Source organism: Salmo salar, chromosome 22, assembly GCF_965601325.2.
Source record: "Salmo salar chromosome 22, fSalSal1, whole genome shotgun sequence".
Classification (NCBI taxonomy): Eukaryota; Metazoa; Chordata; class Actinopteri; order Salmoniformes; family Salmonidae; genus Salmo; species Salmo salar.
In genome coordinates this window covers 20,639,702-20,928,059 of record NC_138312.1, presented here as the reverse complement: position 1 = coordinate 20,928,059, position 288,358 = coordinate 20,639,702, and the positions used below count along the sequence as shown (strand labels likewise).

General features: G+C 42.7%; 3 protein-coding genes across 6 annotated transcripts; 2 read left to right on the top strand and 1 right to left on the bottom strand.

The window, feature by feature from the left end:
- Positions 1–13,556: 13,556 nt before the first annotated feature.
- LOC106583033 (kelch repeat and BTB domain-containing protein 8) lies at positions 13,557–19,863 on the top strand. 3 transcript variants are annotated; one of them, XM_014166784.3, is made up of 5 exons: positions 13,557–13,661; positions 14,775–14,982; positions 15,195–15,501; positions 15,763–16,570; positions 16,751–19,863. In XM_014166784.3, exons 1-5 carry the CDS (start codon positions 13,646–13,648, stop codon positions 17,212–17,214), a joined length of 1,803 nt encoding a protein of 600 aa, XP_014022259.1. In that variant the 5' UTR covers positions 13,557–13,645; the 3' UTR covers positions 17,215–19,863. The 3 variants fall into 3 exon arrangements, with proteins under 3 accessions (XP_014022259.1, XP_014022262.1, XP_014022261.1); XM_014166786.3 differs by lacking the exon at positions 13,557–13,661 and adding an exon at positions 13,675–14,351; XM_014166787.3 differs by lacking the exon at positions 14,775–14,982 and having other exon boundaries at positions 13,565–13,661.
- A 429-nt stretch (positions 19,864–20,292) lies between these two features.
- On the top strand, positions 20,293–43,280 carry LOC106583034 (monocarboxylate transporter 2). Its single transcript, XM_014166788.3, has 5 exons — positions 20,293–20,424; positions 29,056–29,276; positions 34,816–34,959; positions 38,189–39,031; positions 42,472–43,280. Exons 2-5 carry the CDS (start codon positions 29,060–29,062, stop codon positions 42,744–42,746), a joined length of 1,479 nt encoding a protein of 492 aa, XP_014022263.1. The 5' UTR covers positions 20,293–20,424; positions 29,056–29,059; the 3' UTR covers positions 42,747–43,280.
- A 59,058-nt stretch (positions 43,281–102,338) lies between these two features.
- Positions 102,339–234,577, bottom strand: LOC106583035 (succinate--CoA ligase [GDP-forming] subunit beta, mitochondrial). 2 transcript variants are annotated; one of them, XM_014166792.3, is made up of 11 exons: positions 234,442–234,577; positions 192,811–192,952; positions 162,062–162,161; positions 160,690–160,780; positions 157,621–157,773; positions 156,981–157,070; positions 155,317–155,413; positions 153,799–153,960; positions 152,433–152,575; positions 116,153–116,273; positions 102,339–103,578 (listed from the first exon to the last, which is right to left on the bottom strand). In XM_014166792.3, the coding sequence occupies exons 1-11, from the start codon at positions 234,556–234,558 to the stop codon at positions 103,463–103,465; spliced, it is 1,332 nt and encodes a 443-aa protein (XP_014022267.1). In that variant the 5' UTR covers positions 234,559–234,577; the 3' UTR covers positions 102,339–103,462. The 2 variants fall into 2 exon arrangements, with proteins under 2 accessions (XP_014022267.1, XP_014022268.2); XM_014166793.3 differs by lacking the exon at positions 102,339–103,578 and adding an exon at positions 115,455–115,519.
- Between the last annotated feature and the right edge of the window lie 53,781 nt (positions 234,578–288,358).

Sequence of the window (288,358 nt, the reverse complement as noted above, 5' to 3'; positions counted from 1 at the left end):
GATTATTATTCCACTTCATGGAAGCGCCACCGCATCCCATGTAAATTTACCACCTCAGATATGTCTGCTCAATGCAGGCCATAGGAATACATCTCAGCACTGCTAGCTAAGGCCATGGCTGTATTATTATGTGTATGGTAAGTGTCACAGTACGGCAGTCAGAGCAAAACGGCAGTCACGGAGAGACAAATTGGGAGCGTTCTAGATGAGCTATCTCCTGTTTAGGGTCCTAATATTTAGTCCCCTGTCTGTCTGATTAGCCCTGATGGGTTTTGATTGACTGTCTGAACTCTGACATGAGATAGAGCAGAGAGACTAAGTTGTCAGAACCTGCATAGTTCTCCTTATGCCCATTGTTGCCTGATTATTGGAGTAATACAGCCTATCAGTGATTATGCCTGCTGTTTTTCCTCCCATTAACCCTGTGTAGCCCAGGGGTAGGCAACCCTGTTCTTGGAGTGCCGCAAGGTACTGCAGGATTTTGTTCCAACTAGGCACCACACCTGACCAACTGAGCTAATTGATCAGTTCAGTGATTGCCTAATTTCAACACACCTGGTCTTCCTGGTCGATTAAATCAAAAACAAGTGACTGCGGCACTCCAGGACCAGGGTTACATACCCCTGGTGTAGCCTATCCTCAAACACTATCCTGTTGATAAAGCATGCTATTCCCTTTCTAGATGATAGATGGCAATGTTGTTCTTCCTAAGAATCTCATCCAGTCAAGTTTGGTGCCAATAATGTGACTAGGTGTTCCCTCTCTGTCCCTTTGCTAATGTAAATGACTGCTCTTGTGAGAGAACACTTAGTTTAGGTACAAAACACCATAATGCAACACATCTGACTTTACTACACTCAATGTCACAACTAAATCAACAGGTAACTTTTTTCAACTATGTGTTTATAGCAAGCATAAAAATAAATGCATACATTTTGTGAGCAACGTTGAGTTTGATGGCTCAACAGTAGGCATACATAATCATAAAAGTTTAAAACATATTTTCTTTCACCATAGCTGTCATCATGGACAACATAATTTGAATCCCTGCCCAGACATTTCCTTCCATCCTAACCATGAAATTCTTCTCTTTGACTAGTTCAATGTGAATTATTGCACATGATTCATAGATGATAAAAAAGACAGACTACTTCTGATTTTGGGGAAGGGGAAGAATTTGCATTGCTCACAGGGGGCCTATCTACTCGGACTATAATCCATAAAGAAAAATCTGTATGTAAAAAAAAAGAAAAGAGAATGGGCGTCTCTTAACAGATTGCCTTATCATCTCACATATAAAATGAATCAATGGGGAAGAGAGATTCATTCCACTGGGTAATTTATTCTCTCCCTGCTGCAAATGAATGTCTGGCCTCATATCTGTGGCAGTGAATGGGCTTTGTTTTACTAAGCCGTGGAGTCCATAGACTGCTACATTAATCGGCTGACAGCTCAACGCTGAACAGGCCCATAGAGAGGGAAGAGGGTGAGCGACCAGAGAGAGAGAGGAGAGGAGCCAATGATTCACAGTCCTTTATTTATTGGCACCCCACCTTACCCATTGTGAGAATGGAAGAGAAGAGAGTGCAAGAAAGACAAATGAAGAGAGGGAGAGAGAAAAAAGTGAGAGAAAGAAAATGAGAGGGAAAGGCTTAAAGGAAATGAGAAAAGTTGGAGCGAGGGCAAGGGGGTATGAAGAAAGAGCTAAGAGAGAGGAGGGGCGATGGAGGGAGTAAGGGAGGGAGAAACAGTCTGACAGAGAGAAAATATGATCTCAGTACAGAGCTCCAGATGCTGTTCAAATCTCCTCTTTCCACTGAGTGCCACTGAGGAGGCTCCAGCACTGCTCCCCTGTGTGGTGGCTGCTTCTGAGACTGAACACTTAATTACCACACACACACACCAACCAACAGTGTGGCTAGGATATGTCAAGCAGACCGGTGTTCCATCTCAATTCTGATGTAAAGATTTATTCAAGATGTATCAAAGTGTGTTTTCATATCAATTTTGTAAGTGTCACTTCACATGTACTATATCGGAGTGTGTATTGTAGAGCATTGGAGTGTATATTTCACCATCATGTCTGCCTCCACAAACTCCCACACAGTGTTGGGATGCGATGTGGGTGTGCATTGTGATTAGGCTGAGTTGATGAGGGAGAGGAGTGATGGAGGAGATACTCAGTGACATTTCCTCTGTCTACAATGCAGGCAGGCAGGCAGGCAGGCAGGCAGACGGTGATCCCGTCCCCAGCCCCTGCTGCTCCTGTGTCTCGCCACCTCAGGTCAGTGACTTTGACTCACTACGCACCTTCATTAGTATTCCAAGGAGCTCCACAGTAGACACCCTGTTTCTGGGTAAATAACAAAGGCTTGTGTCATTGTAGGATTCACTTCCCATGTGCCGTAATATTCCAGAGATCAACACTAAGGGTTGAGGAGAAAGTGAGATAGTCTCAGACATCTTAGTAAAAAAAACTAGGTAAAACTACCAGAAACAGGTGTTTTAGCCACTTTTATGTTGTTCGGAGGCACTGATGACACATGCGCACGCAGGCATGTACACGCACACACACATTTATAGACACACTGAGCTGTCATGATGTCAACGGAATGACATTTAGCTAAATTAACATTACTAGTCTGCATGAAAAAAAATCTCCATATTGAAGGATTAATGTTTGCAGGAACACTAAGTAATGACTGTACGTTATGCTTTTGAAAATTCTCATAAACCCTGTTTTTAGGTATGCAAATATCTCAGTGGGGTTTGGCTTTTTAGATAAATATTTTGCTAAAATGGAACAGTGACAGGGAATGTGTATACAGTGAATAGAAGCTAAATGAAAACAAATTACTGCTCAATAGCATGAGCTACATACATTTAGGCACTTTAGGGCGTTATTGAGATGTATTTTCAGGAACATTTTGTGGATTAGCCATTAGACACACTCACCATGAAAAATTATTTAAATGTTCCAACATTTAACTCAGAGACAATAAGAGGAAAAAAACATGTATACATCCATGTCCTTTAGTACTTTTTCCTCTCACATCTCAAATGATATGTGCACACTTTACTTATCTTGTTAAAGAAAGAAGTCAAATATGTTTGTATTGGTTGGGGTTATGCACAAGGAAATGTACAAGAGGCCACATGGGTCCAATCCCCAAAACACCTAAAGTTGTTTTCACATGCATAATAGGATGGACTTTCAACAGAATTGTAAGTTCACTAGGTTGTCTATTTATACTGCCTATATTAAGTGAAATTGGATATAAACTCAGCAAAAAAAGAAATGTCCTCTCACTGTCAACTGTGTTTATTTTCAGCAAACTTAACATGTGTAACTATTTGTATGAACATAACAAGATTCAACAACTGAGACATAAATTAAACAAGTTCCACAGACATGTGACTAACAGAAATGGAATAATGAGTCCCTGAACAAAGGGGGGTCAAAATCAAAAGTAACAGTCAGTATCTGGTGTGGCCACCAGCTGCATTAAGTACTGCAATGCATCTCCTCCTCATGGACTGCAACAGATTTGCCAGTTCTTGCTGTGATGTTACCCCACTCTTCCATCAAGGCACCTGCAAGTTCCCGGACATTTCTGGGGGGAATGGCCCTAGCCCTCACCCTCTGATCCAACAGGTCCCAGACGTGCTCAATGGGATTGAGATCCGGGCTCTTTGCTGGCCATGGCAGGACACTGACATTCCTGTCTTGCAGAAAATCATGCACAGAATGAGCAGTATGGCTGGTGGCATTGTCATACTGGAGGGTCATGTCAGGATGAGCCTGCAGGAAGGGTACCACATAAGGGAGGGGGATGTCTTTCCTGTAACGCACAGCATTGAGATTACCTGCAATGACAACAAGCTCAGTCCGATGATGCTGTGACACACCTCCCCAGACCATGATGGACCCTCCACCTCCAAATCGATCCCGCTCCAGAGTACAGGCCTCGGTGTAACGCTCATTCCTTCGACGATAAACGCGAATTCAACCATCACTCCTGGTGAGACAAAACCGCGACTCGTCAGTGAAGAGCACTTTCTTTCCAGTCCTATCTGGTCTAGCGACGGTGGGTTGTGCCCATAGGCAACGTTGTTGCCAGTGATGTCTGGTGAGGACCTGCCTTACAACAGGCCTACAAGCCCTCAGTCCAGTCTCTCTCAGCCTATTGCGGACAATCTTACATGTGGTCTGCCACTGCGAGGACGATCAGCTGTCCGTCCTGTCTCCCTGTAGCGCTGTCTTAGGCGACTCACAGTACGGACATTGCAATTTATTGCCCTGGCCACGTCTGCAGTCCTCATGCCTCCTTGCAGCATGCCTAAGGCACGATCACGCAGATGAGCAGGGACCCTGGGCATCTTTCTTTTGGTGTTTTTCAGAGTCAGTAGAAAGGCCTCTTTAGTGTCCTAAGTTTTCATAACTGTGACCTTAATTGCCTACCGTCTGTAAGCTGTTAATGTCTTAATGACCGTTCCATAGGTGCATGTTCATTAATTGTTATTGGTTCATTGAACAAGCATGGGAAACAGTGTTTAAACCCTTTACAATGAAGATCTGTGAAGTTATTTGAATTTTACGAATTATCTTTGAACGACAGGGTCCTGAAAAAGGGACATTTCTTTTTTTGCTGAGTTTATTGATTTATAAGAACTTGTTCGATAATAATTGCCTTGCAACATATAGAAGTACCTTAGGGTGAATGCCTTGTTAGCTAATTAATGTTACTGACTAGTCCTTAGACTCTGGTCATGAGATTAGAAAGACTAAGAAAGTGGGCACGCATACTGGTAGCCTTGAATATTAGGGTCCAGCATTTGTCACCTTCTAAGGCAAGTGAATAAAACATGCAGTTGTCCAGCCCAACCACAGTAAACCAAAGCCACTCTCAGTAAAAGGTATTGCCCTTGTCTAACCGGCTAGGCCCCCCTAAGGCTGATTCAGACAGGTCTATTTGGAACAGTCTTGTTTGACCTCTCACTGTGTCTTCCCCTGGAGCCATGCATGCAGTGAATCAATCACATGATAATACACACCTCACTATTCATGACCTCACCAGGCACACAACACTGCCCCTAGTACTTGTCTGGTCCCTCTCCTTGCTATCATAATGTAGAAGGCTGGAGGGCGTGGTACACTTAGTTGGGAACAGGGCCACTCTCAGACCACACCACATGGGGATGCAACAATACAGTATATCCATCTTCCTATATTTTCAGACCAGCAGGTCATTGTCATTAACTGCTCCTCTAGGGATTACCATAGCCAAATGTTTTTGGCAAACATATAGTATTTTGTAGACTGCTAGGTGTTTCATTTTCTTTGGTATCCACAATGCAATGGTTTTCAACTGAAAACACTCAGCACTCAATTAGATTTGTGTGTAAATGTAAATTCTGCAGAAGGTACTGTATTACATCACACTCTACTGAGCTATTTTCTGAATGGCATAACTTAATTTACAGTATATGGCAAGGTTTCATCCGGTGCATAATTTGTTTTAAATCAGCCGGTGCATTGGTTGCTGGTAGTTTAAATGAGAGAGGGCAAATGGAGGGTCAGAAGCCCTAAAATGAGCTGGAGATTACAACAGTGCACCCGATGGGGAATGTGGTAACATATTGTTGGGAGAACGATCAGATAGACTGGTATGGTCTGTATGGGTGAGATGATTAAGTGCTAAAGTTGCACTTTCTCCTCAGAGTAACCTGCCTGGGGCTGGAAGGCTGCATGATTGCCTCTGTGTGCTACATTACATTAATGGATACTCTCCCGGAATAATGTCAAAGGGGAAGAAAAGCCCATCCCAGCTTTCTGCCAGGACCTCAGAATTCTGAGTGTGCAATCGGATTTGCTGATGGATCACCCCTGCGCAAGCACCTCAATATTGATGATGGGCAGAGCCTTCACACACGAGTGAGCCGGACACGCCGGGGGAGTCCTCTAATCCGATTCTGCTATTAGAGCTTCAGACTTCCCAGCTGGGTGTCTCCCGGCCCGCTTCCACTCACACCGAGAGACCTCAATAGTGCCTCAGTGCGGACGCACCGCCTGTGAAGACCAAAAAAATTGCTGAAATATGTATCTTTTTTTCTTCAGTAATTAGAGAGGGGCTAAAAAAAAAGGCTGATTTTATCAAACAGAATCCATCAGCCGGACAAGTGGAACAAATGACTCGAGCTCACAGTGGGGAGCTGCAGCCTTATTTGTTTTCTTTTGAAGGGCAGACAATGCACGGTCACCCAGCCCAATGAACTGTCCCCAAAGTTATAAAGGAAAACTGGACTCCTGCTTACTCCAATTCAGTCACTTTGGGATACTACCCAGAAAATATGTATTCATAGACCTACAGTACAGAAGCGCTTTCATTCATTGTTCTATAATCTCAAATTCTGAAGAGATGAAAATATGGTTTTCTGTGGGGAACTCTTTTCTAACCTCAGACCATTAAAGGATGAATGGCCAATTACACCAGAAGGAAGACCACCAAATATGCTAGCTACAAACAGAACAATATTTCCCAATATTTGTGCAGTATCCAACAGACAGCAGATAATAAAGATCCCCATCTGTATTTTACCCCATTTTTCCCCCCAACATGACCCGCCAAAACATTTTTTTTATTTTTTTATTTCACCTTTATTTAACCAGGTAAACCAGTTGAGAACACGGTCTCATTTACAACTGCGACCTGGCCAAGATAAAGCATAGCAGTGCGACAAAAACAACACAGAGTTACACCTAAACAAACGTACAGTCAATAACACAAAGGAAAAGAAAAATAGACAGATCTATGTACAGTGTGTGCAAATGTAGAAGAGTAGGGAGGTAGGCAATAAATAGGCCATAGAGGTGAAAAAGAATTACAACTTATGTAACGCACGTCGTTAGAGGGAGAAGTGGACCAAGGCGCAGCATGGTAAGTGTTCATGATCATTTATTTCACAACACACTCAAACAAAATCACAAAAGGCAAAAAACAAATGCGCACAGTTCTGTCAGGCACAGAATGCTAAACAGAAAATAACCTCCCACAAACACAGGTGGAAAACAGGCTGCCTAAGTATGATTCCCAATCAGAGACAACAATAGACAGCTGCCTCTGATTGGGAACCACACTGGCCCAAAAACAAAGAAACAGAAAACATAGACTTCCCCACCCGAGTCACACCCTGACCTAACCAAACATAGAAAATAATAAGGATCTCTACGGTCATGGCGTGACAACTTAACATTAATACTGGAGTGATATATGTGCAGATGATGATGTGCAAGTAAACATACTGGGGTGAAAAAGAGCAAGAGGGTAATTAATAATATGGGGATGAGGTAGTCGGGTGGGCTATTTACAGATTGGCTGTGTACAGGTACAGTGATCGGTAAGCTGCTCTGACAGCTGATGCTTAAAGTTAGAGAGGGAGATATAAGACTCCAGCTTTAAAGATTTTTGCAATTCGTTCCAGTCATTGGCAGCAGAGAACTGGAAGGAAAAGTGGCCAAAGGAACATGACCCGCCAAATTGCGCTTCTTAACACCTACCCGCTTAACCCGGAAGCCAGTCGCACCAATGTGTCAGAGGAAACACTGTTCAACTGACGACCAGCCTGCAGGCGCCTGGCCCGCCACAAGGAGTCATTAGATCGTGATGAGCCAAGTAAAGCCCACCCGGCCAAACCCCCCCTAACCCGGATCGATGTTGGGCAAATTGTGCGCCGTCCTATGGGACTCCCGATCACGGCCAGTTGTGATACAACCTGGGATTGAACCCGGGTCTGTAGTACTCTTAGACCGCTGTACCACTCAGGAGGCCCAAGAGGATTGTTTTTGACTCATTGACCAAAGGGGCCTTCAATGAACTAAAGTGTTTTCCAGTGGTGTAAAGAACTTAAAATACATTAAAGTACTACTTAAGTCATTTATTGGGGTATCTATACTTTACGATTGATATTTTTGACTACTTTTACTTTTACTTCACTACATTCCTAAAGAAAATAATGCACTTTTTCCTCCATACATTTTCCCTGACACCCAAAAGCAGGACAGGAAAATGGTCCAATTCACTCACTTATCAAGAGAACATCCCTGGTCGTCTCTACTGCCTCTGATCTGGCTGACTCACTAAAGACACATGCTTCGTTTGTAAATTATGTTTGACTGTTGGAGTGTGCCCCAGGCTATCTCTAAATTAAAAATAATATATATTTTTTTAAACGGTGCTGTCTGGTTTGCTTAATAAAAGGAATTTGAAATGATTTATACTTCTACTTTTACTTTTGATACTTAAGTATATTTTAGCAATTACATATACTTTTGATACTTAATAAGTATATTTAAAACCAAATACTTGTAGACTTTTACTCAAGTTGTATTTTACTGGGTGACTTTTACTTGAGTCATTTTCTGTTAAGATATCTTAACTTTTACTCAATTATGGCAATTAGTTACTTTTTCCTCCACTGGTGTTTTCCAATTCTGCTGTAATTCTACTCATAAACATTAGCCATTGTAGTCATTAAGAAACATCAGCAGTTTTCCAAGTGGCATCATGGGGTTGTGCTGAGACTAGCTAGGTAGGCTCAGAGCATATGATGGGGTATTCACCCAGCCCCACAGATGGGGTTAGAAAGGCACTTTTTAAACATGAAGCGGGGACTCCAGGTCTGTATTTACAGCAGCCTCCCATCGTGCTCCTATTTGTCTCCTCCTGGGTGGCAGAGGAGACACAGACAGACCGAGAGGCTCTTCACAACATCTGCAGGCATTCTCCCACAGGTCCCTAGAGGCATTTTATAACCCATTACCTCCATCTCTGACAAAAACACACATTTAAACTACAATTACACCCCCTGCCTCCTCTCCCTCATGCATTCCATCTCATCCTCTCTTCTGTTCTGCAATTCAATCGCTCCCGACCCAAGGCTCCTCCGCTTATCCCGCTCTCTCCGACGCCCAGCAGACGGTGCAAAATTGTCTCACAACTGAAGAGGGGCCTTTTAGGCAGGATGGGGAAATTAATCATAAAGTGCAATCCCTCTATGGCACGTGCACGAGGGCACACACATATATATACACACACACACTAAAACACATTGAATATGAATTCTCACATTCATGTACACCTTTTGTAATTTTTTGGAAGTGAACATCTGGTGTGTAATTCAATCAACGTACTGTACGCACCAAATATTACATTTGCATTCCACAGGACAATAGTGCTCATTTACTCAGCAGGTTCCTGGTGCTAAGGGTTAAAGAATGTGAGAAACAGGCTGGGCTAAATGATGACATTGCAATTTCTTCCAGAGAAATATTTTATAGCATTTCTGTTGCTCCCCACTCAAAAGAGGCTCCGGGACACTTTTATTCGTAAAATAATTGTAGCTTAACAATGTGTATCAAAGGACTGCAGTCTTTAAACCATATAGTATCATTCTGTAAGACTATAACTACATGATATAGTTCATCCAAGCATTTTCCCTTAGGAGAAAAACATGGGCCTGCAATTTTAGACTGCAATCTGAGGATAAACCACAAAAGATGACCCCATCTATTCCCATTTTCTCTCAGTCAACATTTCCCCACATGTCATGGATTGTAGCAAATCACACTGTTTTTAAAGTTGAGACAGAGTAGCCTATACATTTTGAAAGTGCACCAAAAATAAGGAATCCTTTTTTCATTGTTACTGTGACCTGAAAATGCAGTTCTACGTGCAAAAAGTAAAAAAGTATTAGGCTATAAAGACCCAATATATCCGGAGATCGGTTTCAATGTATCAAAAATAGGGCATTCTGCAGAGGGGTAAACATAAGCTAAAGGTATCATTAAATAACAGAAACCCCAGGAAGCCTCTTCCCTTCATTCCAGAGCAGCTAGGCCCAATTTAACAGCCTGCACTGTAGCTGAATGGGAACAAATTGGAGAAAAATATCGATTGTGCGGATTGCAGTGATTTTATTTGACTCTCCTCCTATCATTTTACAATGTTATGCAGTGTTAGAGTCATTTTCCAGGCTGCACTATGCTGATAATGGCAAAACGAATGATCAGGCTGTTGCCTCTACTGTAGTATTGCAAGACACAAACATTCTGAGCAGAAAATATACAGTTAATAGTGAAAGTCTACAAACCTTTTGCACAGACTTCACATTTCGCTGCCTTAAAATGAAATCTAAAAAGTGATTATATTTTATTTTTTTCCTACCGATATACACAACCTACTCCATATTTCCAAAGTGAAAGAAAAATTATAGAAATAAATGAAAATGTATTGATTGCGTATATCTTCACGCCCCAGAGTTAATACTTTGGCAGCCATTACAGCTGTTAATATTTTGTTGTAGGATTCTACCAACCTTGTACAACTCTTAGGGAAACATGTATGCATTGTTTTTGTAAATATTACTCAAACCAAGTAAATTTGGTTGGAAATGATTGATGGACAGCTGTATTCAAACCTTGTAACTGATTTTCAAGCAGATTTAAGTCAGGACTGAGATTAGACCATTCAGGAACACTCAACACCTATTGGAAAACCATTCTGCTGTGTCTTTGGCATAACAATTGGAGTAATTGTCCTGCTGAAAAATAAAACTATAGCAGGGTTAGGTTTTAAGAAGACTACCCATAACATGATGCTCTCACCACAATACTTGACAATACAGAGGATCAATAATATTGCATTCACTCAACATTACTTACCTGCGTGACAAAGTTAAAAGAAGGAAGCCTGTGTTTTAAAAATAGACCCCGAATCATCCTCTCTGTTTGCAACAAGGTCGTCAAGTAATACTGTGAGACATCATAGCAAAGACATTTTCTTTTTGGCCTGAGTTAAAAACCACATATTTGGACTTACAGCTGTAGTTTTTAACTCAGGCCAAAAAGGTAATGTCTTTGCCGTATCGTCTTGCAGTATTACTTGGGTCAAATCTAATCCAACACAACACAGAGTGAAACCCTCTGTATTTTTAAGTATTGTGGTGGCAGCATCATGTTATGAGTATGCTTGTTACCAGCAGGGACTGGGGAGTTTGTCAGGATCAAAATAAATATGAAAGAAGCAAAGCCCAGGTAAAAAGTTATAGGAAAACCCAACTCAAATGTCTGAATACCTAACCCTGTGGTTGAGTCTTATTTTTCAGCGGGACAATTACACAAAATGTTATGCCAAAGACACACCAGAATGGCTTTCCAGGTATTGTGTGTTCCTGAATGGTCTAGTTTCAGTCCTGACTTAAATATTCTTGAAAATCAGAGACATGGTTTGAAAATTGCTGTACATAAATGATTCACAACCAAATTTACTGAGCTTGAGAATTTTGACAAAAACAATGGATATATGTTGCCCTAAGAGTTGGTAGAATCTTATTAAAAATTATTCACAGCTGTAATGGTTGCCAAAGGTGCTTCCACCAAATATTAACTCTGGGGTTTGAAGACACGCATTCAAGACATTTTCAATTTTGTAGATCTGTGGGGGGAAGAAAATCCAGTTTAATTCATTTTTAGATGTACATTGAGCCTACACAAATGAATACTAATATCTAACCATAGAATAGAACAACAAAATATGCCAGCATCAATGACTTGTTATAGCCATTAATAAAATATCATGTACTCTTGCATGTTGATGTAATTCATTTAATAATGCTGCCAGAATATACATTCTAATTAAGAGCAATACAGATTAAATGACACACTGCATTAATATATGGAAATTACAAGCCAATTGCATGGCTTGTAACAGCAAACACCCTGTTATCTTGACACAATTAGATTGCAAGTGGCACCCCATGTGCCAACCTGGACTCAGGGTTAGACGTAACAAAGTCCATTTAAATCTGGAAAATGTCAATTGGTGTCATATGTTTTGTTTCATATATACCATATGAAACACAACATATGTGGATGTCCATCATCCATTTCATATGATATGTTACGAATTACAATTCATATGATATGTTATGAATCCGTCTAGATTACTGCAACTCGCTGTTGGCTGGGCTCCCTGCCTGTGCCATTAAACCCCTACAACTCATCCAGAACGCCGCAGCCCGTCTGGTGTTCAACCTTCCCAAGTTCTCTCACGTCACCCCGCTCCTCCGCTCTCTCCACTGGCTTCCAGTTGAAGCTCGCATCCACTACAAGACCATGGTGATTGCCTACGGAGCTGTGAAGGGAACGGCACCTCCATACCTTCAGGCTCTGATCAGGCCCTACACTCAAACAAGGGCACTGCGTTCATCCACCTCTGGCCTGCTGGCCCCCCTACCTCTGAGGAAGCACAGTTCCCGCTCAGCCCAGTCAAAACTGTTCGCTGCTCTGGCACCTCAATGGTGGAACAAGCTCCCTCACGACGCCAGGACAGCGGAGTCAATCACCACCTTCCGGAGACACCTGAAACCCCACCTCTTTAAGGAATACCTAGGATAGGATAAAGTAATCCTTCTAACCCCCCCCCCCCCCTCCCTTAAAAGATTTAGATGCACTATTGTAAAGTGGTTGTTCCACTGGATATCATAAGGTGAATGCACCAATTTGTAAGTCGCTCTGGATAAGAGCGTCTGCTAAATTACTTAAATGTAAATGTAAATGTAAATTGCAATTCGTACAATGTGTAATACATTTAAATTCGTACAATATGTTACCGATTTGCTAAATGTATGATATGTTTCGAATTCCTATTTGTTGTGGCTAACATTAGCTAGGTGGCTAATGTTAGCTAGACTAGGGGTTAAGGTTAGGCTTAGGGTTAAGGTTAGAAGTTAGGTTAATGGGTTATGGTTAGGCTTAGGGGAAGGGTAAAATAACATACTAAGTAGTTTCAAAGTAGATAAAAAGTTGTAAGTAGATGCAAAGTTGCTAATTAGCTAAAATTATGTGATGAGATTCAAACACACAACCTATGGGTTGCTAGACATTTGCGTTATACACCCATCCACCCCGACCAACCATGCTACTAGCTTTTGCCTTAAGCAACCTACTGTCTTATGTAGCCATACTAAATGTAATTTGAGTGCCCCGGATTTACATTTACTATGTTATGTCTAGTTTATGAGACCAGACTGTATGTGCTGAACTTCAAGAGACCCACATCAAAATGCTGACCACTCTCTTGTGATTGAGAGCTCAAATTGAAATGAATTGCCTTTCATACATTCTTCTTAATTACGGAAAGGCCATTCACTAATTGTAATGTTGATAACACGCTTGGTATGGGCCTTTAGCAGCATAGAGACAATCAAAGTTGTGTAGTTTCATAGATGCAAGTTAATAACTAGACAGACCTTGGAGTTACTTGGATGCTAAGAATTTGTGTTTTTGTAAGGGTTGTCCTACATTAAACTTCGGATGCATGACAAGATAGCGTGTGTAAATCATATAATTAAATAGAACACATACTGCAGTGTAGGCCTATACAGAGCTCTTTCTTCTAAATTAAATGCCCTGGGCCTTTAAATCTATATTCTATTTATTCCTGATTAAAAGAGAACGTATAAATTGTTGCCTAGATGTTCCTTTGGTGATTAATTTGATCAATTCCATTGGCTCTACTTTGATTGGTTGGTTGTCATTGTCGGCTGTTTCCGTTTCGCCGTGTGCTTTGAGAACAGACTGAGGAGAATGGCTGCCAGTGGAGGTTAGCGTTTCTTGATTGTTTGTGTTAACGAGGCAGACTTTTAAAACCAATTTTAAAGTTCCCTAATTCATATTGAATGGTATATAACCACCAAGATTACACCCTGACAAAAGTATTAGACACTTACGATTATCTCTCTTCGTTTTACAAGTGAAGCTGTAAGCGAATGGCTTCTCAAAGTGTATGCTGGTTAAGTTAGCTAGCATTACTATCTATAACGTTAGCTCTATCAGATGGCTAGTTTTAACCACATTTTGTCTGTTAGTACAACTAAGTCTAAACAATTGCATGTATTTGTATGCCAATGATACTGTTAGATCTTTCATGTGTACTATCTTACCTTCTTGACAGCTATTTATAAAAGCTATGTAACAAGCTAACTAACGTATGTCCGGCTAGCTAACGTAACGTGCCCACGTCTCGTCCTGATGAAACATAGCTAGTTGTTGGCCAGTTTGACGTTACTTGGCTAACGTTAGCTAGTAATGAGCTAACCGACTAGCTCCATGTCAACATGAATACGAGAACGTTAGTTACGTGACAATCCAAATTAGCTAGCTAATGTAGGTGACGTTAACTGCATGACTAACGGTAGTCGTGACTAGTTAGGTCAATGGCTAAATGATTGCTAGCTAGCTACTATAGCCGTCTGATAATGCCGCGGACGGCTTGCTGTGATGCTACCCAGCTGTGAGTTTCTAATCCCCAGAGTTAGTTGGCTAGCTAATTACGATAGCTAGCTTGTTAAGAAAAGTATCGTTGTTTCGGAACGGGTCTTTGTTGTGTCAATAAATCGTGCACACAAGTTGTGCCGAGTCGGTGATATCCATGGCACACTGATTGCTAGCTAACGTCACTACTCTACAAACAAGGACTATCTAGTGTGTCGAATAGTAATTTAGTACAGCCATAGTTAGTCAGTTTACTAATCTCCACGTGTTTAACTCTTCTCTACTCATTGTAGCCAGTACGCTTGACTCAATTGTTGTGCTGCATATGCCAATAAATAATATTATTTAGTAACGTTTCCCACACAAATTCATAATATAGTGTCTGTTTAATATCCATCATCATGGAAAAGCGGTATGTTTCTCTCGTATGTTTCTTCCATAGACATAGGCAAGCTGTTACAAGTACAGAATGGGACTCCATCAAACACAGCCTACAGTGGGGTAGATGCTGTTCATGCCTGTAACATCCTCCAGCAGCTCAAAGTCTTGTATGATGAAGCACAGCTCACAGATATTGTCGTTGAAGTGGACCATGGCAAGACATTTCCGTGTCACCGAAATGTCCTTGCAGCAATCAGCCCTTACTTTAGGTAGGTCTGATGTGAGCCGCTTGCTTGTTTCTAGTCGTTTACATCTTTAGATTTCAACTAGCCTGAGTGCCAGTCAGTTTGTGCCATCATGCCAGCTTCCTGTCACTCATTGTCATGTCAATGATGGCAATGGAGTAGTATCTGGGACCAGGCAATGCTGCAACATCATTTAAGCTTTCTTCAATTTTATTTATATTTCCTCTTCCCTCCAGGTCCATGTTCACCAGTGGCCTTACAGAAAGCAGCCAGAGGGAGGTGCGGATCGTCGGGGTGGAGTCTGAGTCCATGCACCTGGTCCTTGACTATGCCTACACGTCCAGAGTCACGCTGTCGGAGTCCAACGTCCAGGCCCTGTTCACGGCAGCCAGCATCTTCCAGATCCCAGCCCTGCAGGACCAGTGTGCCCAGTTCATGATCAGCCGCTTGGACCCCCAGAACTGCACCGGGGTCTACATGTTTGCCGACGCCTACGGCCATCAGGAGCTGAGGGAGCGCTCCAAGGACTACATGCGAAAGAAGGTGGGTTTTATTCTAAGAACAAGCTGTTCTATTACACTATTGTGCTTCACTTGGCTTGCCTTTTGGGAAGGATTAATATATCAATATGTCATTAAAATGGCCTTATAATTACAGTAATGTGAACACAAGTACCATAAATAACATAGTTGATACACTCATATTTTAGAATAGCGTTCCAGGTCTTCATCTGTTAGTTGAGCATTCTGCGACAAATGACAGAGGTCTAGATGAAATGTGACATGTGGTGTTGTGCTGTTGTAGTTCCTGTGTGTGGCGCGGGAGCAGGAGTTCCTCCAGCTCACCAAAGAGCAGCTGGTGAGCATCCTGAACAACGATGACCTGAATGTGGAGAAGGAGGAGCACGTGTATGAGAGCATTGTGCGCTGGCTGGAGCACGACCGCTCCCGCAGGGAGGCCCACCTGGCTGAAGTGTTCTCTCAATGCATCCGCCTGCCCCTCCTGGACGACTCCTTCCTCAGCCGCATCCCACCCACCTTTGCCTGCGCCCTCTCCAGAGACCCTGCCACGGCACGTCTCAACGGCACCAACGGCTGCCCCCAGCGCTTGGGCATGACCGCCTCTGAGATGGTCATCTGTTTTGACGCGGAACACAAACACTCAGGGAAGAAGCAGACCGTGCCTTGCCTGGATACCACTGCTGGGAAGGTGTTCAAGCTCTGCAAGCCCCCCAATGACCTGCGGGAGGTGGGCATCCTGGTATCATCGGAGAACGACATCTTCATCGCCGGGGGCTACCGCCCTAGCAACAGTGAGGTGTCCATTGACCACCGGGCGGAGAGTGACTTCTGGCAGTACGAGCACGCAGGGAACCGTTGGCTTGTGCGTTCGCCCATGCTGCGGGCCCGGATCGGCTGCAGGCTGGTCCACTGCTGCGGGAAGCTTTACGCCCTGGGGGGCCGTGTGTACGAGGGGGACGGGAGGAACGCACTGAAGTCAGTGGAGTGCTACGACGCCAGAGACAACTACTGGACTGCCGTCAGCCCCATGCCTGTAGCCATGGAGTTCCACAGCGCTGTGGAGTACAGAGACCGCATCTACATCCTCCAAGGTGAGGCGGAATAGTGGAGACACTATTCAACCTTGAAAATAGACTGAAGAGAAATGCAGTGGGGAAAAGATGGACGTGGTATAGGAGAATCTTAATACATAAAAGGTGTTGTTGAAAACTACTTTTCATTCCTTTTTCAATGTTTATCTTAACACTCAGTGGTGCTTTTCTGTTTCCCAGGTGAATACTTCTTCTGTTTCGACCCTCGCAAGGACTACTGGGGCCACCTGGCCCCCATGAGTGTCCCCCGGAGCCAGGGCCTGGCTGCCTTACACAATAACTGCATCTACTACATCGCTGGCATCTGCAGGAACCACCAGCGCACCTTCACCATGGAGGTCTATGACATCGAGCAGAACACCTGGGCCCGCAAGAGGGACCTTCCTTTCGACCAGGCCACCAGCCCCTACATCAAGGCCCTGCTCCTCCAGGGCAAGCTGCACCTGTTTGTCCGAGCCACGCAGGTCATGGTGGAGGAACACGTGTTCCGTACCAGCAGGAAGAACTCCCTCTACCAGTACGACGACGAGGCGGACACATGGACCAAAGTCTACGAGACGCCCGACCGCCTCTGGGACCTTGGCCGCCATTTTGAGTGTGTGGTGGCCAAACTGTACCCACAGTGTCTTCAGAAAGTGCTCTGAGCGGTCCATAGGGGACAGGCTCCCTCCTCCAGGAAGAGGGAGTGTGTGTGGTCCTGCATGCCTTGTGCCTGGTACTGTCCTGTGTTTGCACCACAAGGACTGTCGAGTTTAGTCTTAAAGCGTTAATGGTTCAACACGATCAAATTGGGGTGGTTTTAAAAGATTGCAGTATTTTTTTTTTCCTCTCCAGTCGGAACCAAATACCCACACTGATACTTGTTTTACAGTATAGTACAATGAATCATAAGTGCAATTATCTTGTTTGCTTTTGTTGAGCCATTTTGTTCCATTTTATTGTGTGGACCCCAGGTAGAGTTGCTGCGGCTTTCGCAAAACAGCTAATTGGGATCCTAATAAAATACCAATCTTAAAAGGATATATAGGTTAGAATTTTTACAATTGATATGCATGCAGTTGAGGGATCAATATGAAGTGCCCTCTAATTATTGTCATGCTACATGTCAGCATAAAGTGAGAATTAGAAATAATTTTAGTCTATATTCATACGGGTAAGATGAGCGGTGATGCTCATTGGTAGGTTGTTAGCTCAGATTGATGGGGTTTTGTCTGACTGCTCATTGCGCCCTACAGCAAGCTCGTCTTTGTGGGAGTGTTTATTAGTTGTGTGTGTGTGCGCTAGTGATTTAGGTTTATTTCCATGTGTGGTAGGAGGCAGGTATGTTATTTTTTGAAATGCATACTTTGCTTTCAAGAGAAGGCCTTAGCTGTGTCAACCAATGTGCTGTTTGGCTTTGTTGCAGTAGGATTTATACTTTTTGCATTCGTAGATTAGCTTCACACTCGCAGCTGACATCCATATTGTTGTAACAAGTGTCACATGCCAAGACGACTCAAGAGAAGTTAGACTATTCACTCTCCACATTGGAGAAACAAGCATGGCGTCAGATGTGTGTCTGGCATAAAGTGAGACATTTTGAACCAGGCAACCGTTTGCTTTGATAGCAACTCAGCAGTCAGATAAGGAGCGAAGGGACGTGGTTCAGGCAGATGCATTGATTTGTCCAAACTGTGGGCAGCTTGCTGCAGCATAGTGTTTTCTGTGGATATACAATGTTTTTTTCAGCATGTCTGATTTTGATTAGAAGCTTTAGAAAAGTGTTTGGAATAACCTACCTCTTAAATGCCAAACTGCATTTCAGAACTTGGTTCATCTGAAAAGTTGATAAAGTTTCTAGTAGCAATAACTAAGGAAATGTTGATACAATTAGGTTTACCCTTGTGGAAGTGCATTAACAGTTTTCAAGCTTAATTTGGGTACTTACCTTTAGGAGAAACAGATCAATATTGGCTGTGTGGCTGGCTGATGTACAGTAGTAGTTTGAGGAGTAAAATAGAGATGGTTTGTGTAACTTAGCGCAGATCCCAAGGGCTGTCATTGTGCCTGTGGGTGCATCGGATAGTAATCCTGTGTTTAGCCTGGCGAGGCAGTGTCTCAAGTCTTACTCATCATTGCACTGAATCACTCTCCAATAGTCAGTCACTGCAAACTTTACCAAGCACCCTCATGGACAGAGAACTAACACAGTGTTGGGCCCAACTTAATTGCCAACATCTTTTACACATGAATCCATTTGTACATGCTATCACATGGAGAAAAACAAGAGAACTTGGTCCTGCTTTTTTGACAGTCTTTTATGTAATAGTTGGGGTGTAACAGCCATTGAGTGATGGAACCCTATGGAACTGCAACATTTTCAATGACGTCAATAATTTCCTCATGCAGGTTCCTGTGTCATCTTTGCACTACATATGATTTATTTTCTCATATTTAAAGCTTTTCCCTCAAATCAATCAACAACAAAGCAATCGGGATATACAGTTCTGTCTGCAAAGAATTTGAAATGGAGAATAAAATGAAAACCCACATTCTAGGTGTGGCGGTGACATGATCAACTTTTGTAAAGAAAAGGACTGCAGATCATTTGGTGCTTGTTTGATCTGGTCAGCAATGCCCTCCTGAAGCCCTCACAGGTGAAAGGGGGTTTGCCCGAATGCCTAAACTCAGTCACTTGGGAACCAGGAATGGACAACTCTCAGGATTTCTATTGATACAGAGTACTGTATTTAAATGTCTTGTGTAATATACTGAACTATACGTTTGCTGTACTTGCACAGTTTTTACAAACATTTTTTCCCTTTTGTAACTTAAAATAGATGTGATTTATTTTCAATGGCTGTATTTCTATTTTCTATATTTAGTTATGGTAGAGTGATTATGTTCTGTATCCCACACATGGATATCGGCACACTATTTGATTTTTCTTGTTTTAGTTTCTCAAAGTTTTTCTCTACCATAACTTCTCAATAAGCATTACAGATATGTAACTTCAATGTTATGTTAAAATCTCCAACACGCCAGTCTACAACACGATGCAAAGCTTACAATGAATCAGCCAATTGATGTGCTTTCTGTGCAACAGCCGTAGTTGGCCTTGTGCAGCCATATCGAAGCTCATTGAAGACCTGTATGTAAGCATTGTCCACAGATGGCAACTAGCAGTGGACTTCCTGTATTTCTTTTCTTTTTGTTTGATGGTTTGTCTATGTAGGGTTTGGGGAATAGTGGTGGTTGAGCTCAACTGTGAAATTCACATTGCACATATTTTCAGAATAAAATGTGAAACCCTATTGGTGACTTATTGCCATATGATTATTTGGTGCTGAATTATAATTAGCAAACCTTGTACTACCTTTGTATAGCTAGCTATTTTTCGAAGTAACTGATCACATTCATGTAACATTGTACAATGTTAGTTTAAAAAAAAAAAAAAAAATGCATCGTAGGGAATGTTTCATAAGCAAGCATTTCACTGAGGTCTACACCAGTTGAATTCGGTGCATGTGATGAATACAAAACAATTTGGTACCTTTTCAATAGTTAATTTTTGTAACAAATATACCTAGCAAGTTGACACGACGTCACTGAGTAGGGACATTCTAGTGACCTGGGTAGTGAAAGATGGGACCATCAATGTCGGTTTGCATAAAATATAAAAAACGACCAGAATCGATTGCCTAGTAAATCAAATTCATAGCCTTTTGGGTAGAAGACTTCGAATTCAATGAACCACCAGGGGGAAATGAGGCGACACGTGTCTAAAAGCTTCTGAAAAGTACTATCAATTTGTTTCAGAAACTTTCGGGGTTGTCCTGAGTTTAAGTGCTGGGCTTTGCATTTTCGTGGTCAAGGTAAGATTGTTTTATTTATGTCTCGCACCCAATATGTTCAACGCTTCAACTTGTGTTGTATGTGTGCACTCAAGAGTCGGATATCCACGTGTACCAACCAAATTTGAGGCTTCCTGAATTTGTTGGGTGTATCGCAAGTGGTCATTATGCTAGCTCCTTAAAATGAAAACACGTTCTTTGGATTTTTAAATTGACTCCATATGTAGGATCTGGCGAGATGATGCAGCTTCACAAGCAAACCGCTAAAACGTATAGTTTACGTTCTTTTGTGCGTCTCATCAGGTAGTCTTGATGCAACTATCGTACAACGGCTAGTTTGAATTACTTAAACTAAACTTAGCCATGATCAGCCTGGTCTCAGACTAGACATAACATGGTAAACGTAAATCCCGCGCACTCAAATTAGTGAGCTTGGTATGGTTACATAGGACAGATGGTTACTTAAGGCAAAAAACACACGTAGGATGGTTGGTGTGGGTGAATAGGGCAAACGTCTAGCAACCCAAAGGTTGTGACTTCGTTTCGCATCCCGGACAATTTTAGCTAATTTGCAAATGTTCAACTACTTACTATGTTAGCTAACCCTTAGCCCTAAACTTCACCCTTGAACTCAACTCATAAATTTAACCCTAAACCCTATCTTAGCTAACGTTAGCCAACTAGCTAAAGTTCACGTAGTTAGAATTCATAACATACTTTTTTTGCAAATTCGTGACATATTGAAACCAATTGTAATTCATAACATATCATACGAAATGACTGATGGACATCTACAAATGTGTACATGCCTTACGAAACATATTATTCTAAATGGAGAGTCACTGATGTATGTACAGAATAATACCAAATGCTTTGAGACCAGGTTGAAATGATTGACACAGCAACATAAAAAAATGGAATCTATGAGTATGAGTCTAAAAAGCAGAGTAAGTAAACAAATCAATTGGAATTACACCATCTACAACAATAGCAGATATTGAAAGTCTATTTACTAATGGGCATTTCCATGTAAAGGACCCATGAGCACCAACGTGAAGTTCATAGGAGCATGTTAAATGTGGTTTCAAATGAAAGCTAAGAGTCTATATTTTTGAGAATATAAGGCATATATACATTTTTCAACTATTTTATATCCTAAATGTTAGGAATAAGTAAAAGGAATCTCACATGCTGACTGCGTGCGCAAGCGTTGCAAAATAAATGTACACATACATGTTACTCTGATTCCAAGATGGCGTAGCAGTCAGACGTCTGTCTTGTCCCGTTCCATGTATATATTTTTCTTTGTATATATTTTAAATATTTTTTTAAATCTCAATTTCCATCTACGGACTGAACATACTCTCCTGCAACCCGCCTCACCCAATGTGATACGGATCTGCAATTTTTTACACTTTAGAACCGGAACCCCCATCAGAAGCTAGCCAGCTAACTAGCTAGTAGTTAGCCACTGCTAGCGGTCATCACCGTTAACTCGGACATCAGCCAGCCTCAGCCCGGTCAATTCCTGCCAGTGTGCACAGCGCGATAACAACCCAGAGCATATCGGACTGCTTTTTCTCTACCACATCTCCGGATTCCTACCGCAAGCTCTGAACCTTTACACCGGAACATTGCAGCTAGCTAGCTGCTATCCGAGTGGCTACTCCTGGCTAACGTCTCTGTCCCTAAGCAAGCACCAGTTAGCCTGGAGCTAGCCTGGAGCTAGGCCCGTCTCCCGGCTAGCTGAAGAAGTCCATCATCCAATTCTTGGGCTACAGTACCTATTTTGCCAATACCTGGACCCTTTTACTGCCGACACGGAGCCCCGCCGATCCGTCACGACTGGTCTGCCAAAGTAACCATCCGAGGGGGTTTCAACAGGCTCTTCCATTGCGACGTCCCCCGAAGGCCCATCTGCTAGCCTCGGCCCGCTAGCTGTCTGAATCACCATGTCTCCAGCTCACCTAGCTACTCACTGGACCCTATGATCACTCGGATACACATGCCTCTCCCTAATGTCAATATGCCTTATCTATTGCTTCTTTTGGTTAGTGAAGATTGTCTTATTTCACTGTAGAGCCTCCAGCCCTGCTCAATATGCCTTAGCTAGCCCTATTGTTCCACCCCCCACACATGCGGTGACCTCACCTGGCTTAAATGGTGCCTCTAGAGACAACCTCTATCATCGTCACTCAATGCCTAGGTTTACCTCCACTGTATTCACATCCTACCATACCCATGTCTGTACATTATGCCTTGAATCTATTCTTCCGCGCCCAGAAAACTGCTCCTTTTACTCTCTGTTCCGAACGCACTAGACAATCAGTTCTTATAAAGCCTTTAGCTGTACCCTTATCCTACTCCTCCTCTGTTCCTCTGGTGATATAGAGGTTAACCCAGGCCCTGCAGCCCCTAGCTCCACTCCCATTCTCCAGGTGCTTTCATTTGTTGACTTCTGTAACCGTAAAAGCCTTGGTTTCATGCATGTTATACTCGTTGGCTGGCCTTCACTACATATTCGTTGCCAAACCCACTGGCTCCAGGTCATCTGTAAGTCTTTCTTACGTAAAGCACCGCCTTATCTCCGCTCACTGGTCACCATAACAACACCCACCTGTGGCATGCGCTCCAGCAGGTATATGTCACTGGTCACCCCCAAAGCCAACACTTCCTTTGGCCGCCTTCCAGTTCTCTGCTGCCAATGACTGGAACAAATTACAAAAATCTCTGAAGCTGGAGTCTTATATCTCCCTCTCTAACTTTAAGCATCAGCTGTCAGAGCAGCTTACCGATCACTGTACCTGTGCACAGCCAATCTGTAAATCGTCCACCCAACCTCCTCATCCCCATATTGTTACTTATCCTCTTGCTCCTTTGCACCCCAGTATTTCTACTTCTACATCATCATCTGCACATCTATCACTCCAGTGTTAATGCTAAATTGTAATTATTTCGCCCCCATGGCCAATTTATTGCCTTACCTCCCTACACTTGCACACACTGTACATAGATTTTTTTTTTGTGTTATTAACTGTACGTATGTTTATGTGTAAATCTGTGTTGTTTGTGTCGCACTGCTTTGCTTTATCTTGGCCAGGTCGCAGTTGTAAATGAGAACTTGTTTTCAACTGGCCTACCTGGTTAAATAAAGGTGATAAAAAAAAAAATACAATACACTGTTCGAACTTGGTTCTATTTGTGGTTCTTTATGAGCTGCAAGTCCCGCCTCTCCCCTCTCCTCAAATCAAATTGGCGAGCCTTTAACTGACTGACCAGTTCATTTTCTCTTATTGTGACCTCCCTCTTCACGGTTAGCATGGAGCACTTCTCTTCATCTTTTTGGATCTTCTCCAAGGTCCATTGTGTCAGAGGAACTTCTACGTTCCCAGGAGATTTCAGTGTTGGATGAGTGGTGAGGAAGCGATCCTTACATTCACCAAAAGCACATAGCTTCGATTTCGGGTCACACATACTTGAGTCGACCATGTCCTCAAGGTTTTTGGTGGACTAAAGCCCAAGGCTGTGAAGAGAATTTGCCATGAACTGTAAATTCTCATGGGTTTTGCACTGACAAGTTTCACAGTCAGTGTCATTGGGCGTAACAACCCAAAATGGCCGGAGGCGGCAGAAGGAGGTATAGGACAACTGACCTAGTTCCTCAGACTGGAATTTCCTGTGCAGATTTTTCATTGTGTGGTGGTTTGTTTGCATCATCACGGAGGAAGAAATCGTTAACTTTCCTTTTGATTTCTGTTCTGCTTCCCTTCCTTCCTCGTCAAAAAAGAGCAAAAGGTCCCCTTCCAACTTCGCGCTCTTATTTGAAAAGCCCAACACTGTCTGGGCATACTTCTGCAGTTTACACTTCAGTATATTCACAGAGGTCACTTTTGTAATGATTTGCTTGTTCTTCTGTTTCCTTGCATTTCTGTATTTTGTTTTGATATCTTTAATGAGAGATGTGTGAAAGAGAAGAGCCCTTTTAATAGGTGATGTCACATTCTGATGTCTCAGCAATGCTTTGACTGTTGAACGAGGCGATACGTATGCCTGTTCTCCCATAATCCTTGCATACCTCTTCCTGTATTTTTCATTTTTTTCCTCTCCTTTGCCACTTCTGATTGTAAAATCTCTTTTTGGAGTCTACTGTGTGTTTTCTTCTAATGCGTTCCACTTGCTGGAGTTGCCTAAAACGCATTAAATGCATGGTTAGGATTATAGAGGTAGTGTCAGAGATAGAGTTAAGGATAAGGGTTAGTAGATTAGGGTTATGGGTTGTGGTTAGGGATTATAGTTAGAGTTAGTAGAAAGTTTAGCAACTAATAATCTTAAATGCCTTATTTTAAGCATATTCTAACCTTGAAGGCTGATTTTCAGGACTTTTCGTGATATTGACCCGTGTGAAGTTTGGTATGATTACATAGGACAGATGGCTACTTAAAGCAAAAAACGAAAGTAGGATGGTTGGTCGGTGTGGGTGTATAGGGCAAACGTCTAGCAACCCAAACGTTGTGACTTCGATTCTCGTCATGGGCAATTTTAGCTAATTAGCAAATTATACAACTTACTGTTAGCTAACTCTTCCCCTTAACTTCACCCTTTAACTTAACTCCTAAATTTCACCCTAAACCCTAGCTTAGCTAACGTTAGCCAACCAGCTAAAGTTCACCTAGCTAGAAATCGTAACATACTTTTTTTGCAAATTCGTGACATATTGTACCAATTGTAATTCATAACATATCATACGAAATGACTGATGGACATCTACAAATGTGTACATGCCTTACGAAACATATTATACTAAATGGAGAGTCACTGATGTACGTACAGAATAATACAAAATGCTTTGAGACCAGGTTGAAATGATTGACACAGCAACATAAAAACATGCAACCTATGAGTATGAGTCTAACAAGCGGAATAAATAAACAAATCAATTGGAATTACACCATCTACAACAATACAGCAGATATTGAAAGTCTATTTACTAATGGGCATTTCGATGTTTAAGGACCCATGAGCACCAACATGTGAAGTTCATAGGAGCATGTTAAATGTGGTTTCAAATGAAAGCTACAAGTCTATATTTTTGAGAATTTAAGGCATATATACATTTTTCAACTATTTTCTACCCTAAATGTTAGGAATAGGTTAAAGGGCTCGTACATGCTGACCGCGTGCGCAAGCGTTGCAAAATAAATGTATACATACATGTTATTCAATTATTGCACACACACTGCTCACACGCGTCAACAGGCGTCTGCGTAGCCAGGAACTAAAATAGAATTTGGTTGAATTTGTGATGCTTGATGCACTGCAAGTTCCGCCTTTCCCATCTCCTCATATCAAATTGGTCACATACACGTTTAGCAGATATTATTGTGGGTGTAGTGAAATGCTTGTGTTTCTCGCTCCAACAGTGCAGTAATATCAAACAATTTCACAACAATACACACAAATATAAAGTGAAGGAATGGAATTAAGAATCTATAAATATTTGGACGCGCAATGTCAGAGCAGCATAGACTAAGATACAGTGGAATAGAATACAGTATATACATATGAGATGAGTAATGCAAAATATGTTAACATTATTAAAGTGACTGGTGTTCCATTATTAAAGTGGCCAGTGATTTCAAGTCTATGTATATAGGGCAGCAGCCTCTAATGTGCTAGTGATGGCTCTTTAACAGTCTGATAGTCTTGAGATTGAAAAACAGCTTCTACCTCTTGTTCCCAGCTTTGATGCACCTGTACTGACCTCACCTTCTGGATGATAGCGGGGTGAACAGGCAGTGGCTCGGGTGGTTGTTGTCCTTGATGATCTTTTTGGCCTTCCTGTGACATCTAGTGCTGTAGGTGTCCTGGAGGAGAGGTAGTTTGCCCCCAGTGATGCGTTGGGCAGACCTCACCACCCTCTGGAGAGCCCTGCGGTTGGGGGCGGTGCAGTTGCCATACCAGGCGGTGATACAGGATGCTCTCGATTGTGCATCTGTAAAAGTTTGTGAGTGTTTTAGGTGACAAGCCAAATTTCTTCAGCCTCCTGACGTTGAAGAGGCGCTGTTGAGCCGCCTTCACCACACTGTCTGTGTGAGTAGACCATTTCAGTTTGTCAGTGATGTGTACGCAGAGGAACTTGAAGCTTTCCACCTTCTCCACTGCGGTCCTGTCGATGTGGATAGGGGGGTGCTCCCTCTGCTGTTTCCTGAAGTCCACGATCAGCTCCTTTGTTTTGTTGACGTTGAGTGAGAGGTTATTTTCCTGGCACCACACTTACAGGGCCCTCACCTCCTCCCTGTAGGCTGTCTCGTTGTTGTTGGTAATCAGGCCTACTACTGTTGTCGTCTGCAAACTTGACGATTGAGTTGGAGGCGTGCGTGGCCACGCAGTCATGGGTGAACAGGGAGTACAGGAGGCTGAGCACGCACTAATTGTACAACAATTAAAATATTAATTAGGCCTTAATCTATTGATTTTGCATTATTTGGAATACAAATATGCATCTGTTGGTGACACATACCTTAAAAAAAAAGTTAGGGGAGTGGATCAGAAAACCAGTCAGTATTTGGTGTGACCACCATTTGCCTCATGCAGCGCGACACATCTCCTTCACATAGAGTTGATCAGGCTGTTGATTGTGGCCTGTGAAATATTGTCCCACTCCTCTTCAATGGCGGTGTGAAGTTGCTGGATATTGGAGAGAACTGGAACACGCTTTCGTACACGTCGATCCAGAGCATCCCAAACATGCTGCCTGTCCTCCTGAACGATTAAAATAAAACCTTGATTGTTTGGATGAGGTAGGCCTACAGTCATCTTCAGCAGCCTTGATCAGGTCTTGCGGGGTCTTTCACTTCAAGTTTTGTATTGGTGTGTTGACTTTGCAGGTTCTTCAAGAGATTGGAAGTTGTGTTTCTAGCATTGGAGAGGTGTTTCACACCTGGGCACAGTTTACATTTTGGAGTTCTATTCTTGTCGTTTTCTCCTACCAAATCAAAATAATGTGTGTAACATGAATAACCTATTTCAAACACTTCCGTATAAAGCCTAACCCTAGGCAGCAAGATGCAGCCACTGGTCAACGAGTACTTCCACGCTGGGAAAGTCGAATTGCAGAAGCATCTAAAATATTTTTATCTCCCCACTAAAGGTGTGTGTGTGTAAACATTCTCTCTGTCTCTCGCTGTCTCCCCCCTCCCCCCCGACCAAATCTGAACCAATCATAGACGTCTATGTTTCACAAATTGGGAGAGTACAGTAAAGTTAAAAGACTTTAAGTACGGTTCAGCACAGTACTTTATATATTCAGTAGCGCTATACAAATTAAAGGTATTATTTTTTATAACCATAATTATGCATTTCTGTGTAGCACAGATCAGGGACTAATGATGAAATGCCATTATTGCAGTTCTGTTACTGGGTATAAATCTACTTCACTTACTGTAGTTCATAACCAAAATAGATTTTCTTAAACCCAAGGTGTCATTATAATAGCTGACATCCCATTCTTTCTGCAGACATATTTGAATCTTAATTCTGAGCAGATTTTCAATCGTTTTTTTTTTTAAAACCATGGTCACGTAAATAACTGAGGGAGATTTTACAGAAATTCAGTTACTAAACGTTGCATCTGTTCTTCGAGTAAATGTGTTTTTGTAAAATGTTCAGTGTAAATTGTTAAAAGTATTCATTTAGCATAGAGTTGTATGGTTTGTTAAACTTTGAAATCAGTAGTTTTTGTTTGGCATATATTTTAATGTGAAAAATCTGAAAGTAAGTGCAATTTCTATTCAACATTTTCATTTGGAACAAGGAGTAAAAATATGTGTAGCATGAGCCTATGCATCAACGGTTTTATTGTATAGCCAGCCCATGGCTACTCAAATACTATTTGGGAAGGTCCGGTCACGCAAAAGTCCAGATGGATTTGTCATTTAATTGTGTAGTAACAAAACTCCACCTCGCAACCCATGAAACCCCAAACTGTTCACACCTCTCTTGGCAGATCCATTTTTTTTAAAGCAAATTTCTTGTAATTCTACAAATTTTGCCATGGGGCATAGAGAACCTTTTGACGTTTTTAAAGTGAATTTTCTGCAGTTCATGACCTGTCTTATGTGTTTATATGATAGCTGAGTGTCTCAAAAAAGTCAGTGGGGGCTCTCTGGGGGTTGAGGCCTCAAGGCACGTAAACAGGCCATGATAACTAGCCTACAAGAGTTCAATATGTTAGCCTAACTCACCTACCTAGCTTATATGTTGATCAACTGGACATTTCTGACAGGTTATAAATAGCTCTTGAAGGTCTCAGTTAATGACATAACAGGAAAACTGCCCATACACTCAACAGCATTAAGTTGAAATCATGACTGACTTGAAACTAATCAAATCACGAAAGAGGTTAGTCCTGTATGCCCCTTCCTGTGACAGCAGTAACTTGTCACTTTAAATGTGTGTAAATACCAAACAGAGACAATACCTGGGTCAAACAATTATGGTTTGGGGAAATAAAGTGATGATTTGACTGTTTTTCTCTCTGTAGTGATTTGTCTGTGTACTTAAAAAAGGTATATTCAAGATCATGTTTTTGCTGTCATGAAACACTTTGATCCGGAGTGTGAACTTCATCATCATCCTCTCCTCTATCGACAGAAACATGTCCCCTGCACCAGAATCTCCTCTGGGGTACATCCCTCCGGACGGGGGCTGGGGCTGGGTCGTGGTGTTTGGGGCCTTCATCTCCATTGGCTTCTCGTATGCCTTCCCCAAAGCCCTCACAGTCTTCTTCAAAGACATCCAGCTGATCTTCGGTGCCTCCTACAGCCAGATAGCATGGATCTCCTCCATTATGCTGGCAGCCATGTATGCCGGTGGTGAGTAGGCATGCATGTAATCAAGCAGCTTTGAGCCAGCATCAAGTCACATGAGGACCACAATGCACAGATTGTATTAAGGGATGCATGTCTTGTATGGAGCTTTGCAGTTGCTTGTTTTTTCATCCCCAAATTGTAGGCCTGTGTCTTGCATGTGAGGACTGAGTGTAGTAGCTGGAACTAATCAAGAAGAATGAGTACTACTGTGTTCAAATGACTATGACAGCCTAAGAAGTGAAGTCTTTTTGCAGTCATCAGACTTCTCTAAAATTAGATGTTATTATCCCTGAATAATACATACAGTGGGGAGAACAAGTATTTGATACACTGCCGATTTTGCAGGTTTTCCTACTTACAAAGCATGTAGAGGTTTGTAATTTTTATCATTGGTACACTTCAACTGTGAGAGACGGAATCTAAAACAAAAATCCAGAAAATCACATTGTATGATTTTTAAGTTTCTTGTTCTCCCCACTGTATGTTTGTAGTTTATTTAGTCACCATTCTGTATACTTCTGCCCCTCTTTGGACACTGTGTTAACTAACCTCCAGCCGAGCTTCAATGCCATACAACTCTCCTTCCGTGGCCTCCAACTGCTCTTAAACGCAAGTAAAACTAAATGCATGCTATTCAATCGATCACTGCCCGCACCTGCTCGCCCATCCAGCATCACTACTCTGGACGGCTCTGACTTAGAATACGTGGACAACTACAAATACCTGGGTGTCTGGTTAGACTGTAAACTCTCCTTCCAGTCTCACATTAAGCATCTCCAATCCATAATTAAACCTAGAATCGGCTTCCTATTTCGCAACAAAGCATCCTTCACTCATGCTGCCAAACATACCCTCGTAAAACTGACCATCCTACCAATCCTCAACTTCGGTGATGTCATCTATAAAATAGCCTCCAACACTCTACTCAACAAACTGGATGCAGTCTATCACAGTGCCATCCGTTTTGTCACCAAAGCCCCAAACACTACCCACCGTTGCAACCTGTACGTTCTCGTTGGTTGGCCCTCGCTTCATACTCGTCGCCAAACCCACTGGCTACAGGTCATCTACAAGTCTCTGCTAGGTAAAGCTTCACCTTATCTCAGCTCACTGGTCACCATAGCAGCACCCACTCGTAGCACGCGCTCCAGCAGGTATATCTCACTGGTCACCCCCAAAGCCAATTCCTCCTTTGGTCGTCTTTCCTTCCAGTTCTCTGCTGCCAATGACTGGAACGAACTGCAAAAATCTCTGAAGCTGGAGACTCATGTCTCCCTCACTAGCTTTAAGCACCAGCTGTCAGAGCAGCTCACAGATCACTGCACCTGTACATAGCCCATCTATCTACCTACCTCATCCCCATACTGTATTTATTTATCTTGCTCCTTTGCACCCCAGTATCTCTACTTGCACATTCATCTTCTGCACATCTACCATTTGTGTTTTAATTGCTATATTGTAATTACTTCGCCACCATGGCCTATTTATTGCCTTAACTTACCTCATTTGCACTCACTGTATAGACTTTTTGTTTTCTTTTGTTCTACTGTATTATTGACTGTATGTTTTGTTTATTCCATGTGTAACTCTGTGTTGTTGTATGTGTCGAATTGCTATGCTTTTTGCAAATGAGAACTTGTTCTCAACTAGCCTACCTGGTTAAATAAAGGTGATATATATATATATATATATATATATATATATATATATATATATATATATTTTTTAATACATTTAGTAAGTCTACTAGTTGAAGAAAAGACAGTAGTAGGCTATTTGAGATGAAAGCCAACCAATTGCAACCGACTTTATCATGCTGATAGAGTAAGCATAGAATAAGAAGCTTGCTGTCTTCCTTTACTCTAATGAGCTTTGACAAAGCAACCTCTCATTTTGGAAACCCGTAAATATATTGAATTAAAGAAACTCGTTGACCAGTGGCTGCATCTTGCTGCCTAGGGTTAGGCTTTATATGGAAGGGTTTGGCATAGGTTATTCATGTGATTTTACACCTGACACGAATTTGGGTATTTAAACAAAGCCACTCTTTCACTTATGAATGGGGCCGTGAGGCGGCGGGGGATTCACCCTGGGGCATGTTCAGTTGGCCATCATGAGTGTTGATCCAGGGCACAAGTATATAGACTGTCTGTCAGTTGAAAACGTTGTTTTTTGTTTTGTTTACCCTTGCTCTGTTTGCATGAGCATTTATACTCACAATTGTCAGTCTGTGCCGCAAGCCTTGATGGGACCTGGTGTGATGAATGACCAACATGAGTGTTGCATGTCACAATAAGAAAAAACTACCGTCTTAGAAATCACTGTTGTTACTCAACGCCTGGGCCTGAATTTATTAACGATAAGGCACCTTACATGACTCATTAGATGACACTGAGATATTATAATAGAATGATCCAATTGAAGTTTGAGATAAATCAATCAGTGGCTGCAAGGTTAAAAGATGACAGAGCGCCTGACTCACCTGCAGTCACCAGCACAGAGAATCCTGTGAAGTATTCCTGTTCTCAGTGGCGGAGGCACATGGCTTTATCATATTGTCCTTGGCTCAGCTTTTGCAATGTCACCCAGTTGAAAAAAGACAAGGAGAATATATCAGTCATGGGTTCAGCACATTTGGGCATTGCACCAAGTCCCTATGGGACAAACGTGACAGCATTTCAGGGAACCTATGACTTAGGGAGCCAGAGTGATAAAGTTATAATGGGAGAGAAAATTGTGATGTCTGGGATGTAACCCCAAAGTAACACAGGAACTGGGAGGATGTGATCTATGCAATACATACCACTAGTCCCTATCCTCACTGGGGTTTGCTAGGCTGGATGAATCTGTTCTAGCAAGGGCACTGCTCAGATTACATGTCTTTTTTTTTATAATCCAGAAATTATTGCGGTATGTTGTAGATTGGTACATGCACAAGTGTATTTTTTATATCTATGCTGCCACTACTAAACATTGCATTTTTCAACAATGAAAAGAGGGAAAAAAATACTAGATATGGTGTACTTCTGCTGGACCTGTGGGAGGGGATGAGAAGCATGGTTTGATTAAAAAACAAAGGGAAATAAAATGAGAATTTGATTTATTCTTTGAACCTGTGTAGCGTACAGCTGCTTTTACATGAAGTATTACGCCAAGGTCATTGTCAGAAAATACAGTGCATTTGGAAAGTATTCAGTCCCCTTGACCTTTCCCACATTTTGTTACGTTACAGCCTTATTCTGAAATGGATTTAAAAATAAATGTCCCTCATCAATCTCCACACAATACCCTATAATGACAAAGCTAAAATAGGTTTTTAGAATTTATTGCAAATTTATTAAAAATAAAAAACATACCTTTACAGAGGTATTCAGACCATTTGCAATGACACTCGAAATTGAGCTCCAGTGCATCCTGTTTCCATTGATCATCCTTGAGATGTTTCTACAAATGTGGTAAATTCAATTGATTGGACATGATATGAAAAGGCACACACCTGTCTATATAAGTGCACACCGTTGACAGTACATGTCAAAGCAAAAACCAAGCCATGAGGTCGAAGGAATTGTCTGTAGAGCTCCGAGACAGGATTGTGTCAAGGCACAGATCCGGGGAACAGTACCAAAACATTTCTACAGCATTGAAGGTCCCCAAGAACACAGTGGCCTCCATCATTCTTAAATGGAAGAAGTTGTGAACCACCAAGACTTCCTAGAGCTGGCCGCCCATCCAAATTGAGCAATCGGGAGAAGGGCCTTGGTCAGGGAGGTGACCAAGAACCCGATGGTCACTCTAACAGAGCTCCAGAGTTCCTCTGTGGAGATGGGAGAACCTTCCAGAAGGACAACCATCTCTGCAACACTCCACCAATCAGGTCTTTATGGTAGAGTGGCCAGACTGAAGCCCCTCCTCAGTAAAAGACACATGAAAGCCTGCTTGGAGTTTGCCAAAATACACCTAAAGGACTCTCAGACCATGAGAAACAAGATTATCTGGTCTGAATTTGGCTTGAATTCCAAGCATCACGTCTGGAGGAAACCTGGCACCATCCCTACAGTGAAGCATGGTGGTGGCAGCATCAGGCTGTGGGGATGTTTTTTCTGCGGCTGGGACTGGTAGACTAGTCAGGATCGAGGGAAAGATGAACGGAGCAAAGTACAGAGAGATCCTTGATGAATACCCGCTCCAGAGCACTCAGGACCTCAGACTGGGGTGAAGGTTCACCTTCCAACAGGACAATGACCCTAAGCACACAGCCAAGACAACGCAGGTGTGGCTTCGGGACAAGTCTCTGAATGTCCTTGAGTGGCCCAGCCAGAGCCCGGACTTGAACTGGATCGAACATCTATGGAGAGACCTAAAAATAGCTGTGCAGCGACATTCCCAATCCAACCTGCCAGAGCTTGAAGATCTGCAGAGAAGAATGGGAGAAACTCCCCAAATACAGGTGTGCCAAGCTTGTAGCGTCATACCCAAGAAGACTCGATGCTGTAATCGCTGCCAAAGGTGCTTCAACAAAGTACTGAGTAAAGGGTCTGAATACTTATGTAAAAGTGATATTTAAGTTTTTTTATTTGTAATGAATTTTAAAAATTGTCTAACTGTTTTGCTTTGTCATTATTGGGTATTGTGTGTAGATTGATGAGGGGGAAAAAACGATTTAATACATTTTTGAATAAGCCTGTAACGTTACAAACTGTGCATAAGGTCAAGTGGTCTCAATACTTTCCGAATGCACTGTATACTAGATGTGATAAAATATATATATATCTTTTTTTTGTTTGCATAAATCACGAGCTATGTAAGTAAACAACAATTATTTAAAATGTGTTCTTTTAACACGTAATCTATTTTGGAGAATGGTTACAGAGTGGTAAAAATAACACCATTATTTTATTCAGATTAATCATCAGTCGTAAACTTGCGATTGAAATAGCCTCTGTCTGCCAAACTAATCCGCTTATTTTTTTACTAGGAATTTTCAATTATCACTCTCCTTGCAGATTGTCATTCTAGCACTGACTAGAAAGGCAGCTTGTTGAGATTTCAATAATCGTGGCAGCCTACATATTTTCTTGATTGATGCTCCCTCTTTTTTTATTTTATTTAATGAATTGCGGGGAATGATTTAGCGTTGTGTGATGCTAAAGGACTGTTCTACGTGTTCTCTGTGGCAGGGTTATGAATGAAGGATAAAGAGAGACCGAATATAGAAGGCTCTTTAATTACTGATTGATCACTCACACTAGCTGTTTTTGCGGGAACATTGTCAGGAGAAATGCTCATGAGTCACTGGCTTGCTTTGCTTATGTAGATAAGATAACTATTTAGAACATCAGATACCCCTTCACGCCCTTTTAGACATGAGTTACTATATATGAATATTTGACCGGCAGTGCGTTAGGGGTAATGAATAGGGATGAAGGGTTAGGTTTTGGTAGAGTTGTCAACTGCCTATCCATGACCTCAATGCTGTATGAACCTAAGACCGACACGTTCTCTCCCCTTCTCCTCTCTACTCTCTCACTCTTTTCCTTTGCAGGACCTATCAGCAGTATTCTGGTGAATCGCTATGGAAGCCGGCCTGTGGTCATAGCTGGTGGAGTGATGTGTGGCGTTGCTATGGTAACTGCTTCTTTCGGCAATACCATTACGCATTTGTACATATGCGTAGGAATCATTGGAGGTACCCACTCTTTTCATACGTTTGATTGACGTGGATTGTTTTGTGATTTTATGTTTATGTGTGCGCCAAATCATACTCAACAGAAACAAAAATCACTTGTTTTTAACTGAATTTAATAATAATTTCTGTAGGCCTAATTCACAAGTTTAATGTATGCTCTAAATGTGTGAACCTAAATAATTCTAATTGTTGGTCCTATTGAAGATAATGTAGTTGATTAATTATACCTAAAACACACCGTTAGATATAAGGGTTCAGGAAAGACATCTGGGACGATGTGCTGTGTAAATGAACCAGTCTCGACACGGGCTTAGACTTGTTTACCCTGCTGATAGACCAGCCAGGCGGTGCTCCTATGAGGCTACACATCCTCTCTGGGTGGCCCTGGTCTCCCTGGCTGGGCTGGGCTGGCGTGCTGTCTGTCTGGGTTCAGGCCGGGGAGTGGCCGGTGCACTGGGGGGGGGGGGGGGGCAGCAGCGCAGGTGTAATTAGAATGGTGCCATTCTGGTTCCAGGAGAGCACGGTTTACCAGGGCCCCCTGTTCTCTCCCACAGGCTCCCGTCCTGGCTCCCTCATGGTAGTGGCTGCCAACCGCCACCCAGCGAGACTCATTAACCAGCCACTGAGCTGCAGGCCTGGAGGATTAATAGAGGGAGGAGGGATTTGTGTTGTGTTCTATCCTCTCCTCATTGCCCTGGCCCACTGAGACACACTAGGCTAAGACACACATCCCTCTCTCACATACACGTACAGTGCCTTCAGAAAGTATTTACACCCCATTGACTTTTTCAAAATATTGTTGTGTTACAGCGTACACACAATACCTCATAATGTTAAAGTGGAATTATGTTTTCAGAAATGTTTACAAATTTCAAAAATTCAATTGTGTCTTGAGGCAATAAGTATTCAACCCCTTTGTTATGGCAGCCTAAATAAGTTCATGAGTAAACATTTGCTTAACAAGTCACAAAATAAGTTGCATGGACTAATTCTGTGTGCAATAAGAGTGTTTAACATGATTTTTGAAGGACTACCTCATCTCTGTACCCCACACATACAAAGTGAAGTTATTCATTACACTTTGGATGGTGAATCGATACACCCAGTCACTACAAAGATACAGGCGTCCTTCCTAAATCAGTTGCTGGAGAAGAACGAAACCTCTCAGGCATTTCACCATGGGATCAACAACACTGTAGTTACTCAAGAATACTAAACTAAATGACAGTGAACAGAAGGAAGCCTGCACAGAATTCAAATATTCCAAAACATCCTTCCTGTTTGCAATAAGGCACTAAAGTAAAACTGCAAAAAAATGTGGCAAAGAAATGTACTTTTTGTCCAGAATACAAAGTGTTTGGGGCAAATCCAACACTTCACTGAGTACCACTCTTCATATTTTAAAGTATGGTGATGGCTACATCATGTTATGGGTATGCTTGTCATCAGCAAGGACAAGGGAGTTTTTTTAGGATACAAAAAAAAAGGAAATAGAGCTTAGCACCGGCAAGATCCTAGAGGAAATCCTGGTTCAGTCTGCTTTCCAACAGACACTGGGAGACATTCACCTTTCAGCAGGACAATAACCTAAAACACAAGACAAAATATACACTGGAGTTGCTTACCAAGATTATTATTATTATTATATATTTTTCTACCTTAATTTAACCAGGAAGGGCTCATTGAGATCCTGGTCCTGGCCAAGATAGGCAGCACCAAGTCATTACACCATTACAGACTGACAACATGAAAAACTACACGTAATCTAGTAAAAACCATAGAAGTCACAGGAGTGTAACGAAATCATAAAACAGCAAATTAAAAACATTGACAGTCAAGTTTAAAACTATTTTGTAAGGAGTTCCATAAAAGCCCTTTTACCAAATTCAGTTTGGACATTTGGAACAGTTAGCAGGATAAAGTCTTGCGAACGAAGAGAGTACCCACCTCATTTCTGAAGAATAAAAATGGCCAAATAAAATGGTAATAAACCCAAAATGGCTTTGTAAATAAAGGTATACCAGTGACTGAGCCTACGAGTGACTAGAGAAGATCAGCCAACCCTGGAATATAAGGGAGTGACTAGAGAATGCCAGCCAACCCTGGTATATAAGGTGCAGTGGTGCATAACAGGTTTTGCAGTTTTAAAATACATCTCAATGCTCCATCATAAAGGGTGTCAGTTGATCTCAAACACTGAGCAGAAGCATTCATATATAAAATATCACTATTGAATGTTCCTGAGTGGCCTTTTTTTGACTTAAATCTGCTTAAAAATCTATGGCAAGACTGGAAAATGTATGTCTAGCAATGATCAATAACCAACTTGACAGAGCTTAAAGATAAAAATATGTGCAAATATTGTACAATCCAGGTGTGCAAAGTTCTTACACAGAAATACTCACAGCTGTAATTGCTGTCAATGGTGATTCTAACATGTTTTGACTCAGGGGTGTAAATACTTATGTCAATTATATATTATTTCTGTATGCAACAGCCAGTTAAGTTGAAGAGATTTTCTCCCTCTGTACCATCTCAAAGAGACAAATAACAAATACAACGAGTATTTATTTCTAATCATTGTACTTTAAAGAGCATCCCAATTCAATCAAGTTGAAACAGAGATAATTGTTGACCAAAACTCTTAAAACAATGAAGATGAAAACTAATCAAAATCCCCTGTGGAGCTGGGATATCTACCTTGCATGAAGTCTTGTGTTAGCATGTACTTTTCAATCAAGGAAGAATGCATACTGAGAACTATTTATATCTGTGAACTAAAATAAGGCTTTGGAAGTTGTGTAGCTCAGTGGGCATTGTTCAGTGGGGGATTGTGAGCAGCAGACATTTAGCAGTCGTTAGAATGATGGAATGGTTCAGTCGAGGTTGCTACCTGGAGCTCTTCATCTTAAAGTGGAGACTCATTTAGAGAATAAGATGCTCATTTACAGGCTGAAATGTTACTAAATTGGATTTTGGGGAAAGGAGGTGGTAGTGAATGAATTACCTGGAGTCTCTAATTTGCCATTAAAATGTAGAAAAAAAATCAGAAAATGTTCCAGCTTCCTTAAATGAGATTTTAGTTGGCAATGTGAAATGAGATGGAACCTTAATGTGCACAAAGTAGAATGGTCTTAATTTAATCCTGTAGTACCAGTCGTTTTAAATTGTATCCTCTGAAAATGTGACATGTGAACGTAACTACTCTCCTCTCTTGTATTTTCTGCAGGGTTTGGACTCTCCTTTAACCTCCAGCCGTCCCTCACCATTATTGGGAAGTACTTCCAGGTCAAGAGGCCATTAGCCAATGGGCTGGCCATGGCAGGAAGTCCAGTCTTCCTCTGTACCTTAGCACCTCTCAACCAGTTCCTGTTTAACCACTTTGGCTGGAGGGGCAGTTTCTTCATCCTGGGAGCTCTGCTGCTCAACTGCTGTGTTGCCGGCTCTCTCATGAGGCCCATTTGTCCAAAGCCAACTGGAGACCAACTCAAGCAGACAAACGGATTCCTGAAGAAACATCCCACGGACCAGTCTGAGGCCCAGGTGAATGGACACAACACACAGCTTGAGAAAGGCTGTATGGAAAACTTCAACAGGTTTCTGGACCTCTCACTCTTCAAGCACAGGGGCTTTCTGATCTACATCTTAGGGAACACAATGATGTTCTTTGGTTTCTTCGCCCCTGTAGTGTTCCTAGCCCCGTACGCCCGGAGCCATGGCTTTGATGAGTACTCCTCCGCCTTCCTCCTCTCCATCATGGGCTTTGTGGACATGTTTGCCAGGCCGGGGACTGGGCTGATAGCTAACACTAAGTGGATCAGGCCCAGGATCCAGTACTTCTTCAGCTTTGCCATCATTTATAATGGTATGTGCCACCTGTTGTGCCCCTTGGCCAGCGGGTACTGGGGGCTGGCGGCCTACTCAGTGTTCTTTGGCATAGCGTTTGGCATGGTGTGTGCCCTGCTGTTTGAGACACTCATGGACCTGGTGGGGCCTCAGCGGTTCTCCAGTGCAGTGGGACTGGCCACCATCATTGAGTGCGGCCCCGTGCTCCTGGGACCACCTATAGGAGGTAAGCCTACACACTGAACACAGCCCACAGTCCCCCTCCTTCTCCAAAGTCAATACACATACAGCTCATAGACAGCTAACAGCTTTAGCCAACAGAACCTATTGATAAAAGGACAAGCACTATTTAACTAGTCACCATTCTCCCTCCAGTTCCTCTAAGATCACCTCTCCATTGTCATTCAGTACATGGCTGTCAGTACTATCCCAGCATTACACATGCACTTGAGAGAAGGAGAAGTCCTACTTTAGAAGACGTTGGGTAAAAAAATGTTTTTTATTTGAAGCAGAAAAAGCAGCTAGTTGGTTGTTGCTCTCTTTCTCACTCTGCTCCTCTGTCACGGCCGTACGCTGCATGCTGTATGGTGGTGGAGTGGAGCCCAACTTCTTTCCAGGGTGTCATTATTGTAAGACATTCCAGTAGAATTGGATTATCATCGGTGAGCAGGGCGGCCTGGAGCACACGGCCCTCCTAGAGAAAAGCAGTAATTGGTCACGGTTATTTACTGCTGTAAATAAGCCGGGCTGCTCCGGCTTTCAGGGCACGCCCGCTAGAGGATTCATCCTCCACGCAAATTATGGAACATTTTTCGGAGCTAAGAAGCCGTAAGGGTAATGACGGTCTCTCTGCGACTCTTTCGCTGTCTATTTTCCCTTCTCTCTTTACCAGGTCCCCTCGGCCTAGAGTACAAGGCCATTAGACCTCTACTATCACTGGCTGCAAACAGAAGCTTGGAGAGTTAGTTATTGGAGTTACAGAAACCTTTGACCATTACAGTGTTCCCAACTTAATTTGATTAGCTGACGATACGTTCATGGAAAATTAAAAATGCACTGTAAGCGATTGACTCTAACCCCAAATCCTAATTAGCAAGCACAATCTAGTACACTTTACTATTAAAACAATGTCATAGATCTCTCTCTGGTTCTAAGGTTTCAGAGGAGGCATTTCCACATAATAGCTTACTACTGATTAGGAATCATTGTGTAAGGTTATTCTGACAGGACCATTTGCTTTCATGCTTTTTTTTGTGTGTTATCAAAAAGGGATAGTTCTCCCCCCATATTTCCCTGAAATTGCCAGGGATAGAACAACTTTTCAAAACGTGATCTTCTACAGTCAACTTTGATGTTTAGCACAGAGAAGAACTAACAATGTTAACATTCTCTGCTCAGCCCAAACTGTTAAATAACACATTTCCATGGAAGTGAACTTGCTTATGGTCTTTGAACCACCTGTGGGCTTCCTCTGACATAATACAAATGTTCTCCTCATGGAGTCCCTCTCATTTCAGTCTCTGAAATGGTAGAACACGCTTCTCTTCCCCAGACAAACTGGTGTTCTGCCTAGTCCATTGCCAGGTGTCAGTGTGCAGCGGTAGGATGGAGTCAGGCACAGGACACAGAACTGAGTAAAAGATGTACTTTACTCAAAGAAACAACAATAATTTCCAGGCAGGGAAAAACACACCAGCGCACAGAAGTCTAGAACATTAAACAACAAACAAACACGCACAAAACCATGTGGGAACCAGAGGGTTAAATAGGGAATAAATTCTAACGTAATGGGAACCAGGTGTGTACAATCAAGACAAAACAAATGGAAAAAGAAACGTAGATCGGTGGCAGCTAGAAAGCTGGTGACATCGAACGCCACCCGAACGAGGAGAGGCACCAACTTCAGCGGAAGTTGTGACATCCATAGAGATCCTATGGTCTTGTCTGGCAGGTAAAAGTAGGATCCCATTTGTTGTCATTCCTAATATCCCTCTCATCTACAGAGTTTTAAGGAGGTGTAAATGTATAGCTCTCCTGGTTGTTTTGTGCGACCCCGTTCTGAGGTGCTCTTTTAATGGAGGTAAATGCAACTCTGCATGTTGAGCATTCTTCTCCAGAGGGCAGAGTCTTTACGTTTCCCATTACAAGTCTCCTCGTTACGGCCAGCCTCATCGTGCTGCGCCGTGCCTCTGTCCTAACCTGGGGGTCAGCCTAATTAGGAGGAAGTGATGTAATTGGTGTAATTATCCTTTTGCTTTCTGTGTTTAATGGAATCTCAGTTCAGACTTCACTTCACTCATCGGACTCCCGTAACTTGGCCATAATGAAGCCATGAATATGCATTTAGAAAAGAGGTGACTATGCCAGATGGACTTAATTACCGTTCAGCCAATCAAGGGCTGCCTTAATTAGGGTGACGGTTATCTGCATATGCCCACAGGACAGAACACCCTCAATCAGACCATGGCCCTGATGCTGATTTATACTGGACCATGGGCAAAGTGAACCCCCCCCCCCCCACACACACACACGAGAGATAAATGAATGGCCCCGTCCATATCAGCTTTATTGAAAATTGACTCATTAAGAACAGTCTTTTAATTGGTTTACCTAACCTGAAAACTGCCCCTCCATTTAACAACCCAACTTTGTGTTTATGTATAGTGGGTGTTTAGTGTTGTTGATTATGTCAGACTCAGTAATTGACCATTAGTAACTGAAGTTTGCTGGACATCAGTCCATTACAGGTAAATACTCTTATAAAAGTTTGAAATGCAGAGGGCAATCAAATGCAATGTCTCCTTGCACAAACACATGGAAGTTAGATAAGATGCATAAAAAGTATGTGGGTAAATCATGTTGTGGTGCTCAGCTGTAAAAACTTTCTAAATGTATTCATTGTGATTGAATTAGTTAATGACTGTAAACTCCCCATAAAATAGCTTGGGATAGTACAGCTTGGGATAGTACAGCTTGGGATAGTACAGCTTGGGATAGTACAGCGTTGTCACAGATGATCTTCACCTTCGTTAGTCAATTTAGCAGATCCGACAAACAGCTGACATGCATAACCCTGCAGAGTGTTATACAGTATACACAGACGGAGGGGTGGACTGACAGATAATTAGATACACACTGTGGAGGCTGAGTGAGATGGGGAGGACTGCAGAACGATCCAGGGGAGGATGGAGGCTCAAAAAGCTTATGGTTCCAATCTGATATAAACTACGTTTGTCACTTTTCTTCCTCTGAAGCGAGCTAGTTTTTGATCGTTTTCAGAATGGGCATGGCCACACTCCTGATTCGTTCTTGTGCAGCAGACAAAATTGCCTTCCCAGAGAGCAGTGTGGAGCGTGGCCAGGTGTAATGGCTCCATGTTATTTCCTGCATGTCTCCAGTAGGATCGTCCTATCTTCTTCTCTACAGAACAGAGTTTGAAAAGCACATTAAACCATACCCATGTTACACCTCCTGATTCACCTCGTGGAGCGAGATGGGGAAAGGCTTCCCTAAACCCATAACAACCTGTTGATGGAAAGATACTATAAGCAGGGGGGATTTTTGTGGCGATCTTGTCTAACTATACTTTCTATAACTGAACTTTTGATCGGAAAAAGGGAACAGAGACTTTGTTTAACCTTCCGTAACATTTCTGCTCCCCTGCAGGAGCCTTGGTGGACACCTTTGGTGACTACAAGTACCTGTACCTCATGTGTGGAGCGGTGATGGTGTTCGCAGGACTCTTCCTTTTTGTTATGAACGTCTACAACTACAGGATGCTGGAGCGGGAGAGGAGGCAGGAGGAGGGAGAGGTGAAGGAGGGCTGTGAGAGGCAGGACCAGGAGCAGGGTATGTGGCTGTGTGAGAGGGAAGAGGCTTCCTCCGAGGAAAGAGCAGAAGAGCCTGAGTCTACGAAGCAACAAGACACCCAGGGAGACTAAAACACGCTATCCATCACACCAGTGTTTACAAGCACACTATATTGATTTCAGTACATCAATGTATAGGCCCATCTCATATCCCCTCCACCACCCACACATACACACACATCCTATTTTATTCTGTTGTTTATGTTGGTTCCTGTTAATGTGTTAACTCTACTCCTAACCTTGGTGGAGTACACGCCTGTAGCTGTTTCACCATGCTGACAAAGGCTGTTTGGAGAGAACTACTTCTGACTGTATGAGATCAAATAGCAGTGTAATCCTTTCTGGAACGTTATTTATTTGAGCAGCCAGGTGTGCCACTCCCCTGAGCAGTCCCAGCTAGTATCCAGTTTCTCGTGGTCAGGGACAACTCCAGGCTCTAGTAATTCATTCTAAACAAAGAACACCTAATAAATCTATGTAAAGTTACATCGAGTGTTACTCTGTGAATTATGACCGTTAAATACATACTTGATATCAATAATGAAACTGTGAACAAACATTTGCAGTTGAGAGGTTTGTCACACCCATAATGAGGATATAATATTTCAGCCTTGTGGGCGTCATGAACATTTGACTCTTCTGCCTGTATTGATGTTACAATGAGTGGATGAAGAATGCACTGTTACTGACATTATGATGTCATGTTATGCGTCTTGTTCATGATCCATTTTCACTTATATGACCAAAAGAAGTGTCTGCTTTAAAATGTTCCCAAACAGATCAAAGAATGAATGTAATGAACACGGATTCAGCTGTAATGAAGTTTACAATGACGATGTAATTCATGTCTAGATAGGCTGTAGCTTTGCATAAACTGTTAGTTTCTTTTAAAGATGGATTTATTGTTATAAGGTACTAACTGGAACTCACTTTTAAATGCTGTATTTGAAGGACTGTATTCGAAGTGAATATGATTGGGTAGAATACTCAGCAATAAATGCCATCATTCTTATTCAGTATTTGATTACAATAATTTCAATAACAAAACAGCATATGAATTACCGTGCACCAGATGTAAAGTATACAATTCAGAAAGAATACTGTCTTTCTTAACTCTTTACATTTAGCTTACAGAAATATTGTAATGGATAATATTGTTTCTTGTAGTTTTACCACTACAATTCAGCTAAGACAAAAGCATGTCTGTGTAAAAATATTGCTGCATATTAACAGCAGGAGAGGAAAATTACATTCCAAGTGGCACAGAACTTGGTGTCAAAGCCAGATTTACCATGCAGCCATTAATGTTTGTAGCTGTGGCCAATTTTTCACACCAATTAGAAAGATGTGTAACAAGTTTGAAAATGTCAGCGCTAAGGGCATGACTAGCTAATGAAGCAAGGCCCGGATGTTCCACACTAGCGCTCTGAGCCGCATGAAGTCTCTGACACACTCAGCAAATCACTAAGCCAATAAATTAGAACCCGCACACTCACCAGCCCACAGCCCAGCCCAAGGTCCTGGGACATGGCAAGGTGGGGGATGCCCCAGAGACAAGTCGCTGAGTCTGAGATTCTTTTTCTTATTATAATATATTTCACCCCTCCATGCTGTTGACCCCCTACCCCAACCCTCATCTACCCCCTGTGTGTTCCCATAATGCCCCATGGTCATTGCCCTTCATGCTGTCTCTCAGAACAACTCTCTAGTCTCTGGTGGATCCACAGAGGCGGTTCAGTGACCAACCTTTCCATACAGGGTTGGTGGAAGACTTTTAGGGCATGCTGATGTGTTTGTTGTCCCTTTTTATTAGGTTTTATCTTCGCGGTGAAGGTATGAATGCATGATAATCGTGTCGTGAACCTGTGGTCCTTGAGAGGGAGCAATGTAGGGTACAAAACATTAGGAACATCTTCCTAATATTGAGTTGCACCCCCTTTTGTACACAGAACAGCCTCAATAAGTCGGGCAATGACTGCAAGGTGTCGAAAGCATTCCACAGGGATGCTGGCCCATGTTGACTCCAATGCTTACCACAGTTGTGTCAAGTTGGCTGGATGTCCTTTGGCTGGTGGACCATTGTTGATACACACAGGAAACTGTTGAGTGTGAAAAACCCAGCAGTGTTGCAGTTCATAACACACTCAAACCAGTGCGCCTGGCACCTACTACCATACCATGTTCAAAAGCATTTACAGTGCATTTGGAAAGTATTCAGACCTGTTGACTTTTTCTACATTCTGTTACGTTACAGCCTTATTCTAAAATTGATTAAATTGTTTTTTCCCCCCTTATTCAATCTACACACAATACCCCATAATGACAAAGGAAAAACAATTTGCAAAAACGAATATCACATTTACATAAGCATTCAGACCCTTTACTTAGTACTTAATTGAAGCACCTTTGGCAGCAATTACAGCCTCGAGCCTTCTTGGGTGTGACACTACAAGCTTGGCACACCTGTAGTTGTGGAGGTTCTCCCATTCTTCTCTGCAGATCCTCTCAAGCTCCTGCAGGTTGGATGTGGAGCGTCATGGCACAGCTATTTTCAGGTCTCTCCAGAGATGTTCGATTGGGTTCAAGTCCGGGCTCTGCCAGGGCCACTCAAGGACATTCAGAGACTTGTCCCGAAGCCACTCCTGCGTTGTCTTTTCTGTGTGCTTAGGGTCGTTGTCCTGTTAGAATGTGAACCTTCGCCCCAGTCTAAGGTCCTGAGCGCTCTGGAGCAGGTTTTCATCAAAGATCTCTCTGTAATATGCTCCGTTCATATTTCCCTTGATCCTGACTAGTCTCGCAGTAACTCCTGCAAAAGAAAAATCCCACAGCATGATGCTGCCACCACCATGCTTCACAGTAGAGCTGTACCCTTCCCCAGATCTGTGCCTCGACACAATCCTGTCTTGGAGCTCTACGGACAATTCCTTCAATGCACTGGGACCTTATATAGACAGGTGTGTGCCTTTCCAAATCATGTCCATTTTTTATTGAATTTACCACATGTGGACTCCAATCAAGTTGTAGAAACATCTCAAGGATGATCAATGGAAACAGGATGCACCTGACCTCAATAAATAAGGTATTTCTGTTTTTTATTTTTAATAAACCTGTTTTTGCTTTGCCATTATGGGGTATTTTGTGTAGATTTATGAGGGAAAAAAATGTATTTAATCCATTTTAGAATAAGGCTGTAGCGCATCAAAATTTGGAAAAAGTCAAGGGGTCTGAATACTTTCCGAGTGCACTGTAAATCTTTTGTGTTGCCCTTTTACCCTCTGAATGGCACACATACATAATCCATAATTGTTTCCTCCCCTTCATCTACACTGATTGAAGTGGATTTAACAAGTGACATCAATAAGAGATCATAGCTTTCACCTGGATTCGCCTGGTCAGTGTATGTCATGGAAAGAGCAGGTGTCCTAATGTCTTGTACACTCAGTACCGTATTTTAGGGGTACTTGACAAGACATTAACAAGTTAATTCATAGCAGAAATGTACATGCTTGTCTTACTTGATGAACTGAGGCAAATATAAGACGCACTTAAAACTGATTGACATTTCACATTGATGTGTCGAATCTAGTTAAGAACTAAGATACAACAGGAAAATGTAAGTCTGTCTTTGTTGAGATGGTGTCAACTAGATTTAAGATTATTTTTTTTTTAATAGAATTAGATGGATATTAGTTTAATAGGCTTTTTTTCTTGACTTTTGACAACTGGTGATGCTGGTCAATGCTTTGTACAAAAGAATGCCCTTCTGATGTGTTTAGAGTTGGCTTGTACAAGAAACACAGTCAGGACCGTGGTGAAATGGAGGGATCTAATATTCTCTCAGGGCTCAAAGAACACCACCTCTATCAGCAGTAGAAATTGAATGGGTTGTGTTTCTTTGAGCTTCACAGATTAGATAGGCATAGATGGTTTGCAAGCAGAGCAGAGGGCTACCAGTATGCTTACCTTGCTACTGCTGTGGGATCAAGCATAGCACACTGACACAACTCTGGGAAAACCTGTCTCTTTCTGTCAAATCAAATCAAATGTAATTTGTCACATGCGCTGAATACAACAGGTGTAGACCTTACAGTGAAATGCTTACTTACAATCCCTTAACCAATGATGCAGATTTAAAATATATTTTAAAGTACAAAAAAAGTAAGAGATTAGAAAAACAAATAATTAAAGCCGGTACAGAGTCAATGTGCGGGGGCACCGGCCTCGAGGTAATTGAGATAATTATGTACATACAGGTAGGGTTGTCAAAGTGGCTAGGAATAGATAATAACAGAGTGTAGCAGTAGCGTAGTGGGGGCTGGGGGGGGGGGGGGGGGGGGGGGTCTTATGGCTTGTTCAGGAGTCTTATGGCTTGGGGGTAGAAGCTGTTTAGAAGCCTCTTGGATCTAGACCTGGCGCTCCGATACCGCTTGCCGTGCGGTAGCAGAGAGAACAGTCTATGACTAGGGTGGCTGGAGTCTTGGGCAATTCTTAGGGCCTTCCTCCGACACCGCCTGGTATAGAGGTCCTGGATGGCAGGAAGCTTGGCCCCGGTGATGTACTGGGCCATACGCACTACCCTCTGTAGAGCTTTGCGGTCGGAGGCCGAGCAATTGTCATACCAGGCAGTGATGCAACCCGTCAGGATGCGCTCGATGTTGCAGCTGTACAATCTTTTGAGGATCTGAGGACCCATGCCAAATCTTTTCAGTCTCCTGAGGGGGAATAGGTTTTGTTGTGCGCACTTCACGACTGTTTAGGTGTGCTTGGACCATGTTAGTTTGTTGTTGATGGGGACGCAAAGGAACTTGAAGCTCTCAACCTGCTCCACTACAGCCCCGTCGATGAGAATGGGGGCATGCTCGGACCTCTTTTTCCTGTAGTCCACGATCATCTCCTTTGTCTTGATAACGTTGAGAGAGTGGTTGTTGTTCTTGCACCACATGGTCAGGTCTCTGACCTCCACCCTATAGGCTGTCTCATCGTTGTCGGTGATCAGGCCTACCACTGTTGTGTCATCAGAAAACTTAATGATGGTGTTGGAGTTGTGCCTAGCCGTGCAGTCATGAGTGAACAGGGAGTACAGGAGGGGATTGAGCACGCACCCCTGAGGGGCCCCCATGTTGAGGATCAGCGTGGCAGACATGTTGTTGCCTACCCATATCACCTGGGGGCGGCCCGTCAGGAAGTCCAGGATCCAGTTGCAGAGGGAGGTGTTTAGTCCCAGGGTCATTAGCTTAGTCATGAGATTTGTGGGCACTATGGTGTTGAACGCTGAGCTGTAATCAATGAACAGCATTCTCACATAGGTGTTCCTTTTGTCCAGGTGTGAAAGGGCAGTGTGGAGTGCAATACAGATTGCATCATCTGTGGATCTGTTGGTGCGGTATGCAAAATGGAGTGGGTCTAGGGTTTCTGGGATAATGGTGTTGATGTGAGCCATGACCAGCCTTTCAAAGCATTTCATGTCTGTCTGTGGTGGCGATTACATGTTATTTTAATTGGTTTAGAGAGTATCCCTTTGCCCTGGAGTTTAATGCCAGACCTGTGCTATTTCCACACTAGGCAGCCCAGGGATTCTTCATTATGTGTTGTAGTTGGGATGTTTGGTAATGTGTGATTCCCTTTGGAGTATACCCTGCGTGCTGGCATTATTAACCATATGAAAGCAAGTTTCATCAAAGACTGCTTAAATTTGATGAACTGCTTTCTTAAATGTCAGAATATGTCCCCATGTGTACGGTTTGACATTTTTACCATGCAAGAAATGCCAGTTTAGATTGTCTTGTACAAGACAGAGTGCAGAAACTTATTTGTGACACCAGAACTAGCTACTATAGTCAGAATAAATAGTGCAAGTCCTTTTTGGAGGCTGCTTTGAATGTAGGAAGGCACAATCTCCTTTGATTGAGGACGGTGGCCATTATCAACTGAGCCAGGTGAAACAGGAAATTGACAAACACTGACCAGCTTAAACATTATAGCAAGGGTATTTATTCTGTCCTGACTCCAGTTGGTTAACAGTTTGGTCTATTGTTTTAATTACACACTGTATGTGTGAGTGTTGTATTATTTGTATGAGAGATGGTATACTGCAGGGATGACTTTTTCCTTTATTGTGAACTGTGGTAATAATCTACCTCTCCCCTCCTCTGTCCCCCCCCCCCCCCCAGTACCTACATGGGACAGAACCTATTTCACGGCCCTGTTAGGGTTTTTGCAGTGATGGATCCTGGGTCACGTTGGTCTTCTTTGCACAATCCACCCCTCTCTCCATGTTATCTATCTCCCCCTGCAGACCTTCCTTAATGCATTATCTATTCACACCAACATTTGACATTGACTTTTCTGCACAGCCCTCCATGGAATAAAAAGAACCACCAGTTTCCCACTGTTCAGCAGTCAGCCATGTTGAGATATTCAGAGGGAGGAAAGGCGTGAGAGAGGGGGAGTATAGGAGGGGAGGTACAGAGCAGGGAGGAGGTGGTGTAGAGAATAGGAGGATGAGAGGGTGGGAGCAATAGAGAGAAAGAGAGAGGAGCAATAGAAAGAAAGAGAGGGTGGGAGCAATAGAGAGAGGGAGAGCGTTCACGGCTAGAGGAGGTATTGAAACACTATTTCATTAGTCACTCTCTGTCCCATCCATGGACCAGGGGAGGTAATGAAAGTAATTTAACGTACATCTATAATTAATTTGCTCTCTTTGGGCGGCTGCTGGCGATTGGTCTGTGCAGCTGAGCTTGAACGGGTGATGGAGTGTGTTTATTACGTGTGTGTGAAGGAGCTGGTATGGCGGGGCACAGGGCCACTGACACGGTTATTCTGTAGCCATCACTCCAGCACCAGGGCAAGCAGGGTATGTAGGCCACTGCTGGCCCCTGCCGTACACACGCACACACACTCAGCTTCCTAAACAGAGGAGATGGGAGTCACAGCACGTAGCACAGCCTGGGGCCAATGTTCTACCACTACATGTCCCAATATCTCTTTGCCTTTCTGTCTTCTCTCTCTTTCTTACTCTCTCTTCCTCCCTCAATGTTAGCACACACTTTTGCTCCTTCTGCACCTCCCCTGTACTATCCCTCCATAGCCCCTCTGCAGAGTTTTCTCTCTCTGCTCCCAATGCCTTCCTCCTCTCTTTATTTCTCATCCTACTTTCCTCTCCTCACTCACAGAAACTCACTTAATGCTCTTCAGGAATGCCTTTCTTACCCAGAGTCCTTTTCCCAAACACAGTTCAAACCAAACTGCCCTCAGTGCTGTTTCCTTTTGAAACTCCCTGCTCTTTGAATCCTGGCTTTTTGAAGAGAATCCCCTCTGCATCTCTTTCTCAGAAACCCAGACTCACGTATGCACACTCACAAGCACTCACACACTCGATCGCTATTTCCCTCTCTTTCCCTCTTTCTTTCTCTCTCTCTCTCCTCTCTCTGTCTTTCTATTTTCTTTCTCTCCATCTCTCTGCTGAATGGGGCCAATTCCGACCCGAGTTAAGCACTCATAAATGGAATGTAATTCCCTTTTTAGGAACTCTCTATGTGTTTTTTGCCCTTGAACTTAAGCATGATAATATCATGCTATTCACCCGCACTTCGTTCGGGGTGGAGATCTAAGAAATGAAGGTGTGGTGGAAGTGTGTCTACAGATACACCGTATTCTGACCTTCACTTAACTCCCTAATAATTCCTCTACCATTATGCATGAAGAAACAATGAAAAGAGTAGAATGGAAAAAGCATCTACTTTTTGATCGAAATAACAGCGTTCTCCACGCACTGTAATTTATAAGCTGATAAGTGTTTGAAACTATACATAGCAATTGTTTTATATGATTTCTCCTTATGATCCATGGAGACAAATGTGAAAACAGTCATATGGAAGCAAACTGAAAATCATAACATGAATTGTGCCCTTTTTCAACTGTGAAGTAGGCTATAAATAGCTGTGCCATTATTCAGAAAATGTTGTGCCCTGATAATTTGCATGGATAAAATTTGGAGACCCAAGTTATAGGCTTCGGTAGAGTTGAACCTGCCGAGTTGATGTATGTCCTTTAGATTGTTTTAATTATATGTGTACCTGGGCATTTCTCCATTTTATTTTACAATTTGTATCATGTTAAATATTAGCCGCTATCAGGAGCCACTTCAGTAATACATTTATAGCTGTAACTTTAGTTTTAGTTGTCTTTCATTTGTAGCTTACATTTTGCATCATACCATTCCGTTTACTTTTCTTTCCTCTGTCACGTCTGTGTAGTTGCTGCTGAGGGTCGCTAGCATATTTGGCTAACGTTGTGCATTCATTTGAGAAATGTCCACTATTTGAATCATTATGGAACTCAGACCTCATGTAGCATGTTAAACCTGGAGCCTAGTGCACGGTTCATGACGACTGGACCGTTGTCATACAGTTCCTTGATTAGGGTAGATTTATAGGACTATTGTTCAACCCCTGTTGTATACTTTTTTCCCACCTTCCAATATTTCATGGATTGAACTTGAATAATGACAACTTTCAGGATCAAACACTGGGTTTTTGATTAATCAATATATTTAGAGCGTAAAGGCTCTCCAAACCTGATTTTTATGATTCATACATACTTTCCTCACCCTAACATTTGCCTAAATAATCTACAAAATCAGTATTTGTTAAACTACCAGTTAGTGCTGAATCAGGGATGAAAATGCATATATTTAGATGGCTTTCTTTCATTGATCCCTATATTCTGAACCCGTTCTTGATGTATTTTAGTTAGTCTGTTGACAAAATTCTAATTAAAGGTACACTGTATTTAAAGGGATGGCTTAAGATAAACGTACTGAAAACCTTATTGAATGAAAACTCCACGAGAAAATCTGTTGGGCAGCAAGTGGGAGGGTTTTCAGCGGTTTAATTAAATGTATTCAGCGCGTACAAGGGAACCACACCTGCAATGCCTGTTACACACCTGCATAAGGTAGGTCTGAATACCAACTACTGAGAAGGTGTGCATAGGAAAGGCGTACATTCGGAATAGGACCCAGTGGGATTAAGGCTTTGTAAACAGATGTGGAGTGGGTCAGTAGGTGTTTGGACTTCACCAGGAAGGTTCCCACATGTCTGGCTTTAATGGGCAGCATATGGAGTGGATGACTGATGAGTGTGGGTCCCGTGATGACAGGTGTTGAGTCGTCTGTCGCATTGACCCCCAGTGCATGACAGGCCAAATCAAAGGACACCTTTAATCCACACACAGTGCACACACACACAGCGCACACGCCGAAGTCTCACACGCTGACCACAAATGGCATGGCACCTGTTGCCTTTCACACGCTTTACTTTCCTTTAGTTGATTCGCTAATCTCTCAGCTTGCCTTGTGTTAGACTACACCCACCCAGTCATTCACACACTTTTAAAGAAAATAAGTAATTATGCTATTGAGCAAAGTGAGATGTATGGCTCAGGATATTTATTATGTTATTTATGTTATCTCTGGTAACTAATCAGAAGGTGAATAACTATAAACCGGCCCCCAGATTGCTTATTCAAGAACGGTCTGTACGTTTATTTCCCTTGCCTGAGGCTGGAAAAATCTATTTGCTTATGCAGGAGAATGTCTCAAAGGGAAAATAGTGTTATTTGGTAATAAAGAGTTCAGTCAACCATGTTTATTCATTCTATTGTTTGGGGAGCTATCCTCCTGAGACTAGCAATCCATTTTTGTCCACTCTAATGGACATTATTTCCCTCCCTTATCTCTGAGGCTATACATCCCACTATATTAAGTCCTGTTGTACCTTTTGAGAGGACATTCTGGACTTTTCAATGAAATCGCATGTGTGGTGGTGTGACCAGAATAACTTTCTGTCCCTGCCAACACAATCAGCACAGTTTATGGTGTTTATAAAGTGTGTGCACTTGTGTAATTTAAATTTTTGTGAGTTTGATATTCAAATTGCTTCTAGTAAGTATATATCTCAGGAATAGTTTGGTGAGTTTTCAGAGCACATACAGTGATCAAAATATTTGTTTTTACATTTTATTATTTGTAAACGCTTTTCCTCATCACAAACCCTTATGTGGCTGTAGCCCACTTCACATTATGATAAGACAACCTTTCTCCATTCATCTCACGTGCTCGACAAACACAAACAGTGTACCTGTACCCCTCCTATCAAACTAGTATCTCTGTGCTGGTGGTCAATCCAGTTAATTTATACTGAGGAGATTATTTTGTGTAATTGGGCCTTCTGAGGTAATGACCTTGCAACTTTTCTCCCCCTATAAATTGGAGATGGGAGATTTAGTTTGACACAGGGCCCAGAAGATGTATTACGATTCCATGGCAACAGCCTCCCGCAATAAGGTCGCAGAGGAGGTGTTTAATTAGTCCAGTAGGGCCGTCCCCGAGGAGGGCTTTTTATTACCTCAATATGTCATAGGAATGCATCAGCAACCAACATGCCCGCTGCTGGAGAGAGAGAAGAAAGAGCGAGAGAGAGAGGGGTGGGGTGGGGTGGGGGGGTTGAGAGAATGAAAGAGAGGAACAGAGAAAGGGAGTTGGAGAGAACTAGGCTATATATACAAAAGTATGTGGACACCCCTTCAAATTAGTGGATTAGGCTATTTCAGCCACACACGTTGCTGACAGGTGTATAAAATTGAGCACACAGCCAAGCAATCTCCATAGACAAACATTGGCAGTAGAATGGCCTTACTGAAGAGCTCAGTGACTTTCAAAGTGGCACCGTCATAGGATGCCCCCCTTTCCAGCAAGTCAGTTTGTAAAATTTCCGCCCTGCTAGAGCTGCCCCGGGCAACTGTAAGTGCTGTTATTGTGAAGTGGAAATGTCTAGGAGCAACAACGGCTCAACCAGCGAAGTGGTAGACCACAGAACGATACCGCCGAGTGCTGAAGCGTCTAACCCGTAAAAATTGTTTTTCCTCAGTTGTGACACTCAATATCAAATTCCAAACAGCCTCTGGAAGCAACGTCAGCACAATAACTGTTCGTCGGGAGCTTCATGTAATGGGTTTCCATGGCCGAGCTGCCGCACACAAGAGTAAGATCATCGTGTGAATGTGAAGTGTCGACTGGAGTGGTGTAAAGCTCGCCGCCATTGGACTCTGGAGCAGTGGAAATGTGTTCTCTGGAGTGATGAATCACGCTTCACCATCTGGCAGTCTGACGGACGAATCTGGGTTTGGTGGTTGCCAGGAGAACACTACCTGCCCCAATGTATAGTGCCACCTATAAAGTTTGGTGATGGAGGAATAATGGGTTTGGGGCTGTTTTTCGTACAATGACATTCTAGACGAGTCTGTGCTTTCAACTTTGTGGCAACAGTTTGGGGAAGGCCCTTTCCTGTTTCAGCATGACGATGCCCAGTGCGCAAAGAGAGGTTCATAAAAAACTGGTTTGTTGAGATTGGTGTGGAAGAACTTGCCTGCACAGAGCCCTGGCCTCAACCCCAACGAAAACCTTTGGGATGAATTGGAACACCTACTGCGAGCCAGGCTCTTGTGGCTGAATGGAAGCAAGTCCCCCGACGCAATTGTCCAACGTCTAGTGGAAAACCTTCCCAGAAGAGTGGAGGCTGTTATAGAAGAAAAGGGAGGACCAACTCCATATTAATGGCCATGATTTTGGAATGAGAGGTTTGACAAGCAGGTGTTCACATATTTTTGGTAATGTATTGTATGTCATGTGGCTTCTTGCTTTGTCATCACTGAGTTGTACATTAATTTCACTTAATACTGGCTGCTGGTTTTTTGGAGATGGTGGCCAGCTGATCTCTGGGCCACTTTGGCTAGCAGAAATGAATGGCATCTGTTCAGTCCTGCCCATGCGAACATGGTGCCAGTTGGACATGTCACTTTATCACAGGCTTAGGGTGCCAGCGCCATTAACACATGTCAGCCCTGTGGATGGATAAGGAGTTTGAACATGGGCGAGAGGTCACCTGTGCTGGGTGTCATTAGAGAGAGAGAGAGAGAGAGAGAGAGAGAGAGAGAGAGAGAGAGAGAGAGAGAGAGAGAGAGAGAGAGAGTGGACTTGAAATCCCCAAATGCCTGCACCACGAAAATAATCCCTCATGGGGACATTTCCCACGTTCCCACGAGGACAAAGACTATTTTAAGCTTATGGGTTAGGTTTAGCGTTAGTGTTATAATTAGGGTTAGGGAAACTAGGATTTTGAATGGATAACTGTTTTAGGCCCCCACCAGGATAGAAAAAGAAGTGTGTGTGTGTGCCACCCATATCGTAGGAGTTTTACATCCCCACTGCAACAGCGAAAGGTCACAGGAGGGCAGTAAACCCTGTATCCACATAGCCTAGTAACCCTATAGCCGTACTGAGATGTTTAGTGACCTTGAGATAGTTAGAAATTGGAAACGTGCACCCGTCACACAGCTCTCTCTCCTGTACCCCTCTCTTAAACCAAGACCTCCAGATCAGACTCTGGAATGGTTCAGTTCAGTTTGGTTTTAGACAGACAGTGAGGAGGCCACCTCCAGCTGTGCTCCCAGACCTGGATAGGCTCAATAAGGTATGGTTTTGAACATGGGGAGCCACTGGGAACAAACAGGCAGGGCAATGGCTGCCTAAAAAATGACCACAAACACAACCCACAGGTAACAACACATGGCTGACTTATTCTGTACTCATCAACAAAGCTCATTGACCAGCAGGGTGTATATTCCAAACAATCTGATCTGCTCACACTCACACACAGACACAGAAAGACACACACATACCAGTGGTGGCTGGTGGCACTTTAAATGGGGACGCGATGGGATCATGATAATGGCTGGAATGTTTGATACCATTCCATTCACTCCAGTCAATCCATTATTATGAGCCATTATGTCCTCACCAGACTCCTTTGACACACATACAAACTCGCGCACGCACACACACACACACACACACACACACACACACACACACACACACACACACACACACACACACACACACACACACACACACACACACACACACATCATGTAGGGAGAAAGTGATTGATTCATTTTTTTAAAGTCTGATGTTGAACCACGGCTAGTAACTGGCACAGTGCTTTGTTTTAGTTTTTTGGTATTCCTCTATGTCCCCTCTCACATTCTGAATGATTTAAGAAAGCAATTTGAGACCTCAAGTAGCTGCGGGGTGGGAGATTAACAGGCTGAGATTTTGTGATTTTCTCAGACACTAGAGGTCAGTGTTGCTCCACTGTTGAAGTCTCAGGGCAGCGTTATCTGAGCTGTTTCGATGCTCCTCTGACTGTTGCCCAGTAACTGAACACTGTTGTTGAGGCTGATTGAGCCAGGGTTGATTGCATTCTGACAGACCCTGGTCACTCCCTGGTCAAATCTGAGGTTAAACCAGAAGGAGTGCTTGATGGGTAAACTGGGACACTAGAGCATTTACTTCAGATACATTATGTGATGCATAAATCTGATTTATCAACCAAATGTTTTTCAGTGATAATTTGAGTGAATGTAAAAAATGTTTTATTACATAATGAAATTGATCAAATAAATGATCTGAATGGAGCGCTATACATGTATAGTTTTCTTTCGATTATACCTTTATTTAACCAGGACCCCAATTTCACAGAAGAAACAATGTCAGATTTATATGTAGAAATAATCTGTTATATACCAGCACTAGGGTACCAAATCTTTCAGAAATCCCCTTGGAAGATTCAGGCGGGAATAAGCAGGAAATCCAGAATCCTCCAACCAGGATTAATGGAAAACCAGAAAGTTACCAGAATTTTGCAACCCTAACCAGCAGTGATGTTTGATAAAGGATGAATTAAAAATATTGAATGTGTGTGGACTGAATAATATTTAAAAAAGGCTAAGTAGGCCTATGTTAAACGTGATGCAAAAGAAAAACACAGAGAGAGTCATATTGGGGGAATGTGAAGAGGGTTGTGAGATGTGTTAACAGGATTTCGACATGGTGTAGAGAGACAAACACACATGAAAGAATAAATTAATATTGTGCTGTAAATGACCCCCTCCCCCTCTATTGATTGGTGAACGTGCTGTTGTTAACGTTTAGATTTGATTACTGCTGACATGCAGACCAGGCTGAAACACAGGCTGGTAATGACTGGCATGCACCCTGCATATTAAATATAGAATGGATCCTGCAGGAGTAATTAATATCGCACTATGAATTTCCTGTCAGAAACGGCCAATCAGATTTGCATGGCTAGCAGTGAGGTAATTAAGATGAAACCTTCCTGACACGGTTAAATGAATCCTTCCTTCCTGCTCTCATTCTCTGATGGCTTTCTGACTCGGTAACAGTTGTCTTTGGGGTCTCAAGCTAAAACTAGGTGTTGACAATTTAGCTTTTTCACCTTTTCACAGTTAAGTGGAAAGGCATTCTGGTAATTTCACAGTTGTGGTTGGTAACAGTGGAGGCATGCATGGGGGACATGGGGTCTGTGGTGTTGTTGATACCCTTGGCACTTTTCTTTCTCTTTATGGCATGTTGCATGTGCCTGAGTGTTAAGCTCATGCTTTTTACAGGTCCAAATGTGGCTTGTTGCGTGCCATGGCCCTGTTAAAATGTTCCAGGGAATTCTGTGTGGCTCCGGAGGGAATAATTCTTCTTCACCTCATGTTCCATTTGACACTGGATTGTGTTCCTCCTTTTCTATCACTTCAGCTCTCCAGAGATTCCATCATAGAATCTATTTTGAGAAACTATCAAAAAGGTGTCAGTTTAGTTTCAGATCACGATTCTGTCAAGATGTTGGAGAAAATATTGAACTTGCGGTATAACGTGGCTATTTTCAGCCAACTATGACATGACAGCTCTATGGATGATTATTTCATCATAATATATCACTATATTTAAGTAATTTTAGTTTCATTGCTGTCTTTGGCCCCTTGTTGTTATATTTGACATGTTATCACCTAGTTATACATAAAACATCTTGGAAGGACAATTTGTGTGTAAGAAATCCTCAGTATAGCAGATGGAAAATGGTTATAGATAATGCTCTTTTCTGTAAATAAGTGCTGCGGAAAATATAGCTACCACAGTACCTCTGAAAATATGAAGTGTTCATGGTACTGAAAGCATACTGTAAGTGCCCTTGCATCATCTCTTCTCCCTAATCCCTCTCTAAAATCACCTTTAAACCTATATGTCTGAAATATCATGTGTTTGTGTCCGTCGCTCCGGTAATGCATCTTTGTCCTTTTGGCGCCCCTGCAGATGAGATGACTGATTCCCCTGCATCTGGGCTCTTCCCTCACTCTGTGTCATTTCCAGGCCAGCGCTCCCCTGGGAGACCCCCCTGCCCCGGGCCTGACACACATAACACATTGGCTCTGTCACCACAGCTTATTTTAGAATGGCCTCCTTGGCTGCATGTGGGAAGTTTAACTTTATGTAAATCACATTAATAAATTTGCTCCAAAGTTGCTCTAAGGATTTGGGCATGCTATGCCTTAGAGGTGAGACACTGACAGTAATCCCTCTGTTCTGCAGGGGCTCCATCCACAGTCTGCTGGCTCTGCTGTTTGTTGGAGAGAAATTGATATAAAAAGGGGTCACTATCAATTCTGAAAGATGACAGAGAATATTCGCTGCAGGACATTGGAACAAAGCTATAGTATAGTTACAAGGTTGTTATCAGTGTTGGTTGTGTCTACGCATGCACATGCAAGAACATATTTGGATTGGTAATGTTCAGTTACCCACAAGAAATAAAAATAGGGATTGTATTTGTTCCACTTAACTCCTGCTGCTTGCTTTCAATAGCTCTGTCCACTGTCTTCATCTCCTCCATTTCCACCAACACCTGGGTCCCCATCAGAGAAAGCGAAAGGAGAGAGAAATGGAGGGAAGAAAGAAAGGGATAAAGAGAGAGGGATAATGAGATGTGTTTGTGTGCATGGGCATTGTGTGTGAGATAGGGGGGGAGAGAGAGAGAGAGAGAGAGAAGAGAGAGAGAGAGAGAGAGAGAGAGAGAGAGAGAGAGAGAGAGAGAGAGAGAGAGAGAGGAGAGAGAGAGAGAGAGAGAGAGAGAGCAAAAGGAGGAGGTTGGAATGATAGACGACATAAGACGATGAGAAATTAATTCCTTTGTCTTCACGTTAAGCACAGCTCAGTAGCTGGGCCAGCCATTGATTGGAGTGTGAGGTAATGTTAATGTGATCGATCCGCAGCGCTGATGAGGATGTTCACAGGAAGTAAGGCTGTCATCTTCCTCCCTCACTTCATCTGGCCTCGCCACGGAGCCCGGGAGGGGGAAGTGGAGGAAGAAAAGAAGAGGTGGATAAAGGGAGAGGAGACTGGCATATCTTTATCTCCACCATTAGCTAACTGTTCCCAGAGACTCATCGTTAGGAAGGTAAGAAGATAAAGAGACGAATTATGATGATGTCACTTGCTTACATCATGTTTCAAAGACGATAATTCCCATCAGTTTCCCCAGGCAACATTGACATCACTGCTCTATCCATCCAGTTGTAACACCTGCCTATTATTTTATAGTCAAACCTCTCTAAGAAATAGTCACCAGACTTATAACTCAGGCTATAATGGGTATTACCTTCTACTACTGGCTTTCCCTCTGCCCTGCTGTCCACCTCTCAGTGTCCCAGTCAGTCTCCACAGGAGCCAGAGAGAAGAGGGACCCAGAGCACTGAGCCCTGCCTGGCCTGTGGATTGATGAGCAGACTCATCACATGCTCTGTCTCACTCCCAGCTCTCCTCAGGTCTTAATTACAGGACAGTCTGTGACCTGCTGCTGGAGAGTAGACAGGAGAGGAGAGGAGAGGAAAGGAGAGGGGTTGCTGGCTCTGAAGAAAACCTGAACCCTACATTACACTTACAGCTAAAACCCTAACCCTTCTCCGATTATGAACAAGTCACCTTTTCAATATGATGTCATGTGCAGTCCTTTGCGTTCTGAGGTTTGTGTTGGTTGAAGCTTGTGCGTAGCTCTCTCTTCATGAGTAGCGATGCAGGCAAAGCCTTGGTGGTTTTGTTGGTACAGTACAGTGTTCCTTGACCCTGATAGGCTTTTAGGCATGTTTCACGGTCTGTATGAATCTCTCCCCCAGCCTGTTGGTTGATGGGTGATACAAGGCAGACCTGATGTGCTGTTCACCATTCACCTGTGGGAACGTGGCCATTTCCTGGGACACTACCTGCGGTCCGTTGTCGCTAACTAGTTAGAGTGGCGAGCCAAATCGACTAAACAGTTCTCAAAGCTTCTCGATGGTCTTCTCTTCAGTAGTAGACATTATGATGTCAACATCTGGCCACTTGATATGAGCATTCACGACCACGAGAAACCTTCTGTCTTCGAATGGACCTGCGAAGTTGATGTATATGCATTGCCACACCTCCTCTGGCCAATTCCATGGATGAAGAGGTGCAAATTGAGGTATGTTGCTTACATTCTGACATGGGGAACACATTTTCACCTTTTACTCAATGCTTCCTTCCAATCCAGGCCACCAGAAGTAGCTTTGTGCGATTTCCTTAATGTGAACCATTCCACAATGACTTGAGTGTAGCTTTTGCAACACTGGTTTCCTCAGCGAAGTCGGAAATGATTTCTCTCCTCCCCCACAGCAAACAAGCAGACTGTACTGATAGCTCAGCTCTTCTGGAAAGGTAAGGTTCAGGTCTGGAGCATCCCCTGCGGCTGCACTTTTGATGACGCTGTCCATCACTTCAGATAACACTGGGTCGTTTCTGGTGTTTCGCCACACTTATGTAGAAGTGAATGGTGAATTTTCCACTTGTCTGAAGTAGATGTCCACTTGGCGTGATTCTGGCTTGACCACAGGTAGTGGTAACCTGGAAAGTCTATCTGCATACCAGTGCAGTTCTAACTTGCGATACTTGATGTTGTAGGTGTGTGCTGACAACAACAAAGCCCACCTTTGCATTCTGCTTGTAGTAGGCGACGGAATCTCAGTATGTGGTCCAAAGATGCTCATCAGCGGACGATGATCTGTAAGAAGGGTGAACTTCCTCCCATATAGATACTGCTGAAACTTACGCACTCCAAAGACAATGCCTAGGGCTTCTCGTTCTATCTGTGCGTAGTTACTTTCTGCTTTGTTCAATGTCCTAGATGCGAACGCGATCGGCATCTCTTCACCGGAAGTCATGATATGGGATACGATTGCTTCTACACCATAGGGACCAGCGTTACAAGTTATTCTATTTGGGTGGGCACTGATAGGTCAAAGTGTGTCAATGCCTCAGATTTCAGGAGTGTTTTCTTGGTTTTCAAGAATGCTTTGTCACATTGTTCAGTCCATTTCCCTGCTTTGTGCTGACAAAGCAACTGATGCAGCGACATCAACTTTGTTGCTAACCCCGGGATAAAACGTCCGTAGTAATTCAGTAACCCCAGGAAAGTACCTAGTTGGCTGATGTTCTGAGGAGCAGGGGGGTCCAAGATAGCCTTGATCTTAGACGGCGTCTTCTTAAGGCCCGTAGCGTCGATGACGTGTCTGAAGTATTCAACCGGTGATTGGAAGAATGCACGTTTGTCTCCATATGGATGCATCTAAGTTCTGGAGATGGTCCTCTTTGTCCTTTTCAGTAACAAAGATGTCATCTAGGTAGCTTTGTACTCTGGATAATCCACTCAATATCTGGTCCATCGCACACTGGAACAGCGCTTGTGCACTTGTGATTCCAAATGGTAGACGACAGTACCTGAAAAGCCCCTTCTGTGTCACGATGGTCAGCAGCTCCTTTGACTTTTCATCCATGTGCATCTGCAAGTAGGCTTAGCAGAAGTCAATTTTGCTGAACTTTTGATCCCCAGTTAAGCCTGCGAAAAGCTTGTCTATGTGTGGTAATGGATACTGCTCAGCAGACAACACAGGGTGAACTGTGACTTTAAAGTCTCCACATATCCTGATTCCACCATCTTTCTTAAGGACTAGTACGATGAGTGTTGCCCATTCACTCACGTTGACCGGCTCCAGTACTTTGTTCTTAACTAGAGCGTCCAAGTCAGCCTCGACTTTTGGTCTGATAGCATAAAGTATGGGTCGTGCTGTCAGAAACTTTGGTTTGCTGTCTGGCTTAATGCTATGTTTTAATGTAAGGTTTTTTATACTACCCAGCTATCCATGTGTTATTGTACTCACTGATGTCCAGTGTGATTTTCTCCAACCACAAACATCCAAGTAGTGATGGATAGTCTCCTTTAACGACATAGTGGCAGCTTTTCAGTTTATCAGTTTAACTGTACTGACATATTAGTGATGCCTCACATTGATGATGTATGTTGGTTCAAGTGGAAGGGATTTCAGTGTCTTTTTGTGGACTGTCTGACACAAGAAATACAGCTGCCCCTCTGTCGATCTCCACACGCACTGACTGGCCCTCTAGTAAGGGAGAGACATAGTAGCTATGCGGCCCCCCAGTAACAGTCAGTATATTCATTGTGACTTTCTTGTCTAGTCACTAATCAGGAAGACATTTAGGACAAATTGGGAATGTATTGGGTAGGTTTAATAGGTTTTATTATTAGTGTAAATATTGTGAGATATTATGTTTTACCTCTGTGTTCTCTTGCTCAACAGCGTGAACATGTCTCTTTTTCTTTCATTGGAATGTCTTTCTTGTTTTCAGTCTGAGTTCTTTTTGTTTCTGCAGGCTCGCTCGATGTGGCCCTTTTCAAGTTTTATTAGTCGTATGTTCAGGATACACATGGTATACATACTGTCCGACGTAATGCTTTTTGGAGTGCTTTTACCACAGGCCAGGCAATCCATGTCCTTACACCAGCATGTAGGGGCCTGATGTCCTGCCTTGCCACAGCGGAAGCAAGTGCCTTGATTTCCCTGTCTCTGATTTTCAGTTGCAACTCTGTGCGCTCGTCCTGATGAACTCAGCTGCTGAGCTAGTTCCACGGACACAATTACACCAATGGCCTTTTCCTAGGTCAGATTACTTTTAGTAAATAGTCTCTTTTGTGTAGCTCCACTCCATAGCCCACATACTAGTCTGTCTGTAATGGTGTCATTTAGAACATCATTAATCTCACAGTGCTCTGAAAGTCTATTTAATGCAGCAGCAAACATTGTACACTGATTCTCCCGCTTACTGATTTCTTCTGTGGAACCTAAACCTTTCAGTAAAAACTACTGGTTCTGGTGAAAAGTGTCCTTTCAGTATTTCCACAATATCCCCATACATCTTATTACCTGGCCTGTCTGGCTGTAGCAGGTTGCTTAGTAAATTAAATGTTTTTGACCCCATTACACAAAAAATGTATGCACAATTTTGTCCAAATCAATGCAATTTTCAAGAACAAAATATTCAAACCGTTCTGTATATGAGCTTCACTGCTCAATACTTTTATCGAACTTTCCAATGTTTTCAACAATTCCAGACATTTTTCATATCTCAATAGGCTCCTGATTGTCACTCACTTCAATATTGTCCTCAGCCACGACAATATTTTCCTCGGTCATGTGATCTTCATTCACTTCACTCACTGATGTTTCATTGTCATGATCGTCAAAAGGAGTAGACCAAGGCGCAGCATGCGTAGAGTTCCACATGTTTTAATAAATGAAACTCACCAAAACAAATACAGAAGCAAACGAAACGTGAAGTAATGGTGTGCTCACAGGCACAACACAAAAACAAGATCCCACAACTAAAGGTGGAAAAAAGGTCTGCCTAAGTAGGGGTGGGCATTCTATGGTTTATATTTCTTTGTGTTGAGCCGAGTATGGTTCCTAATCAGAGACAACGATACACAGCTGCCTCTGATAAGGAACCATACTCGGCTCAACACAAAGAAATATAAAACATAGAATGCCCACCCCACACCCTGACCTAACAACCTAGAGAAATAAACCGTCTCTCTCAGGTCAGGGCGTGACATTCATCCTCAAGTTCGCTCCATAAGCAGTTTTTAATTCCAAAGTTCGTCTTCACAGTTGAATAGATGTCCTTGCCTTTACTCACTCTATTTCCCTCAATTTCTTAGCACGTTGTTTTCCCGCTCCAACGCTCATCACTAATCTATTACTGGCATCCATGACGAAGCTAACTCTCTCTCTTAGCTAGCTAGCTCGACTTTGCACTATGCACTGCTAGCAATACGCTGTGTTAACATTAGCCTAGACTGTAACATGGAAAATACGTTTGAAACTTGTAAAAAACGACTTCTTCCGGACAGAATAGATCCTGCAGGTTCAGATTTACTCGTCACCAATCTTTTGTTATGTCTCGTGGGTTTCACAACCACGTCTTTATAACAATTAAATAATGATGAGACGGGAGACAGAAATTCAGTTCAATCATTTATTTAGAATGTGATCATCTCAACACATACAACTCCCATGATGCTCTGCGGCACAATCCCAATACACCAAAATATTTCAGCATAGCCCTATTTATTTCTGCAACAACACACTCACACATCATCACAAATTGTAAGCAAGCTAGTTAAAGTGTTTCCAGGAAAGGAGTGTGGGCTATCAGCTGATCATTGGTGAGTGATGTAAATCTGCTAGGTAGCTAGCTCAATCTCTTTTACTGATTGTGATGTATCTTCACTGCTCATATCAAATAATAACTTCATAATATAATGTTAATAATTTTCTAACTCATGATATATGGCTGGTTGGCTCGTTGGATATTTTAGTATATGGTGGTAAGCTAAAATGTAGACTATCTCTGTTCCTGCTGCACTGACACACATGTTCAACTCCTGACTGAAGAAGGGATGGAGTTGGGTGGCAGGGTCGTTGATCCAGCTGCTCCTCTTTATGTCTTTCTGCCTCTATCTGCTGTGCATATCAGCCATCCAGACTGAATACTGATGATGATGATGTAGGCTGAATCAAGTGTTATCCAGTACTGTTGATATTTCAACTAGGTAACGAGCTACACACACTCGACCGGTGACTGCATCTCTCAAGCCATCCATGTTTGGATAACGGGCGAGCGCAATCGCCATACAGGTCAGACTAGGAAACAGGCACAACCAATGGGGACAGGGTGGGAGGTGGAGAACATGACGACGTCATGACGACTTGCAGGCAGCAGTGGGTTCCGAACAAAAATATTTTTGTGTGTAATTATACCACCACCCAAAAGGGTACTTTGGAGACTGGAAGGGCAAAGTGGAAGATACTCTGCACTGTCTGGCACGTGCCTACTAACCCTAATCCTAACCCTAGATTGTTAATACATTGTAGGGTTAGGGTCAGTTGTAGGTGCAATGTCTTACCAATCTAGCGTTAGGGTTTGTAAAAGGGGTCAAAGAAAGACAGTGGGTACTTAAATAATGCCCTCTGTTCACGTAGTGATGTGGTCATTGGTTGTGTGTGTGTCTGATATACTGAATCTTGTATGGAATCCAGAGTGAGAGCAAATGCAACCGCTTTAATGACCACGTAGCAAGCAGATCAAACCATGTGTTGATTACATGCCCCAGCACACATACATTGCCTTCAGAAAGGATTCACACTCCTTGACTTTTTCCACCTTTTGTTGTGGTACTGCCTGAATTTAAAATGGTTTATGTTTAACATGATTTTTGAATGACTACCTCATCTCTGAACCCCACACAAACAATTATTTGTAAGGTCCCTCAGTCAAGCAGTGAACTTCAAACACAGATTCAACCAGGAAGACCAGGAATGGTTCACAAAGAAGGGCACCTATTGGTAGATGGGTAAAATAAAAAAAGCAGACATTGAATATCCATTTGAGCATAGTGAAGTTATGAATTACTCTTTGGAAGGTGTATGAATACACCCAGTCACTACAAAGATACAGGTGTCCTTCCTAACTTAGTTTACAGAGAGGAAGGAAACCGATCGACCTGAATCAGGGTCACACAGAGTGATTCTTGGTTGTCTTAATAAACAAATCTACTTTGAAACAAAAGTATACACCTCACACACATGGTTATGGGCTAAAAAAAGAAAACACCTGTACCATGTCAGATATAGAGTTGAAATCTATTCAATTTTAAGTTTGCATCCCAATATTACACTTTATATACATCACAGAAGACTGAAATATACATATAACAAAACTGTTTGACGTTGAAACATATTTAAACCCCCTAGAGTCGATGTCCTCGCACCCGCAGAAATGTAATTAGCATAATTTAAAAAAATCCCCATATAAATCTGCCCGTTTAAGCTAGAGATACCCACCGCATCTGCCAATGTCACACTTCCGCATCTGCGGTGGAAGGTGACAGAGCTAGAGCAGAGTTTGTCAGACCATGAGACATCTCGAAAATCGGTCTTCTCACAGAATCATCTGTAGCATCAGAACGGTTTGGCCTAAAAAACTATTGGAAAGATGAGACACTCACGAACACGATGATGTTCTCCGTTTTGCTCTACGACCCCCGCGTCTTGGAACTCGTCTGAAGTCGGTACAGCCGATCTGCCAACTTATTTCTGTAGCGTCCGAACAGAACGCACTAATATGGAAAGATGAGACTCTCACGAACACGTCGGTTGTTTTCCTTTAGGACGCCCACAGGCCTCACAAGGTCCCCTGACAGTTGATAAAAGTTAATGGAAGTATATATGGAGGCTGTTTAGTGACAAAAATAAGGGGTTAAATACATGTAAAAAAATCTTTCTTATATCTCTCAGAAATAGGACAGACACTTCAGAACAAATTTCCTTTTCATTGTTTTGGGGGACTGTCTGTTGTTCCATGTAGTGAATATGTTATTCAATGTGTTTATATGGGCTAATAGAAGTCATCAAATGTTTTTTTTTACATATTGTTTTGATACTTTAAGGGGTGTTAAAATTCATAATCAAATAGCTAAATGATCCTTGGTATGAAACAATTCTATATAGCTTAGTAACCCTAACCCTAGCTCCCAATTCTAACCCTAAACCCCCTAGAAATGGCATTTGTCCCCAGTTGGTCAAATGTTTGTTTACTATTATGGGTATTTCTGACACTGACACTGACACACACACACACACACACACACACACACACACACACACACACACACACACACACACACACACACACACACACACACACACACACACACACACACACACACACACACACACACACACACACACACACACACACACACACACACACACACACACACACACGTTTTCGTCGTCACTGGGGACAGGCCTACAGGAGAGCCCGGAGCATGTGCCCTTGGTTTGATCTTCACGCCAGCCACTTAATGGGCATGGTGGCTGAATTCCCTGCCTCCTTCACCCCCCTGCCCACTCGGCTGTGGCCTCAGGCCCTCCACCTTTAGGCCCCCTGTTGTTCTGTCAGAGTGCACTGAAATGCCCCCTATTCTCCTGCTGGGAGCTGGGGGGTGTTGGCGGCTCATGTAGGGAGCAAATGGAGCGATGTAAGGGGGCAGAGAGGCAGGGAGAGGCTCAGAGGGTCTTTGCGGATGTCCCTCTCTCAGAGATGAGTTGATGAGCTGCCCTCTATTTCTCTCTATTTTCTCTCTCTCTCTTCATATCTCTTTCTCGCTCTTTCTCTCCCCCATAGATGCCCGCAGGGTAAAGAGGCTTCCACTCGGGTGACCCGGGGGCTTGTAAATTTGTTTAAGATACATAATTCATGAAGGGCGACACAGTAGCCCTGCTCGCGTGACTGCCTCCGTATGCTGGGCCTGACGAGAGCAGCCCGGACAGCTGAGGGTGTCCTCTGAGGTCTGACATCACCTCAGCAAAAACGTGGGGAGGGATTAGAGATACTACCACGACACGACACCCGGTCCTTGACTTCCACCTCTCTCTATACTGACATCGTCCTCTCTCTCACTTCCAGTCTTTCCATCTCTCTCTCTTTTCAGTCTCATGGCTGTGACAAGGGCCGCAACAACATTGTCTCTATACCAGCCGTCACTGACCCACACCTCTCTCATTGGAATGACCTCGCGCTGTAATGACACATTCCTTTCGCTTTCCCTCTCACGTGTGTGTGTGTGTGTGTGTGTGTGTGTGTGTGTGTGTGTGTGTGTGTGTGTGTGTGTGTGTGTGTGTGTGTGTGTGTGTGTGTGTGTGTGTGTGTGTGTGTGTGTGTGTGTGTGTGTGTGTGTGTGTGTGTGTGTGTGTGTGTGTGTGTGTGAAAGAGAAAGGAATGTGTCATTACAGCGAGAGATTCTTTGAAGTGTTTAAACTTGTTTTAATTGTGAAACTATTATTCAAAATGAACTAGTGTCAATGTTGGATAATCACATATGACGATCTTGCAATTAAAAGGGGAATGGATTCTGTCTCTGTGTTATCCATTCTCCATTTTGCAGTTTATGGCATGCATCGCCAATGCAGCCATAGGCCTACAGTATGATGGCATTACTGGCCTTATGGTAATCTATCATCTGAAGCAGAGAATAGCTAAACTCACACATGTTGAGCTATACACTGAGTATACAAAACATGAAGATATGATATAGACCAGGAGGGTAGCTCTCCAGGAACAGGGTTGGAGAGCCCTGACAGACTGACCAGGTGAATCAAGGTGAAAGCTTGATTCTTTATTGATGTCACTTGTTAAATCCACTTCAATCAGTGTAGATAAAGGGGAGGAGACAGGTTAAAGAAGGATGTTTGAGACAATTGAGACATGGATTTTGTATGTGTGCCATTCCAAGGGTGAATGGGAAAGACAAAATATAAGTGACTTTGAACGGGTATGGTAGTTGGTACCAGGCGCACCGGTTTGTGTCAAGAACTGCAACGCTGCTTGGCTTTTCATGCTCAACAGTTTCCCGTGTGTATCAAGAATGGTCCACCAGCCAAAGGACATCCAGCCAACTTCACACAACTGTGGGAAGCATTGGAGTCAACATGGGCCAGCGTCCCTGTGGAACACTTTCAACAATTTGTAGAGTCCGTGCCCTGACAAATTGAGACTATTCTGAGGACAAAAGGGGGGGGGGGGGGGGGGCAACTCAATATTATGAAGGTCTTCCTAATGTTTGGTATACTCCGTGTATGTTCTCAATTTAAAATTATACCAGTAGACCATGTATGAGGCAAACCAACCAGATTTTGTACATGCCCTTTAAGTGCTGACATAAACAATTGTTTAGTGCAAATCCAACCCTTGTAATTTAGGTACAGTATGAAATTAAGGAGACCATTAGGCTACAGGAGATGTGCATTACAGGTAACATTTAATGAGGTTCATTATTTGTTTTGTTGACATTTTTTGTCCTCTCACACCGCACTAATCTGGTGAACACATTTGGAGCCCCGCCCAAGCAAGGTATTTGATTGGTTTGACAAGTTGCGAGGCGCCAATGATTTACACCGGGTTCCGAACCCTCTTTAGCTGATTTCTGCATAGGACTTCCCTTTTAGGGACGAGGGTAGGCCCACATGAATAGACCAACAGGTGTGATTGAAGAATGAAGCAGGTGTTAAACATGGGTTTTGCTACACAGAAAGCAGCAGTTGACTAATTCATTGTCGACACTTTAATCAAATCAGTAGGCCTACATCAATATCTTAAAAATACCACATAAGTATCATGACATTAGCTTTTATAATTTTCATTCTGTTTTCGATTATCATATTTTGGAACAGAATGAGGCTCTCTCCACTCCCTATAGTAGCCTACCAGTATGTAAATTCTGGAGCCAAATGAACTGCTCTCTCAGCAATACGATTCATGCCGTTCACCTAACAGATCCCTTCTAAAAGAGCTGTTAGTTTGCGAACAACCAATCACTAGGCTGCAGTGACAAGTAAATGAATGTGTCGCAAAACAATAATTAAGGGGATTTCAACTCATCATACATTACATGGGATGTGTAAATTCACTCACAGGAGACGATGAAGAAGCATCATGCTCTCCCTCCTCCGTAAAAAGAAATTCAACTGCAACCAACCACAGCGTACAAAAATAACACAGGTACCGAGAGGCAAGAAAGACAGCAGACTGCAAAACCAGCAGGTTCCCTGTCATCTCTCACTTTGTGACTGAAAGGCGCCTGTCCTATCAATAGATCACTAGAAGACACATATCATTCATTCCAGCGGGATAAGGCTATACAAACTTTTCTGACTAGCGAATTGAAACTTTAAATGAAAAGAAGTCCAGTTATTTATGAAGAGGAAAACGTAGCCAGCTTAAAATGAGTCTGTTATCGGCTATTTAGCTGATGGCTGGAGATGATGGAAAACACTGCCAGGTCATATTTTCCCTCTCCTCACAAACCTCTGATCCTTATCTCCCACCAATCATGTCCCACCAATCAACACCTGACCCCCACCCCCTCTATCCAATCAAATGCTGTCTGCCCATCCAGATCCCCTCTGTCTTCAGTGACAATTCTATCCTCTTCTTCTACACAACCTGCTTATCACTTTCTGACACCTTCCCTAGCTCCTTACACCCCACCCCCACTCTCTGCCCTCACCATTATGCTCCCTAAAGTAGTAGGGCAACCCCTCCCTCCACAGAGACCCCACTGTATTCCTGCAGTCCACTGCCACAGACTGCAACATCTGCATTGGAGGCAGTGGAAATACTGATCATATCGTGAAAGGAAGGAGAAATCTTGAGTTTTCAATAAATTATTACATTTGTCCTCCCATGGAAAAAAGCTGCCTTTGCAGTATTTAGAGACTAAGCCCAGTTCATCTGTAGTGAGGGCTGACACGAGGGAAGCCTGAAGATGTGCCTCTGGTAGGAGGATAGAGGGAAGATTAGAGTGTTCAGTCAGCCACCATCAGAGTGCAACAGTATGAGGCTGCAACAGAACAGCAGATGCCGGTATAATTGAGGAGGAGCGAGGGGGGGGGGGTCTTCACTTTTTATTACATATCTTAAGTCAATATCTGTCACTATGTCTTCTCTCATGCACTACTTTCTTCCATTTTATGGCAGTTCACTCCCTCTTTCTTGTTTTCTCTCTCTCTCTCTTCCCGTTTCCCTGTGTATCTGTCTCCCCCTATCTCTCTATCTCTCCCACCCTGTGTACTTCCTGAAGTTTTTAGGGGTTGATCTCCTGTGTTCCAGTGGGAATCTGCTGACTTATACAAAACTCATTATGCAGAGAAATACTCCAAAAACTCACTGGAGTATGTCTCATTAATTCCTTATTTTCACATAAACACACATGCACATGAGTTTACATTTATTTTGCACCTTGTTACAGTCCCTGTTAATCTATAACATCTCTATGTGGATGAGATTGTATCTATCTGTTTTTTCTTCCAGTCAGTCAGTCTGTGTGTGTTTGTGTGTCTGTGTAGGTCTATAGCTTCCCCCCTCTCTCTGTGTATAGCTGGCAAGAGAGGAGCCCCTACAGAGCCCTGGGACTTGCCTCTCTGCCCCCCTCCTGTTCCTGCTTTGATTTCCAATATGTCCGCCCATCAAGACAGATGGCTGTAGAGGAAACATTCCTTCCACCGTCGGTACACAGACAGCCCCAGGGCCCTGAGCCAGACAGGGGCAGAAATTGGAGAATAATGTAATAGAATATTTGATTGGGCTCTGATGGGCAGGATGCTGGGAATGTTGCCATGGTAATGTGTCTGTGGCTTGGCTGCAATCCCTCGTCCAGCTCCAGGTTGGTGATTTAATAAGGTGCTGTTTGCTGCTCGTTGGGCCCTGGGTCTGGGGCCCAGGAAATGGGACCTGCTGCTTCCTGTGCCTGTCAAAAGATGCTAACTATGTGACAAATGTTTGGCTTGGCTGCTCCGGAATTTGGAGATGAATAAATTGATGTGTCAGCAGCTGAATTAATGAATTCACCCTGGCTGGGTCTGGGGGACCTGTTGGAACAACTTCAGTGGCAGAGAGCAAGATCCATACTGCTACACACACTACTCTGTTTGGACTGTGGGTCAATCTGGCCGGTGTATGTTTTGCGTGTGTTATTGTGTGTTTGCAGAATACAGGAGATTCGGTCAACAACCTGCCATGTGTGCCAATATGTATGCATGCACATACAAATAGACCTACCACTGTTTGTATGGTCTCTATTCTGGTGTTTCTGTATCTTCCAGAGCTGACAGAGAAAAATCGTTTAGGAATTGCAGCTGCAGCTTAGAAAAAGTAAATGGCTGCCAGAAAAAAAGGCTAAAATCCAAAAGAAATCCATTTAGTGTCTGCGTAGCCCTCACCTGCTCCCCTCTTAGCTGAGACAGGTGTCCAAGAAGTAATCTATCAGCACGACAGCCTGCGCCAATCACACCCCTTCAATCCACCCAGGAACACACCGGAATTTACCCACGCTTCCCTGTGGGTGGGTGGTAATTATCGGGCATCACTTTGAGTCCGCTAGGCAGGCTGCCATCGGACGGAGAGAGGGAAGGGGAGGGCCGTCTGAACAGACGGGTAGGACTGGCATAGCCAGCATGGCGCAGAAAATCTGATGACTCCTCAAAAAGTGCGTGCTGTAATTTAGTCATTAAGGCCTCATCTGGTCTCCTCCTCCCAGGGTTTGGCTGGTGATTCCCCCATAACCCCCTACGTGGTATGCCACCTCTGGCTACTGGACTGACAGGCGTGTTCTGCCTCAGCAGCTTGATGCGCCCTGTGAGAGGAGAGTGAGGAGCTACCACAGGCCTACCAGGCAGGGGTTTTGGATAGAGTAGATAGAGTAGATGAGCTGCTAATTGAAGAGGCAATGCACCAAACCTGCATGGCTTCTCAGTGTAGCGCTCAACCGAACGGCTGATGCAGTGCCATCAAGCTAAGTCTGAGAACTTAAGCTAATGGCTCTTTTCTCATAAAGCAGCTGAGAAGTCGTTCTGAGAAGTGATTTAGAATTGAGTCTAAAAGCAGTGTACTAATGATAACAAAAGTCTAATTAGGTTACATCTCTATGAGGAAATAGATGAACTGTGGTTTTGTGATATTCCATTGAAATTGCCCAACCTTTCATTATATCACAGAGACTTTAAAGTAAAGATGCATTATGGGTCACATTCCACCGCTGTTATTTATATTATATGTCTGTAACAGTGCCCTAAGTCTGAGATGGCATGGTCGTTGGGCGGAGGCCTGATGCCTGCCTGGCGATTGGGGCTGACAGAATGTCAGGTCTGGGGAAATCAGAGCAAGGCTGAGGACTTTTCTCCCCGTCATCAATCACTTGCCTGTAGCCGCACTGCAAGCCAATCCGCTCTGTTGAGGCCTGTGAATTCATCAGGAAGGACACAGTCTGACACAGAGAAAAATGAGCCCACTCTTCCATACGTCAGGACAGATTGTATACCAATGTCACTAAGGCACTATCTCAACACAAAAGCCCTCACAAAGAATATGAGAGAGGGCAAGATTGAAACATGATTTGATTACAATGTATCCAGATTTCAATGTGATGTATCTGTGACGGTTGATCCCCTAGTGTGACTGCTGGTGGTGGCACTAAGGGATCTCACAGTACATAGCTAGTGTGGTATCTTAGGTAAGTAGACAGGCTGGTACACTATGTGTGTATAGCTTGGCATGGCATTGACATGGAATGTGTGTATAGCTTGGTATGGCATTGACATTGAATGTGTGTATAGCTTGGCATGGCATTGACATTGAATGTGTGTATAGCTTGGCATGGCATTGACATTGAATGTGTGTATAGCTTGGTATGGCATTGACATTGAATGTGTGTATAGCTTGGCATGGCATTGACATTGAATGTGTGTATAGCTTGGCATGGCATTGACATTGAATGTGTGTATAGCTTGGCATGGCATTGACATTGAATGTGTGTATAGCTTGGCATGGCATGGACATTGAATGCCTGAAGTGTTGCGCCCTCTATAGCCATTGTGGTTATTATTTGACCCTGCTAGTCATCTATGTTTTCTACCCTCTTGTGGCTTTGAGTCTCGGGTGACTTGTCACGGAGTGAAATTGGTCATCTATGCACATTTGGATGTCTTGAAAACAATCTGGCCTTAATGGCCACGTGTACTCTTACCCAGTATATTCAGAAGAGGACTTGCCACACCTCGGAGCCGAGTTCCTCTCCAAGGGAGTTTTTCCTAGCCACTGTGCTTCTGCATCTGCATTGCTTGCTCTTTGGAGTTTTAGGCTGAGTATCTGTATAGGACAACTGCTGATGTAAAAAGGGTTTCTAAAATACCTTTTATTGATCGATTGACAAAATAGTATGGTATGTGTGTGTGTGTGTGTGTCTGCACATGTTTAAACAGTAGAGGCAGACTGGGCCTACCCACTACCATCCAGGCAGGTAGGAAGGTAGAAAGGGGAGAGGAGAGCCACCAGGCAGGCAATGATTAATGATTAATCTACCCGTGGGAAACAGGACAGATCTACTCACCGCTTCAGGGATTAAGCTGCCATTGGCCCCCTCCTGGGTAAACCCTCCTCCTCCTCCTCCCCAAACCCACAGGGCCACTAAAATCTGGGACCACGTTGGAGATATCAGATTAAGTCAGGGTAATATGTATGATGTGAAAATGGCCTGCTATTTATTCACAGCACATAGGACTGGTAATGATTCATCATGACCCCCTCGCTTCTGTTTTTTCAAAGGGTATGGGAGACTAGTGTGTATGTAAGCTCTCTCTCTCTCTATCCATGAGCACAAATGACAGGTGATGTCTATAATGTGGCAAGAGCACGGCCCAAAATCCACTTAGTAACAGCAGTCCACAGACAACTCACACTACCATGCCTAAATATCATAGAACACAATGCATTCACTAAGATACTGTACATACAAAATGCCATAATTCAAATATTAAATTATTAATCAAACAGAATGTGATATCAATGTGATATTAATGCATATCATATGTAGTAGAGAAGACCACCATATTGGCCTTCAGGAAAGCCTACAGCGCTAAAAATGCACAAAGCACAAAACCTCAAGCCCACATGAAACCTACATACCATTAACACCCCAATATGACAACAAGGGTTCCATGAGCACATGGTAAAGTATTATTAGCACACACCCAGACCACCTCCAGCCCTCTCCCCCAGGACCATGCTTTAAGAGAGAAAAAGAGTCTGAGAGTATGACAGCGGATCAATAGTTGTGTTGGTGGTGATTCCCAGAGGGACAGAGCACTGCATGAAAACCACAGCTGATGGGTTGAGGTCCTCTCAGAACATTCCCCATATGTTTACCCCAGAGCCAAGGTTAAATCCATCACAAAGAGTTCACCCCGTGTGTGTGTGTGTGTGTGTGTGTGTGTGTGTGTGTGTGTGTGTGTGTGTGTGTGTGTGTGTGTGTGTGTGTGTGTGTGTGTGTGTGTGTGTGTGTGTGTGTGTGTGTGTGTGTGTGTGTATATATGTTTTTCCTTTATGATAACTTGAGATAATCCTGCGATAGCACAGCACTAGGACTGAGTAGGGAAATACAACAGAAAATGAAATATCTATATTGATTCATCCATGATTCACAGTTTCTAGAATGCTGCTTGTAGTCCCCAGCAATGTGCAGACATCATAATGATCATAAAAGCCATTCCACCAGGAGTAATGTTACGGTAGTAAGTAAATACAACCAGTTATTTGGCCCAACAGTAATTATAAGTCAGAGCCTTTTTAACCTTGGTGATTTACAGACACTTAATTCCCTTCTTAAGACCTTGTTATTGCATTTATTAACATGTCATATCTCCATGGAGGAATCTCTTTACCGGGCCACAGTGGTGGCAAATGAAGCATGTATAGCATGTTTGTACTTAAGTATGAGACGTTTGTCTCTTTAAGGATAGGAAATACAAATAAACAGCCCAGTTTAGCTGAAAAAGCCCAGAGTATTTCATCTGTGGATACATCTCATTCTGCTACTCTCTAGTCAACATACAGTAATAGATTACAGTTTTTCTCCATCGCGTACAAGCAATTTTTGGATCTGTGTTGAAACATGTCTATAGCAGAACAGCAATGATCAAATGCTCAAATACATAGCACACCATCATTTCACTGCACCTTCTATACATGCTGTAAACTTGATACATTTTACCGATTATTTTTCTTGCCTTAGTACCTGACTTGCATATAATAGACCACCTTTTGCAAAACATTAAATACAATTGTCTTTAGTGAATACAAAATTCACTGTTGTGTTTCGTTCACAGAATATTAATTACATTGCTTTCATCAATTGTGTTCACTGTTCCTGACAATCAGTAAATACTACTGCACAAAATTCTAAATCACCCCATCAGGGTCATACCATGTACAATATGGAAAGATCTAGGCTATGGGGACTGTCTATTTGTCATGATGTTTTACAATATTGTGGCCATGCAGAGAAGGAAGTTAGGTTGCTTCTTCATAACTTTGGTTTACTCCCAAGTTATCTCCACCACTGTGACCTTCGACTATAGAGCTTGTTTATTTGTGTGGATTTAGGCCTATACATTCATGTCAGTTGTGTTCCGCCATTGTAGTCATCTTTATTTATTTCTGCTGTGGATTGTTTTTCTGTGCCCAGAGAATTTGAGGAAAATTATGAAACAAAGAGAAAAAAATATTGTGGAAGGCTTTATTTTATTTATTTAACCTTTATTTAACTAGGCAAGTCAGGCAAGAACAAATTCAAATTTACAATGACGGCCTACCCCGGCCAAACGCTAACCCGGACGACGCTGGGCCAATTGTGCGCCGCCTTACGGACTCCCAATCACGGCTGGTTGTGATACAGCCTGGAATCAAACCAGGGTCTGTAGTGATGCCTCTAGCACTGAGATGCAGTGCCTTACATGCTGACCAGACCAGACACCTCGCGTGCGCGAGCGTCGCTAAATACATTTTTAAATCCATGTTATTCAAATTTTGCACCCGCATTGCTCGCACGCGCCAACGAGCGTCTGCGTTGCCAAGGGCTAAAATAGAAGTCATTTCTATTTCTGACGCAGATCGCGCTGCAAGTCCTGCCTCTCCCATCTCCTCATTGGTTTATAGAAGCAGGTACCCACGTGTCATCTCCTCATTGGTTATACCCACGTGGGTAATTGAAAGATGAACTGTTTTGCCGGTAGTCGTGGTAATACCAATCACCATATAAGTTCAAAGATGAAAAAGCCTGGAAGGAGGAGAGATGACTAGAAACGATTCAGTTGGCCGTTTTATGTGTGGATTAATTGGCGGAGTAGAGGAGCTTGTGCATTGCAGGTAAAATAACAACTCAATGTTTATATCCCAGGACAAATTAGCTAGCAATTGCAAGCTAACTAGCTAAATTGCCATACATGTTTAATGCTTTTCGACCTGTCCCCAAATTAATGTCATTGGTTCAGAGTTTGTTTTGATATTTTAACCTGCGTGTCATGATCGTGTTTGGTGTAGGGGGACAAAATAAATGTATGCACGATAGCGCACAATGGCACACGCGCGCAGCCGGTTTGGGTTCCGTGTTAGACCGCTGCGCCACTCAGGGAGCCCAAATGGCATTAACTCAAGAGATAAGTATGGTGGCGTTAATCTTTTTGCAGGCAGTCATGTTCTTTTGATAAATATATTTGGAATTTTGATGGTATAACATAGTTTTGATGAATGTATTTATTTTTTTAAGAAGACAACTACATTTAAAATTAATTTAGGGGGACATCCCGACCGAGCTAAGCGTGTGTAAATGGAACTAAGTAAAATTTGTATGTACTTTTCTCTCTATGCTTATTCTGACCTGAAACTTAAGCATGAGAATAGCATGCTATTTCACCCGCTATTCGGTTGGGGTGAAATTTTTAAAAAATGAAGTTGTGGCGGAGTTGTGTCTACAGATATGCCTTATTCTGACCTTGACTTAATTCCCTAATAATTCCACCACCTTCACGCGCCATCGAATAAGGTTGAGCGAACCTGCTGGTTTCAAGTGGAAAAAGCATCTACTTTATTTTTTAGGATAGAATCTCCATGTACTGTAATTTATAAATTCATAATAGGTAGGTAAATTAGCAATCCGTTTCGAGAAGGGGATTGTAAATACATATAGCAATTATTTTAGATGATTTTTCCTTATGATCACTGGAGACAAATGTGAAACCAGTCATATGGAAGAAAACTGAAAATCATTTCAACATGACATCCATTGCGACGCCTTTTCTACGGTGAAGTAGGCTATGAATAGCTGTACCGTTAATCAGAATTGTAATTCTATGCCTTCATAATTTGCAAGGATGAATTTGGAGACCCAGGCTTTTCTCAGTTATATTTTACAATTTGTATTATGTTAAATATTAGCCATCGTCAGTACTACCCACATACATTTATAGCTGTCACTTTAGTGTTAGTTTCATTCCATTTGTAACTTACATTTTGCATCATTCCATTCCATTCCATTCCATTTACCTTTCTTTCCTCTGTCACGTCCGTGTAGTTGTTCCTGAGGGTTGCTAGAGGATCATATTAGGCTAATGTTAATTTGGGATATGTAGCCTATTGGAATCATTATGGAACTCAGATCACATGTAGAAGTTTAAACCTGGAGCTTGGAGCATGGTTCATGAAGACTGGACCGTTGACATGATTAGTGACATTTAGCTTGTAGCCTATTTTAATTATTATGGGGTAGATTTATAGGACTATTGTTCAACCCCTATTGTACACCTTTTTTCACCTTCCAATATACACTGCTCAAAAAAATAAAGGTAACACTTAAACAACACAATGTAACTCCAAGTCAATCACACTTCTGTGAAATCAAACTGTCCACTTAGGAAGCAACACTGATTGACAATACATTTCACATGCTGTTGTGCAAATGGAATAGACAACAGGTGGAAATTATAGGCAATTAGCAAGACACCCCCAATAAAGGAGTGGTTCTGCAGGTGGGGACCACAGACAACTTCTCAGTTCCCATGCTTCCTGGCTGATGTTTTGGTCACTTTTGAATGCTGGCGGTGCTTTCACTCTAGTGGTAGCATGAGACGGAGTCTACAACCCACACAAGTGGCTCAGGTAGTGCAGCTCATCCAGGATGGCACATCAATGCGACCTGTGGCAAGAAGGTTTGCTGTGTCTGTCAGCGTAGTGTCCAGAGCATGGAGGTGCTACCAGGAGACAGGCCAGTACATCAGGAGATGTGGAGGAGGCCGTAGGAGGGCAACAACCCAGCAGCAGGACAGCTACCTCTGCCTTTGTGCAAGGAGGAGCAGGAGAAGCACTGCCAGAGCCCTGCAAAATGACCTCCAGCAGGCCACAAATGTGCATGTGTCTGCTCAAACGGTCAGAAACAGACTCCATGAGGGTGGTATGAGGGCCCGACGTCCACAGGTGGGGGTTGTGCTTACAGCCCAACACCGTGCAGGACGTTTGGCATTTGCCAGAGAACACCAAGATTGGCAAATTCACCACTGGTGCCCTGTGCTCTTCACAGATGAAAGCAGGTTCACACTGAGCACGTGACAGACGTGACAGAGTCTGGAGACGCCGTGGAGAACGTTCTGCTGCCTGCAACATCCTCCAGCATGACCGGTTTGGCGGTGGGTCAGTCATGGTGTGGGGTGGCATTTCTTTGGGGGGCCGCACAGCCCTCCATGTGCTCGCCAGAGGTAGCCTGACTGCCATTAGGTACCGAGATGAGATCCTCAGACCCCTTGTGAGACCATATGCTGGTGCGGTTGGCCCTGGGTTCCTCCTAATGCAAGACAATGCTAGACCTCATGTGGCTGGAGTGTGTCAGCAGTTCCTGCAAGAGGAAGGCATTGATGCTATGGACTGGTCCGCCCGTTCCCCAGACCTGAATCCAATTGAGCACATCTGGGACATCATGTCTCGCTCCATCCACCAACGCTACGTTGCACCACAGACTGTCCAGGAGTTGGCGGATGCTTTAGTCCAGGTCTGGGAGGAGATCCCTCAGGAGACCATCCGCCACCTCATCAGGAGCATGCCCAGGCGTTGTAGGGAGGTCATACAGGCACGTGGAGGCCACACACACTACTGAGCCTCATTTTGACTTGTTTTAAGGACATTACATCAAAGTTGGATCAGCCTGTAGTGTGGTTTTCCACTTTAATTTTGAGTGTGACTCCAAATCCAGACCTCCATGGGTTGATAAATTGGATATTTATTGATTATTTTTGTGTGATTTTGTTGTCAGCACATTCAACTATGTAAAGAAAAAAGTATTTAATAAGATTATTTCTTTCATTCAGATCTAGGATGTGTTGCTTAAGTGTTCCCTTTATTTTTTTGAGCAGTATGGCAACTTTCAGGATGAATCAAACAACTATTTTTGATTCATCACTATATGTTTTCAGGTGTGTGCACACTGGTAGAAAAGTCAGGTGCAGGAGAGCAGAGATTTGTGAACAGGCGCAAAAGTGCAAAACGCGCAAAACAGTCACAAGAATTATGTTTAACAATAAACATCTTCGTGAAATACCACGGAAAAAACAAGCCAGCCTGGCGTAAAAATGGAGCGGTGATGGCTAGAAAGCCGGTGACGTCAACCGCCGAATGAACAATGAGAGGAGCCGACTTCGGCGGAAGTCGAGAGATATTTAGTGCTTAAAGGCTCTCCAGTAATTCATATTTTTCTAACCCTAAACTTTGACTAAGAAATCTACAAAATAAAGTGATTTTTTTAAATCTACCAGTTGATGCTGAAACGGTGACGAATATGCATATACAGTGCATTTAGAAAATATTCAGACCCCTTGACAGTTTCCACATTTTGTTACGTTACAGCCTTATTCTAAAATTGATTAAATTGATTTTTCCCTCATCAATCTAGACACAATAACCCACAATACCCTACACATTTTTGCAAAGTTATTAAAAATAAAAAGCTGAAATATCATCTTTACATAAGTATTCAGACCCTTTACTCAGTACTTTGTTGAAGCACCTTTGGCAGCGATTACAGCCCGAGCCTTCTTGGGTATGATACTACAAGCTTGGCACACCTGTATTTGAGGAGCTATTTGCACAGCTATTTTCAGGTCTCTCCAGAGATGTTTGATCAGGTTGAAGTCCGGACTCTGGCTGGGCCACTGAAGGACATGCAGAGACTTGTCCCGAAGCCACTCCTGCGTTGTATTGGCTGTGTGCTTAGGGTTGTTGTCCTGTTTGAAGGTGAACCTTCACCCCAGTCTGAGGTCTTGAGCGCTCTGGAGCAGGTTTTCATCAAGGATCTCTCTGTAATTTGCTCCGTTCATCTTTCTCACGATCCTGACTAGTCTTCCAGTCGCTGCCGCTGAAAAACATTCTACAGCATGATGCTGCAACCACCATGCTTCACCGTAGGGATGGTGACAGGTTTCCTCCAGACGTCACACTTGGCATTCAGGCCAAAGAGTTCAATCTTGGTTTCATCAGACCAGAGAATCTTGTTTTACATGGTCTGAGAGTCTTAAGGTGCCTTTTGGCAAACTTCAAGCGGGCTGTCATGAACCTTTTACTGAGTGAATGGCTTCCGTCTGGCCGTTCTACCATAATGGCCTGATTTGTGAAGTGCTGCAGAGATGGTTGTCCTTCTGGAATATTCTCTCCACAGAGGAACTCTGGAGCTCCTTCAGAGTGACCATCAGGTTCTTGGTCACCTCCCTGACCAAGGCCCTTCTCCCCTGATTACTCAGTTTGGTAGGGCGGACAGCTTTAGGAAGAGTTTTGGTGGTACAAACTTCTTCCATTTAAGACTGATGGAGGCTACTGTGTTCTTGGGGACCTTCAATGCTGCAGATTTCTTTTGCTACCCTTCCCCAGATCTGTACCTGGCTCAGAGCTCTACGGACATTTCCTTTGACCTCATTGGTTTGTTTTCTCTGACATGCACTGTTAACAGTGGGACCTTATATAGACAGGTGTGTGCCTTTCCAAATCATGTCCAATCAATTGAATTTACCACAGGTGGACTCCAATCGAGTTGTAGAAACATCTCAAGGATGATCAATTGGAACAGGAGGCACCTGAGCTCAATTTCAAGTCTCATAGCAAAGGATCTGTACTCTTAATACATTTGCAAAGAAATTCTAAAAACCTGTTTTTGCTTTGTCACTATGGGGTATTGTGTGTAGATTGAGGAGGAAAAATATCTATTTAACCTCTCTTGGGGAGGTGAGACGCTCCCACCCACGGATCACACTATTCAACAGCCAGTGAAAAATCAGAGCGCCAAATTCAAAACCACAAAATGTCATAATTCAAAGTTCTCAAACATATGACTATTTTACACCATTTTAAAGATACACGTCTCCTTAATGTAACCACATTGTCCGATTTCAAAAAGGCTTTACGGCAAAAGCATAAAGTTAGATTATGTTAGGACAATTCCAACACAAGAAAAAGCACACAGCCATTTTCCTAGCAAGGACAGGCGTCACAAAAACCAGAAAACCAGCTAAAATGAAGCACTAACCTTTGACGATCTTCATGAGATGACACTCCTAGGACATCATGTTACACAATACATGCATTTTTGTTCGATCAAGTTGATATTTATATCCAAAAACAGCATTTTACATTGGTGCGTGATGTTCAGAAAATATTTTGCCTCCAATACTGCTGGTGAATCAGCACAACAATTTACAAAAATACTCATCATAAACGTTGATAAAAATATTAAACTGTTATTCAAAGAATTATAGATGAACATCTCCTTTATGCAACCGCTGTGACAGATTTAAAAAAAGCTTCACGGGGAAAGCACACTTTGCAATAATCTGAGTACTGCGCTCAGAAAAAGACATCAAGCAATACAGACACCCGCCATTTTGGAGTCATCTAAAATCATAAATAGCATTAGAAATGTTCACTTACCTTTGATGATCTTCATCAGAAGGCACTTCCAGGATTCCCAGGTCCACAATAAAAGTTGTTTTGTTCGACAAAGTCCATAATTTAGGTCCAAATACCTCCTTGTTGTTTGCGCGTTCAGTAAGCTACTCCAAGTGTAGGAAGCGCGGCCAAAATGTCATGACGAAAAGTCAAAAAAAGTTATATTTATGTTCGTTCAAACATGTCAAACATTGTATAGCATCAATCTTTAGGGCCTTTTTAACTTAGAACTTCAATAATATTCCAACCGGATGATTCCAATGTCTTGAAAAACGTTTTGAAACACAGCTACCCCTCACGTGAATGCGCGACAATGAACTCATGTGCTTTCCTGAGTCAACAACTTCCAACTTCCTTTGTTTGCTCTCTGTTCACCATAGACGCCTCAAACAACTTTCTAAAGACTGTTGACATCTAGTGGAAGCCTTAGGAAGTGCAAAATGAACCCTAAGTCACTGTGTGTTGGATAGGCAATGACTTGAAAGGACTACAAGCACCAGCTTTCCCACTTCCTGGTTAGATTTTCTGAGGTTTTTGCCTGCCATATGAGTTCTGTTATACTCACAGACATCATTCAAACAGTTTAAAAAACATCAGAGTGTGTTCTATCCAAATCCACTAATAATATGCATATTCTAGTTCCTGGGCCCGAGTAGTTTTTCATCCGGCTGTGAAAATACTGCCCCCTACCCTAGAGAAGTTAATCAATTTTAGAATAAGGCTAATGTAACAAAATGTGGAAAAGGTTAAAGGGTCTGAATACTTTCCGAATGCACTGTATTTAGATGGCATTCTTTCATTGATCCCTATATTTTGAACCAGTTCTCTCAATGTCTGTCGAGAAATTAAATGTACAACATATTTAAAGGGATGGCTTAATATAAATGTACAAAAACCCTATTGAATGCAAACTCCCAGGATAAAATATTTTGGCCAGCAAGTCGGAGGGGAGCGCGCAAGGGAGGAGCCCGCAAGGGAATGTCATGACGTTGCCCTCTTTGAGTACAGGTAGGACAGTTGACCCCCTCCCCCTTGCACCATCCCCCAACCTACCTCCCCCCACCCAGGCCCTGTGTGAAGGGGTGGTAAAATTCTAGAGGAGAATCTCCTGCCACATGGCCCATAGAGAGACACAGGAAATTATTCCAACTCACAGAATTGGGGAACCGAACGACATTTATGTTCTGGAGAATGTATAAAAGATTGGTGAAGAATCCAGCTACGAACTGGTCCGCTTGGTACAATTTTGTGATACTCAGAAGAGACAATATAGCCATATTACCATAAAACTGTTTATATAATAGCCTCAGCTATGGGACTTGCATCCAAATGGTTGTATAAAATGTATTAATAAGGATAAAGCTATTTGGAATACGTTGAGATGCTATGTACTGATGTTAATGTGATAGAATTGTATTTCTGTACCAAGCTTAACTCAGTCATCGGCACGCCCCCCCCCCAGGGACATGGACAGGACAAGGCGTCATGTGACAAGCCTGTTCTATGTTCACATATAAAACCCCTCCCTGATTTACTTTCTTCAGACCAGGCCTCCACTCTATGACGAGTTGGCCAATAGGTTTGACCACCCAATTCCTCTACTGAAAGTTAACTTTTAGACTACCGATACCGACAGAATAAGAACAAGTCTTTGATATTAATTATTAGTCTGCAGCTAAGTAAATTATATCATTGAACGCGAAGACCAACGAAACATACATTCTATAACGACATTAACTTGTTATGGATAGGGGGCAGTATTTTCACGGCCGGATAAAAAACATACCCGATTTAATCTTATTATTACTCCTGCCCAGAAACTAGAATATGCATATAATTATTAGCTTTGGATAGAAAACACTCCAAAGTTTCTAAAACTGTTTGAATGGTGTCTGTGAGTATAACAGAACTCATTTGGCAGGCCAAAACCTGAGAAGATTCCAAACAGGAAGCGCCCTCTCCGACTATTTCTTGGACTTCTTGATCATCTCTATCCAAAACAGGGGATCTCTGCTGTAACGTGACATTTTCTAACGCTCCCATAGACTCTCAGAAGGCGCCAGAATGTTGAATGATGACTTTGCAGGCCATGGCTGAAAAACAGTAGCGCATTTGGATAGTGGTCGATATGAGAACAATGAGACTGGGGTCGCGTGCACGAGACGACTCCATGTTTTTATTTTTTCATCTTTGAATGAAAACAGGGTTTCCCGGTCGGAATATTATCACTTTTTTACGAGACAAATCGCATAAAAATTGATTTTAAACAGCGTTTGACATGCTTCGAAGTACGGTAATGGAATATTTTGAGTTTTTTGTCACGAAACGCGCCGGGCGCGTCACCCTTCTTTACCCTTCGGATAGTGTCTTGAACGCACGAACAAAACGCCGCTATTTGGATATAACTATGGATTATTCGGATCCAAACCAACATTTGTTATTGAAGTAAAAGCCCTGGGTGTGCATTCTGACGAAGAATAGCAAAGGTAATCCAATTTTTCTTATAGTAAATCTGAGTTTGGTGAGTACCACACTTGGTGGGTGTCAAAATAGCTAGCCATGATGGCCAGGCTATCTACTCAGAATATTGCAAAATGTGCTTTCACCGAAAAGCTATTTTAAAATCGGACATAGCGATTGCATAAAGGAGTTCTGTATCTATAATTCTTAAAATAATTGTTATGCTTTTTGTGAACGTTTATCGTGAGTAATTTAGTAAATTCACCGGAAGTGTTTGGTGGGAATGCTAGTTCTGAACGTCACATGCTAATGTAAAAAGCTGGTTTTTGATATAAATATGAACTTGATTGAACAAAACATGCATGTATTGTATAACATAATGTCCTAGGAGTGTCATCTGATGAAGATCATCAAAGGTTAGTGCTGCATTTAGCTGTGGTTTTGTTTTTTGTGACATTATATGCTAGCTTGAAAAATGGGTGTCTGATTATTTCTGGCTGGGTACTCTGCTGACATAATCTAATGTTTTGCTTTCGCTGTAAAGCCTTTTTGAAATCGGACAGTGTGGTTAGATAAAGGAGAGTCTTGTCTTTAAAATGCTGTGAAATAGTCATATGTTTGAAAAATGGAAGTTTTAGTATTTTTGAGGAATTTGTAATTCGCGCCACGCCTATCATTGGATATTGTAGCAGGTGTTCCGCTAGCGGAACGTCTAGATGTAAGAGGTTAAACGATTAATCAGTTTAATCGCGTGATAATAATTACAGGGAGTTAATTGATAAACATGTCTTCAGTTTAATGGTGCCCCAAAGACACGACAGGAACCATGCCTGCTAAGCCTGTTACGCACCTGCATAAGGTAAGTCTGAATAACAGCTACCGAGAAGTGTGTAGGAAAAGTGAATATTTCCTAAGTCTGAATCGGGCGTTTGCTGTTTTGCAATAGGCCACAGAGTTCTGTGTCTTGTGGACTCTGTTTTGAAAAATCGACAACATTGTTCGAAAAAATGCTTCTAAGCGATTGAAAAACTGTAAAGCCAATAACACTTTACTCATCTAATCTGGAAATGTAACTTGCTATAGGAAAACATACTGCCTATATGACACTCCTGATCTAAATGGTATACATCTGTCTAACTTGAGAACATAGTCCTTCAACCAACTTGTGGCCCCAGCCGGCACCAAACAGAGTGGAGCTCTGACAGGTCGTCATCTCCACCCTGGCTGATGGAATACTAATTAGCATGGGATGGATTTAATTATTCATGCATCTTAATTAGGGAGATTTTCCCATTAGGGTTCTCATGGTGACAGAGGAGTTTGAAAGGGGTAGAGGGGAACCAAACACACACGTGTGCACACACACACGGACACACACACAGACACACACCTCCCATCTTGACTCTAGAGAGGGAGATTAATTAACAGAGCATGTCACCCCCAAATTTGAACCATGTTGCAATATTAGGAGAGCTATGTGAAAACTTGCATGTAGGTGTGACAGATGATTATGAGATAAGTTAACTGGTTAACAAGTTAGATGAATTTAAATAAATCCTGCTAACAGAGAGGGCTGAAATTGCTGCTGTGTCAGAGATGTACCACCTGAACTCTTCTCAAATGTGAAGAGGACACAGGAGAAAACAGACAGCTTCTATAACACCCTGTCCCACGCCATTGCAGCTTACTTCCCAACACAGGTGGTTAGAATGCATACACAGGATAAGGAGTTGATTTCACCTAATGGAGAATCAAGGAGATGATAAAAAGCAGACAGAAAGCCTTCAGTGAAAAAGACTGGCCTTTATGGCGCACTCTGAGGAGCAAAACTCAGAGAGAGATCCAGGTAGCAAGATCAACATTCCACCACACCAAAATCCAGAAAAACAAGAGGGTGAACACAGCCACGTGGTACTATCAAATTACATTTCTGAGCAGCAGTAAAAAATAATTTTGATCAAAGTTGATGGGCTTGACTCAGACAACCATTGCCATTAATGACATGTTTTCATCTGTCACCACATCATTACCACAACTAAACCTGTGTGAAGGAGTGGTTCCACATCAATGGGAGGAGGCAAGAGTGGTCCCCCAGCTGAAGAGTAATCCACTAAGCGTTGACCAGCTACAGTCCGTCTCGCTCACGCTCCTTCTAGCAAAGGTGTATGAAGGTTTTGTTGCTGAATGGGTAACACAGGATATCCAAAAGAACATCTCCAACCAACAGTTTGGCTGCCTCAAGGGACGCTCAACCACCCATTACCTTGTAAGCATGGCTGACCAGCTGTACAGAACAGCAGACACCAGAGGCACCTCCAGCACATGGGTGCTGACAGACTACAACAAGGCCTTTGATCTTGTGGATCACACCATTGCAATGAAACACCTTTTGCAATTATCTGTCCGACCAGAGATCATGCCATGCATTTGTAACACCCTTCCGGCCATAGCCAGGTGACAAGATACCATGAGACTCCATCCCAGGCCCAAGAACTCTCCTGTCGCCTCCCCCAGGGCACACAGCTCGGTCCAATTGTGTTTGTGGCTCATGTCAATGATGCATTAGAGGGTACCCTATCTAACTTTGTGGATTACCTTTGTGGATGACCTGAACCTCATTGAATCAAGACCCATTTGTGACACTTCCACCATACAACAGGACCTCAACCAACTAACCGATTGGTCAGAACAAAAAAAAGACGGCAAGCCAACAAAGTGCAAAGTCATGTACAACTGTTTCAGCCACATTCCTGATTCCTTACCCACCTCCTCCATTATTAATCTCCTCTCATACACTTGAAGTGGTGTCCAGTGCCATAACGCTCCAAGACAACCTTAAACGGGACACACACTTCTCTGATATCACCACCAAAGAACCGAAAGCTCTACATGATGAACCATGTTCACCATTTTAACCTCCAACCAAAATAACTTCTGACAGTCTACACTTGCTTTGTCTGTCCAGTACTTGAGTACGCAGCTCCAGTATGGCACCCAGGTCTCACAGCCCACCAACACAGCCAACTTGAGAAGATCCAACGATCTGAAACCAAAATCATCATGGGTCCCACCTACACCTCCTCCGACTCTGCATGCAATGACCTGGGCTTGGAGACCTTGGAGTCCCGCTGCACCCACCTCGGCAGATCCTTTGCCGAGAAGCTTGCAAAATCACAGGATTACAACAAATGGCTGCTTCGGATGACAGGCCATGTCAGTGGCAGATCTACCCGACTCAGTCACAAACTGAACCTTCCCCTACTCAGACTGACAGATACTACAACAGCCCTATGCCTTACTTTGTGAGATTGCTTAATGCTGCTTAACTCTAATATTGTATAGTACATCTCATTTTTATTTTTTTGATGTGCTTACTCATGTAGGCCTATGTACTCAGACTTCAGCTGCACATGTGTACAATTCAAAATAATCCTTAAATATAAGGCTTATTCCAAGTCCACCTCGATATCACTCTGAACATACAGGAACACACTCCAAAACATTACACTGCTATCAAGTGGTGTCACCGAGTACGTATTCACTTATTTTTGGACTTTCCATAACTAACTATAATGAATGAATAATACATGGATAGAGGAAGCTCATCCATATGGCCATTTGAAACATATGCAAGTCCTGGTCCAGTAATATCAGGTTCAATAGCCCCCTAATATGCAGACCTATTACTACATGTCGTGAAGGAAGGCAGGGCAGCTAGTAGTGCATGACATCACTCTGCTTACACCCAGGTAGCCTACTCATTATCCAGCACAGCAGTATCCATCTGTTCAGAGTTAGCTGGGAAATTAGGCACTTAATGTACCATATTTGTTTAAGTAATTGGCAAGTAATTAATAATCTGAAATGCAACAATGGGCTGACTGTCAGGCCTTTCTCTTCAGGACGTTTCCATGCAATTGTTGGTTACTGTTCTATCTGTGTGTACTACAGCAGTGGTATAAATACTGATGTCACATCAAAGGGGAGAGGTTAAGGAATCCAGCATGCATTCAAAGATGAGGTTTGAGCAGGGCATGTTACACGACAAATCCCGGCAGAGGTTATTGGCTGAGCGTGTGGCACCCGGCGTTTGTGTGCAGCGGCACTGTAGCATGGGCTCCCGTAATGCACAAGGAGGATGACTGCATAACAGGAGCCTAGGAAAAGGCCGACATTAAATCCTGCCTCTAATTACGCCGTTTAGAGATTGTTTCTTTATGAATATTTTATGAAATGTCATCTGCAGCGCTGAGGAGCAGGGTGAGAGGAGAGGGAGGGAGGACAGGGAAGGAGTTGGAGGGGGTGTTGATGCTCTTACATACTTCACCCCCACAGGATGCTCCAGCAGCTGCAGAGTGAGGCTCGTCAATGTCATTACGTACCGAATGGAGTCTTCCATGGAGTGTGCAGCCCAGGCAGCTCTTCCCTAAAGGACGAGTCAAGGATAATGGATCCAGGTGGGGTGACAGGTGGAAGTCAAACTCACCAAACAACTTACCCTCTCTACCAAGGTGGCAAATTGACAGCTGTTTCAATGCTTGAGTATAAGGGTTTGAATTCTGTAATATAATCTTTTCATCTTCTGTTGAGCTGTTGGGAATGACTCATAAAATAATTCGATAATGGCAACACATGTCGTTCCTTTCCAGGTTATAGGCCTAAAAGCAAATCATGGGTTGTCTTTTGTGCTCTAAAAGCTATTCACTCTGCACGTATCATTCAAGGAAAATTGGTTAGTCCCAGTAGAAGAAAACAATAAATTGGGAACACCAACTACTTTATTAAGTACCTTATCAACTATTTAAATCATATGCCCCTAAAGACCCCATTTGAACAGCAGCACAGATTGAGAATATGACACTAACTCAAAAACAACTATGGAATAACAAAACCTTAATGGCCATTCAGTTTAACATAACCGCAGTGTTTTATTGTATATAACCTTGCCTTCTATGTGCCTGTCAGTCTTCATCTATAGGATATTTGATTGGAATGGTTAGATAATGTTTTCAATACTAATTCTATGCAATATAAACTTCCTTAAAATTTCCGCTGGTTCAGGTTGTATCCTCATCAAGCCCCTGAGGGTGAATTTTGATTTGGTGTGAAATACTAATCCGTATTGATCTAGATAGAGACATGGACAGGGGGTATGAGATAAATATACATACTTATTAAAAGACATAGCCCTGCAGGCCAGGAGGATGACATGTCCTAATCACAGTCGGGCAACTTTAGTCCACAGTGGGGTAGAAGGGAAGGGAAACAAGGGGAAGGAGGAAGTGTGTGTCTGTGTGTGTGTTGATGGGAGATGGGGAGTTAGGTACGAGCTTGTTTTCTCTGACCTTGTATCAGTGCTGTGACTCAATAACATGGTGAGGAAGGATATACACTGAGTACATGTCAGCTGCTGTGGCTGTGGCACACGGCCCTGACCTTGCCAGAGAAACCAGGCTCATTAAAGAGAAAACTCACACTGAATTCAGTCCACATGAAAAGCAGACATGACCCTCAGACATCGATGGTCAACTTGAAAGGATCGCGGGGAGAAAAAAAATTAAATAAGATGGTGTCTTTCATAAACTTCAGATCGAACTACATTAGCTTGCATAAAATAAGGTTAATGAGGAAACAAACCTGTATGAACATCACATCTCATCTTCCCCAGATCTTTTTGCTGGGGCCCACTTCATAAAAAAGGGCATCATGGACTGCTTTTTAATGATTGGTGAAATCATAAAAATGTCAGCTCATTATTGCATCACATCTCAGAGCCATTATGCAGGAACACATTTCCTATTCAAAGAAAAGCTCAGGCTCATCTACAGGCAGTCAAACAGCATGGAACGGATCACCCACAACTATTACACCCCCTCAAACCAGTTAGTTAACATTCATGACCTACCACAGTAGCGTCGGAGAGATGAACTTGATAATAGTAGGGTTATAACTTATTGATTTCATTGTGCAGTGGAAGAACCCTCTAATCCATTCAGGAACTACGGTAGAGAATGGCCCAATGTGAAGCTTACATCAGGGTACAAACTTCACTGGTGTAGAATCCCACTGAGATCACATTTTTCTCCCATAGAGAAGAAACACTTCCAAATCCTCTATTCCTCCATTTTATTATCAAACAATAAGGTCCGAGGATGTGTGGGATATTTTTATTTATTTCACCTTTATTTAACCAGGTAGGCAAGTTGAGAACAAGTTCTCATTTACAATTGCGACCTGGCCAAGATAAAGCAAAGCAGTTCGACACATACAACAACACAGAGTTACACACGGAGTAAAACAAACATACAGTCAATAATACAGTAGAAAAATAAGTCTATATACAATGTGAGCAAATGAGGTTAGATAAGGGAGGTAAAGGCAAAAAAGGCCATGGTGGGGAAGTAAATACAATATAGCAAGTAAAACACTGGAATGGTAGATTTGAAGGGGAAGAAAGTGCAAAGTAGAAATAGAAATAATGGGGTGCAAAGGAGCAAAATAAATAAATACAGTAGGGGAAGAGGTAGTTGTTTGGGCTAAATTATAGATGGGCTATGTACAGGTGCTGTGAGCTGCTCTGACAGCTGGTGCTTAAAGCTGGTGAGAGAGATAAGTGTTTCCAGTTTTAGAGATTTTCGTAGTTTGTTCCAGTCATTGGCAGCAGAGAACTGGAAGGAGAGATGGCCAAAGGAAGAATTGGCTTTGGGGGTGACCAGAGAGATATACCTGCTGGAGCGCGTGCTACAGGTGGGTGCTGCTATGGTGACCATTGAGCGGAGATAAGGGGGGACTTTACCTAGCAGGGTCTTGTAGATGACCTGGAGCCAGTGGGTTTGGCGACGAGTATGAAGCGAGGGCCAGCCAATGAGAGCATACAGGTCGCAGTGGTGGGTAGTATATGGGGCTTTGGTGACAAAACGGATGGCACTGTGATAGACTGCATCCAGTTTATTGAGTAGGGTATTGGAGGCTATTTTGTAAATGACATCGCCGAAGTCGAGGATTGGTAGGATCGTCAGTTTTACGAGGGTATGTTTGGCAGCATGAGTGAAGGATGCTTTGTTGCGAAATAGGAAGCCAATTCTAGATCTAACTTTGGATTGGAGATGTTTGATGTGAGTCTGGAAGGAGAGTTTACAGTTTAACCAGACACCTAGGTATTTGTAGTTGTCCACATATTCTAAGTCAGAACTGTCCAGAGTAGTGATGCTGGATGGGCGGGCAGGTGCAGGCAGCGATCGGTTGAAGAGCATGCATTTAGTTTTACTTGTATTTAAGAGCAGTTGGAGGCCACGGAAGGAGAGTTGTATGGCATTGAAGCTCGTCTGGAGGGTTGTTAACACAGTGTCCAAAGAAGGGCCAGAAGTATACAGAATGGTGTCGTCTGCGTAGAGGTGGATCAGAGACTCACCAGCAGCAAGAGCGACATCATTGAAGAATACAGAGAAAAGAGTTTGCCCAAGAATTGAACCCTGTGGCACCCCTATAGAGACTGCCAGAGGCCCGGACAACAGGCGCTCCAATTTGACACATTGAACTCTATCAGAGAAGTAGTTGGTGAACCAGGCGAGGCAATGATTTGAGAAACCAAGGCTATTGAGTCTGCCGATGAGGATGTGGTTATTAACAGAGTCAAAAGCTCAAGAGCAAGAGCTCTGACGAAGGCCGTTAGGCCGATACGTAAGCTTATTAAATATCAGTGATACTATCAAGAACAGTGTGCGGTTTTCTTTTTTTCCTTCATCCTGTTTCAACTGTTGCCATGCACCTGTAACAAGATTGCTCAGATGTGCGAGTGCCTTTTGAATCTTGTTATTAACAGAGTCGAAAGCCTTGGCCAGGTCAATGAATACGGCAGCACAGTATTGTTTCTTATCGATGGCGGTTACGATATCGTTTAGGACCTTGAGCGTGGCTGAGGTGCACCCATGACCAGCTCTGAAACCAGATTGCATAGCGGAGAAGGTGCGGTGGGATTCGAAATGGTCGGTAATCTGTTTGTTGACTTGGCTTTCGAAGACCTTAGAAAGGCAGGGTAGGATAGATATAGGTCTGAAGCAGTTTGGGTCAAGAGTGTCCCTCCCTTTGAAGAGGGGGATGACCGCAGCTGCTTTCCAATCTTTAGGAATCTCAGACGACACGAAAGAGAGGTTGAACAGGCTAATAATAGGGGTTGCAACAATTTCGGCAGATCATTTTAGAAAGAAAGGGTCCAGATTGTCTAGTCCGGCTGATTTGTAGGGGTCCAGATTTTGCAGCTCTTTCAGAACATCAGCTGACTGGATTTGGGAGAAGGAGAAATGGGGAAGGCTTGAGCGAGTAGCTTTGGGGGGTGCAGTGCTGTTGACCGCGGTAGGGTTAGCCAGGTGGAAAGCATGGCCAGCCGTAGAAAAATGCTTATTGAAATTCTCAATTATAGTGGATTTATCGGTGGTGACAGTTTCCTATCCTCAGTGCAGTGGGCAGCTGGGAGGAGGTGTTCTTATTCTCCATGGACTTTACAGTGTCCCTGAACTTTTTTGAGTTTGTGTTGCAGGAAGCAAATTTCTGCTTGAAAAAGCTAGCCTTGGCTTTTCTATCTGCCTGTGTATATTGGTTTCTAACTTCCCTGAAAAGTTGCATATCACGGAGGCTGTTCGATGCTAATGCAGAACGCCACAGGATGTTTTTGTGTTGGTTAAGGGCAGTCAGGTCTGGAGAGAACCAAGGGCTATATCTGTTCCTGGTTCTAAATTTCTTGAATGGGGCATGCTTATTTAAGATGGTGAGGAAGGCATTTAAAAAAATAACCAGGCATCCTCTACTGACGGGATGAGGTCAATATCCTTCTCATTCTTACATGTTTGAGCTGCTCTTGAAAGCAAACGTTCAATTATCCACAAAGTTCATTATTTTCCATAGAACGCATAGCCCATGGTTGATGATCCCTTACGTGATCCACCAGATTAATAACAACAATGTTCTGAAGATTCTTGGAACGGTCATTCTTTAGTGGTTAAACACTGTGTAACCCTCTTTGATTGAACAAAACTCCAATAGCTGTATCTAAGTTAATATGTTAAAGGAGATCTGTGGCATTTGCCACTGCACTTCATGTCCAAAGACTGTTCCAGTTCGTGTGTGTGTTAGTATGTGTTTGTATTAGTGTGTGTGTGTGTGTGTGTTAGTATGTGTTTGTATTAGTGTGTGTGTTAGTATGTGTTTGTATTAGTATGTGTTTGTTAGTATGTGTTTGTATTAGTGTGTGTGTGTGTGTGTTAGTATGTGTTTGTATTAGTGTGTGTGTGTGGGTTAGTATGTTTGTATTAGTGTGTGTGTGTGTGTGTGTGTGTTAGTATGTGTTTGTATTAGTGTGCGTGTTTCATGGAGAGCTCTGTCCCCTAATGATGTGTGTGGACATGGGTCCCTGCTGTAATACAGACAGACAGTGGTAATTGGACAGAGGGACACGGTGTCCTCACCCCACTGCGGCTCTGCCAAGCTAACACCCAGTCTAATCACACCTCCATTTGCATGAAGGGCCCCAAGAATCAGCCTCAATAAAGCAGCAGTGCTTTGAGAAATGAGTTTTTAATCTCTGGGAGGAGATGAGATTCTGACCTCCGCCTATTTGTTTTTACAGTCTCATACTTCTTTCTCTGGCCAAGGAACTGCGGGTAAATTCCCGGCGGCAGGATGGCCGTCTCGCTCTCTAAGAACTGTCATTGTGCATTCATTAATATCCGAGTATCTGACATGCTGGGGAAAATGGCTCATTGAGAAAAAAAGCTACTTGTCTGTGTGAATGAGGCTTTATAAAAGGCAATCAGAGCACTGACAGAGATCTCAGCAGGAGGGAGTTATTGGTGGGGCCGAGCCTTTGGAAAAGGATAGGTACTTATTCGTCTCACATTGCCCTTGGCTGACCCATGTAATGGAGAATTTTACAACTGGAAGTGTTTGAAATATCCAGTGGATGTAAGTAATGTGCTCATTTAGGAGAGGGTGCCACACTGATCTCACAGAACGCTAGCGACACACACACACACACACACACACACAAACACAGACAGAGGTAGACAGGCAGGCACACACACACACACACACACACACACACACACACACACACACACACACACACACACACACACACACACACACACACACACACACACACACACACACACACACACACACACACACACACACACACACACACACACACACACACCGTGTAGGTACACCACACACACAGATGTTGACAATGACATTACAATATTACTCAGTGCAGTCCCCATCTCTGTATACAGACTCTCTGTGCACAATTTTGTATGGGAAGATACTTTTGGGGATTTTATAGGAAACCTGTGTATAGCATGTACAACATTTACAGACTTCCTTTAGTACAGCAAAGGAAATTGATGTCATTAGATCATATACGGGTTACATCTATAACTACTGTAGTGGTAGATCAGTTGAATGTAAACATACCCCAGGCATCGCCATCTCCAGCCTTGCCAGGCTTTGGAGGCACATTAGGGCTAATGAAGCTGTGTAGTAGGCTACTGTTAGACACCCAATCAACACTTTCTGCAGATAAGTTTGCACTTTTTCAACAAACAATCAGCAGACAAAGCTCTACACATACAAACAAGCATATTTCCATACTCAAACATCCTCCCCGCCCGCCAACCCGAAACACATTCCCGTGAACAAACAAATACACTAATACTATCACACGTAGATACAACCCCACACCCTCCCACACACCTTGTTATCACATTAACTCGGGTACACACAGGAAAACAAGTAAACCCACATGCACACTGATTACCATGCCTGCTTGCATCAAAAAGTGTTAAGTAGAAGGGGAGATCTCCACACAAGCCAGGATGACAAACTTCATCACCTTGTTGTGTGAGAGTGTGTGCTTCATCGCTTCTGTACCGCTTCTGCAGCCTTCATCTCCTCATTAACGCCATGCTTTAGCACATCGACAAAATCACAGGTGACAGGCCACTTTTCCTTGGCGCTCCGCACACACTCTCCTCAGATCGTACGCTGCAGTCAAGCACGTTTGACGGCAATAGCACTTGACATGCACAGGCTTCATATATTCACCCCGAGTTTGAGGAAGGAGACGGAAACAGAGACCGCACAACCCTCTGGTTATAGCTATTAACTCCCAAAGTCACCTTCAACCTCGCCACATGCACGCACATGTGCACGCTCGCACACAAATCTGAGACACGTAGACAACTACACAATGTTCTTTTGAGTTTCTTTCTCACTTTCTAAATCGTAGTGAGCGAACTGGTTAGAGTGGTCTACTACCTGTGCACATTAATGTTTTTTTGTAATTTTTTTTATCTAGGTCTATAAAGTCTGTATAACAAACCAGTTTAAAGAAAATGAATGCAGCACATTTCTGAAATATCTGCATTGTTTTGTCATTAATAACCTATTGTTTTAACCTCTCAGGATTTCCTGTCCCCTTTCTTCTTTATGGGCGTAAACTCAGAGGAGTGCATTGTGGGACTTTGGAATGTGTGAGCATGTCACAAGCACACCTGCTGAGAACTCCACCAGGAAGCTCCAGAGCCTAATTATCAGGCAATTTGAAACAGCATTATGTTGCTTGTGCTTCTGTTTTAATTAAAGAGGCGTTCAGAGGTCACACCAAATGAGCTTTTAATTAGTGTCAGTGTATCAGTAGATTCCTTCGTTATTGAAGCCTTCTCTCCTGACACCACTTTGGAGATAATTGGATCAGAGACAGCTCACAAACACATACAAATCACTGTCAAAAGTTTGCTCAGGCGAAAGTTTATGAAACAATGGAGAACTAACAAATATTTGAAAAGACGACACGGCTGAATGGCGGGGTGTATTCAGTTCATGCCTCTTTCGCTCACTCTTTTAATTAATAAAGGCCGATTAACTGCTCACTGACGAGAGAGGGAGAGAGGGAATGAACAGCTGTCTGTGAAGAGGTACAGTAGCCTGAGAGAGAGAGAGAGAGAGAGGGAGAGAGGGAGAGAGGGGGGGTAGGGAAAAGGTGAAAAAGGCAAAGAGGTCATTGTTGAGTTTCAAATACTGTATGGCAGTTGGTCCAATATAGGAGTTCATTTCCCATAAGCAATTGCAGACTCAATTCCTATTTTTTTTTTAAATCCATGGTAGAAAAGAGCGCAAGAACTCCAAATCTGTTGCCCTTGCAAAAAAACAAAGTTCAAAACAGTGAAGCCAAAAAACATAACATTATTTAGTTGAGGTCAAGATGGATTCGGTGTTCCTGAATCCATCAAATCCTTGACTAATAGAAAATGTTTGTCACTAAAAACAATGAATGAGGTTAGATTGGAACATCATAGCAAAAGAGAGAGGAAAGTGTCTCCTACCAAAACTTCAAAAAATCTTCAGTGCTAAATTTCTTGAAGGTCATTTTAATTGATTTTAAAGTCTTTCAATTACAGACACACTGGCAACAATTACAGGAGAGGGAAATTCATTTTTCTGCCAGCCAAATGTTAAGACTTGAACAACAACCATGGACAAACAGAATATAAACCATCTCAGAGACTTTCTCCCCCTGACATTTTGATTCACACTCATAGTTGCTTTTTGCCATAAAACCTGTCAGAGTATATTTTTATGGTTTGATTTAGAAGTTGTAAAAATAAAGAGTTGCACACTCTATATATATAAACTCCCAGAATTCACTGGATAAAACACCAACGTTTCGTCATCACTGTGCTTTCTTCAGGGTAATGTCATGAATGCTAGAACAAGGTTATGCAGACAAACAGTGCAATTAGTGCAACCAATGACAATAGCGAGGGCTGTGTCATAATTGATTTAGAAGTTGAACAATTAAAGGTGCAGGTGAGAGAAAGAGGACATTTTCAGTGTGCTAGAGTTGTAATGAGAAAATAGCCAAAGAAATTCAAGGACACTGTCCTGCTTTGAGGGCCTCGTGGATAGTAAGATAGAGCTTTGCTGCGGAAAATGCTCAATAACACCCCCGACTTGACCTTAAAGCCGAAGAGCCAAAATAATGTTTTTTCAAGAGCGCTAGTTCTCAGTTTAGAGTTATACACAAAAGGCAGCTTCATAAAGTGGCAATTACTGTTTTGACATCAATTCTGAGAAATAATAAAAAATCATGCAAAGCTTTCAGAAATCATAATGGACAATTACAGGGATAAATAAAGGGAGTCAAAAAGTGAGGAATGTACTCCTGGTATAATAATTCTGTTTAATTAAAGAATAAGCAAGCGTGTGTATGTATGTGGTGTTAGCCTGCTCTCTGTCTCAGAAGGTATTAGCCAAGTTAAGAGCTGGGGGTAAATGATCTAATCCACTGGGTGACCTCCAATAGTTCTCCCCTCATCTATATTTATATGACAGTGCTGCACTAATTTTGGAGAGTAAATCAGCGTACACATTTTCTTCTGACCTCTGCCTCTCTTCTGAATTAAACAATGTCAACGTCAAAGCCCACTTTAACAAGCTTTAAATTCCACAGTCCAATCCATCAGCCGGGTTATTTCTGACACACCGTAGGAAGAGCATGAAATAAGGCAATTATTGAACCATTTACAAGGCTACTGTAGGCCGCCACCATCGAGATCTGGGGAAGAAGCTGGATTTGTTCAGAAGATGGCACTGCAGTGGGAAAGACAAACAAGGTGATACCTAACCACATATGACTTGTAGCAACTTGTGGTATGTTAGCTGTAAAAAATATAAGACAATGTTTATATGACCCTCTTTCAAACAGCCCCGTAATTTCCACTTATTTGCCTTGTAAATGGGCTGGATAAACCTTTTAGAACTCAGACACACCAATAGTGTTTGCTGGCCAATCAATCAATCAAATGTATTTCATAAAGCCCTTTTTACATCAGCCGATGTCACAAAGTGCTGTACAGAAACCCAGCCTAAAACCCCAAACAGAAAGCAATACAGATGTAGAAGCACGGTGGCTAGGACAAACTCCCTAGAAAGGCAGGAACCTCGGAAGAAACCTAGAGAGGCACCAGGCTCTGAGGGGTGGCCAGTCCTCCTCTGGCTGTGCCGGTTGGAGATTATAACAGTACATGGCCAAGATGTTCAAACGTTTATAGATGACCAGCAGGGTCAAATAGTAATAATCACAGTGGTTGTAGAGAGTGCAACAGGTCACCACCTCAGGAGTAAATGTCATTTGGCTTTTCATAGCCGATCATTCAGAGTTAGAGACAGCAGGTGCGGTAGAGAGAGAGGGTCGAAAACAGCAGGTCCGGGACAAGGTAGCACATCCGGTGAACAGGTCAGGGTTAAATAGCCGCAGGCAGAACAGTTGAAACTGGAGCAGCACCACGACCAGGTGGACTGGGGACAGCAAGGAGTCATCAGGCCAGGAAGTCCTGAGGCATGGTCCTAGGGCTCAGGTCCTCCGAGAGAAGAGAAAGAGAAAAAGAGAGAGAGAAAGAATTAGAGGGAGCATACTTAAATTCACACAGGACACCAGATAAGACAGGAGAAATACTCCAGATATAACAGACTGACCCTAGCCCCCCGACACAAATTATTGCAGCATAATTACTGGAGGCTGAGACAGGAGGGGTCGGGAGACACTGTGGCCCTGTCCGACTATACTCCCGGGCAGGGCCAACCAGGCAGGATATAACCCCACCCAATTTGCCAAAGCACAGCCCCCACACCACTAGAGGGATATCTTCAACCAAGAATCCTGGATGTAATTTGCGCACCGATTTTACATGTAGATGTCTGCAGTCCGACGTCTGCAGCAAGCCATTATACATATCAGTGGGTAATTGGCAAATTGGGAGGGCTGGGAGGTGTTGTTAACACCATTGGGGCTGTTTGCAGTTCAAATTAGGGAGATGTTCAACAATGGGTGATAATGATTTTACCTGAAAAAAAGCAGAGAACCATTCACACAGACCCGATACCTGTATTTGTTTACAGGATCTTTGAAAATGCAAAATGTAGGTTGATTATATTTTTCCATGCTCTGATGAATGGGATATTAGTTACTGTGCCCATCATAGGTCTCTCTACTGCAGGTTTAAGGCCTCTAGTTAGGAATCTTTTTCACTATCTGTGCTTTGGACCAAGCACCCAGAAATGTCAGTGATCTTTCAAAAGTAGCCCAGTCTGACCCCAGTGCTCATGAATTGTCAGATCAATCATCTAGATTTTCTCACTCACACACACACACACACACACACACCATGACTGGAACTTGTGGTCTTGTAAAATGGTTAGTAGGCTATATCAGTTCAATGTCAATAACATAGCCTATTATTTTCAATCTGATGACACTGATAACAGCACCAATGTCTCTATTAAATTATATATTTTTATATTTCTTTGTACGTTGATTGGGGAAAACCAGTTTGAAATCAAGAGAAAATTTTGCTCTCTAAAAGTCTCAAAAGAAAGGTGGAAAATGAAAATAGAAGTTCCCGGGAAGAATGGACAGAGAAAGAGGCATTCTTACCATATTTCTCCAATGTCAAACCAGAGTGTCTTGTTTGCAATGAAACGGTTGCTGTGTGGAAATAATTCAATCGTAGACGTCCTCATGAATGTAAGGATGGCACTTTCAATACTTACCTTTCCACCCAGACAGAGGCTTGACCGACGCAGAAAAATGTAAACTTCAACTGCTGGCTACTCGTCCGTTGCTTAACCCAATAACAGAAGTGCTTCCCTAGTGGATAGAGCGTTGGGCCAGTAACCGAAAGGTTGCTGGATCGAATCCCTGAGCTGACAAGGCAAAAATCTGTCGTTTGGCCCCTGAGCAAGGCAGTTAACCCACTGTTCCCCGGGCGCCGAAGACATGGATGTCGATTATGGCAGCCCCCCGCACCTCTCTGAATCAGAGGGGTTGGGTTAAATGCGGAAGACACATTTCAGTTGAATGCATTCAGTTGTACAACTGACTAGGTATCCCCCTTTCCTTTCTTCCTTTGTAAAAGATGCCTGGGTTTGAACATTTATCTTTTTGGAAAGTGAAAAGCTCAATTAATAGCGACAGAATAGCAAAGTCCATTTTTTGTCTCCTTGAATACTGAAGGCCGCAGCTCAGCTTCAGAATGTCAGAGACTAACCAATATATCCCCATAGGCCTATGCATCGAAGTCACGTCGTTTGCGGGCATTTTAAAGCTTGTTTCTAGCATAAGGCATCACAGACTTAAGCATTGTTATAGAACGCTTTATATAATATGGATACTTTTTATTAATTTCAAAAGCTAAGGGTAAAGAAAGGTATACTTTTTGCCCTATTCTTTAACCAAGGGTATGGCATACCCTCACTCAATTCGAGCCCTGGTTTTAACCAAACACACCAAGCCCTTCACAGACACGGAGGTAAATAAGGAATGCATGGTGACAGTATTGGAGGATGTGGCTATGCAGACAAATCTATTGATAGCATAATTGCATCTGTCAAACAGGTAGGCCGACGTCTTCTTTTTTTATAGGAAGAAATAGGCTCCAACAAAGCGGTCTGTCCGCTTGCCTTTTCAGTTGACTTTCTCCTGCCATCTTGCTCTTCATGAACTGACGTTAATGATTTAAAAGGTGTCTGTCTCATGACATTGTAATACATCTGGTCTCCAGTCTATGGGCTACAGAAAAGCCACAGAGGCTACTATTCTTTCTATTGTAGGCTACATGATTTATGTTGGATTAATTTGGTGGAGCACCGCAGCGTCTCTCAAACAGCACCGTGATGAGGCGTGCTGGGTGTGGACAAGCTACACATTTTGCACCCCTGCCTTTGTTAAAGTGGGCACTGTTTATCATGGGGCGGCATTAGCGCTCACCAGAAATAGCCCTTATGCCACTGGGCGAGAGAAATTATCATTGTTTTTGGGCAGAATAATGGTGAGGTGTTATGTGTTGTTGGAGGTGCGTCTTGGTCAGTTTGGCTCGGAAAATGCCGCCCTCGTTAATCTGCCGCTCTAGGCGGCTGCCTAATGGGCGTGTGAGGAAAAAGTGAGCGAGTGTGAGAATATGTATGCATAAAGCTTGTGGGAGGGGCATTTTATTCAATTCTTCTATCTGTATGAGAGAAACTGTATTTCAGGTCTACAGTACGTGTCTTGGTGTGACTCACATGGAGGTGGCAATTGATCTGGTGGGTGTGGCTGTCCTCTTTGATATTGTGACAGATAATCCATCAGACTCAGTCTGTCTGACAGGGATAGAATTAATCTCTCTCCCTCACTTTCTTTACAGCTCACTCCACTCCGGCCCATGAAGGACAGTCACTCCTCTCCTCCTAGGACACATTCATTGAAATTTATTAGAAGAGCTTTGGACTATATATATGTACTAACAGCTTTATTAAAAGCTTTGGATTTGAAATGTATCCAGTCGTCAGGTTCAGTCTCCACCAAGGCGGTAAGACACACAAATAGGTGTACATGACAACTATGTAGAAAACTAAAACCAGATTAACAACACATACACACAGCATATAATAAATCCACACAGACACAATTTATGAAATAGTCACCTTCATTAAGCTCTCAAATGATTCATACTGTACAGTTGACCCAATCTCAACTGGTCGACAAACATTCATGATTATAAAAAGGAAATTACAATGATGTTTTGTTTAAACAATATCTCTAACACATTGGCAATGTGACAGAGTGTTGCTGGTTGGCCTCGTGAAGTAGGCACAGATGAATGATCAAAAGGTACAGTACCAGTCAAAAGTTTGGACACACCTACTCATTCAAGGGTTTTTCTTTATTTTTTACTATTTTCTACATTGTAGAATAATAGTGAAGACATCAAAACTATGAAATAACACATATGGAATCATGTAGTAACCAAAAAAAGTGTTTCCCATGTGTATCAAGAATGGTTCACCACCGAAAGGACTTCCAACTTGGCACAACTGTGGGAAGCATTGGAGTCAACATGGGCCAGCATCCATGTGGAATGCTTTCAACGTTATGTTTGAAGTCGTTTCAAACATAACACTCATCATGTATGAGATTTAGAGTGACCCATGTGTTGTGATTTCACATACCAAGGAGCTCTGATTACGGCATCAAAAAACAGGACTTCAACCAAGGCAAACCCATGAGGTCACCTACAACAACTCAAAGATAACAAACAAAACAACATATATCAATTGCTGATCTGTAATACTCCAGGTGTCACGTTAGCTACACACCACAGAGCATTTCCTGAATAAAGTTATAGTTTTCTAATGATTTCACAGTGATGGTAATGGCATATGAAAATACAGTCTGGAACCTGTCATTTAGTTTATTAAGTCAATGTCATTCATTTTGTGTTATATGGTTTGATAAAACAATACCATTGTATGCTTGATTCTATGAAAAGGTAATCATATAGCTAGAGAAATACAGTTACGTTTCTCAGCCTATCAAAATGGAATGCACAATTAAAGAGTCCGGATGCCAAGTCATTTCCTAAAGGAGCACCAATATAAATATTGCAGTTATTCATGATAAGACTGGAAGGTGAAAGGTTCGATAGGGCTGAAGGGTTGGTGTACATGCCCTGTGGTTTGGGTGGACTGAGGAGTGGGAACAGGCAGCTCAGAACGAAAGGGCTGGTCAGGATTATGGAAGGCTTGAGGGCCACTACTTCTTGGCAATGGCGGCCACAGCTTTCTTGGCAGCGTCTTCCAGGTCGTTGGCGGCTACAATGGGCAGTCCACTCTCTGACAGGATCCTCTTGGCCTCCTGCACATTGGTCCCTAGAACACACACAGTGAATAGCCTATGACGTAGAAAGATGCATCTCACCAAACTGAATAAAAATACACAGAACACAGGTGAAATTAACTGAACCCAATGACGGATGCACCAAAGAAGGATGCATGGCATAATTTATTGGTAAAATACAACACTTTGTCTGTGAAAGAGCGTGAAAGCCACTGGTCTTGAAAAGGGCAGAGGGCGTGTACTGTCTTCCATTGGCTGCAGTGGGGGGGTCAGAGGAGGCAGGCAGGCAGCTGGTGGGGTCTCTGCTGATCTGATCATGTCCCAGTGAAGCTCTAACCATGCAGACACACCCTGAGTCACTATAACCCTGGGGCCTACACTGGTTAACCAACAAAGCAATGATAGAGAAAAGAGAAGAGAAAGAGAGAAAGAGAGAGCTTACGTATACCCTTTGAAAAAACAGAAGAGGAAAATAAAAGCCTAGAAAAAGCCAAATAATAGGAGGCCAGCTGTTTATGTGGTGTTCACTGATTCACTGATTTCACAGGTGAGTACGGTACAGCAGGGAGGAGGGAATTTACATAACGCAGGTGTTCCACATTACTACAGTGTGCGTGTGTCCACGCGTCGGCTCGGCTCTCCTTGCTGGTGTGTAATTAAGATTGCATGATGTGTTCAATCTCAGGAGCTTGGCTGTCTAATCAATAGAAGCAGGAATTATATTATCGCCGCCATTTAACTCCTAATATTTCAGCACTTTTGTCCAGTGAGATAACACGTCATTCTAAACATACTTTTTGAGTTCTGCACAAAACAATCAATTGTGTGATCTAAGTAGAGGAGGGGAAGGCCATGGGCAGACACACAGCAAATAGGGTATCTAAAGTCCTTTTCGAACCAAAAATCGTAGCGTATTATCCTCCGTCCTCTGTCAGATCTTCATCTTTCACTCAGAGGCTCAATACACTGTCCTGTCAACTTCATTTAGATTGACGAATCACACGGATCATGTTTCTGTGGAGGCCATGGACGGGGCAGGTAGCCTAGCCGTTAAGAGCTTAGGACCAGTAGCCGAAAGGTTGCTGGTTTGAATCCCTGAGCCGACTAGGTGACACATCTGTCAATGTGCCTTTTGAGCAAGGCACTTAACCCTAATTGCTCCCGTAAGTCGCCCTGGATAAGAGCGTCTGCTAAATTACTAAAATGTCAAATTCAATGTTATCAGCTGGTTAACAAATACAATCGGAGACAGCAAACATTCCTTTGAATCTTTATATGGGTCTTCACACTGTGCTGCTATACAATTGGTTTCTATACGGAAAGAAATAGACAAATACGGTAAAATGGAATATACTTGCTGGCTCTGTCTGGATTCCTAGAACTAATTCCTAGATCTAACACCAACAGACACTTTCTAAGAATCTCACCATACATAGGGCTCAACAAACACACAGCTGGTCAAAAAACAAACAGTGCACGTTTGTGTGTTTCAGTGCCACTGTGTGACTGCGAAGGGTGTGTGGAAAGAGTGCAGTTCCAGAGTGAGCAGCAGGGAGCAGTGTCTGTCTGTCTCAGCAGCAGCCCAGGCTACTGATACTGTACAGGTAGTGTGGTTTCACCTACAACCAGTAGGTGCTGCCAAAGACCTACTCACAGCCTGGCCTAGAGGAAACACCAGGAGAGACCTGTCCCTTTAAGAAGAGACACACTATATACCATTTCAGTAATCTTTCAGCAGGAAGGAACATTCACAATGTTACAGATAGAAATATCCTACAGAATGGAATGAGTTCTACTGTGTGGAATAAATAACTGTTAGCTCTATGCAACACAGTGTACTGAATGAACATCAATGCATCCTCCCATACACAGAACAAATAGTGTGTCAATGCAGTTTGTGCGATGAGGACTGGCCCTGTCCAGTACCTTAGGCTGGGATGTCTGGGCTGTCAGCCTCCCTCCTGTGGCTGTAGTAGGGGGATCTAAACATGGCACCAGGAGCACCATGAGACCCAGCCCCAGCCAGCCCTGCCTGAGTTGTCATCCGATTATGATAATTCTCCTAAATCAGGCTGTAGCAGGGGCCTATTGTACCCTGGAGGACTGTCCGGCTGAGGGGACTACACTGCCACAATCTGGGACCTGGAGGAGGAGGGAGGGCCCCCTGCTCTCTTTCTGTCACACTACAATTCTAGTTACTCAGAGCATTTTACATTTTACATTTTAGCCATTTAGCAGACGCTCTTATCCAGAGCGACTTACAAATTGGTGCATTCACCTATAATATCCAGTGGAACAACCACTTTACAATAGTGCATCTAAATCTTTTAAGGGGGGGGTTAGAAGGATTACTTTATCCTATCCCAGGTATTCCTTGAAGAGAGCCTATAGTTCCTTCCCTAAGTTTGCATGTTCGAGTGTCTGAGAGAGTGTGTGCTAGAGCGATAAAGGGAGAAGCGAGTGAGACTTTATATTTGTGGTAATGAGCATGTGACAGGCATGCTGGTGTATCTGTGAGTGTGTGTGAGTGTGTGTGTTTGTGTGTTGGTCTGTAGCTAGATGGCAGTAGATGATTCTATTTAAGCTATAATGACATTGTCAGGACTGACGGAGCCATTTCGACCTCTGCAGGACCACTAGTACTCTTTTAATTACATTGGAAAATGGCTATATCCCCCTAGTATCCCTTTATGGAGAGACTGGCCTCCATGCCCAGACAGACAGACAGACAGACAGACAGCAGCGCACGGCAGCACATAACGGCTGTGTAAATCAATAGCAATGGAATGGCCTGAAGGGAATAATCACATTTTCACTAGACCCTGTGGTGAGTATAAGGGGAATTTTATTAACACACACAGACTCATGCATACACACAGACACATGACACAAACACTGAGGTCAGAGTCTCAAGGAGTACGCAGTAGTTCCTCATCGAGCACCTTAAATTTAGTGTGTGTGTTTGTGTGTATATTCGTTACAGCTTTATTCTAAAATGGATGAAATGTTTTTTCCCCTCACCATCTACGCAAAATAGCCCATATTGACAAAGCAACAACAAGTTATACATTTTAGCAAACATTTAAAACTGAAATATCACAATTGCAGACCCTTTACTTAGTACTTTATTGAAGCACATTTGGCAGCAGTCTTCTTGGCTATGACGCTACAAGCTTGGCACACCTGTATTTGTGGCGTTTCTACCATTCTTATCTGCAGATACTCTCAAGCTCTGTTAGGTTGGATGGGGAGCGTCGCTGCACAGCTATTGTCAGGTCTCTCCAGAAATGTTTGATCGGGTTCAAGTCCGGGCTCTGGCTGGGCCACTCAAGGACATTCAGAGACTCAACCCAACGTCACTCCTGTGTGGTCTTGGCTGTGTGCTTAGGGTCATTGTCGGGGCTCCCAAGTGGCGCAGCGGTCTAAGGCACTGCATCTCAATGCTAGAGGCAGCACTACAGACCCTGGTTCGATTCCAGGCTGTATCACAACCGGCCGTGATTGGGAGTCCCATAAGGCAGCGCACAATTGGCCCAGCGTCGTTAGGGTTTGTCCGGGCAGGCCAAATTTGTTCTTAACCTGTCAAGGGGGGGCAGTATTTTCGATTTCGGATGAAAAGCGTGCCCAGAGTAAACGGCCTAATACTCGGGCCCAGAGTCAGATATTTGCATATTATTAGTAGATTTGGATAGAAAACACTCTGAAGTTTCTAAAACTGTTTGAATGGTGTCTGTGAGTATAACAGAACTCATATGGCAGGCAAGAACCTGAGAAAAATACAACCAGGAAATGAAAATCTGGTGCCTGTAGTTTTTTCAAGTCATTGCCAATAGAACACAGTGAGTTAGGGTTCATTTTGCACTTCCTAAGGCTTCCACTAGATGTCAACAGTCTTTAGAAAGTTGTTTGAGGCGTCTATGATGAACAGAGACCGAACAAGAAGGCTGGGAAGTTGGTGACCGAGGGAAGGACATCAGTTCATTGGCGCGCATTCACATGAGGAGGTAGCTCTGTTCCAAAATGTTTTTCAAGACACTGGAATGGTCCGGTTGGAATATTACTGAATTTTCACGTTCTAAAAGCCCTAAAGATTGATGCATTACAACGTTTGACATGTTTGAATGAACGTAAACAGAACTTTTTGACTTTTCGTCGTGACATTTTCCTCACGCGTCCTACATTTTGAGTAGCTTACTGAATGCACAAACAACATGGAGTTATTTGGACATAAATTATGAACTTTATCGAACAAAACAATATTTATTGTGGACCTGGGAATCCTGGAAGTGCCTTCTGATGAAGATTATTAAAGGTAAGTGAATATTTCTAATGCTATTTATGTATTTAGATGACTCCAAAATGGCGGATATCTGTAATAGCCTGATGTAATTTTCTGAGCGCAGTACTCAGATTATTGCAAAGTGTGCTTTCCCAGTAAAGTTATTTTGAAATCTGTCAATGCGGTTGCATTCAGGAGATGTTAATCTATAATTCTTTGAATAACAGTTTAATATTTTATCAACGTTTATAATGACTATTTTTGTAAATTGTAGTGAACGTCACGCGCCAATGTAAAATGCTGTTTTTAGATATAAATATGAACTTGATAGAACAAAAAATGCATGTATTGTCTAACATAATGTCCTAGGAGTGTCATCTGATGAAGATTGTCAAAGGTTAGTGCATCATTTTAGCTGGTTTTCTGCTTTTGGTGACGCTTGTTCTTGCATTGAAAATGGCTGTGTGTAATTTTTTGTCTATGTACTGTCCTAACATAATCTAACTTTATGCTTTCGCCGTAAAGCCTTTTTGAAATCAGACAACGTGGTTGGATTAAAGAGATGTTTATCTATAAAATGGTGTAAAATAGTGGTATGTTTGAGAAATTTGAATTATGACATTTAGTTGTTTTCGAATTTGGCGCTCTGATTTTTCACTGGCTGCACTAGCCTCAAAGTTAACTGACTTGCCTAGCGGGCTGTCATGTGCCTTTTACTGAGGAGTGGCTTCTGTCTGGCCATTCTACCATAAAGGCCTGGTAAAGGCCTGCTGTAGAGATGGTTGTCCTTCTGGAAGGTTCTCCCATCTCCACAGAGGAACTCTGGAGCTCTGTCAGAGTGACCATCGGGTTCTTCGTCACCTCCCTGACCAAGGCTCTTCTCCCCTGATTGCTCAGTTTGGCCGGGCGGCCAGCTCGATGAAGAGTCTTGGTGGTTCCAAACTTCTTCCATTTAAGGATTATGGAGGCCACTGTGTTTTTTATTTTACCTTTATTTAACTAGGCAAGTCGGTTAAGAGCAAATTCATATTTTCAATGACAGCCTAGGAACAGTTGTGTTAACTGCCTTGTTCAGGGGCAGATTTTTACCTTGTCAGCTCGGGAATTCGATCTTGCAACCTTTCGGTTACTAGTCCAACGCTCTAACCACTAGGCTACCTGGGGACCTTCAATGCTGCAGAAATGTTTTGGTACCCATACCCAGATCTGTGCCTTGACACAATTGACACAAAGCTCATGGCTTGGTTTTTGCTCTGACATGCACTGTCAACTGTGGGACCTTATATAGACAGGTGTGTGCCTTTCCAAATCATGTCCAATCAATTGAATTTACCACATGTGGACTCCAATCAAGTTGTAGAAACATCTCAAGGATGATCAATGGAACAGGATGCACCTGAACTAAATTTCGAGTTTCATAGCAAAGGGTCTGAATACTTATGTAAATAAGGTATCTGTTTTTTTTATTTTTAACCAATTTGCAAAAATGCCAAAAAATAAACACTTTTCGCTTTGTCATTATGGGGGTATTGTGTGTTGATTGATTAAGGGAATACTTTCAGAATGCACTGTACATCAGGTATGGCTACCTGAATTGGTGAGCTTGACAACCATGCAATCAGCAGTGTCCATCAATAAACTAAATTACCAATTAATGAAAGCCTGTCCATTCATACAACAACCTAACTCCACACCTCGTGGCACTCAGCCCTCAATAGAGAATTCAGAAAACAGCCTACCCCCACCTGTGCCAAAAGGAGGCAGGCAGAGAAAAGGCTTGCCAATTAAAAGTGGTGGAGTTAATCCTGGCTGATTCTGTTGAAGAGCTGCCTGCCATTATAGGGTCTGTGGTCAGCGTAGCTAGCTTAGCTGATTAACTCTAACCAATCCCTCTCTTTGATGCCGCTGCTGTAATGACCACAGCTAAACCAAAGATTAAAACCCATCAGGGCTCTGTTTCTACCCAATGGTCATCATGACCTTCTGAGCCAGTCCCCAATTTGAGAGCCAGGGGCCGTTTGTTGCACGTTTGTGAAGAGTGCATCCGCCAATTAAATGTTCTATTTTTGTGTCTTCCAGGAAAACATATTGGCAGAGTGTACACGAAAAACACATGTATGTGTGTGTGGTCAAAGCAGTATTCCTTCCTCCATTCAGGAAATTCAACCCCATCTATGGATTTTAAAGGGGAACTGCCCCCTAGAACCAACTTATCTGGTTATAACGGCCTGTGTCATTGATGAGACAGAAATTTAATTGCAGTATCAGAATTGACTACAGTGTAAAATAATTTTGGTCATAAAGTCAGTCTCGTCCAAAACGAGATCTGGAAGTGAGTGCGTCATGACGGGTATTGATGGGTTGGGTATAAATTACATACATGCCCACTTTTTGCCCACATACAACTGCCCAGAGACAACAAGGTGTTGTCCGGCCCAACTGACATGTGTTGTGGACATGTTGTCAAGACTGCAACGCATGCACACTTGCTCGGCATAGGAATGAAAATGGGCTTCCATGAAGTTGGTGCAAACTTCTAAAACATTCAACAATATTGCACAAGATGGCAAGGAATGGATTACATACAACAAATGTAACAACAAACGTACAACATGATAGCTGTGACTGGTGTGTGGTGATTAACTAGCTAGCTATGATACTGTAATGTAATGTATATAGCCTCTCCCTAATGTGCAATATGATGTAATGTCATAGAAAGGAAGATTTGCCTAGCTAACATCGCACCTGACGATAAGGTTTGATAGGATGTAACATTAGCCAGCTTGCTATCAATACTGTTTAAACTCAAACTTGCTAGCTCAGAAGATCCCTGCTAATTAACGTTAGTTATGCAAGTTAGGTAGCTAGCTAATTTTATGAGAACAGGCATGTTGTTAGAGTTAGCACATGCTCTCGATAACTCAGGCCTTGGTGGTCTTCTGCCTTTACTGTAATGGAACTTGGAGTCATGATCAAAGGCTAGGTTAGGATTAGCTAGCTAGCATTCGGGGGCTTTGTCTGCTACTAGTGCAACATGCCTGTTCTCATAAAAGTCTATTGTGTATAGTGTTGGGCAAAATAAATAAATGAAGGACGGTACTTGAAGGACGGTACTTGTCTAGTCGGAGTACCAGTACGTGTCTGCAACGTAATGTTACACAGCTGGTTGCATAGTAACGGCGTGAGCGTCACGGCCTGAATCTAGTCTGTACTTAGTTTATTAGCATAATTACTTCCAAACTAGAGATATACGTTTATTGAGTGATGATATTTAATTTAATTCACAGGCTACTTCCAAAACCTGGTGGATTTGTTGTTCAGCAGTGTTGTGGAAACCCCCCTACTATATCAGGCAGTACGTGACCAGGCACCAGTCCCATTTCAGGTTGGTCGCATTTGATCTGGTCATAGGTAAGAATACTATCACTTGTCTGTCCTGGAATTCACCTTACAATCATTGACAATGTAATCAGTGCTGTATCAACTCTACCTTGTTTTTCTACAGATGGGGGACAGGAGAGATGGTTTGTCATGGAGACCCCTGACTAAAAGACAGGTTGGTACAGATGTCTGAACTGGGAGAGACCTTGCACTGCACAACAATTACACAAGACACATCTATTACTTTTCATCATCTTTTGTTATTATTGAATTGAATGGTGGGGGGGGGGGGGGGGGGCTGTGTATTCTTCAAACATGGGACACCATACGAAGGGATGACGACTAACACGTACCAGCAGACAACATGCTAATTGGTACAGATTCTGAAATCGGCTGTGATTGACAATAGAAAGGGAAAGGGAGATACCTAGTCAGCTGTACAACTCAATGCATTCAACTGAAATGTGTCTTCCTCATTTAACCCAACCCGTCTAAATCAGAGAGGTGCGTGGGGCTCTCTTAATGGACAGCCACGTCATCGGAGATGAAAGACAAGTGTAATATTTGCACATTGTTATATTATCAGAACACTGCTTCTACAGTATTATGTGAAGGATGGTTTATTCTACATGGAACTGTTACACTTGTAAGTTATCAAAACACACTTTGTTTAGAATATCTACATATACTGAGTTCAAAAAACATTAAGGACACCTGCTCTTTCCATGACAAAGACTTACCAGGTGAATGCTATGATCCCTTATTGATGTCACTTGTTAAATCCACTTCAAATCAGTGTAGACAAAGGGGAGGAGAACGGTTAACCTGTTTGAGATAGGGGGCAGTATTTTCACGGCCGGATAAAAAACGTACCCGATTTAATCTGGTTACTACTCCTGCCCAGAAACTAGAATATTCTATATGTAGATTTGGATAGAAAACACTCTAAAGTTTCTAAAACTGTTTGAATGGTGTCTGTGCTGTGAGTATAACAGAACTCATATGGCAGGCCAAAACCTGAGAAGATTCCATACAGGAAGTGCCCTGTCTGACAATTTGTTGTCATTCTGTAGCATCTCTATCGAAAATACAGCATCTGTGCTGTAACATGACATTTTCTAAGGCTTCCATTGGCTTTTTATGAGAAAAATGGCATAAAAATTGATTTTAAACAGCGTTTGACATGCTTCGAAGTACGGTAATGGAATATTTAGAATTTTTTTGTCACGAAATGCGCTTGCGCGTCACCCTTCGGATAGTGACCTGAACGCACCAACAAAACGGAGCTATTTGAATATAACTATGGATTATTTGGAACTAAAACAACATTTGTTGTTGAAGTAGAAGTCCTGGGAGTGCATTCTGACGAACAGCAGCAAAGGTAATCCAATTTTTCTAATAATAATTCTGAGTTTAGTGAGCACCAAACTTGGTGGGTGTCAAATTAGCTAGCCTATGATGGCCGAGCTATCTACTCAGAACATTGCAAAATGTGCTTTCGCCGAAAAGCTATTTTAAAATCTGACACCGCGATTGCATAAAGGAGTTCTGTATCTATAATTCTTAAAATAATTGTTATGTTTTTTGTGAACGGTTATCATGAGTAATTTAATAAATTCACCGGAAGTTTACGGTGGGTATGCTAGTTATGAACATCACATGCTAATGTAAAAAGCTGGTTTTTGATATAAATATGAACTTGATTGAACAAAACATGCATGTATTGTATAACATAATGTCCTAGGAGTGTCATCTCATGAAGATCATGAAAGGTTAGTGCTGCATTTAGCTGTGGTTTTGGTTTTTGTGACATATATGCTTGCTTTGAAAATGGCTGTGTGATTATTTTTGGCAGGGTACTCTCCTGACATAATCTAATGTTTTGCTTTCGCTGTAAAGCCTTTTTGAAATCAGACAATGTGGTTAGATTAATGAGAGTTGTCTTTAAAATGGTGTAAAATAGTCATATGTTTGAGAAATTGAAGTTATAGCATTTTTGAGGTATTTGTATTTCGCGCCACGCTCTACCATTGGATATTGGTGAGGCGTTCCGCTAGCGGAACGTCTGTCCCTAAAAGGTTAAAGAAGGATTTTTAAGCTTTGAGACATGGGTTGTGTATGTGTACCATTCAGAGTGATAAGAAAGTTTAAGTGCCTTTGAACGGGGTATGGTAGTAGGTGCCCAGCCACCAGTGTGTGTCAAAAACTGCAATGCTGCTGGGGTTTTCATAAGCAACAGTTTCCCGTGTGTACCAAGAATGGTCCACCATGCAAAGAACATCCAGCCAACTTCACACAACTGTGGGAAGCTTTGAAGTTAACATGGGCCAGCATCCTTGTGGAATGCTTTCGACACCGCGCGTCCATGCTTTGACGAATTGAGGTTGTTTCAGGGCAAAAGTGGGGGTACAATTCAATATTAGGAAGGTGTCCTTAATGTTTTGTACATTGTGTAAGTTCAGAAATTGCACTCATCTCATATTACTCCTGGAGGAAACTTGGTCAGTAGCTACAGAGTGGTATGAGAAGAGTGCCATCTTCCTGCATCTCACATCTGGCTGTATTTATTGAACTCCACTACTGGACCCATGGGTTGAGGCAAACTCTGTCATATCCAGGATGGAAGTCATGCACTCCACCCCTACTGCCACCTGAATGCACCTGTCCATAACCTGTAATACATTACATAGATAGAAGGCACTTCATCACCCACTGGAGACTTGAAGACTGAACCTCACCCAGAGAGCTGTACATGTCAGTGTGTTAGACAGACAGAGAGCTGTACATGTCAGTGTGTGTTAGACAGACAGAGAGCTGTACATGTCAGTGTGTTAGACAGACAGAGAGCTGTACATGTCAGTGTGTTAGACAGACAGAGAGCTGTACATGTCAGTGTGTTAGACAGACAGAGAGCTGTACATGTCAGTGTGTTAGACAGACAGAGAGCTGTACATGTCAGTGTGTGTTGGACAGACAGAGAGCTGTACATGTCAGTGTGTGTTGGACAGACAGAGAGCTGTACATGTCAGTGTGTGTTGGACAGACAGAGAGCTGTACATGTCAGTGTGTGTTGGACAGACAGAGAGCTGTACATGTCAGTGTGTGTTGGACAGACAGAGAGCTGTACATGTCAGTGTGTTAGACAGAGAGCTGTACATGTCAGTGTGTTAGACAGACAGAGAGCTGTACATGTCAGTGTGTTAGACAGACGAGGCTGTACATGTCAGTGTGTTAGACAGCCAAATCCTTAAAATAGACCATAGAAATAGAATGAAATGTCATGCTAATTATTGGACAGCTGAAGTTCTACCAAAGGTGTGTATGCTCCTTGTTCTATCTGTGGTTGTACTCTACACACAATTTATTTTCATTTGCTAGGCAAAGTGTAGGCATACAGTCTATAAGCAAATCAATATGATAGCCTATTCACAGCAAACACACCCACAGATTTTTTGTTGATAAATGTATCTATACTCAAGCTTTGCGATAACATTTGTACAATGTTCACATGTAACTTACACCTGTAGGGATATTCATTCTGGCATTTGTCCCCGGGAAAGATCTAACAGAGGACAAAAGCAGAGACGAGACAAAACTAGCCAGTTATAGAATATTGTGTTGATAGCTGAGCTGACTGAAGACAGTCCATGCTAAATATCAGCTAGCTAGCTAGATAGATATACTAGCCAGCTGTAGCTATCCCCAAGCTATGCTAACTAGCTGCTGTCAGGTTGGCTAAACAAGGTCAGCGCAGGCTTTAGACTACCCATATAGTAGAACTGAATTAGCAGATCATCTTGAGATGGAGAGTCAGGAGGGGAGAAGTTCTCAACTTCAAAATCTCTCTCCTTAGCAGAGCTAGCTTAGCTTACCTTATTGTTACTAAGTTACTCACTACTGCCGTTGTTTGCTTGTTGTAATTGAATGGCAGACACACCCAAGAAACACCCATATTAAACCACACCCAAAAGACAACTTTCGTTTGAGCATCAGTAATGGCCGCTGCACTTCTTACTTAGCACTGGAAGAAACATGCGGATTAGGAGAGTGCAGTTTACCTTTAACACAATAACTTGCCTCTTAGCACTGTGTCCAAACAAAAGGAAGCTGGGTGTGTATAGTAACTGCCACTATTTAATAGACTTTCCACCAAAACAAAAGGTAACCTGTATTTGTTTACATTTTAGCATGGCCAATACGTACACAGTTGGTCCTTTCCTCATTTTCAAAGAATGCTAAACTGCCCATACAGTATTTGTAGACTTACCTTATTGTAACTGGCCTGGTTGTGTCCCAGAAACAGTAGTGCTGACCTAAAAAGCGTGGGGATGTGAGAGACAAATGGAGTGCTGTGAGCTAATGGAGAGAGTCCCCTGCTCTTTCTCTGGACAAAGCCAGTCAGCTGTTTCCTGCCAATTATCCTAATGACCAGCTGGGTCCTGGTGCCGCGCCCAGGTGTCATGGCGACACACCGTAACGCGCGGCAATGCGGCCTTATTAGCATACGCAGGTGAGAGGTGACCCAATCAACGCCGTCTCCATTGTTATTCTGGTCGTCGTCGCTAACAAGCTCTGCTGAACGTGACACACGTGATAAATGGATTGTCTTCCTCACCAGTAAGAGGACCACACTGGACTGTCATATGAGAAAGAGGTCGTTCTAAAATAACTTACTTAAAACGGGAGTAGCTTATTGCACCGAATTCAAGAATAAGATAGAATGAGACCCGTGTGAAATAACACAGACAGTTCATAGAAAGTGCTAAGGTGCAAGAAATGCAGGAAGTGATGCATGTGACACAAGAGTGGAGTAGAGGTCTGGAGTAGTGAAAGAAATATGGAGTTGAGTACAGATAGATCACGTGAGTGGTAGTGTGTAGAACAGTCAAACAGTGCGTAGGTAGGGTGTAGAGTTGTGGTTGTCGCACCACCTGTACTGTACCCACCTTCCAGCCTGACAACCAGAGGCACTTTGAGCTCCAGCTCACGGCAAGCCTTGGTGATACCGTTGGCAATGATGGCACAGTTGACGATGCCCCCGAAGATGTTCACCAGAATGGCTTCCACCTGTGGCACAGAGAACAGGAAATGGTTTTAATAAAGTCCTAAAGGAGGGAACATTCAGATTTATACAGTACTATACTGTTATTCTAAACTGTACAGACCCCAATAATCAGTATTGCACATATTGATGTACCAAAAATGTATACAGTAATGTGAAAGGGCGCATAAAGAATAAAAGAGTACAACTCAGGACAGGCTGTGTGATGTCTGGTGAGGCAGGGTGATTACACTAACACATAACACAGTAATTACCCTGGGCAGTTGTGTGGAAAGTTGAGTGTGAGTAGACAGGATTAATCCTGCATGTTTGTTTATAATCTCTGCTAATCTGTAAATGCTGCCGTGTGTGAACGGTGTGTGTGTGTGTGTGTGTGAGTGTGTGTGAGCGAGCGAGAGAGAGAAAGAACGAGAGCGGTGTGTGAGAACCGTGTGTGTGTGTGTGTGTGTGTGTGTGTGTGTGTGTGTGTGTAGTAATGATGTTTACACACAGAGAAACAGGATCAGGGGAGTGTAGAGAGATATTAGGGATGCCCATGATACTTCATACAATAGACTGCTCTAAGGGCAACAGGCCTTTCAATCTCTTAGGGCCACATCGCTGAAATCTAGAGATCTGCGTGTGTATCAAAAAAAAAGCAAGACTGTTTGCCATAGTGACCCCTCTCATGAGTGTAACGTGAACAGACTGACGAAGAATTCCATTGTCGTTTGTTGAGTGTGTTATTCATGCATTAATGCAGTGAACATTGCATCTTCGCCATTGTATACGTCCTCTTTGAGGACACACTACGACACTGTACGTGAGTGCGTGTCAGACAGCCATATTAATGTGGAGCAGCTGTCATTCTCCAAGGAGAAGCAGTCCTCAGGTGGCTGTGTTGTTCATTACTGTCATCTGTGACTGATACCACACTATTAGAGACACAGCGCCATCACCAATAACACACGGACAGCCCTGTCACAAAGACGCGCACACACACACACACACACACACACACACACACACACACACACACACACCCCCCCCCCCCCCCCCCCCCCCCCCCTTGGTTCTCCAGAGAACATTCAGTCTACAGTGAGTGAGAGAGCTGGTGTGAGAAAGACAGCTTCATTGGTTATATAAAACAGTTCCATTGTCTGCCTTACATCCTGCTAGGTTACATCTGAAGCAGGGCCTGAGAGTTCCTTTCTAAAGGTTCATGTTACCTCCTCAGCCTGGGGGTGTGAGTGTGTGTTCCCCTTGGCCCTGGGTAGCTCTCGCCCCAGGCACAGACTAGTTTAATCCCGGCACTGCTTCTGCCCAGTTACAGCATTACATTCAGACAGAAATTACAGAGAAGGAGGGAGAGAGAGAGACAGAGGAGATAGCACAAGAAAGGATGAGATACAGCGAGCTAGGGAGAGAAAGAGAGTGTGAGAGAGAGAGACAGACAGTGGGGACACTGTGGCTTCTGGTGGGTGAGATCTGTCAATACTCCAGGCTCTGCTGAACCTTAGCCCTGCCATTGATCGTTCCCTGTAGATCCTTAGATGATCTAGCTATACTCTGAGGACACCACATTGGGAAGGGTATATCTATGCGTCAACATACATATTACACTCGTATAACCTTATAAAATGCCACTCAAGCAAGCCTAATCAATGCCCATGATCTGACTTGTGGACCACTCTGGTGGCTCCCCAGTGTGGTTTATAGTAACAACACTTGTGGACAAAACACCTCAATAGAAATCCTGTTCAGTAAGACAAGCACATCTCACATAATCTTACCTTCACTCTGTGGTTTTGTCGGTTTCTGGCAACACACAGAGCGATTGAAGTTTCCCATGAACGCTACGGGCTGATTGACAGGCCACAACTCAGGGTTGCTTGGGTAACGATCCAGCGACAAACTGGTGAATGTCCTGCTATTCAGTCTCCTCACCACTGGGGGGCAATAGAGATCAAGACGCTGGTTCTGGAGCCCAGTACAACAAACCCTATTCTGTTGCTATCAGCAGTACACTTCTCAATCCCGGGCTCTATTGAGTAGCACCATATTTTTACCATTCATGCGTCTCTTTATGACATCTACGTATATTAAATGATACATCAGACATGATTTATGTATGCTAGCATGCAAGTAAAAGCATTTTATATAATTATTTTATGGCTTTACCTCAGTGGAGTTTCGTAATTCAAAAATACGGGAAAAAGACTCCCAGCCCCCCAACCCATGTAAAGGGGATACATTTTTGCAACACTGTCTTTTTTTACAGTTGCAACAGAAAGATTTGAGACGTTAGGCTAAGTGGCTGCTTTGCATGATGTATTGTTGTCTCTACCTTCTTGCCGTTCTCTGTGCCCAATAATGTTTGTGCCCTGTTTTGTGTTGCTACCATGTTGTGCTGCTGCCATGTTGTGTGTTGTGTTGCTGCCATGCTGTTGTTGTCTTATGACTCTCTTTATGTAGTATTGTGTTGTCTCTCTTGTTGTGATGTGTGTTTAATCCTATATTTTTATTAGCAGCCCCCATCCCCGCAGGAGGCATTTTGCCTTTTGTTATGCTGTCATTGTAAATAAGAATTTGTTCGTAACTGACTTGCCTAGTTAAATAAAGGTTAAATAAAAAATAAAGTATTATCACAAGCTTGATTCCAATGTTGAGATTGCAAACCAAAAAATCTATTGTTCAGCTACACAAAGAACATCTCAGGACCCCGAGCGTGGGCTAAAGAAACTGTAAAACCACTGTCGTACTGAGAGTGAAGTAACAATGAAACACAAATGCAGAACACTGTGACTCCCTCAGATACTAACCACAGAGGTAGAATAGAAAGCTGAAAAGCAATGCTGTGGGTTACAGAGTCGATACACTAGGTAGGCGATACACTAGGTAAGCACACATGACCACCTGCAGTCACACAGCACCACCATGAGCACATAAAAGTCTAAAACACACAGCTAAGCTCCTGGTATCCTCCGTGTTCATGAACTGGATGAAGATAATACAATACCACATTCAGAAAGCTCTTTTGCCAACATGTTTATTCACATCAAGCTTCAATGAGCTTCATACTGCGAGGGGGTAACGTGACATATCCACCACCAATGATGTGTTGCACCTGGGTGAGGCACGACAGCCATTTTGCACCTGAATGTGTACTGGCCAGGCCTACAGTCGTGGCCAAAAGTTTTGAGAATGACACAAATATTAATTTTCACAAAGTCTGCTGCCTCAGCTGGTATGATGGCAATTTGTATATACTCCAGAATGTTATGAAGAGTGATCAGACGAATTGCAATTTATTGAAAAGTCCCTCTTTGCCATGCAAATGAACTGAATCCCCCAAAAACATTTCCACTGCATTTCAGCCCTGCCACAAAAGGACCAGCTGACATCATGTCAGTGACTCTCTCGTTAACACAGGTGTGAATGGTGACGAGGACAAGGCTGGAGATCACTCTGGCATGCTGATTGAGTTCGGGTGGTGCATGGAATCATTGTTCTTCCTCTGTCAACCATGGTTACCTGCAAGGAAACACGTGCCGTCATCATTGCTTCGCACAAAAAGGGCTTCACAGGCAAGGATATTGCTGCCAGTAACATTGCACCTAAATCAACCATTTATCGGATCATCAAGAACTTCAAGGAGAGCGGTTCAATTGTTGTGAAGAAGGCTTCAGGGAGCCCAAGAAAGTCCAGCAAGCGCCAGGACCGTCTCCTAAAGTTGATTCAGCTGCAGGAACGGGGCACCACCAGTACAGAGCTTGCTCAGGAATGGCAGCAGGCAGGTGTGAGTGCATCTGCACGCACAGTGAGGGGAAGACTTTTGGCGGTTGGCCTGGTGTCAAGAAGGGCAGCAAAGAAGCCACTTCTCTCCAGGAAAAACATCAGGGACAGACTGATATTTTACAAAAGGTACATGGATTGGACTGCTGAGGACTGGAGTAAAGTCATTTTCTCTGATGAATCCCCTTTCCGATTGTTTGGGGCATCCGGAAAAAAGCTTGTCCAGAGAAGACAAGGTGAGCCCAAATTCTCAAAACCTTTGGCCACGACCGTATATACTGTACTGATGGCTTAAAAGACTAGGCCCTGCAGTAGAACCACAGAGCATCGCCACCGTAGACCTGGGCCTTTAAATGTCACACTGATTAATGGCAGAAGTGAATTGGAGTAAAGTTAGGGTCAATCCCTTTAGTTCAATTGCTTTCAATAAAAAGTCAATTTTAAATGTGATCCAGCCAATTCCAGCGCAGACTCAAACTCTGACCATCACACTAAAGATCAATTCAAATCCACTCTGACGCAATTCAAAACCTCCCAGACCTCTAAGATCAGAGTACATTGTACTATTCTCTGATTACCCCTATGATACAGGAGCCACTTTGGAAACATTATCATTTGAGTTAGGATAAACATATGCTATTTCTTGATTCGGTGCAGAGCAGAAAGGAATAAAGTATATCGTACCAGGATCCTTTGTGAACCTTTGTGCCTTTACCGTATGAGGAGTACTTTCTGGTCCAGTGAATGATTAAACATAACAGGATCATAACAGCCGCCACTTCAATACCCTGTCAAGGCTCTTTCACAACTGGAAAAGGGCTTCACTGGAGAAACAGTCTTTTCAGACTCTATTATCCAGGCCTGCTAACTGCATTTAAGACATGAAAAGTAACCTGGAAGATTCTACACTGACAGAGGAACTGGCATTTCCCCAGAGTGTCAATGCATTTTATAAAACACATTTATATGTATATATGTTCAACACACAGAGGATGAATGTCATGATTACCATCCCTGACAGGTGATACTAGTAAACACACAACATTATAACCCCACAAGTCATAATTCTACCAGTTTGATACCTACAAAATGGACATGAGAAGAAACCATACTATTCTCCCCTATAGAGTCAACACCTAAAAACATATTTCCAACCGTTCATTTTAACTAACCAGCATTGTATTTTCTCTGGCTGCTGCAGGGATCCCTGTGGTGAGTGTGTACTGCTGAATTATCACTCTGACACACATTTAGCATTATGCTTCACACTAACAGCAGTCTACTACTGTTGACCACGGCTAATCTGTCAGAGGAAACACATCTCTCCCTTTGTTACAACCTAGCAAATTGTGCAGAAATGTTTGGAAATCCTTGGTCTCTCTGTGGCCTATTAAGGGCATTGTTCTGCTTTATCTGGTGACAGCAGCCTCCTCTGACAGGCCTGCTGGTCCTGGCCTGTTTATGCCTACTCCTCCACAGGGCTGCAGTGCCCAGCCTAGGGGTTAAAGGTTAATATGCAGCCTTTCCAAATGAAGACAGGGCCTATAGGCACTAATCATCCATCTTCAAATGAGCAGTTTTCTGTTGTGGGATGGGGCCCAATTCTATTTAGGTCCCCACGTCCTCCCACAGGACACACCCCTTTAGTGTTAACACAGCCAATTCGGATAGGTTCTTATAGGTGAGCACAACAGTTTGGAAGCTGCACTACCCCTATTCCTCCAATAGGCTAAGACATCACCATATAAAGCAGAAATGGCAGTCCCAGTTCTACCCAAAAACACAGATTGAACCCACCTCCCAAAATTACTGTCACTTCTGAGGTCACAACACATACATGGTCAGGCATACAACACGCATACACAGCCTGCATATTAAATGGAATATGTACGTGTGTGTTTAGTTCAACAAACTGCAATTTGGCCTGGGCGATAAGACAGTTCATTTGATGTAGTTCTTCTTTGTATCCTTCTGGCTTTCTATTTTGGCACCATCTTGTCAAATCTAAGGGGTATTTTTCTCCCTGCAAATGCATTCCCTGTGGTGTGCTACTCCTCTGGCGTTGGGCCAGGGGAGATGGAGAGAGAGAAGGAGAAAGGGAGAGATGGAGAGAGGGAGAAGGGCGGCGAGGTGCAGTGCGGGTCGTGGCTCCTATTGAAGGCTGGGATTGGGCCTGGCGAAGCAGGATAAGAGGGAAATAATTATCTAGCCTGTTGAAGCATGACAGCTCCTCCTCGCCCAAAGTGAAAGAGATGGAGCATTATGTCAAAGAAGCCTGCTCACAAACAGACATCTTGACACCACCATCTGAATTTTCACTTCATGTTAAGGAACCCTCTGCAACTGACAACTGCCAGAGTTTCAAGTTCCTTGATGTCCACACGGTCCAAACACACCAAGACAGTCATGAAGAGGGCACAACAACACCTTTTCCCTCTCAGAAGACTGAAAATATTTGGCATGGGTCCCCAGATCCTCAAAAAGTCCTACAGCTGCACCATCGAGAGCATCCTGATCAGTTGCATCACCACCTGGTATGGCAACTGCTCTGCATCTGACCGTAAGGCGCTACAGAGAGTAGTGCGTACGGCCCAGTACATCACTGGGGCCAAGCTTCCTGCCATCTAGGACCTTTATACTAGACGGTGTCAGAGAAAGGCCCAAAAAATGTAAACTTGTCAGAGGAAGGCCCAAAAAATGTACAGACTCCAGTCACCCAAGTCACACACTGTTTTCTCTGCTAACGCACGGCAAGCGGTACGGAGCGCCAAGGCTAGGACCGAAAGGTTCCTTAACAGCTTCTACCTCCAAGCTATAAGACTGCTGAACAATTAATCAAATGGCCACCAGACTATTTACATTGACGACCCTCCATTTGTTTTGTACACTGCTGCTACTCGCTGTTTATTATCTATGCATAGTCACGTCACCCCAACCTACATGTACAAATTACCTTGACTAACCTGTACCCCCGCACATTGACTCAGTACCGTACCCCCTGTATAGCCTTGTTATTGTTATTTTATTGTGTTACTTTCCTTAACTCTTTCTTGAACTGCACTGTTGGTTAAGGGCTTGTCAGTAAGCCTTTCACTGTAAGGTCTACACTTGTTGTATTCGGTACATGTAACAAACAGTTTGATTTGATCGATGGACGGGGAAAGATGGGAAAGACACAGGGAAAGATAGCTTTACTGCATCTTTTACAGGGTTAACAGCATATATACTGCAAACACTGTCCCTCTGAGTAATACTTTAGATAAACAAATGTCTGTGAAAATGCCATTTGGAAGATATTTGCATATATGAAAGTATGGAAACTGTAGCTATAATAATGGTTGTAGAAGAAGTTATATGATTCTGTACTGCACCATTCTCTAATTTCTTCCAAATCCATTTCCTTTTCCTGGAATAATCAAGCACTTTCCAGGGAAGGTGACAGCCAATGTCATGACATACGCTGGAAACCATTCATTGCATTTGTCTTCACTAGATACCAAGAAGCATGAACGTCACCACGTTTGTTGAGCCCTGACATAATACAAATTAAACAACTCTGAAACACAATGTCTTATCCTATACAATATGTCCACTCTCTCTCTCTCTCTCTCTCCTGTGACATCCAGCTGTCCCTGTGCTGTGAAATCTGAAGATGTCCTTCTGTTCCGAAGGCCCCCCTGCCACATGAACTTGTCTAGGCACAGCCAGCACGCTTCTCCTCTCTCCGCTGAAGAAAAGAAACCAATCAAGGCAGAAATGAGTTTGCGGCAAGCCAGGAGAGGCGAAGGTGGAGAATGGAAGTGAAAGTAAGGGGGGTAAAAGGGGGGACAGCAGTGTCCCTGTGAATTGATACTGGAGCCGGTCATTTCCGGCTCAAGGTCTTGCTCGTGACATAGCGGGGGGGGTTGTGAACTGTGACAGCAGCCTCTTGGCAAACCCATTCCCCAGTGAGTAAGGCCGTCCTTTCACTCAGACACTCGTTCTGTTTTCAACACGCTCGTCAAAATGGCCAACTCGTCAATATGGCCTACTCGTCAATATGGCCTACTCGTCAATATGGCCGACACAAAGCAGCTAACAAGATTTCCTGCAATTGTTTTTTTATTGGCTAAGCATTGTACACTGTGGCTATATCTATCAGGTCTTTTGAGCATTCATTTATTAGGCTGAGCTGTATCAGTAATTTCATTATTTTGTATGTTTCAGTTTCACTCCGTTTCATCAAACAGTGGAGGTTTACTGAAGCCTCTGACTCTTACAGTTACATACACCTTAAGGAGGACAATACAGTAAGAAAACTCACAGACTTTAACCACAGGTTTAAACACGCACCAATACACTCAAGCATACAGACACACACACAGACACACTCAAAATGGGTTGTATGTTATAAAACCTTACATTCAAATTTGTCTTTACTTATCGAATGTTCTACCAGTACACAGTATACAGACAATAGACAGATTTCTGAAGGTTGTGGTAGGGGATAGACATCATGGTGAAGGTAAATGCAAAGCACGGCATTTAATCTGTTGACACAATAGGGCCGTTTATTGTAGACAGTCACCCGTTATGCATGACTGACATACAGGGAAGAGACCAGGGATAAAGTGGAGTAAATACTCCCGATGACATTGGAGTGTCTCATTATGAAATTCAAGCAGCGTTAGACCAACCCAATAAACCAATTCCAATTTGTACTTCTGCACCCCAATCTATCCCACCCTGACTGCACCATCACAGCCCCAGCCTCTGATCTTTCTCCCATTACACTGCCCTTCCCCAGGCCACATCATTCATATTCTCCCTACGCTACCAGGCCCATCAGCATCGAAAAGCATGCACTGGGTGCTCGGAGGCCATGCACAAGGGCCCCTGGGGGCCTCATCGAGTTTGGAACCTGACTTTGTAGCAGACGGTGAAGTGCACTTCACCTATCCCTTTGTCATGGAGACGGCGCTGCGTTGGATATTGTCTTTGTTGTAGGGATTGAAGTGCCGATTATAACACAGAGGCGGTGGGCATATCTCATGGCCCTGAATGGCCCTGCACTCTTTCAAGACCTTCAGCGTTTTGCCACCCATTGTTTTTTTATCAGATGGGAGGACAGAAAAAATGGAACACCAAATGACTCTAGACTCAAAGCCCAATTTAGCATCAGTTATCCAGGCTGGAGGGTTAGACATTTGACACTAGGAGAGTTTCATGGGAAATATATCTACTGTCAATATGTCCTGAAGAAGAAGAACGCAAGCAATCTAGAGTGAAAGTGCAGAAGGGCTAATATTTGCTAAATATGAGAAGAGTAGTGAGAGAGAATAAGTGGGACAACACTTGAGGTCAAATGTTCACAGAAATAGGGGCAGACAGGAGAACAAGAGTGGGCAACAGGGGCATGACATGAAAGACAAGAAAATGAGAGAGTGAGACTGGCAGCAGGCAGACGGCACAGGAGTGAGAGAAGGGAGCACAGAGACCAGTACTGGCAGGGGACATTGTCAGTCAGGGATGTAGAACTCATTTCCTGCTGCTCACCTCAGGATCTTGTGCATGTTCTCTCTCACAGACACAGACACATACAGAGCTGCCATGATGCTGAGCATTAGACTTGACAAATGCGGACACTGTAAAGCAGGCCTATTATTCATCCCGAGAGGGCGGCATCTCACCGCTGACAGGCAGACATAAATATTTTTCAACCCCTTCACCAAGGGTTAATGGCTGTCGATCATTGAGGGATGACAAGGGGACAACAGAGATATGAAGGGCCATGCGTGCATACATACACAAAGTATTTCTCCATTCAAAGCACTACTGTATGAGGGTAGGGTGTCAGCACTGTTTAGATTAGACTGGAAAGGGAAAAAACAGACAGCCACACAAACACATCCCTTCAGTGCTCCCCTGTATTCATTTAGCAGTGACGATGTTACATCCTGTCACTGGCCTACACACAATACCCCATAACGTCAAAGTGGAATGATGTTTTCCAACATTTTTACAAATTAATAAAAAATGAAAAGCTGAAATGTCTTGAGTCAATAAGTACTCAACCCATTTGTTATGGCAAGCCTAAATAAGTTCAGGAGTAAAAATGTGCATAACCTGTTAGGGCTAGGGGGCAGCATTTGCACGTCTGGATAAAAAAAATGTACCCGATTTAATCTGGTTACTAATCCTACCCAGTAACTAGAATATGCATATACTTATTATATATGGATAGAAAACACTCTAAAGTTTCTAAAACTGTTTGAATGGTGTCTGTGAGTATAACAGAACTCATTTGGCAGGCAAAACCCTGAGACATTTTCTGACAGGAAGTGGATACCTGATGTGTTGTATTGACTTTAAACCTATCCCATTGAAAAACACAGGGGCTGAGGAATATTTTGGCACTTCCTATTGCTTCCACTAGATGTCACCAGCCTTTACAAAGTGTTTTGAGTCTTCTGGAGGGAGATCTGACCGAACAAGAGCCATGGAACGATGATGTCCCATTAGACACCTGGCGCGCGAGTTCATTTTGGGTACCCTCGTTCCAATACGTTATAAAAGAGTATGCATTCGTCCACCTTGAATATTATTCATGTTCTGGTTAAAAAAGGCCCTAATGATTTATGCTATACAACGTTTGACATGTTTGAACGAACGGAAATATATTTTTTCCCCTCGTTCATGACGAGAAGTCCGGCTGGCTTAGATCATGTGCTAACAAGACGGAGATTTTTGGACATAAATGATGAGCTTTTTTGAACAAAACTACATTCGTTATGGACCTGTGATACCTGGAAGTGACATCTGATGAAGAGAATCAAAGGTAATGGATTATTTACATAGTATTTTCGATTTTAGATCTCCCCAACATGACGTCTAGTCTGTATCGCAACGCGTATTTTTCTGGGCGCAGTGCTCAGATTATTGCAAAGTGTGATTTCCCAGTAAGGTTATTTTTAAATCTGGCAAGTTGATTGCGTTCAAGAGATGTAAATCTATAATTCTTCAAATGACAATATAATATTTTACCAATGTTTTCTAATTTTAATTATTTAATTTGTGACGCTGACTTGACTGCCGGTTATTGGAGGGAAACGATTTCCTCAACATCAATGCCATAGTAAAACGCTGTTTTTGGATATAAATATGAACTTGATAGAACTAAAAATGCATGCATTGTCTAACATAATGTCCTAGGAGTGTCATCTGATGGAGATTGTAAAAGGTTAGTGCATCATTTTAGCTGGTTTTATGGTTTTGGTGACCCTGTCTTTGACTTGACAAAACATTACACACAACTCTTGAAAATGTACTGTCCTAACATACTCTAAATTTATGCTTTCGCCGTAAAACCTTTTTGAAATCGTAAAACGTGGTTAGATTAAGGAGATGTTTATCTTTCAAATGGTGTAAAATAGTTGTATTTTTGAAAAATTTGAATTTTGACATTTATTTGGATTCAAATTTGCCGCTCTTGAAATGCACCTGCTGTTGATGGAGTGCACCACGGGTGGCACGCTAGCGTCCCACCTAGCCCATAGAGGTTAACAAGTCACATAATAAGTTGCATGGACTCACTCAGTCTGCAATAATAGTGTTTAACATGGCTTCTGAATGACTACCTCATATCTGTACCCCACACATACAATTATCTGTAAGGTCCCTCAGTCGAGCAGTGAATTTCAAACACAGATTCAAACACAAAGACCAGGGAGGCTTTCCAATTCCTCACAAACAAGGAAACCTATTGGTAGATGGGTTAAAAAAAAGCAGACAATGAATAGCAGACAATAGGAGATAAATTCACATTTCAACAGGGCAATAACCTAACACACAAGGACAACAATGGAGTTGCTTACCAAGAAGACAGTGAATGTTCCTCAGTGGATGTGTTACAGTTTTGAATGAAATCTATTTGAAAATCTATGTTAAGACCTGAAAATGGTCTAGCAATGATCAACAACCAATGTCACAGAGCTTGAAGAATGTTGAAAATAATAAAAATGGGCAAATGTTGCACAATCCAGGTGTGGAAAGATCTTAGAGATTTACCAAGAAAGACTCACAGCTGTAATCACTGCCAAATATGCTTTTACAAAGCATTGAGTCATGGGTGTGAATACTTATGTGAATTAGATATTTCTGTATTTAATTTTCTATAAATTTGCCAAAATGTACACACACGCGCACACAGCTCCAGAAGTATTGGGACAGTGAAAATTGTTGTTTTGGATATGAAATGATACAATGACTATGAGGTTAAAGTTTTCATCCATATCGGGTGAAAAGTTTAGATTACAGCACTTTTTGTACATAGTCCGCCCATTTTAGGGGACCAAAAGTTTTGGGACAAATTCACTTATATGTGTATTAAAGTAGTAAAACGTGAAGTGTTTGGTCCCATATTCTTAGCAGGCAATGACTACATCAAGCTTGTGACTCAACAAATGTGTGTGATACATTTACTGTTTGTTTTGGTTGTGTTTCAGATTATTATGTGCCCAAAATAAATGAATGGTAAATATGTTTGCTACCATGATTATGGATTGTCCTGAATTAATTGTGAATAATGATGTAAGAAAAGTTAGATGCACAAATACTATACCCCCAAGACATGCTAACCTCTCACCATTACAATAAGAGGGGATGTTAGCATTTTATATCATACCCCCAAGACATGCTAACCTCTCACCATTACAATAAGAGAGGTTGTTAGCATTTTATATCATACACCCAAGACATGCTAACCTCTCACCATTACAATAAGAGGGGATGTTAGCATTTTATATCATACCCCCAAGACATGCTAACCTCTCACCATTACTATAAGAGGGGATGTTAGCATTTTATATCATACCCCCAAGACATGCTAACCTCTCACCATTACAATAACAGGGGAGGTTAGCATTTTTTGGGGGGTATGATTTTTATGCCTCTAACTTTCTCACTCATTATTATTCATGATTCATTCAGGATTATCCGTAATCATGGTAGCATCCGAAATGACACTACATTAACCATAGATTTTTATTGGGCACAAAATAATCTGAAACACAACCAAAACAAACAAATGCATCCTATAAATGTGTACAGTCACAAGCCTGATGTAGTCATTGTGTGCTAGTTATATTGGACCAAATACTTAACTTTTGACTTATTTAATACATACACGAAGTGTACAAAACCTTAGGAATACCTTCCTAATATTGAGTTGCGCCCCCTTTTTCCTTCAGAACAGTCTCAATTTGTTGGGTCACGGACTCTACAAAGTGTCAAAAGTGTTTCACAGGGATGCTGGCCCATGTTGACTCCAATGCTTCCCACAGCTGTTTGAAGTTGGCTGGATGTCCTTTGGGTGGTGGACCATTCTTGATACACACATGAAACTGTTGAGCGTGAACAACGTAGCAGCGTTGCAATTCTTGACAAACTCAAGCCCGTGCGCCACGCAACTACTACCACACCCTGTTCAAAGGCACTTAAATCTTTTGTCTTGCCCATTCGTCCTCTGAATGGCACACACACACAATCCATGTCTCAAGGCTTAAAAATCCTTCTTTAACCTGTCTTCTCCCCTTCATCTACACTGATTGAAGTGGATTTAACAAGTGACATCAATAAGAGATCATAGCTTTCACATAGATTCACCTGGTCAGTCTATGTCATGGAAAGAGCAGGTGTTCCTAATGTTTTGTGCACTAAGCATATAAGAAGGGGGAAACTATGTACAACAAAAATATCTGTCATTTATAAACAGTTCACCCAATATGGATGAAAATACCCTCTAATTAAAGCTGACAGTGTGCACTTTATTGTATAATTTCATTGCTGGAGCAAAGAACAACGAAAAATGCGTCAATGTCTCAATACTTTTGGAGCTCACCGTATATACTTTTTGGGTTGATAAATGTTCAGTGTAAACTTAAATAACAGATATATACAACAACAGGAATAAAGTATCTAGTAAAGATAATGGAGTACATTTTCTGTCAGCTCCATGGCAAAATGTGTAAAATTGGAAGAAATAGCTTTAAAAGAGCAACATAAAACCACACCATTGGCCACACCCACTACCACAGCAACCTAACTTGGCCACCGCTGCGTGTCTCTCAGACACAGGGACTGACATTCTAAAACATGAGCAGTGATTACTATACACCATCCTTAGATATTTCGCCTTTCAATCATTGCAGAGTTTAGCCAGCACAGCGGTGCCCTGCTCTACTCTGAGCGAGAATTACTTTTTTTAAATTGAAGGAATGCATAATAGCAGGGAATTGCATACATAATCACCTCCGAGACCTAGCACAACAAACCAGCGCTGAATATAAAAGCCTAACATTCCTACTTTCTTCATAATGCTACATGGCCAATCAAAATTAATTTATTCTAATGTATTCACACAGAAGGTCAATTATCCAAATGATTCCAGTTCAGATTGCACCTGATCATGGGAGCCAATGAGCCATCTAAAGGGCAGCTGGGTGGTTTTGCAAGGCAAATCATCTCCAACTTCTTTTTGTCACCCTGTTTGCATAGACACACCGCTCTTCTTTAGTGAAGTGCATTTGCTAATGGGTAAACAACTGGGCTTTTTTGACGCACAGCACTGAAGCAGACAGCCAGGCGGTCATTCCTATGAGCCAGAGACAGTCAAATCAGTCAGTGGACAAACAAGTCTGGATAAATTACCAACACAACCAACAGACTATTCAGCCTTGCACCCACACAGATGAATCCCATAATTTACACCTGATAGTAACATGTATTTCAGGAGTTAACGACTGGATTAGCTACATTATTTAGATTTTGCAAAAACATAGCCACAGGCTCATGTCTTTGAAAGTTGCAACCACCAAATAACCACACACGCACACACTCGTTAACAATACCCCACACACTCGTTAACAATGCCTGAATCCTGGTATTGTGAGATTTTCTGTAGGAGTGTAAAACTGGCAAACACAACAGTGCAATTTCCTCACAATGCAATGTCATCCTGAAATACCTTAACAGCACTAAAAGGGCAGAAGTGACCCATAAGCACCCTAGGGAAGGCATTTGTACTCTTTAGAGCAACAATGAGACAGCAGAGAGAGAGAGTCCCAGGAGGAACTGAGTAATTCCCTTCTCTGATGCTGTTTAGTGAGAGAGGCAATTTAGTGGGGATGAAATAACCTGGGAGAGCTTTAATCCTGATAGATGGGGGGGTTCTTTATGTACTGCTTTCACCCTCTGCGCTCCAAAAATAGAGACCGTTTTTAGACACACTCATTTGTTATTCATCTGAGTGAATGACTGAATCACTGCAGTTATTGAAAGGCAATGACTACTTTTCGCTATGACTCGGCTCTGGCTAAATGAGTAATTTAGAAATTGATAGAATACACATATTGCAAACCCTCTCCCTCCTCCATTCGCCCAGTCCTGGCGAGTCTGGGGAGCGGGACGCTAAACTGCCAGAAAACCAGAAACTAGGGTGAAACAGATGGATGCAATCAAGATTTAATTTCCAAAAAGCCAGACACGGATACATACACTGATTGAGGGTGTTAGTGCTTTTTTCCCCAGCCCTCTCTGTGTCAATGGGAGCCCTTGTATGATGTTTTCCATGTCTCTGCCTGTACGTGTCATCAAAACCCAAACAAAGACCAGGTTGGACTTATGAAGATGAGGGAGATTGTTTCTAAGGCACCCTGCATGCAGTCTTTCAGTGAAATGACCAGTTCTTCCTGGGCTGACATTAAGACCTGCAGGCTTTGAAGCTGCTCTGTGGAACTCTGCAGCATATCAATTAGCCATTAAGGGGTTGCTAAGGTATTAGAGGGATCAGAGGAGTTGACAAAATCCCAGGGGAGGGATGGGGGGGGCCCTCAGTCAATGAGATAGAGGCTCAGCTGGAGCCTGGTTCTCTGGCAGGTAAGGGCAACAACCTTCCCCGGGTAAAGCCCAGAGGAGAGAGAGGAGGGCCTCATCTGGAGCCTGGTTCCCTGTCTGTTGGTCAGTACAGGAGCAGTCAGGGGATTTAGAGTATCAGGCAGGTGGAACAGACACAGCCTTTTGACCTAATGGGTCAGTCCATTAGGGGCCAGCCTAATGAAGAGCTACCAGCCATACCAGACAAGCCAGGGGAGAATCAGGGTAGTGTAGTGGCCTCTTCTCAATTCACTTCACAATGCTCTAACAAAATCCCAAGAGTATTCTCCCACTACTGAGACCAGCCAATCACAGGTAGTAGTGCTACTGGCCGGCCTTTATTTTTCTTACCTCCATTCCCCCAACCTCCCTCCCCAATTGCTTCAGCTCCCTCCCATTCCTACTTCTACTGAGCTACTGCCGGTGGCAATGACTGCTCCACTCTGACTCACTTCTCCCCCCATTCCCTTCTATTTGCCTTTCCAGTTTCACTAGCAGAAACACCAACCCACTGTACCACTCTATCAACTTTCTCCCTCCCAGAGCACTCTGTGGATGGCTAGGACAGGGCTGGGGAACGAAGCGGGGACAAGTGGGGGGAGTTAGCGAATGGAAGTCCTTTTACCCAAAGATGAGCTCCAGTGATTTTAACCAGAGACAGTTTCCTAATTATTCTGTCAAACATCAATCCTGTGGCTGATGCAGGTCGTCCTGGCGGCTGATTGACAGTGTAATCACTGCTGGGCTTTAAATGGAGAAGCTCCCGCTCTCCCTCTCGCTTTCCCACTGTCTCGTTCCCTCATTCCTGCTGCCTGGCAGACAGGGCCATGACAGCAGGCCTGAGAAATAGGAAATGTGAAAAGGCTCTACAAACTGATACAGTCAGGTCCTGGCAGGACTGGAGTGCTGGAGGGAAGTGAACCAAATACTGCCTCTGAAGTATGCTTCATTCACAGGGGTGGAGGGCTGGCTGTGTTGAAAAATCCCAAAAGCGTGATGGAGGCACGGTAAAAGGGAGAAATAAATACATCTTGTTAAATCAAACAAATCTCCTTAAAGCAATATTAACAAGTGAATTATACATAAGTGCTAAAAAGTATACCCTATAGATTATATACTGCAGAGTGTAGGTTCAATCAAACTAGTCAAGGCCTAAATATAGTGGTCACAACAGGACATATAGAGGGTGTATGTAGTATGACTCTTTAAAATCAGTGGTTTTGTTGGCCTAGTTGAAGCTCCTGTGCTGCAGATTGTTCTATATGGATAAAAGAGAGCAGCATTGTAAAGGATGGTAGAGCCCAGCCATCTGCTGTCCATCTCTACCTGCTCTGACAACAGCAGATGCTCCAGGAGATAGGAGGATATGAGTGTACATGTAGCACAACGTTTTAGGCACCTGCAGCTGGAGAGACACGGCCATGTGAGCTTGACCACAGCTGTGTGGATCAAGCTAAAGGAGACACAACTGTATCAGCTAGTCTGGCAACATCAGTCAGTTTACACCTGGGGGAGGAAATTAAAACTAGCAGTGTAAGTGTTAGGACTGGTAGCAGTGCGGTGACTGTAGGAATAGTAGTACAGTGAAATAGTTGATGCCTATGTTCCTCTCAGACACACACCTCTACACGAATTTCAACAAGGTGACTACTGATAATGTGTGGTAATAGTCATTATTATGATAAATCTAAGGTTCCTATTTCATTTTCCAGTTTCACAAGCACTTTGGCCTAATTCACCCCTGTTACTTCTTTCTATTTTTAACGCAATCCTCCCTCTACCACACATGCTCAGACTGTGATAAAGCAGCGCTCCTGACAAGAGTAACGTGAGATGTACGATTTCAACAGCGATCTGATGAGAGAAACATTTCATGTGGGACTCATCTTTCCATTAGCGCGGTAAAGAGGTGTACGGATCAGACAAGAGGCACATATCAAATCAAGCCTGGAATAGCCAATTACAGCGACAATAATATGTTTGAACTGCTGCCAGTGAGGCTTACAGTAGCATAGCAAACCATACCAGGGGAGAGGAGAGAGGGGCTGGGATACAGGTGAAACATATGAGTACAAGACAACCCAAATAAACAGGATATTTCTTATAACACATATCATTTCAGTTGGTTATCAGGTCTTAATAAAGTTGAAGTTTATTTCGTTTTCTGGAATTGCAGAAAGCAGATCACAAAGAGACAGACATCGCTGATATCCAACAGTGATCCCAGATGTTGTTTTCCAGAGCTCCATCTACAGTGCCTTCAGAAAGTATTCACACCCGTTGACTTTTTCCACATTTTGTTGTGTTACAGCCAGAATGAAACATTTATTAAACTAAGATTGTTTGGTACTGGCATACACACAATACACCACAATACACCATAACAAGTGGAATTATGTTTTCCAAAAATAATAAATAAATAAAAAAATGTCTTGAATATCCCTTTGAGCATGGTGAAGTTTTTAATTACACTTTGGATGGTGTATCAATACACTCAGTCACTACAAAGATACAGGCGTCCTTCCTAACTCAGTTGCCGGAGAGAAAGGAAACCACTCAGGGATTTCACCATGAGGTCAAGTTACAGAGTTGAATGGCTGCAATAGGAGAAAAGTGAGGATGTAGTTACTCCACAATACTAACATAAATTAAAGAGTGAAAATAATAAAAATATCCCAAAACATGCATCCTGTTTGCAAAAAGGCACTAAAGTAATACTGAAAACAATTTGAAAAAGCAATGCACTTTTTGTCCTGAATACAAAGTGTTATGTTTGGGGTAAATCCAATACAACACATTACTGAGTACCACTCTCCATATTTTCAATCATAGTGGTGGCAGTGCATCATGTTATGGGTATGCTTGTAATTGTTAAGGACTGGGGAGTTTTTCAGGATAAAAAAATAAACAGAATGGAGCTAAGCACAGGCAAAATCTGTCTCAGTCTGCTTTCCACTAGACACTGGGAGACGAACACATGGCAAAATCTACACCGGAGTAGCTTACCAAGAAGACAGAGAATGTTCCTGAGTGGCTGAATTGCAGTTGACTTAAATCTACTTGAAAATATGTGGCAAGCATTGACTTATAATTATGTAAATGAGATATTTCTGTATTACATTTTCAATAAATTTGCTAAAAATTCTCAAAACATGTTTTCACTTTGCCATTATGGGGTATTGTGTGAAGATAGGTGAAAACGGAAAAAAAATCGATTTAATCCATTTTGAATTCAGGCTGTAACACAACAAAATGTGAAATAAGTCAAGGGGTATGAATACTTTCTGAAGGCACTGTAAGTGACCTTCTCTCCTCCATTCCCACAGAGTGGACAAACCTGATGTGACAGAGGAGCCAGGGATGGGCACGTCTTTCTCATTACATTGGCTACATTTCATAACATTCATTATGGCATGGCCTTCTGCACACAGAGGGCTGCTCCTCATGCTCAAAAACAGGGGTCCATGCTGGAAGAGCTGGAGAGGCTGAGAAATCTGCCTGTCACAGATCTCAGGGTTAATGAGAGAGGGGAGTCTAAATTACATCAACAAACAGCAGCAGCATGTCAAATCAAATCATATTTTATTTGTCATATGAGCTGAATACAACAGATGTAGACCTTACAGTGAAATGCTTACTTACAAGCCCTTAACCAACAATGCAGTTGTACACACAGCCGATAGAGATGGCAGCTTTGCTTCTAGTCCTTTGGAAACTGTGCAGTATTTCATTTTTTTGTGTATTATTTCTTACATTGTTATCCCAGAAAACTTTAAGTGTTATTACATACAACCGAGAAGAACTATTGGATATCAGGGAGACGTCAACTTACCAGCACAAACAGCACTACGACCAGGAATACGACTTCCCCAAAGCGGAGTCTTTGTCTGCACCTCCGAGGGTATTAGAAACTGATTACAGAGGCCGACCCAAAACAATGCCACCGGAGGAGAGGGTGCCGGGGCGGTCTTTTAGTGAGGCTTCGGATGCGCACACACCACCCACCGCGTCGAGTATATTACTCGCCAATGTCCAGTCCCTAGTTAACAAAGTCAATGAAATCAGGGCAAGAGTTGCTTTCCAAAGAGATATCCGGGATTGTAACATACACTGTTTCACGGGACCATGGCTAACTGGGGACATGCTGTGAGTCCATACAGCCAACGGGATTTTCAGTGCATCGCGCCGACAGGAATAAACATCTCTCCGGTAAGAAGAAGGGCGGGGTGTATGTTTCATGATTAACGACTCATGGTGTAATTGTAACAACATACAGGAACTCAAGTCCTTTTGTTCACCTGACCTAGCATTCATCACAGTCAAATGCTGACTGTATTATCTCCCAAGAGAACTCTCCTCGGTTAACATCACAGACATGTATATCCCCCCGCAAGCGGATACCAAGACGGCCATCAAGGAACTTCACTTGACTTTATACAAACTGGAAACCATATATCCTGAGGCTGCATTTATTGTAGCTGGGGATTTTAACAAAGCTAATTTGAGAACAAGGCTACCTAAATTCTAAAAGCATAACGATTGCTGTACACGAGTGAGTAACACGCTCAACCATTGCTACTCTAACTTTCGCGATGCATTCAAGGCCCTCCCCCGCCCACCTTTTGACAAATCTGACCATGACTCCATCTCGTTGCTCCCCTCCTATAGGCAGAAACTAAAACAGGAATCGCCCGTGCTTAGGTCTATCCAACACTGGTCTGATCAATCGGATTCCACGATTCAAGATTGCTTCGATCACGTGGACTGGGATATGTTCCGGGTAGCCTCAGATAATAACATTGACGTATACGCTGACTCGGTGAGCGAGTTTATAAGGAAGTGTATAGGAGATGTTGTACCCACTGTGACTATTAAACCTTCCCTAACTATAAACCTTGGATTGATGGCAGCATTCGCACAAAACTGAAAGCATGTACCACCGCATTTAATCATGGCAAGGTGAAAGGAAACCTGGCTGAATACAAACAGTGTAGTTATTCCCTCCATAAGGCAATCAAACAAGCAAAGTGTCAGTATAGAGACAAAGCAGAGTTGCAATTCAATGGCTCAAACACGAGACGTATGTGGCAGGGTCTACAGACAATCACGGATTACAAAAAGAAAACCAGCCCCGTCGCGGACACCGACATTTGCTCCCAGACAAATGAAACAACTTCTTTGCGTGCTTTGAGGACAATACAGTGCCACCAACGCGGCCCGCTATCAAAGACTGTGGGCTCTCCTTCTCCGTGGCCGACGTGAGTAAAACGTTTATACGTGTTAACCCTTGCAAGGCATCCCTAGTTGTGTCCTCAGAGCATGCACAGACCAGCTGGATGGTGTGTTTATGGACATATTCAATCAATCGCTGTCCCCACATGCTATAAGATGGCCACCATTGTTCCTGTTCCCAAGAAAGCGAACTGAACTAAATGACTATCGCCCCGTAGCACTCACTCCTGTCATCATGAAGTGCTTTGAGAGACGAGTCAAGGATAATATCACCTCCACCCTACCTGTCACCCCAGGCCCACTTCAATTTGCTTTTCGCCCCAATAGGTCCACAGAGGATGCAATCGCCATCACACTGCCCTATCCCATCTGGACAAGAGGAATACCTATGTAAGAATGCTGTTCATTGACTACAGCTCAGCATTCAACACCATAGTACCCTCCAAACTCATTATTATGCTTGAGACCCTGTGTCTCGACCCCGCCCTGTGCAACTGGGTCCTGGACTTCCTAATGGGCCGCCCCCAGGTGGTGAAGGTAGGAAACAACATCCCCACTCCACTGATCCTTAACACTGGGGCCCCACAAGGGTGCGTTCTCAGCCCACTCCTGTACTCCCTGTTCACCCACGACTGCGTGGCCATGCACACCTCCAACTCAAATCATCAAGTTTGCAGACAACACAACATTGGTAGGCTTGATTTCCAACAACAACGAGACGGCCTACAGGGAGGAGGTGAGGGCCCTCGGAGTGTGGTGTCAGGAAAATAACATCTCACTCAATGTCAGCAAAACAAAAGAGATGATCATGGACCTCAGGAAACAGCAAAGGGAGCACCCCCCTATCCACATTGACGGGACAGCAGTGGAGAAGGTAGAAAGTTAAGTTCCTCGGTGTACAAACTGAAATGGTCCACCCACACAGACAGCGTGGTGAAGAGGTCGCAACAGCGCCTCTTCAACCTCAGGAGGCTGAAAAAAATTGGCTTGTCACCGAAAACTATCACTAACTTTTACAGGTGCACAATTGAGAGCATCTTGTCGGGCTGTATCACCGCCTGGTACGCCAACTGCACCGCCCACAACCACAAGGCTCTCCAGAGGGTGGTGCGGTCTGCACAACACATCACCGGGGGCAAACTACCTGCCCTCCAGGACACCTACAACACCCAATGTCACAGGAAGGCAAAAAAGATCATCAAGGACAATAACAACCCGAGTCACTACCTGTTCACCCCGCTTCCATCCAGAAGGCGAGGTCAGTACAGGTGCATCAAAGCTGGGACAGAGAGATTGAAAAACAGCTTCTATCTCAAGGCCATCAGACTGTTAAACAGCCACCACTAGCACAGAGAGGTGGCTTGCCCACCTACAGACTTGATATCACTGGCCACTTTAATAAATGGAACACTAGTCACTTTAATAATTCCACTTTAAGAATGTTTACATATCTTGCATTACTCATCTCATATGTATATACTGTATACTGTATCCTTCACTATCTATTCTTTACTATCTATTGCATCTTAGCCATTCTGTCACTGCTCATCCATATATTTTATACTTATATATTCTCATCCTATTCCTTTACTAGATTGTGTGAATTAGGTTTTGTTGTGGAATTGTTAAATATTACCTGTTAGATACTGCTGCACTGTCGGATCTAGCAGCATAAGCATTTCGCTACACTCGCAATAACATCTGCTAACCATGCGCATGTGACCAATAAAATGTGATTTTTTATTTGAATACACAGGCTACTGAGAATATCAACTGTTATTAACAGAGAAACGCATACACTTACACACACACACAAAGGGGTGTTACCAAAGTATAATTAAGGACTTTTCTGGGGACCAACAATTGATTCCCAAAACCCAACCCTAATTTTAGCCATTAATCTAACCCTTAAACCTAAGAACAGGCTTTGTATAAGAGAGGACCAGCAAAATGTCCCCAGTTATCCGAATTGTCCTTGATGTACTATTCTTGTGTGGACTTCTGGTCCTCACAAGTATAGCACTACACGCACGCACTAAATGAATCTCCTGCTGTAGCCTTGACTGTCGGGTAAATTAGCATCCGTGTTCCCCTCCATCGCTCAAATAAAGGGAAGCCTGATCATTTAATTACTGGAGTCGACATTCATCTTTTGTGTATTGTGTGACTTGGGATGAGTCATATCAAGGCTAATGACACACAGCATACACCAATTGCTCCTCCATCGACAACCACTGTCATTTCTCTAGGTTTTAAAGCCAAAATGAAGTCTGCTATAATGATTAGTGTAACATTTAAAACTGCTTTAATCATCTTTCCCACAGCAATGAACAAATTACCGATCAACATGACGTTATCCGTGACCGCTTCGGCATCAGCGTCTTTAGACTGCTCCATGTTTACATACAGCGTCAGGCAGTGACAGAGGACAAGAGGACGTGCTGCTGCACTGTAGAGCACGGCTCATAAAGCAGGCCTGATCCTATCATCTGTCTCAGTGTTTGGGTGGCCTGGCCTCAGATGAGCCCACAGCAGCGTGCATGTAGGCTTACATCAAAGCCAAGATGCGTGAAATGAGTGTGGCCTCAGCCACACCATCAGCTCAATTTTTCGGAACACGCAGGACACCCCTGTGACGCTCGCTCACGCCTCGGACAGACAGATGGAGAGATAGACAGACGCCTGACACGGACGCCTGTCCGGATGGAGGGAAGCATCATCTGTTAAATTGAGCGGTGTAGTGAGAGCGAGGCAGCTCGTTGCTGGACACGCCACGCCAGGGTCATAATGAGTGGCGTCGCCCTGGGTTACTGTAATATGGAACCATGAGGATGTCAGGAAGAAACAGGGCCACGGTTCTCATGCCATATTAATGATCAGTGGGGGATGGAACTGAGTTGTCAGAGTGCTCTGGGTAGTGAGACTGGGTCCTCAGGCAGTGTGCCTCATAAGTGAAAATGAACTATTGTGTTCCATTTCTCCAAACATGCGAAAGAGGGAAAAAAATCTACCTCCTGTTGCTGACTAACACAGTCAGTGACTGAGAACGGTTCTCAATCTTTAATACTATCATGTGGTAGGAGGTGCTGTAGAACATGAGAAAAATGGAGCCGTCCAGCCTTTTCCTATTAAAGGAGCACTGCTTGACTTCTAGAAGGTCACTAAATCATAGACTATGTGCCCCTATGGCATTTGAAGGCCTTTCTAACGCTACTACCTTGCCCCATCTGGGGCCTGCCGTTGAAATGACAAAACGCTTCTTGCAGCAATAAGAGTGAGAGAAGGGCTCAAATTAGCCCAGGTCCAATCCCAGATCACATATTGATTTATCCCAGATGAGGAATGGCAGACAGGAGACTGTTCAATCAGACAGGGCCACGGGAGAAGGGGGAGGAATGGTCTAGTCAACAGGGGGTGGAAAGGGATGGTGTTAATTCAAGGTGAATACATTAACAATCTATACTAAGACATAAAAAGCCATTAGACATGCTATCGACAGGTGTCTTGTATATAAAATATGTCCTGCAGCGGTATGGTGGTTGCCAGACGATGAGCCTGATATGAGCTCCATGAAGGTGAGATCGGATTAATCACACACATCCTCATGGAGGATTTTGTTCCGTTTGCTTCTGTTTAAGAATAGGTTTTCAACAGATTTAGCGGAATGAGTACACCCCTGATCATCTGCAAACACAGTTCACTTTCATAGCAGCCACATACAAAACAGCACGATCACTTTGATCGTTGTATAATTCCTTCTGGCATTTCCCTTCGCTTGTGGACTTTATTGCACTACACAACAGCTGCTCTGTGACCAGGCGAAAAAAAACATTCCAAGCCAAACCTTTATATCATAAACGCTAACTGCTACACACAGCCTACATCGTTGTCACCATATTAGCTAACGTCATAGTCAATATAGCTACTAGAACTAACGCAGCAGTAAACACCCTAAATTCACCGAGTAGTGTAGTCAGCAGCAAGCAGTTTAGCAGCTACAATGGCGGGCCCCGGTGGCAATACCTTTATAAAACCAAAAGCTTACTTTGACTTGGAAGAGTTCCAGTGTGTGATGGCCATAGCCAACTAGCTAACATAGCATCCCTTTCTGTTTGAGACAGTTGTTTGAGTAGGCTAAACTAGCTTGCTGCATTTGCTAGCTAAGCAAGTGAAAGTGAAAAATACATTTAAAAAAAATACAACTAGCTCTCCCTCTTGTTGCTTCTGCTTCATTTTGGAATAAATGATTTGTTAAAAACTGTTCAACTATTCTTTCTCTCTAGGAGTCAACTACTCACCACATTTTATGCACTGCAGTGCTAGCTAGCTGTAGGTTATGCTATCAGTACTACATTCATTTTCTGACACTTTGTTTGGGTGGACAACATGTCAGAGCAAGAGCTCTGATAAGGTTCGAGGACGTCCTCCAGAAGTCATCATAATTACTGAGTAAGTCTGTGGAAGGGGGTGAGAACCATGAGCCTTCTAGGTTTTGAATTGAAGTTAATGTAGCCAGTGGAGGACGGAAGCTACCTGTCTTCCGGCTACACCAAGGTGCTACTCCAGAAAATATTGTTGAGACTACTATCGACCTTCATTGCAAAACAGTGTTTTAATAAATAATTTGGTGACGTGAATATATTTAGTATAGTTTTATCTAAAAAGGATAACCTTTTTTAATGTTTAAGATGGTCCTCCCCTTCCTTCTCTGAGGAGCCTCCACTGGTGTGTATGCGTGTTTGTCTGACTAGGTGTGTGTGTGTGTGTGTGTTTGTCTGACTCGGTGTGTGTGTGTGTGTGTGTGTGTGTGTGTGTGTGTGTGTGTGTGTGTGTGTGTGTGTGTTGTCTGACTAGGTATGTGTGTGTCTGATTGTGTGTGTGTGTGTGTGTGTGTGTGTGTGTGTGTGTGTGTGTGTGTGTGTGTGTGTGTGTGTGTGTGTGTGTATGTGTGTGTGCGCACGTGCGCATGTGTAGGGGCAAGAAGTGACTGAGGAGCTGGTAAACAGTAAGAGAGAACACAAGTGTAAAGAAGCTCATTATTAAGTAAGTGAAGTTTTCGGGACATCGATAGGACCTCTTTAAAGCAGAAGTGATGAGATGGGTAAAACATGCCAGGCCAGATGAAAGGCGATCATCCCAGCTGAATGGCACTCTGAGGGAGGGAGTGCTTCTTCTCAGGGCCATTCACATATCGACCGCAGGTGCAATTTAGAGGAGATTGAGATCTTATTGCAATTTAGCCTAACTTCTTGTTTTTAACATTCATCCAAAGTACTAGGTGCTGTGGGATAACAAGCAAACACGCTGTGTGTGTGTGTGTGTGTGTGTGTGTGTGTGTGTGTGTGTGTGTGTGTGTGTGTGTGTGTGTGTGTGTGTGTGTGTGTGTGTGTGTGTAAAGGACATTCAAAGCAGTTATTTATAACTCTTGTGAAAGCAAATTGTATTTTGGTTTCTTCACAATTACACCAGAGAACCGCATCAGGGTACCTAGGCTAATCCATATGAAAGTGCCTAAGTGGAACATAGATCTAAGAGATAATGGTATTTAGTTTGGCAGCCAGTCTGAGTTACATTTGATTTATTTCGATAAGCAACACAATTACACCCGGCAGCTGGAAGGTTAGAGGGCTCACAGAATGAGATCACTGACTGAGGTAAACAGATACAATTAGGACAAACAAATGAAGGCAATACACAATTATCGGAGTGTGTCATTTCACCAATAGCATCCCAACAACTAAAATAAGAACATTGCAATGCTACATTAACAAAAAATATCCAACTGTTTTTCCAATCTGCAGGTTATGACACAGCAACTAATGATCCAAACAGCGACAAGCAGTACATTTGGTCCTGAAATTAGGAGGTATCATTATCATGTACTGAATGTACTACTGAGGCATTTCTCTCTAAACATCCTCAAGGATAAAAACAATATGTCAAGAGAAGTAATATTCACTTAGTGTTAATAAACCCACCTGTCATTCACAGGTGGTTAATTATGCAATTCAGCTCAGTATTGCCATGGGTTCATTCAAACAAAACATAAACAAAAAAAACATTGTTCGCTAAAATGAAAATCTAAATAGAACAACTTCTTGCTTCTTGACTGGAGCTTCTTGCCTGGAGTAGGCTACAACTCATAAAAACAACACACTCTACTCCAACCAATTAGACTAGAGTAACAAAGTGAACTGGCAAACTGAAGTGTTTCCAATTTCCCAAAGTCCTGATATCTTCAGTGTATGGAGGATTGACATATGGTTTTCAGATTATAAAAAAAAGGAAAACTCCAGCATTTTGACATTGAGTTCAAACATCACACTGCGCTTCCAGTTCGTCTGTAGCGTCACAATGTTTCTTTGAACTGCAGCTCCATAGCCACACATCACAACTCAGAAGCTTTAGACAAGAGCTCCAGAGCCTCGACTTCTCCTCCTACCATTTACATCCCATTCTTTATGTCAATGCCTGGCCCAGTCCCAGTACTCTGTGAACAAAGAACCTGAAACCAAGTAGAAACAGCCTACATTCAGCTATGATCTTAAAAGCAGTGAGGTGGAACAGCTACAATATAGCAAATCGTCAGCTACAGTATAGTTGGTTGAGGAGGCCTTAGCATGATGCACAGAGCAGGCAGCTGAGGTCTGACGGGGTCTGCTGATAGTCCATGATCAGCCGTTATACTGAGGCTGTTAGTATTTCCTGAGTTTCCACTGAGATATTAGCATTTACGTTACGCTTAGAGATCTTTTAAGAGACTCACAGTGCTCTATGGTTCTCATAATTTAATTGTAACCAAATCAAATCAAAGTTTATTTGTCACGTGCCGAATACAACAGGTGTAGACCTTACAGTGACATGCTTACTTACAGGTTCTAACCAACAGCGCAAAAAAGGTGTTAGATGAACAATAGGTAAGTAAGAAAATAAAACAACAGTAAAAAGACAGTGAAATAACAGTAGCGAGGCTACATACAGACACTGGTTAGTCAGGCTGATTGAGGTAGTATGTACATGTAGGTATGGTTAAAGTGACTGCATATATGATAAACAGAGAGTAGCAGTAGCGTAAAAGAGGGGTTGGCGGGTGGTGGATGGCGGGACACAATGCAGACAGCCCGGTTGGCCAATGTGCGGGGGCACTGGTTGGTCAGCCCAATTGAGGTAGTATGTACATGAATGTATAGTTAAAGTGACTATTCATATATGATAAACAGAGAGTAGCAGCAGCATAAAAGAGGGGTTGGGGGGGCACACAATGCAAATAGTCCGGGTAACCATTTGATTACCTGTTCAAGAGTCTTATGGCTTGGGGGTATAAACTGTTTAGAAGCCTTTTTGTCCTAGACTTGGCACTCCAGTACCGCTTGCCATGCGGTAGTTGAGAGAACAGTCTATGACTGGGGTGGCTGGGGTCTTTGACAATTTTTAGGGCCTTCCTCTGACACCGCCTGGTGTAGAGGTCCTGGATGGCAGGCAGCTTAGCCCCAGTGATGTACTGGGCCGTACGCACTACCCTCTGTAGTGCCTTGCGGTCGGAGGCCGAGCAATTGCTGTACCAGGCAGTGACGCAACCAGTCAGGATGCTCTCGATGTTGCAGCTGTAGAACCTTTTGAGGATCTGAGGACCCATGCAAAATGTTAGTTTCCTGAGGGGGAATAGGCTTTGTCGTGCCCCCATCATGACTGTCTTGGTGTGTTTGGACCATTCTAGTTTGCTGGTGATGTGGACACCAAGAAACTTGAAGCTCTCAACCTGCTCCACTACAGCCCCGTCGATGAGAATGGGGGCATGCTCGGTCCTCCTTTTCCTGTAGTCCACAATCATCTCCTTAGTCTTGGTTACGTTGAGGGATAGGTTGTTATTCTGGCACCACACGGCCAGGTCTCTGGCCTCCTCCCTATAGGCTGTCTCGTCGTTGTTGGTGATCAGGCCTACCACTGTTGTGTCGTCTGCAAACTCAATGATGGTGTTGGAGTTGTGCTTGGCCATGCAGTCGTGGGTGAACAGGGAGTACAGGAGGAGACTGTGAAAGCACCCCTGAAAGGCTCCAGTGTTGAGGATCAGCATGGTAGATGTGTTGCTACCTACACTCACCACCTGGGGGCGGCCCGTCAGGAAGTCCAGGATCCAGTTGCAGAGGGAGGTGTTTAGTCCTAGGATTCTTAGCTTAGTGATGAGCTTTGAGGGTACTATGATGTTGAACGCTGAGCTGTAGTCAATGAATAGCATTCTCACGTAGGTATTCCTTTTGTCCAGGTGGGAAAGGGCAGTGTGGAGTGCAATAGAGATTGCATCATCTGTTGATCTGTTTGAGCAGTATGCAAATTGGACTGGGTCTAGGGTTTCTGGGATAATGATGTGAGCCATTACCAGCCTTTCAAAGCACTTCATGGCTACGAACATGAGTGCTACGGGTCTGTAGTCATTTAGGCAGGTTGCCTTCGTGTTCTTGGGCACAGGGACTATGGTGGTCTGCTTGAAACATGTAGTTCAGTTTGAAGAAAGTTGCTAACTTGTGTTAGCACAATGTCTGGAAGTCTATGTAACTACTAGGACGCTAGTAGATACCATAGACTTCCAGTCATTACGCAAACAATAGTTAGCAGTATCTTTCAAAATACCACTAATTTCCTTCTTTCTGGATGCAGAGATACAATTGGTATCAATGAGTTCATCTGACTCTGGGGAAGTTGACAAAATCCCTAAGTATCCCTTCAAGCCAATAGTTAGATCTAGCTATACATTACTGAAATAATGCCCCCTACTCTACTCACCAGCACCACTCGATTCAAATCTCAATGTCAATATGTGCTTTGCGCCACCATAGAAAAGCAATCTCACCATTCAGAGGTCACTACACATACCCAGAGAGCCATTACCACTATTAGCAAAAGGTGCTCTTGATGGCATGACCTGCCCGTCATTCTAATGTTCCCTCCGCATCGCCCCAGTCCAATGTTTACTGGTCCCACAGCAACGGTCTCAGGTGATGGCTCCCCATAGCCTGCCGTCTGTAATGCCAGGCTTAATGCTCTACGCTGAGGGAATGAACTCCATTATGGAGTGGGAGCCTGTTTCTGGGCTTTCTCTCTGGCTTATCATTGCTTGTCTTTACGACACAGGGGACTGGCTGTTCCCGGAGGCCTAGCCTGCAGGCCGACAGACCATTTTTCCACAGCAAACCCAGATCTCCGACGTCACAGCCAACTCAATGATGGCTGATTGTGCAAATCCCTGGAGGGCTAGGCGTGTGTTAGTCTGTATTTGTACGGTGCATGATTGCCTTAGCCTGTCTGAGAGGTGTAGATGAAACAGATCCAAGGACATGAATAGGAGTCATTCCCACTGAGCCTCTAGAACTGTGGCGCGGAGAGGATGATTCACCATTCACAACCAATCACGTTGCAGAGTGGGGCTCTTAAAGAGGGCCAACAATGAGCCCTGTCTCCTAGTTTCCGACAGCCTCACACCATGTCAAAGCAGGCGCTCTGACATTCGACGCGGGCCCAAGACATCTCCATATGCACAGAGAGGACCAGAGAGTGAGTGGCTGGTCCAGAGTGGAGTGCCTGGGCCTGCTCCTCAGAGCCCCTCATAACGCTGCCTTAACAGGATTTAGCAGATCAAAGGCTGGGGAGGAGAGAGCTGCCATACACTGGGTATATCTGCAGTAGGTGGACAATAATACCTTTCAAGAATACTCTTTTAACGTAATGTGGCGATTTGGAGTGGAAATGTGACGGGAACGGGCCAGGACCTCTTCTCCATGAGGTACACCGTGCCAAAGATGGCACAACTAGCCAAGAGGGAGACACAGGTGAAGCAGAGCATAAACGAACACATTGAGAGAAGCACACACACCTACCACACACTGCCGCAAGGAACACAAAGGTCTGAGTGAGTGAACACCTTCGAATACAAACACCCACGCACAAAGTGCATCACAGACACTAACAAATGCTTGGGCTGGAGGGGAGGCACAGGTGAAGCTGGATGATCTGAGTGAGTACACACCTCCAGAGCAGATACAATACACACACATTTGTGCACATATAGAAACGCACACAACCCAGTAGGGAGGCCAAGGGTGAATATGAGCGAGTACACACCTTCAGCATGCCTAATCAACAATGTGATTAACACCCAAGGTTGGTTACCTAGTCAAATATTCTCTCTATTATTTTTCTATTTTCTTTCTCTCTGCATTGTTGGGAAGGGCCCCTAAGTAAGCATTTCAATGTTAGCGTACACCTGTTCTTTACGAAGCATGTGACAAATAAGATTTGACACACGTTCGCTTTCCTTCCCTCTCTGCCTTGGAGCTGGTCAACTGAATGGACTAAATGCTAATGTACCAATACATTCAAGGTGGAGGATCAGAGAACCTAGCTGTGTCCGTTCCCTTTACATCTTGTTACTGGCACACACACACACAAAGCTGTGAAAACACCCACAGGTGACAATTACCCAGTCACTCCCTGCCGTCACACACAGCCTAGGAGCACAGCCCCATCTTATACAGGTCATAATTCACCACCACCTAGGAAATACAGTGCGCAGGACAAAACATCCATCTGTTATTTCCTATCAGGACTGAGCAGGAGGTAGTATAATAAAGAGGATATTTGACTGTGGGTATTTGGTCACACTGCCTACAGGTAATGTGGGGGGGGGGGGGGGGGGGACGGACGGACAGACGGACTCAATACTACAACTATTCTGTCAAAGTAAGCAGTTCTTTCTATGCCTGTGAAAGAGTGGGGCTAGTTATTCTAGCAGGGACGTAAGGCGCCAGAGGACAGAATTGAAACACCATTGAACAGCCTTGTACTGCATGTCCAATGAAATGAATAGGCTTTTCCCACATACTATACACACCAACACTTACTTTAGATATTACGTTCAATGTCTTCATTTTTCTTTTCATTTTCTTCATCCTTCTTTTTCCCAAACCTCTTCCCTCACATCCTGTACATTTTCGTCATATTCCCTATTCTATATGGTCTCTCTTTCCCTCTTTCTAATTGACCTATTTAATGCTGTACTCCAACTGCTAAAAAGCAAAAAACACACGATTTAAATCATATCCAATCCCAGGACCTGTCTGTTCTAGCTGAAGCTGTACACTCCCAACTGCATCTTCTAGTTGGAACAGAATGAGCTGAAGAGATCAAAGCAAAAAGAGAGCTGACAGAGAGAGAAAAGAGAGAGAGCAGAGAGAGTGAGGGAGAGAGCAGTGGACGGACACGCTATCCAGTGTTTGCCATCTCCTAGATAAGAGAACGAGCCAGGTTATGCTTCATTTTACCTGGTATTTATTTCTAAATTATCCTCCTTGGTAATGGTGTTTAAATGTTACCTTTTTGATAGTCATTGATAGCCAAAATGTACCAATTGACACCAGCTATACTATACATAACCATATTAATTGCTAGTGGCTATGAGGAACCTAGCAGCTAAAATAAGTCTGTGCTAACGAGGGTAGAATATACTCACTTATGCAGAATATCAGCTTCCCTGGATACATACTGTAATTGGCTGCAGTAAATGTATAATACTGCTGCACTAGTGAAAATGAGTATACAGCTAGTTTTATGTCACTGTTAGTCATCTCACATTACACCAAACCTCAAGGTGGAAACTGTTGGGGGTGAAGCACAAGGCTTTTGAGTTGAGTATTGAATATGGCAAAATAAACATTCCACTGCTGACTCGTCTTCAAACACGGATTAACATTTCATAAGGTTGAAACGAGTCAACAGCTTCCATGACAAAGCAAATAAAACATAAGAAATTCAATTGTAAGCATGAATATGAAGTATTTGTCATGACAAACCCTTGAAATGCTTTCAAGTACCTTATTCAGTTGGACACAGTTCAACATTTAACAAGTGTGTATCTTTGGCATTCTCAGCTATTGATTCTCACTCTGGCTCGAGTTGTTCACAGCCTAGGCTTAAATGGAACTGAGAGACAGAACATCTTTAGTGTAAGGAATATATTAAAAGAAAAATGTAAATTAGGATTTTTATCATGCCAAGAATCTAATAATTAACATTCCCTCCACAGATCTGATGAGTCTCCAAATCCCTGTATGAAATGCAAATGGCGATACACGGAGGTTTAATGTCAATCCGCTCTCATTTCTCCCCCATAAGGGAGGGCCTGTGTCTGTCTCGCCTCTATACTGCTGGAGGAGGAACCGGTAGCTACTGCCTTTACTCTAGGGTTTGGGCTTCGAATTGAAGCCAGGATAAAGAGAAGACTACTTCTTATGCAGGAATAACTGTGAAGTCTAATGCCGTCTTTAAAAGCTCGATTTCCCCCACAAATTCATCTCTATTATGACCTCGTTTGACATCATAATGTATGAATTTGATCACACTGCCTCAGAGGACTGAGAAACACTTAAACCTCTACTTTTTCTCTTATTTTATTCTGTTTTCAGGACACCTTGATGATTTTATGCAGGGACAAAAATAATATATACACTGTGGACATTTGACTGAGACAATACATCGTCAGTGGCAGAGTTTCACTAGCACCTTTTTAAAATTAATCTCTGGTACGTGTGTGTGATTTGTGCCCTCAGTCTCCGACTAAAAAAACAAGAGACTGATATAGGCTTATCTCTGATATAGCCTATAGATACATATGACATGGCTGGTCATGGCTCACATCAACACCATCATCCCAGACACCCTCAACCCACTCCAATTCGCATACCGCCCCAACAGATCTACAGATGACACAATCTCTATTCCACTTCACACTGCCCTCTCCTACCTGAACAAGAGGGGACTACAGCTCAGCGTTCAACACCATAGTCCCCTCCAAGCTCATCACCAAACTGGAGACCCTGGGACTGAACACCTCCCTCTGTAGCTGGATCCTGGACTTACTGACACGTGCCGTCATCATTGCTTAGCACAAAAAGGGCTTCACAGGCAACGATATTGCTGCCAGTAAGATTGCACCTAAATCAACCATTTATCAGATCATCAAGAACTTCAAGGAGAGCGGTTCAATTGTAGTGAAGAAGTCTTCACGGCATCCAAGAAAGTCAAGCAAGCGCCAGGACCGTCTCCTAAAGTTGATTCAGCTGCGGGATCGAGGCACCACCAGTACAGAGCTTTCTCAGGAATGGCAGTAGGCAGGTGTGAGAGCATCTGCACTCACAGAGAGGCAAAGACTTTTGGAGGATGGCCTGGTGTCAAGATGGGCAGCAAAGAAGCCACTTCTCTCCAGGAAAAACATCAGGGACAGACTGATATTCTGCAAAAGGTACAGGGATTGGACTGCTGAGGACTGGGGTAAAGTAATTTTCTCTGATGAATCCCCTTTCCGATTGTTTGGGGCATCCGGAAAAAAGCTTGTCCACAGCCATGAATAAAGAATGGTACCAACACATCCTCCGAGAGCAACTTCTCTCAACCATCCAGGAACAGTTCGGTGACGAACAATGCCTTTTCCAGCATGATGGAGCACCTTGCCATAAGGCAAAACTGATAACTAAGTGGCTTGGGGAACAAAACATCAATATTTTGGGTCTATGGCCAGGAAACTTCCCAGACCTTAATCCCATTGAGAACTTGTGGTCAATCCTCAAGAGGCGGGTGGACAAACAAAAACCCACAAATTCTGACAAACTCCAAGCATTGATTATGCGAGAATGGGCTGCCATCAGTCAGGATGTGGCCCAGAAGTTAATTGACAGCATGCCAGGGCGGATTGCAGAGGTCTTGAAAAAGAAGGGTCAAAACTGCAAATATTGACTCTTTACATCAACTTCATGTAATTGTTAATAAAAGCCTTTGACACTCATGAAATGCTTGTAATTATACTTCAGTATTCCATAGTAACATCTGACAAAAATATCTAAAGACACTGAAGCAGCAAACTTTGTGGAAATTAATATTTGTGTCATTCTCAAAACTTTTGGCCACGACTGTACACACACACACACACACACACACACACATAAACACACTCATATGCTGCTGCTACGGTGTTCTTTACTCTTACTCTTTATTATAATATATCTTGATGCCTAGTCACTTAGCCCTGCCTTTATATACATATCTACCTCAAATACCTTGTACCCCTGCACATTGATCTGTTACTGGCATGACAGCTTATTCTTGCATATTTTATTCCTGTTGTGTTACTGTTTCTTTTTTCTCTCTTGTCTTTACAAAATTTGATTATGACTCTAGTCAACTATTAAAGCGACTACATGAAACTGAAGTGAAGCAAAGTAATGTCATTCAAGTGACTTGTGTATTGCAATGAGTATCATGCCATATTTGTGCATAGTACATTCCACATCATGCCTCTGTTCTTCGTTCTCAATGTCCTTCGTTCTCAATGTCCTTCATCTTTGATGTATCAGAAATGTATGGTAAACTGGCCTGTTCAACAGTGGATAGAAGGGACCAGTATTTAACACTGTTCTATGACACATACGAAGACACAACCATTGTCAAATAGACTGGTAGAAAAAACAATAATTTGAAGTGAAAGCAAACAGGGAATTAGTGCTCTGATGAGTGTCAACAAACTAGCACTGCGGCATTGTTACCAGCCTCCAACTGTTCGCTGCCGAGTTATTGGCAATCTGAACATTTAGTATTCAACTGTCGTAAAGAGAGCCAAGCTGCCACATCCTCTCCTCTGAGGTTCTGGACCTTTAATTGCACCAGGAAAGTACAGTAACGAGTTTGCGTTGTGCATTGGGAGAAGACTGTGACGGCAGGGACAAGCCATTAAAAGGCTGGCTTTATTGTGGCTGTGGGGCTGTAATTCATTACAAAAAAACTGTCAATAAAACCATGGCATTATAATTAGGAGATCTCTAATACCCCATCTCCGGGAGAAACATAGCTGTCAGTGCCAAACCCACTAAACTGTTGTGTCTTTGTTAGAGGTGGACTGGTGCCTAACCGACCAGACAAGGCCTTAAAGAGAAGCTTTAACATGACTCCTGGTTAAACAGTCACACAAAGTATCAGCAACAAATATTTACAGAATCGCTAGGGTAAAGTGTTGAGCAGCTGGGTTGGTTAAATAGGGAATTCAACAGGTGGTTGGAACAGTGTGTTGGCTCTCTGAGACCAACTGACAGTTTGACATGGAACTAGCTACTGTAGCAATAGTGAATCAGATTTGTTCTCTAAGTGGTACAACTGCTCTCCACAGCGCACTCACACACCCTGTGGTGTTGGATAAAGTGGGCTCCTACCTTCGGGTCAGCAGTGAGCAGTTTGAATGCCTCGTACACCTGCTTCTCCTTCACCCCTCCTCCTAGGTCCAGGAAGTTGGCCGGCTTCCCTCCATGGAGGTCGATGATGTCACACGTGGCCATAGCCAGACCAGCCCCATTCACTGTAATGACAGATCAAAGGTGAAACTAAACCACAGAGAAAGTTGAGAACTGTTACTGGTCTCAGAAAACAGAGAAGGGCCTCTAAAGTCCAGAGCGTCCCTTCAAAATAGTTACTGTGCTCATCACAATTTTGATTACAAATTATGATTCTGGAATGCTTTCTTGCCCATTCTCTGATGAAGTTAGATTTACCCCATTAGAGTCCAAATGAAGATGAGAACTGAAATGAAAACCCTTGAGAGAAAACAGTGACAAGTAGTTGGGATTTAATTCAATTAAACATGACCTAATGCCAGCATTAAAACAACACAAACATGAAACGGCTCACTGTGAAATCAATGAATAAATTATCTAATGAAGAGGGAATACCAACATTTTTTGAGGATTTAAATCTTTAAGAGGTACTGTTAAAACTTATAATTGGGATATTTAACACTTGAAGAAGTTGAAAAGTGGAGGGAAATGTGATTACGGCAATGCTCTTGACTTCAGAAAGCGAGCATTGATTAAACAAGTTTCTGTGGCACTAGTGTTGGGCCGTATTATCAGGCGCATCCCTATCCTCTGGGCTGCTTGCTGCTTTGCTGCAAGGGAGCCAAGCGATTCAGTCGCTTCCTGCCAAAGCCAACACGCTTCTCTACAAACGTCTTACCTCATTTGGTTTAGCGGCACTGAGCCTACGTCCTGGCAAGTGCCCTGACAGAAGTCTCAATAAAAGGAAACTGGCTTTAACAGCTGTCACTTTGGTGGGTTACAAAGCTTTTAAGGAGCCCATCAGCTCTGAGCTGTTGTTCTGTAGGAGAGGCTGGGCAGGGGAAAAAGGCGCTAACCTGTGCTCTTACTGCCACAATGTTTATGAGGCTGCAGGGCAGCCAGAAGAGACTCCCAGAATTACACTGTAAAGCTTTGATTTATGACAGGGGAGGACCATAATGAGAAGGCTAACAATCCAGCTCACTGGAGACTTTTTGTGCGGATTATGGCTAATTAGAAAGCATTGGTTATGGCAGCCTCCTTCTGGAGTCGTTAGAAAGCTGGTTGTCAATTTGGACTGGAGAGGAGCCCAGTCAGCTTTACTGTAGTTTGACAAAGTTTGAACGTAGTCTCCCAGCCTTCAATTATCTGATAAGGAAAATAACAACTCTATTCCAGTTGGGGTGGGTTACCCATGGCTGAATTAATAGAACATGCATGTGTGTGGACAGCCATAATCAGAACTCACCAAAGCAGGCGATGTTTCCATCCAAGCCAATGTACTTGAGGTCCCATTTGGCTGCCTCCATCTCAGTGGGATCGCTCTCTGACATGTCGTCCATGGCAAAGACGGCTTTCTGACGGAACTCTGCGTTATCGTCAAAATTGATCTTGGCATCAAAGCACACCACTGAAAGAAGCGAGAGAGAGAGATATGAAGAGAAGAGGGACAGAATCATAAAGAGAGGAAGAAGGAAATAGACAAAGTAGAAAAGAAAAGAGGAAGAGATGTAGAGGAAAAAAAAGGAGGATGTGAAATGGAAATGTGATAATTTATAAACTCAATGAAATATGTTAAATAAAATGTGGCAAGTGATCTCACCCTATTAGACTTAATTAATTCAGTATTTGTAATGGTGCAGCTCATGTTTATGCATTGACAGTGCCTCAAAGGGGGAATATATTATGCATAATGGACAATACTTTTACACTTCACAAGGTGCAGTTCAAAGAAACTGCAAGCTGAATGTTACCTGCAGGCAAAGTATTTACTGCAGGGCTGAAATGCTGAGGTATGCTCCTTATGGATTTGTACTTTGTAAGGCCCACTACATACCACAACCATTTACACAGGGGTGATTGGAGCCTTCATCTATCAATACTCTATAACAGCCTGGAGGACAAATGACAGTACTGGTACACGGGGTCCCCATGGAACCAACTGTAAATTCACTATGTAATGGCTCGTCTCTGTGACATACTACCTGGGCTGAAGCTCCCAAGCGTAATAAAGGTAACATGTCACACACACAAACACACACTAGGCAGAACTAAAATGTATGGGAAGCCACTTCTACTGGAGCTAAGTGGAGTGTTGGCTGTCTCCTGGAGCTGCTGTATGTGACCAACTGTAGTACAATCACATTCATTTTCAGAGTTTAACGGTCATTTAGTCTTACCGTCCCTTTGGTGATGAGGGTTCAGTTACGCTGAAATGCAAGTCAAAGTAAGAGACTAAAGTCTATAGTGATGTTCTTCAGCACCATGTGGCGTGCTGTTTAAACTCTACTGAACTACTCGGTAGTTCATTATCTTCCCTTGTCGTATATGTACAAATTAAATAACAAATTGATCTACTTTCAATGGGAGTCTACAGAAACACAAGTTTCTGCCTTGCTTGTTGGATGGCAGAGTTGCACCTCTCAGTACAGCTTGGTTGTACACAACAAAATAACAGACTCATCAATATTCATAAGCAGTGATTAGACTAGGATACAAAACTGTATTTTCTTTGATGAACCAGACCTATAACAAGATCTTGTTTCATAACAATGAGTTTATCTGTACGATTGTTCCTCAAGAGGCAATTAGTGATGGATATGCTCAAATATATACCTAAAATCCCACCATGAACACTCCCATGATGTACGAGAGAGAGAGAAAGAGAGAGCGCGAGAGGAAAAGAGAGAGGACAAACAGCGACAGATCCAGATAAACAGACCTAATACGTAGACACTCAAAAAGAGAATGAGAAAAAGAGTCATACCTTGTCCTTCGGGAGTCTCTCCGAGAGGATTGACTTCAACTTGAGTGGCGTCGACTTTCAGGAACAGATCATAGAGCCTCTTAATCTGATCTGCAGCCTGTGAGTTCCACAGAGGACAGTTATTACCCAACAAGATGCCTCTGAGCAGCAGGCCCGCCAGGGCCACTCAGCACCACACACACGTTAAATAAAATATGTCAAATCCCCTTATACACACAGAGCATGTGTGTGCATGTGCGCATGTGTTTTTGTGCGTGTGCGCACATGTATGTGTGTGCAGGTGTTGAAAAATACAATTTAAAAAATACCACCTTTCTCAGGAGTTCTGACCCATGTTGACTCCAATGTTTCCCACAGCTGTGCAAGTTGACTGGATGTCCTTTGGGTGGTGGACCATTCTTGACACACACAGGAAACTGGTGGGTGTGAAAAACCCAGCAGCTTTGCAGTTCTTGACACACTCAAACTGTTGCGCCTGGCACCTACTACCATACCCCGTTCAAAGGCATTTCAATCTTTTGTCTTTCCCATTCAGCTTCTGAATGGCACACATACACAATCCATGTCTCATTTGTCGCAAGGCTTAAAAATCCTTCTTTAACCTGTCTCCTCACCTTCATTTACACTGAGTGACATCAATAAGGGATCATAGCTTCACCTATATACCCTAAAATAAAACAGTAATTAAACCACTATAATATGTAAATAATACATATTAATGTATTAGCTATGAGTGAGATTACAATGTGTCTTTTGTGCCACATTATCCTAACAGGCACAGTATTGCTATTGGAGTGACTGTCATTGTAATAAATCCTCTTTTAAAGAATACGGTGTTCAGCGGATGTCTCTGTCTGTCCCTGGCACCGAGCTGCTCTTTTGATTACGAAAAAAGCCTGACAGAAATTGATGTAAGCACTACTCTCTGCCACACACTCACAGACACACATCTGCAAACACGCATACACACACTTTTTGTAATCTCAAAGTTTTCAAAGAAGCAAAGTTATTTCAAAGAAGGTTCCATTCGACACCTGCGTTTTAGAAGACACAGAGTTTCAGAACTAAACTGACAAGCCAGACACTTAGCGAATCATTTTCCTGTTAAAATCAATGGCCATTCAATACCAAAACAGGCTACTAGAACACAGGGTGTACCTCTCAGACAACTGTGTATGTTCATTTCAGTTTTAAAAAACTAGTCATTCAGTTGATTTAGACGTTTTCCCCATTTTATCATTGAACTAATCCAATTCTTTATGCTGCTCTGCTCACGGATAGGAATACAAATTAGCAATATAATGCTACAAGACAATTGGCTCTAAAATGAACCAGATAATAACTTTTAATATCAAATGTGAATTGTGGAGTTTATACTGGCCAGGACTGGCTACACTGTCTGTTCATGATTTTGAGAGGACTCCAAAAAATGTAATGTACTTCAGTGACTACATTTTTGTTATGCGCTATAATGGTGAATCTATAAAGCTTTGTCTGTTGTATAAGGACGTATGGACTTCTATAAACCAGCATAGAGAGCACAGTAGACTGGCAGTGTCCTATCCAGTTTCAACAGCTCTTGAGTTGTGTACTGTGGGTCTTCAGTGTGTGTACGCTATTCTGCTTCTCTGCACTGCGGCTCAGAGCTTCGCCGGGCCCATCACCTGTCTCTCCAGAGGTCCTTTGAAACCCAAATTTGCTGCCATGCGGAGTGCCTGGTCGTCTCGCACCCCCTCGAAAATATCTATGACTTCCTGTGGTAGCAGAGCGAGGGAGAGAACGAGAAAGAGGGACAGAGCGGGTCAGAGAGAGACATACAGAGAGAGAGAGAGACCGAGAGAGAGAGAGAGAGAGAGAGAGAGAGAGAGAGAGAGAGAGAGAGAGAGAGAGAGAGAGAGAGAGAGAGAGAGAGAGAGAGAGAGAGAGAGAGAGAGAGAGAGAGAGAGAGACAGAGAGCAAGAGAAAGAGCAAGAGAGAGACAGAGAGAGACAATTTAGACTCAAAAACACTGCATGGTAATATGACAAAAAGTGGATATTCATATTAAATCACGGAAGCTGCAATTAAGTGGTGGCAACCTGCCAGATGTGAGGAAAGGAAACCTGATACTGTAAGGATGGCATTATAATTATCAGGCACTTGTAGAGATGAGATTCTCACATGGAGAAGGGATCAAGGGATTTATTGTACCAATCAGGGGAGGGAGAGAGGAGCGATAACACCGCCAGTGAATGGTGAGAGGTTCCATGTTCACATCTGTAGTCATTTGTAACATATGCTGCTGCAGAGCTCACAGAACTGTACCTTAAATATGAGCTCTGGGGTTTTGTCGGCCACCTCCTCTATGTCCATCCCACCCTGAGGACTGCCCACCATGACAGGCCCGTTGCAGGCCCGGTCCATCAGGATGGCAAAGTAGGTTTCCCTGGTGATGTCCAGGGCTTCAGCCACCATCACCTGGTCAGTAGGGAGAGAGTCGATCTACAGAGTCAGGCTACTGCCTTCCCATCACAGACTGTCCTCAGACACAGACAGACAGGCAGGGACGGAGAGATACTGAAACTGGGGGTTCTAATTCTACACTATAGTGAAAATGAAGCAAAGCGCTGGGAGATGGCAAACGAAGAAAGAGAAAATAGAGAGAGAGATTCATTGAAAGACAGAGGGATAGAGATAAGTTGGTTGTTTGTTATCAGTTTCCTGCAGCCTAACTGGACCGTGTTAATTTGGACTTATTGACGACGCTCGTTCTCCATGTCCCATGCAAACAGGGACAGTGCAGCCCTCTTTCTCTCCCAGCTTAAGCTGTTGGGGCTAGGGGGCAGTATTTTCACGGCCGGATAAAAAACGTACACGATTTAAACTGGTTACTATTCTTGCCCAGAAACGAGAATATGCATATAATTATTGGCTTTGGATAGAAAACACTCTAAAGTTTCTAAAACTGTTTGAATGGTGTCTGTGAGTATAACAGAACTCATATGGCAGGCCAAAACCTGAGAAGATTCCATGCAGGAAGTGCCCTGTCTGACAATTTGTTGTCCTGTTGCATCTCTATCGACATTACAGCATCTGTGCTGTTACGTGACACTTTCTAAGGCTTCCATTGGCTCTCTAAAGCGTTCAGAAAGCGGAATGACGTGTCTCCTGTCTCTGGGCAAAGTACAGCAGCAGAGTTTGTAAGTGGCCTGCCTGGGGACAGTGAGACTGAGATGCGCATTCACGAGACTTCTCCATTCTTTTCTTTCAGTCTTTGAATGAATACAACGTTGTCCGGTTGGAATATTATCGCTATTTTACGAGAAAAATAGCATAAAAATTGATTTTAAACAGCGTTTGACATGCTTCTAAGTACGGTAATGGAATTAGCTAGCCTGTGATGGCCGAGCTATGTACTCAGAATATTGCAAAATGTGCTTTCGCCGAAAAGCTATTTTAAAATCTGACATAGCATTTGCATAAAGGAGTTCTGTACCTATAATTCTTAAAATAATTGTTATGTATTTTGTCAACGTTTATCATGAGTAATTTAGTAAATTCACCGGAAGTTTTCGGTGGGTATGCATGTTCTGAACATCACATGCTAATGTAAAAGCTGGTTTTTGATATAAATATGAACTTGATTGAACAAAACAAGCATGTATTGTATAACATAATGTCCCAGGAGTGTCATCTGATGAAGATCAAAGGTTAGTGCTTCATTTAGCTGTGGTTTTGGTTTTTGTGACATATATGCCTGCTTTGAAAATGGCTGTGTGATTATTTTTGGCAGGGTACTCTCCTGACATAATCTAATGTTTTGTTTTCGCTGTAAAGCCTTTTTGAAATCAGACAACGTGGTTGGATTAACGACAGTCTTATCTTTCAAATGGTGTAAAATAGTCATATATGTCTGAGAATTTAAAGTTATAGCATTTTTGAGGTATTTGTTTTTCGCGCCACGATATTCCACTGGCTGTTGACTAGGGTGACGTCCCACTGGCCCAGAGAGGTTAACGTCTTGATCTACCTTTTCCACACCACTACCACCCTCTCCCGGTCTTTCTCTCAATCTCACTGCCTTTCTGTGCCCCTCTCTCCCTCTGCTACTCTCTCCTCCTCTGTCTTTTATGACTTTCTCCCCCTCTCCCCAGCCCTGGTCCGTACTGGCAGTAGAACCATGCTCTGTGTCATGTCTGGAGAGGTTGGCTGCAGTATGGTGAAGTGAAGAGACGTGTTACAAGGGCAAGCTGACAGCCGCCCCTGGTTCTCATTCAGGGAAACAGAGCCCGACAACAGAATTATAGCCTGTTAAGAGGGCGCATACTCAGGCCTGGATCCTGTTCGATCACTGCAGCTCTCTTGGGCTACTTTATTACTTTGATCCCATGCCTAATCTAATCTGAGACAGGCTTTGAGGGAGGCCTGCGACTACAGCCAGATAGCATCATATCTCCCATGTTTGTGAATGTCTTGATCTTTCAGAAATGTATCTTGTGTTTACCTGTTTTAATGTGTAATACATGATACATGCCTGCGTATCATACCATAGGTCCCTCTGGGAGGATTTATCATGATACACTTTTGCAAGAAATCCATTTTCTGTGCTTAGTTCATAAAACAAAACACTGTCAGGAATTGTGTTATGTCAGTCTACTGACGTGCCATAGATAGATAATGCAGCACATTTTTCAAATTGAAATTACATCTCACAACAATGCTTCTGCAGTTAGGATTTCTGTGTTTACATTTTTCTCTTTCCTCTCAGCCCGGGTGTTGTTGTAGTGAACTTCCACCCCCGCCAGCACTTTCTATAAAAATGGCAAATGTGTCACTCATTTGATACTTCTCCTAAACTTTGCAGCAGGGGCAGGAGCAGAGCGAGGTGCGTTACTGGCTGGCAGGAATGAAAGCAAGCGTTAATGGGGAGCTCTAGGCCACATTTCACTAAAAGGGGAAAGAGAAAGAAAGAGAGTGAGGAGAAACACAAGCTACAAGACAGGAAGTCTTCATTACCTGCAAATGTGTGTTTTTGGGGTGGCTGCAGAGTGTGAGTGAGGAAAATTGTATTCCTGCTTGTTAGTGACACTTGGAAATGGTTGTTTACGTGACTAACACTTTGGTCTCAGAGAGGCCCTGACTCGCATGTATTATTTGTTGCAATGAACCATGACAGCAAATAGCACAAAAACAGAACAAATGACATCGGCTTCAAATGGCATGTCTCCACCAGAGACCTATCCCCAGAACTAGGGGAACAACAAAATATATAGTCTAATGTATTATTGCCCCGATGCTTGTGCAGTCATTAATTTCATGGAACTGTATTACTGAATTGAAATAAACCGGAAATTAGAAAAACAGAATGATCTTTTACATTCAGCTGTGACTTACCGTTTTTACTTTCACTCCCTCCTTTGGAGTCTGCTTGGTGGTCAGGCTATAACCTAGCATCTTTTTGGCCAGCTCACCCACCACCGAGGGGCTAAAGTCAAAGAAGAGACAGGATTGGCCCAATTACAACCACTCCAGTAATAGATATTTGAATCGAGACTAAACAAGAACAAAAACCTAGAGGACAAACACCTTTCAAAAATAGAGGACTATTACCGTGGCAGAGAATAGACAGAGTAATTATTTTCAGCTCCTGCGAGCCTTTTTCATTTCAACAAAGACATGGTTCAGCACATTTGTAACATGACTGTAACATGTTCTGACAAAGCACTGTTTTAGGAGAATCTTCAATATGTCTACACATCTCTTTGAATACGGCTCTCCTGATTTCAGCTCCTCTTTAAAGGCAGTGTGCGCGTCTCATTCCAGCTCTCGCTTTGCTCTGGTTATAGAATACAGATGAAGCCGGAGGTTGTGCTCTGCTTTGATAGATGGTAGTAGAGTATGTGTAACACGTCACTGTCTGGGGAGGCTCAACTTCAGATGGCTGACATAGAAAAGTTTCCGGCTATCCCAAATACGGTGACAACGACACATTTGGTAGCCATTTGTCGTAATTCAAAGTTCAGTCCTTAAGATGGCTGCTACCTTTGTTACATTTGTCATTTTAGCATGGAGAACATCTCTAGTAACTGGCCAGAGTATGTGATAAGGATTTTGTAACAATGTGCGAGCTAGGAGAACAATATGTTTGTGCTCCAACAGAAGAGCACCATTCCAGTAACCTACCACAGTAGAGTTCAGTGATGCGTGCACAGTACAATTTCCCAATGATACATTTACTATTTCAAAGTTTAAATCGGGGCAGTTGTCCCTAAACCAGCGTTTCCCAAACTCGGTGCTGGGGACCGCAAGGATCCCCATTTAGTTTTTTGCCCTAACACTACACAGCTGATAAAAATAAAAATAAAAAATCGAAGCTTGATGATGATTTGAATCAGCTGAGTAGTTCTAGGGCAAAAAACAAACTTGCACTCTTTTGGAAATTTGGGAAAACGTGCCCTACACTATCAAACTTGGCGTACTAGGTAACTGCAGCACAGGGAAAGCAACACCGCATCTAGGAGGGATCTTCAGAAGGACATCTCTCTGAAGCAGTAGTTACTGAGAAAACAAAACAGAAACACTCTCTGAATTGTCCACACACCCAAGTGAGTGCGGGCGGAAGTTGTTGGGGGTACTCCAGTGGAGGCTGCTGAGGGGGACCATGTGTTTGATGTATTTGATACCATTCCACTTATTCCGCTCCAGCCATTACCACGAGCCCATCCTCCCCAATTAAGGTGCCACCAACCTCCTGTGGGATACTCACTCTTTAGTTAAGTGCACTCCGCCTTTAAGGCCACTGTCGAACACGCCCTTCCCTCGTCCCCCAGCCAGAATCTGGGCCTTCAGGACTATCTCCTTGGCACCTGAAAAGAGGAGAGAAGGGCACCGTCAGCAGGATAGAGAGATAGAGAACGAGGTTGTGAGAGAGGAGAGGAGCGTTAGACCTCTCCAATCAGTACATCACCACAGAGGCCCATTACACATCCCCCCGTCTCTGAGTCAGATGTCATCTCACCCATCGCCCTGTTTCTCTATTAGCTCCAGTGCCCCTCCAGAGGAGAGGAGGGGGAGGAAGAGGGTACAAAGGGAGAGATAGGGCTAGCAGGGAAGGTACATGATGGGATGAGGGGCTGCAGAAAGAAGGGTACTCCAGCTCACGTACGACATTCCCCTCCAGCCCTGCTAATTAAAGAGTAAGAAGACATGATAGAGAGGGTACCCAGGAGAGGACAGTCGAAAGAACAGGCCCATTATAGACAGCAGGTGAACACACCCATACTAGGCTCTCATTAGCCCATCAACAGACATGATTCCAAAGACATTGGCACACAAATCAAATTTATTTATATAGCCCTTCGTACATCAGCTGATATCTCAAAGTGCTGTACAGAAACCCAGCCTAAAACCCCAAACAGCAAGCAATGCATGTGAAAGAAGCACGGTGGCTAGGAAAAACTCCCTAGGAAAAACTCCCTAGAAAGGACAAAAACCTAGGAAGAAACCTAGAGAGGAACCAGGCTATGAGGGGTGGCCAGTCCTCTTCTGGCTGTGCCGGGTGGATATTATAACAGAACATGGTCAAGATGTTAAAATGTTCATAAATGACCAGCATGGTCAAATAATAATAATCATAGTAGTTGTCGAGGGTGCAACAAGCACGTCCTGTGAACAGGTCAGGGTTCCATAGCCGCAGGCAGAACAGTTGAAACTGGAGCAGCAGCACGGCCAGGTGGACTGGGGACAGCAAGGAGTCATCATGCCAGGTAGTCCTGAGGCATGGTCCTAGGGCACAGGTCCTCCGAGAGAAAGAAAGAAAGAGAGAAAGAGAATTAGAGAGAGCATATTTAAATTCACACAGGACACCGGATAAGACAAGAGAAATACTCCAGATGTAACAGACTGACCCTAGCCCCCCGAGACATAAACTACTGCAGCATAAATACTGGAGGCTGAGACAGGAGAGGTCAGGAGACACTGTGGCCCCATCCGATGATACCCCCAGACAGGGCCAAACAGGCAGGATATAACCCCACCCACTTTGCCAAAGCACAGCCCCCACACCACTAGAGGGATGTCTCCAACCACCAACTTACCGTCCTAAGACAAGGCCGAGTATAGCCACACAAACATGAATCTAAACATGTAATGCAACTGTGATTATTATCGTCTTAATTTGCACTATAATTTCTGCCTTGTCCCAATTTCATGCCATTTTAAAGATGCAAACAACACCATATGCCCTACTTGCCCACCAAGTCCTCCTTTCCACACCAGGAGAGAGCACTTCAGGTAGAGCGTTCAGCTGTCTATCCAGCTGCCCCCTGAACACCCTCCCTCTCTATTCAAATGATGCAACAACGGCACTTGATGGGATACATATGGTCTTGAGCTATCATTATCCTGGCAGGGAGTTCCGCCGTGGGCTAACAGTGGGGCAACCAGAACATGCCTAGAAAGGCACGTTGACCTTGGGCCAGGAACATGGCTCCCTCACTAGCGAGGCTCCTCAAGCAGAGTGGAGTGTCTCTAGACGTGCTCTACAGATGAGGCTAAAAGCTCAGGCTGCTACAGTAGGAACAAAACCCAGACAAAGTAGCCTCTGACAAGGTGGCAGGGATTAAACCAATATTGCATTATTGAGCGCTCTCTCCCCTGGGAGAGGAGGAGGAGGAGAAGGAGAGTGAGAATAAAAGGTGAACACACGCAGGGACTGTATAAGGCGTCATAATTGAATAAATATGTTAATAAAAAAACTGCTACCTCGCAAAATTTGACATTTGTTCAAAGCAACATGAAATGGAGTGTCCTGCAGGCATGTGCAGCAGAGAGGGACTGAACAGAGGAAATTACTTTTGTAAAAAATAAGTGAGCCAATGAGGAAGGTGTTCTTTCTTAGCACTGACAAGAGGCCTGGTGCAAGGTGAGAATAGGACCACGACAGGGTCCTCTCTGAAAGGAGAAGAGGAGTAAGGGATGAGGAGGATTAAGGCGCAACATAGAAAGGAAATGGACAGAAAATACAAAAATAATGAGGAGGGAAAATAGAGTGGAGGGAAATGTGTAGACTATGTAGCCAGACAAATGACTGGTTATTGAGAGGCGGTGCTGCAGATAGAGTGGAGGGAAATGTGTAGACTATGTAGCCAGACAAATGACTGGTTATTGAGAGGCGGTGCTGCAGATAGAGTGGAGGGAAATGTGTAGACTATGTAGCCAGACAAATGACTGGTTATTGAGAGGCGGTGCTGCAGATAGAGTGGAGGGAAATGTGTAGACTATGTAGCCAGACAAATGACTGGTTATTGAGAGGCGGTGCTGCAGATAGTCTACACATTTCCCTCCACTCTATCTGCAGCACCGCCTCTCAATAACCAGTCATTTGTCTGGCTACATAGTCTACACATTTCCCTCCACTCTATCTGCAGCACCGCCTCTCAATAACCAGTCATTTGTCTGGCTACATAGTCTACACATTTCCCTCCACTCTATCTGCAGCACCGCCTCTCAATAACCAGTCATTTGTCTGGCTACATAGTCTACACATTTCCCTCCACTCTATGTAGCCAGACAGATGACTGGTTATTGAGAGGCGGTGCTCCAGAGCGTGGTTGTGGACAGTAGTCGATCTTACACTGGGATCAGATCAAGGAGCCCTGATAACACACCAAAGCCCAAATAATGACTTGTGATTTATCACACAGGAAAGAGAATAGCCTGAGACTTAACGGAGACCTTCATTGGAGCATATGAAGTTTACTTATCGGATGAAGAGATAAACCCTTTAATGAATCAATCGCTTGGAAAATTGGCCTTCATTACACACACAAAAAACCACATACAACCTTAACAGTGGCGTCTTAAGAACACCAAACACTTCTCTCAACCTGTTCATTTATTTCCACTTTTCTCCAACACTGTCATCATTGTAGGTTCCTCCGAAGCTGCCGCAACCAAGGCAAAAAAAACTCTGTCCTTTAAAACGCATGGTGAAGTAATGACACCCTCGAAAGATCCCAGTGAAAAATGGCACTTGGAGAGAGCATTACCCATTAATGCTCCAGACATGAAACATCACCGAACACAGGCAGGAATGTAGACGAATGACTGTGAAGAACAGTGAGTGGATGAGATAGTGTTTACACAGACATGCAGTACCAGAGGAGCAGTATTCCGACGTTAAACACACACACTCTGCTCCTAGACAAGGGGAAACAAGGTCACACGTCTACAACACTTGTGTGAAGATGTCACCCGGTACTGAATAGCATTTATGGATTGGTGTGAGTCTCTTACTGACTCACACACATAGATTACATTTTAGTCAATGTGACTGGTATTTGCTCATCAAAAAGGTAGGCCTACATCTTGAGGGATATTTAGGGTATTTCTTTATCAATGGCAGCCATTGAAGGCGATAGATTTGTAGAGAAAAATGTGTTCTCTGTTACAGCCAGTTATCAGAGTTCCAAATACAAAACAAAGAAATTGTGTGCTGCCACCATGAGCTATTGCTGATAGTATTGATGTGGGGGTTAAGAGGTACGGTCGTTACATTTTGGGAGATGAAAGACATATCTTTCTAACAGCAGGTAGCACAAAAACAACAAAAGAACTCAAGGAGCCAAACAGAGCCAGCCCTTTGTTTATTGAATGTAGAGTGATGAAATCAGATACACTGTTAGTGTGGTTTGGCCATGACACAGCACTAACATTCAATATGCAAAAACATGCACAACCAGGACATGATTACAACAGTTATTTATTTTACCTGTGACACTAATATTAATACATTTTCAGAAGTTGTGCATATAAGCAGTAAAAGTTGAGGAGAATAGGGAATCCCTACTTTAAAAGTGAAGGAAGGGACAAGCAGGCAGTATTGGATAACCAGCTATCTATTTCATTGGAACCATTTAAGGGCATGACGGATCTGAAAATGGATATTTTCTTCTCCATTTCGTTTTTCTTAGGGACAGACACAGAAGTACATCTCCAATCGCATCCGCTGTAATCTGAGTTATACAGCCGTCCCCGGGCTAACTCATTTCCCAGTAATGAACGCAAATGAACTCCCAGCTTATTTACTGATGACAGCAGTCAGCATCGAGGCTGTTACTTCTGCCTCAACGTCTTCCCTCTCTTTTTGTATTTCAAACGTTCTGCCCTGCTTCTCTCTCTCTCTGGAAGGATGTAGCCCAGGGGTTACGGACGGCAGAGTTAGCGTGGTCTTATATTTCATTAAGCTGTAAAAGCCTGTGCACTGGGGAACTGTATAAAGGGACAGACACAGACTACAAACCAAATCTGGAGAGAATTCTAGTTTCAAGTTTTATTAGCCGTATGTACGGGATACTCATGGTATCCCGTAGCATGCTTATTTTCAGGTTCCTTCTCGACAATGGACAAATAAAAAATAATATAAACAAAGTAAATATCTCAGTAGAATAAACATTTTAGCATACAGTTCGCTTTCTGTCATTTAGGTTAGTGTTGTGGAGTAACTACAATGTTGTTGATCACAGCCATTAACCTGTTATGGCTAGGGGGCAGTATTTTCACGGCTGGATAAAAAACATACCCGATTTAATCTGGTAACTACTCCTGCCCAGTAACTAGAATATGCATATAATTATTGGCTTTGGATAGAAAACACCCTAACGTTTCTAAAACTGTTTGAATGGTGTCTGTGAGTATAACAGAACTCATATGGCAGGCAAAAACCTGAGAAGATTTCATGCAGGAAGTGGCCTGTCTGACAAGGTGTCGTTCTTCTTGTCTCTGTTTATTGAAGAGTGAGGATCTTAGCTGTCCCGTGACACTTCCTACGGCTGCCATAGGTTCTCAGAAGGCGGCAAAAAGCTGAATCTTGGCTTTGCAGGCTCTGGCTGAAACAAAGTAGCGCGTTTGGGTAGTGGCTGGTTACAGTACTGTGAGACTCAGGCTCGTGCCCGCGTCGACCGAAAGCTTTCTTTTCTTTCCTCTGTTTAGCTAAATGGACATTTACGCTTTTTTTCGAGAAAAATGGCATAAAAATGGATTTTAAACAGCGGTTGACATGCTTCGAAGTACGGTAATGGAATATAAAAAAAAAAAATTGTCACGAATTGCGCCATGCGCACGACCCTTCTTTACCATTCGGATAGTGTCTGGGACGCACGAACAAAACGCCGCTAATCGGATATAACGATGGATTATTTTGGACCAAACCAACATTTGTTATTGAAGTAGCAGTCCTGGGAGTGCATTCTGACGAAGACAACAAAAGGTAATCAAACTTTTATAATAGTAAATCTGATATTGGTGAGTGCTAAACTTGCCGGGTGTCTAAATAGCTAGCCCGTGATGCCTGGGATATGTACTTAGAATATTGCAAAATGTGCTTTCACCAAAAAGCTATTTTAAAATCGGACATATCGAGTGCATAGAGGAGTTCTGTATCTATAATTCTTAAAATAATTGTTATGCTTTTTGTGAACGTTTATCGTGAGTAATTTAGTAAATTGTTAGCAAATTCCCCGGATGCTAGTTCTGAACGTCACATGCTAATGTAAAAAGCTGGTTTTTGATATAAATATGAACTTGATTGAACAAAACATGCATGTATTGTATAACATAATGTCCTAGGTGTGTCATCTGATGAAGATCATCAAAGGTTAGTGCTGCATTTAGCTGTCTTCTGGGTTTTTGTGACATTATATGCTAGCTTGAAAAATGGGTGTCTGATTATTTCTGGCTTGGTACTCTGCTGACATAATCTAATGTTTTGCTTTCGCTGTAAAGCCTTTTTGAAATCGGACAGTGTGGTTAGATAAAGGAGAGTCTTGTCTTTAAAATGCTGTGAAATAGTCATATGTTTGAAAAATTGAAGTTTTTGTATTTTTGAGGAATTTGTAATTCGCGCCACGCCCATCATTGGATATTGGAGCAGGTGTTCCGCTAGCGGAACGTCTAGATGTAAGAGGTTAAACTGTTTTAATGTCTCCATTGTCTCATCGTGATGTCCCTGAGCGATTTCCTTCCTCTCCCGCCACCGAGTTAGGAAGGACGCATGCATCTTTGTAGTGACTGGGTATATTGATACACCATCCAAAGTGTAATTAATAACTTCACCATGCTCAAAGGGATGTTCAATGTCTGCTTTTTTTTACCTATCTAAAGGTGACCATCTTTGCAAGGCAATGGAAAACCTCCCTGGTCTTTGTGGTTGAATCTGTGTTTGAAATCCACTGCTCGACTGATGGATCTTACAGATAATTGTATGGGTGAGGTGTAGAGATGAAGTAGTCATTAAAAAAATCATGTTAAAACACTTATCGCTTAGTGACTCACTTAGTGAGGCCATGAAACGTATTTGTTAAGCACATTTTTACTCCTGAACTTATTTAGGCTTGTCATAAAAGAGGTTGAATACTTACTAATCAAGACATTTCAGATATTTATTTTTAATACATTTCTAAACATTTCTAAAAACATAATTCCACTTTGACATTATGGGGTATTGAGTTTATGCCAGTGACATAAAATCTCATTTTAAATTCAGTCTGGACACAACAAAATGTGGGGAAAATCAAGGGGTGTGATTTATTGTACAACATTTACACATATTTTGGGGAAAGGGGGATTTGTGGGGCAAGTGTTTAAATTGTGCAGTATTTACCAATCCTAATAAGAGTCTGGTAGCAGCAGTTGTGAGGTGTGTAGCGTACGTGAGTGCATGTGCTAAAGTGCAGAGAATTAGAGCAGGTGGTCAGTCCAGTTCAAGTGTTCAGCATTCTGATGGCTTGAACATACCAACAGGCTCAGAGAACAGTTCATGGCTGGGGTGAGTGGGGTCCTTGATGATGCTATGGGCCTTCCTCAGGGTCCGTTTCAAGTAGATGTCCTGGATGGGTGGGAGCACAGTCCCAGTGATGTATTGGGCCATCTTCACCACAAACTCGTGGGCCTTGCGTTTGTGGACGTAGAAATTCCCGTACCAGGCCGCGATACAACCGGTCAGGACGCTATCAATGGTGCAGCAGTAGTATTTGGAAAAGACCCGGGGTGGCATGCTGAATTTCTTCAGCCGCCTAGATACGCTGTTGCGCCCTCTTGACAACAGTGGTGGCCGTGTTGGATCCATGTCAAGTCCTCGGTAACGTGAACGCAGAGGAACTTAAAACTGCTGACTCTCTCTACTGCAGTCCCGTTGATGTGGATCAGCTTGATGGATCATGTTCCCACCTCTACTTCCTGAAGTCAACATTCAACTCTTTTGTTTTGCTGACATTGAGGGAGAGGTTGTTGTCCAGGCACCACAATGCCAGTTCCTCCCTATAGGCTAACTCATCTTTCTTGGTTATCAGGCCTACAAACGTGGTGTCGTCAGCAAACTTGGAGTTGGTGTCGTGCAAAGCCACAGTCGTGGGTGAACAGGGAGTACAGCAGAGGGCTGAGGATACACCCCTGGGGGGCCCCTGTGTTATGTGTCAGTACAGAGGTGGTGTTGCTGCCAATCCTCACAGCCTGTTGTCTGCTCGACTGGAAGTCCAGGATCCAGTTGCAGAGAGCGGCGTCCAGACTCAGGGCTCTGAGCTTGGTGTCGAGCTTGGAGGGAACAATAGTGTTTTATGCTGAACTGTAGTCAATGAATAGCATGCTCACATAGGTGTTAGGTCTTGTCCAGATGTGTTATGGCCGTGTGAATAGCGATGGATCTGTTAAAGCGGTAGATAAATTGCAGCGGGTCCAGTATTCGCCCTCAAAATGAAATGCACTCGCTAACTGTCTGTCTGCATGCCACACCATGGAGAGGATAGGGGAAGTCAGACTGAGCAGGCCCAGTTCCCAGCTTCCCAGTGTGTGTTTCGGTCTATTGCAAGTAATGTGGCAGCTACATGTAGAAGACTAATCAAAACTCTGGGGAGACAGAAAACACACAGGGACAATCAAAGAGTGAACAGATTCAGTGTCTCCTCTGGATAAGGTATTCAAACACTATTAGTAGAAAGTAAAAAGGACATTTGCAACCCCAACATTGTCTATTAGGGGTGTGAAAGTTTAAACATTAAATGAAATTGGGACCCTTAACGTTAAAATATTTTATGCCCCCCCCCCCCCCCCAAAAAAAGTGTAATCACCTTTGTCGTGTCTTTGGCATCATTAAAATTTAAGACATATTTATCAAATAACTAATTATTATTACGCGATTAAACTGATTAATCATGTAACTGTAATTAACTAGGAAGTCAGGGCACCAAGTAAAAGACTCAGATTACAAAGTTATAATTTTCCTAATATAACTTTCAGATATTTTAATATCTGATCAATTAGTCTTCGAATTAATGAAATATTATTTACCTCACGTTAGTCTCATTCCAAACGTCGTAAATTGTTGGTTATCTGCACAAACCCAGTCTTCACTATGAGTCATCCATACATCAATTGTCTTAAAATCATTTATTTACCGACTAGGTAATTCACAGAATTGCATAACAAACAGTAGATATGGTTGCAAGGAAATGATAGGAGAATGTGCCCTAGTGGGCTAAACCAATATGGCGGCTTGTTAGACAAAAGGGGAGTGGGGGTCAGCTGAGAAGGCACTAGAGTTGATAATTATAACAATTGAAATGCTAATCCTTTGCCCATGAACGCTCACTCATTCGGAATAATTGCAATCAATATATATATTTACGCTCAGTGTGTCGTCGGGATCTCTGTTGAAAAGTTCACTTCTGTTGGAGAGTTTGTTCTCTCTCTCTCTCTCTCTCTCTGTCGTGGTTAGAATGAATAGTTCAGAGTGACATTCATTCATGTCGTTATAGGATAGATGTTTCGGCGGTTGTCGGTCTTCGCGTTCAATGATACCGAATTCCTAGCTGCAGACTAGTAATTAATATCAAAGACTTGTTCTTATTCTGTTGGTATCGATAGTGTAAGAGTTTAACCATGTTGTACGGTTAAAAGATTCAGCCATCTACTCAAACCTTAACTTATACTCAGGTTTATGGTCTCTCCTCAAACCTTGGCCCTCTCGTGGTAAGCTGGTCTGCAACCTTTAGCCATCTCTTAATTGAGGTAAGCTCGGTCTTCTCTCTAACCTTGGCCCTCTCGTTATCGAGGTAAGCTGGTCTGGTGATAGAAAACCCAGGTGGGGTTTTTATTCGGAACATCCGAAAAGGGCCTGTCCCATGACGCCAGACCATAACTGGCGTCATGATTTAGTTAAACTCCAAAGGGAATTGGAGTTTCCTTCATTAAACAGTCCAAAATCACATTTCACAAACAGTTCCATCCCCACTCATTCATTTTACACAACAATTAGATGTAAGCCTCATAACTGAGGCTATTGTATAAACAGCGTTATGGTAATGTGGCCGTATTGTCTCTCATGAGTTTCACAAAATTGTACCAAACGGACCAGTTCGTAGCTGGATTCTTCACCGATATTTTATAATTCTCCAGAACATAAATACTGTTCAACCTCCAGTTCTGTGAAGCGGAAGAAATTCCTTTGTCCTCTCTATGAAAACTCACTCTCTCTATACTGTCTGGCCATGAGGCAGGATCTTCTCTAGGAATTTATGACCTCTTCTGACCACAGCAGCCTGGGTGTGGGAGACAGAGGGAGGCGGATGGTGCATAGAAAAGGGCTGGTGCAGAGGGAGGGGGGAATAGTGCTCGCTGTACCCAAAGAGGGCAATGTCATGACACCTTGCTTCTGTGATATTTCTCTTTGCTAATGATGCAAGAGTGTGTGTTCAGTCTTCGATCTGTTGCGTGTAAAATATCCTAGCCTATTACATGATGATAGGCCCTGCTTTACTGAAGTTGCGAGTCATTGCAAGCCAGGAAATTGCGAAATACAGCATTCCATTGTGACACAGCTTTTGATTGCGGATAGATCGGCCTAGTGCACGATTCTGACTCTGTCTGGCTGGTGGCAGACCTGCCTATACTGTGCCCATCCCCTCTCTTTCTCCGTCCCTCACTAACTCCCTATGAAAGATCCCTTGCATTTGTGTTCTCATAAGTACGGAAACTAATAAGACTCCTCCGTTGCAAAAATACTGAATCTTAATGAATAGATTCTGCTTCGAGCAGGTATCGTTTCATATTTTCTGTGATACAACCTTAACCAAACTCTCAATTCAAGAAATAACGGAATTTAATAATATTCTGGGATAATATGAAAAGCTACTTCTCCAAGTCACTTTTAACCATTTAGAATCTACATAATGACTTGTTGTATCAAGAACACATCTAGGCCTATCACTTTGCTCTGCTGCTGTAACGAAGTCGAGAGTTTTATGCAGCATACAAACTTGTAAGCCTTAATTTCTTTATGACTACTACGAGGCTAATGGTAAGCCACCGAAAACAGAGTATATGACCTCTGAACTGTGCAATGCTGTTGCACTCTCCATCCTGCTGCGTCTCTGCTCTCCAAGCCAGGTAAAGCCCACTCTAAGGCTGAATCTAATGATGCCGTCTCTGTGGAGCTCTACAGGGGTTCATCCTCAGCCTAGACCTCTGCTGCCTGCTACAGTATCACACCCTCCTGTCACTGCCCTCATGACAGCTGACTCCTCGTTAGCCTCGTCCACCTGGGTCCACACAATGCCAAAACGAACGATTCCAGAGCTGGACTAAGTGCCACACAACGACAGAGAGGCAGAGTTCAAATCCTTAGACCAGTGTGGAGAATGTTAGTCACTCTGGAGGGAGACAATAACCAGATGTATGGTCATACGTTTTCAAGACCAATGTCTCGATAAAGGCTAGCATACTGTCATCCAAACCAATAGTGGCATTCTATAGGAATAGCAACGAGGGAAGGAGCCGAGGTCATTATGATGAGCATATTGGAGATGAACGCGGCACGTACGCAGCCTTCTTCTGGGTTTCGCAGTGACTTGGTGAGAAGAGTTCCTGCAGTGAACGGTGTGCCTTCCACTGCTCTGGCGCGATTCATATCACTTTAACCCCTGCAACTCTAGGACCACAGTGATGTGTCATAGCTTCAAGCATCAAATCAAATTGTATTTTCACATGCTTCGTAAACAACAGGTGTAGACTAACAGTGAAATGCTTACTTAGATGTCCTTCCCATCAATGCAGAGAGAAAGAAAATAGGGAAATAATAAGTAATAACACTAATAAATAACAATAACTTGGCTATATACACACTGTACATGGGGTAACAGTACTGAGTCGATGTGCAGCTGTATGAGATAACTGAGGTAGATATGTACATATAACTAGGAATAAAGTGACTAGGGAACAGGATAGATAAACAGTTAACAGGTTGTACAGGAGGGGACTACAAGGCGATAGTCATTTAGACAGGTTACCTTGGCGTTCTTGGGCAGAGGGACTATGGTGGTCCGCTTGAAACATACAGGTATTACAGACAGGGTCAGGGAGAGGTTGAAAATGTCAGCGAAGACGCCAGCTCTTGGTAATCATAATACCACATTATTAGCGCCATCCATACACCATACGGGATATGTCTGAAATAATTCCACAGTATCTCCACATACAATGAGCAGGTTAAGCAACATAATGAGAAGGAGGAAATACCATAAGCTGCTTATAGAAATCTGCTCTTTCAAGACAGCCTTACTTTCCAAAGCCTATTTACAGCTATTAAGAGAATTTCAGTGAGCAGCTATGATGCTATGAACAGACTAAGCCTATACAGGGAAAGCAGAGGTGTAGCACATGGCTTTAAGATACTACTAGCATCACATACATTGCTCTGCCTACTCCATACTGCAATAAACTGCGCATATGGGCATACAGTAGACGAGCATGTCTAGGCCATTGGTGCCGGTCCGGTCTTGTCCAGTCTGTGTTAAAGAACTTGTGCTTAAACAAGGTCCTCCTCCGTGTCCCCTCTCCCCAGGAACATGTCCTCTTGGCAGGTAACAACACCAGGAAAACTGCTCACACCATCCGTCTTCCTGTGTGACAGGTCGGTTCTCGGGGGGCCTAAGCCATTCTGTCCGTCACCAAGCGGCATGCTGGGAAAAGGGCAGTGTTGCGGAGATAGGCCTACCTGCTGCACACTCATTCTGCCCCCTGTCTGATCCTCTGGTAAACGAGAACGCTGATGTTTTCCTGGCTGTGGCACTTCAGTTTGTACTTGGTAGTTGGAATCGGGAGAGAGCAGCAGAGAGCATGGCTGTTTTGATTTGACATAAACAGTTACGCTAATAGCTATGGAAATGCACTTGGCTACCTGATAAACATTTGCATAATACTCCATTCAAACACCATGCACGTAAATCACAACAGCATGGTGCACAGGGAGGGAATCCACACTTGAAATTGTTTAGAGAAAAAATATTTTCTCTGCAAAAAAAAATCATTGCAAAAATAAATGTTCTTCATGCAGAATAATTCCTCAGTTCTCTCTAAGAGTGTAAAGATGATGTTGTATAATGGAAAACTCCATATTTCACATAGCAGTTAGGGCCGGGACCATTCCAGGATCACAATACTGTTTGTGTTTTGTTTCCTTTCCTTTCCATGATACTAACATCGGCCCAGCCCTAATAGCATTACAGTTCCTCATGCAATCCACTTGGTGACTCCATTTTGTCATACACGCGCACACGCACACGCGCACACACACACACGCGCACACACACACACGCACACACGCGCACACACGCGCACACACGCACACACGCACGCGCGCGTCTTAGGGCAGGGAAGCCCTGATTGAGTCTATGGCAGCTAAAGGATTGGGTGCTTGCCGTTTGTGACCAAAAACTATTGTTGCCATCTATCTGCCCTCTAGAGAGTACTCAGCTAGCTGACAACATTCATGACTAAAGCGTATGTCAATCAAAATCCTATTCTCACTTCCCGTTGCTGTTTGCCTGTTTCTCCACATCTCCCTTTCCCCAAGCCTCTCAGAACCAGCACAACATATCTGAAGTTTTGGACCAACCCAGTGATTACATTATGCAACTCCCCACTCTGATACTGCACACATTCCATTAAGAGAGAGACTCATGTCTAGCATCATCGAGCATGCCTGTGATTCCATTTCCATTTAGCGAAGATGCACCTTATCAAACCATTCCCATCATACACACAGGGGCATTTCCCCCTGAGACACCAGTGTCGTCAATGTTTATGGTAATGTCAGCTCTAGTGTTAGTGTTTCCATCAGGAGTGTGACACTAAAGACTTGTGAAGAGCAGAATCAACAACTTCTGAATCAAAACATTTGCTTTGTGATAAGGTGTTAACCATGCAAGGTGTCAACCCACGTTCACTGTAGGGCTGCACGATATGAGAAAAAAATGTGTAATTGTGATTTCTTTTAGCAACTATTGGGATTGCGATTTGACTTGCGATATAGATCAAAACCCTAGGGTGAACTGTTGCAAAGTGGAAAGCAGCATCATTATTGTTTGTAACAATCTGTTGACTGCATTTGACCGTTTGACTGCAACAGAACAGCACGCCATCTTAGGGGGTTCACACCCTTGATCCCTTTCAGACAATTTTTGTTTTTGTTTTACTCAATGCAGTTCGTTTAATTGTTTTGTGCAGTGTGAACACTCCAAAGGAACTCTGACCCCTCAAAAGAGCCTCCGAAGTGAACAGACCATCTCGAGAGGTGGTCTGAGTTCTGTTCACTTGAATTCCTTTTTTTTAGGGCAATGTGAACACAAAGCTCCCCAGGTTCACTTATTCCCACACCAAACACTAGACTACTGCAACAACATTTCCCCTGTCATAACCCCTCACACTAGACTACTGTCGTAACCCCTCACACTAGACTACTGTCGTAACCCCTCACACTAGACTACTGTCGTAACCCCTCACACTAGACTGTCGTAACCCCTCACACTAGACTAATGCAACAACATTTCCCCTGTCATAACCCCTCACACTAGACTACTGTCGTAACCCCTCACACTAGACTACTGTCGTAACCCCTCACACTAGACTACTGTCGTAACCCCTCACACTAGACTACTGTCGTAACCCCTCACACTAGACTACTGTCGTAAACCCCTCACACTAGACTACTGCCATAACCCCTCACACTAGACTACTGCAACAGTGTTTTCCCTGCCATGACACTTCACATTGGTACCACAAAAGAGAGAAGAAGATGTACAGGGGCGTATTCATTATTCCGATTCTGTTGCAAAACGTTTCTTTAATGGAAGCAGACGGAACGAAACGGGGAGGAACCTACCTGAATTTGTCCAACAAACTCTCATTTTAGTTGACTGTTTGGATAATGATTACACCCCAGGTTCGTGTTTTTGTGATATTGATTAGCGATTGTCAAGGATGAACAGAAATTCCAAAATGTGTGTGGAGTTTTTAGTTCAGCTAAGAGAGCTTTATAAGCTGTTTATTCGATTGTGGGATTTGAATAGTGTAAAAAGGTACAAAAGTGTGAAAAGGTACAAAATCTATTCTAGCTCTTAAAGGGGCAGTAGTGTACATTGGGTGTACAATTTTGAATTACAGCATTATTTAATCTGCAGTTATTCTTCTGTTTATTATTTTACCAATAATATTTACATTAACATGTATTTAAATGCGGTATCTTCTGATTACAATTATGTCTCATCTTTTAACTAAATGCAATCCATTAGCTACATCTACAGTAGCTGTCCAATAACATATTCTGATGGAATGGCATGTCCTGCACTTTGTAAAAACTCAGAGTGAATCGAGTGAATGTTGGAAAATGATGTTAGTTTTTCTCTGAACATAGAATGTGAATACAAAGAGAACTACGTTTTTGCTTCTTTTTTTTTACCCCAGAGTTCACTTTAAAGACGACTGCTACTCTCTGTTCATCATATATGCATAGTCACTTTAACCATACCTACATGTACATACTACCTCAATAAGCCTGACTAACCAGTGTCTGTATATAGCTTTGCAACTCTTATTTTTCAAATGTCTTTTTACTGTTGTTTTATTTCTTTACTTACCTACACACACACACACTTTTTCCCCCCCCGTACTATTGGTTAGTAAGCATTTCACTGTAAGGTCTACGCCTGTTGTATTCGGCGCACGTGACAAACTTTGATTTGAGATTGGTTATTTTAAAGAGGACTATTGCAATATAGATACTGCACACGATTTCAATGTGCAATCGATTAATTGTGCAGCCCTAGCTCAGTTAGCCTATGTTAAGTAAATGCAGGTTGAACAGTACCAGTGGCCTGGCCTTTGCCCCAAGTCAGAGCAGGTCCACCGAGGCCATGGCACGGTGAGACACGGAGCCGTTCCGAGGAGGCTGGAAACACAAAAGTCTGATCCTTTTTGGTAAAACAATGGGGTAAGTCTCAAGTGGAAATGCCCCATAGGTGAAAGCACCAGGTGTGACAGGAGTGATCTTTCTGGAGACACCACTCATACAGCTCTCGTTGTTATTGCGAGTGTTTGCACTCTTCAAAAGACAGGCTTGTTTTCTAGAGGGGGAGATAACAGTGGGCTTAACAGTGCTTGAAGTGTGTGAGGCAGTGTTGGCTGGCTAAGGAGGGAGGTGTCGACAGAGACTAGGAGAGCCCATCCATGTTGGCCAGCTTTACAATGCTCAGACTCCAGTCTTCTCCAAATCCCTCACTCAGCAGAGACAGGGGTTGCACTGAATCTGACGGCTCATAGGATACTCAAGACAATATCATACTGTTTGATGTCAATCAATTAACAAGGCTATTTCTAAAGTTGATGGAGAACGGGATTTATTTAACTATGTATGCCCGGTTACGTCTAGGGCTGTGGCGGTTATAACATTTTGTCAGCAGGTTATTGTCATGCAAAAGTCTGCCGGTCTCACGGTAATTGACCGTTAATTAGCAAACACATTCAGCATCTCCAGACCTCCACGCGTACAAGCTGCTGATGTACGCCTTCGGAACATCTACATTTTAAAAAGTAGAATAAATCAATTAGACACCATCACAATAAATCCTTTATTTATTTTAGGTAGGTATAAAATAAACATTATGATGTGAAGAAAATGCATTTACATTTAAGTCATTTAGCAGACGCTCTTATCCAGAGCGACTTACAAATTGGAATAACGGAATATGAGTTGGCCTACTGTATGTTATCTGGCATGCCATAAACTGTAGGCTACTTCATTTAGCAGACAAGATAGGCTATTTTATATGATATGATTTTATAGTAAGAATAATATAATTTAGCTGAATAAAAAAGAGGATCTTTCCCATTCCGGAGTAGCGCATATGAAGTGGCTATGTTGAGCATAAAGTGCTCATTAGGTCCTCCTACACACTAGATTTAGAGTTATTTGGTAACTTTAGTTGTGAATGATACAAACCTTAGAATGTCTTAAAGATCTAAACATATGGGCTGCATGATGCAACTATAGGCTATTGATGACTTAAGAAGTCTGTACAGCTGACCTCTCATCAAGTGATCATATTTTCACACATCAGACTATTCTCAATTTAATCTTGTCTTTACTAATATGTCAAATTAGTTTAGATTAGAATGGCCCATTATCCAATGGGCAGGAACAGGGGCAGGGCAAAGTAGCCTACCTGTCATCTAGATGCACTCGAACAGTGAATGGAGGCCATGCGCTTTTCCGCCGGTCCGTTTTTCAATGATGCCAGCTGAGAAATAAATATAAGAACCCTTATTTCCCTCCAAGCATCAGCCACTGTTTGAGGAGCATGCTTTTGCTGTGCGACAGGTGATATTCTGCCCAAACTTTGTATACCATGGGCTTTCGAACCTGGTTCCTGCAGCTACCCAGTGCTTAATTTGGGAGACCAAGTGAAATCTGTTTGGGAACATCGATAATAACATGTTTTCACAACTAAACATTTTTCACTAAACTGTTGACAGCCCCTCTATCTGGGCACTCGAGAAAGGAATAAAGAAGCGAGGGGAGAAGACGGAAACACATCGTGGTGAGATTCTGTATAGCTAAAGGTAATATCATCCAACGAATTATGAAGGAAAAAAATCCCTTTTACTAGGCTATTAAAAATACAAATTCACTATAACTGTAGGCTAACTGTAATCCACCCTGCACAATCGATGAATCGCCTAGGGCAGTGCTGCTCAACCCTCTTCCTGGAGATCTACCATCCTGTGGGTTTTCTGTCCAACCCTAATTTAACACACCTGATTCTACTAATTAGCTGTTCAACAAGACCTCAACCAGCTGAATCAGATACGCTAAATTAGGGTTGGACCGAAAACCTACAGGACAGTAGATCTCCAGGAAGAGGGTTGGGCAGCCCTGGCCTAGGGCTATAGGTTCTCTCCCAGACTCATAGATAGACATTTGAGGTAGCATAAGGTAACCAGTCCATCCAGTATGCATAATAATATGGTCTACACTCAAAGGAGATTACTCAAATGTGTTTAATTTTAGAATATAGGCCAGACCAATTATGTTTTGTTTTATTTTGTTATGTTTTTCTGCCATGCATAATATGCGGTAGGCTATGTAGTGTATCAATTTTCATTCAGGTTTCTTTTCGGGCTTGGGCTCATAAGCCTATGCATAAGCTCTAATATGCATATTGGTGTTTTTAATTAATCATCACCTTAGAAAGCACTATACATTTTGTTGTGTTAAGCTTTTAAACTAGATCCACAACGACCATGTTTTACACACAATTTCAACCTGCTGCCGAACATCTTTCTTTAAATTGATCATCACAGTGGTGTTTTAAAAGCAGGACACTGTTTTGATGATAAATGTTCAATGTGATTTTCGATTGCATTTATGTCAGTGGTTAGAGGGACAATAGAGCCCTGAGTACCAGGCCATTAGGACCCCATGGCTGCTAGAAAGTTGGGTACTACCAAAGCATGTCCAGAGTGCATAAAATGAGATTACCGTGACTAAACGGTCAAGTGGAATTTTACTGCGGTCATGATTTATGACTGCAGGTAATACGGTCACTGCAACAGCCCTAGGTAGGACTACATCTAGTCCTACTACATCTAGTCCTACTACATCTAGTCCTACTACATCTAGTCCTACTACATCTAGTCCTACTACATCTAGTCCTACTACATCTAGTCCTACTACATCTAGTCCTACTACATCTAGTCCTACTCCTGTGTGTTTTAGCATGGCGAGAATGCAGGCCTCATCCCAAGTCATTTCCAGTCATTGGTGGGAAAAGCATCATTATCAAACAGCGTGCAGCGTAATAGAATGGAATGAGAATGGGTCCCACTGTATGCCGCAATCCAGACAAAGGAATTTAAAAAACTGGAACGAATGCACTGCCGAGACCGAGAAGAAGAAAAAGTCATTGTATTTCTTATTACAAATTTACTGCTCAATGGAGCACGGAATAGCCCTAATAAAACAAGCAATTTAGAGGCAACATTACCAAAATAATGGCGCCATACCTCCTGCCTGAACAAGTGTTGGGAGCGTTGGCGAGGCGACGCATCAGGGCCTAAAGTGTGAGCAACGGTAATGTTCCTCCCGCAATACCAGCCGTCATGAGTCCAAAATTACATTTTGATTTGTGAGGTCCCTGAAACGCAGCTCAAATTCCTCATAATGTATTTACAAAATAATTTGAGAGGCATTCAAATTGTTTTACCACAGAAACACAAATCAGAGATGTAATTATGTCCATTTATGATCCAAACTCACAGATTTCCGTAACAGCAGCGGTGGCTTTTTGTTTTGCTTTCTTTCACAACGCTCACTCATACATTCTATTAGTGAATGGGGCCTGAGCAGGTTTGCTTATTGTAGCTGGCTGCAGCTGCACCTTTATGAAAGAAAGTGGGTGTTATACAAACACAGGAACATTGCACACACTGGGCATAAACATACTCATATAATCTCACACAATGGGGTCTTCCTGGGGCATACATATACATTAGCACTCACTTCCTTCATCACGAAGTGCTTAGAGAGGCTAGTCAAAGACCACATCACCTCCCTTCCCGACACACTCATTTCCCTCCAATTCACCTACCACCCTGACAGGTCCACGGATGATGCAATTGCCATTGCCCTTACCCACATGGACAAAATGCATATGTGAGGATGCTGTTCATCGACTACAGCTCGGCCTTCAATACCATAGTGCCCTGTAAGTTCATCACAAAGCTCACAACCCTGGGACTGAACTCCTCCCTATAAAACTGGGTGCTGGACTTCCTGACTGCCGCCCCCAGGTGGTGAAGCTAGGCAACACGATCTCATCCAAACTGATCCTCAACACGAGGGCCCCACAAGGGTGCCCTCAGTCCCCTCCTGTACTCCCTTTATAACCACGACTGCGTGACCTCACACAGTTCCAACTCCCTCATCATGTTCGCTGACGACACGACAGTAGTAGGCCGGATTACCAACAACGATGAAACTGCCTACACAGAGGACATAGGCACCCTGACGGCATGGTGCCAGGTAATAAATCGTTGTTGATGCTGATCGTGGACTTCAGGAGGAACTAGGTTGGGCGCACCCCCATCCTCAACGGGGCCGTCGTGAAGACGATCAAAATCTTCAAGTTCCTCGACATACACATCTACGATGAGCTGAAATAGTCAAACCACACAAACCTCAGCAGGCTGACGACATTTTGCCTCTCCCTGAGGGCCCTCATAGTATTCTACAGAAGCCCCATTGAGAGAATACAGTCAGGCTGAAACACAGCCTGGAATAGTAACTCCTCCACCGCTGACCGCAAGGCTCTACAGAGCGTGGTACACTCAGCCGAGCACGCCATTGGGTGCACACTGCCTGCCCTCCAAAAGATCTACAACACCAGCTGCTGCAGGAAGACCACTAAGGACCTCAGCCACCCGAGCCACAGCTGTTCCACGGCCATCACTCAGACACAGGCAGTATAGGAGTATCATAGGAGTATTAAAAACTGTAAGACTGGCCAATAGCTTCTACCCCCAGACCATCAGGGGTCTGAATAGCCAAAAGGCAGTTACCTGCTCCTTCTGTCCCCCTCCTGCCTCCCGAACTTCCTACCACTGCCCCATCCTTGCGGCTCCCCCAAAGGATATTCTTCCCCCCCAACGAACATTACCCTGCCGACACCTCCCAAAGGACATTTATCACCATTACACAGATGTAAATGTAAAAAAAATGATATATATATATATATATATATTTGGGAGGTGTCGGTTTAGACAGACAGACGTCAGAAGTTTACATACACTTAGGTTGGAGTCATTAATAACCTCTTGTGGCAGTATTGAGAATTTTGAAAAAAATATGTGCCCATTTTTAACTGCCTCCTACACCAACTCAGAAGCTAGAATATGCATATTATTGTTCAGGTTTGGATAGAAAACACTCTGAATTTTCTAAAACTGTTTGAATGGTGTCTGTAAGTATAACAGAACTCATATGGCAGTCAAAACCCTGAGACAAATTCTGACAGGAAGTGGATACCTGATTTGTTGAATTACCTTTAACCTGTTAGGGCTAGGGGGCAGTATTTTCACGGCTGGATAAAAAAAAACGTACCCGATTTAATCTGGTTACTACTCCTGCCCAGTAACTAGAATATGCATATAATTATTGGCTTTGGATAGAAAACACTCCAAAGTTTCTAAAACTGTTTGAATGGTGTCTGTGAGTATAACAGAACTCAAATGGCAGGTCAAAACCTGAGAGATTCCTTTACAGGAAGTGGCCTGTCTGACCATTTCTTGAACTTCTTTGCCATCTCTATCTTTTACAAAGGATCTCTGCTCTAACGTGACACTTCCTACGTCTTCCATGGGCGCTCAGAGCCCGGGAAAAACCTGAATGTCGTCATCCCAGCCCCAGGCTGAAACACATTATCGCCTTTCTCAAGTGGCCGATCAAGGGACTGTGGGCTTAGGCGTGTGCCCTGGCCGCCCCAGTCTTTGTGATTTTTCCTCTGTTTGCCGAAAAGGAGATTCCCGGTCGGAATATTATCGCTTTTTTACGAGATAAATTGCATAAAAATTGATTTTAAACAGCAGTTGACATGCTTCGAAGTACGGTAATGGAATATTTAGAATTTTTTTGTCACGAATTGTGCCATGCGCACGACCCTTCTTTACCATTCGTAAAGTGTCTGGGACGCACGAACAAAACGCCGCTATTCGGATATAACGATGGATTATTTTGGACCAAACCAACATTTGTTATTGAAGTAGCAGTCCTGGGAGTGCATTCTGATGAAGACAACAAAAGGTAATCAAACTTTTATAATAGTAAATCTGATATTGGTGAGTGCTAAACTTGACTGGTGTCTAAATAGCTAGCCCGTGATGGCTGGGCTATGTACTTAGAATATTGCAAAATGTGCTTTCACCAAAAAGCTATTTTAAAATCGGACATATCGAGTGCATAGAGGAGTTCTGTATCTATAATTCTTAAAATAATTGTTATGCTTTTTGTGAACGTTTATCGTGAGTAATTTAGTAAATTGTTAGCAAATTCCCCGGAAGTTTGCTAGTTCTGAACGTCACATGCTAATGTAAAAAGCTGTTTTTTGATATAAATATGAACTTGATTGAACAAAACATGCATGTATTGTATAACATAATGTCCTAGGTGTGTCATCTGATGAAGATCATCAAAGGTTAGTGCTGCATTTAGCTGTCTTCTGGGTTTTTGTGACATTATATGCTAGCTTGAAAAATGGGTGTCTGATTATTTCTGGCTGGGTACTCTGCTGACATAATCTAATGTTTTGCTTTCGCTGTAAAGCCTTTTTGAAATCGGACAGTGTGGTTAGATAAAGGAGAGTCTTGTCTTTAAAATGCTGTAAAATAGTCATATGTTTGAAAAATTGATGTTTTTGTATTTTTGAGGAATCTGTAATTCGCGCCACGCCTATCATCGGATATTGGAGCACGTGTTCCGCTAGCGGACCGTCTAGATGTAAGAGGTTAAGCCTATGCCATTGAAACACACAGGGGCTTATTAATTGTTGAGCACTTCCTATGGCTTCCACTAGATGTCACCAGTCTTTAGAAAGTGTTTTGAGTCTTATACTGTGAGAACTGAACGAACAAGAGCCTTGGAACGGTGGTGGCCGATTAGACTCTGGCGCGCGGGTTCATGTTTGGGTACTCTCGTTCCAAAACGTTTTAACAGAGAATGCAAACGGCCGCCTTGAATATTATTCATGTTCTGGTTAAAAAAGGCACTAATGATTTATGCTATACAACGTTTGACATGTTTGAACGAACGTAAATATTTTTTTCCCCCTCGTTCATGACGAGAAGTCCGGCTGGCATAGATCATGTGCTGACAACACGGAGCTTTTTGGACATAAATTATGAGCTTTTTCAAACAAAACTACATTTGTTATGGACCTGGGATTCCTGGAAGTGACATCTGATGAAGAGAATCAAAGGTAATGGATTATTTACATAGTATTTTAGATCTCTCCAACATGGCGGTTAGTCTGTATCGCAAAACGTATTTTTCTGGGCGCAGTGCTCAGATTATTGCAAAGTGTGATTTCCCAGTAAGGTTATTTTTAAATCTGGCAATCCGGTTGCATTCAAGAGATGTAAATCTATAATTCTTTGAATGACAATATAATATTTTACCAATGTTTTCGAATAGTAATTATTTAATTTGTTGTGCTGCTTGACTGGCGGTTATTGGAGGGAAACGATTTCCTCAACATCAATGCCATAGTAAAACGCTGTTTTTGGATATAAATATGAACTTGATAGAACAAAAAATGCATGCATTGTCTAACATAATGTCCTAGGAGTGTCATCTGATGGAGATTGTCAAAGGTTAGTGCATCATTTTAGCTGGTTTTCTGCTTTTGGTGATGCCCGTCTTTGAATTGACAAAACATTACACACAGCTATTGTCAATGTACTCTCCTAACATAATCTAACTTTATGCTTTTGCCGTAAAGCCTTTTTGAAATCGGACAACGTGGTTAGATTAAGGAGATGTTTATCTTTCAAAGGGTGTAAGATAGTTGTATGTTTGAGAAATTTGAATTATGACATTTAATTGTTTTCAAATTTGGCGCTCTTGATATTTCACCTGTTGTTGATTGGGTGTACCAGGGGTGGGACGCTTGCGTCCCACATAGCCCATAGAGGTTAAAACTCGTTTTTCAACCGTTCCACAAATTTCTTGTTAACAAACTACAGTTTTGGCAAGTCGGTTAGGACATATACTTTGTGTATGATAAGTAATTTTTCCAACCATTTTTCCAGACAGATTATTTCATTTATAATTAACTGTATCACAATTCCAGTGGGTCAGAAGTTTACATACTCTAAGTTGACTGTGCCTTTAAACAGCTTGGAAAATTCCCGAAAAATGATTTCATGGCTTTAGAAGCTTCTGATAGGCTAATTGACATAATTGACTCAATTGGAGGTGTACCCGTGGATGTATTTCAAGACATACCTTCAAACTCAGTGCCTCTTTGCTTGACATTATGGGAAAAATCAAAAGAAATCAGCCAAGACCTCAGGAAAACAATGGTAGACCTCCACAAGTATGGTTCATCCTTGGGAGCAATTTCCAAACACCTGAAGGTACCACATTCATCTGTACAAACAATAGTACGCAAGTATAAACACCATGGGACCACGCAACCGTCATACCACTCAGGAAGGAGACACGTTCTGTCTCCTAGAGATGAACGCACTTTGGTGCGAAAAGTGCAAATCAATCGCAGAACAACAGCAAAGGACCTTGTGAAGATGCTGGAGGAAACAGGTACAAAGTATCTACATCCACAGTAAAACGAGTGCTATACCTACATAACCTGAAAGGCCACTCAGCAAGGAAGAAGCCACTGCTCCAAAACCGCCATAAAAAAACCAAGACTACGGTTTGCAACTGCACATGGGGACAAAGATCGTACTTTTTGAAGAAATGTCCTCTGGTCTGATGAAACAAATATAGAACTGTTTGGCCATAATGACCATCGATATGTTTGGAGGAAAAAGGGGGAGGCTTGCAATCCGAAGAACACCATCCCAACCTTGAAGCACGGGGGTGGTAGCACCATGTTGTGGGGGTGCTTTGCTGCAGGAGGGACTGGTGCACTTCACAAAATAGATGGCATAATGAGAAAGGAAAATTATGTGGATATATTGAAGCAACATCTCACGACATCAGTCAGGAAGTTAAAGCTTGGTCGCAAATGGGTCTTTCAAATGGACAATGACCCCAAGCATACTTCCAAAGTTGTGGCAAAATGGCCATCACAAAGCCCTGACCTCATTCCTATAGAAAATGTGAGCGGCAGAACTGACAAAGTTTGTGCGAGCAAGGAGGCCTAAAAACCTGACTCAGTTATACAAGCTCTGTCAAGAGGAATGGGCCAAAATTCATTTAACTTATTGTGGGAAGCTTGTGGAAGGCTACCCGAAATGTTTGACCCAAGTTAAACAATTTAAAGGCAATCCTATCAAATACTAATTGAGTGCATGTAAACTTCTGACCCACCTCAGTCACTGGCTTTATCAATAAGTGCATCAAGGACGTCGTCCCCACAGTGACTGTACGTACATACCCCAACCAGAAGCCATGGATTACTGGCAACATTCGCACTGAGCTAAAGGGTAGACCTGCCGCATTCAAGGAGTGTGACTCTAACCCGGAAGCTTATAAGAAATCCCGCCATGCCCTCCGATGAATTACCAGGAAGTGTACGGTCTTCACTGATATTTTCAACCTCTCCCTGTATGAGTCTGTAATACCAACATGTTTCAAGCAGACCAACAAAGTCCTTGTGCCCAAGAACTTTAAGGTAACCTGCCTAAATGACTATCAACCCGTAGCACTCACGTCTGTAGCCATGAAATGCTTTGAAAGGCTGGTCATGGCTCACATCAACTCCCTTAGGGGTGCGTGCTCAGTCCCCTCCTGTACTCCCTGTTCACTCATGACTGAAAAGCCAGGCACGACCCCAACGCCATCATTAAGTTTGCTGATGACACAACAGTGGTAGGCCTGATCACCAACAACGATGAGACATCCTATAGGGAGGAGGTCAGAGACCTGACCGTGTGGTGCAAGGACAACAACCTCTCCCTCAACGTGATCAAGACAAAGGAGATGATTGTGGACAACAGGAAAAGGAGGACTGAGCACGGCCCCATTATCATCGACGGGGCTGTAGTGGAGCAGGTTGAGAGCGTCAAGTTCCTTGGCGTCCACATCAAGAACAAACTAACACACCAAGACAGTAATGAGGGCATGACAAAACCTATTCCACCTCAAGAGAAAAGATTTGGCATGGGTCCTCAGATCCTCAAAAGGTTTTACAGCTGCACCATTGAGAGAATCCTGACGGGTTGCATCACTGCCTGGTATAGTAACTGCTCGGCCTCCGACCGCAAGGCACTACAGAGAGTAGTGCGTACGGCCCAGTACATCACAGGGGTCAAGCTTCCTACCATCCAGGACCTCTATACCAGGCGGTGTCAGAGGAAGGCCATAAAAAGTGTCAAAGACTCCAGCCACCCTAGTCATAGACTGTTCTCTCTGTTATCGAACGGCAAGCAATACCGGAGCGCCAAGTCTAGGTCCAAGATGCTTCTAAACAGTTCCTACCCCCAAGCCATAAGACTCCTGAACAGCTAATCAAATTGCTACCGAGACTATTTGAATTGCCCCCTTCTCCCCCTCTTCTATGCTTCTGCTACTCTCTGTTATCATCTATGCATAGTCACTTTAATAACTCTACCTACATGTACATATTACCTCAATTACCTTGACACCGGTGCTCCCGCACATTGACTCTGTACCGGTACCCCCTGTATATAGCCCCGCTATTGTTATTTACTGCTGCTCTTTAATCATTTGTTATTCTTATCTCTTACTTTATTTTTTTTCTTAAAACCACATTGTTGGTTAAGGAAGCATTTCACTGTAAGATCTACACCCATTGTATTCAGTGCATGTGACAAATACAACTTGATTTTGAAACCCTGATCGAAGAGAGCATGGCCAGCGTTTGCACCGACAGCCTCTTTCTCACAGTGGTACAGTAGTCATGGAGCACTTCAAATCGTGGAATGCATTAGTTACAGAAAAACCATTCACTTACAGGGCATTGTTTCTCATACCTCTAACTATTACACAGACTGCTGTACTAGTAAGTGGTCATATAAAGTATTAAGGATTGCATTATTGTCCCCTTCCACTCCTCTAAATAGCATTACCTCAGAACACTGAAAGCGGTACAGTAAGCAGCTATTTTTCTGGGAAGATCATGGGTCATGGTATAAAATTAGTTTACACTCAATTTACAGGTTGTAGGCCTGAGGCATGTGTGATGTGAGCCATAACAGATTCTACAGCAGACACAATATCATGGCCACACTTTTCCCCCTGATTGAAAACAAAGGCTTAAGGGGACACTACACTCTATATAATTTCAGACATTTCAGTCTTTCACACTGCCTGGGACCAAATCAAGTGCCTGTCTGAGTCAAGTTTGGAGAGCAGAAGAATTAGGCCTATCAGGGATGGATCACTGTACAATGAATGGTTGATGCATGTGCTGTACTTCACCACAGCTTTCTGAAAGCTTTTATACAGGTGAGGTTGAAATAAAAACATGTTTCATGGAATCTAAAGGCAGCATAACGTAGAATACGTATTAAGCAAACACTAGAAGAGTTGCTTGTTAGATCATTGGAGGAGTGTTGACATACCTTCCTCAAAAGGGTAAGCCTAATGTCAGGCCATCTCAATATTATGCTGTGCACTGACATATCAAACGATCCCTCTAACAAGAGATGACTGCCATGCATAAAGCTGCACTGTTTACACTGAATATTCATATCTGTGAGAAATTAATTAATACATCCCTGCCTCTTCTAATTGAGATTCTACCGGTTTGTCTATTCTGAATAAGTTCAACATGACCCAAGATGCAGGGGAGGGAGAAAGGGGTAATATTGAAGAAAGAGAAATGAGAGAAGCTGAAACCAGTGAGGAAAATAGACAAAGGGAGAGACACAGAAGAAGAGAGGGGGAGGAAAAGGAACATGAGGAGAGAGAGAAAGAGCAAACACCTGGGGGCTAGACTTCAGGTGGCAGGATGTAGAGAATATGACAGTAGTGCTGATATGACAGATGGCTGTATGCTGAGCTAATTTGAGATAATAAGGAAAACAAAGCCTATAGGGTCGCACAAGCTGACTCAACCTGGGCAAATGGAAACTCCAGGATAACAGACAGACATACAGTATGCCACATTCATGTATGCCTTCTAAGAAATTGGGTCCCAATCATTTTGGATTCATGATACAGTATGCTGTGTGGGACAATATATGCAGGAAGGCACCCTTCATGAATGTGAAAATAAATCCTTATACTGCACATTGAACGGAATGGAAACTGGAGCAAAACGTGAATTGCGGTGAGAAAAAGAACGTGGCCATCTGTGTGCATGCGTGTAAAAAATACATTGCTCTCATTCATCAAACAAGCTCAACATGTGGAGAAGATAAAATCAGAGCAAATGTTTTTCAATCTCTGGTTCATTGATCACTGCTCAGAGGACAGAAAGCTTGGCAGGCATTAAGGCTCCCGGACACGCAGGGCAGGACAAATACAGTATTATAGTGAATTTAGAGTGAAAATACATCAAGATTTACACAGCAGATGAATCTGTCAACAGGGTTGTGATATCCAAAGTAGCTCAAATAATCACGCGCTCATTGGCTGCTGGGGACAGGTGTGTGTGTGTGTGTGTGTGTGTGTGTGTGTGTGTGTGTGTGTGTGTGTGTGTGTGTGTGTGTGTGTGTGTGTTTTCACGAATGCATGCGTGCGTGCGTGCGCGAGTTTAGACGGCTGGTGGGGCATGGGCAATGTTGAAAAGGAAAATATAAATCATCTTTATTCATTACATGAGTTGTTCTCATATCTCAAAATAGTATGATGGCAGACCGGCTGAATCCATACCCAGTGTGTTGGATAATATCCCTGTTGAGGGGAAAGTGGTTCAGCCTTCCATTGTCTGACACTGAATATCATTATTGATCAGGTGTTTAGACTATGCTGCTCTGCAGAAAAGAAATGCCCAAAAATAGGCAGCCCCTTCTCAAATTCACAAAAATCTTACAGGTTTTCAAAAGAGGGATATTTCGTCAGCACATTGTGAGGCACTGCATTGCTAGATGAAGTGTCAAAAACCCCTCTGGGTTGATTTATCGAGACTCCATTTCCTAATCAGCGCACGACTGCTGCATACTCTAATGCCACCATCTTATTGTTGGGATGTGGTTGAGAGGCATGGTGGCAGTGTGTGTGTGTGTGTGTCATTGTAAACACACACACACACACACACACAGAGTGAAGGATTACTGAACGGTGCAGGGGGATTTTTTTAAATGTACAGCCCTCCTCCCTGCGCCCTCCACACAGGGCTGTGTTTGGGACAGGTGCTGCTGGATCATTAGCTCTGAGCAGGCAGGCGGGAGTCAGTGTCAGTCAGTCACACAGAGTGGCCCTCTGGAAAATGAGAGAGAGGTGCCATAGTCATCCAGTACTCAGCAGTCCCAGTGAGGTTCCCAATAAATGTGTCTACTTTACGTGACCGATTGGCTAGTTATGGTTGGCCCATCTGTGTTTGTTACACTAAATGTTCGTCCCCCTCGCTCAAAAACATGGATGTGGCACGTTATGACACAACGTCAGAAAGCCATAACCGCTGCCTGAATCTTTTAAAAGTAGTTGCTGCTGAAGATCTAAGTGGAAAAGCCCCTACGTTATTTCTCCTAAGTGGTAATGGCACAATCAATCACCATCCACCTCCGAGAGCACAGCTCTACTGTACAGGAGTGGACCTCCAGATACCACAGCTCCAATTGAGCTGTCAGGTACACTGCTTTATGGGTAAGTGAGCCCGACAGAGGGGAGTATATTGGGGAGTGAGAAAGAGTGTGTGTGTGTGTGTGTGTGTGCGTGCACGAGCGAGAAATGCATTTGAGTTTCGCTTGGTCACGTCCACTCCCAGTGATGCTGCTGTTTGTGCATATATTATGATGACATTTTTGTTCGTTATGGAGTTCGGTGAGGGTTTTTTTCTGCGGTTCGGGGCACACAAAAAAAAATTGTTCTGGCGGCAAGCCGAAGTTCAGAGCCAAAATCTACGCTCTTTCACCGGGGATTGGTCTTTGTTGTCATTCAACAAGAGACGACTCATTTTCATGCACATTTTTTCATTGAATAATACTGCACCAAACATCTTAGTTGAATGTATAATTGCGTGACTAAGATCTCTTCAGCAAAAAAATTGTACTAAACAGTACTAAACAGCTTTTTTCTTGTTTTTCAAGTGAAGGTCTTTTAAAGGGAGAATGCGATCTGAAGCATGCTGAAGACAGACAGACACAGACAGACACAGACAGACACAGACAGACAGACAGACACAGACAGACACAGACAGACACAGACAGACACAGACAGACAGAGCAGTATAGAGCAGTATAGAGCAGTATAGAGCAGTATAGAGCAGTATAGAGCAGTGAACATGGACACTACAGGACAGCAGCAAAGCCCATTGTGTTGGTTGAGATAAGCAGAGATTACAGCAGCCAAAGGGTCTGGGCAGAGTAGAGGTCTGCTGAGGGCTCAATATCTGGGCCCCGTCCAACTGCATGTCCCCTTCTCTCAACGCTGAGTGAAAGAGAGCACAACTGGGACTGTCACAGAGATATTACACCTCCTCCTCCTCCGTTTATCTTGGCTCGCATCACCGCCAAGACATTGAGAACTCCCCAGGCAGGCCCTTAGTGCCCAACATCTCACTGGCCAATAACAATGTGCTAGAGATGGCTGTCCACAACAAGGACACTGAATTAAAAATATGAGAGTGTGTGTGTGTGTGTGTGTGTGTGTGTGTGTGTGTGTGTGTGTGTGTGTGTGTGTGTGTGTGTGTTGGTTGGTTCTTCTAGGAGTAAGGTTTAGGGTTCCAGTTAAGGTTAGGGCTATGGTAAGGGTTAGGGAAAATATGATTTTGAAGGGAAATTAATTTGAGGTCCCCACGAGGATAGAATAACGTGTGTGTGTGTAATAAAATGTTATTAATACAGAAAGACAGACAGAGAGAGCGAGAAGAAGTGAAAGTGAAACTGAAGAGAGTGCGTGCGTGAAAATAATTAGTATGGTTGAGTGGGGTGACGAGAATTGAGCCTGTATGATCACTGAGCGCAAGGAACATGGGCCCTGCTCCCAAACAAACCTCACACACACACAATTAAACTTGATAACACTTCAGCCAAGATTAACCACAGCAGTTTGCACGTCTGGGTCTGGGGATTGCTACGTAAACAGAGCGACGACAGTGTCAGGATGCTCCTCAAACAAACCGCAGTATAGAGACACCAGAATCTACAAAGATTTTATTTGCGTTACACTCTATACCATGTTTGATTAATGCCAATCCTGCAACCTTGGCCCTGTGTAGCCCTAGAGCATATTGTCATGGTTTTAGTCTGAATGACACCCAGTGTTGCAGTAGACTGCAGTTTTAGTGTAGACTAGGCCTAAGTGTTAGTGTGATGTCCACTCACCGAGTCTCTTGGCAGCCTGCAGGGCGTCGGGGGCATTGTCAGCCACGTAGAAGCGCTGGACTGTCACCCCACTCTCCTGCATCAGCTTCTTGCTCTGATACTCCTGCAGGTTCAGCCATCGCCTGGAACTCACCCGTGCACACTGCAGAGAGGGAGACAGAGAGAAAGAGGGAGAGACAGAGACAAAGAGAGAATTGCTGAAATGTTTTGTTAAAAGTAACCAAATATTTAACTGAAGACGTAATTAGCTAAACACTAGGAAGCTAGAAGGAATCCAACATTAGGGAGCACAGCAGTTGAGGCCATGAGAGATTAAACTTGGTTTTCTGTTCCCCTGAAAGGAAGCATACTACTAAGAATATGACTAAACAGGCACAGGTTTTCTGTGAGGAGTATCGTTAGTGACAGCCTAAGATTTCTGTTTTAAATTAGGCCTACATGCAAAGATGACTTTGCACTGCACAAGCCGCTGTTTCAACATCTGGTGATGTTTAGGAATTATCAATATGCCCAAACGTTTATCAAGGTTTGACTGACTCTCAGTTAGAGGAATAACCATACCTGAAGTGCAGGCGTGTCTGATTAAGCCTTACGTATGTTCACTTCTCCAGAGGGCCTTCATTCCCTTTCCATCTCTCCACCCTTTCTGCCTCCCTTTTCCCTTTCCCCTGCCTCTCCATACCCCATAATGAGACCGGTAGACAGGCCTAGGATGTGTTCAAACTGTTTGCTCAGTCAGCAGATGCAGCTAGGCTGTCAGCTCCAGCTGTTGGCACTATTAAACAGACGTTGGGTTTTACTGTGAGACACCTGTGTTAAGGTTAAACGCCCTCAGTGTTGTCAGATGGGCACATTACCCTGACTGCAGTCTGTCTAACATTGTTAAGGAAAACAAAGCCATTGCCGTAACGGAAATTCAGAATGCTAAAAAAAAATATAAAAAAATAAATGTGCAGCATTTCCAAGACTTAAAGGTAAAATCTACTAATAAACTATATTTTGGCATCCCCCCCCCCCATTAGTCCACTGTTGATAGAGCCCCAAAATGTTTTGCATGTCAGCAGTCAAGTTTTCAAGATATTGTGCTTTCAAGAAGCAAAGTGTCACTTGCCACATCATGATAATGCATTTTGCAAATGATAATTAATTTCTCCTTTCTTATTCCATCCCTGCTTAAGAACGTGTGTGTGACTCCAGCAGGCGTAATCCCGTCGTGATCCACTACAAGCCCCGCTGATGAATAATGAAGGCCTCCTCAAGTGTAACAAAGTCTGAGGGGATGATCAAACAAGCCATATTTCAGACATCCTTTAAAAAATGAATCCTGACAAGGAAGGGTTGACTGAAGGCTGATGCAGATGAGGAGTGGAAGGGGAGGGGCTGCTGCCATCTGACTTAGTGGTGCGAGGGGTCTGACAAGGCCAAGCACTGACTCTCAAACAGAGCTGCCTGGGAGCCTCTCCATCATTCATGAGAAGAGGAGAGAGGAGATGGCTGAGAGCACTAGGCCATCTCGACGGCATCCACGACTAACTAAAGGGAGGAACTCTGACCCTGCTTAACCTCAAAGGGGAAGCAAGGCAACAAGGTCAAACCTACACTTCCTATAAAACATATCTACAGTAGGCTGCATGACACAGTGTGAACATCAATAACTTAGCCCACAGTAGGGTTGCAAAGGGTCGGAAACTTTCCAGGAAATTTCCATGGGCAATTAAGCCCGGGAATTTTGCTTAAATTCAACAAAAAAGTTAGTTTATAACAGTGAACCTTTTTTGTGGGTTAAACATAAGGCAATTCTAGGTCTTGTGGCATATTTCGGTTAAACTATCCCCAATTCAATGGAATTGCAACCCTCTGCATGCACAGTGCATTCTTCCATCACAAGGTCTTGCACAATAATGATATGGTACTGAGCCCACACTACTACACTGTAGGAGCCAAGGACTACATGCTTTCTGGTAAGTTTTGATTACAATACTGGGTGGGGTGAATATATTTGATATGACATACAATATTTTTTGTTAACTAGTAAATAGTAGCCTACAGCAAAATGTGTTTAAATCATTTCTAACTTGTTAAACATTTCTGCTAGTTAGTTTTTGCTACCATGTGGGTTTTACCTTGCTTGAGCCTGCTAACTGAGGAATGTTAATTCACCTGTTTCCATACATGTTTCATTTTAAAACATTTAATTTACAAAGGAGTTGTTTAATCTAACTGCTTAACTATTTATCTGTACATGGAATTGTATTTGTTGTTTCTTTACTCATTTTTTTCTAATCTTTACAGGAAAATGCCAAGGGCACTATCTGATGTGTGGAGACATTTCACTGCAGCTAATGTAGAAGGAATAGCTGTGTACATTTGCAAATACTGTGCAAATACATATGACAAGAATGCAACAAAGATACAGAATCTGGCCAAGTGCATAAAGTTCCCTCACAACAAGCAACCTCTGACAAAAGTACCTCTACTTCTATGCGCGGTGAAAATTTTGAATCAGACACCTTATCGATAGCAACAACTCATGGTCCTCCTGGAATCAGAGGATTTTTTGACTCAATGGAGGAACGTAGTCAGAGAAATGCTGATGAATGTCTTGCTCGAGCTGTGTATGCAACTGGTTCACCTCTGATGCTCACAGGCAATGTGTATTGGAAGAGATTTCTGAATGTTCTTCGCCCAGCATACACCCCTCCAACCAGACATGCTTTATCTACTCACTTGCTGGATGCAGAGTTCAAGTGAAGGTCAAGCAAATCAGAGAAAGCAGATTGCATTGCAATCATCTCTGATGGGTGGTCGAATGTTTGTGTGCAATAATTAACACATCATCTCCACCAGTATTCTACAAGAGCACAGACACAAGGGACAACAGACACACCGGTCTCTACATTGCAGATGAGCTGAAGGCAGTCATCAATGACGTTGGACCACAGAAGGTATTTGCACTAGTGACAGACAATGCTGTGAACATGAAGGCTGCTTGGTCTAAAATGGAGGAGTCCTACCCTCACATCACACCCATTGGCTGTGCTGCTCATACATGGAATCTGCTCCTCAAATGACATCATGGCACTGAAAACAATGGATACACTCTACAAGAGAGCCAAGGAAATGGTTAGGTATGTGAAGAGTCATCAAGTTATAGCAGCAATCTACCTCACCAAGCAAAGTGAGAAAAATAAGAGCACCACATTGAAGCTGCCCAGCAACACCCGTTGGGGTGGTGTTGTCATCATGTTGGACAGCCTCTTGGAGGGGAAGGAGTCTCTCCAAGAAATGGCCATATCACAGTCTGCCGATATGGACAGCCCCATCAAGAGGATCCTCCTGGATGATGTATTTTGGGAGAGAGTGGTAAGCAGCCTGAAACCTATAGCAGTAGCCATCGCACGGACTGAGGGAGACAATGCCATCCTGTCTGATGTTCAGACTCTGCTTGCACATGTAAGAGAAGAATTCCGTACTGCCCTGCCCTCTTCAATATTGCTTCAAGCAGAGGAAACTGCAGTTCTGAAATACAAAAAGTGTGAAGACCTCTGCCTGAAGCCCATACACGCCGCAGCGTACATGTTGGACCCCAAGTATGCTGGCAAGAGCATCCTGTCTGGTGCAGAGATCAACAAGGTCTATGGTGTCATCTCTACTGTGTCTTGCCACCTTGGCCTGGATGAGGGCAAGGTTCTTGGCAGTCTGGCGAAGTACACTTCCAAGCAAGAAGTTTGGGATGGATATGCAATATGACAGTTGTGCCAACATATCTCATCAGCCACCTGGTGGAAGGGACTTTGTGGATCTGAGGCTCTTTCCCCTTTAGTTTCTAGACTATCATTGAAAACGTTTTTGGGAGATGCGATGGATCATTGGGATCATTCAATATTCCCTTTTGTTCAGTGAAATCATACCATGTGAAGAGTGAACTCATTCAATTAAACTAAATCTTTTTTTTTTATTATTTCTATTGGAAGGATTTAATCAATTCGCAATTATGTCTACTACTGTCTCCATATGATATGGTAAATATTTCCAATGCAAAAAAAAAAAAATCTACATTTAAATGATATTAACATTCATTTGCATACATTTCTGTTAATTTCCATATATTCCCGTTAATTCCCATGGAAAGTTTCCACCGCTGAATATTCCCCAAAATGTGCAACAATAGCCCGTAGTAATACTTATTTAAATCAATGTGTTCAAATCTACCTTTCTGGTCATCCATTCAATTTGTTTTCAGTAGTTTATGAAGAAAATAGTATGTGCATTCATGAGAAGTAGCTTGTGCACAGACCAAATTACTTTCTAAAGCATGAATCATGTCAAAAAAAAGGTCCAATGCAGCCATTTTCATCTCAATATCAAATCATTTCTGCGTAACAATTAAGTACCTTACTGTGATTGTTTATTTCTGACCATTTTAATTGAAAACAAAAATAGCTTCTTAGTCGAAGGGCAATTTCTAAAGCAAGAATTTTGCTAGGACTGTCTGGGAGTGGTCTAAGTCAGGAGGGGGATACTGAAAATGTGCTGCTATTGGCAGAGAGGTTTGAATCTCTTTCTTATTGGTCTATTAACTAATTCACCGCATGGTGATGTTACCATGGATGGCCAAAACTTCCTCCCACCAAGGCTGATATTTCAGGCCGTCTTTTCAAACAGCTCTTACACTAAAACAGCATCATCATCATCATCATCACACCTTCAGAATTTCACAGTATTATTCCAACTTTTTAGTGTGGAAAGATATATAAACCACAGGAAAAATAAAAACTCATTTTTGACTGCATTGGGAGCTTTAAGAGTAACATGAGTCTTTTTTTGATGGCGTAGTATTGTATTGCATGCATTGTTCACTGCTACCCCCTTCCAGGTAAGGCGCACTGGAGACTTCATTAGAGCAGAAACACCCAGCTTCCATAGGAAGCGGCCTAGGCCTACTACAGTATGCTGGTTAGTCTCCCTTACAACACTGAATAATGAGGGGCATATGCGGGTCCTGTGGCTCTGCCTGGAAGGAATCGTGTTCCACAAGTAGGCCTGTTTTCTTTCTTTGAAGGGGGTGTCTGAGAAGTTCTAGGGTGAAACAAAATTACATCAGTCCCTATGGCAGTGGCACACTGGCTCCATCCTACATTCATGATGGCCAGACAGTCTGTCTAACTGGAGTATAACACAGTTCAATGGCAGGGCACCAGATGTAATATGAATTGCTTTTCGCGTCCACTGCTTCCATTCAAAACCCTTCTGTTGCCCTACTTTGGGCAATGCATTTACCCACGCTTAAGTTATTCAAAGCCACAGACTGAGCTCAGAGCTGACCCTCTCGTGAAACTTCTCTGGGGTCTTTTTTAGAAACACAGCAACAACCAGTATTCAGTCTGATGGTTTGTTCCTCATCTAGTAGTGTTAGGTGTTGCATGTTATAAGTGAGTGGAGGCAGTGTTGCGTGTTAGTGGGTGAGTTGGGTGTTGTGAGTGTCTGACCTATGTCCTTGTTTAAAAAGGTAACACATTGCATTCTCTCTCTCTCATGTCCACTTCACTTTAGCGGAACATGTTCCAAAGCTCCATGAGGCAAACAGAAACAAGTTCCCTGTCCTTTACTTATTGGCACTAAGTGTGAGGTTCTCTGGGACTCCATGGACTTCCCTCCTCTTAGTCACCTTGTAGTCTAAACTCTGAACACTAGCTGTGTGTGTGTGTGTGTGTGTTGAAGTTCAGATGTGAGAGTGCCATTTTAAATAATATCTCACCTGAACTTCAATACATAGTCGTGGCCAAAAGTTTTGAGAATGAAACAAATACATTTTCACAAAGTTTGCTTCTTCAGTGTCTTTAGATATTTTTGTCAGATGTTACTATAAAATACTGAAGTATAATTACAAGCATTTCATAAAGTGTCAAAGGCTTTTATTGACAATTACATGAAGTTGATGCAAAGAGTCAATATTTGTAGTGTTGACCCTTCTTTTTCAAGACCTCTGCAATCTACCCTGGCATGCTGTCAATTAACTTCTGGGCCACATCCTTGGAGAGAAGCAACCCCACACATGAATGGTGTCAGGATGCTTTACTGTTGGCATGACACAGGACTGATGGTAGCGCTCACCTTGTCTTCTCCGGACAAGCTTTTTTCCGGATGCCCCAAACAATCGGAAAGGGGATTCATCAGAGAAAATGACTTTACCCCAGTCCTCAGCAGTCCAATCCCTGTACCTTTTGTAGAATATCAGTCTGTCCCTGATGTGGCTTCTTTGCTGCCCTTCTTGACACCAGGCCATCCTCCAAAAGGCTTTGCCTCACTGTGCGTGCAGATGCACTCACACCTGCCTGCTGCCATTCCTGAGCAAGCTCTGTACTGGTGGTGCCCTTATCCCGCAGCTGAATCAACTTTAGGAGATGGTCCTGGCGCTTGCTGAACTTTCTTGGGCGCGCTGAAGCCTTTTTCACAACAATTGAACCGCTCTCCTTGAAGTTCTTGATGATCCGATAAATGGTTGATTTAGGTGCAATCTTACTGGCAGCAATATCCTTGCCTGTGAAGCCCTTTTTGTGCAAAGCAATGATGACGGCACGTGTTTCCTTGCAGGTAAGCATGGTTGACAGAGGAAGAACAATGATTCCAAGCACCACCCTCCTTTTGAAGCTTCCAGTCTGTTATTCGAACTCAAATCAGCATGACAGAGTTATCTCCAGCCTTGTCCTCGTCAACATTCACACCTGTGTTAATGAGAGAATCACTGACATGATGTCATCTGGTCCTTTTGTGGCAGGGCTGAAATGCAGTGGAAATGTTTTTTGGGGGATTCAGTTCATTTGCATGGCAAAGAGGGACTTTGCAATTAATTGCAATTCATCTGATCACTCTTCATAACATTCTGGAGAAAAAAAATCTATACAGTTAGGCTACATAGTCAGGATATGTTTTACGAGATATCGCAATATTATTTTTGACAATACCACAATATATTTTTGAGCTCGTCGGCTGTGCCTGCACCAAAACTCCAGTATTTGTTTTTCATAGCTTGTTCTCCATCTTAATTAAAAAAATAAGTAAGGAGAACATTTATTTTCCAGCACTTTATTTCCATGACTGATCAAAACTCGTTTTCTCATTCCCTCTCGTCTCACTCTAGCAGACATGTAGTGAGCAATATGTTTGGAACATCGAATCGTAATAAATCATTATTTTTTAAATCACAGTGTCGAATCGCAATACATACAGTATGGAATCCCAATACATATTGTATCAGCACCTTGTCTAAGTATTGTGATATTGTATTGGTTCCTGGCAATTCACAGCCCTAGTGTACACGCTGAGTGTTATGAAGTCTGCAGAAAGAACTAGACTACAGTGTTTCAGCATAATAACACCTGCCTCTTAAAATAATAACATAGTAAAAGGAGAAGTGGTGTTGGGTCTCTGAGGACTCAACAGAAAGGAGACATCTTTAGGATGGAATGGGTTGCATTTCAGATCCAACATTGCCTTGAGAGCTCTCACATCTGTGAGTAGATCATTAACAGGCTAGCATGAGTTTGGGGTAATAAAACCAGTGGCGCTCAATAGTAAATCTGACTTGACAAGCTCTGACAAAGTCTGCCGAGGAGGAAAAAGTTATTTTGTTACTCCTTTTAATTCCAGGCAACTTGAAAAACACCAGCATAAATAAAGCAGCTGTCGTGTACCTGGCGAACAGTTGGAGAGGGGGAGCAGAAAACACACTTCAGAGCGATTAGGGATGGCTAGTCTCTCCCACCAAAGAGGGAGAAAAAGATCCCGAAATAACAGCTGCTGAATAGGAAGTGAGGCTGGCGGAGTCCCTCCAGGCGCTGACAGTTAGCTTGCACCAAACAATAGAGGAGTGAGACACCCCCACAGCACTTTATTCCCCAGTACACTAACACCCACATACCGGTCTGCATAACCACGGTTATACCAAGGAAGGTCTAAAGCCACACTTTCACTCTCACAAATAGCCCTTTTATCCCATTGCCTGTTCTCTCTGCCTAAATGCAGTTATTTGTGTTTCTTTCACCGCAAAAGGGACAACATGCTGGGATGCATGATTAGTGTGTGATTTGTCATAGGAAGTACTACAGTGCCAACATTTGAAATCTTGAAGCCGTAGCGAGAGAGAAAACATGGTGATTGTCGTTTAAATTGCATTTCCATAGTTTGCTTGCCATTCCCATTTGACAGTATTTTCAGGCACATACAGTATGTACTTTCACAGGATTCTCTTTCATTTTATTTAATTTCCTGTTTGACTCTTTTAGCAGTAAAGTGCTGTAAGTCATGGAAAAGTCACAGCGAAGTCAAGTCACTGCTGAGTCAAGGTTAAGTCATTACTAACTCAAGATTAACGGCCGAGATCCACAGAGCACATTGGGAACGTTGAAACATTGGAGCGTGTGGGAGGACCATTGGCCGATGCGAGCAGCGGCGAGGGAGCGGGAACAGTGTGGGACCTACTTTGGGGAATGCTGAACTTTATGCATACTCTGCGATATCGCTGTGCACTAATCAACACTCACTATAGCTTCCAGACCGTACAAGATTGGCTGTTGATACCTAGCACTACCTAGCTTGCTACATCGCTTGCTAGTACACACATGACGGAGAAGCTAGCGTGGCTAGGGTATTGAGTTGTGCATGCACTGCAGGCCTGCACCAGGAGAGAGATAGCAGTAAGGGGTGGCTGGCAGGAGGCTGCCCTCCCCAGAGACACTCGTTCTACAGTAATTATCTTCATTAGCGCTCTGGAGACTACCTACCCAGTGCTATTAACCCTACACTCATGGGAATTTGCCTATATGGATAGGGCTAAATTGAAATGCATCTTACAGAAGAAATATGAAATGCATAAGCATGGTAGCAATTGAAAAGGGAACAGTTTGGAGATAATGGGAACATTTTTGACTAAAGTTGGACACAACAGTTAACCTGAGAAGACTGAATCCAAACATTACACGGTTGATTTCATGTGCTTTACATTTACTGTACTTTGTTGATAATGACATCTGAAAATACTCAGGATATATTCAGTAACATGTTAAGAATATTCCTGGAAAATATGGGGTAGGTGCAACATAAGACAAAAAAAATGACAAGGGTTTGAGTGAGAGGCAAAATAAACTCACATTTAGGGCACAAACACATCACATGCATACACTACTCCCCTCACATAGATCAAATGCACACACACACACATCTATCCACTGAGGTAGAAAAAGAGAAAGTAGGCCTACACAGACCATTTTTTTATGAATAGGCCTTGGAAACAGAAGAAGAAAAGGAGAAAAAAGCACTAGGGGATCCAGTCTCATTCATTGTCATTGTGAAAATGAAAAAAGGACAATGTTACTGAGTGGTGAATTCATAAAACATGAAAGGCCATAACTCTGTTACTGGAAATTAGAGCTGGAGAGACTTAACCTGGGAGGGTATGCATCAGTGAACACATTTAGCGCTCTTGCCTCTGTTTTTACTCAATATGATATACCCAGGCAGTGACAAGGAACTTCACATGTATAAACATTGACACAAAACCATATAGCAGTGACTAGGGCTTCTTATATGGTTTTTTTTATACTGGAAGACAGTATTGGATCATTTAAGTTTAGGCTAATCAGAATTGAGAAACATGAATTTGGAAATGTAGGGTTTTGTTTCAAAGAAAACAAATCCACATTGCTGGCATGCAATTGGCATGCTGACTGCAGGAATGTCCACCAGTGATGTTGCCATTTTTATTATTCATTTCTCTACCTTAGGCAGCCTCCAACGTTGTTTTAGAGAATTTGGCAGTACGTCCAACCAGCCTCACAACAGCAGACCAGGTGTATGGTGTCGTGTGGGCAAGCGGTTTGCTGATGTCAACGTTGTGAATAGAGTGCCCCGCGGTAGAGGTGGGGTTATGGTATGGGCAGGCATAAGCTATGGACAACAAACACAACTGCATGTTATCAATGTCAATTTGAATGCAAAGAGACACAGTGATGAGCTCCTGAGCCCCATTATTGCGACATTCATCCCCCGCCATCACCTCATGTTTCAGCATGATAATACAGGGTCCCATGTCACAATGATCTGTGAGCAATTTCTGGAAGCTGAAAATGTTCCAGTTCTTCCATGGCCTGCATTCTCACCAGACAAGTCACCCATTGAGGATGTTTGGGATGCTCTGAATAGACGTGCACAAAATTGTGTTCCACTTCCCGCCAATATCAAGCAACTTCAGAGAAGGCCACAATCAACAGCTTGATCAACTTTACATGAAGCCAATGTGTCACGCTGCATGGAGGCAAATGGTGGTCACACCAGATACTGACTTGTTTTCTGATTCAGGCCCCTACTTATTTTTTTAAAGGTACCTGTTACCAACAGATCGATATCTGTATTCCCAGTAATGTGAAATGCTTAGATTAGGGCCAAATACATTTATTTCAATTGACTGATTTACGTAAAATCTTTGAAATTGTTGCATGTTGCATTTATATTTTTGTTCAGTATCGTTTTGTAATTGACTATAGCAAGCAAACCAACATTTTTTTTGTTGTTGCTGTGAGCCAATGAAGTAACCTAGGTAAGCACAAGTTGTTTTCCCCGCGGTTGGGCGGGGCCGCAACGTTCTAATGCCACCAAGTTCAAGCAAGATAAAAAAAAGTACCAATGAGAGACACTGTAGCACCACAACATTTTGAGAGAGTTGTGCTTCCAGCTACGATCTTGACATTTAGCTAGTGATCACAAAATGTCAGCGCAAAGCACTTCAAGACAAAGAGAAGCCTTTTTACATTAAGAGGTGCACTATGCAGAAATCACTCCGCCATTTCCTTGTTGCTAAAATTCTAATAGTTTGCCTAATTTCAGTTTGTGACTAAACCATTAAATATAGTGTAGGAAATAGCATTTTTATTTTCAGCTGTTTGAAGCTGGTGTACAAAATCAAAAGGAAAAAGATGGCAAAACAAAACTTAAGAACAGAACGCATAGAAATAGCACACATTAGAACAGAATGCATAGAAATAGCACACATTAGAACAGATATACTGCTTCTTAGACTCGCTATCAATGTGAATGACAGATCCATAACTCCCATTTCTACGTGAATTTAGTCAGGTTGTCCAAAAGTTACAGCTTTAAAGGGAAGATTTCAGAATTAGGTTGCTGTTAAACATTCTGATATTTATTATTATTTTATTCCAACTAAAAGTCCCAATACGACATATCACTTTATATTTGTATTTTGGTAGAAATGTATATTTGACCGAAGTCATTTTGGAAAAAGCATTTGGAAAAGTGATGTAGAGAGAGCACTAAACGAGCAGGAGTGAAGCCACTGTCCACATAAGACGGTAAAGACCCACATCATACCAAGTCCAATTGCTTTTGGAAAAATATTTGGCAATCTGAATAAAGCTAACTAATCATCTGACCATATCCTGGGATTTCTTTATTCTGTATCAGCTAAAAAAAATTGACCCGTTTCAGGAAAGTAGGCATATGTCGCAAGTCACGACTTTACAGAAGAGCCATTTGAATGTTTTTTGTTGTTGTTTTTTTATGAAAATTCTTTTTTTGGCAGAAATGCCTTCTGGAACATGTGAACTTTCATGTGCCTTGATAACAAACTGGTATGCCATCTATAAATACAAATACAATTGTTCAATTTCAAGCCTTGTTGGTTAAGCCTCAGAAAAAGTAAGCAACCTTCCCACTAGTCATGATTGGTTGAGATAATGAGGAGTTCGGATTGGTCTGCCATATAGAAGGCTTCTGTCTATTTGAGCTGGTCAGTCTGTGTTGGTAATCCTGTCGAACGCAGCTTTAAAAAAAAAAATGTATTCTGTAGTGGAGCTGTATAAGTGTTGCTCTCCACCTTCTGGAGGATCGAGTTTTGAAAATCAGTGGAATTAAGAGTATGATAGCTAAAGACATGGAAAAAACACCTGTCTCCGGATTACATCTTCAAACTAAGGGCAACCGTGGCATGGCATCCGTGACAGGGAGACGCGTCCATCATGCATGATGATGTATACGGGTAAGATAGTCTAGAAAGCTAGCTAACGTGTATGACGTTATTATTCGTATCCCAGAACCATTTGCTTTGCTAGATAGAGCCTAATGTTAGCTAGCTAACATTGAACCAGGTCGCTTAGCCCCCAGCAGATTCATGCAGGTTAGTAACGACATGATTTGGCACTATATTCATTGTTGTTTAACGAGCTAACGTTAGCTGGTTGGCTTGTTAGCTAACATTATGCGATGTGTGTCATCTTACACGTTGTTTACCTAGCTAGGTTCATTGCTTATCTAGCTACATGTCTTAAGCTAAAGTGTACAACTCCCGTTGAATATGACCGGTGTCAGAAAACGTCGGCAAAAAAGAGTAATGCAATTGTTGCCAGCTGAGCTGGTTAGGCTGTTTTCATGTTATCCAGAGGTAAACATAAATCGGCCAGAGCATCAAGTGTGCGCTCTGAACGCTCTGAGAGCGAAACGAGATGGGTGGGGCTTAAGTGGGTGTGAACAATGCTGAATGGGTGTAGACAAAGAAGACAGCTCTACACTAGATACCAAAACATTCAAAAGCCATTTCCTCAAAAGTCAGTTTACAAGGTTAATCAACTTTCAAAGCATAATTACTTTCCCATTGTTCCTCAAATGCAGTGTATGATATACCATTTTGTAACTCTGAGTCTCTACACAATTTCAAATGTTGATACATAAGACCAAATCCAGGTGGTGAGTCACAAATAAGTATCACATTCAGAGCGCAGGATTTTAGCATAGACCCTTTTACACCCCTGCTGGCTTACACCTACTGGCTACTAAATAGCAGTGTTGAAACACAACACTTATTAGCAGTTCAGAACATAATTATTTCTCGTACTGTTATACAAGAAGAAGATAAACTCAGCAAAAAAATAAATGTCCTCTCACTGTCAACTGCGTTTATTTTCAGCAAACTTAACATGTGTAAATATTTGTATTAACATAAGATTCAACCACTGAGACATAAACTGAACAAGTTCTACAGACATGTGACTAACAGAAATGGAATAATGTGTCCCTGAACAATCAGTGGGGGTCAAAATCAAAAGTAACAGTCAGTATCTGGTGTGGCCACCAGCTGCATTAAGTACTGCAGTGCATCTCCTCCTCATGGACTCCGATCCAACAGGTCCCAGACGTGCTCAATAGGATTGAGATCTGGGCTCTTTGATGGCCATGGCAGAACACTGACATTCCTGTCTTGCAGGAAATCAGCCATACTGCTCGTTCTGTGCGTGGTGGCATTGTCATGCTGGAGGGTCATGTCAGGATGAGCCTGCAGGAAGTGTACCACGTGAGGGAGGAGGATGTCTTCCCTGTAACGCACAGCGTTGAGATTGCCTGCAATGACAACAAGGTCAGTCCGATGCTGTGACACACCGCCCCAGACCATGACGGACCCTCCACCTCGATCCCGTACAGGCCTCTGTGTAACGCTCATTCCTTCGACGATAAACGCGAATCCGACCATCACCCCTGGTGAGAAAAAAAACGCGACTCGTCAGTGAAGAGCACTTTTTGCCAGTCCTGTCTGGTCCAGCAATGGTGGGTTTGTGCCCATAGGCGACATTGTTGCCGGTGATGTTGGGCAAGGACCTGCCTTAGAACAGGCCTACAAGCCCTCAGTCCAGCCTCTCTCAGCCTACTGCGGACAGTCTGAGCACTGATGGAGGGATTGCACGTTCCTGGTGTAACTCGGGCAGTTGTTGTTGCCATCCTGTACCTGTCCCGCAGGTGTGATGGTCGGATGTACTGATTCTGTGCAGGTTTTGTTACACATGGTCTGCCACTGCGAGGACGATCAGCTGTCCGTCCTGTCTCCCTGTAGCGCTGTCTTAGGCGTCTTAGTACGGACATTGCGATTTCTTGCCCTGGCCACGTCTGCAGTCCTCATGCCTCCTTGCAGCATGCTTAAGGCACGTTCACGCAGATGAGCAGGGACCCTGGGCATCTTTCTTTTGGTGTTTTTCAGAGTCAGTAGAAAGGCCTCGTGTCCTACATTTTTATAACTGTAACCTTAATTGCATACAGTCTGTAAGCTGTTAGTGTCTAACGACCGTTCCACAGGTGCATGTTCATTCATTGTTTATGGTTCATTGAACAAGCACGGAAAACAATGTTTGGATAGAAAACACTCTGAAGTTTCTAAAACTGTTTGAATGGTGTCTGTGAGTATAACAGAACTCATATGGCAGGCAAAAACCTGAGAAAATTCCAAGCAGGAAGTGGCCTGTCTCAGAATTTGTAGTTCTTCTTTTGGTTCTCTATCGAAACTACAGTATCTCTGGGGTTACGTAGCACTTTCTAAGGCTTCCATTGGCTCTCTAAAGCCTTCAGAAAGCGGATTGCGGCGTCTCCTGTCTCTGGGCAGATAATAGGAGCTCAGTTTGACAGTGGTCTGCCTGGTGACTAAGAGATTGGATATGCACATTCGAGACCTCGCTGTGCTTTTCTTTTCCTATTTGAATGAATACACTATTGTCCGGTTGGAATATTATCGCTATTTTACGAGAAAAATATCATAAAAATTGATTTTATACAGCGTTTGACATGCTTCTAAGTACGGTAATGGAACATTTTGAATTTTTTTTGTCTCAAAATGCCCTCGCGCGTTTCCCTTCGGATAGTGACCTGAACGCACAAACAAAACGGAGGTATTTGGACATAACTATGAATTATTTTGAACAAAAACAATATTTGTTGTGGAAGTAGCAGTCCTGGGAGTGCATTCTGACGAAGATCAGCAAAGGTAATACAATTTGTGTAATACTAATTCTGAGATTAGTGTCCACCTAAGTTGCCGGTGTCAAAATAGCTAGCTGTGATGGCTGAGCTATGTACTCAGAATATTGCTAAATGTGCTTTCGCCGAAAAGCTATTTTAAAATCTGACATAGCGATTGCATAAAGGAGTTCTGGATCTATAATTCTTAAAATAATTATGTATTTTGTCAACGTTTATGATGAGTAATTTAGTAAATTCACCAGAAGTTTTAGGTGGGGATACATTTTCTGAACATCACACGCCAATGTAAAAAGCTGTTTTATGATATAAATATGAACTTGATTGAACAAAACATGCATGTATTGTATAACAATGTCCTTGGAGTGTCATCTGATGAAGATCTTCAAAGGTTAGTGCTTCATTTTGCTGTGTTTTGGGTTTCTGTGACATATATGCTTGCTAGGAAAATGGCTGTGTGATTATTTTGAGCAATGTACTTTCCTAACATAATCTAATGTTTTGCTTTCGCTGTAAAGCCTTTTTGAAATCGGACAATGTGGTTAGATTAACAAGAGTCTTATCTTTAAAATGGTGTAAAATAGTCATATGTTTGAAAAATTGAAATTATTGCAATTGAGGTATTTATATTTCGGGCCACGCTCTTCCAATGGCTGTTGAATAGAGTGGGACGGTGACGTTCCACCTAGCCCATAGAGGTTAAACCATTTACAATGAAGATCTGTGAAGCTATTTGGATTTTTATGAATTATCTTTGAAAGACAGGGTGCTGAAAAAGGGACATTTCTTTCTGCTGCCTGCAACATCCTCCAGCATGACCGGTTTGGCGGTGGGTCAGTCATGGTGTGGGGTGGCATTTCTTTGGGGGGGCCGCACAGCCCTCCATGTGCTCGCCAGAGGTAGCCTGACTGCCATTAGGTACCGAGATGAGATCCTCAGACCCCTTGTGAGACCATATGCTGGTGCGGTTGGCCCTGGGTTCCTCCTAATGCAAGACAATGCTAGACCTCATGTGGCTGGAGTGTGTCAGCAGTTCCTGCAAGAGGAAGGCATTGATGCTATGGACTGGCCTGCCCGTTCCCCAGACCTGAATCCAATTGAGCACATCTGGGACATCATGTCTCGCTCCATCCACCAACGCCACGTTGCACCACAGACTGTCCAGGAGTTGGCGGATGCTTTAGTCCAGGTCTGGGAGGAGATCCCTCAGGAGACCATCCACCACCTCATCAGGAGCATGCCCAGGCGTTGTAGGGAGGTCATACAGGCACGTGGATGCCACACACACACACACTACCGAGCCTCATTTTGACTTGTTTTAAGGACATTACATCAAAGTTGGATCAGCCTGTAGTGCGGTTTTCCACTTTAATTTTGAGTGTGACTCCAAATCCAGACCTCCATGGGTTGATAAATTGGATTTCTATTGATTATTTTTGTGTGATTTTGTTGTCAGCACATTCAACTATGTAAAGAAAAAAGTATTTAATAAGATTATTTCATTCATTCAGATCTAGGATGTGTTATTTTAGTGTTCCCTTTATTTTTTTGAGCAGTGTAAATAAATAACAGTATGGGGATGAGGTAGTTGGATGGGCTATTTACAGATGGGCTATGTAAAGGTGCAGTGATCTGTGAGGTGCTCTGACAGCTGGTGCTTAAAGCTAGTGAGGGAGATATGAGTCTCCAGCTTCAGTGATTTTTGCAATTCGTTCCAGTCATTGGCAGCAGAGAACTGGAAGGAAAGGCAGCCAAAGGGGGAATTGGCTTTGGGGGTGACCAGTGAAATATACCTGCTGGAGCGCGTGCTAAGCGTGGGTGCTGATATGGTGACCAGTGAGTTGAGATAAGGCAGGGCTTTACTTACAAACGTTACGACCAGGAATACGACTTTCCCGAAGAAGATCCTCTGTTCGGACCACCACCCAGGACAATGGATCTGATCCCAGTAGGCGACCCAAAACAACAACGCCACAGAAGGGGCAGACGGAGCGGTCTTCTGGTCAGGCTCCGTAGACGGGCATATCGCTCACCGCTCCAAAGTATACTCTCTTGACAACAAGGTAGACAACATTTGAGCAAGGGTTGCCTTCTAGAGAGACATCAGAGACTAACATTCTCTGTTTCATGGAAACACGGCTCACTCGGGATATGTTATCAGAGTCGCTACAGCTGGTTTCTTCACGCATCACGCTGACAGAAACAAACATCTCTCTGGTAAGAAGGGCGGGGGTGTATGCCTTATGAATAACGACTTGTGGTGTAATCATAACTCAAGTCCTTTTATTCACCTGACCTAGAATTCCTTACAATCAAAATGCCGACCTCATTATCTACCAAGAGAATTCTCTTTGATTACAAATCACAGCTGTGTATATCCCCCCCAAACAGATACCTCGACGGCCCTGAAAGAACTTCACTGGACTCCATGTAAACTAGAAAACATATATCCTGAGACTGCATTTATTGTAGCTGGGGAATTTAACAAAGCTAATCTGAAAACAAGGCTCCCTAAATCTTATCAGCATATCGAATGTGCGACTCGGGCTGGCAGCATCATGGATCATTGCTACTCTAACTACCGCGACGCATACAAAGCCCTCCCCGCCCTCCTTTCGGCAAATCTGACCACGACTCCATTTTGTTGCTCCCAGGCTATAGACAGAAACTAAAACAGGAAACGCCCGTGCTCAGGTCTGTTCAACACTGGTCCGACCAATCGGATTCCACGCTTCAAAATTGCTTCAATCTCGTGGACTGGGTTATGTTCCAGATAGCCTCAGACAACATCATTGATGTATACCGCTGACTCGGTGAGCAAGTTTATTAGCAAGTGCATCGGTGATGTTGTACCCACAGTGAGTATTAAACTTTGCCTAACCAGAAACCGCGGATTGATGGCAGCATTCACACAAAAAGTGCGAACCACTGCTTTTAAATCATGGCAAGGCGACCGGAAACATGACGAATAAAAATAAAACCAGTGTAGCTCATCCCGCCGCAAGGCAATCAAACAAGATAAGCGTCAGTAGAGAGACAAAGTAAAGTCACAATTCAACAGCTCAAACACGAGACGTATGTGGCAGGGTATACAGTCAATCACGGATTACAAAGAGAAACTTGCCCCATCGCAGACACCGACGTCTTGCTCCCAGACAAATTAAACAACTTCTTTGCTTGCTTTGAGGATAATACTGACATGGCCAACGTGAGTAAAACATTTAAAACGTGTAAACCCTTGCAAGGCTGCCGGCCCAGGCGGCATCCCTAGCCGCGTCCTCAGAGCATGCGCAGACCAGCTGGCTGGTGTTTACGGACATATTCAATCAATCCCTATCCCAGTCGGCTGTCCCCACATGCTTCAAGAGGGCCACCATTGTTCCTGTCCCCAAGAAAGCTAAGGTAACTGAGCTAAATGACTATCGCCCCATAGCACTCACCTCTGTCATCATGAAGTGCTTTGAGAGACTAGTCAAGGATCATATCACCTCCACCCTACCTGATACCCTAGACCCACTCCAATTTGCCTACCACCCCAATAGGTCCACAGATGACGCAATCACAATGCACACTGCCCTAACCCATCTGCACAAGAGGAATACCTATGTAAGAATGATGTTCATTTACTACAGCATAGCATTTAACACCATAGTACCCTCCAAACTTGTCATTAAGCTCGAGACCCTGGGTCTCGACCCCGCCCTCTGCAACTGTGTCCTGGACTTTAACGGGCCGCCCCCAGGTGGTGAGGGTAGGAAACATCTCCACCCTGCTAATCCTCAAGGGTGCGTTCTCAGCCCTCTCTTGTACTCCCTCTTAACCCATGACTGTGTGGCCATGCACGCCTCCAACTCAATCATCAAGTTTGCAGACGACACTACAGTGGTAGGCTCGATTACCAACAACGACGAGACAGCCTACAGGGAGGTGGTGAGGGCCTTTGGAGTGTGGTGTCAGGAAAATAACCTCACTCAACATCAACAAAACAAAGGAGATGATCGTGGACTTGGAAACAGCAGAGAGAGCACCCCCCTATCCACATCGACGTGACAGTTGTGGAGAAGGTGGAACGTTTTAAGTTCCTCAGCGTACACATCACGGACAAACTGAAATGGTCCATCCACACAGACAGTGTGGTGAAGAAGGCGCAACAGTGCCTCTTCAACCTCAGGAGGCTGAAGAAATGTGGCTTGTCACCGAAAACACTCAAACTTGTACAGATGCACAATCAAGAGCATCCTGTCGGGCTGTATGGCAACTGCTCCGCCCACACTCTCCCCAGAGGGTAGTGCAGTCTGCACAACGCATCACCGGGGGCAAACTACCTGCCCTCCAGGACATCTACATCACCCGATGTCACAGGAAGGCCAAAAAGATCATCAAGGACAACAACCACCCAAGCCACTGCCTGTTCACCCCGCTATCATCCAGAAGGCGAGGTCAGTACAGGTGCATCAAAGCTGGGACCGAGACACTGAAAAACAGGTTCTATTAAATCTCTAGCCACTTTAATAATTGGATGTAATAAATGTATCACTCGTCATTTTAAACAATGCCACTTAATATAAATGATTACATACCCTACATTACTCATCTCATATGTATATACTGTACTCCATACCATCTACCGAATCTTGCCTATGCCGCAGACAGAGGACAGTGCTGTGGCAGAAGCTGCATCAAATTGTGCAGCTGCACCGCCAAGGAATGAGTGGCATGGAAGGACAATGCCAGGGTACCAAGGGTGGTAGCAAACTGCTCATACATCAGAATTCCTTTCTCCATATGGCATTCAGCAGACCCAGAAGCACACTCAGCTCTTACTTTCAAAAGGAACAAATTGTCAGTAGTGCAACAAACACAGGTTTTTGTGAGAGTGCTGCAGAGATGGGAGAACCTTCCAGAAGGACAACCATCTCCACAGAAGAACTTTGGAGCTCTGTCAGAGTGACCATTGGGTTCTTGGTCACCTCCCTGACCAAGGCCCTTCTCTCCCGATTGCTCAGTTTGGCCAGGTGGACAGCTCTAGAAAGAGTCTTGGTGGTTCCAAACTTGTACCATTTAAGAGGCCACCATGATGGAGGCCACCGTGGCATTTTTTGGTACTTTTCCCCCAGATCTGTGCCTCGACACAATCCTGTCTCGGGCCTCTATGGACAAATCACTGTCTATTCCACAAAATGACCTTAACGCCTTGTCAAGATGGGCTGGTACATCTCGTGAAGTAGGCTAGGCTTTAACCATTTCCCTATTTTAGGCCATGCATTGATTAAGGGGAGGTAAATCCTATATGAACCAATAGAACACAGAACCGAAGGAACGCTCCCACACAATAACATAGCAGGACATTTCTAGAACAGAACTCTGGTGATGGATGGGATGAAGAGCCCATACAAAGCGGCAGAGAGCAAAATCACTACATTGTAGGACACCTGGACAGAGGCCAACATCACTCATTCACTCCTCAAATTCAAAATCTGGAGTGCTTAGTTTAACTTTTTTTTATGTATGAATAAAAGAGCCTCTGGCCGGCTCCATAAAGTGCCAGCGGTTGCATTAAAGCATTAGAGAAGAAAGGATATGGCCCTTCAATGGCCCAGTGATCCACCCCTCTCAGGGATGGCTATCATCATTAACATGTCTCAGAGGCTGGACATAGTGCTCCCTCCATTAGGAGCACAGAGACAGAATAACTCAATACATCGATAAGGGATTGATCCCTAAAAGAGTCCTTGCAGAAAAAAATTTAAAATGCAGCTGCTTTCCACCACAAGGGAATACGTGTCTTTTTTTAACAAGCTTATTCATGAGCAAGTCTGTATTGACCCGGCCTAGCTTTGGGAATAGGAAGAGGAGCTTATGGGAGTCCAGTCAAGTTGTTTATTTTCTGCAGAAAACACTTTGAAATTTCAAGGTCTCCTAAATGACAAGATGGCCTAGTTGTACAGTAGACTATAGCCTAACCATAACACCTAATGAGAGGAATGAGTAAGACATATTGCAACTACTAGATTATCTTTAGGCAACAGCATTTAGATTTTGTGGGCGTCAGGGAAAATGTATGGAGTAAAAAGTACATTATTTTATTTCGGAATGTAGTGAAGTAAAAGTAGGCAAAAATATAAATAGTAAAGTAATGTACAGATACCCCCCCAAAAAATACTTAAGTAGTACTTTAAAGTATTTTTACACCACTGCCCAAATGCCTTCACACCAGCATACTTTATATACTCTTACACATGCATTTATCACATAGTATTCCATACACAAGTTAAGGCCATGCAACCGGAGTTGAAACCTGAGTGAGGTGCACATGTACAATACATAAACAGATGCATGCGCCATAGATTTGTGGTGGACACTTGATACAGTCACATGACATTGTTGTGATACGTCACAAAATCATGTTACGACCACATATCAATATTCATTTTATATATCAATATTTTGCTAAGTCTGTAGATGGTCTCTACAGAAGGTGTAAACGGCACAGCCAAATAGTTACTTGCATAGTAGCAATATCAGACATAGTGTCAAGATAAATAAAATAATACACCTTATGTACAAGAACAATATCAATAACGATATCAGTGATAGACAAGGTAGTTATATGCATACAATCAGGGGTAAAGTGGCTGAGTAGCAGGATTTTTTTTCATATTGTAGCAGCAATGTATGGCGTGTGTTAAGAGAGAGCCTGTTTCTGTCCTGCCCTTGACTTTGGTGCAGGGCATGTGATGTCCATAGCCTCTTCGTCGCAAAACTCCCTGATCTTCTCAAAAAAGATACGTTTGTCTAGCTGTGTCCAGTCCAGGTGGTGCTTGTAGAGGCAGACCATCTATGGGAGGAAGGTTTTGGCCATTGCAGTTATCACAATTAAGGTCCACACGTGTTTCCCCAACTCTGTAGTTGGTGTATAAATAGTGCATGTAGTTGATGACTGCCCTGCTACCTTTGCTTGCTTGCTTGGGCCAGCTCTCTTTTGATGGGAGTTATTAGGCCATTCTCCTTGTATGACTGGTGGAGAGTCAGGCGTGTTCTACTGATGCTGAAAGACAAAACTCCAGATGCAATTTTTTTTGTCTTATTATACAATAGATGCGAAATGGCATTCTGAGATATCACTACACACAATTCAGACACGTAATGTTAGCTAGCTAGCGAGCCATCTAACATAAGCTGGCTAGCTAACAGCAAGCATTAACTAGCGATACAAACTAATTGTCATAGCTACCTAAACTTAACCAAATCGGTTCAATGTTAGCTGGCTAACATTAGGCTATAACTAGCAATGCAAAATGGCATTCTGAGAAAACATCACTAACATTACACACTTCATACACATAAGTTCATGTTAGACAGCAAGCTTTAACTTGGGGTCTTTGGTTTAGACATGTCACATTAATGTTAGTTAGCTAAAAAATTAACTATGAACCCAATCCAGAGCAGTAACATTACTAGCAATACAAACCGATTGTCATAGCTAGCTAAAGTTAACCAAATAGGTTCAATGTTAGCTAGCAAGCCAGCCATCGAACTCCAGCTGGCTAGCTAACAGCAAGCTTTAACTTGTAATGAAAACAACTTTGACTAAATTAGAAAACGTACAATATCTGAAACTGTAGCTAGATTCTTACCCGTAAACATGGATGAAAGCATCACTGCAGACTGCAACCCCTTTTATTAAATAAGATGTCGTGTCATTTCCGTTTAGTTTGCACAACTTGTTTTGCCCGTTGTTTTTGACTGACTTCAAAACTCGGTCAACTTCTTCCGTGACAACATCACTGTTGATTGACGTTTCTTCCCCATTACTGTCATCAGAAGACTCTACAATGTCTTCAATTAAAATGTTTTTACCTAAAATCAGGGATTTTCTCATCGTCTGATTCATTTTCAGTCGGAGAGTCAGCATGGAACGATCATCCTCCAGAATGAAGTCCATCACAACTTTTTCCCCACTGACCTTTGTCGATAGCGCCTGATAAATTCAGGGCAGCAATGTTGAGAGCAGTAACACATTTGCAGTTCTTTCAAAAAAACTGCAGTAGAAATGATTATCTACGAATAACGAGCAGCTCATTTTACAGACACAAGATGCTACACCGCAGACCAATCTGAAACTTCTCTCTCGGCATGTCCAGCCCACTCATTATCTCAGCCAATCATGGCTAGCGGGAAGGTTACCGACTTTTTCTTTGGCTAAACCAACTTGGCTCGTCATTTAACAACTTTATTCATATTTACAGATGGCATAAAAGTTTCTAATTAAGGCACATGAAAGATCACATGTTCGAGAAGGCATTTCTGCCGCAAAAAAACACATTGATAAAATTACATTTATTACGTTCAAACGGCTCTCCTGTGAAGTCGTGACTTGCGACATACGCCTAGTTTCCTGAATCGAGTCACATTTTGTCACGTTACAGCCTTATTCTAAAATTGATTAAATCGTTTTTCCGGAAATCTACACACAATACTCCATAATGACAAAGCAAAAAGTTTAGAACATTTTGCAAATGTATTAAAAATAAAATATCATATTTACATAAGTATTCAGACCCATTACTCAGTACTTTGTTGAAGCACCTTTGGCAGCGATTACAGCCTTGAGTCTTCCTGGGTATGATGCTAGGAGCTTTGCACACCTGTATTTGGGGAGTTTCTCCCCTTCTTATCATATCCTCAAGCTCTGCCAGGTATGATGGGGAGCGTCGCTGCACAGCTACCTTCAGGTCATTCCGGAGATGTTCGGTCAGGTTCAAGCCCGGGCTCTGGCTGGGCCACTCAAGGTATTCAGAGACTTGTCCCGAAGCCACTGCTCCGTTGTCTTGACTGTGTGCTTAGGGTCGTTGTCCTGTTGGAAGGTGAACCGTCGCCCCAGTCTGAGGTCCTGAGCACTCTGCAGCAGGTTTTCATCAAGGATTTTTCTGTACTTTGCGCCGTTCATCTTTCCCTCGACCCGGACTAGACCTCCCAGTCCCTGCCACTGAAAAACGGTAATTTTCCTTTTACTGAGGAGTGGCTTCCGTCTGGCCACTGTACCATAAAGGCCTGATTGGTGAAGTGCTGCAGAGATGGTTGTCCTTCTGGAAGGTTCTGCCATCTCCACAGAGGAACTCTGTCAGAGTGGCCATCGGGTTCTTGGAAACCTCCCTGTCCAAGACTGTTCTCCGATGACTCAGTTTGGCCAGCTCTAGGAAGAGTCTAGGGGTTCCAAACCTCTTCCATTTAAGAATGATGGAGGCCACTGTGTTCTTGGGGACCTTCAATGCTGCAGAAATGTTTGGTAACCTTCCCCATGTGTTCCTCGACACAAATCAATCATGTCTCGGAGAGCTACGGACAATTCCTTTGGCCTCATGGCTTGGGTTTTGCTCTGACATGCACTAGCAAGTGTAGGACCTTACATAGGCATCGCCTTTCCAAATAATGTCCAATGAATTGAATTTGCCACAGGTGGACTCCATGTTGTAGAAACATCAAGGATGATCAATGGAAACAGGATGCACCTGAGCTCAATTTCAAGTCTCATAGCAAAGGGTCTGAATACTCAAATTAAACAGATACCTTATTTACCTATTTTTTAGATATACATTTGCAAAAATCTGTTTTCACTTTGTCATTATTGGGTATTGTGTGTAGATTGATGAATATAATTTTTTTTCTAAATCATTTTAGATTAAGGCTGTAACGTATGAAAATTTGGAAAAAGTCAAGGGGTTTGAATACTTTCCGAATGCATGTAGGCCTACAAGCTTCACAAGAAAAGTGCATACTCTTGTTGTTTTTATGTCTTTGTTAAACACCACAAAAGTGATCCTATATATGCATGTGTTTAGTCTCTCCCTCTGTGCTCTGAATCTGATAGAGCCAGCCAGACAGCTTCTAGAGGATGTGTCGACAGTTCTGAATCTTTTCTAATATAGTGGCATCCCTAGATGTCTCCTGGGGTTAAAATCCTCATTACTAGTCATGGCCAGGCCCTAACCCTTTGAAATGACTCTGTCTAATTAGCACCAATGGATGGCCTCCCAGTTAATTAACCAGAATGCTCCTTAAGGGGCTTTATCAAATGTTTAAGAAATTAACAAATTGCCAGTTTGCCAATTGTACCTAATTGATTTGTTCCTATTTAGGTTTTGAACTCATGCCCTTTGCCTCTGTTTAGCGAACCATCCGGTTGAGTTGTGGATAGACACTGCACTTTGATTTGTTATAAAAAATCATTGCTTGTCCTAATTGCAGTTAAATGTTCTCCAGCTAATGAGGAGGTAGTTTGCTATTAGTTCTGACTCATAAAGATGGGCTGTATTGTAATTAGACAGCCACTGCATACTAGTTAGCAGTGAAGGAGGCGACCCTGAAATAAGGGGCAGAAAGGCAGCGTAAACAGGCCAATGTGAATCATCTGTAAACCCTCACATATAAACCAACCATGTAGTAATATCACGCACGATGAAGCATTAGGCCTAGTAGCTTAATTCAGATCAACATTTATTCGGAAGAAACAGACGTATAGTCCCTTCAAATGAATGGACTAATTAAATGTTGATGACAGAACACCCACAGTTTTCCTGTCATGCACATTGTACCAAATGGTAGGTTGGACCTCTGTGAGCAGAAAGATACATTTGTATGTGTTCATCTACAAAGCCCTTTTGGGTAAACTCCCTATTTACCTCTGTAGTCTGGTCTCCTCCACCACCAGCAGTTACCATACCCGGTCTGCTAGGTGGTTGCTACTTAAAATCCCCAGGACATTCACAGTTTTAGGCAAGACTTCCTTTCCTTCTTGTGCACCAGACACATGGAATAGTCTACAATCCATGCTTCAACTAGATATGTTAGTGCCACTAAATGAATTTTAAATATTGATGGGAGACTGTTATAGAGGAGTGTAAATGCTTTTTTTTTAGGCTGGATCATGTTGTTGTATATGTTTTACCTATGTAATGTACTGATTGTTGCTGCCTTCTTAGCCAGGTCTCCCTTGAAAAAGAGACTTTGGGTCTCAATGGGCTTTCCCTGGTTAAATAAAGGTTAAATAAAATAACAGTCAAAAGCTGTTTGAACGGAATGGACCCAACAGAACCGCTTACTCTCTGTACTGTAGTTACTTCCTTGTTTCTTCTACAACATCCTCAATAGGGCTGGGAATTTCCAGGGACCTCACCATACAATATTATCACGATGCTTAGGTGCCGATACGATATGTATTGTGATTCTCACGATTCTATATGTATTGCGATACGATACTGTGATTTTATTGAGATTCGATGTTCCAAACACATTGCTCACGATATGTCTGCAGCAGATGGACACGAGAAAGCAATGAGAAAACATGTTTTCATCAGTCATGGAAATAAAAGTGCTGAAAACTAATTGGGGCTCCCTATTTAAAAAAAGATGGAGAACAAGCTACGGAGGAAAAATACTGGAGTTTTGGTGCAGGTGCAGCCGACTACACAAAAATAATATTGCAATATTGCCAAAACTATATGATGTATGTCAAAGAAAATATCCCGATATGCAACTATTCCCCCCCCATCACTAATCACCACTGTCCTATCGCAGTTGATCTCGTCCTTGCCATTCTAAAGACATGTAGTGGAAGTCCTTGGCCTGTGTAAGCCAGGGTCATGTCCCGGCCATGACAGGAATCAGAGGAGATCTGGAGGAGGCTCCATTAGGCCGTGGTGGAAGGCGTGAACCATGACGTCTGCCTGTTTGGGATGGGAGCAGTGTTGTGGTAGAGAGGGGGAACAAAGGTGAGGCAGGAGTAGTGGAGCATGGCTACAGGATTTAGATCATGGAGATTTGCATCAAATCGGCAATGTGAGGAACAGGAGGGCCTAATCTGCAGCAGACAGGCTTAGCAGGAGAACAAACCCAAGACTCTGGGTCTCCAGATAGGACGTTTAGCAATTAGCAAATTAGCATAGTTAATAAGAGACGTCATAGGGAGACGTAATTGCAGGTGTCAGGTCATGAGGGAAGACTGAGGAAAGATGTCTAGATGCTCAGTCTGTCAAAGCGCACTCCTCTCATCCTGGGATGACTTGTGCAGGACGTGGCAGCTACGGAAGTGTGAACATTTGACCATTGTTGCAAGAGAAATACATATAGGCCTAGTGAAGGTCAATGCCCTACAGTAGCCTATATCCTGATTTTATTTTAACAATATTGCTCTTTATCCTTCCATTTCAACTGCTGCTGTTTCCCTGCATCTCTCAACCTAATTATCATCAGTAAAGAAGAACTGAATTGATATGAGTGCATTCATTCATTACGTTCTTGCTTTGGAGGCTGCCAAATTCAGAATGATCGCAGCCCTTCTAAATTATTGAAAAAGCCTAAACACCTCTTATGAGCTACAGAAATGGCTATTAACCTTGGAGAAATGATATTCAAATCCAGTTATAGCTAACTTGGTCTACTGTATCCCCCCACGGGAAGGAAATGGAAATGTGGTCTTGCTGTAGACAGATGGGAAAACCACCTGGCTTTTGAAGTTCCAGCAACCAGAGTCGTCGCAGCCCCCACCCCCTTGCTAAAATATTCAGGACAGAGTCTCATTGAGCGCCTCTTTCGCTCCAGTATCCCACTCACAACGCTGACGTTGGGCTGAGGCTGGTTAGTACTACGGGGCCAGAGCTCTGATACCTTAAAAAAATTTTGCAAATGTTCAAATTCAGCACAGTGCGGCAACAGTAAAAATAAATAAAAAAAATGCCAGAGGATTTATCTCGCAGTGCAGACAAGAATTTAGGAGATTGATTTATGGGGAGAAAAAACACCCATAACTTTCTCTCCCCCACATACACCATCCTGCAACCATCTGAAATATTGTGATCTCCTGCACATTGTTATTGACACATCATTGGAAATTGAATTCCCTGTGGAGCAAATGACTGTCATAGCCGATGAGACTCCATTGTGACTCTACCTGCCTGTCAGTCAGTCATCTTGAACGGGCTCTGATACTGTGCCACAGACAACAGCATCCTGGATCGTTACTCTTATCACGTCGGCAGCGGGCCCATAAGAGAGAGAGGGTATCAAAAACAGGTGCTGCAGCCAGAAAACTTAGATTAGAAGTTCTGCATAAATTTACCACTGGGGTAGAATAGCGGTGCTGAAGTCAGTGCGCGTGTGCCGTCACTGAGTAAAAATATTAATTGTTTGGAAGCTGGCAGACATCCAGGGCCCTGCAGATTGCGCTGAGGCTCGCATGTAGATGAAGTGTGAACACAAGGAGAGGCTGAACGGAAGGTTGGGGTGCTTTAACCCCTGAAGCTGAGGGAAATTATTAACACACCCATCTAGGCTAGAATCTGGAGGAAAAATTGCTTAGCTCAACAACACAGCCTATGTCTTTATCTCAATAACACAAGGGTAAGAGAAAATACTACAATATAGCATCTATCTAATGCTATCCAATTGAATCTAGTTACTTCCTTTATCACATGCACACTGGAAACTCTGGTTACTAGCATAATCTTCAGAATTGAACGGGTTTTTTTTCAATATAAAGATGTGCAATGTAATACAACTTGGCAGTGTGTGCTTCTTCATTATCCGAAGCCTTCTTCCAGATAGCTGTAGTAGCTAGGGACTGTCTCATTATACCAACGAGATGAAAATATATGCTTACTTAGCACTATACACAGAATACCAAACTAGATTTTCAAGCAGCAAGTACCCATGTGTGTGTAGGGGGGATGGTCTTCTGCGCTTGCTAAGAGCGCTGTTCGTGTTAGCCTAGTCGTGGGAGGGCGAGTTATACAGTAACTGTGTCCAGGGCTTCAGGCAGATAATATATGTGGGTAGAGGGAGGTACCAGGGAAACTGTGCACGCCATGCATATCACCTCTGAATAAAGGGAAATAACGCTGATTACATTCATCATAATGGCAATGATGCCCGTAGACATGAAATGCTTTGAAAGGCTGGTCATGGCTCACATCATCCCAGACACCCTGTGGGCACAATATAATCTGAAATACAAACAAAAAACAAACAGCAAATGCATCCAACAAGTTTGTAGAGTCACAAGCTTGATGCAATCATTGTGTGCTAAGAATATGGGACCAAATACTAATCTTGTGACTACTTTAATACACATAAGCAAATGTCCCAAAATGTTTGGTCTGCTAAAATTGAGGGACAACGTACAAAAAGTGCTGTAATTCCTTAACTGTTCAACCAATATGAAAATACCCTCAAATTAAAGCTGACAGTCTGCACTTTAACCTCATAATATTGTATAATTTCAAATCCAAAGTGCTGGAGTACAGATCCAAAACACACATTTTCACCGCTCCAATACTTTTGAAGCTCACTAAATATTTACTATCTACTTTAGCTACAGCAATATAAAACGTTCAGTATAGACATTGTGGCCAATACGAATAGTCCAATAAAGCACTCAGCGACCTTCAAACTGTGTCGCCAAATAGCCCATACAAGTAATTCCTCATAAAACCCAGACAAAAAAAATGTATCCATAGAATAGTCCTTTGGAGGAAGTGTTGACACATCTTTAAATATTTGTATCCAAAAGTTGGCATATTTATGACATTTTGGCTTTACCCAGGCCTCCTTTAAGACTCCATTGTGTTTCATCTGTTTCATATGAAGCTTTACCGCTCTGTAATATGAGTGGTATTTGATTTCAATAACTTTTAATACAGTAATTTATGAATACTGAAAAAACATTTTAGATGTTTCAATATATTGTTGAACATGAACTCAGCAAAAAAAGAAACGTCCTCTCACTGTCAACTGCGTTTATTTTCAGCAAACTTAACATGTGTAAATATTTGTATGAACATAACAAGATTCAACAACTGAGGCATAAACTGAACAAGTTCCACAGACATGTGACTAACAGAAATTGAATAATGTGTCCCTGAACAAAGGGGAGTCAAAATCAAAAGCCACCAGCTACATTAAGTACTGCAGTGCATCTCCTCCTCATGGACTGCACCAGATTTGCCCGTTCTTGCTGTGAGATGTTACCCCACTCTTCCAAGGCACCTGCAAGTTCCCGGACATTTCTGGGGGGGAAATGGCTCTAGCCCTTACCTTCCGATCCAACAGGTCCCAGACGTGCTCAATGGGATTGAGATCCGGGCTCTTCGCTGGCCATGGCAGAACACTGACATTCCTGTCTTGAAGGAAATCACGCACAGGATGAGCAGTATGGCTGGTGGCATTGTCATGCTGGAGGGTCATGTCAGGATGAGCCTGCAGGAAGTGTACCACATGAGGGAGGAGGATGTCTTCCCTGTAACGCACAGCGTTGAGATTGCCAACAAGCTCAGTCCAATGATGCTGTGACACACCGCCCCAGACTATGATGGACCCTCCACCTCGATCCCGCTCCAGAGTACAGGCCTCGGTGTAACGCTCATTCCTTCGATGATAAAATCACCCCTGGTGAAACAAAACCGCGACTCGTTAATAAAGAGCACTTTTTGCCAGTCCTGTCTGGTGCAGCGACGATGGGTTTGTGCCCATAGGCGACGTTGTTGCCGGTGATGTCTGGTGAGGACCTGCCTTACAACAGGCCTACAAGCCCTCAGTCCAGCCTCTCTCAGCCTATTGCATACAGTCTGAGCACTGACGAAGATATTGCGCGTTCCTGGTGTAACTCGGGCAGTTGTTGTTTCCATCCTGTACCTGTCCCGCAGGTGTGATGTTCGGCTGTACCAATCCTGTGCAGGTCTTGTTACACGTGGTCTTCCACTGCGAGGACGATCAGCTGTCCGACCTGTCCCCTGTAGTGCTGTCTTAGGCGTCTCACAGTACGGACATTGCAATTTCTTGCCCTGACCACGTCTGCAGTCCTCATGCCTCCTTGCAGCATGCCTAAGGCACGTTCACGCAGATGAGCAGGGACCCTGGGCATCTTTCTTTTGGTGTTTTTCAGAGTCAGTAGAAAGGCCCCTTTAGTGTCCTACATTTTCATAACTGTGACCTTAATTGCCTACAGTCTGTAAGCTGTTAGTGTCTTAACGATTGTTCCACAGGTGCATGGTCATTCATTGTTTATGGTTCATTGAACAAGCATGTGAAACAGTGTTTAAACCGTTTACAATGAAAATCTGTGAAGTTATTTGAATTTTTACAAATTAACTTTGAAAGACAGGTTCCTGAAAAAGGGACGTTTCTTTTCTTGCTGAGTTTAATATACTCTACGGGCATATCAAAGTTCCAGAGTGGGATCTCTGCTAATTTTAAAAAGGTATGGCCAATTTTATACAGAGAAAATGACATAGTAATAATATATATATATATATTTTTTTTTAATCACAATGTAAAAATCATAGCCCTTCGTTTACTTGTATCATTGCACATCCTGCAAATTACCAGCAGAGGGCGACCATTTTGAATCCATTTCTCTGTACTTTGATATGCTTGTAGAGTTTAACAGGCAGCTCAACCGGGCAGTTGAGTTAATTTTGACAACCAATTCTAAAAATTAAAATGCATAAATTTTATTTGGCATATTTAATCATCTCAACCGATGTAATTTTGTAAAATGATCAGGTGGTTTTCATTATCGGATTCCAGTATTTTTTAAAACAAACATTCAAAGATGGTTGAAAACCAGGACGTGAACGTTAGAAAAACCAAACATCACACATTTCAGTACTAATTGTGTATAAAATGGAAATTACAGGCCTGTAAAGAACTAAAACAACATTTTGGAATTAAATTAAAATTTAAAATGTTAGGAACTCTACAAGGCGGTTGAGTTGCCCATTAAGGGAAAGCAATTTAGTCAAAGCTAGCAATTATGGACAAATATTGTTATAGGATTTTTTGGTCAGTGCAAAAATTAAATATTATTATTTTTTAATTCTATGTTTCATTATTCACTACATGTAATTTTACAGATATAAGTAGGGCTGTTCCTGACAACAACAAAAAAATCTTGGTCGACTGAAAGCCGTCTGTTCTTTCGACCAATCGATTGGTTGACATTTTTAAAAGTGTATTTTTCCATATACAGTGCATTTTCCTCAATCTACCGTAATTTCCGGACTATTGAGCGCACCTGAATATAAGCCGCACCCACTGAATTTAAAAAAATTAAATATTCTTTTGAACATGTTGTTCCGGAACTCCAATTTGAGCAGCAGCAGCTGAAAAATGAGCTCCTACAAATATTGAAATGTACATGGTTTTTAGAGTGAAGTACATCGGAAAAAAGCAAAAGAAAACTGCAAGACTGAATAGGAGAAAAAACAAGCAACAAACAAAGAAGATAGGCTTTTGAAAAATAACTATTTTTCATAAAATTGTAGTTATCTTAGCAAGCTGAATTGTTTACCAGTTGCTAAGCAGTTGCTAGGGACTCTTTTGGAAGAAGCTAGCTAGCTAACGAAGAACAACAAAGAATATCTAGTTAACAGAAGAAAAGAAAGAGAAAATCAGGACAGAAGAAAAAGGATATCAAAGTGAAACAGTTCTCTAAAGACACAGGAGACAATAATACAAGAAACAACACTTCTGTAGCTTGTCAACTATGTGTCTGTCTATCCCTGTTCTCTCCTCTCTGCACAGGCCATACAAACGCTTCACACCGCGTGGCCGCTGCCACTCTAACCTGGTGGTCCCAGCGCGCACGACCCACGTGGAGTTCCAGGTCTCCGGCAGCCTCTGGAACTGCCGGTCTGCAGCCAACAAGGCTGAGTTCATCTCAGCCTATGCTACCCTCCAGTCCCTAGACTTCCTGGCGCTGACGGAAACATGGATTACCACAGATAACACTGCTACTCCTACTGCTCTCTCTTCGTCTGCCCACGTGTTCTCGCATACCCCTAGAGCATCGAGCCAGCGGGGTGGTGGCACTGGAATCCTCATCTCTCCCAAGTGGACATTCTCTCTTTCTCCCCTGACCCATCTGTCTATCTCCTCATTTGAATTCCATGCTGTCACAGTTACCAGCCCTTTCAAGTTTAACATCCTTATCATTTATCGCCCTCCAGGTTCCCTTGGAGAGTTCATCAATGAGCTTGACGCCTTGATAAGTTCCTTTCCTGAGGATGGCTCACCTCTCACAGTTCTGGGTGACTTTAACCTCCCCACGTCTACCTTCGACTCATTCCTCTCTGCATCCTTCTTTCCACTCCTCTCCTCTTTTGACCTCACCCTCTCACCTTCCCCCCCTACTCACAAGGCAGGCAATACGCTTGACCTCATCTTTACTAGATGCTGTTCTTCCACTAATCTCATTGCAACTCCCCTCCAAATCTCCGACCACTACCTTGTATCCTTTTCCCTCTTGCTCTCATCCAACACTTCTCACTCTGCCCCTACTCGGATGGTATTGCGCCGTCCCAACCTTCGCTCTCTCTCTCCCGCTACTCTCTCCTCTTCCATCCTATCATCTCTTCCCTCTGCTCAAACCTTCTCCAAACTATCTCCTGATTCTGCCTCCTCAACCCTCCTCTCCTCCCTTTCTGCATCCTTTGATTTTCTCTGTCCCCTATCCTCCAGGCCGGCTCGGTCCTCCCCTCCTGCTCCGTGGCTCGACGACTCACTACGAGCTCACAGAACAAGGCTCCGGGCAGCCGAGCGGAAATGGAGGAAAACTCGCCTCCCTGCGGACCTGGCATCCTTTCACTCACTCCTCTCTACATTCTCCTCTTCTGTCTCTGCTGCTAAAGCCACTTTCTACCACTCTAAATTCCAAGCATCTGCCTCTAACCCTAGGAAGCTCTTTGCTACCTTCTCCTCCCTCCTGAATCCTCCTCCCCCTCCCCCCCCTCCTCCCTCTCTGCGGATGACTTCGTCAACCATTTTGAAAAGAAGGTTGACGATATCCGATCCTCGTTTGCTAAGTCAAACGACACCGCTGGTCCTGCTCACACTGCCCTACCCTGTGCTTTGACCTCTTTCTCCCCTCTCTCTCCAGATGAAATCTCGCGTCTTGTGACGGCCGGCCGCCCAACAACCTGCCCACTTGACCCTATCCCCTCCTCTCTTCTCCAGACCATTTCCGGAGACCTTCTCCCCTACCTCACCTCGCTCATCAACTCATCCTTGACCGCTGGCTACGTCCCTTCCGTCTTCAAGAGAGCGAGAGTTGCACCCCTTCTGAAAAAACCTACACTCGATCCCTCCGATGTCAACAACTACAGACCAGTATCCCTTCTTTCTTTTCTCTCCAAAACTCTTGAACGTGCCGTCCTTGGCCAGCTCTCCTGCTATCTCTCTCAGAATGACCTTCTTGATCCTAATCAGTCAGGTTTCAAGACTGGGCATTCAACTGAGACTGCTCTTCTCTGTGTCACGGAGGCTCTCCGCACTGCTAAAGCTAACTCTCTCCTCTGCTCTCATCCTTCTAGACCTATCTGCTGCCTTTGATACTGTGAACCATCAGATCCTCCTCTCCACCCTCTCCGAGTTGGGCATCTCCGGCGCGGCCCACGCTTGGATTGCGTCCTACCTGACAGGTCGCTCCTACCAGGTGGCATGGCGAGAACCTGTCTCCGCACCATGCGCTCTCACCACTGGTGTCCCCCAGGGCTCTGTTCTAGGCCCTCTCCTATTCTCGCTATACACCAAGTCACTTGGCTCTGTCATATCCTCACATGGTCTCTCCTATCATTGCTATGCAGACGACACACAATTAATCTTCTCCTTTCCCCCTTCTGATAACCAGGTGGCAAATCGCATCTCTGCATGTCTGTCAGACATATCAGTGTGGATGACGGATCACCAGCTCAAGCTGAACCTCGGCAAGACGGAGCTGCTCTTCCTCCCGGGGAAGGACTGCCCGTTCCATGATCTCGCCATCACGGTTGACAACTCCCTTGTGTCCTCCTCCCAGAGTGCTAAGAACCTTGGCGTGATCCTGGACAACACCCTGTCGTTCTCCACTAACATCAAGGCGGTGACCCGATCCTGTAGGTTCATGCTCTACAACATTCGCAGAGTACGACCCTGCCTCACACAGGAAGCGGCGCAGGTCCTAATCCAGGCACTTGTCATCTCCCGTCTGGATTACTGCAACTCGCTGTTGGCTGGGCTCCCTGCCTGTGCCATTAAACCCCTACAACTCATCCAGAACGCCGCAGCCCGTCTGGTGTTCAACCTTCCCAAGTTCTCTCACGTCACCCCGCTCCTCCGCTCTCTCCACTGGCTTCCAGTTGAAGCTCGCATCCGCTACAAGACCATGGTGATTGCCTACGGAGCTGTGAAGGGAACGGCACCTCCATACCTTCAGGCTCTGATCAGGCCCTACACCCAAACAAGGGCACTGCGTTCATCCACCACTGGCCTGCTGGCCCCCCTACCTCTGAGGAAGCACAGTTCCCGCTCAGCCCAGTCAAAACTGTTCGCTGCTCTGGCACCCCAATGGTGGAACAAGCTCCCTCACGACGCCAGGACAGCGGAGTCAATCACCACCTTCCGGAGACACCTGAAACCCCACCTCTTTAAGGAATACCTAGGATAGGATCAAGTAATCCTTCTAACCCCCCCCCCCCCCCTTAAAAGATGTAGATGCACTATTGTAAAGTGGTTGTTCCACTGGATATCATAAGGTGAATGCACCATTTTGTAAGTCGCTCTGGATAAGAGCGTCTGCTAAATGACTTAAATGTAAATGTAAATGTAAACATAAATAAGCCGCACATGTCTATAAGCCACCGGTGCCTACCGGTACATTGAAACAAATTAACCTTACACAGGCTTTAACGAAACACGGCTTGTAACAAAACATTTGCAGTAAGCTTTAGTTGTCTTTTTGCACTGAGTCAATTCCTCACGCTGCTGTTTCCAACGTCTTATCATCGACTCATTAAGACCAAGCTCCCGTGCAGCAGCTCTATTTCCTTTTCCAACAGCCAGATCAATCGCCTTCAACTTGAAAGCTGCATCATATGCATTTCTCCGTGTCTTTGACATGATGAGGGTGACAAAATGACTACCGTAATCAGAATGATGGGAAGTTCGAGAGCGCTCGATTTAATCTAAACAGTAAACAAAAAAGTTGTTTGACCTTAACCTGTTCGGCAATTTCATTGGTCTAATGAAAGCTTCATGCTGGCCAAAAACTGAGCACGTCACAGAATGTGTTTTTTTGGAGAAAAAAAATTGAAATCGGGAAAAATCCATATATTAGCCGCTTCATTGTTTAAGCCGCAAGGTTCAAAGCGTGGGAAAAAAGTTCCGGCTTATAGTCCGAAATTACGGTACTCACAATACCCCTGTTAGGTTCTTATTTTACAGAGTAAGTAACTCACGGACACTAGAGAAGCTATAACCAAGTTTAATTATTACCAAAGGTTCTGTACAGCTGTAATTCAGACAGCAAAACATCTCTCATCACAGTTATATAGATCCCACTTAAGACACTCCTTCTCTCCCATCCTTACATCTTATGGTTCTACAGGAAGACGGTAACAGGATACTAAACCCTTATTACTCCCTTAACCTGTCAGGGCTAGGGGGCAGCATTTGCACGTCTGGATAAAAAAATGTACCCGATTTAATCTGGTTACTAATCCTACCCAGTAACTAGAATATGCATATACTTATTACATATGGATAGAAAACACTCTAAAGTTTCTAAAACTGTTTGAATGGTGTCTGAGTATAACAGAACTCATTTGGCAGGCAAAACCCTGAGACATTTTCTGACAGGAAGTGGATACCTGATGTGTTGTATTGACTTTAAACCTATCCCATTGAAAAACAGGGGCTGAGGAATATTTTGGCACTTCCTATTGCTTCCACTAGATGTCACCAGCCTTTACAAAGTGTTTTGAGTCTTCTGGAGGGAGATCTGACCGAACAAGAGCCATGGAACGATGATGTCCCATTAGACACCTGGCGCGCGAGTTCATGTTGGGTACCCTCGTTCCAATACGTTATAAAAGAGTATGCATTCGTCCACCTTGAATATTATTCATGTTCTGGTTAAAAAAGGCCCTAATGATTTATGCTATACAACGTTTGACATGTTTGAACGAACGTAAATATATTTTTCCCCTCGTTCATGACGAGAAGTCCGGCTGGCTTAGATCATGTGCTAACAAGACGGAGATTTTTGGACATAAATGATGAGCTTTTTTGAACAAAACTACATTCGTTATGTACCTGTGATACCTGGAAGTGACATCTGATGAAGAGAATCAAAGGTAATGGATTATTTACATAGTATTTTCGATTTTAGATCTCCCCAACATGACGTCTAGTCTGTATCGCAACGCGTATTTTTCTGGGCGCAGTGCTCAGATTATTGCAAAGTGTGATTTCCCAGTAAGGTTATTTTTAAATCTGGCAAGTTTATTGCGTTCAAGAGATGTAAATCTATAATTCTTTAAATGACAATATAATATTTTACCAATGTTTTCTAATTTTAATTATTTAATTTGTGACGCTGACTTGACTGCCGGTTATCGGAGGGAAACGATTTCCTCAACATCAATGCCATAGTAAAACGCTGTTTTTGGATATAAATATGAACTTGATAGAACTAAAAATGCATGCATTGTCTAACATAATGTCCTAGGAGTGTCATCTGATGGAGATTGTAAAAGGTTAGTGCATCATTTTAGCTGGTTTTATGGTTTTGGTGACCCTGTCTTTGACTTGACAAAACATTACACACAACTCTTGTAAATGTACTGTCCTAACATACTCTAAATTTATGCTTTCGCTGTAAAACCTTTTTGAAATCGTAAAACGTGGTTAGATTAAGGAGATGTTTATCTTTCAAATGGTGTAAAATAGTTGTATTTTTGAAAAATTGGAATTTTGACATTTATTTGGATTCAAATTTGCCGCTCTTGAAATGCACCTGCTGTTGATGGAGTGCACCACGGGTGGCACGCTAGCGTCCCACCTAGCCCATAGAGGTTAAGGGAATCAGTCCTCACCTCCTGACCTCAACCACAGATGTCCATCTGTCTCAACACGTTGCTCTCCTCTCATCCACCCAACACTTTACAAAGCCTTCTGTCTTTCTTCAGAGAACCATTAACTTCTGACATGAAACCCAGACTCTTTCACTCATTTGATTCTATGCTTCTTTCCTATCATTTATTTAATATCTCAATGTTCAAAGTTTAGCCGATTCCAACACCCCATAATGACAAAGCAAAAGCAGGTTTTTGGAAATGTTTGCCTTTATTTACATAAGTATTCCGACCCTTTGCTATGAGACTGGAAATTGAGCTCAGGTGTATCCTGTTTTCATTGATCATCCTTGAGATGTTTCTACAACTTGATTGGATTCCACCTGTGGTAAATTAAATTGATTAGGCAAGATTTGGAAAGGCACACACTTGTCTATATAAGGTCTCACAGTTGGTAGTGCATGTCAGAGCAAAAACCAAATCATGAGGTCAAATAAATTGTCCGTAGAGCTCCAAGACAGGATTGTGTCGAGGCAAAGATCTGGGAGAAGGGTACCAAAAAATTTCCGCAGCATTGAAGGTCCCCAAGAACACAGTGGCCTCCATCATTCTTAAAATGGAAGAAGTTTGTAACCACCAAGACTCTTCCTAGAGCTGGCCACCCGGCCAAACTGAACAAACGGGGGTGAAGGGCCTTGGTCAGGGGGGAGACCAAGAACTTGATGGTCACTGACAGAGTTCCAGAGTTCCTCTGTGGAGATGGGAGAACCTTCCAGAAGGACAACCATCTCTGAAGCACTCCACCAATCAGGCTTTTGTGGTAGAGTGGCCTGATGGAAGCCACTCCTCAGTAAAAGGCACATGACAGCCGGCTTGAAGTTTGCCAAAAGGAACATAAAGGACCCTCAGAAACAAGACTCTCTGGTCTGATGAAAACAAGATTGAACGCTTTGGCCTGAATGCCAAACGTCACTTCAGGAGGAAACCTGGCACCATTCCTACGGTGAAGCATGGCGGTGGCAGCATCATGCTTGTTGATGTTTTTCAGCAGCAAGAACTGGGAGACTAGTCAAGATCGATGCAAAGATGAACAGAGCAAAGTACATTGAGATCATTGATGAAAACCAGCGTTCAGGACCTCAGACTAGGGCGAAGGTTCACCTTCCAACAGGACAACGACCCTAAGCACACAGCCAAGACAACGCAGGAATGGCTTCGGGACAAGTCTCCGAATGTCCTTGAGTGGCCCAGCCAGATCCCGGACTTGAACCCTATCGAACAACTCTGGAGAGACCTGAAAATAGCTGTGCAGCGACGCTGCCCATCCAACCAGACAGAGCTTGAGAGAATCTGCAGAGATTGGAAGAAACTCCCCAAATACAGGTGTGCCAAGCTTGTGTGTCATACCAAGAAGACTCATGGCTGTAATCGCTTCCAAAAGGTGTTTCAACAAAGTACTGAGTAATGGGTCTGAAAACCTATGTAAATGTGATATTTTAAATTATAAATTTGCAAAAAAATCTAAACTGTTTTTGCTTTGTCATTATGGGGTATTGTGTGTAGATGGATGAGGGAAAAAAAACAATTTAATACATTTTAGAATGAGGCAGTAACGTAACACGTGAAAAAAGTAAAGGGGTCTGAATACTTTCCAAATGCACTGTGTGTGTATGTATGTATGTATATATGCTATTGCTTGACCAACAGCCTATCGACCAAACAATCGACTAGTCGACTAATTGGGGTCAGCCATAATTATGAGCATATAAACAGTAAACACGTTAATTTATATTAATATTTTGACACACAACTGTATAATTTTATTCATATTTGATATCAGTCCTCATTTACCTATGCCTGTCTTCAATTATAAGTAAAGGAAGCAGACAATGTTAATGCAAATTTCAATACAAAATGAGTTTACCCTAACTGGGCAACTCAATTGTCTGTTTGAGATGTGTAATCCAATTTTAAGTCACGCAAATTATTTATTTATTTTTGGCCTATATTAGGGGCGGCAGGGTAGCCTAGTGGTTAGAGCGTTGAACTAGTAACCGAAAGGTTGCAAGGTCGAATCCCCGAGCTTGGTACAAATCTGTCGTCCTGCACCTGAACAGGCAGTTAACCCTAGGCCGTCATTGAAAATAAGAATTTGTTCTTAACTAACTTGCCTAGTTAAATAAAAAGGTGAAAAAAAATATTAGGGCTAAATACAAATGTTTAAGCCCAAACAAAATGTCTGATATGGACTTGTGTAAACCTTTTAATTCATGAATATTGAAAAATATAAACATGATTATTGAAAACATAAAAAAACATAATTTGGCTAATAAAAACCCTTTAACTGGCACACAGTCAAAGGGTTTTTATTAGCCAAATTATGTTTTCAATAATCATGTTTATATTTTTCAATATTCATGAATTAAAAGGTTTACTCAGCGATATGAAATAGACAGCATAGTGGGTCAATTTGCGCAACAACTAAGAGCGTTGAAGCACGAGGCTCAACATCTCCTCTGTTTTGATGCCCTGGCTACCACGCTGTGAACAGTTAAGCGCCCGTGCACATGCGCAGATACTGTGTGTGTGACTGTGTGAGAGTGAAGTGTTGCATCTCACTCATCTTAATATCTCCGGTGCGGCTCGTGGCAACGTCATTTCGCTGAGTCTAGCTTTAATGTAATAAAAAAAAAAGTTATTCAAATAAAAATAGGACTTATATTAGAGCAAGCGGAATATAAGATTAAACACTGGAGTTAAAATGGAGTCCTGGGTAAGACCAAAAATGTAATAAATATGCTTTTATGAATTATTTCTCAATTATGCTTTTAGATAAAAATTTCAAATATGTCAACCATCCAGCATGAAAATCTCTTTTTGTCTGGGTTTCGTGAGGAATCTCTAATACTTCTTTCAAAAACATGGTCTTCACAACTACATAACACTGCTGTAGTACAGAGGACATTAGCTCCTCTAATTGTGTCAGTATATTTCATGGAGGTTTGGATACAGTAAACAAAAGACATCCAGCCACATCCACTCCCAAGTTAATCTTTATCCCCAGGTGTCACTGACAAACTGCTACAACTGTGCAAACCCTAAAACATCTGCCATGATGCACAAAGTGCAAAACCATAGAATCTATTTAGCAACATTAAAACTTCATCTACATTAATTATAAAGTGCAAAGTGCAAATAGCACTGACCTTTGAACTATTACCACATCTTCAAAGCTGACTTTACTATTAAACGCTTATGTAGGCATTTTAGTCAGTCAATTAGGGTCAAAGGTTGCATAGTGAATTACCACGGAAAAACAGAGGTCAATCAATATCACATTTTAGTTTTATACACGACGCACCTCCATGAAATTGTTTTTACATGATCAACCTTGCAAAACAACTAGCTCAAAATGTTTCCACACAAATATACCTAATTATTTAGCAGCTATTCTGTTGTAATGACACTTAATACTCAATTCAGCACTACAGTTTTATAATTGCACCAATAGCGATCCAGTACAATGACACAATATATAGTATCTATTCAAAACGGCATTTAAAAAATTACGACGCCGATTGGATAAAGGTACTTTATCTAGTGGCTCTAAAGTTGCACTACACAAGGACAGTTAAGACAAAAACGCATGCAGATGTTGTGATTGAAATCAAATATGACAGTGCTGATGTCGTGTTCGAATAATAATTGTCTTCTTTTGACAGTGTTTTATGAAATGTCATTACATTTATCTCACCGTTGGTAAGATAATGGACTGGACACGCGAGCTGTTTCTCAACTTTGAGCTGTGCGTTTCTGGCTACAGCAGCCAGGCTGGCAAGCTCGAGACCTGTCGGTGTCAATGACAACGAATGCACTACACTGGAACAAGCCATTATAACATCAGAAGCATATTGTGAACATCTAGAAATTATGTCGGTACCTTGAATTTGTCAAGAAACAAGTGATTGGCGCTTGCTCCACGTAATCCTCTCGCTACAGTCTGGGATACGATGGATGCCGCCATGTTGACGCGGAAGAGAGCGCTGTGAAGGACCATGTGCGCGCAATCTGACCAGTGATAGGAAGGCTGGCGGAAGTGGGCGTTGCAAAAATATTCAATGGAGAAGGGTCTGGGCGCGTTAGAATGGTAAGGCTAAGCAACCTATCGTAGAGGAAAGTTGAGTTTAGTCGGGGGAGGTGAAACTGCAACAATCCGAAAATCGGACACTAATGTGGTTTTCCAACAGCAAGGCTCAGATCAACATGGCAGGGTTGCCATTGTTTATAAAAGTTTTGCTTTATAATGTTGAAATAAACATGTGTCCAATCCCCATATCACTCACAAACTGAAATCATGTGTGTACATTGTTGGCTACAATCTAGTGAGAGAGAGCCTCAAATATGACATTCATTTGTACTGTATGAATGGCAAATTGGTTCTTGTTTGAGTCATGTCTTTGGCAGGTGCCAGAACAAATCACTTGGATTGGCCTTTGATTTTCATAGGCAGCACGTTTTTTTCATGGGACCTCTTCTGTTTGCATGCCACAGGAGGATGGTGGCACCTTAATTGGGGAGGACTGCCTCATGGTAATGGCTGGAGCGGAATAGCTAGAATCGTGTCAAATGCATGGTTTCCATGTGTTTGATGCCATTCCATTTGCGGTCCTCCCCTCAGCAGCATCCACGAGAGCAAACACTTTTTATGGGTGTTATAGTGAAGACCATAGGCAGCTCGTGAGTTTCAATTTGGGGAAGCTTACATTTTATCCTACCAAAGCACACCTGTTAATTGAAATTCATTCCAGGTGACTACATCATGAAGCTGGTTGAGAGAATGGCAAGAGTGTGCAAAGCTGTCATCAAGGCAAACGGTTACCACATGATTCCTTATGTATTATTTAATAGTTTGATGTCTTCACTACTATTCTACAATGTGGAAAATAGTAAAAATAAAGAAAAACCTTTGAATGAGTAGGTGTGTCCAAACTTTTGACTAGTACTGTATATACAAACAAAACAACTAAAGAATAATGTGTGTTTAGATTTCTTCAAGTTTGAATGTCACGTGCACAAGTACAGTGAAATGCCTTTCTTGCAAGCTGTAAACCAAACAATGCAATAATCAATGTCAATGTAATACTACATATAACATAATGTAGCACAAAAACTAAAATGAGAAAAACAAGTGAAAATAAGGAAGCATATTATAACAGGGTCAGTCAGTTCCAGTAGCATATTTACAATGTGCAGGGATACTGGAGTGATAAAGGTAGAAAATGTATGAATAAGGGTATATGATAAACAGAGTAGCAGCAGCATATATGATGATTGTACGTGAGTGGGTGTGCAAGTGCATATTATGTGTGTGTGAGAAAATTATAGAGTGTGTTATTATGTTTGTTAGAGTGTGTGTGTGTGTGAGTGTGCAGTGTCCTCTGTGTATGAGAGTGTGATAGAGTGTGTCTGTGTTTGTGTGTCATTTTACAGTTGTTTTATAAAACATTTGAAGGTAATTTTGCTGTTTGCTTGAGAAATTGGAGATGGGAGTTCCATGTGATCATGACTCTGTATAATTCTATGCATTGGTGTGAATTCGCTTTGGACTTGGGAACTGTGAAGAGATCCCTGGTAGCATGTCTTGTTTGGTATGTCTGGGTGTCTGAGCTGAATGTTATTTGATTATGCAGACAATCTGGAATTCTCATCACAGTAATATTTCTCATAAACGCTAAAAGAAAAGCAGTTCATCTCTCGTCAACCCTCAAACAGGAAAGACCGGCATGTTGTTGTTGAAGTTAGTTCTGTATGTGTAGTTAAGAGCAAGGTGTGCTGCTCTGTTTTGAGCCAGCTGCAACTTTGCTAGGTCTTTCTTTGCTGCACTTGACCATATTACCGGACAGTATCAAGATGGTACAACACCAGAGCCTGAACAACTAGTACAGTTGATTTTTGTGTCAAAATTCATTTTATAACATACGTACCCCACACCATCTTCACAACAACTTTGTCAATATAACTTTACCATGATAATTGGCCATACAATGTTATACCTAGGAGTTCAGCTTCCTCAACTTGGTCAATGGTCACACCCTTTATGCACAACTCCAGTTGAGGTTTAGGTCTTAGATGTATTTAAGACCAGTTTATTATTAATCACCCATTCTGCTACTGACTGTAACTCCTTATTTATAATTTCAGTGAGCTCACTGGCTTTGGGTGCTGACATGAAGAGTGTGGAATCATCTACATACATAGTCATTCTAGCTTTGTGTAAGACCAGTGCCAAATCATTTGTAAAAATAGAGAAGAGTAACGGCCCAAGGCAACTGCTTTGAGGGACACCGCACTGTACATACAGTATCTGATCTTAGAGAAGCTTCCATTGACTAAAACACTCTGGGTTCTATTGGATAAATAACTATCCAACCATGGCAGTTGATGGCAGTTGATGTAAAGCTATAGCAAGTGAGTTTTTTATAACAAATTATGATCAATAACATCAAAGGCTGCACTGAAATCTAACAATAGAGCTCCAACTATCATCTTATTACCCATTTCTTGTAACCAATCATCAGTCATCTAGTCAGTGCAGTACAAGTTGAGTGTCCTCTATGTGCATGCTGAAATTCAGTAGTTAACTTGTTCTCTGAAAAATAGCATTGTTTTTGGTCAAACACAATTCTCTCCATTAGTTTACTAAAAACAGGCAGCAAACTGATTGGGAGGCTGTTAGACATTTTAGGCAGTGAAATGACTTCAGCTTCCTTTCACACCTGTGTTCACACATACTCCTTTAGATGCTACAATTCTCAATTCTTTCCCATCAAGGTTGTCTATACCTGGTGGCTTATCATTAATTTTTCTTTCACCTCTCCCACACTAACCTGACCAAATTCAAAACAGCAGTCCTTCTCTTTCATTATTAGATATTTTATACAAAAATATGATGGTTTACTGTTCAATGTTCTCATTTCACTTCTGATTTTTCCACTTTACTAGTGAAATAGTCATTGAAGTGATTGACAATATCGAAAGTGTTTGTTATAATGACCTATCAACTTCAATGAACGATGGAGATTAATTGGGTTTCCTGCCCATGATATAATTTAAAGCTGTCCTGTAACGGTTGTTGTATGAAGTAGACCAAGGTGCAGCGGGAAAATGTATACTCATCTTCTTATTTATTATAAAAGAAGGAAAAACCAAAAGAAACACGCGTACAAAAACAAACGACACTAAACAGTCCCGTCAGGTGCTACATACACTAAACAGGAAATAACTACCCACAAATCCCATTACCAAAACACCCCTATACATAGGACCTTCAATCAGAGGCAACGAGGAACAGCTGCCTCCAATTGAAGGCCAAATCAATAAACTAAACATAGAACTAGAAAGACTAGACTAGAACATAGAAATATACTAGCATAGAACATAAACCAAAACCCCGGAACACTCTAAACAAACACCCCTCTACAAAACACATAGCCCAACAAACCCCGAAACACTCTAAACAAATACCCCCTGCCACGTCCTGACCAAACTAATATAACAAATAACCCCTTTACTGGTCAGGATGTGACAGTACCCCCCCCCCCCCCCAAAGGTGCAGACCCTGGATGCACCTCACACAAAAAACACAAAAAATAACCCCCCCCCCCAAAAATAATCCCAACTAAAGGGAGGGAAGGGAGGGTGGCTACACCCCTCCTCCCCAACCCACCTACTATGGAGGTGGCTCAGGCTCCGGCCTTACTCCCCAACCTAACCTGTCACCCCCGCTAAATATTTATTAATTGTTACCCTTCCCGAAGACCTCGGGCTGATGTGCGTTGCTGGAGACCTCAGGCTGATGCGCGTCGGGCTGAAGGGCAACTCTGGCTGCGCCGATTCCGGACTGTAGGGCGACTCTGGCTGCGCCGATTCCGGACTGTAGGGCGACTCTCGCTGCGCCGATTCCGGACTGTAGAGCGACTCTCGCTGCATCGATTCCGGACTGTAGGGCGACTCTCGCTGCGTCGACTCCAGACTGTAGGGCGACTCTCGCAGCTCCGGACTGTGGGCCGTCTCTCTCGGTTCCTGACTGTGGGCCGTCTCTCTTGGTTCCTGACTGTGGGCCGTCTCTCTCGGTCCCACGTATTATCTGAAGTGGTGAAGGATGAGCTAGCTGCTCGGGAACTGCCGGTGGACCTCGACTCTCTTATTGCCTTAACCATTAAAATTGATGGACGCCTAAGGGAACGCAAGAGTGAGAGCAGGTCTGGTCTCGGGCACACTCGTGCACCCGATATGGCGAGTTCACCTCCTATGGAATCCGGAGGTTTCTGAAGGCAGCTCTTCCGAAAGGGGTCAAAGTCACCCGAGCTCTCATGTGAATCTACAACGGGTGAGTTGGATACACCTGAGCCTATACAGTTGGAAAGAACTAGGCTATCAGTTTGGGACAGCTCACAGAGGATGAATAATAACTGTTGTCTGTACTGTGGAGGGGCAGGATATTTTATAGCTACCTGCCCTATTAGGAAATCCTTGTCTCTAGTGGGTACCAGTTCTATAGTGGGTCAGACTGGGAGTTCCTTAATTACCATCACCCGCACACCCCTTTTTGCTCTTGTGCTATGGGGAGTCCAATCTAAGTCTCTCCAAGTGCTCATTGACTCTGGGGCTGATGAATATCTTATGGATGCCATGATGGCTTCGGAGCTTGGTAATCCCACTCAGCCTCTCTCTGTGCCCATGGATGCTAGGGCACTGGACGGCCGCTCTATAGGGGAAGTCACCCATAGTACTGTGCCCATTCAATTATGGGTTTCTGGCAACCACAGTGAGACCATACAGTACCTTCTCATTGCATCTCCCCATGTTCCGGTTGTGTTGGGAATTTCCTGGCTACAAAAACAAAATTCTGTGATTGACTGGGCCCTTTCTGGGATATGTCATTGCTAAGAGCAATGTTCAGACGGATCCTGGAATGGTGAAAGCAGTGGTGGATTGGACTCATCCAACGTCCAGGGTGCAGTTGCAACGATTTCTTGGGTTTGCAAACTTCTACCACCGTTTCATTTGGGATTACAGCACCCTGGCGGCCCCCCTCTCAGCACTCCCTCCCCAAGGTACCGTTCAAATGATCTCCAGCTGTCAACAAAGCCTTTATGGACCTGAAGCATCAGTTCACAACAGCACCCATTCTCATCCATCCGGACTCCTCGCGTCAATTTGTGGTGGAAGTGGATGCTTCAGATGTTGGAGTGGGGGCCATCCTGTCCCAGTGATCTGCCCAGGACCAGAAGCTTCATCCCTGTGCCTTCCTGTCCCATCGTCTCAATCCTGCTGAGAGGAACTACGATGTTGGCAACCGAGAACTCCTGGTGGTGAAGATGGCAGAGGAGTGGAGGCACTGGCTGGAAGGGGCAGAACAGCCATTCCTGGTCTGGACCAACCATAAAAACTTGGAATATCTCCGTTCAGCCAAGCGCCTCAACTCAAGGCAGGTCCGGTGGGCCCTTCTGTTTACCAGATTCAACTTTACTATTTCCTACCATCCTGAGTCTAAAAATGTGAAGCCTGATGCTCTCACCAGCCTATACAGTTCCTCTGCCACACCCTTGACTTCCAAAACCATTCTCGCTACCTCATGCCTTGCTGTCACTGTGGATTGGGGTATTGAGAACCTGGTTCGCGAGGCGCAACGCTCCCAACCTGGACCTGAAGGTGCCTGGCTAACCGACTGTTTGTCCCTAACCCAGTCCGGTCCCGGGTCCTGGAATGTGCTCATTCCTCCAGGCTGACCTGTCATCCAGGGTCCCGTCGTACACTAGCCTTCCTCCGACAACATTTCTGGTGGCCCACAATGGTCCCTGACGTCTCTGCCTGTGTGTTTTCAGAACAAGACTCCACGGCAAGCTCCTTCTGGCCTCCTTCAGTCACTACTGGTCCCTCATCGTCCATGGTCTCATATTTCTCTGAACTTTGTCACTGGGCTCCCTCCGTCTGATGGAAACACAGTAATTCTGATGGTAGTCGATCGGTTCTCCAAGGCTGCCCATTTCATTCCTTTCCCCAAACTACCTTCTGCCAAGGAGATGGCCCAGCTTATGCTGCAGCATGTCTTCCGGATCCATGGACTCCCGGTAGACATGATCTCCGATCGGGGCTCTCGTCTCAGTTCTGGAAGGCATTCTGCACCCTTATTGGGTCATCGGCCAGCCTGTCATCCGGACTCCAACCCCAAACTAACGGTCAGTCATTGTAAGCATTATAAGACTCCAACTATCTGCCTCCTGTGTCTGCATTTGAGTCTCGCCTTGTGCCTTGATAAGGAGAGGGGGGGCCCGCAGTCCTTGGTAGCGGTCTGCAATGGTGGCACTGTATTATCCTCAAAGCGGGCAAAGAATGGGTTTAGTTTGTCTGGAAGTAAGACGTCGTTGTCCGTGATGTGGCTGGTTTTCTTTTTGTAGTCCGTAATTGCCTGTAGACCCTGCCACATGTGTCTCATGTGTATCCCGTTGAATTGCAACTCCACTTTGTCCCTATACCGACATTTCGCTTGATTGCCTTGCGGTGGGAATAACTACACTGTTTATACTAGGCCTTATTCCCAGTCATCTTTCCATTGTTAAATGCAGTGGTTTGCACTTTCAGTTTTGCGCGAATACCGCCATCTATCCACTGTTTCTGGTTAGTGTAGGTTTTAATAGTCACAGTGGGTACAACATCTCCAATGCACTTCCTTATAAACTCACTCACCAAATCAGCGTATAACTCAATGTTATTCTCTGAGGCTGCCCGGAATATTTCCCAGTCCGTGTGATCAAAACAATCTTGAAGCTTGGATTCCGATTGGTCAGACCAGCGTTGAATGGTTCTTGTCACGGGTACATCATGTTTGAGCTTTTGCCTATAGGACGGTAGGAGCAAAATGGAGTTGTGGTTGGATAATTTATTTTATAATTGGCAACATCAAATGGTTTTGTGATGAATAAGCCATCTGATTCGATGAAAGATGGAGTTGAATTTGTCTTTCTGACCCTAATTTCATTTAAAGTACCAGTTTTTTTCAATCATACTTTATATCCTTGATCTTGGCTTCATAACACATTTTCATCTTTTTGTTGAGTTAAGTCACAGAATTAATCAATTTGCAGTAATTCAGTCAGTCAGATGTGCAGCCAGACTTATTAGCCACTCTCTTTCAACCATACAGTTTTTCAATTCCTCCTTAACAGTTCTAACAGTCACGCAAAATCTTTTTTATGAACTATTATACACTATTTTAGGCCCAGTTGTTGGAACTGTGGCTTTCCTGGATATAGCCACTATATTGTGATCACTGCATCCAATGGGTATGGGTACGGATACAGCTTCAGAACAAAGTTCTACAGTATTAGTAAAAATGTGATCGATACATGTTCCTGTAGTGTTTGTAAACACCCTGGTAGGTTGATTAATAACCTGAACCAGATTACAGGTACTGTTTACAGTAAGAAGCTTCCTCTTAAGCGGACAGCTTGATAAAAAGAACAGTCAATATTCAGGTCCCCAATAAAGTAGACCTCTGTTTACATCACATACACTATCAAGCATTTCACACATATTATTTAGATACTGACTGTTAGCACTTGGTGGTCTATAGCAAAACCCAAAAGAAAAGGCTTTAGATGTGCCTAGTGAACCTGCAACCACAACACTTCAATAACACTTGATATAAGATCTTCTCTAAGCATTACAGGGATATGACTCTGAATATATATTAATATGGGACATTTTCAGCCCTTTCCTGGGTAGCTTAGCATAGATAGACATAATACTGAAAAGATAAAACAAAGCAAAATAAAAAAATATACATTCAGCAGTCCATTAATCAATTGGTGGGTGTGTGTGTGCTGCGGAGTTGAAGCTATGAACCCATAGGCTTGGCTCTCTCATCCCTTCCAGGCTTCTGGGAGGGAGGGTGGACATTGAGCCTGTCATAGCGATATAAGCAATGTCCCATGCGCTCTGGCAGCTTTCATGGCTGGGATCAGTTCTTTCTTCTTCTGGCGCACAGCTTCAGGACAGTCCTTATTGAGGAAGATATATGTTCATCTCAAGTTCTTGGCTCTCTCAAGAACAGATACCTTGAACCTCAGGAATTTGACCACTATCGGCCTTGGCCTATCACCTGTGCCAGTGGTGGGTTTTCCAGTCCTGTGCGCGCACCACCTCAATCTTCCTGTGGTCCATTTTTAATTTCTCAGAGATCATTTCCCTAATTTTGTCCTCAGACTCCGTCCAGGTCTCACGTGGAGATTCTGCAATTCCGTCCACAACCATGTTGTTCTGCCTTGATTGTCCCTCGAGATAGTCTGATTTATCCGTCATTGTTATCATGGATTCACACACAGAACTGATGTCCTCTCCCAATATCTTACAGATTGCTGTTATCTTGCCGTTCTCCTTTTTCAACTCATCAAGCTGACCCTGGGAGAACTACAAACTGTTCTTCAGGTCCTGGACCTCTGGCCAGGTTGTCCATTCTTTTATTATCTATTGTTTCAATTTAACCCAGGGATCAACTCTTAATAAACAATACATATAGGCCTAGGGTTTCAAGATTTGCTTTATTTCAAATGTAATCTACAACTTAATAATTAAAATGTTGGATACACATCTCCATCGCAAACAAAAATGTAATTTAAAGAATAGGACAAAATCAAATCAAACTTTATTTTAAGTGCATTTAAAGTTTGATTTGACTTAGTCCTAATCTTTAAATAACATTTTTGGTTGATATGGAGACGTGAATGCAACATATCAGTTATACATTTGTAGACAAATTGGATATTGAATTGTTTGGTTGTCAACACAACCAATGTAGTGGGGTAGAAATAGTCTGACAAAATGTTCACATTTTTAGCTGAATTCAAACTTACTAGCTAGTTTGCTTAAATGTAAGGAAATGGCCTAAGTCGACTAGTATTACTGGACCTATCAAACATTCTTCATAGAGGGGCCTCCCGAGTGGTTTGATCCCGGGCTGTGTTGCAGCCGGCCGCGACCAGGAGACCTATGAGGCGGCGCACAATTGGCCCAGCATCGTCCGGGTTCGGGGAGGGTTTGGCCAGCCTGGGATGTCCTTGTCCCATCACGTTCTAGCGACTCCTTGTGGCAGTCTGGCACATGCATGCTGACTTCAGGTTCCACGCTGTGCATTGTTTCCTCTGACATATTGGTGCGGCTGGCTTCCGGGTTAAGCGAGCAGTGTGTCAAGAAACAGTGCGGCTTGGCATGTCGTGTTTTAGAGGACGTATGGCTCTCGACCTTCGCCTCACCCGAGTCCATATGGGAGTTGCAGCGATGGGACAAGTCTGTAACTACCAATTGGATATGACGAAATTGGGGAGAAAAAAGGGGTAAAAATATAAATAAAATGTAATACAAATAAAATAACATTCTTCATAGATTGGAGAAATACCTCTATATCATAGATCAAGTTGGGCCTAGTCTGGTTCCCTAATATAAACATTTTTCTTAATTGAACATTGGTTTGATTTGTTTTTTTCTAAAAAGACAACCCTGATTCATTTAACCATTATTCCTGATTCAGTCCATAGGTTACAATGACATCAAGTTGCTGAAAGGAAGCTATAATAGCCTACTGTTCAAATATTCTCTACCTTCAGAGTACAATCGAGGTAGAACTTTTAATTTGTTCAAAGAGAGTGTGATTAAGAGATTTTATTTATTTTTATTTCACCTTTATTTAACCAGGTAGGCAATTTGAGAACAAGTTGTTATTTACAATTGCGACCTGGCCAAGATAAAGCAAAGCAGTTTGACACATACAACAACACAGAGTTACACATGGAGTAAAACAAACCTATTATCAATAATATAGTAGAAAAATAAGTCTATATACAAAGTGAGCAAATGAGGTGAGATAAGGGAGGTAAAGGCAAAAAAGGCCATGGTGGTGAAGTAAATACAATATAGCAAGTAAAACACGAATGGTAGATTTGCAGTGGAAGAAAGTGCAAAGTAGAAATAGAAATAATGGGGTGCAAAGGAGTTAAATAAATAAATACAGTAGGGGAAGTGGTAGTTGTTTGGGCTAAATTATAGATGGGCTATGTACAGGTGCAGTAATCTGTGAGCTGATCTATCATCTGCAGGTTATATGCCATATCAGTCAAATACTGTAAGTGCTTGTCTGCCCTCGCTGAGGTTATTCATTTTAAATCTGCATTTAGACATATTTCTGTACAGTAAATTATAGGGGCAGAAAGACGACTGAAGCTAATAGAGAACGTGCACATTATCAAAGGCGTATCTCTTCTACTCTGAACCTCTCCAGCTCAATTCACTTTTGTGACGTTGTGTTTTTAGTCCTGTACCAGCCTGCCACTCTCCTCAGTAGACAGGGTTTGGGAGGTAGGAGCAGAGGAGAGCAGGCGTGGGCTGTAGGAGCTCGACTGAATAGCTAAATAACCCACTCACCCAGTCCTCCAGAACACTCATTACCCTGACATCTTTAAAGGGCAAAAGAGGGCAAAGGGACCATAAAGAGCAGTGATTATGACAGAGAGTGAGAGAGACACTCGCTTAGAAATGATCAGTGTCAGCAGACGAGGGAGAGTGCAGGCAGAGGGGAGGAGGAGGTGATGAACCACCTCTCGAAAAAAAGATGAGTGTGTTTTCTTCAGCCCCGTTTCAGTCAAATAAACAAATCTGTTCGGCGGGGTGAAAATGAATTCTGCTTTTGACATGTGCAAATGTGGGACATTTTATAATGGCAAATGAGGTGAATTTGCTTCATGTTTATTCTATTCTTTGCACTGTCAACCTCTCTCGTTTTGAGGGGAGCTTTTGATAGTCAGTGATCCATATTCCATAAAGTAAAATATTCTCTGTGTTCTGGCCTTTCTCTACTTCATAACCAGGGCAAGAGCAAAAATGAAGTAAAGATGCTGGCTCTGGACAATATTTGATTCTGTCAACAAAACGTGCTTGATGTATGAAAATGCATTGTTGTCATATAATTGGAGTCATCAACTTGGTAGGCTATAAAATTTAATGGAAGCTAAAATTAACCAGTGATTGACAGGTGATTCACTTACACATTTTCACCCGGTTGGACATGCCTTTCAGAATATGAATATGTCTGACTCGTGCAATTCAACTTTTCTCATTTCTCTCTCACAGAGCAAGCAAAGGTGTGTTTTGTCCCTAGGAAAGTAAAATGGCTTGCTGTATTCCTGATTTACAATCCGTTTATACTTTAGCAATTACTTTGGAATTAGTTTGGGTGCCAAATCTGTTACCATTATTCGTAGCAGAGTGTAACTCTTTCCGTAACACAGGCTTCCTGCCTTCATCATAGCATGGTTCCTGGGGTGTAAAAAGAGAACATGCAAATATGGACAATGCAACGTGTCAGTGTGATACCTTCCTTAATGTCATCCCATTGTGCTTTTATTCCAACATAAACTACATTATACTCTGTTGGATGGTTATGACATGTATACTTCCCCTTGAGAGATGAGATGGTACAGGTACGATATTGCCATTGAGATTAACTACAGAGCATTTTACTTAGCATCAAATGAACAATGGGCGAAGGGAGGAGGAAAGGAAAGGAAAGGAAAGGAAAGAAGGATGGGTGGAAAGGGGAAGTGAGGGAATGTGTGGGCTTAGAACAATAGGACTGAATCTCTCAAATTAAAAGCAGCGATTCCATCCAGTAGCCTTTGAATGTACACTCAGTGGAAAAGCAAATTTGATGTGTTTTGAGCAGTGAATTGGCCATTTTGACTTGGGCTCCAAAACATATGAATTCCTACAACGTAGATAATGATGGGAGTTGCGGACAGCTTCAATTTGTCTGCTAAGTATAATGTTCCTCCAGCGTTTATTGTCATTAGAAACTGCACTAAAACTTCTATGCAGCCCCTGTTTATGTCCAACCCCATTAACAGCTCGGGTCTCTTCTACAATGTCCAGCACTACTCGAAGAGGGAGATAATGATGTCACATATCTGATCTCCCTTGCTCCCCACCTCCATTCCCATAGAGGGTAGAGGGAGGCAGTCAAGTGTTTTGTGGTTTCCCTCCATAATCCATTGTCAATTTCCACTCAGCAGGCTGTGGGCATGGAGAGCGCTGGAGAGGAGAGCCACAGATCCCAGAAGGTGGTCTGCTCTACCTTCCCTCACACTTATGTAGCAGCAGGGGGCTTCACTAACAACCCACAGGACTCACCGCATGTGGCTGAGACCTCAGGCCCTGCCCAGTGGAGTCTGGACTCCATTGCCTTTTTTTGTCTTCATGTTTCTGCCTCTGTCTGTCTTTCTCTCACTCTCTTACACACGTTCCCTTGCTCTCTCTGATCAGTATGTTAACCCCATTTTCCGGCAGTGAGTTTGAACCCAGTTCGGTGTGGTGCTAATGATGCCCTCTTAAGAAGTCAATGAGACATTGACAGCAAGGTGGTGCCCGTCTCATTAACTGGTCTGGTCGGCGTGGCGTAGCACGGAGTAGAAAAGCTACTGAATAATCCTCCATCCATCCTTCTCCTCGCAGGCTGAATCTCAGCCTGAACAGCCATGGGCCCTCTGGGTATCCCTGACAAAGCTCCTCCATTCTGAGAGAGTCTCTTCTCCTTCTCTTTAGATTCACCTTGCCCACATTAAAGGCCCCAGCCTCTCTCCTCTGGCTCAATGCAAATAGGCCCATTTCATTTTATTCACTCCCCACTTCTATGCCTGCTCTCATTCTCCTTGTCTAAAAAAGAGAGACACTCTCAGTGATTTGGATGTGCAACGGTGCCTCTTTGAATGCAGTATATATGATACACTCAGGCACCACATACACTCCAAAAAGAAAAGGTTCCTGGAGAATCATTTAGGGGTTCTTCAAATTTAAACTGTGGGGGAACCTATAAGTTCTTAAAAAAAAACCTTTTAATGGATAATCAAAGAATCTTTTGGGGTAGATTTTTTTAATTACCCCCCCACTCCCCCATTATTATTATAATAATACATATCACAAAAACAACAATAACACAATATTTTAGTTCTCTGTGTTTTTTTATTATTTTTGTGGCAAAGCAGAATAAAAAAATCGAAATATGAGGTAAACTTCCAGCAGAGGCCCAAGTAAAATGGATATATCCTCTGGCGTGTTGATGTTAATGTGTTGATGTTCTCTGTATCCATAGCCAGAATGATTTTGCTGTTCATGGTGATCAAATAGGTTTCCTGGTATATTCGTCAGAGGTGTAGGGAGGGTGAATCCAAAAAATAGTAATTATACAGATGACTAACAAAATATGCAGACAACAGTATTCATAGCTTGGTTTTTGTGGTAAATGTGAATGAAAAAAACTGTTTTGATAATGGTTTTCATACACATCCCTTGTCCATAATGTAGAGGCCTATGGGATATTCATTGAAGAGGTAAGAGAGGAGGATGGTAAATTAACATACCTTTGCATGCCTCCTTTTCTGTATTCCTGCAGACACAGACACAAAAGTGAGCAGTTCAATCATCTGCACCCAATACAGCTAGCCTCAACATATTCTCATAGCCTACATATTCTTACCTCTTTGTTGATTGATTTCCATTGAATTGTGTCCATTTTCTGTTTTAGAAAGATTTGCACAAATATGAAAAGATAGATGGTATCATCATAAAACAATATCAATTTAGATCACACAAGGGACAAACCTTACCTTAAATTGAGGAGATTTTTACATTTTTCAGTTGAGTGCCTACACCTGCTGTCCTTTCAAATTGAATTCCAAGTGTTTCAGTTGGGTAGTTAGGTTCCTGCAAGAACCCCCACCAACTTAGGAGGTTCCTCGATTAACCCCACCTCCTATGGGGTTCTTGGAAGAACCTTTTGGCGGCCTTTTTCAGTGCCAAGAACCCTTAAGTTCTTCAAAGAACTTTGAGGATCTTAGAAGAACTCGTTAAACCCCTACTTTTTAGAGTATACTGCATAAGAGTTTCAAAATGGCTGCCAGTCTTGTTATTGTGCTGTTATCCCCGTCAAAGCCCCGCTTTCACACTTTATTGTATGTTTTCATTCAGCTTTATGAGGCATTAGGCAGCCACAGGAAGGCCTTGTTTTCTATCCGCGCGAATAGAAAATGAGTCAGAGAGATGGGAATGAATGCACTTAACTGCTGAGTCAACAGGCAGGGAATCTAGAAGCTTAGTCACAGAGAAAGTAAACCTGCTGCCTAAAGGGGAAATGAAATGAGAGAGAGACACCATTAAGACTCTTGATAGAGATCAGAGTGCATGGTCTTCTGTGCTCAGCACATCTTTTCATATGACAGAATGCAAACATAATTAGTAATCTGTTTTGTCCCACTGTCGTGCTCCCAGTATCACATATGTATGTATGAGTTCTCCTCCCCAGATGTCCTCAATAGTATAGGGTGTCCAATCAAAAACATATATTTTGACCAATGGGTAAATGGATAATTCTCTAAGAAAATATATGGTCCAAAACTCATTGAGGCTATTGCGAATCCACAGGACATAAAACAATATAGAGGTAAGATGGATATCGATTTTGAGACATGACACGTAGTGTTTTCATATTTTAGTATACACTTCCATATTATTTTGAAATTCCTGTGATTTCTCATAAAAAAAGTGTATCTCTGTGAAATGTCAACAGAGCACTGAGCATATCCCAAGCTTTTTATTTTCAAAGCCTTTTACATTTCAGCTCGTGTCATGCTAATTTAGCTTTTTGAGCTTTTTTGCGGAAACAACTTTGAAGATGACAAAGAAAAGAGTAAAATTCTTTAAAGTGATTACGAGAAACCGACAGAGCTCAGTGCTGATTACCGGATGTATTAGGTTACGAAATCCGACTTTTTGTATATTATGTTAATGATATGTTAGAGAAAGACCCCACTGAACGATTCAGATCATGAATAATCATATTTGTCTTGGTAAAATGTATTTTATAACATAAGGAAGTGAAATTTCATTGCCAAAGCACTTTTTCACCCACTCTGGGCAGTTGGCAGAGTGGGTGGACACCCTAAATAGTACCTCGGTAACACCAATATTATGGCTGCAGTCATAAATACAGGCATATTCAAGCAGTCCAGCTTTTTCCCATTTTCTTTCCTGAGTGTAGAAATTGCCTGCAAGTACTTTCAGTTTGCTTGTTTTGGACATATAGGCCTACCTACAGGATAATTATTATGTGATGTAAATAGCAAGTACATGTATGTGCCTACATGTTGTATTTGGAGTGAATTTAAGAGTGAGGATTGAGTCAATACGAATAGCCTACAGAACCTGCACATCCTTCCCAGAGCCTCAAAGGCCTCAACGTCCAAATAACAATCAGGTTCACTCAGCTGGAGGAGTTCCTTTTACTAGAGGAATAATATGTGCTGCAGGCAATGGTTGGAAATGGAACGGAGGCATCAGACAGATGCTTGATTTTCATGTGTGTTGTAACTGTAGGGATCCTCAGACAATCCTTATGTGAACAAAGATGGTGAGACATTGTTGAAATGGAATAGTTGATATCACCAGAAGAGTCTGTATGGAGGTGATCTATCTAGTAGATTAAGTTTGCCGGTGAGAGGATGTGCTTGAAAACATTCACAGCTGTAGGTATTTAAAGAATATATGTAATCTGCAAAATTTCACAAGCCTTAGGTTGACACCATATTGTTGAAATGGAGGTAGCTAACAAGTAGTAATGTTCAATCTGTCAACCTGGCCTGCTTTAGTCACACACACACACAAAAAAATACTAAAATAAATAAACAGACCAAAAACCACTACAATAAAAAGGTGACATCTGATGTTCTGCTTCAAAGGCAGTCCCTGTTTTATTTCAGTCTTGAATATCAGACACTGCATGCTTCACTGCACTGGGGAGCTGGAATCTCATAACTAATACTAAACACGGCACCTGCTGTATGCACTGACTGCCAGGCCGGCAGAGACTGAAAAGAGCTTAGATGTGCATATGAGAGTCTGAAAGCCAAACTCCCTCTCAAGCTCCTTGCTGCACGCCGTGCTACATTCATCTCCAAAGGGGGGCTGGGTCATACTTTAAAACTCTTAGCTGCTCTTCTTCTCCTTTTCATTCCCTTACAAACCTCTGCCACATCAGCTGCAGTTCTGCTTGTGACCTCAGAGAAGCAGCTGGATTCTTCTTATCCCCCTCTCTCTGCAGGGAATAGCACCAAGGATGAGGAGCTGGGAGGGAGGAGAGAAGAGAGAGATACTGGAGGTGGGCCACTGTGCTTAATACATAAATAGTCAACATGATAGAGGCACATGCTTGTGGTAGATTCTTTCTTTATTATGGTGATTATGATTCGGGATCCATGTAGTCTCCAGACAGCCATAAAAAATGCATGGGACCTAAGAGTTCCCTGCTCAGAGGAAATGTCAATAAAACTATCAAAGCAATCAGGGCGGTGATGGGGGTGTGTGCCTACAGAGATCATAGTGGAGTCAGGGGAGGGGTGAGGAGGCATGAGGTCACATGATACTCAGCGCTGTGATCCTGTATACTCTTGGGAAACTGGGGAAACACGCTTTATTCAAGGGGGAGATTTCAAGTGTGACTTGATGCAAACACATCTCTGTGTTTATGCTTACGCTGGGGCTTATGCTCTGCTACTATTTCTCTTAAAGGGATGTTTGACAAATACAACAGCTACTCGAGAATCAGTTACATCAAAAAACATGGGCTGAATTAGGTATGCATTAGGTATGATTAGAAACATAATTCAGAGGCATGCTTTTTTGTGTGTGACAACACCAATGCTGATTAATTTTCATATGTGACCCAATAGTGCTGTATACATGTATATGTAAAAAAAAAAATATATATAGTGCTATAAATCATTTTGGTAATTTAATAAAACATGCAAGTCAATTAGTAATTCACTAATGTAGTGGAAACAAACAAAAAAAAGCTCTATTTTACAAGCTTTCCATACTGTTGTAATGACTGTTGTGTCTTGACTGAACTGCAAATATTTTCAACGGCTAGAACTGCCCAAGACACACCTCCATCTTAATAGTGACCAACACTGGTAATAACCCATTGGGCAAAAACTGGTTGAATCAACATTGTTTCCACGTCATTTCAACAAAACAATTAAATGTGATGACGTTGAATCAACATTTTCACCCAACTTTTAACCTAAATCCAATGGCATGGTGACATTTTATGTTGATTTGAATTCACAACTCAACCAATGCAAATAAAAAATGGACGTAGAACTGGGATGTAACAACCTGTGGGAAGTAACACGCTGTGGGAAGTAACACACTGTGGGAAGTAACACACTGTGGGAAGTAACACACTGTGGGAAGTAACACACTGTGGGAAGTAACACACTGTGGGAAGTAACACACTGTGGGAAGTAACACATTGTGGGAAGTAACACACTGTGGGAAGTAACACACTGTGGGAAGTAACACACTGTGGGAAGTAACACACTGTGGGAAGTAACACACTGTGGGAAGTAACACACTGTGGGAAGTAACACACTGTGGGAAGTAACACACTGTGGGAAGTAACACACTGTGGGAAGTAACACACTGTGGGAAGTAACACATTGTATGTAGATGAAGGGTGGGTGAGAGAGTGAGATTGGAGGCCCATTAACCTTGTTTTCCAGTGTTGTGTGGAGGTATCCTCCACTATCTGAAGCCCTCATCGCTTTGGTAACCACAGGGGACCCACTACTAATTAACCTTGTGGAGACACCTTCTGTAGCAGGAGACTGGGGGGAGAATATTAAGGAGACGTTCAGAGGGCCATTAGCAAGAAGATTAACACATCCAATTTTTAAGTGGCTTTTTGACACAAAACCAATATTTGTCTGAACTCCCGGTACTCCTCTGCATGGCCCGGCAGATTTCTAAGTGACACTTGTGTTTTCACCCTCTGAAACTTCATATATCATACAGCTGTATTACTAGGATGCATGATCTTTACTGGATATCTGTATTGAGTGTGTATATTACCAAGATACAGTACATGATGTTTATTGAGTATCGGTGGAAAAATGTAAGCTCTTCACAGGAGGAACTAGCTTAGAGCAGGGTGGATCAGGCTTACAGTCTTCTTGCAGTCGACAGTCATAGAACGCAAGCAATATCGCCAACTCTTATGTAAAATCATTGTCATGCACTAGTGACTTATTCAGCAATCCTGGTGCAGTGAGGCAGGAAAATGGATACAATCAATTCACTTCATTGGAACATAGAGATATAGCTGGTCTACAAACAGACAAACAATAAAACAAAGTACAAACGTGAAATGTATGACCTGTCTTATCTCTGATTCGTGGTTTAATGCGTGTGAATGTGCCTCTTGTTTTTTCTTTTCAATAGTTTATCTGGACACGCCATCAGAGTTCCGTCTCAGCAGGCTGTGGTTCAACCTTTATCAAAAAGAATAGCTCCCCCTTCTTTCCGCATTATTTTGACTTTATCTGAAAAGCACACCTGGTTGATATGTGGAACTTGGACCATTCTTATCTTTACATCCTTACTCTGAATTTCACAGTAAGAAAGTTTCACATTGGCGACATGAAAAAATCCTAAGAAATCTGAATGAAAAATTCAAGGGTCACTTCACAAGAAATCAACACAGTACCTCTGGCTTCCTTTGTGACTCTCTTCATAGTTTTTAAAACTCTATTGAGAGAAAGGACACTTTCCTATCTCGGCGGAAACTGGCTGTTAATCGCACCTCAATAAAAACAGTGTGGAGGGATGATCACCTCATAACTCCTCATTGATTCGTACATGTGTTATGCAGTTCCCGTGCAGGGTGGCTGGGTGACATTGTATGCAGGGTGACAACATGGAGTGTGCTCAGAGACCTTCTGGGCCTCATGCATAATGCTCTTTGCGTTCTCTGGAAGAGATGGTCGAGTGGAGTAGAGGGGTGAGACCCTTCCAGAATCCCAAACGAATCACCCTCACTCTTCCATCTTTCTTTTTTTGTGGGAAACAGTCAACTTCATTGATGTAGCCTTTTCAGTGTGGCTGAAGAACAAAGGAATATCTCCTCCTAAGGGTGCTGTTCCTGCCCGTGCCCCCCCCCTCTCTCTCTCTCTCTCTCTCTCGCTCTCTCTCGCTCTCTCTCTCTCTCATACATTAATCTATGAAACAATGCAATGCTTAAGCCAGTTGCCTCCTCTCATCTCAAGGGTCATTTTATAGAAAAAAAACACACATTAAAAATAACGCTAGACAATGATATCATCAGAGTGCATGTCCCCGGTACAAATAACGTTTCACAAATAACTGATTAACTCAACCTAGTGTGCCCAATCATTTCTATTCTGGTCTCTGGAGGTTAGTTACTGAACATGGTTTTGATACAGAGCAGGGTTTTCATGTAAATAATAATGACATTAACTTGCTATGTATAGCAATACATTCTGAATTCATTAGAAAGCCTTGGCTCCTAATAAAGGGTGATAAAATATTCTTAAATATCATTCTGCTGTATTTCATTACATAACGCCATGTAGCCCATTAGCCTGGGTGTCTACATTTACAACCCCATGAATCATGAATCACTTCCTTTTCATCGCAGCTGGGGTCCTCCCCCTGATGTGCAAATTACAAGCAGAAAAACAAGAAACCACAACCAAAACATAGAAGGAACATATCAATGGAGAAACTCACCCAAAATGTTGCTGGAGTCAGAACACCTAAATGGAAAGACAGCTAACCAGATTAGACTTGAGATACAGTATGAGGAAGGAGATAACAATTAACCTGTGGAGTGGCATTGCACAGAAACAGCCTTGCCAGGTCTAAAAAGGGCACAACTATAGACTAATCAGAATCCAAAATGGGCCATCTTAAAATTGGACTTGGCAAACATAAGTAGGAACAACTCAACCAAGAGAGATTGTGACCAACTTAACATTAACAATTTAAAACCCAAACATCCCCCCCCGCAGCACAGTTACCAAAATGGAGGAATTCAAACCAAACCCTTCTGTTACCACGCTCTGGGTAGCACTGCATTTTAAATGTTAGAGATGTTGAGGTGGGGGGATAATAGACAAGGGATGCCCACTGGTGCCCCTCTAGGTTTCCCTCAGGGCAGAGGGGCATTAAAGAATAAAGGTGCACTTTTTACCCCCACCCACATGTCCTCAACCGCCCCTCACCCGAGCTGGTTCATAACAGAGCAGTCCCTGCAGTGTTTTATAATGTACTCTGGTGTCCTGGTCATGCATTACTGTACATGAACGCGCTATAAAGAGTGTTCTCTGTGGAGATTAGTTAAACATAAATCACAGCAATGAGAGAGTAACGAGCCCCTGGCGCAATACAGAGACGATTATGAACTCAAATGTGCACTCTTTCCAATAAAACATGAAATATGACCTGGCTTGGGGAGTATTAGTAGAGCCATTAACAGAAATTTCAGGAATAGGCCACCGAGAGAATGTTAGCGCTGCCGTTGGACGTCACTGATACTAAGACTAGTCCCATGGCCAACATGGTGCCAGTCACCTGAGTTGCAACGCGAGCAAGGCCAATGGTCACAAGAGACAACAAAGAAAGTAGAAAAAATATGTGAAATTCAACCCCCAATTCCTATCATTAATCTCTTTGTAGTAAATAAACACATAAGATTCTCCATTCTTTGAGATTTCCACACTGGGGCATACAATCTCAATCTTTTCCACGGAACGTGCAGAATGGTTCTCATGTGTGCTCACAGAAATCTTATCAGACACTGTTCCACTTCACCTCTGCTTCTCTCTTAATCAGGACTACGCTAAAGAACTCTCTAAATTGGATTCCAGGTTAGTTCAATCTGTTTTCTTTCATGCAAGACCTGCATTCGTGCTGCATAGGACTGACATTCTACCAGGCTCCCCATTCTCAGACCATGCAATTAAATACAGTTTAGTTGACAAGACAATATAAATAATTTTCCGGAACTGCACAGTTCACTTGGTGAACTAGTGAAGCCCTGTTTGGCTTTCCTATTCAGTCCTTAAAATACAAGCTTGCTGGGGATATTCAGCTATAATTGTCTATATACATCACTGGTTCCCTCTGGTTGTACATGTACATGTTATGGGAGATCGAAAATTGAATTGATTGTCTACTATCTCCATTCAGCCATACCACTGTCTACACCTGTCAAAATTATCTACATATTCTTTAAAGCCCCATCTGCTTACAATACATTTCTTCATGTTTTTGAAGATCTCAGATCTGATGAATGCTTGGGTCTGTCTGAAACCAAATAAAACCTGACTACAACTCAAGGCTGCACAATGTAGCTATTTAAATACCTAGACATTTTATGCTGAAAACTGCTACATTGGATTTCTCAACCATTATTTGTATAGGAAACAACTTGGAGTGCTGTACACATTTTTCTGTGCTTATGAATTTATCTCATCAATATCAATGGCAAGCTATACAGCTTTAGTACATGTATAGACACTGTACATACAGTGCCTTAGGAAAATATTCAGATATTCAGGTGCTCTCATTTGTTGACTTCTGTAACCGTAAAAGCCTTGGTTTCATGCATGTTAACATTAGAAGCCTCCTCCCTAAGTTTGTTTTATTCACTGCTTTAGCACACTCTGCCAACCCAGATGTCCTAGCCGTGTCTGAATCCTGGCTTAGGAAGACCACAAAAACCCCAGAAATTTCTATCCCTAACTACAACATCTTCCGACAAGATAGAACTGCCAAAGTGTTGCAATCTACTGCAGAGATAGCCTGCAGAGTTCTGTCTTACTATCCCAGTCTGTACTCAAACAATTTGAGCTTCTACTTTTAACCTGTCTGGGCTAGGGGGCAGTATTTTCACAGCCGGATGAAAAACATACCCAATTTAAACAGGTTACTACTCTGGCCCAGAAACTAGAATATGCATATTATTAGTAGATTTGGATAGAAAACACTCTGAAGTTTCTAAAACTGTTTAAATGGTGTCTGTGAGTATAACAGAACTCATAATGGCAGGCAAAAACCTGAGAAAATTCCAAGCAGGAAGTGGAAAGTCTGAGAATTGTAGTTCTTCTTTTGTTTCTCTATCGAAGCTACAGTGTCTGTGGGGTGACGTTGCACTTCCTAAGGCTTCCAGTGGCTGTCTAAGGCCTTCAGAAAGTGGTTTGAGCATTTTCCTGTCACTGGGCAGATAATAGGAGCTCAGTTACTGAGTGGTCTGCCTGGCAACAAAGGGATTGTATATGCTCGGTCCCACGAGTGCGCCCCTCCTTCTTTTTCTTCTTGAATGAATATTCTATTGTTGGAATATTATCGCAATTTTACATAAAAAATACCATAAAGATTGATTTTAAACAGCGTTTGACATGCTTCCAAGTATGGTAATGGAACATTTTGACTTTTCGTCTCTCGTTCCGCGCTCACGCGTTACCCTTTGGATAGTGACCTGAACGCACGAACAAAACGGAGGTATTTGTACATAAATATGGATTATTTCGAACAAAAACAACATTTCTTGTGGAAGTAGCAGTCCTGGGAGTGCATTCTGACGAAGATCAGCAAAGGTAAGAGAATATTTCTAATATTAATTCTGAGTTTAGTTTGCCCCGAACTTGGCGGGTGTCTGAATAGCAAGCCGTGATGGCTGAGCTATGTACTCAGAATATTGAAAAATGTGCTTTCTCCGTAAAGCTATTTTAAAATCTGACACAGCGGTTTTATCCAGGGGTAGTCTATCTATAATTCTTAAAATAATTGTTATATATTTTGTCAACGTTTATGATGAGTATTTTTGTAAATTGATGTGCACATTCACCGGCCGTTTTGGTGGGAATACATTTTCTGAACATCACACGCCAATGTAAAATTCTGTTTTTGGATATAAATATGAACTTTATCGAACAAAACATACATGTATTGTGTAACAAAATGTCCTAGGAGTGTCATCTGATGAAGATCATCAAAAGTTAGTGCTTCATTTAGCTGTGTTTTGGGTTTTATTGACACATGTCCTTGCTTGGAAAATGGCTGTGTGATTATTTTTGTCTATGTACTCTCCAAACATAATCTAATGTTTTGCTTTCGCTGTAAAGCCTTTTTGAAATCGGACAATGTGGTTAGATTAACGAGAAGTTTATCTTTAAAATGGTGTAAAATAGTTGTGTGTTTGAGAAAGTCGAATTATGACATTTTGTTGTTTTTGAATTTTCCACTCTGATATTTCACTGGCTGTGTCCCACCTAGCCCATAGAAGTTAAAAATACACCTTTCCAGAAACATGTCTCTCACCGTTGCCGCTTGCTATAGACCACCCTCTGCCCACAGCTGTGCCTTGGACACTATATGTGAAATGATTGCCCCCCATCTATCTTCAGAGCTCGTGCTTCTAGGTGACCTAAACTTGGACATGCTTAACACCCCAGCCATCCTACAATCTAAGCTTGATGCCCTCAATCTCACACAAATTATCAATGAACCCACCAGGTACAACCCCAAATCCGTAAACACAGGCACCCTCATAGATATCATCCTAACCAACTTGCCCTCCAAATACACCTCTGCTGTTTTCAACCAAGATCTCAGTGATCACTGCCTCATTGCGTGCATCCGTAATGGGTCTGCGGTCAAACGACCACCCCTCATCACTGTCAAACGCTCCGTAAAACACTTCAGCGAGCAGACCTTTCTAATCGACCTGGTCCGGGTATCCTGGAAGGATATTGACCTCATATCCGCCTGGTTATTCATTAAAAAAACCTTCTTCACCATCTTAAATAAGCATGCCGCATTCAAAAACAATTACAACCAGGAACAGATATAGCCCTTGGTTCTCTCCAGACCTGACTGCACTTGACCAGCACCAAAAAATCCTGTGGCGTTCTGCATTAGTATTGAATAGCCCCAGTGATATGCAACTTTTCAGGGAAGTTAGGAACAAATATACACAGGCAGTTAGGAAAGCTAAGGCTAGCTTTTTCAAGCACAAACTCAAAAAAGTTCTGGGACACTGTATAATCCATGGAGAATAAGAGCACCTCCTCCCAGCTGCCCACTGCACTAAGGCTAGGAAACGCTGTCACCACCGATAAATCCACTATAATTGAGAATTTCAATAAACATTTTTCTACGGCTAGCCATGCTTTCCACCTGGCTACTCCTACCCCGATCAACAACCCTGCAACCCCCACAGCAACTCGCCCAAGCCTCCCCCATTTCTCCTTCACCCACATCCAGATAGCTGATGTTCTGAAAGAGCTGCAAAATCTGGACCCCTACAAATCAGCTGGGCAAGATAATCATGGACACTCTCTTTCTAAAATGATCTGCCGAAATTGTTGCAACCCCTATTCCTAGCCTGTTCAACCTCTCTTTCGTATTGTCTGAGATTCCCAAAGTTTGGAAACCTGCCGCAGTCATCCCCCTGTTCAAAGGGGAGACACTCTTGACCCAAACTGCTATAGACCTATATCTATCCTACCCTGTCTTTATAAGGTCTTCGAAAGCCAAGTTAACCTGTTAGGGCTAGGGGGCAGTATTGACACGGCTGGATAAAAAACGTACCCGATTTAATCTGGTTACTACTCCTGCCCAGTAACTAGAATATGCATATAATTATTGGCTTTGGATAGAAAACACCCTAAAGTTTCTAAAACAGTTTGAATGGTGTCTGTGAGTATAACAGAACTCCTATGGCAGGCAAAAACCTGAGAAGATTTCAAGCAGGAAGTGGCCTGTCTGAGAAGTAGTGTTTCATCTTGGCTCTTTTTATTGAAGACTCAGGATCTGTGCAATAACGTGACACTTCCTACATCTTCCATAGGGTCTCAGAGCCCGGGAAAAAGTTGAACGATATCGAGGCAGGCTCTGGCTGAAAACACTTTATCGCTTTTGGCAAGTGGCCACTCAGAGTACTATGGGCTTAGGCGCGTGCCCGCTTCGACCGAATGCTTTCTTTTCCTTTGTCTGTTTATCTAAACGCAGATTCCCGGTCGGAATATTATCGCTTTTTTATGAGAAAAATGGCATAAAAATTGATTTTAAACAGAGGTTGACATGCTTCGAAGTACGGTAATGGAATATTTAGAATTCTTTTGTCACGATTTGCGCCATGCTCGTCACCCTTAGTTACCCTTTAGGATAGTGTCTAGAACGCACGAACAAAACGCCGCTGTTTGGATATAACGATGGATTATTTTGGACCAAACCAACATTTGTTATTGAAGTAGAAGTCCTGGGAGTGCATTCTGACGAAGACAACAAAGGTAATAACATTTTTCTTATAGTAAATCTGACTTTGATGAGTGCTAAACCTGCTGGGTGTCTAAATAGCTAGCCCTGTGATGCCAGGCTATCTACTGAGAATATTGCAAAATGTGCTTTCACCGAATAGCTATTTTAAAATCGGACATATCGAGTGCATAGAGGAGTTCTGTATCTATAATTCTTAAAATAATTGTTATGCTTTTTGTGAACGTTTATCGTGAGTAATTTAGTAAATTCACCGGCAGTGTTCGGTGGGAATGCTAGTCACATGCTAGTCACATGCTAATGTAAAAAGCTGTTTTTTGATATAAATATGAACTTGATTGAACAAAACATGCATGTATTGTATAACATAATGTCCTAGGGTTGTCATCTGATGAAGATCATCAAAGGTTAGTGCTACATTTAGCTGTGGTTTGGGTTTATGTGACATTATATGCTAACTTGAAAAATGGGTGTCTGATTATTTCTGGCTCGGTACTCTGCTGACATAATCTAATGTTTTGCTTTCGTTGTAAAGCCTTTTTGAAATTGGACAGTGTGGTTAGATTAACGAGAGTATTATCTTTAAAATGGTGTAAAATAGTCATATTTTTGAAAAATTGAAGTAATATCATATCTAAGGTATTTGAATAACGCGCCACAGGATTCAACTGGCTGTTGAGTAGGTGGGATGCAAGCGTCCCACCTAGCCCATAGAGGTTAACAAACAGATTACCGACCATTTCGAATCCCACCGTACCTTCTCCGCTATGCAATCTGGTTTCCGAGCTGGTCATGGGTGCACCTCAGCCACACTCAAGGTCCTAAACAATATCATAACCGCCATCGATAAGAGACATTACTGTGCAGCTGTATTCATCGACCTGGCCAAGGCTTTCGACAATGTCAATCACCACATTCTTATCGGCAGACTCAATAGCCTTGGCATCTCAAATGATTGCCTCGCCTAGTTCACTAACTACTTCTCAGATAGAGTTCAGTGTGTCAAATCGGAGGGCCTGTTGTCCGGACCTCTGGCAGTCTCTATGGGGGTGCCACAGGGTTCAATTCTCGGGCCGACTCTCTTCTCTGTATACATCAATGATGTCGCTCTTGCTGCTGGTGATTCTCTGATCCAGCTCTACACAGACAACACCATTCTGTATACCTCTGGCCCTTCTTTGGACACTGTGTTAACAGACGTTCCGCTAACGGAACGCCTCACCAATATCCAATGGTAGCGTCTGGCGCGAAATACAAAAAACCTTAAAAATGCTATAATTTCAATTTCTCAAACATATGACTATTTTACACCATTTGAAAGATAAGACTCTCCTTTATCTAACCACATTGTCTGATCCGAAGGGTAAAGAAGGGTGATGCGCCCGACGCGTTTCGTGACAAAGAATTTCAAAATATTCCATTACCGTACTTCGAAGCATGTCAAACGCTGTTTAACCTCTCTAGGGTCGGCGGGACGAAATCGTCCCACCTACTCAACAGCCAGTTGAATCCCGTGGCGCGTTATTCAAATACCTTAGAAATGCTATTACTTCAATTTCTCAAACATATGACTATTTTACACCATTTTAAAGACAAGACTCTCGTTAATCTAACCACACTGTCCGATTTCAAAAAGGCTTTACAACGAAAGCAAAACATTAGATTATGTCAGCAGAGTACCCAGCCAGAAATAATCAGACACCCATTTTTCAAGCTAGCATATAATGTCACATAAACCCAAACCACAGCTAAATGCAGCACTAACCTTTGATGATCTTCATCAGATGACAACCCTAGGACATTATGTTATACAATACATGCATGTTTTGTTCAATCAAGTTCATATTTATATCAAAAAACAGCTTTTTACATTAGCATGTGACGTTCAGAACTAGCATACCCCCCGCAAACTTCTGGTGAATTTACTAAATTACTCACGATAAACGTTCACAAAAAACATAACAATTATTTAAAGAATTATAGATACAGAACTCCTCTATGCACTCTCTATGTCCGATTTTAAAATAGCTTTTCGGTGAAAGCACATTTTGCAATATTCTCAGTAGATAGCCCGGCATCACAGGGCTAGCTATTTAGACACCCACCAAGTTTAGCACTCACCAAAATCAGATTTACTATAAGAAAAATTTTATTACCTTTGCTGTCTTCGTCAGAATGCACTCCCAGGACTTCTACTTCAATAACAAATGTTGGTTTTGTTCAAAATAATCCATAGTTATGTTCAAATATCCTCTGTTTTGTTCGTGCGTTCAAGACACTATCCGAATGGTAAATAAGGGTGACGCGCACGACGCATTTCGTGACAAAAAAATTCTAATTATTCCATTACCGTACTTCGAAGCATATCAACCGCTGTTTAAAATAATTTTTTATGCCATTTTTCTCGTAAAAAAGCGATAATATTCCGTCCGGGAAAGCGTGTTTAGGTTCAAAGATGAAAGAAAATAAAAACATGGGGTCGACTCGTGCACGCACCTCAGCCCATTGTCCTCTGATAGAGCACTTGCCAAAAGCGCTAATGTTTTTCAGCCAGTGGCTGGAATTACATCATTCAGCTTTTTCCCGCCCTCTGAGAGCCTTTGGGAGCCGTAGGAAGTGTCACGTTACAGCAAAGATCCTCAGTCTTCAATAAACAGAGTCAAGAAGCTCAAGGAATGGTCAGAGAGGGCTCTTCCTGTACAGAATCTTCTCAGGTTTTTTCCTGCCATATGAGTTCTGTTATACTCACAGACACCATTCAAACAGTTTTAGAAACATTAGGGTGTTTTCTATCCAGAGCCAATAATTATATGCATATTCTAGTTTCTGGGCAGTAGTAATAACCAGATTAAATCGGGTACGTTTTTTATCCGTCCGTGTAAATACTGCCCCCCTACCCCCAACAGGTTAAAATACATTTTTATGCGATTTTTCTCGTAAAAAAAGCGATAATATTCTGACCGGGAGTCGTTGTTTTCGTTCAAAGAGAGAGAAAGTAAACATGGTGTCGGCTCGTGCACGCGCCTCCAGTCTTATTGTCCTCAGATCGACCACTATCCAAATGCGCTACTGTTTTTCAGCCATGGCCTGCAAAGTCACCATTCATCGTTCTGGCGCCTTCTGAGAGACTATGGGAGCGTTAGAAAATGTCACGTTATGCCAGAGATCCCCTGTTTTGGTTAGAGATGATCAAGAAGGCCAAGAAATAGTTAGAGAGAGCGCTTCCTGTTTGGAATCTTCTCAGGTTTTGGCCTGCCAAATGAGTTCTGTTATACTCACAGACACCATTCAAACAGTTTTAGAAACTTTAGGGTGTTTTCTATCCAAATCAAACAATTATATGCAAATTCTAGTTACTGGGCAGGAGTAGTAACCAGATTAAATCGGGTACGTTTTTTATCCGGCCATGCAAATACTGCCCCCTATCCCCAACATGTTAAGCACCAGATGTCAGAGCAGCTCACAGATCACTGCACCTGTACATAGCCCATCTGTAAATAGCCCATCCAAGTACCTCATCCCCATACTGTATTTATTTATTTATCTTGCTCCTTTGCACCCCAGTATCTCTACTTGCACATTCATCTTCTGCACATCTACCATTCCAGTGTTTAATTGCTATATTATATTTACTTCGCCACCATGGCCTATTTATTGCCTTACCTCCCTTATCCTACCTCATTTGCACACAGTGTATATAGACTCTTTCTACTGTATTAATGACTGTATGTTTGTTTATTCCATGTGTAACTCTGTGTTGTTGTATGTGTCTAACTGCTTTGCTTTATCTTGGCCAGGTCGCAGTTGTAAATGAGAACTTGTTCTCAACTAGCCTACCTGGTTAAATAAAGGTGAAATAAAAATAAATAAAAAAGACCACGACTTTTTCCACATTTTGTTACGTTACAGCCTTACTCAAAGAATTATTAAATATAAACAATTCCTCAACAATCTACACGCAATACCACATTATGACAAAGCGAAAACAGGTTTTTAGAAATGCTTGCAAGTGTATATACAGTTGAAGTCTTTAAATTAGATATCAAATCAAATTTATTTATATAGCCCTTCTTACATCAGCTGATATCTCAAAGTGCTGTACAGAAACCCAGCCTAAAACCCCAAACAGCATGCAATGCAGGTGTAGAAGCACGGTGGCTAGGAAAAACTCCCTAGAAAGGCAAAAACCTAGGTAGAAACCTAGAGAGGAACTAGGCTATGAGGGGTGGCCAGTCCTCTTCTGGCTGTGCCGGGTGGAGATTATAACAGCACATGGCCTAGATGTTCAAATCTTCATAAATGACCAGCATGGTCAAATAATAATAATCATAGTAGTTGTCGAGGATGCAACAAGTCAGTAACACAAGAGTAAGTGTCAGTTGGCTTTTTCAAAGCCGATCTTTGAGAGTATCTCTACCGCTCCTGCTGTCTCTAGAGAGTTGAAAACAGCAGGTCTGGGACAGGTAGCACGTCCGGTGAACAGGTCAGGGTTCCATAGCTGCAGGCAGAACAGTTGGAACTGGAGCAGCAGCACGGCCAGGTGAACTGGGGACAGCAAGGAGTCATCAAGCCAGGTAGTCCTGAGGCATGGTCCTAAGGCTCAGGTCCTCCGAGAGAGAGAAAGAAAGAAAGAGAAAGAGAGAATTAGAGAGAGCATATTTAAATTCACACAGGACACTGGAAAAGACAAGAGAAATACTCCAGATGTGACAGACTGACCCTAGCCCCCCGACACATAAACTACTGCAGCATAAATACTGGAGGGCTGAGACAGGAGGGGTCAGGAGACACTGTGGCCCCATCCGATGAAACCCCCGGACAGGGCTAAACAGGTAGGATATAACCCCACCCACTTTGCCAAAGCACAGCCTCCACACCACTGGAGGGATATCTCCAACCACCTACATACCATCCCGGGACAAGGCCGAGTATAGCCCACAAATATATCCGCCACGGCACAGCCCAAGGGGGGGCGCCAACCCAGACAGGAAGACCACGTCAGTGACTCAACCCACTCAAGTGACGCACCCCTCCCAGGGATGGCATGGAAGAACACCAGTAAGCCAGTGACTCAGCCCCCGTAATAGGGGTAGAGGCAGAGAATCCCAGTGGAAAGAGGGGAAGCCGGCCATGGCAGAGACAGCAAGGGCGGTTCGTTGCTCCAGCCTTTCCGTTCACCTTCACACCCCTGGGCCAGACTACACTTAATTATAGGACCTACTGAAGCGATGTGTCTTCAGTAAAGACTTAAAGGTTGAGACTGAGTCTGCGTCTCTCACATGGGTAGGCAGACTATTCCATAAAAATGGAGCTCTATAGGAGAAAGCCCTGCCTCCAGCTGTTTGCTTAGAAATTCTAGGAACAATTAGGAGGCCCGCGTCTTGTGACCGTAGCGTACGTGTAGGTATGTACGGCAGGACCAAATCGGAAAGATAGGTAGGAGCAAGCCCATGTAATGCTTTGTAGGTTAGCAGTAAAACCTTGAAATCAGCCCTTGCCTTAACAGGAAGCCAGTGTAGGGAGGCTAGCACTGGAGTAATATGATCAAATATTTTGGTTCTAGTCAGGATTCTAGCAGCCGTATTTAGCACTAACTGAAGTTTATTTAGTGCTTTATCTGGGTAGCCGGAAAGTAGAGCATTGCAGTAGTCCAACCTTTCTGCGTCATTTTTGGACAGAAAGTTTCTGATTTTTGCAATGTTACGTAGATGGAAAAAAGCTGTCCTTGAAACAGTCTTGATATGTTCTTCAAAAGAGAGATCAGGGTCCAGAGTAACGCCGAGGTCCTTCACAGTTTTATTTGAGACGACTGTACAACCATCCAGATTAATTGTCAGATTCAACAGAAGATCTCTTTGTTTCTTGGGACCTAGAACAAGCATCTCTGTTTTGTCCGAGTTTAAGAGTAGAACGTTTGCAGCCATCCACTTCCTTATGTCTGAGACACAGGCTTCTAGCGAGGACAATTTTGGGGCTTCATCATGTTTCATTGAAATGTACTGCTTAGCCAAATACGTTTAAACTCAGTTTTTCACATTTCCTGACTTGTAATCCTAGTAACAATTCCCTGTCTAAGGTCAGTTAGGATCACAACTTTATTTTAAGAATGTGAAATGTCAGAATAATAGTAGAGAGAATTATTTATTTCAGCTTTTTTTTTCACCACATTCCCAGTGTGTCAGAAGTTTACATACACTAAATTAGTATTTGGTAGCATTGGCTTTAAATTGTTTAACTTGGGTCAAACGTTTCATGTAGCCTTCCACAAGCTTGCCACAATAAGTTGGGTGAATTTTGGCCCATTCCTCCTGACAGAGCTGGTGTAACTGAGTCGGGTTTGTAGGCCTCCTTGCTCGCACACGCTTTTTCAGTTCTGCCCACACATTTTCTATAGGTTTGATGTCAGGGCTTTATGATGGCCACTCCAATACCTTGACTTTGTTGAACTTAAGCCATTTTGCCACAACTTTGGAAGTATGCTTGTGGTCATTGTCGATTTGGAAGATCCATTTGCGACTAAGCTTTAACTTCCTGACTGATGTCTTGAGATGTTGCTTCAATATATCCACATAATTTTCCTCCCTCATGATGCCATCTATTTTGTGAAGTGCACCAGTCCCTCCGGCAGCAAAGCACCCCCACAACATGATGCTGCCACCCCCGTGCTTCACGGTTGGGATGGTGTTTTTCGGCTTGCAAGCCTCCCCCTTTTCCCTCCAAACATATCGATGGTCATTATGGCCAAACAGTTAAATTTTTGTTTCATCAGACCAGAGGACATTTCTCCAAAAAGTACGATTTTTGTCACCATGTGCAGTTGCAAGCCATGTAATGGCGGTTTTGGAGCAGTGGCTTCTTCCTTGCTGAGCAGCCTTTCAGGTTATGTCAATATAGGACTCGTTTTACTGTGGATATAGATACTTTTGTACCTGTTTCCACCAGCATCTTCACAAGGTCCTTTGTTCTGGGATTGATTTTCACTTTTCTCACCAAAGTGCGTTCATCTCTAGGAGACAAAACGTGTCTTCTTCCTGAGCAGTATGACGGCTGCGTGGTCCCATGGTGTTTATACTTGCGTACTATTGTTTTTACAGATGAACGTGGTACCTTCAGGCATTTGGAAATTGCTCCCAATGATGAACCAGACTTGTGGAGGTCTTGGCTGATTTCTTTTGATTTTCTCATGATGTCAAGCAAAGAGGCACTGAGTTTGAAGGTAGGTCTTGAAATACATCCACAGGTACACCTCCAATTGACTCAAATGATGTCAATTAGCCTATCAGAAGCTTCTAAAGCCATGACATAATTTTCTGACATTTTAAAAGCGGTCAACTTAGTGCATGTAAACTTCTGACCCACTGGAATTATGATACAGTGAATTATAGGTGAAATAATCTGTCTGTAAACAATTTTTTTTTTAAATGACTTAGATGTCCTAACCGACTTGCCAAAACAATAGTTGTTAACAAGAAATTTGTGGAGTGTTGATAAATGGGTTTTAATGACTCCAACATAAATGTATGTAAACTTCCGACCTCAACTGTATATATATATACATATATATATATATATATATATAAAACATATTTACATAACTATTCAGACCCTTTGCTATGAGACTCAAAATTGAGCTCAGGTGCATCCTGTTCCCATTGATCATCCTTGAGACATTTCTACAACTTGATTGGAGTTAGCCTGTTACATCTGCTCCTGCCACGCCCTCTACTTCTCATCCTGTGTCTCCCTAACCTGCCACCACTCCCCCAGTGCTCTCTTCCTCTCTCTCTGTGTGGGTGTATCTGATTGTGTGGGTGGAGACAGGTGTGCTGGAGTCAGAGCAGATCCCCACCAGCTGCAAACTGTTCCATAATCAATACCTCTACAAATACTCAGCCCTGCCACTTCCACGCTGCCAGATCGTAGCCTCTGCTCAGCCAGTCTGCATTTCAAGCCGTTTGTTCCTGCATAGATCTTGTTTTCCTGTGGTGCCTGTTTTCCCTATCCTGATGCTGCTTTTCTCCCCGCTACAGTTCCGTCCTCTCTGACTCTGGTCCCTGTCTCCAGTCCCTCATCTCATCAGTCCTGCTTCCCAGCCCTGGACTCCCTCTCTACTGCTTCCTTGCATTCCGCTCCGGACCTGCTTACCCTGCCCCCACTCCTTTTTCCCGGGCCACAGCCTCAGTTCCTGGTTCCCTGCTTCCCGCCCGAGCTCCCCCTGGCCTGCACCCCATCTCCCCCCCGCTTTTCAATAAATACCTTGGTTTCCTTATCCCTGTCTCCTCGTCTGAGTCTGCACTTGGGTTCACCTGCTCCACCCCACGTAACACAACCTGTGGTAAATTCAATTGAATGGTCATGATTTGGAAAGGCACACACCTTTCTATATAAGGTCCCACAGTGACAGTTGACAGCGGATCGCAGAGTAAAAACCAAGCCATGAGGTCGAAGGAATTGTCCATAGTGCTCCGAGACAGGATTGTGTTGAGGAACAGATCTGGGGAAGGGTACCAACAATTTCTGCAGCATTGAATGTCCCCAAGAACACAGTGGCCTCCATCGTTCTTAAATGGAAGATGTTTGGAACCACCAAGACTTTCTTGGAGCTGGCTACGCAGCAAAACTGAGCAATCGGGGGAGAATGGCCTTGGTCAAGGAGGTGAGCAAGAACCCGATGGTCACTCTGACTGAGCTCTAGAGTTCCTCAGTGGAGATGGGAGAACCTTCCAGAAGGACAACCATCTCTGCAAGCAGGCCTTTATGGTATAGTGGCAAGACAGAAGCCATTCCTCAGTAAAAGGCACATGACAGCCGGCTTGGAGTTTGCCAAAAGGCAACTAAAGACTCTCAGACCATGATAAACAAGATTGTCTGGTCTGATGAAACCAAGATTGAACTCTTTCACCTGAATGCCAAGTGTCACATCTGGAGGAAGCCTGGCACCATTTCTTTGATGAAGCATGGTGGTGGCAACATAATTTTCAGCAGCAGGGACTGTGAGACTAGTCAGGATCGAGGCAAAGATGAATGGAGCAAAGTACAAAGAGATCCTTGTTGAAAACCTGCTCTAGAGCGCTCAGGATCTCAGACTGGGGTGAAGGTTCACCTTCCAACAGGACAACGACTCTAAGCACACAGCCAAGACAACGCATGAGGGGCTTTGGGACAAGTCTCTGAATGTCTTTGAGTGGCCCAAGCAGAGCCCGGACTTGAACCCGATCCAACATCTCTCGAGAGATCTGAACATAGCTGTGCAGCAACGCTCCCCATTCAACCTGACAGAGCTTGAGAGCATCTGAAAAGAAGAATGGGAGAAACTCCCCAAATACAGGTGTGCCAAGCTTGAAGACTCAATGCTGTAATCGCTGCCAAAGGTACTTCAACAAAGTACTGAGTAAAGTGTCTGAATACTTATGTAAATGTGATATTTCCATGTTTAAAAAAACATCTATTTGCAAAAATTGGTATTGTGTGTAGATTGATGAGGGAAAAAACTATTTAATACATTTTAGAATAAGGCTGTCATGTAACAAAATGTGAATAAAGTCAAAGGATCTGCATACTTTCTGAAGGCACTGTATATGGTGAATACATAAGAATGCAGAGTAATCAAACATAAAACACTGGGATTGTATCTGTAAGGTAATTACTGTATATGTGGCATTCATTCTCAAAAATAACAAATGCATGGAAAGCATAATAAACAAAGTTATATGTGAAATTAAACCTTCTAAACAACAGACTTCAAACAGTTTGTGAATTCGACTAATCCAAAACCATTTGTATGAGTGTGAAGTTATAAAACATGATTTCCTCGCATGAAAAAGGACAACTGTTTTCAAAAGCATGTGTGGAGTAGTCAGACTGCAGCCTGGTGAAAGAGACATTTGTTTAAGAGGAGCAAGAGCCTGGAGGTGGGTGATGAGTGGGCAGGGCACAGCTAGTGTTGGGGTCACCAGCAGGACAAGCCAAGCATACTGTCATACTGTCCTCGCTCGCCTCCATCTTCCTCTCATGTGGAACATCATATGTGCCTCACACCGGGCACCCCAAACACACACGTCAGTGCCGCACAAACTCAACATGATGCGTTGGAAAAGGAAAAGAAAGAGGGCATGGGATGGTGTCGCAGCCAGGCCATTCAGGTTTTCAGATCTTCTAGGAATTGTATGAAAACCTGAATGTCTTTCTTAAAACGGCCCATCAGTGTTGTTCTATATACAGTGGCAAGAAAAAGTATGCGAACCCTTTGGAATTACCTGAATTTCTGCATAAATTGGTAATCAAATTTGATCTGATCTTCTTCTAAGTCACAACAATAGACAAACATAGTGTGCTTAAGCTAATGACACACAAATTACTGTATTTTTCTTGTCTTTATTGTATGCATCATTTAAACATTCACAGTGTAGGTTGGAAAAAGTATGTGAACCCCGAGGCTAATGACTTCTCCAAAAGCTAATTGGAGTCAGGAGTCAGCTAACCTGGAGTCCAATCAATGAGACAAGATTGGAGATGTTGGTTAGAGCTGCCTTGCCCTGTGAAAAACGCTCACAAAATTTGAGTTTGCCATTCACAAGAAGCATTGCCTGATGTGAACCATGCCTTGAACAAAAAGAGATCTCAGAAGACCTAAGATTAAGAATTGTTGACTTGCATAAAGCTGGAAAGGGTTACAAAAGTATCTTTAAAAGCCCTGATGTTCATCAGTCCACGGTAAGACAAATTGTCTATAAATGGAGAAAGTTTTGCACTGTTGCTACTCTCCCTAGGAGTGGCAAAGATGATTGCAAGAGCACAGTGCAGAACTCTCAATGAGGTTAACTCTCTGGGCTAGGCGGGACGAATTCGTCCCACCTACGTAACAGCCAGTTGAATCCTGTGGCGCGATTTTCAAAACCTTTGAAATGCTATTACTTCAATTTCTCAAACATATGACTATTTTACAGCTATTTAAAGACAAGACTCTCGTTAATCTAACCACACTGTCCGATTTCAAAAAGGCTTTACAACGAAAGCAAAACATTAGATTATGTCAGCAGAGTACCAAGCCAGAAATAATCAGACACCCATTTTTCAAGCTAGCATATAATGTCACAAAAACCCAGAAGACAGCTAAATGCAGCACTAACCTTTGATGATCTTCATCAGATGACAACCCTAGGACATTATGTTATACAATACATGCATGTTTTGTTCAATCAAGTTCATATTTATATCAAAAACCAGCTTTTTACATTAGCATGTGACGTTCAGAACTAGCATACCCCCCGCAAACTTCCGGGGAATTCGCTAAAAATGTACTAAATTACTCACGATAAACGTTCACAAAAAGCATAACAATTATTTTAAGAATTATAGATACAGACCTCCTCTATGCCTCCTCTAATCCATCGTTATATCCGAATAGCGGCGTTTTGAACGTGCGTCCCAGACACTATCTGAAATGGTAAATCAGGGTCGTGCGCATGGCGCAATTCGTGACAAAAAAAATCTAAATATTCCATTACCGTACTTCGAAGCATGTCAACCGCTGTTTAAAATCCATTTTTATGCCATTTTTCTCGTAAAAAAGCGATAATATTCTGACCGGGAATGTCCATTTAGCTAAACAGAGGAATGAAAACAAACCTTTCGGTCGACGTGGGCACGAGCCTGAGTCTCACAGTACTGTAACCAGCCACTACCCAAACGCGCTACTTTTTTTCAGCCAGAGCCTGCAAAGCCACGATTCTGCGTTTTGCCGCCTTCTGAGAGCCTATGGCAGCCGTAGGAAGTGTCACGGGACAGCTAAGATCCTCACTCTTCAATAAACAGAGACAAGAAGAACGACACCTTGTCAGACAGGCCACTTCCTGCATGAAACCGTCTCAGATTTTTGCCTGCCAAATGAGTTCTGTTATACTCACAGACACCATTCAAACAGTTTTAGAAACTTTAGGGTGTTTTCTATCCTAGTATATGCATATTCTAGTTACTGGGTAGGAGTGGTAACCAGATTAAATCGGGTACGTTTTTTATCCGGCGGTGTAAATACTGCCCCCTAGCCCTAACAGGTTAAGAAGAATCCTAGAGTGTCAGCGAAAGACTTACAGAAATCTCTGGAACATGCTAACATCTCTGTTGATGAGTCTACAATACGTAAAACAAGAATGATGGTCATGGGAGGACACCATCTGAAGAAGCCACTGCTGTCCAAGTTTGCAAACATGCACAGTGCTGCTGGCAAAATATTCTGTGGAAAGATGAAACTACAGTTGAGTTGTTTGGAAGGAACACAACACTATGTGTGGATAAAAAAGGCACAGCACACCAACATCAAAACCTCATCCCAACTGTAAAGTATGGTGGATGGAGCATCATGGTTTGGGGCAGCTTTGCTGCCTCAGGACCTGGACAGCTTGCTATCACGACAGAAAAATTAATTCCCAAGTTTATCAAGACATTTTGCAGGAGAATGTTTGGCTATCTGTCCACCAATTGAAGCTCAACAGAAGTTGGGTGATGCAACAGGACAACGACCCACAACACAGAAGTAAATCAACAACAGAATGGCTTCAACAGAAGAAAATACACCTTCTGGAGTGGCCCAGTCAGAGTCCTGACCTCAACCCGATTGAGATGCTGTGGCATGACCTCAAGAGAGCAGTTCACACCAGACATATAGAAAATGTTTGGTTGAGGTTATTACTGCCAAAAGAGGGTCAACCAGTTATTAAATCCAAGGGTTCACATACTTTTTCCAACAATGTTTACACAGTGTCTTCAATAAAGACATGGAAATGTATAATTGTTTGTGTGTTATTAGTTTAAGCAGACTGTGTTTGTGTCACATGGGTCGTCGAAAGGGGACCAAGGCGCAGCGTGTAAAGTGCTCATATTTCCTTTATTTATGATGACACTTAAACAAAATAACAAACACGGCAGCCAACAGTTCCGTCAGGTGCATCGACAAAACGGAAAACAGCTACCCACAAAATCCAAAGGAAAAACAGGCTGCCTAAGTATGGCTTCCAATCAGAGACAATGAAAGACACCTGCCTCTGATTGGAAACCATAACTGGCCAAAACATAGAAAACAAAACATAGAAATAGAAATCTAGAAAAACCCCACATATAAACAGAAAACCCAAAACAACCACCTGTCACACCCTGACCACTCTACTATGGCAAATGACCTCTTACAAGTGTCAGTTGTAAGAGGACGTGACAGTTTGTCTATTGTTGTGACAAAGATGAAGATCAGATCAAATTGTATGACCAATTTATGCAGAAATCCAGGTATTTCCAAAGGATTCACATACTTTTTCTTGCCACTGTATATTAAAATTTAACTCCTTATTGCTTATTTTCATTGACTAAGACCAAGTGGGCGACAAGATAAAAATATGGTAAGAATGATGAAGATGTGCAATAAAAATCCCATTTGTGAATTTTAATACCACTTTATTATACGATCTGCACTTTTGTAAAATAGCACTTTCCTCATTGAGATTCTTTGTGAGTCACCTGGCATTTAATCAGTGTTTTAATGATATTTACTGATTGGTGGTGGAGAATTATCCAGGTGTGTAATTGGCATTCTCTCTTTTCCGACAGAAGGGGGAGTTTGAGGGGGAGCCTGAATCAGAACTGGATCCATTTCATCTTTAATATGAGAAATACTCTCTATGTTTAATCATTTATAATTACAACAAATGTACACCTGCAGCTGTTGTATTTCTTTTCCCCTTCCATGACACTTGTTGGCCACCTGCTCCACAAAATTCGACTTTTAATGTGGTGCAGAGGAGAGATGAGGTCAGAGTACTATACTCTCATTCAACCGACACGGCACGGTAGACTATTCACCAGGCAAAAGAAGCAAGCGCCTCACCTCCAAAACAACCTCCTGTGGACTGAGATGCACTTGCTTGGCACTACCAGTGAACACAACTGTAGGGAATCCTACAGTGATGGCTAGAGCGTGCTACAGGGGAGACTAAGTCAGAGCGGACACATCATACTTTGATTTGACTCTTGACACTTGAAAGTAAGTAACACATCCCCTCACAGCTCGTATGTCATGGTTGGGGTTAGGTCAAGGCCTTGCACAGACCTTCGGTGGGGCAGTTGCTCAAAGTGAAAACTTGACCTTCACTCCATTCGTATGTTTCTACTGCTCCTGTAGCCATGATTTGTTTTAACCTTTATTTTCTGTTGAAACACATTGACTCATCACACATTGTTACTCTAAGCCAGCTAGAACCAAAGATGAAAGGGAGTTAGTTAAGTAGGCTATCTCTGAACCACTACTGCGGTGGGCTATAGCAGCTGATCATCGCTAATGTGTAGGCTAGATTAACCAGCTAATTACCTACGCTATGCTGTCAAAACAGGCTAGTCTTTACTAGATTTGAATTTATTCTGCTATTGACAGTTGAACTGCAGTTGCCCCCTTCCCTGTCCCTGACTGTGAGACAACATGCTAGCAGCTCCAAAGTAACCTACTACTGGCAGTAGTCACAGCGCTCGCGCTCTATCACCCCTAGTGCTCTGTGTACCTGAGTTAGGTTGTGGCTGTCAGAGAGGTGACTATCACAGTGACTCAGAATTTGAGTACATACAGAGAAAAGTTACCAGTCTAACATTAAACACAAAAGGAACAAGGGAAATTCATTGCAATGAAAACACATCAAATCAAAGCACAACAAAAAGTACAAAAGCCTGTTGTTATTACAGATACAGGATGCTAGATATGGCACAACAGAGCAGTGCGGATCAGACAATGAGCAGCCATATTTGTCTTATTATCAGAGTTCTTATTTCATTTAAAGACACAGTCGTGATCTTGCTGAAGACCTTAATTTTCCCAGCTAGCTTTTGAGGTTGAGACTGTCTTTGCTAAAATCAGTGTCTTGTTTAGTTTTAACTGACAGGGTTTCTGATAGAGTTCAGAGCATGGATTTATTTTACTTTAATGGAACAAAGAAGGCATTCTATTTCTTTTCTGTCTATGAGTCACACAAGCCTGATGATGTTTTCACATCTCGTATTCCCTCAACATCTTGACCACAATTTCCAAACTCATCTAAGTAGCACACTTTAAAGCCATGACACATGGAATATTTTGATCCTGCATTTATTTAACACCATATGTTGCATACAAATATAACATATGGAACATTTAGATATTAGCTTCTGTATTAATGGGCCTGTTGATGGTTTCCTGGTAACCAGTCACTCAGTCCACTGAGCCCATCGGTTGTTTCAGAAGGCTTCTATACGATCAGGTGATGTTTCCACTAAGATAATGAATGTATTACAGTCTCCTGAGTTCTTAAACATATGAGTGTATAGTTGAAAAGAGGCACAGTTGGAGCATTGCATTGGAAATGTACAGACTGTGGAGAAGTGCAGTTCCTAAGAAGCCTGCTAAGGCAATGGTCCAATGTATTAAATCCATCAAAGCCATTTTCCAAATGAACTGAAGCATAATTCACAGTGTCAATGTAGCTTTATTGTTCTACTTGAGAAATGCTGACCATGCTCATCTGTACACAAACCTTTTTGTATTCGTGAGTAGGCTGATTTATTTGATTCATCTTAAAGCCCTGATTAATGCAAGTCTCGTTTTCTTGTTGTTTCTTGATACAGAAAATACATTTGATGTTTTCTTAAACCTTAGCTCAAGTCAGGACAAATGCCACAATAGAACCTTTGCAGTTGCTGGTAAATTTACATGATATACGGTTCCTTGTCTGGACAAGTCATTTAAATGTTCAAACTTTCAATTTTAAGGCATGTTTTATATAATTAAAACCATTGTTTGTGCATCATTGCAATTCATTTCCTTCACAATTTCTTAAAAGGTAATTAACACAATTAAAATCTCCAATGCATGATCAATTGTTTACTACATGTACTGTACACAGGTGCATCTTAACAACTCATTAAAACATCTTTATTTCCATAGGCAAATCAACTCCTTGGAGTATGCTTGTTTGTGCACAGTGATGTCAGAGGAGAAGAGTGGAGCCATGAGGGTTACACGGCATGCGGAGAGCGTCCAGGAGAATCACAGAGGCTTCATGTGGCAGATGTGTGTCTTCTGTAGCGTGATACTCCACACACACCAGTGTCTCTCTCTGCATAGGGATTAGCTAAGAGGAGAAGAGAGATTTGTAGAAAATCCAACATCTCTGCTAAAATGAATATCATTAATACAACAGCAAAAACCATTAGTAATAATTATAATAACAGACGTGTTATTTTGTTGTTAATGCTGTAATGTACGAAGCAAAGATTTCAACATGTTTCAGCCCACCTGTCCTTGGTAGCCAGATATTGATTATTTGTTTAGACATGGTTACCCACAATGACTAACAGTGACTTAATGGCTAATTAGCTTCCTCTATTTAGTGCTACAGTATATTGAGTTCCTCCCACTCAAGGTGTTTACAGTGACTTGTAATGGCACAAGGATTTTCCCTCCCCATGCACTGACCCAACATCTATGTAGCCAGGAGCAGATGCCTGATACGTCTCCCATACATGTGCAGGATAACTTATTCATAGCAGGCTTCTCATTATCTTTGATCCCAACTCAATGTATTTGTGAATGACAAACGTGAGCTTATGGCAAATATCAATAATTTATGTTCAATAGCTCTGAGAGCATAGATAATGAGAGATGTGTGTTTCCTAATGATTGTCCTCGGGGCTGGTTTTATTTGCGATTAATATTTGGCCTGGACCTTCCTTTCCTCCAACACACACTGTCAATTATTACCGCAAGTCATGGAGTTCAGGTCAGCATGTAACCCATTACTGGTCTGGTGGTTTGCCGTTATGATTTCCCTAATAGAGAGCGTTGTGAGCTGTAAGTACACGCACTGTGCTGTGGGTTATGTCAATGAGCCTATAACCCAGACAGCCACAGAGCCACAGCAGTGACAGGGACACTGGGAATCATAACTGACTTTGGAGTCAATGGCAGATGCTCCACTCTGTGTGCCAAATGTGTTCGGAGAGACTGGCATTGGGACTGGGTGGCATGTGTTTTGTTGGGGAGCAGGGTAATTCAGCTAGCCATTCTCCTCTCCACTGCAGCCAGTCTGCTCTCAGTCTGCCTATAGCCCCAGCCGGTCCAATCAGAAGAGAGAGAGACAGTAGTTGTCAGACTGACTCAGGGATAAGTGGCTCTGAGTGTCTACAATGGTTGTAATTTCATGAAGAGGGAAGAGCCATGTCTCTTTATTAGGCTAGCTAACCTGATTACAGCTATTTCCCCGCTCGTGTGAGCACACAGTGTAATCTAAAAGCAACACCTGGGCTGCTCTGTGATGCAAATAGATGCAGTGCCAGAGCGCTGGCATGCCACCAAAAAGAATTAAGGAGGGGTATTCAGGTCTTCAGTGACCTTGGGGAGTCCCAGGTTCCGTCTCTACTGAAACATAGACCTGGAAATTGTATTTTATTACAGAACCACTGTGTAATGTGTAATGTATGTTAATCCCTTAGAAGGGGTTTAAAAGGAGAGTCAGGTATGGCAGGAACGACGGACAAGGATATTAAGTGAAGAGAATGATAGGAAAATGGCACAAAGAGAATAGGAGTGAGACAGAGAGACAGAGTGAGACAGAGAGACAGAGAGAGGGAGAGCGAGAGGGAGAGAGAGACAGACAGAGTGAGCGGAGAGTTCTCTAGTCATATGGTGATCAGCTAGTTCCAGCCTTCAACCCTGTCTGCCTCCTCTTATTGAATGGGAGAAAGAGAGACGCCTTGGCTTCACCAGAGGCCCAGGGATCAGGTGGCTTCATCCTAGGCCTGGGCCATCCAATCCCATCTCATCAGGCCCATTTCCCTGGCCTGATCACGCACACCAGCAGATTGTCAAGAGGAGCCGGCGAGAGAAATCTATGTAACCTATGTCTGCCGTGATGACTTTGAAGAGCAGAGTCATTGCCTCCATCCTCCCAGACTCACCTCCTCCTCACACCCATAATCCTGGAGCTGTCTGGAGGGGAGAGTTATGCTCTGACTGGGGAGAGTGCACTTTGTCATACAGATGAAAAGAGGGAAAAAGGAGTGTAGCGCTATAAACTTGTTTTATTACATGGCAGAGCAGCACTTCTACAGAGCACATGGTTTTAATCAGTGGTGGAAAAAGTACTCAATTGTCATACTTGAGTAAAAGTAAAGATACCTTAATAGAAAACGACTCAAGTAAAAGTGAAAGTTACCCAGTAAAATACTACTTGAGTAAAAGTATCAAAAGTAAATGGAATTGCTAAAATGTACTTAAGTATCAAAAGTAAAAAGTATAAACTTTTTCAAATTCCTTATATTAAGCAAACCAGATGGCACAATTGTCTTCTTTTTTTTTATTGACGGATAGCCAGGGGCACACTCCAACACTCAGACATAATTTACAAACGAAGAATTTGTGTTTAGTTAGTCCGACAGATCAGAGGCAGTAGGGATGACCAGGGATGTTCTCTTGATAAGTGTGTGAATTGGCCCAATTTCCTGTCAAAATGTAATGAGTACTTTTGGGTGTCAGCGAAAATGTATACAGTAAAAAGTACATTATTTTCTTTAGGAATGTAGGGAAGTAAAAGTAAAAGTTGGCAAAAATATAAATAGTAAAGTACAGATACCCCGAAAAACGACTTAAGTAGTACTTTAAAGTATTTTTTACTTAAGTACTTTACACCACTGGTTTTAATGTGTGACACCCAGCACTGTGCACTCTGTGCAATCCGTCCTTTCAGTAGCCTACCATGCAAAGCCGTAGAGCTGAGGGTAAACAGGAGAAAGCCTAGAGGGATGTCTGTAGTCAGACTATCCACCCTCGGCCCTAACTAAACTAGAGCAAAAATACATGTATTACCATATTATACATCATATTTTCTGTGTATTTTCTGTCCATTCTTTTCTGATAAGCCCTCTTTTGTGTTATTTGGCATTATTTTAATAGGGAGACCATAATGCTCATTTGCATGCAAACTACATGGATATATATTTTACATAACTAATGCTGTGTGCAAATTAGCGTTCTACCACACTCCATTACACTCTAAAATGCAAAGGTGATCTAAGTTCCGGTGGACTTCCAGGGTTAAGAGAGTATGAAAAATACATGGGATTCAGGTAGTGGAAGTGCAGGGAGACATCAAAGCCATCACACAACGACAGGAGTACAGTCCACATCAAAGATTGATAAGCCCCTCAAAACTTAGATTAAAAAAGTAGCAGAAAACAAAAATAATTCCTCAGATCTCATCATACAGAACAGAAGGCTGCACTATCGCAAAAAAACTCTGGATTACCAGATCACATCCTGAACCGGCCAGTGTTCCTGCCTGCCTCCGTGCCTGTCCCTCTCGGCCGTAGCAGGCCTTTATGGTGGGTCATGCATTATGAAGGATGGAACACAAGAAGAAGACAGGGTGCAATTCTATTTGTTATTTGATTAATTCTCCCAACGTTTGCTCTTGGACCCATGGCCAGGTGTCTATTTACGGTCTGGTTTGCCAGTCTGAGGTATGTAATTGGCTGATGAGGGATGTACCAGCACGTAGGGGACATATCTGTATCCAGATGGTATCAGAGGCAATAGCTTTGAACACAGAAGTGTTGCAGCAAAGCATTTTAAACAATTAGGGCCCAGAGGCATTGATTGGGAGTGACTCTGTGTTGGTGTTAGTCAGAGGCTTAATTAATGCGAAGGGGCTGTTCTTAAAGCATTCAGACATTTTGGTGCCAGGAGTGAATCCCTGAGATATCAATAGTGAAATCAGAGACTGTGAGTGCCCCCTCCAACTCCACCAACAACTCCTTCCTGCTACATAATGCACTAAGACTAAAGGAGAGGCTCTCTTTCTGAGCATGGTGCTCAATGTTGTAACCATGTAAAATATGTACAGTAGTATACATGAAATCTGATTCACATACAGTACCAGTCAAAAGTTTGGACACACCTACTCCTTCAAGGGGTTTTCTGTATTTGGACTATTTTCTACATTGTAGAATAATAGTGAAGACATCAAAACTGTGAAATAACACATATGGAATTACGTAGTAACCAAAAAAGTGTTAAACAAATCTAAATATATTTTATATTTGAGATTATTCAAAGTAGCCACCCTTTGCCTTGATGACAGCTTTGCACACTCTTGGCATTCTCTCAACCAGCATCATGAGGTAGTCACCTGGAATGCATTTCAATTAACAGGTGTGGAATTTCTTTCCTTCGTAATGCATTTGAGCCAATCAGTTGTGCTGTGACAAGATATATATATATATATATATATATATATATATATATATATATATATATATATATATATATATATATATTTTTTTTTTTTTATTTAATTTTTATTTATTTAACTAGGCAACTCAGTTAGAAACAAGTTCTTATTTTCAATGACGGCCTAGGAACTGCCTTGTTCAGGGGCAGAAGGACAGATTTTGACCTTGTTATACAGAAGATAGCCCTTGCTATACAGAAGATAGCCCTATTTGGTAAAAGACCAAGTCCATATTATGGCAAGAACAGCTCAAATAAGCAAAGAGAAATGACAGTCCATTACTTTAAGACATGAAGGTCAGTCAATACGGAAAATTTCAAGAGCTTTGAAAGTTTCTTCAAGTGCAGTTGCAAAAACCATCAAGCGCTATGATGAAACTGGCTCTCATGAGGACCGCCATAGGAAAGAAAGACCCAGAGTTACCTCTGCTGCAGAGGATAAGTTCATTAGAGTTACCGGCCTCAGAAATTGTAGCCCAAATAAATTCTTCACAGAGTTAAAGTAACAGACACATCTCAACATCAACTGTTCCGAGGAGACTGCGTGAATCAGGCCTTCATGGTCAAATTGCTGCCAAGAAACCACTACTAAAGGACACTAATAAGAAGAAGAGACTTGCTTCGGCCAAGAAACACGAGCAATGGACATTAGATCCTTTGGTCTGATGAGTCCAAATCTGAGATTTTTGGTTCCAACCGCCGTGTGAGATGCAGAGTAGGTGAACGGATGATCTCTGCATGTGTGGTTCCCACAGTGAAGCATGGAGGAGGAGGTGTGATGGTGTGGTGGTGCGTTGCTGGTGATACTGTCAGAGATTTATTTAGAATTCAAGGCACACTTAACCAGCATGCCTACCACAGCATTCTGCAGCGATACGCCATCTTCATCTGGTTTGCGCTTAGTGGGACTATCATTTCTTTTTCAACAGGGCAATGACCCAACACACCTCCAGGCTGTGTAAGGGCTATTTGACCAAGAAAGAGAGTGATGGAGTGCTGCATCAGATGACCTGGCTTCCACAATCACCCGACCTCAACCCAATTGAGATGGTTTGGGATGAGTTGGACCGCATAGTGAAGGAAACGCAGCCAACAAGTGCGCAGCATATGTGGGAACTCCTTCAAGACTGTTTGAAGAATCTCAAATATAAAATACATTTGTTTAACACTTGTTTGGTTTCTACATGATTCCATATGTGTTATTTCATAATTTTGATGTGGTCACAATTATCCTTTAATGTACAAAATAGTAAAAATAAAGAAAAACCTTTGAATGAGTAGGTGTGTCCAAACTTTTGACTGATACTGCATGTGTCATATCTTCATTGTTTTGTATTGCACATTACATTAAACAATTTGTTTAACATCCATTTTGGATATGGGGATTGGTTTGCCAATTCAAAAGTGGTTAGATTACTGTTAACATAAATAAATAGTGACTTGTAATTCGTTTGTACAAAGTGCTGGCATCCTACTGTATGCATATGTAAATCCGATTTGAGGGAAGCTTACTCATATTAATAGCAGCCACTTTTTAATTCCATCTGATGAAATAGAGTATAGCAGTTTTTAGAGACCCCAAAGCCTAGAATTAGATCATGCATTTTTAATGAGCGCATGGCAACATCAGACGTCGAAAGGCTAAACATCTCTGGGATATTTTGTTCTCATAAAAGCCACAAATGAAATGAACAAATGTTTTAGGTGGCGCAGTAAACAAAACTGAGATGGCAGTATGCGAGAGGCAATTTCTTAACTTACAAGTCAAGGCAAACGTATTATTTCCTCAAATATTGTAGTAGCTTTAGATGGTTTTCATCCTATTTGATATGGAGGCTGTACTCATTTGGAGTTACCTGGCCTGGTAAACAAAAACAAAAAAAGTTAATGTGAAGAACAACATTTACTGTATGTTTATTAGTGTACCAGAGTTCCAGAGATAGAGAGACACTGTATGTTTATTAGTGTACCAGAGTTCCAGAGATAGATAGATACTGTATGTTTATTAGTGTACCAGAGTTCCAGAGATAGAGAGATACTGTATGTTTATTTGTGTGCCAGAGTTCCAGAGATAGAGAGATACTGTATGTTTATTAGTGTACCAGAGTTCTAGAGATAGATACTGTATGTTTATTAGTGTGCCAGAGTTCCAGAGAGAGAAATACTGTATGTTTATAAGTGTGCCAGAGTTCCAGAGATAGATAGATACTGTATGTTTATTAGTGTACCAGAGTTCCAGAGATAGAGAGATACTGTATGTTTATTAGTGTGCCAGAGTTCCAGAGAGAGAAATACTGTATGTTTATAAGTGTGCCAGAGTTCCAGAGATAGAGAAATACTGTATGTTTATTAGTGTACCAGAGTTCTAGAGATAGAGAGATACTGTATGTTTATTAGTGTGCCAGAGTTCCAGAGATAGAGAAATACTGTATGTTTATAAGTGTGCCAGAGTTCCAGAGATAGGGCGATTTTTAGGCAACTCTTCTTTAGGCAACATAACGAAGAAGAGGAGAGTCGAGAAGGGATATCTTTTGAAGTGCCCGCAGAGTAAGCACAGCTTCACCTCAAGCAAACAGTCGCATGCCTGCGTACATGCATCCTTTACCCACACACAAATCAGAATCAGTCATATCATGTGTCTTTGTGTCTTTGATGATTGAGAAGACAATCTGTATAAGTTTGCAGAGCAGATCAAAGTGTGTACTGTACACAATTATGCTAATTATCCAAGCACAATGCCTACAGTATGTAAATCAATACAGACTAAACAAGTTTTCTCTTAACTGTCTGTTTTGTGTGGATCTTGTATGATTGACAGTGGTTTAGTGGTTGTTTAAAGCTTCTTTCTGCTGATGGGCACGCACGCACATACGCACACACACACACACACACACACACACACACACACACACACACACACACACACACACACACACACACACACACACACACACACACACACACACACACACACACACACACACTCCAGTATAATGAGCAGCTGGTTTCTTTTCCACAAATCTGAGGCTTCGATCAGAGATGTAGGGACGCACAGTAGACCCTTATACCAGAGAGAGAGAGCATGGAGGGGTCACACACACATCCATTCCCCCAGCCAGCAACTGTTTGCCTTGTCGGTTCCAATGCATCATAAATCGAAGTGATTTCTGGGCTGATTTCTGTGCCATGTATGTCTGCCAGTGTTCCACGCATGGCTCTTTTAAAAAGTCTACACTTTAGATTTGCATATTTCACATGACGAAGAGTAAAGACTATTGATGGTGTCAGAGTTTACTCCTATGTCTGAGAACTATGGGTACCATACCCAAACAAATGGATGGCTTTCCATTAGACATGGGAAAACTGAGCAAGTTACACAAATAATCCATGCAATTTTTACTGTATGACTAATGCTATGAACACTGTCAATCTGTTCAAGGTTCAGTATTGTATTCAGTAGTAGGCTAGACATGACCGTGCTGCTATTGAAAAGATTTAAACACAATGTTCAGGCTGCTCAGCTTGTAATTCTTCTGAAACGGCATGCTTCTAACAGAATAACCTTTTAAACAAAGACACACTTACTATGCCCCAGGCAACACGTCCGTGTTGCATTAGTTTTAAACAAAGACAATAAAACGATGCAAAAGCCACACAGAAGAGCAGGATGAAGAAGCAGAGGTGATGATGAGGTAACCGTTTGACAGAGAGCTGCAGAGAGGCTGATATCATTGTATTTACATATAGCCTCTCAAACTGTAGCCGTTATATGTCTCACCAACAGAAAAAGCTCATCAACACTCATACAACACTTGGGTTGTCAATCAAACACAATTCAATAATACTTTTCTCATACAGTAAATAGCCTAAAGTTAAGACTATCTTACAAACTAATGTAACAGTATTTATTCAACTTTAAAATGAGTAGCACATCCATGGCCACATTTTGAGGTTAGCCTCATTTAACTATAAATGTCTTCTTATGTAATCATAGAAAGTGTGCATGTTCAAGATAGCATGCAAAGGTTGCAGGTCTGTGAAGAGCTGCACAATTGCTATAATAATCTGTTTCAGAATCTCAAGCGTCACTTATCAGCACCATGTACCATGTACTTTCCTACGGAGCAGCTTGAGGAACTGCTCCTCTTTACCTTCAGGTTATGCTCAAACCCTACACCCCAAACTGAGCACTCCGCCTCTTTACGCCTAACACTCGCACTTGACCCCCCCCCCCCCCCCTTACTAACTCTGACTTTGCTAATATCTACTTTGAGGAAACATGTACTTTTTATGACTGTGATATGTGATTTTCCCACCAAACTATCTTACCATGAAAGCTCTAGCTGTAAGTCGCTCTTGATAAGAGGTTCTGTGAAATGACTACATTTTAAAAAATTTTATGTGATCTCAACCGCAATCCAGGTAATTTGGTTGTTTTATTAGATGAAGCACAGTGATAACACATTATGTTGTTGTATGAATAAACAAAATATCCCATTTGAAACTTTGCTGTGCTTTTAAATGGTTGAAAGCGCGTTGATAACACATTTAGGTGACAACTTAACAAAACAATTGGACATTGATTTTCCATTGGAATTTGATAACACATTGGGAATTCAACACATTTCTGTCTGACATTTTGAGTGGGTGAAAATATGTTGTAAGCTTATTGATCAACGTACAGTATCAACTAAATATTACCCAATTCTCCACGTTGAAATATGTGGCGTGGCCAGTGCAAAGTGTGGGAGAAAACTGATGTTTGCTGTCACTAAATCATTATGATCAAAATTGGAAGTACACCTATCTATCCAAAGGTGCATAATTACGGGAAAATACTCTCCTTTTATGCATATTTCACCAAACAATTTCATACACATCAAGTCAAATATTATTCCTTATCTATTCTCTCTCAGCGGTTAGTATTGACACAGCGGATGCTGTTCAGTGCTCCATACTCTAGACAGATCTCCCCCTTAATTACTGCAGTGGGCTAAATCAGGGTCACACAGAGTGATTATTGGTTTTCTTAAACAAATCTACTTTGAAACAAAAGTATACACCTCTCACACATGGTTATGGGCTTAAAGAAAAGAAGACACCTGTACCATGTCAGATATAGAGTTGAAATCTCTTCAATTTTAAGTTTGCATCCCAATATTACACTTTATATACATCACAGAAGACTGAAATATAACTGTTTGACATAGAAACATCGGATTTAGTTTTTAAAATGAATAATCTTTATTAAAAATATTAGTTACATTCCACCCATGAGGCCAAAGAGGGTACTCTTAGTCATTGACTGCAGGAAAGGGCTATGAGTTGCTAATGAATGTTCAGAGTCCATCTAAATGGCCACTGCACAACCTTCATCATGTGTCTTACTGAGGTCTCATTCATTGCTTCCTGTGAGACGTAGCTCCAAACCATTTGGTTCATGAGACACTGAATAGAATACAATAGGGATTCCTCTGGTGGAGAAAATGTGAAATCGTAACAAATTAAGGGTGACAGTATTTCTCTAAGTCTTATGTTGATACATTTTACATTGAATGTCCATATCATCCACTGAGATTATAGTATGACAAAAGCGTTAAAGCAATCTATTAATTTATGTTTTAATTTCAAGCCAGAGAAACATTTTGGCAGTGCATACAGCATACGCTAACTATTGACCATGTTGAAACAATTCAGCAATTTGGAGGCTCAAAGCATGTTCATTTGGTTGCTTAATTTCCTAGTCCTGTTAAGCCTTTACCTGATCACCGAGACTGTGCGCCAGATTCAGTCACACTTGTCATAATTAATACAGTATGTTTTTATGCAGACTAATGTAATACTGTAATGTGGGTTTGATTTCATTGAGCAATTCAGAGATGTATCACAAATAGTCTTTAACCTGACCGTTGCTACACTGTGATCTCAAGGCTTCTCTAGTTGCATCTGATTACATCATCATCTCAGATAATGTGCATGTCACACATCAATGAACCATATAACATGGGCAGACAATTCCTTGTGATTAACTGCTGCTATCTGTAGTGTTATTTAAGGATGTACAGTACAGGAAAACATGCCTGCAGACCAATAATGTCACACTTCCGGAGCAGAAATGTCTTTATTGTATTTCAGCTAAGCAGCTCCTTCATCTTACTTACAGTATTGACAACAGAGACAGCATCTTGGCCGAGCTACAGCTGCCCCATTCAAACATCCCCCCTTCACAATATGACAAGCAGGCTTATTCATGATCACTTTATTCACATTACATACATGTGGCTTCTCCTAGAGAGCCGTGTTCATTGGGACATCATGTGTGAACGTTGCCTTGAGAGCACCAGTGAAAATAAACCATGGTTTTTCTAGTGTTAACAGTGTTCCTTTGGAGGTGAAGGGAAAAACAAACATTTCACTTGGCAGACAAAGACATTGAAGATGAGAGAGAGCAAGAGAGAAAAGGAGAGAGAGCAAATAGATGTTTTATTGCAACACATCCAAATATATCCCAGCGTTGCTTTGCCAAATATGTGGGACCTATTTATGTCAGTGTGCATTAGTGCATCCTACTTACAGGCTGAGAGCTGCATCAAACCCTCAACAGAGCCCTATATTTGGAGGCAATGATACAATGCACACTGCATATTAGAAACGACAGGTCTATACACTCTTAGAAAAAAAGGTGCTATCTAGAACTTAAAAGTGTTCCTTGGCTGTCCCCATAAAATAACCCTTTGAAGAACCCTTTTTGTTTGCAGGTGGAACGCTTTTGGGTCCAGGTAGAACCCTCCATGTAGAACCCTTTCCGCAGAGGGTTCTACATGGAATCCAAAAGAGTTCTACCTGGAACCAAAAAGGGTTCTTCTATGGGGACAGCTGAAGAACCATTTTGGAACCCTTTTCTCTAAGAGAGGACTCTTGCCTGTCCTTAACTCAAATTTAGAGTAAATTACCCTAAATATGTTCTAAATGACCCATGCCAGAGGAAACTGATAAGTGACTAGTATGTCAAACCCCAATGACTCTCACAGAGGGATCAGGATATTGGTGGCAGAGTTAATTCATATGATCGTAGGAAGACACCAAGCAACAGCATTGATTGTAGGAAGTTTTTTTTGATCGGAGATAAAGAATGTTTATATAGACAGAAAGCCAATTGAATCGGTAAGATTGCAAACTGCACTCTCTGACTCACAAATCACAGAGGAAGAATCAGAGAACAAAGGATGATGAGGAGCATAGACACGTCAGTGTGCGGCAGTAGACTCTAACCAGGGTTTTCAACTAGGGGAGCGTGGCTCCTCCCGCTCTGTGGCTCCTGAGTCTTGTACTGTACTGGGTTGCGTCCCGTCCCACTCAGAAGGCAGTGATTGAAATGGAGATCGGAGGTGTGAGGCTTCAGAGAGGAAGTAAGCAGTAGCTGTCTGTTTACTCTATGGCAGCTTATTAACATCCTATTCCCAACCAGCATCATCCGGCAGTGCCACCATCAATCATAGCATCTTATGCCCCATGAACCTGGCAGATAGCAATTATCCCTTAAAACTGGTCTAACACTATAGAGATTCAGTTTATAGCTGGAAATGCAGACATTTTGGTTTTACACATTTAAGATTCATGCGTTTCCTTCAAAAACATTATATTAGAATCAATAATTCAACCAACTCTTTTTCACATTTCAATTTTCGTTTTTAACCTTCATTGAGAGATAGGAGTTATTTTAATGGCCACAATAGTAACCTTAAACACTGTTTACCTTATATAATTATCTTAACTAATTCCTATAGTTATCTATTAGTTGTTCCTTAAATACAAGCCCATAAATGTTTACTACATACTGTTAAATCATTGATAAAATGTTTTTTAAAAAAATGTATTTAACTAGGTAAGTCAGTTAAGAACAAACTCTTATTTACAATGATGGCCTACCCCGGCCAAACCTTAACCCGGAATACGCTGGGCCAATTGTACGCCACCCTATGGGACTCCCAATCACGGTCGGTTGTGAAACAGCCTGGAATCAAACCAAGGTCTGTAGTGACGCCTCTAGCACTGAGATGCAGAGATGCGCCACTCGGGAGCCCATGTTTTAAAGACAACATGAAAGGAGAAGGCCAGCCACTCTTAAAAACTAATAATCAATTGAATTTATTGAGCACTTATCTACCAACTGAGGTGTTTAAAGCACTTGACATAGTAGGAGGGAAACTCACCTCATCCACCACCAATGTGTGGCACCCACCTTGGTAATGCAAAGCAACCATTTTTGTGGGATATAGTGTATGCCAATTAAGAATGAGGGGGATGATTAGGTGGCCATGAT

Coding starts and splice junctions, on each gene's coding strand:
- LOC106583034 (XM_014166788.3), top strand. CDS start 29,060: ATGTCCCCTGCACCAGAATCTCCTCTGGGGTACATCCCTCCGGACGGG. Junction 29,277..34,815: donor GGCAGCCATGTATGCCGGTG/GTGAGTAGGCAT, acceptor TTTCCTTTGCAG/GACCTATCAGCAGTATTCTG. Junction 34,960..38,188: donor ATGCGTAGGAATCATTGGAG/GTACCCACTCTT, acceptor TATTTTCTGCAG/GGTTTGGACTCTCCTTTAAC.
- LOC106583035 (XM_014166792.3), bottom strand. CDS start 234,558: ATGGTCCTTCACAGCGCTCTCTTCCGCGTCAACATGGCGGCATCCATC. Junction 160,781..162,061: donor GGAGTGCACTTAACTAAAGA/GTGAGTATCCCA, acceptor CTTTGACTTTAG/CCCCTCGGTGGTGGGTGAGC. Junction 155,414..156,980: donor AAGGACCTCTGGAGAGACAG/GTGATGGGCCCG, acceptor TGGAACTCACAG/GCTGCAGATCAGATTAAGAG.
- LOC106583033 (XM_014166784.3), top strand. Junction 14,983..15,194: donor GCAATCAGCCCTTACTTTAG/GTAGGTCTGATG, acceptor TCTTCCCTCCAG/GTCCATGTTCACCAGTGGCC. Junction 15,502..15,762: donor AGGACTACATGCGAAAGAAG/GTGGGTTTTATT, acceptor GTGCTGTTGTAG/TTCCTGTGTGTGGCGCGGGA.